Source organism: Gouania willdenowi, chromosome 14 (genome assembly GCF_900634775.1).
Source record: "Gouania willdenowi chromosome 14, fGouWil2.1, whole genome shotgun sequence".
NCBI classification, from domain to species: Eukaryota; Metazoa; Chordata; class Actinopteri; order Blenniiformes; family Gobiesocidae; genus Gouania; species Gouania willdenowi.
In genome coordinates, this window is record NC_041057.1 from 24,535,743 (window position 1) to 24,758,915 (window position 223,173).

At 39.7% G+C, this 223,173-nt stretch overlaps 2 protein-coding genes, 1 long non-coding RNA gene and 1 pseudogene across 14 annotated transcripts; 2 read left to right on the forward strand and 2 right to left on the reverse strand.

Annotated features, from left to right (window-relative positions):
* The first annotated feature begins 10,829 nt into the window (after positions 1 to 10,829).
* On the forward strand, positions 10,830 to 134,779 carry tspoap1 (TSPO associated protein 1). 11 transcript variants are annotated; one of them, XM_028466241.1, is made up of 33 exons: positions 10,830 to 10,995; positions 14,698 to 15,487; positions 24,362 to 24,619; positions 43,402 to 43,509; positions 43,764 to 43,892; positions 54,532 to 54,708; positions 55,174 to 55,356; positions 69,771 to 69,938; positions 80,772 to 80,855; positions 81,001 to 81,090; positions 81,175 to 81,297; positions 81,379 to 81,483; positions 83,282 to 83,332; positions 84,133 to 84,153; positions 85,017 to 85,197; positions 93,994 to 94,098; positions 94,512 to 94,717; positions 98,115 to 98,221; positions 98,314 to 98,423; positions 99,803 to 100,678; positions 102,108 to 102,259; positions 102,369 to 102,821; positions 103,057 to 103,446; positions 107,860 to 108,000; positions 108,620 to 109,435; positions 111,710 to 111,806; positions 115,820 to 115,962; positions 121,524 to 121,692; positions 128,900 to 129,015; positions 129,748 to 129,819; positions 133,662 to 133,772; positions 133,943 to 133,977; positions 134,176 to 134,310. In XM_028466241.1, exons 2-32 carry the CDS (start codon positions 14,744 to 14,746, stop codon positions 133,973 to 133,975), a joined length of 6,519 nt encoding a protein of 2,172 aa, XP_028322042.1. In that variant the 5' UTR covers positions 10,830 to 10,995; positions 14,698 to 14,743; the 3' UTR covers positions 133,976 to 133,977; positions 134,176 to 134,310. The 11 variants fall into 11 exon arrangements, with proteins under 11 accessions (XP_028322042.1, XP_028322037.1, XP_028322039.1 ...); XM_028466236.1 differs by lacking the exon at positions 133,943 to 133,977 and having other exon boundaries at positions 134,176 to 134,779; XM_028466238.1 differs by lacking the exon at positions 133,943 to 133,977 and having other exon boundaries at positions 14,786 to 15,487; positions 134,176 to 134,779.
* A 31,530-nt stretch (positions 134,780 to 166,309) lies between these two features.
* tiprl (TIP41, TOR signaling pathway regulator-like (S. cerevisiae)) lies at positions 166,310 to 201,729 on the reverse strand. 2 transcript variants are annotated; one of them, XM_028466614.1, is made up of 8 exons: positions 201,593 to 201,729; positions 188,523 to 188,645; positions 184,601 to 184,780; positions 175,044 to 175,143; positions 174,841 to 174,972; positions 169,207 to 169,302; positions 167,582 to 167,644; positions 166,310 to 166,887 (listed from the first exon to the last, which is right to left on the reverse strand). In XM_028466614.1, exons 1-8 carry the CDS (start codon positions 201,673 to 201,675, stop codon positions 166,783 to 166,785), a joined length of 882 nt encoding a protein of 293 aa, XP_028322415.1. In that variant the 5' UTR covers positions 201,676 to 201,729; the 3' UTR covers positions 166,310 to 166,782. The 2 variants fall into 2 exon arrangements, with proteins under 2 accessions (XP_028322415.1, XP_028322416.1); XM_028466615.1 differs by lacking the exon at positions 201,593 to 201,729 and adding an exon at positions 201,346 to 201,579.
* Positions 194,989 to 200,935, forward strand: LOC114475631 (uncharacterized). Its single transcript, XR_003675489.1, has 3 exons — positions 194,989 to 195,099; positions 195,825 to 195,892; positions 200,414 to 200,935. It is a non-coding gene; the product is annotated as an uncharacterized LOC114475631 (long non-coding RNA).
* An 8,164-nt stretch (positions 201,730 to 209,893) lies between the features above and the next one.
* On the reverse strand, positions 209,894 to 210,815 carry LOC114476075 (olfactory receptor 6N2-like; annotated as a pseudogene).
* Between the last annotated feature and the right edge of the window lie 12,358 nt (positions 210,816 to 223,173).

Here is a 223,173-nt window from a genome sequence, read left to right on the forward strand (position 1 = left end):
AATCAAACTTGACACAATCGGCACAGATTGACTTACTAGCACCTTTGTTTCACATTGTAAGTGGGTCATGAAGAAGAGGAGTTCAGTGTATCCTCCAGGTAAGATGTAGTACAGCTAATGTGAACCTATTCCTTTTACAAAATGCCCATCAAGATGAATGCTTGTTATAATGTCTTGCATAGTTCTAAAATACATCATACTGGAAAAAACTAGGATAAAACTAAATCCTTAAATATAATTTAAGGATATCACAATTACACTAACACAGTACATACAAGCCACAGTGTCGATTTTTTGTGGGTATATCTCATACAGCTGTGCAATGCCTGTCTACTAAAAATCCCAAAGAAGAGAGAAATCATTCCTGCTAAGTATATGTAGTTGCCAGGAACAATTCAAGACTCCTGTACCAGCACTTTGTCCTTTACCTGCCAGTTCCCTTAATGATATTATATTAGAATATATGAATATATACATGAATATACATTTTTATATACTATATATACTTTATATATTAAGGCCGAGTGTGCGATCTGGCGACATTAGATTGTTAAGGATAAAAACATGAACCGTCTGTAGTGCCTAAACAACTGGAGTGGCCCGCTTAACGATCCCAAACAATCACTGTAAACATGGCCTACCTAAAATTGCATTTTCCTTTAGAGAGCGTGGTGACGTATAGAGAGCGTGGTGACGTGACGTCACCGCGTTCGCGCTACAATGTCGGGCAAGCAAGCATCAGGTGCGCGCTTTATATTTATACACCAACACCGCCCGGAGAGACCCCGCGAAGAGAGCACCCAGCAACACCCCCCACGCCCCCCGAGACCCACCGCCCCGCCATGCCCGACCGCACCATCCTGATGTATTTGTACTGTACACGGTAGCCCAGCCATCAACAGAGGGGCCGGGCCCCCACCCGACAGGCCTAGATATGTGATCCTACCCACCACCTTGTTATGATGCCTTCAAGGGCATCATAACAATGCCTTCCCTATCCCTTGTGTGAATGTGTGTGTTTAGTGAATGTATGAGGTGCAATTAAAAGAAAAGGGATGGAGGGGAGCAGTGCTCCCATCCAACCTTTGTGTATATATGTGTATGTGGTACAATAGCTCCGGAGGGTGGAGGTGATGGTCGCACCCTCCGGGAGATGGTATTATGAGGTGTGATTAAAATTGGAGGGATTGGTAGGGCAACTTGAGGTGGGAATACCGCCCCCGCTCCACTACTCAGTAACACAGGCAGCGGCACCCTCCACCCCAAGCGACACCATCCAGTCCCCCAAGGGTTGGGTATGGGTGTGTGGTGCACGAAGTGAGTGAGCCAGACCAGCTGGGAGTGAAGTGAAGTGTTCATCTAGGAGGCCTGTCTGGTGTGAGCCCGGTCCGTCCACATGGCGGGCCACCAGAGAGGGTATATGGCGCAGACGGGCACGCGGCACCATGGGCCCCAGGGTTGTGCCGAGCAGCACAGCCAGGGACCATCACCAGCCCTCCCTAAGGAAGGGTAAGAAACACTTATATTATAGGGAGGATATAAAAACAGAGAGCAGTGTTGCACCTAGCTGAGGGGGAAGGGAACAGGGAGTCAGGGTAGGAAAATCTAGGTGGGGGGGCAGTGATGTGCCATGAGCACTAGGGTTGGGTTGGCAGGGCGTTGCAAATTGAGACCACCAATGTCGAAACCAATGAAAATTTCATATGTTTCGGCTGGCAAGCGTTAATCTAACAAAATCAAGATTGTAAAACACCATAAAGAAACAAATTATTATTTAATAGCAGCCTCCATATTCTCCCAACAAGATATATCTCATGACACGGCAGCATATCCGTTGTTTGTGTTGGAAACACAGAAACGTGGAGAAAATGACAACAACTCAGAACAAGGTTCAGTGAGGCGTGTCCACAAAGCCAATCCTCCATTTTGTACCACTCACTGTGGAAAGTACGAACAATTTTCGGACCTTTCCTTTGCTGAAGGTCTGGTAGCTCAGGTGTTGGTCTCCCATCTTTTAAAAGCTGTCGTTTTTCCTCAAAAGAAAGTTTCTTTATCGTCTCTAGCGCTGTCACCCTGCCTGTAATGTTATTCTGCCCACTAGCTAGAAAAAGTAGTAGCGGCCATGCTGTATCAATTCACTAATGCACTGTGAACATACGTATAGCATTTAGCATAACACGGCTACGTCCAAAGGCAGCGTAGAGAGCTGCCTTTTTACGTAAATGGTTTTCATATTGGGGAACTGACTCAAAACAGTGGTCTTCCAAAAGTCCCATCCTAGATAGTGGTGGGGTTTTCTCTCTGGGCAATAGCACAATGTGCATTACAACCTATTTCCCTTTTAAAAGTTGCCTAAAGTTGTTAAAAAACAAAAACGACTCAACTATGTCATTTGCTCCTCATAAACCAATATTTCGGATGATTTAACAAGTAGTAAAAAGAACTTGCTTTCTGCAGATTTTCCCATCAATAAAGTGTAAACATAACTTAACTGAACCATTATTTATTTTTCATTTTTCTTTCTATTTATATGTATATGCCTAATTATTACTGAAACAATACCAGTGGTAACTTTAGTCCATGAGGGCTTGCAGGTCCGCCTCCGCAATGTCAGGCTTCCTCATCTTCTGTCTCTGTCCTGTTGCCGTGGTCCAGCTGCTTTTCACAACAGTCGAATGGAGCCTCTCCATCTTCTTCTCTTCCACTCCTATTCCCGTGCCCTTTACCATAGTTGCTGCATCCATTAGTGTGGCTCCTTAAGCTGCGCTGGGTCGGGAGACTGTGCCTTCACGTTCTTCTCCTTCAATCTTTTAATGTCGTCCCTCACCTGTTTCCTCTTCCTTTGGACCTCGTCGTATAATCCTGGTTCAAATAAACGTTAAGCCCCTCATATAGAAGGTTTTCACGGCGCGTCATCATTGTGTCGTCAAACTGGAAGTCGCCATATTGGAGATACTTAGCAGGTAAACAAAGAGCACGCACTCAAGCAAATCCCAAACATCGAACGAAAGGAATTAGTGAATTATTGCCGTGTTTTTGACTTAACCAATTGGTCAGACCGTGAAAAACATCTGGAGTTTTATAGACTGACAAAAGTTATAACATATCAGGCAGAACAAAGTCAAAAGTCATCTTAAAGGAGGTGCTTGTGGTTAATGAAGATAAACCAGGATCTACGAGACAACAATTTGGATAACATCCGAATTTCTTCAGCCCATTTGTGAGGTGATAATACAATTCATATCAAGCTACTGCATGTGGCATTATTGACTTAATATAATCACATTTAATAGTCTGCTACAGTAGCAACACAGATCTCAAAATGAAGAGCTAAAATTTGCTGTATTTCTCATTGTATTCCACGTATAAGGTCTGACCTTTATCAAAAGGATGACACAGATTGGGTTAGGGTTAAAACCAGGTAGTTGACGATATTAGGATATGCAATAGATGGAAGACTCTCTGGGTCATAATTGATCAGAGACAAGGGAGGACACTCGTATGGATCTGCACTACCAATAAATCGTAACTTTTCCAAATAGTGTGCACTTTCCTGCGCGGGGGGCATGGTCCTTTGGCTTTATCACCAGTGATCGGTTCGCCCTCTGCTCCTTCCAAAATTCTGTGTATCCGTATATTATTACGTCATAGACTTGACTCCAAATCATCACATTTTTTTGATAGTTGTTTGAGTAAATACAGTATGCCGAGAAGCATTCCAGTCACGCCGTCCTGTATTCCGTGTTTCCAATTCTTTACTCCATATGTGTTGTTCTCTGCTCCAAGGAGACAGTTATGTCCCCGGCGATTTCACACTTGTTTCCTGTCTTGCCAGTGCTTTCTTGTTGTCTTCTGCAGCGGCAGAGTACTCTTTTCGTAGGTCAAACAGCTCTTTCAACACAGCGGAGTCGGCCTCAGACCCGTTGCTCCCCTGACTTGGCGGCCTCTTCTCATGGCTGCCTCCTTCAGCCGACTCAGTGCTTTTTTCTTTTGCGCCGTCTTTCCCTCCAGCCTTTCCTAACTTCACCATATTTTCCATACACGTGCTTAAATGCCTTTTTTCCCAAATTTGATCACTTTTTCCTGCTATAAATGAATTTCTGTGAATGCAACCATGTCGGAAATGAACTGAATAAATAAATAAATAAATGAATTTCTGTGAATGCAACCATGTCGGAAATGAACTGAATAAATAAATAAATAAATGAATTTCTGTGAATGCAACCATGTCGGAAATGAACTGAATAAATAAATAAATAAATGAATTTCTGTGAATGCAACCATGTCGGAAATGAACTGAATAAATAAATAAATAAATGAATTTCTGTGAATGCAACCATGTCGGAAATGAACTGAATAAATAAATAAATAAATGAATTTCTGTGAATGCAACCATGTCGGAAATGAACTGAATAAATAAATAAATAAATGAATTTCTGTGAATGCAACCATGTCGGAAATGAACTGAATAAATAAATAAATAAATGAATTTCTGTGAATGCAACCATGTCGGAAATGAACTGAATAAATAAATAAATAAATGAATTTCTGTGAATGCAACCATGTCGGAAATGAACTGAATAAATAAATAAAAAATAAATAAATTCCTTAGTTTGGTGCTCGTTCCATTTGTTTTTTTTTTTTAGAGCTTCTCTCCTCGCTACATTCTATGTCGCCCACCAGAAGTCACCTACATGATGTTTTTTAATTCAGAAATAGTATTAGTATTCCGCTGAGCAGGTGAAGGAGATTGGAACTAATCGCCGCTAAATAAAGCCCAGTAAAACTCCAGAAAACAATAACCAGGAATAAATATTTTCAACAACAGGTACAATTATACATTTGGTGCTATCACAGCCTGTGCATGCAGTACAGGGCCACATTTACTCACACATTTACTCCGTCTCCGGGTTTTAGTATCAGCCGTCCGATGAAGCCTGTTCCGTTTGCCAACGTCCGTGTGTGTAATAAGTCTGTGTGAAATTCCTCATGTTTCTGCTTCGTCCAGCCACTCTTTTTCCATTATATCCATGTCTTCTGCCTTACACACCTAGTGGATCAAAGGCTGTCGACTACAGTCCTCCATTTTCCCCTATCCTCGGAACTTTTCTCCAGTTGATGCCAGGTGGTACCAATCTTCTTGATGTCAGTTTCCAGATCCCTTCTCCAGGTGTTACTAGGTCTGCCTCTCTTCCTTTGCCCTTGTTCGTTCCAAGTTGGGGTTTGCCTAGTGATGTTAGTTTCCGGTTTTCTTAGAGTGTGACCGATCCGTCCCTATTGTCGTTTTTGAAGTTCTTCCTCTGCTGGTAGCTGGCGAGTCCTCTGCCAAAGTGTGATGTTGCTAATGGTATGTGGCCAGCGGATGTTCAGGATTCTTTGGAGACAGTTGTTAATGAGTTTCTGCACTCTTCGCATGGTAGACTTTGTCGTCCTCTATGTCTCTGCTCCATATAAAAGAATAGACTTGACATTGGAGTTGAATAGTCTGATCTTAGTGCTGGTTGAATTGGTGGTTGAGCTCCAGATGTACAGTATATACGCTGCCCTTGCTTTACCAATTCTTGCCTTTACATATCTGTCCCTCCATGTTTGTCGATAATGCTGTCCAGATATGTGAAACAGGATATCTCTTCTAGGGTGTTGTTTTCTTGCTTGATTGGGCTGGTGTTATTTGCATTTATCTTTAGGATCTTGGACTTTCCTTGGTGGACCATCAGGCCCACTTGCTTGGAGATGGTTTTTGGTTCATCTGTTTTGTCCTGCATTTGTTGTTGGCTTGAGAGAGTAGGGCAAGATTGTCGGCAAAGTCCAGATCATCCAGTTGTTTCCACATTGTTTTTTCATTATCCAGTCTAGTCCCAATAAAAAGAGAAATGGCGATAGCAGGCATCCTTGTCATAGTCCTGTTTTCACTACAAATTTAGGAGTGAGCTGTCCTCCATAGATTATTCTACAAGATGTTACTTCATATGAGTTCTTGACAATGTTGACTATCTTTGTTGGTACTCCATAATGTCTCAGTAGTTTCCACAGATTCTCTCTGTCCAAGCTGTCGAATGCTTTCTTGGAGTCGACAAAGCTCACATACAGGGATGAGTTCCATTCCAGTGATTGTTCCACGATGATTCTGAAAGTGACTATCTTGTCGGTGCAGGACCTTCTCAGGTGGAAACCTGCCTGGTTGTCTTTGAGAACAAAATCTACTTCATTTTTCATTCTTTCAAGGAGAATTCTGTTGAAAATTTTGGCTGGTACTGAGAGTAAGGTTTTTCCCATGTAATTGGCGCAATTACTGAAGTCTCTTTTTTCGGCAGCTTAACAAGGTAACCTTCTTTCCAGTCTGTTGGAACCGTCTGTTTGTCCCATATTTTGGTGAATAGATAAATAAATAGAGGTTGTAACATTTCTACTGTGGTCTCTGCATCTGCTTTCAGTGCCTCAGCTGGGATGTTATCCTCCTTAGATGGTATTCCACAATTGATGTTAAGCTTGTTGTGTGCTGGTCTGATTTCAGGTGGGTGTGTTGGTGCAGGCCTTTTAAGTTGCTCTTCAAAGTGATCTGTGATCATTCGTGGGCAATGGCTGACCTACTGTGGTCCTACTGTGGACCCCCCCACACACACACACTCTTCCCGGCCACTACAGGGGAGCTTTTTATTAATCAAAGATATCTGATTGGCTATCAACTGAATGTGTCCATTCACTGACAGCAGACAGGATTCTGCTCCATAGATAAAATATACAGTGGTGTAATTGTTTAACGTTTGTGCTATTGAACGTATCCTAGAGCTGTTGTACTGTGTATATGTCTATGGCCTGCTCTGTTGATTCACGTGACGTCACTCACATTGCTGCATCTGACAAAGCTAAAGCGCTAAATTCAGATGGAGGGCAGGAAGCCTGAGAATCTACCGTCTGAAATCATCAAAATGCCCATATTTTGTGTAGTTTAAGGCTGCTTCAATCGTTCTAACCGAAAAAAGGAAAAGAGATTTTATAGAGTACCAAAGATTGTCGTTCACAAGGGTGAGAAATGTAAAAAGCTCACAGAACAATGCCGTAAAAAGTGGATTATAAACCTACGTCTGTGGTCGGGAGGAGCAGAGTCTGCTGATGCTGTAACGAACACTTCTTAAGGTATGTTAGCGAGCTAACTTTGTTTTTGTGGCTGTGTTTATATAGCATTAGGAATCCGTGTACCCTTCGTTCTTTGGTTATTCCGTTTTAAAACCAAATCAAAATAACAAATAAACAGTGTGGTTAGTTTGTTTTTCTGATTTAAAACCAAAACAGAAATACAGAAAAAACAAAAACCAGATAAACAGCGTATTGCTGTTTTTTTTCACCTGTTCGGTTTGTGTGAAACCGAACAGGTGAAAATTAGAGTGAGAACTGAAGTCCGCTGCACTTCGTTTCCCTCCCTATGTCCTCACATGATAGGACTGTTTTGGATTTATTTCAGCAGTTTTCAGAGGGGTATTCCATAAAGGCGGGTTAACAAACTCTGAGTCTATCCATAAACTCTGGGTCAACATACCCCGCGATGGGAAACTCTGGGTATCAGATTCCATTAAAGCTGGTATGAAGTGGGTTAATCAACCCTGAGTATGCAAACCTTGGGTTACTGACGTGCACGCGCCATCATCAATGGATCAGAGATTTAATCGAGCTGCCATGGCAACCAAACGGAAAATAGTGATTTATTCACCGTAATGGGTGAAAAAAGCCGGTGTTTGATGAATATGAGCCTGTTCTAAAGGTGTGTTCAGTCTTCAGTGACTATAGTGGCTTAAATCACTTGTAATTAGTCACACTTTTTGGTCACTTCATCACTTTATTACTTCAGTGACGTGACGAGCGGTGAATAATATGAATAAAAGGTGTCTGAGGAGACGTGTCAGCTGCATAGGATGGCTACATAGAGAGCCCTCCTGTTACACTGGATATAAAGACCGTAAATGCCGCTTGATACTGCATCATTTATATTGTTTTTTTATGTAATATTGTCGCCAGAGTCATCTCAACATCCTAAAGAATGTCATAAAAAAACACTGAAGGGGGACGCAAACCCGCAACTCGTCACTTTCAAGAGCAGCATCACATCTCACTGCGCCATCATAACTTCAAAGATGCATGATCTACAGATTTAACTGTATGACAATATAAAACAACAATTGAGCCTTAAAAGTGGATTTATTTAATATTGTCATCTCCTCCTTTATATTATCCACAGGTTTGCATTCAGTGAACTTTATTACAGACGTCAGTAGATTTTTTAATGCAGATCAACCTCTCAGTGTCTTTCACTTAATGATCTGTATCCACAATGTAAGAAAGAAAACTACCGTTTGCACAAAAAAAAATGTAAAGCAACACATTAGTAGTGATGTGAACACGTCTGTGGTGTGTGATGTTACTAATGTGTTTCAGAGAAAAGTGTTAAAGTTTATTAAAGTGTTCAGAAACGGTGTTCAGGTGGGCGGAGCCAGGTAGAAACCCAGGGTTTCTTTGATAAAACCTGCCAGTGACCAGGTTTAGTTCACGGACAATGTTGCCCGGTTAACATACTCAGAGAAGAACATACCTCGCTTTTTGGAACGGGATACTCAGAGTTTCCATCATTTGAGCCTGAACATACTCAGAGTTTGAACATAACCCGCTTTATGGAATACCCCTCTGGTCCTGCTCATGTTTTCATTCAGTCTATGGATGTTCTAGCTTGTAAAAATCTAGTAGCTTGTAGCTTGTAAGATCTTCTAGCTTGTAAAAATAGGGTAGTAAAAAAAATATATTGTGCACGTTATAAATACCGCTAACAACAGCTGTCAACTGAATCATACTTGTTTACCTGATGGAAATTAGATGAAGACAACGTATGTTATGTGATTGATTATTTTATTTTTTTATCAACAAACAAGAGGAAAAAAAACAAAGGGTGTAGTATCAAAGGGTGGAATAGGGTTTTTTATTCATTCATTCATTCATTCATTCATACATTCATTCATTCATTCATCGTCTGACCCACTTGTTCCTTCGCCGGGGTCTGCTGGGGTCTTATTCCTAGCACTCAAAGTCCAACACAGACTTTACACTTTATACCTCATTAGGAATATAGTCAAATTAAATTTCAATAAAAAAAAATTTAAAAAAAAGTCACTACAAATTAAATTTTAAAAATCATCACAAAGACAACGATATCAAATGTTTTTAACTTCAATATTAGTGTTTGGTATACGAAGCAATACCCTACTGTTTTCCCAAGGAGGATTGCCATAATACTGTGTAACATTGATTAAGACAGGGGTTCTCAACTGGTCTCACCCTGGGACCCAGATTTTCCCACGGTCATCAAATCGCGAAACACTCTTTTTTTAAGAATTCAACAACCAAATTTCAAAAAAAGCTGTTGAAATCATACGTACAGTATATAATCTTTTTTCAAACATGAATCTATATATTTTCCTATGCAACAGCATGCCTGTCAAAAGAAAAGTCTAACATGAGAGACAGGAAGTAAATATTTCTTTTTGACCAGCTTTCCGCGACCCACCCAGCACAGGTCCACGACCCACTTTTGGGTCCCAACCCACCAGTTGAGAATCCCTGGATTAAGAGACACCGAAATTTCGAGGTACCGTGACATGGCTCGCGGATAGAATACGTAATAGGATTAAGAAATGATCAGGTATGAATAAATAAAATTTTAATTATCACTCTTTTATTCATATTATTATTCACATTGTTATTCATATTATTATTATTCATATTATTATTATTATTATTATTATTAATATTATTATTATTATTATTATTATTAATAATAATAATAATAATCTACCTATAAAAGAAAGAAAGTTCTGTATGCGCATGTGTGTTTGTGGAGCGAATATCTCCTGTAGAATATAATATTATGTTTGTACAATATACTATATTGTTTGTACGATAATTTCACGTTTGTACAATATAATATCATGTTTGTACAATATACTATATTGTTTGTACAATACAATATCATGTTTGTACAATATACTATATTGTTCGTACAATATAATATATTGTTCGTAAAATATAATATATTGTTCGTACAATATAATATATCGTTCGTACAATACAATATATTGTTCGTACAACATAATATCATGTTTGGACAATATACTGTATTTTTTGTGCAATATAATATGTTAGTACAATATCATGTTTGTACAATATAATGATATTGTTCATACAATATAGTGATCCACAAATATATTTTCCCTTGTTGCAGTTCTACGCACGGGCCCATTATTTTTAGAATAAACTGAACAGTCTTTATCATAATCTGATGTTATACCGTCTCGTTGCTTACGTAAAGCTTGCGTTGTTGTTAGATTTAGATTCAGCTAAAATCAGATGTTTTAAACTCTTTGTTCCAGAAAAATAGGCCTCGAAAAAGTTGACCCGAGAAAGGATGTATTTTATTATAGGGATTATTTTAAGCATATACTGTAAAATTATAGTATGTCAAAAAAGAGAAGAAACCGCATGGATAATAATTCCCATTATCAATAATTCCCATTATTAACTCAAAACCAGTAGCATATTTATTGAATAACAAAGAGAATTATGGGGTACAGAACACCAAATAGAAAGTTCCGAATAAAGTTGAAAGAAAAGAAAAGATTTAAAAAATACGTTTCTTGAATGATCGGGGTGAATTTGGGGTTCTGTTTCAACTGGTGTCCATTTTATTCGAAGGCTTTTTCCGCATTGTGTTGATACGCAGTTCGAAGGCTGCCACTAGTTAAAATGATCCCCATGTGATTCCTAACAGCGTCCACACAGACCGTGTGACTGGTGTTTGACACGTAAACTGCTATCACGGCTCACTGGACCTTTAACGCTATTACTCTGGGTTTCCGCAATTAACTTGGTTATAACATAGTGTTAGCGATGTGCGTAAAACAAGACGTCCTCGTTGATTAGAGGTTGTCTTTGACAGATTAATTCTGCTGAAAGGTGAGTTTATGTCCACAGCCGTGGTCAGAAACTTAACGGTATGCTAACTGGCTAACAAAAGCAAGCAGTGGTCGCTTTACGCTCCGTGTAACATGCACTACATACTACTACCACGGAGTTGAACAAATGCTAGTATTTAAGATAACAATAATGTCCCATCCTCGTTAACATGAGCTTAGCACCGCTATGGTGATGATGCACAGCTGCTGTTAGTAGCACTATCACTTGCTGCATCTACAACTTAATGTAAGACCTCCATTTATTAAACACGGAATTATCTGAAGTATGTCGTAATTTGATCTATCAGCCCATTTAATATTGAATAAAAAAGGAAATATAATCCAAATAAATGCATTTATGGTCAGATTGATGGTCCAGTAATATATTATCTACATGCCCTTTTGTATTCATCTGTCATGGGCAGATTACCAGTACTGTTACAAATACAAGGGTAAGGAGTAGGGGTGTCACAGTGCAACTTTTCACTTTGAATATGATACCATATTGCATATTGGCAGATAACAATCAGATCTGATATAAACATGAATACATACTTTTCTTTTATTTATTTATTTTGTGCTGTGCAGTATTAGAAAATGTTTGATCAGCCATAGTAGAGAAATAAGTTGTTCTCTTAAAGTTTAAAGCTGCACTGCTAAAAATCACTTCAGGGGGCACAAACTGACATTTTCTCAGCCTGTATAAACTGTTTTACACCATAGTAGAGAATTAAGCTGTTCTTTTAATGTTTCAAACTGCAATGTTAAAAATCAAACAGAGAACATTAGTCAGCTACAGTAGTATGAGAAAAAACGTACCTACCAATGGGTTACATACATTTTAACATAATACTCTACAACATAAACAATAAATAGAATAAAATGAATACATTAGGACACCTTGGAAACTAACCTTCCTAAATCCATATATATATATATATATATGGATTTAATGTACTGGTGCATTTTCTTGCTGCTTGTATAAATATAATCAGCTCAGTGATATGTTGCAAAAATGAATCCATCAGTTAATTTGTTTTCAGACAGTGTCGTGAACAATAATTTCCCCCCTTCCCTATTCCTGATTATTTTGCTTATTTATCACACTTAAATGTGACAATCAAGTGCTCTTGGGTTGTGCAGCAGGACAACAAACCAAAACATAATTGCAAATCCACCTTTGAATGGCTCAAACAAAAACAAACTAAGTTTTTGAGTGGCCACTGGTCCAAGTCCAGAATTCTTTCCAACCGAGATACTGAGAGCAGTGACGTGCAGTCAGGCCAGGCAAGGTAGGCAGTGCCTACCCAAGGGTGAATTGATATTTTCATTATTTGTTTTAATTATAATATAATTATAAATTATTTATTTTTCAATTTCCAGTAGCCTACAGTACCAAAAAGTTTGAAAGTATCAGCAATTTGTGCTTTTCATAGCCCAAATGACTAAACATCGCTATTTCCTGGTACGGCTGAAATGCTGCATGTCTCACTCCGCTGTAAGGCAGGAGGAGGCCACACCCTCTCCCAAAGGCACATTGCTGCTCTGCCTCTGGCCCCATAGCCTGTGTTTATGTGTTTGCGCATTGGCAGTCAGTTCCTTAAGATGAAAACCATTTACGTAAAAAGGCAGCTCCCTACGTTGCCTTTGGACGTAACCGTGCTATGCTAATTGCTATACGTACGTTCTCTAGTGAGTGGGCAGGATAACACTACAGGAAGGATGACAGCGCTAGAGACGATAAAAAAAAACTTTCTTTTGAGGAAAAATGACAGCTTTTAAAAGATGGGAGACCAACACCTGAGCTACCAGACCATCAGCAAAGGAAAGGTCAGAAATTGTTCGTACTTTCCACAGTGAATGGTACAAAAGGAAGGATTGGCTTTGTGGATGTGCCTCACTGAGGCTGTTTTGAGCTGTTGCTTTTGTCATTTTCTCCGTGTTTCTGTGTTTCCAACACAAACAACGGATGTGCTGCCGTGTCATGAGATATATCTTGTTGGGAGAATATGGAGGCTATATTGAATAATTGTTTATGTTTCTTTAATGGTGTTTTACAATGTTGATTTTGTTTGATTAACACTTGCCAGCCGAAGCACATGAAATTGTTATTGGTGTTGACATTGGTGGTTTCGATTTGCAATGCCCTGCCTACCCAACCCTAGTGCTCACGACACGTCACTGACTAAGAGGCAGTTAATGATCAAAAGCCCTCAAATATGGCTGATTTAAAACCACTCTACAAAATTCCTTCACAGTGATACTAAAGACTGTCATAACTTATTGCAAAGGCTTTATTTCTGTTATTACTACAAAGGGAGACACCACCAGCCATTAGGTTAAGGGGCCAATTACTTTTTTCATATCAGGTGAAAAGGGTTTGAATTTTAATAAATAAACTCATCATTTAGAAACTGCATTTAATATTTACTTAAGTGTCTTTGTGAGGTTTTTTTTTTTTTTTTAATAATCTGGAACATTTAAGTAATATATCGTAAATATGCACAAAAAAGAGAAAATCAGGTATAAGGAAGGGGGCAAATAATTTTTCATGGCACTGTAGATGCAAAATACTCTTATGTCAACTTTGTGGTGTGAACCAAGTTGAGTTGTAAACCAGGTAAAATCATCAAACAACTTGAGAGCTATCACATTTTATTGTTGTCATTGTATATAATGCATTACTTTAGGTGTCACTTCCAAATAAAACCATAAAATAACAAAGATAACCTACTCATCAATCTGACCTGTGCTTTTTCAACAAACAAAAAAAGTCACCTTCAATGTCCGTCCTTAAGACTGCTCTACTGTAAAGTGCCTTGAGATACCATTGGTTATGATTTGGCGCTATACAAATAAAGATTGATTGATTGATTGAATGTTCAGATTTTACTAAATGTAATGTCAAGTTTTGGTATTTCACATTAAATGTAGGTTAATGGTTGGGTACTAAATATCGCAGTGAATTTGATTTTTGACTAAAGTTGCAAAAGGGAGGAGTATTTCCACTGGAGCTTAAGAGCATGAATTCTGTGAAAATTCAAAAGTATAATCTTTTCAGGGGAATTTTATCTTTTTTTTACCATCATCAGTAACTTTAAATATCTAATGCTGATATTTGGGATATGAAATATATTTTCCAAACTTTTTTTTTAAATTCCTGTTTAAGGCCAGACCATAAATTTAGAAAATAGTTTGTTAATTCCAATGGAAAGTTTCCACCTTTGAAAATTCCCAGGATTTTGCAACCCTAGTAGAAATGTTTTTTTTTTTTTGTATTATTTTGATTGGATGCTTATATTTACGTTTGCATATACAGTTTTTTTTTTTTTACATGGCTCCCAATTTCCAGCAACATCCACTAAAAAAATCCAATATAAAGTTTATATGTTTGAATATTATCTAAATTCCCAAGCTTAAGTTCCTGTGGAAATTTACCTAAAGTTTTCTGCTCCTTTGTAACCCTATTTATGACACTGTTTAAATAAATTCATTTTATGTCATTGGTGTGCATGCTTTTTGTAATCTTTGCTAATCATCAAACAATGACATTTTCATTCTCTAACAATTGAAGCACTCTTTTAATTTTTTTCCTCATTTTTTTCATACGTTTTAAATTTTTCTAAAGTTGCATGCTGCATGTCAGATAACTACATGTCACCCACCTTTACCTCCTCCTGCATCCTCTACATCTTTTTCAAAGTGCACCCTCCTTCCATCCATCTTGTATGTGCTATGAATGAGGTATCATGTGGAAAGACAGAGATAACCCTCTGGCACTGTCATCTAAGAATCCCAACCAGGACTTGACGGGCTGCAGACGAGAGCTAAGGAATGTGAATGCTGGTTTAGCAGCAAAGCAGGCATGCAACCGGGGTAAAAAGGTTCCAGAGCTGATGGTCAAGCAAGGATGCCAGAATGAAAGTAGCTCTTGCCAACATCTCCTAGCTAAAGATGTAAATTCTACAATCAAGAAGAAAAGCTACACAAAGCTGGAGAAGTTACTTTTGGCCTTGTTTGGGAAAATAATTTGTGAACAAGACTGCCATAAATTACAGCACAAACGGGAGTTTGAGCTTAAAAAAGCCATCTTCCTGTGCCACCTGCTGGAGACCCACAGGGGACTGTTACAAAAGATACAAAGAGCAAGATCCATCTGCTATGTTTGTGGAAGCATCCTAAGGAAGCCTGCACAGCAGAAAAGACTTAAGTCTTGTCAGACAGCACCTTCACTAACAGGCTGTGCATCCCTTAATGCTGCCACCACATCTAGAACTAAATTCAGCCTTGATCAGAGGAAGGAGCTTTCAGCTGGACATTCGTCTGCAGCCAACTACTACACCACATCTTCAGTTGTAGACTTACCTCTGAGCGGCTCTCAGAAAACCTCCCACCCTCTCTGCTCTCCTTATGCTGACTGGGATGACCGGACATCCAGCTGTGCCCAGTTTGACGAGACAGCACCCTCCAAATGCATGACCACCAGAATGGAGGTGAGCTACATCTTTGTTCTATAGAAATTTAGAGTGATTCTTGATTCAAACAGAGAAAGACTGAAATGTTTGCAGTATACATGTATGTTTGTTAGGATAAACTTTACACTCATTTGGCACTGAATGACTTTTTCTCTGTGTGCCACACACCTGTATTTTGTCTGTCAGTGAAATGTTCATAAGGAAAAGTTAAACCTGACATGCTCTCTGTCCAAGTTTTGTGGCCTCGTGGCAGCTTCATTACCATTGATTCATTAATGTGTTACAGACGAGTTGAAAACGACTTAATGTTTTTACAGGCGGTATAAAGGAATCCAAATGCCAGTCAAAGATGAATTTCAACTAAATTTAAAAGGACAATTGAGAAATGACCCCATTTGTAGGGGTACGATGAAAAGTAGCAGATGTTTGTACTACCTTAGGACACAGTGGTTGTTGGTGTTGAAAGCAACCTGTTCTCGTTCTTCCTCCATTAGCTATTCAGATATCCTAGTTTGATAAGTAAATTGAAGGTAATTAAAATTATAACATAACCACATTAGTTTTGTTATGATTAGTTATGTGAATTAACTATTCTGATTTAAATTATCTGGAAGTAAATTGTTCTGCTTCATGTTTACAAGGAAATAGTAATTCTGAATTGTAGTTTACATGGAAAATAGGTTTATTTGGCTTTATTCAAATCCGCTTAAGGTCTGGGGGTTGGGAAGGGCTCTGATTGGACGGGGTGAACATGACGTTCACAACAAACCTTTTCTTTTCGGCTACAACATAGAGGACCACACCTTAAGAACTGTTTTCACTTTTATTTTGATTGTAGTTTTTGAAGCAGCAGCTGCACAAAAACATACGGTTCTACTTTTGTCAGCTGAGTAGAAGGAAGGCAGAAGACCGTATTTTGGCCAATCAAAGCCAGTAGTTAATGCAACGGCTGCTCTGCCTCCACTATACAGGAATACAAATCAAAATAAACCAGCCACCTAATTCTTATTTAAGTTTAATTTGGAAACACCATTTTCATTCGGAATTAAGTGTTTACAAGATCAGTTTAAAGAGGATTTATCTTTTATTCTGAATTAAAGGGGAATTAAAGCCTTCATGTATATGTGTTTGTTGGGCCTCTGGTTTTCTGTTTCAAAATTTCCCATGTTCCATTTGAGGGTTTACCCAATTCTGTGCAACATTAGAGCTGGGTATCATGGCCAATTTCCACAATTGATTCAATTTTGATTAATAAGGGTTTGAATTGATTAATCTCAATTTGATTTTTTCCAAACTTCTGACTTAATTTGGGCTGGCTTTGGGGCTGTGTATTGCAGTGAATCTGACGATACGATTCACTATTTGCATGTCACGATATGATATATCCCAATACTAAACAATGTGATATATCGCAATATTAATACTTACAAATTTCACCTTTACAAGTGTAACATTGCATGAAATACAATTTATTTCATTTTTTAAAAATTGTGAGAACAAGGAAATGGTAACTAACTGTAATTCAAGCACAAATATAAAAAAACAAGTGGAATGTTTAAAGAGGGGGGTATCGTGTTTTTTTCAGGCACATAATATCATTCTAAAGCATACTCAAATAACTATGCTACACAGATTTTTGAAGAAAAAAAACTTAAAAGAAATTTCCCTCTGTAGCACACGGTTCATGACACTTCGATTTCACCTCTGCCTCCTTAAGAAACTCCAAGCTTGTCTGACACGCCCATGAACACTCCCTCTTGAGTACTCATACAAACACGCATGGATTTTGTTTACTTCTGTTTTTCTGTGCACTTTCTACATTTTTACATTGCTACAATACATTAATTCAATTCAATTCAACTTTATTTATATAGCGCAAAATACAACAAAGTCATGTCAAAGCGCTGAACAAAATATTAAGTCCATAGTAAAAAGAACCCAACAAGATCCACATGAAAAAGCATTTAGCAACAGTGGGAAGAAAAAACCCTCTTTTTTATAGGAAGAAATTTCCAGCGGAACCAGGTTCAGAGGTGGCAGCCATCCGCTTCGACTGATTGGGGTTAGTGAACAGAGGGGCAAACTGAATAGGATAGAAGGATAGTCCATCCGAGTGTCCCAGACTAGTTGAGCCACGCACCATTGATCAGTCCATCCGAGTGCTCCAGACTCGTTGAGCCGTGAACCATTGATCAGCCCATCCGAGTGCTCCAGACTAGTTGAGCCGCGAACCATTGATCAGCCCATCCAAGTGTCCCAGACTAGTTGAGCTGTGAGCCATCAATCAGGAACCGCCAGCTCCAGTATCAAGACACCTGAAACAGAAAAGAGAGCGGAGGGTGAGGAGAAGGCACAGACTGCAGGAAAAACTATATATATATATATATATATATATATATATATATATATATATATGGGGTGGACATCAGTTTAAATGGTGTGAAGCAGTGTGAGCAGTATGATGGGTTATGCAACAAAGGACAGGAGTGGGAGGTTGTCTACAACCTGGCACAACTGTGTCTGACTGGACATCACCCCATTGCAGCCCATTAGAGCTATGTGTAGATGGTTTATTGTGTTTGAATATGATGTTGGTGTTCTACTATATAATCTTAGTTCTTAGTTCCTATTTTTAAGTTTAGAGCTTTTTTCCTAGTGGTTAGGTTAACACAATTATATGGTATACGCTTTAGCAAATAAGTAGGTTTTGAGTTTACTTTTAAAGGTGGAGAGAGTAGCAGCCTCCCGTATTAAGACTGGGAGCTGGTTCCAAAGGCGAGGAGCCTGGTAGCTGAATGCTCTGCCTCCTGTTCTACATATAGACACTTTAGGAACTTCCAGGAGACCAGCAGACTTAGAGCGGAGTGATCTGCCTGGACGATAGGGCACTAACAGGTCTTTAAGATACACAGGAGCTTGATCATGTAGAGCTTTGTATGCTAACAGGAGGATTTTAAACTCTATTCTAGATTTTACAGAAGGCCAATGAAGGGGAGCCAATACTGGAGAAATATGCTCTCTCCTGTTAGTAGCTGTTAGTATTCTAGCTGCAGCATTCTGAATTAACTGGAGACTTTTTAGTGAGTTACTAGGACATCCTGAACGTAGAGTTACAATAATCTAAAATAGATGTAACAACTTCATGGATTAGTTTTCAGCATCACTCTGGGCCAAGATATCCCTGCTTTTAGAGATATTATGGTGGTGGAAGAAGGTTGTCCTTGTGATTTGTTTAATATGAGAGTTAAAAGATAAGTCAGTATCAAAGATAACGCCTAAGTGTTTTACTGTGTTGCTGGGTGACAAAGTAATGCCATCCAGAGACACTATTTGCTGGACCAAATAAAATCACTTCGATTTTATCCTGGTTTAGAAGGAGAAAGTTACGGCTCATCCAGGATGTGATGTCTTTAAAGGGGACATATCATGCTAAATCCACTTTTTTAGCCCTTAAATGCATTTTGTTGTATATTTAGAGTACTTAGAAGTACAGGAAAAATCAAATTAGTCTCTTCAGGTGCTCCATAGATATCTTTATATTCTGTTTTGCTCATATTTTTCAATCTGTTTCGATTTTTCTATTCTCTATTACGTTTTTTGAACTATTACATCACAGTATTTGCAGCGGAACTGCCAAATTAGTACATCATCTCCAGGTCCAACACTTCGAGCAATCCGCCATTTTTATTTCTCGCTTTTATTTTGTAGTCCAAGCTCAAGGATGCCGAAGTTACGAGAGTATAAACAAAATCCAACAACCGAACAAAATGTTCGGTTGTTGGATGTAGTAACCCACACGCTTCATTACACCGTCTCCCAGCATTAGAACCTTTTCGAAGTGCCTGGTTGAGTTTTATTTTTCACGGAAATGTACCCACATCTGTGGGTAAGGTCATTTTTGTGTGCGCGAAGCACTTCAAGGATGACTGCTTCTGCAACCTCCGCCAGTATAAAGAAGGATTTGCCGAAAGACTTTGTCTGATTGAGGGTTCAATTCCTTCTGTCTTTGGAGACGACGAACAGAGCACTTCGGTAAGCTGTAAATAACGCTAAAAAGTGTGATGATAAGACGTCCCTGTCATTGTTTTGTTAGCATTAGCAGTTGCACCGTCTTCAGACTTCATATGTTAGCGCTGTGTGCTCGTTTTAGATCCTTGATGAAATGGCCTACGTGATTTAATTTAAGTCTAAAGTTTTCATTAGTCATTTCATTTTGCCGTTTTTGTCTCCGAAAAGACTGTATTAAAATGCATTTCGTGACGTTAGCTTGGCGCTAGCGTTAGCTCGGTGCTTGTGTTAGCTCACTTGTTAGGGTTCTGCAGGTTCATCATCTTCATTTTCATCTCGCTCCGCTGGGTCCGACTCTGGCTCGAACATGTAAGGCTGGATGGACAAGTCTTCCGTTGTTGACATTTTGTAAATAACATGTGAATAAAAAGTTTATGCCCTGCTACATAGCCGTATCTCTTCTATCAAACTACAAAAATGGCCAAGCAGAGTGGAGTTGAACCGAGTGTCACCTGAAGAGGGGGTGGGGTATGGAGTGTCTCATTTGCATTTAAAGAGACCGCACCAAAACGAGTTGCTCTCAGAAGCACATCAGAAAAGTGGTAGAAAAGGGGCCTGTGGAGCTATAATAATGAGGAATTCAGACCCAAGCATTGCAGTTCTGCTTTATATAGACCACAACTGTATGATTTATATGTAAAAAGGAAGGATTTAAAACCATGATATGTCCCCTTTAAGACAAGCCTGGTGTTTTAATAACTCATGAGTTTCATCTGATTTAATTGAGAGATAAAGATGTGTATCATCTGCATAACAATGGAAAGTTATATTATGTTCACTGATAATGTTATGTAGTGGAAGAATATATAATGTAAAGAGTATTGGTCCCAAAACTGAACCTTGTGGAACTCCATGATTAACTCTGGCTTGCGCTGAGGAGAGATTATTAACATAAACAAAGTGGGTTCTGTCTGATAGGTAGGATTTAAACCAACCCAGTGCTGTTTTGTTTTCCCAAAAACCCTTTACAGTCTCTGCAGCAGTAGATGATGGCTGATGGCTACACTGAGATCTAAAAGTACCAGAACTGAGACCAACCCTCTGTCTGAAGCTAAGAGGAGATTATTGGTTACTTTTACTAGTCTCTGTGCTATGATGGGCTCTAAAGCCAGACTGAAAACTCTCGTATAAATTGTTTCTGTGTAGGTGATCACATAGTTGACCTGCGATGACTTTTTCAAGAATTTTGGAAACAAAAGGGAGATTGGATATTGGTCTATAATTGGACAAGTCACTTGGATTGAAGGTAGGTTTTTTAAGGACAGGTTTGATTACAGCAGTTTTAAAGGCCTGTGGTACATAACCTGTTACTAGAGATGTGTTAATCCAGTTCACCATATTAGTGCTGATTAGTGGAAGAACATCTTTAAATAGTGGAGTTGGGATTGGATCTAAAAGACAGGTTGTTGGTTTAGAAGCACTAACTATTGAGGTCAGTTCAGATAGACCAATTGGAGTGAAACTATGTAAATAAAAGCTACATGTTGGGGATATTTCAGGAGATGCTTTGTTTAAGAAATGATTGAGCATGCCTGCAGGGGGGACATTAGCTTTGTTTCTAATTGTTAGAAGTTGATGAAGACCTTACTGCTCAGGTTGACCGGAATAGGGTTTGACAGAGCTGTGGCTTTTAGTGAGCCTGGCTACAGTGTTGAATAGAAACCGAGGATTGTTTTTGTTTTCCTCTATTGAAGTTGAATAATAGGAGGTTCTACCTTTTGCGGATAGCTTTTTTTAATAAGCTAACAAACTTTCTCTCCAGGCAGTATGAACTTCTACCATGTTTGAGGAGAGCCACTTCCTTTCTTATTTTTGCGATGCCTGTTTTAGAAGACACAATTCAGATTTATACCAGGGGGCGACCTTTTTATGAAATATTGTCTTTTTTTTAAGTGGGGCAACAGCATCCAGAGCTGTGTGAAGTGAAAACATTGCACTGTTGATAAGATCATCTATTTACCTAATTGATGGTCAGTTATAAGATCACTCACTAAGAGGGATTTAGACGAAAGCGATTTGATATTTAATATTCCACATTTAATGGTTTTTTCATTGTTTTGTGGTCTGTTTGTAGTTTTAATTTTGATGAGATTTTTATGGTTAACTCCTCTATTGTGGGCTTTAGTTTGTATTGCATTTGTTCTGTACAGCTCAGCACAATGTTTCTGGGGTATAATTGCTCTATATTTTGTGTCATTCGAATCAAAATAGAATCATTAGAATGACTATCAAAGTGAGGAATGTTAACGTACGGACGGAGATCTCTCCCCTTTCACTGACACACACGCACACACACTATGGGGGGCTGGGTCGCTTCTAAATTCATGCACACCAGTCTAACGCCTGCGTAACTTTTACTAAACTTACCTTATTTACATTGTTAGGTGTAGTGGCAGGTGTGGTGTGAGTGAAGCTATAGCGATCAGGTGCGCTTCACTATGTACTACTGTGTTCGGATCTTTGGTTTTAGCCCTCCGAAAGGGCTATGCCAGGCATCACACAAAATTCACAACTCGTGTTTGTCTTTGTTGGTTTTTGTTTAGACTTTATTCGACCACAGCAGACCACAGGTTTTAAACCTGAAACAGGGTAAATGCTTCGTTACATAACACTCATCACACTTATCACCAGTGCTTAACAGGTTCATTTAACAGTTCCTATACGTTACCAATGGATCATGTGCCCCTGGCTGTTTGGTCCGCGAATCAATCTGAGCAACACTGGAGGAATGTTTTTCAGGAGGAAATGACACACTAACATGATATAAAGCTTGAAAAAGCTATTTTTTTTAAATTACATTTTCAAAAAAGTTTAACTTTTGCTTTTACAATTCTTCAATTCTTTGTAAAACTAACCACATACATCTATCAAAATGCCTAGTATGTTTTATAAAAATAAAGCTAAAATGCATTGAGAAGTGAGGTAGTTTAACAAGGCCTGATGATGCGTTCACTGACACCTAGTGACTTGGAGTCTACATTTTCTTTTCTCCAGTCTATAATGCGCTACTTTTACTGTAGATGGAGCAGAGATCAGAACAGCCTGGGTAGTGTATCTCCGCTCCTTCTGTCCATCTTCCTTCCTTCCTTTGCAAATTGTTCCTTTGGATCAGAGGATGGTAAATGCCATTTGGATCACTATACCAGGTTTGAAGCTACCGTATGCTTCAATTACAAGAAGCTGTACCTCACAAAGTATGAATTAGAAAAAAACACCCCCCAAAAAGAAAATAAAAATAAAGCCCACTGAAAAGTCACTTTCTGAGCAACTCTACACAAACAGGCTGATTTGTGGCCTAGTTTTGCATGTTCATGAATGGGCGTGTCTATAGACAGGACACTGACTTCCTCCTTCCTAAAGGACGGCCCACCCACTTCCCACCCACTTTGTAGCGAGCTCATGCTGCTTTATAAACACGAGACAGAGCATGGGGGCTGGGCGTACGCTGGTACATACATAGATTGTAGAAAATACATACATAGCACTGCGCGAAGGATGCTGAAATGCTCACCTTCGTGGGCGTGTCTGTTTACATGTCAATCATGACAGAGAGCTTTCTGGAGGAGCGGTTTCTCAAATGTAATAATTATTATAATTATAATAATAACTAATATTTATATTGTAGTTAACTATGGAGAGTTGTGGTATCAACTATATTATTTTTTCTGTGTATATACCTTTAATTGCTGTATTCTATGCACTTTATTTGTTTAGTGCAGTAAAACACAGGAATTAGCCCTGACAATGCACACTTGTTTCTCTGCCCGCCCCCTGCAGGCTCCCTCTGTTGCAGAGCCTCCTGCATTTTGAACATTGAATCGGCATCCAACATCAATCCATTATCATCTCCATGGAAACGAGCTCTAGTCGCTGTAACGATTGGGTCTTGTCTCTGAGCTTGCCTTTTTTGATAGGACAGGGGAAGCAGTCCTCCCTGCCCCCTTCTCACAGTCTCGCCGTCTCACACTCACATTTTTGCCTTCGTCCTCATTCTTTACCGTTACAGCAATGGAAATGCAATAGGATTTGGTCTCCCTGATGATCCTCATTGCATCTGGACACAATGCTTTATGACATCATAGCATCAATGACGAGAGGCTTATAGCAGAGAACTCAGCGTTCCAGCCAGATATTAGCCTTGTGAAAGGGGATTGACATGAAGACTTGTTAGTTGGACCATTTGTGGGTATTTTCCTACATTGCACAGCTCCTCTTATTTGCTGTTTTGCTTAGGCCTGTATGAGCTACTATATATTAGCAAGCACAGGGAGTGCTGGATCTTGGCTTTTCTATGCTTGACAAGCTCAAAAGAAATGCTTCACAACAAAGAAACAAGGTACCTTTGGGGGGTACGAAGCAGGACTCTAAAGGAGTTTATTCACAGGTGCAATCAAGCTGGGATGTCGATTAGCTCACCTTTTCTTGTAAAACCCAAAAACATTTAAAATAGAATGTCTTTCAGAGCTCGTTTTGAAAACTAACACTGAGCAAAATAAGGTTTGATTTGCATTCTCTGATTTCTCTGGAATTTATTTTAATTAATCTCCAACTTCTCTTTCTGTTTGAGGCCTTTCATAGTTTCAGTCATCAAAAGCACAAAAGCTTCATTGCTTGTTCTTAGACTCTTCTCCATAGCTTTGAAAAATACTTCTGCATTATAATATGAAAAGCAAGAGAAAAGAGTGACACTCAATATCCCGAAGTCCACCTGCAGCACCTGATCTGCAAACAGCTATTCTCTCAAATGAAAATCCTGCAATGACTCGGGCCTGGTGTTGCACCTCTGGTATTAATCAGCTCATCTGCTCTCTTTAACATTGACAGAGAGTGATGTATGACCTGTGCACTCAGCCCGAGTCTGCACCAGCACATGCTGAGATGGAGACCCAAGGGGAGGCTGAGGCTGAAGAGCGACAGCAGCAGCATGAGCCAGGAGAGCTCAAACGGAAGGAGTATAAAAAACACAGGCAGCCTGAGAAGACTTTTTCAACTACTGTTAAAATTACTTCAACGTCTTTGTTGGGAAAAAGACATTCACTTTATGCAGACCTGAGTGGCTTTGAAGTGGAAGCAGTACGAAAGGTAGGCGTTGCATTAGTCATGTTCTGAAGTGTCATTTTCAATGGTAGGTGTTAGGATAAAGTAAGAACTGGGTGAAAATGAAAACGTAAAATATTACTAGTAATACTAGACGGTCTACTGGTCTTATAAATAGCTGTTTGTTTTAATCACAGACTTTAACTTGTGACTCGATCGTTATAAATAGGTTTGTGTGTGAGAACGTGTAGTGGCACTCCCAACTGGTTTCTTGTCATCTCTTCACTGCTGTAGTGGATGCAAGATTAGCAGATTGCAGATTGTCAGTTCTTGGTTAGAAATTGCTTTGAAGAAGCATAATAGTGACTTTTATTTATGCTGCTCGTTTTGAAACACATTCTAAAGGTGGTTTTTTAAAACTAACAAATGAGATAATCAATTAGGGCTTGCACTAATGAACTAATAAGAAATGTATTAAAACACCAGGTACTTTGCCACAAACAACAATTAAACCTAAAATTAAATTAGCCAGCAAATTCAAAATGCCTGACATTAAAAGAACATAGGTTGGATAAAGGATAAAAACTAGGTTGTCAGTCAAATGTTTAAAGCTGCTTGAGATGGTATTTTTTTTATAAATCAGATAAAGACAATTTAGGCTTTATAGATCAATATACTGAAGATCATTTGCTTAAAAAAAATGTAAAATGTTAAAATTTCTGCTTGAAAGGTTGTTTGGATCTTTACTGTAAACACTATTATTGACTCCCGTAGATAGTACTGTATACATATCACTTGTTTTACATAATTCTTACTGTAATTTCTTGTTTCTTCACCAGGCAAGGAGCACAGTGATTCTCTTGACATCATTTTTGTTTCAGGTATTCCCCGTGAAATCACTGTGCAAGACATTTAATTTTGCCAGACTTGGATCTTGTAAAAACCAAAATAAATCAGCCATTGTTTTAACGCAACAAGAAATCACAGTAAGAATTAAGGAAAAATACTTCTAAACGTCCTTCTATAAGACTCCACAGCCCACAATGGAATGCAGAAAACTTTTCTAACTCTGTCAATTAAAATTTGTTTACAGTGGATATCAAAACAAACCTTTCTACGTTAATTTCAACCTTTTACACGACACAAAATGGGTGTGACCAATTCATGCACTGGTGTGACCAACTGAGAAAGTCGGTTGTACCATTGCTGCCAGGAGAAAAATTAGTGTAGAGCACTGATGCCTGTTGTGCTTTTCTCTTCACCACTATCTTAAGCAATATAGCATAATCCAAATGTCAATAACCAACCAAATGACAGTATGAGGCTTTAGTCATGCATGAGTTAATGTCCTGTCTTCATCAGTGGTTGACTCTTACTAAAGTGTCAGTACACTAAAATAACGACTCAACACTTCCTTGGAGTCAGACAGCCTTGTGAAGTATTTTTCCTTTGGCTTTTCTTAATGCAAAAAGACTGATTCTGGCGTATAATAATAAAAATAATAATATTAATAATAATGATAATAATAATAATAATACTTTTATTTATAATACACTTAACATTTAAAACAAATCTCAAAGTGCAACATTGGTTCATAGGACTAAAAGCAGATTTTAAGAATATAAAATGGAAAGTGAGCTGAACAATAGTAAAAACAAATTAAAATAGAGCTGATGGCTGCTAAGTCCATGGGGGGGGGGCTTCCGGGGGAGATGTGGTCCGGGAGAATGTTTCAGAGGTGAGATCCGGATGAGCAGAAACCACGGTCCCCCATCGTCCAGAGCTGAGTTCTGGGAATAAGGAGGCAGTTTGTTGCTGGATTTGAGGCGTATGGAGCTGGTTGGGGGGGTTAAAAGTTCTTTCAGATAGGATGGGTCGTTGCCATGGATGCACTGGCGGGTGAGGAAGGATATTTTATATTGGATTTTTTATTGAATGAGAAGCCAGTGGAGGGATTTCAGGATTGGAGTAATGTGGTCAAATTTACACACTCACTGTCATCAGGATCTTATCTGCACACAAAAATTACAAATAATTTCATTAGTGTTTTTACTGCTTCTGAATCTTGTTTAATTTATCTGATAATGAGTCCGATATGTTATGATTGATAAATACCTCTGATTTCCTAGAATTCAATCAGATGAAGCTTGATGATTTCATCATTCAGTATATTTTGGTGTAATAATCTCAATAGTTACATTAGTCTAATGGGACCAGCTTTGTCTTGTGAACACATGAAATATAATTAAAAAATCGTGAATAGTTTATTATTAGTGAATACATTATCATTTATGCTAACATTTATTTCACACAACATGTGACATGTTACTGTAGCTTTTAACCTTCAATACAAGTGTTAAATCTGACCATAAACAAATCTATGGCTCTCTATGGCTTTATGACAGTAAGACGTGTTCTTCTTACTTGGTCTATTCTTTATAAGGAGTGGTTAGCAAGCTCTTAGCCCAGTCTGTGTGTCTGTGGGTTAGCTTAGCATAATTAGCTTTAGTTGAGTTTCCAGTTCATCATCGTTGCTGTGGGTTCATCTCTGTCCCCATGTTTGTGGAACTTTGGGTGGATCTGATGGAGGAACTTGGACTGGTTCACTTTGTTGGATGGTTGTCTGGTTTTAACTAAGTAGTGGTCAGTGTTGTATTGCAGCACGGCAGCTTCAGGTAGCCGTGACGAGCACAGCCGTCTGTGTGTGGTGTGAGGGCTGGGGGGCGGTGGCAGCGGTGGTTCACACCGTGGAGGCTTCGCTGCGGAGTTGCTGTGAACAGCGCTCCGCTCCAGAGAATAGTAAGTTGTTGACCACAAACTTGTGGGCTATTTTGGCCCCTGGAATAAGGTTTTTATGGGCATTCTTGGCTAAATTGAGAGACAAATGGCCCATGGCCCTGCTAATTTCTGACATGGGCATTTATCATTTCTATCGTGGGATGACATATTCTTAACGGTGAGCAGAGATGCCAAGCCTCACCCTTTGAGTGTGACAGTCATGTATTCTCACACCACACTTCACATTTCTCACGCTTATATTTCCCCATTCAATACTTTATTTATTTTTTTCGTGATAATGAACTTTGGTCCTCGCGCCCACCGTAGCTCGAGTAACTCTGATTGACTGACCGAGATAACCAATCCCAGACCAATCCATGTCTCCTTGTGCCTAAATCTTACCAACCATGTCAGGCATCACGCAATAAACTCTGTTAGGTTGGCATCATCAACAGACCGACCGATCTTGTTGACGTTTTTACCCCTCTCGACCTATGACCCCCCAGGTTGCGCATGCGTATATCCAGAGTGTGAAAAGGCTTATTGCTCAATATCTTTTAGATATAGTCTGATAAAATGTAAAGCATAAGGCTTTATGCATTTTTTGAAGATTCAATTACTGTTTATCAACCTGATATTGAATTAATGTTTGTAAATAGACAGAGATTTAATGTAATAAATGCGTGAGACAAAATGAACCATCTTAGGTCAGCCGTCACAATCGACTTACTTACTATTGGATCACTTACTGGCTTGTCCCACCTTCTATGCAACAAAAGTAAAGTAAAAGAACCTTAGTTCTGTTGGATTTTATCCCATGTGAACATTATAGTTTAATTTTTATCAGTTACTGAATGTCAATATATTTTTATAAAGTTTTCGTTCACATGTATCCATTAATCCATCCATTTTCCACGGGGGTTGGCTGGGGCCAATCTAATTTTTTTAATTAGTTATTGTCTTGGTATTGACGAATGTAGTCGACAAAACATTTTTGTCAATAAAGTTACCAGTGATGAAAGGAGCGATGAAGGATGCTGTAGGCATGTTGAATTAGTCATAACATTGCTGCTGGCATAGTAAACGAGTCATGATATGACACTAGCTGACTTGGTCAAACTAGTTGATACAAAACACACCATAAGCTTTGTGTTAAAACAATTACACGTCTGCATTTGTTGACATATGGCAGTAAAATAGACCAGCATTTGTCTCAGTACATTTTGTCAGTGCGCAACCATACCCAGTTGTCTTTTGTGATGGTTGGGGTTAGATTGCCAGATATTTTTGGGGGGATGTACTATGGAGACTTTGTTCTTGCCGTATGAGAGATGCTCTAAGCCTCAGCAAGATGAAGTCCTGATGAATACAAGAGGGAATTTGAGAGGACACTTAAGAGGGCTTCTTCATGATTTATATATGAGTATAGGGAGGGAGCTGCTGTTTATACACCCCCTCAGGCATAAACAGCTTTATAGCTGTCTGGCCATGACTATCTTAAAGGGGACATATCATGCTAAATCCACTTTTTTAGCCCTTAAATGCATTTTGATGTATATTTAGATTGTTTAGAAGCACAGAAAAGTTCAAATTAATCTCTTCAGGTGCTCCGTTGATATCTTTATATTCCGTTTTGGTCATTTTTTTCAATCGGTTTCAATTTTTCGATTCTCTATTATGTTTTTTGAACAATAACGTCAGTGGAACTGCCAAATTAGGACATCGACTCCAGGCCCAACACTTCGAGCAATCCGCCATTTTTATTTCTCGCTTTTATTTTGTAGTCCAAGCTCCAGGATGCAGAAGTTACGAGAGGAGAAATTAAAATGTTTGGTCTCCCAGCATCAGAACCTTTTCAAAGTGCCTGGTTGAGTTTTATTTTTCACGGAAATGTACCCACATCTGTGGGTAAGGTCATTTTTGTGTGCGCGCAGCACTTCAAAGATGACTGCTTCAGCAACCTCTGCCAGTATAAAGAAGGATTTGCCGAAAGACTTTGTCTGATTGAGGGGTCAATTCCTTCTATCTTTGGAGACGACGAACAGAGCACTCCGGTAAGCTGTAAATAACGCTAAAAAGTGTGACGATAAGACGTCCCTGTCATTGTTTTGTTAGCATTAGCAGTTGCACCGTCTTCATATGTTAGCGCTGTGTGCTCGTTTTAGATCCTTGATGATATGGCCTACGTGGTTTAATTTAAGTCCAAAGTTTTCATTGGTCATTTCATTTTGCCATTTTTGTCTCCGAAAAGACTGTATTAAAATGCATTTCGTGACGTTAGCTTGGCGCTAGCGTTAGCTCGGTGCTTGTGTTAGCTCACTTGTTAGGGTTCTGCAGGTTCATCATCTTCATTTTCATCTCACTCTGCCGGGTCAGACTGTGGCTCAAACATGTAAAGCTGGATGGACAAGTATTCCGCTACATAGCCATATCTCTTCTATCAAACTACAAAAATGGCCGAGCAGGGTGGAGTTGAACCTGGAGAGGGGGCGGGTATGAAGTGTATCATTTGCATTTAAAGAGACCACACAAAAACGAGTTGCTCTTAGAAGCACATCAGAAAAGGGGTAGAAAAGGGGTCTGGGGAGCTTTAATAATGAGGAATTCAGACCCAAGCAGTGCAGTTCCGCTTTATATAGACCACAACTGTATGATTTATATCTAAAAAGGAAGGATTTAAAACCATGATATGTTTAAACCTTTAAACATTACTCTAAATCTATTCAAATGTTTATTCTATTCTATTCTATTTTAGTTATATTATAGTCCTGTTTAAGATTTCAAAGTATTTCTATATTTCCATTTTAATATTCATGCAAACTTTGCCCATTGATGCTCTTTTTATGGAATATGCTGAGAAATCCTTAGATGTCATTGACCTACTGTATATTAACTCATTCAGTGCCAGCCATTTTCAGAATTTCTACCCCCCTCAGTGCCAGCCGTTTTTGAGCATTTTGACTGATTTTAAAGAGCCACAGAATATTTTCTACTATGACTATCTGAAATCTGACACCGGATTCTGAAAGATTGAAGCCTACTTTCATCAAAAAAAAGAATTTGTTTCTGACTCATTTTGTTCTTTTGTAATAAGCCGTTGAATAGAGCACATTTTACACCAATCTTCAGTTTCAGAGCAAAAAGCTTAGAAAAAAGCCTTTTTCTAAAAAAAAAAACCCTGTCAGTGACTTTAAAGCTATTTTTTTGTTTTAGTGACAACTCTAACATCTGAACATAGTTTTCTTATATAAAACAAAAACAAAAAACACTGAGACTGGACTTTTGATGGCAAAATCATTATTATTTTGCTATAGGTCAGAGTTGAATGGATTCCTTGCTGTATTTTGGCATTCTCTCCCATCAGTCTGCAAACACGCAACTCCCTCTTCCTCCCGGACATAGAGTGTCACTGCGTTCCCCGTTTTTATTATTGTTGTATCTCACCATCGCCACACTAATCCATGAGTTCCACACATGCTCTGGTTGAGTGTGCGCTGCTGGGAACGTCAAGTCTGTATGGAGTGCCATTTTCTGTCTCATAAACGCCTTTACTCCTCTACCTCTGAGCTCTGCTGAGCATGGATGATCTCTCATCCAAAGGTGCGCTGCTACCTCCTACGTGTCACCTATTATTTTGCTATTTGGCTCACAGGCTGGGGGTATTTTGTACCCCCCCCCCCCTCCCGACACGCAGGGATGACCCGTTTAGCCCTGTTAGTTGATTGTTTTATCTCACAATCTCAACATAATCAATAATCCACTCAGGTCCACACATGTTCTTGTGTTAGTATGTGGAGCTGTGAGCTGCTGGATACGTCACAATATCACTCTGTAGCGCCATAATCTTACTCGTTCCTGCTTCTCCTCCCCAGCTAATGGTAGCATCAGTGGCTAATCTCTCATCTAAAGGTGCACTGCCGCCATCCTCAGGGCACAGTTGGTCACTACATCACCCCACAGCTTAGATATTGATGAGGGACCTCTGCCAGGGTGTTTTCTAGTAATTCCCCGTGAAAAAAATGCAGATGACGAGTTATCTCGTCAATGGCACTGAGCGTTTGGATTTGAAATGACAAGTTATCTCGTCAATGGCACTGAGTGAGTCAAGAAAGCTTAGAGTTTAGCTTCGTTTTAATAACTTTTTTTAGTGAAAAATGGAACCTGAATTTGTATAGTATCCATTCAGTTTATGTATAGAAATCCATGGTTTTGTTTGATTTGATGTAGATTATTTCTCTCCTGTTGGAAAGGCCTTGCTAGAAGCAGATCTAGCTATCCAAACAGCTAAACAAAGATCCAGAAACTCCAGACTCCCGAAGATGTTCAATGTTGTTTACTGAAAATGTCTTTTTTGTGAAACTGCAACAATAAAGAAAAACAAGAAAGGTACATGTAAGTCTTGTGCTAAAATAACAATAGAAGGCTATAACTAGCACATTTACATATAAAACAACCAAATTGCTCCCGTTAGCATAGCGATTAGCATTAAAATTAGCATACAGATAAACACATTTAAAAGAACATCAAAAACGTCCTGACTCTCAAATGTGCAACTAAAGGTCAATAAATTTAGTGTCTAATCCTTCTCACATGGCAATACTTACAGACAATGCTTAAACAAACAAAAACATAGGAAAAACCAGGAAAGTGGAGCTGCCATGTACTGCAGTGAGATCGTTCTGAACAACTTCCTGTTTGAGTTCTTCTTCTACTGTCTCAAATAAAACGGACTTTAAACAACCACTAGATGGCGCATTTTACCAAGCAATAAACATGACATTGCCCACAGTGAACATAACACCTGTTGCTATGGTGTTGCTAAGGATGCTGTGAGACAGAACCAGAAATGAAGTTAAATCACGGACCGTGTATAGTATTGAAACCATTAGCTGCTGTAGCTCAGCGTGATCAGAGCCTGCTTCTAAGTTCAAGCACTCATCCCAAGGACCCTGGTTCAAGTCCTGCTCTGGGCAGTCTCTGTAACTCTAAACAGTTCTTTGTTAAATCTTCAATTTCTGAAAGAAATGCTGTTCGTTTTCTGTGGATTCGCATGGTTGCGGCAATGCAAAGTTTCTAGTTATTATTTCTATTCATTTACATTTTAACATATTTGTACACCTTGAGCCTAGAGTATTGTTTAAGTGTTTGAAATCTTGTAATGATGTAACAATGTAAATAATGTTTTTTTTTTCCTCTCAAAAATAAACTATATTTTAAAAGATATTTTTTAATGGTTTTAATACTAAACACGGTCCGTGATTCAACTTCCTATCCAGTAAGTTTTCGTCGTGTCCTTAGCAAGACAGTAGCAACAGGAGAAAGCAGAAAGAATGTACATTAAAACGAACAAACTACGGATTGTATACATAAACCGAATGGTTACTATGAAAATTAAGGGTACATTTCTCACCATAAATGTTATCTGAACATGCTCTCTTAATATAGCAATTTCCAGTGAAAATTTAGGGAATGTCTGCCATGTTTTCCGTTTCTCAAAGGTACTGACTGGGCGGTCACGTGACGTTATCAGTACAACACGCCTAAAATTAAAATTATAAACAATAACGACCATAATTTTTTTGGGTCATTTAACATAACTAGTACAGTGCCCGTTAGATGTATGTATTCATATAGTGGGAGCTTAAGTAGAGTTGTCAATTATGGGCAAATGAGTTTGTGTTTGAAGTTTGGATGGTCAAAGAAGTGTACATACTCTGTAGTGTTATAAAGGGGTATATTTGCAAAGTAAAACAGCGTGTGCGATTTCCCTAGTTTAATTCTATGGGAGATGCGCAAGATAAATGTATTTTTCATTCTCCTTTTTATATATTTTTTTTGTTTATTGTATTTTTCTGTAATATATGTTTTTGGAGTCATTATGTGTATTTTTGTATGTTTTTTGGTGTAGTTTTGTGCATTTCTGTTGTCATTTTGTGTATTTTTTGTATAAATATTTAGTTTTGTGTATTTTGACTCATTTTCATATTTTTGTTGTTGTTTGGTGTATTTTTCTGTAATGTAAGCAGGGCTCTACACTAATTTTTCCAGTGGTAGCACTGGTGCGACCAACTTTTTCAGTTGGTCGCGCCAGCACAGATTTTTGTCTGATTGGTCAGATTTGGGGGTGAGGCGTGGACAGTATAGCCATGCATGCTGATGAAGAGTTGACTTAACTGGCGTACAGTAGTTTTGTATGAAGTAAAGATTGACAATGACTTGAGATATTTGCGAAATGTTTTCAGGTTTTAGTGTCAATATTAAGTTTTTCTGCAACAAGCAGTGTCTGAAATAACAGGTAATTTATTATATATAATTTTAAAAGAAGACGTAACAATTTTTTTTAAATAACAGCAAAGCATAACAACAGGTTACATGTATTCTGTTTTTTTTTAATTATTTTGCACAAAGGCTGTACTTGAATTAAGTTAACAGTAGCATATAACCAACTTAGCATCAGCATTGCTTCACCCCATGGAATTAAATTCAGAGGGTCCAGCTCTTATAGTGCTGGGCCCTCTGCACTAACCCTTTCCCCTGGTCAGGGGTCTGCAACCTTTACTCTACAAGGAATCATTTAATCTCATCTCACCTGGATTAAAGTCTTCCTGAAGCCGAAAAAATTACCTTCTCAATGGAGACAATACAGTGTATTAAATTACATACAGTTAAAATTATATCGAATAATGTTTGATTTAATTTTATTTATATTGATAATGTAAATGGAAACTTAAAAAGTTTAAAATAAAATTTAAAGAATTGACATCAAGAAATAAAACAGTATCTTGCATCTTCAAATTCTTACACATCTCAGTTTACATAAACACAATGTTATATAAAGAATATTTTTTTTTAGTTAATGTATTTGAAAGGCTACAAAAGTAACTTTAATTTAATAACACATGATCATGTGGTCAACACATGCCAATTGCTCATTTCTTGCCACACATAAAGCATTGATATTTACCCGACACATTGGTGGTTAAATGAATCTGTCCCCACACAATAAAATCTCTATTTTCTTCCAGAAAAGTGTTTTTGTTGGTTTAGTTATCTTACCAGGGATTTAAAACTTAACCACAGGTGCAGAAAAGTTGATGGTCTGTAGATGTTGCAGGAGGTGAAGTAGGAAGGTGCTGAGTCATTGCACAACGTGATTTATTTTAGGTTAACAAATTGTTATATCTTGATTTTATTTGTCATTAATCATTAATAGCCTCTGAAAAAAAAAAAAAAAAAAAAAAAACAACTCCTCATTTCAATAGTTTTTTTTTTTTTTTTTTTAAGCAATAGGGAGCCATTGCAAACGAATCAAAGGGCCACATTAGGCCCCAGAGCCGCAGGATGCAGACCCCTGCCCTGGAACAACCACAGCTGAACATCTGGCCTGGCACGTTTTTCTTTACTGCTGCTGTGAGCGCGCTCTCAGTGAAGGACTCGTTATACCTGGCTCTGTTCATAGCGGACCGCGCGCAATAGATCCAAAGGAGCACATTGGTGTTTATACTCGGCACATTCACCTGCAGCCAAGTGCGCAGGGCCTTACTCTGGCCCGCAGGCATAAAGCCCGACCCGACCCGACCCTGACCTAATAACTTAAATTGTAGGCCCGAGCCGGAAGCAAACCCGACGTAAATTATTATTTTATTGAACGTATTGTAGCCGGTAGATTATTAACGCGGTGCCTCGCACGGGGAGGGGGGGGGGGCGGGGGGGCGCACACACTCACCGCAGCCCAAAAGGTATTGTAATGACGTGACTCGGGCCGTTATCACAATTTTACAGGCTTTAATGGAGGTTGTAGTAACACGCCAAAAATAAACAAACACACAAAGAACACACCCACACGACCGTGATAACAGAATTGTTCACTCTTTTCTCCGCTTACACCCGCCCTTTCTCCAGCCTCCCAGCCAATCAACACTCAGAACACATGTAAACAAAGACACACATTGGCAGAGAAAGCTGCACGTAACCATGATGCCTTCTAGGCCATGGGAAATCTCACCATCAGTTAACCACTGAATACACAGGGACCTGACGGAGCGCTCAGCCGCTCCATGCAAAATAAGGTCACCCAAACGCACGAGCACGGATGTGACCAGATCAAATTTTCACTCGCACACACTGAAAATATACTCGCATATGCGACCATTTTGGTCGCAGTCTCAAGCCCTGGTATGTTTTTTGGAGTCATTTTGTATATTTTTGTGCGTTTCTGTTGTCGTTTTGTGTGCTTTTTGTAAAAATATTTAGTTTTTTTTGTTTTGTTTTACTCATTTAGTATATTTTTTTTTTATTATAAATACCTCTAGTACAGTGTTCATTAGAAGTATGTATTCATATAGTGGGAGTTTAAGTAGAGTTAATTATGAGCAGTGACGTGCCGTGCCGTGAGCACTAGGGTAGGATAGGCAGGGCGTTCCAAATCGAGACCACCAATGTCAACACCAATGACAATTTCATATGTTTCTGCTGACAAGTGTTAATTCAGTTCAACTTTATTTGTATAGCGCAATTTATAACAGTCATCTCAATGCGCTTATCAAAATATACAATTCATAATAAAGAAAAAACCCCACAAGATCCACATGAACAAGTATTTAGCCATCTAAAAAAATGAACGTCGGAAAACACCATTAAAGAAACATAAACAATTATTTAATATAGCCTCCATACTCTCCCAACAAGATGTATCTCATGACACGGCAGCGCATCCGTTGTTTGTGTTGGAAACAGAAACACGGAGACAACAACAACAACTCGGAACAGCCTCAGTGAGGCGCATTCACAAAGCCAATCCTTCCTTTTGTACCATTCACTGTAGAAAATACAAATAATTTTCTGACCTTACCTTTGCTGAAGGTCTGGTAGCTCAGGTGTTGGTCTCCCATCTTTTAAAAGCTGTGGTTTTTCCTCAAAAAAAAGTTTCTTTATCGTCTCTAGCGCTGTCATCCTGACTGTAGTGTTATCCCGCCCACTAGCTAGAGAACGTAGCAGCAGCGGTCACGTGATATCAATTCACTAATGCACTGTGAACTTAGGTATAGCATTTAGCATAGCATGGTTACATCCAAAGGCAGCATAGAGAGCTTCCTTTGAACGTAAATGGTTGTCATCTTGGGGAACTGACTGTGCATGCGCAAACACATAAAAACACGCTATGGGAACAGAGGGAGAGCAGCAACGTGCTATTGAGAAGGGGTGTGGCCTCCTCCTGCCTTACAGTGGTTAGCAAATAGCGATGTTTAGCGATTTGGGTTATGAAAAGCACAAAATGCTGACACTTTCAAACTTATAGGTATAGGAAATTGAAAAATAAGTACTTTATAATTATAATATAATTAAAACAAATCAAAATATCAATTCACCCTTGGGTAGGCACTACCTACCTTGCCTACAATGACTGCATGTCACTGCAAATGAGTATGTGTTTGTAGGTTGGATGTACAAAGAGGTGTACATACTCTCACCTCTGTAGTGTTATAAAGGGGTATATTTGCGGGTGCGATGTCCCTGGTTTAGTTCTATGGGACATGCACATGATTTTTGTATCTCTGTTGTTTTTTGTGCATTTTTTGTATATATATATATATATATGTATATATATATATATATATATATATATATATATATATATATTTTGCAATTGTAGTTTGATTCTGAAATCATTATGTGTATTTTTGTATCTTTTTTGTGTAGTTTTGTGCATTTCTTTTGAGTAATTTTAATCATTTTAATATTTTTGTTGTCGTGTGTGTGTGTGTGTGTGTGTGTGTGTGCGTGTGTGTGTGTGTGTGCGCGTGTGTGTGTGTGTGTGTGTGAGAGTCGCTACTCCGTGGCTCACACAACGATAGATTTTTACTATGCACTTTTGTACCAAGATAAATTCATTAAATAAATGTCTAACAAAGTCAGAAACATTATTAACTTGTCATGCAGTGTGTGAGGGGGCGCTAGTGCACCATCTATAGCTATTTGAAGTGAAATAAAATTAAAATTAAAAACATTTGGAAATGACCAAATTATTCCAAAATAGCGGATGCACACACTTGGGGTATTTGGAAGCCGTTGACTAAGTTTCAGGTTGAACTCATACCGCATCGGGGAGATATTTTCTCCACACACGCACACACACAGACCTATTTTTGCTTTTATAGATAGATGTTCATATGTGTTGAATTTAGTTCATGTTGGCACTTTTACCTTCCCATTTTTTATGTCTTTTTTAGTTGACTTTGTAAGTTTGTAAGTGCCTCTCCATTGGGGAATGGAGAGGCAACATAACAGGGTGGTGAGTAGCTTCACAGATTTGGGCCTGTCGGGTGGGATCCCGGCCCCTCTGTTGATGGCTGGGCCGCCGTGTAGAGATCGGGAGGGTGCGGTCGGGCATAGCGGGGCGGTCGGTCTCTGGGGGGCGTGGAGGGGTGTTGCTGGGGGCTCTCTTTGCGGGGTGTCTCCGGGCGGTGCCGGCCGAGTGGGGCGTGGGGGCGCCCCTTCCCTACGGATGGGGCGCTTGGTGTTTGTCTCGTCTCCTGGTTGCCTTGGGGGCGCACCTCACGGCGTGTGGGGGGTGCTGGCGTCTACGCCGGGGTTGCTTGGCGCTCCGGGATGGTGCTCTTTGCTGCGGGGCGGCTCTAGCTGTTCTGGTGGTTGAGGTCGGTATCGGCCGCTTGGAAGGTCTGTCCTGCTATCTGCGGGTGGGTGGGTTCTGCGCCTTTGGCTGGGGGCTGCTGCTCCGCATAAGTTATGTGCCATTGGGGTGCCTCTTTCCCGCAGTGGTGGCCGCCGATCGCTCTTACGCCGGGGGGGGCATTGCCCCGTGGCTTGCGCTGTCCGGTGGGGGGCAGGGCCTGGGCCGCTGTTCTTGCGCCGTCTGGGGCTTTGCGGTCTTGCTGGGTTGTGGCCGGTTCGTGGGCTGGGGTGGGTGGGCGCCCCCCACGGGGGTTTGGCCCAGGGGCTCGCCCTTGGGGGTCCCCTGTCCTGCGGTGGTGCCCTTGGGGTCCGGCGGGCCTGGCCAGCTGGCAGGGCCAGTCCTGGCGGGGTCTTCCGGAGCGGGTGGTGCGGGCCATGCCCTACCATGCCTGCAGGTGCGGCACCGGGTGACCCCGGCTTGGGGGGGGGCTGTCTAGGGCTCATCGAGCGGGCGGCATCAAGGAAAGGACAGCATGGCAGGCACAGAGATGGAGATGGAAGAGGAAGCGGACTCCGTGACTTAAAGGAAGTTTGGGATCACGGGGATAATTTAAAAAAATCATGAAATTTTAACTTAAATAACTTTTAGCAGTACAAAAACGTTTTTAATATTGACTTCTTTTTTTTTAACCCAAACCAACTGCGACACAGTGACGTCCTGAACCCGGAAACCGGAAGTAGCACGCTCATTATCGCGTTCAACGTTTTTAATTTTTTGCTACACCAAAACACTCCAAAATAACGGATGCACACACTTGGGGTTATTGGAACCCGTTGACTAAGTTTCAGGTCGAACTCATACCGCATCGGGGAGATATTTTCTCCACACACGCACACACACACAGACGTCGCTTGTTTTTTAGTTAGCTGTTCATATGGGATGAATTTAGTTCACGTTGGCACTTTTACCTTCCCATTTTTTATGTCTTTTTTAGTTAACTTTGTAAGTTTCTTTGTAGCCCAGCAGTTAAAAGAGATACTGTACCAAATGTTTTGTATTTGTAAGTGGGCTGGTGTTTTGCTTCAACACATAAAACCAGCAATAACACACAGAAGGAAGGCATCCATTCCAGAGGTCTATGAAACTGGAGCTGACCAAGGACACTTCGACACATAGTCAGGTACTGGGATCGAACCCACAACCTCTCGATCAGAAAATGACCTTCTACCACCTGAGCCACGGTCGCCCGTAACAACAATGGGGAGGAAGAAGAGATAAAAAAGCAAAAACCAAACTAGGCCCTTGTAGAGAGGGGCAGAGTTTGGGATCATGAAAAAAAAAAACTCTTCAGCAACATTGCGACAGAAACCCACAAACACAACATTCAATTCAATACAACAGCATGTTAGTACAGGGGATGGGTCTTTAGGATGGGTAGTTCGCAGGTCAGCCACAGTGTGGCACTGCCCTTTTGGAGCCAGAAGAGACAGTGACAAATATAGGATATGTAGTGATGTAGGGGGAGTGAAAGTGTTCGTTGAGATAAGCCTGTTTACTCAGACTCTGCTGCTGACTCTCACATAGAGATGACCTCGAGAGTTCGTTGGCAGAGCCGGGACCAGCTGTACATGAAAAGTGAGGGAAAGGTCAGAGCGTCTTATCAACATTCCGTCCTTGGAGAGTTTGGAGAGAAGAAAACAGACCACAGGCTGTTTATTCAGGGGGGGGGGGGGCGAATGAGAATAGAGAAGGTGTTTTGAGACGGGCTAGCCATAACATGGCTGCCAGCCCTACTGTTCCTGGTCAGTTCGATAAGTAATCCAATAGTGTGGCCATATCCTGTGAGACAAACTATCCTCCTCTTAAAGTTCCACGGTGGAATCCATCTGAGAGAGTTCAGAGAGTTTGGCTCCTTTCTTCGTTAACTGCGGCTTCCAATAGTGCTGCCAACGTAATCCAATTTTTGCGATAATTCAGGAAAGTGCCAGATCCAATCAGCATAAGATCCGATATCATACATTCCAATCTGGTGATGGATGTCTTCCACATCCTCAGGACTTGTGAACTCTCCCATTGCCCGTCCTTCTAATAAAGAAATTTGACCAAAAGCGAAGAAAGACCAGATAATCAATTCCATGATTAGATTCAGGATTGGGATGCTGATAGAGGCTCCTGTTAGATTTGAACAAGACAAAACAAGACAAAAGAACAGCAAGCAGGGAAAATTTGGGAGAGGGAAAAAATAGCTTCCGTCTCCTCTGAGAGCAAGCAGGAAAAAAAAAAAAAAAAAAATAGTCGTCCTTCATCTGAAGCCCAGAGTAGATCATCAGTTACTTTAACTAAAGCAGTCTCTGTGCTGTGTTGAGCTCTAAAACCTGACTGGAAGTCCTCGAACAGGTTGTTGATTTGAAGGAAGTCAGAGCTGAGCCGCCACAACTTTCTCAAGAATCTTTGAAATAAAAGGAAGATTAGATATAGGCCTGTAGTTTGCTAAAGTGCTGGAATCAAGAGTAGGTTTTTTGAGAAGGGGTTTGATTACAGCTACTTTAAAGGACTGTGGCACTTAGCCTATTGATAGGGATATATTTATTGTCTCCAACAAAGATGGGCAGACCAGAGGAACAACGTCTTTAAACAGCTTAGTTGGGATCAGATCTGAAAGGCAGGTCAATGGTTTGGAGGATGAAATAATAGAGTTAAGTTCCTGAAGTCCTATATGTGTGAAACAGTTTAGGTTAGGCCTATTTACATTTAATGGTACAGCAGGCCCAGGTGAAGGCAGGGAGTGGCTAATTTTATCTCTAATCTTATGAATTTTATCGTTAAAAAATGTCATAAAGTCCTCACAGCTGAGGGCTAGAGGAATCATGGGCTCAATAGAGCTCTGACTTTGTGTTAGCCTGGCTACAGTGCTGAAAAGGTACCTCGGATTATTTTTATTTTCTTCAATTAGTGAGGAGTAGTATGTAGATCGAGTATGTCATAAGGCTGTCATGTATTAACTATGGCTTTCTTGCCAGAGTATCCGTGACTCCTCTGTTTTATTGGAGCGCCACATTCTCTATAATTTACGGGTTGTTTGAGTGTGTGAGTTTCAGAGCTAAACCACGGAGCTTTCCTCAGACGTTTAATAGTTTTTTCCCTCAATGGGGCAATTGAGTCCAAGGTGGATTTTAGTAGACGAGCAGAGCTATCGACAAGCAGATCCAGTTGAGAGGGGTTATAATTAATATCATAGTTATTTATTGGATGGTGCACTGAGTTTAAGGCAGCAGGAATGGCCTCTTTAAATTTAGCCACAGCACTATTGGACAGATTTCTACTCTTAACTATTTTATTGCACAGTGCGAGATCCTCTAGGATAATGTTAAAAGATATTAAAAAGTGATCTGATAGCAGAAGATTTTCAGGGTAGACTTTTAGTTCATTAATATCAAGGCCATATGTTAGAACAAGATCAAGAGTATGATTTAAATGATGAGTAGCTTCATTAATAGTTTGAAAAAAGCCAACTGAGTTTATTAGGGACATAAAGGCTGAACTATCTTTGTCAACATGGATATTAAAATCTCCTACTATCAGTATTTTATCAGAACTGAGGACTAAGTTTGATATAAACTCAGAGAATTCTGATAGAAATTCAGAATAAGGGCCTGGAGGACGGTAAATTATCGCAAATAAGACTGGCTGGCAGGTTTTTGATTCGGTATGAGATAAATTTAGAACCAGGCTTTCAAAGGAAGTGTAATTGGCCTTTGGTTTAGGATAGATTAGGAGAGAGGAATGATAAATAGCTGCTACACCACCTCCACGGCCTATGTCCCGTGGCATATGAGTATTTAAATGACTGGGAGGAGTGGCTTCATTTAAACTAACATATTCATCTTGATACAGCCATGTTTCAGTTAAACAGAATAAATCAAAGTTATTTTCTGAGATAAGGTCATTTACTAGTAGAGATTTGGATCTCAGTGATCTAATATTTGATAGAGCACATCTAATGGTTTTATGTTTTGGTGTTTCTATATTTGAGATTTTAATTTTTTTCAGATTTTTATAATTGATACCACTTTTATTTGATTTTATGTTAAAATCATTGTGAAATTTGGGTCGGGGACAGACACCGTCTCTATAAAATATTATTCATCACCATCACAACAGTTGTCATGGCGATGAACACAGCTATCATAATAGCAATGGGAGGGAAACTGTCCTAAGGCAAGCGCAGAGGGGCGTGGAAGACTCCACCTCTGTAACATGGTCTCATTCATGAGATGTCATAACACTGACTGTGCCATGTTTTCTGATAGTAGAGATGCTCCCGACAAAGTAGGGTGGATTCCATCTCTTCCTATCAGGTTCGGTTTTCCCCAGAAGGATCTCCAATTATCAATGAAGCCCACCTCGTTTTCTGGACACCACCTCGATAGCCAGCGGTTAAATGACGACATGCGGCTATACATGTCATCACTGGTCAGATTTGGTAAGGGACCAGAGTAAATTACTGAGTTCGACATTGTTTTAGCATAAGCACAAACTGATTCAATGTTCACTTTGGTTGCTTCCGACTGACGACGTCGGGAGTCATTAGTGCAGACATGGAGGACTATCCTATCAAACTTACGGTTACTCTTTGCCAGCAACTTTAGAGATAAGTCAAAAGTCTTTTTTTTCTGTTTTTTCCCTGATATCGTACGTCAATATCGAATTGGGACACCCCTACCCTGCGAGCCTGAAGGATATGCTACGATGTATGATTTGTTTCTGAAAAGGAATTTCAAAAATACTACAACATTTTTTTGTTGCATTGGCGAGACATAATTAAGAAAGAGGCAGTGTAGGTGTAACACCATGTAGCTACCTATCTCTTTCTGCACTTGTTAACCAATTAAGCTTCTAGTAACTTAATTAAGACGTCACTTAAAATTTAGCTTAAAGAGAATTCACTTCTCATTCAAGAGGCGTTTCAGTTCTGAAACTGACCTGTCAAGAGTTCGGGATTTATACTTTCTAGTCGGTAAACCTATTGTATAGCTCATCACCATATTAAAGGTTCTAATTATTAATGGTTAACTATGGAGTTGGTTGACTTGATTGTGTCCTACTTGTGGGTTGGTTTGCTTCTTTGCTGAGCATGTGTGTTGTGATTCTTGTGGAGTTCCAGTCATTGTTGGATTTTTGATGACATTTTACTTAATAGGCTATCCGACAGGATAAGGCTTGTGTTGGCTGACAGCACAGAATGCTTTTACCACTGGAACTTAGCTAGTAATTAAGAGGTTGTTGTCTTTATCTAAATTTGTCTGATAATAAATGGATAAACAATGAATGCAACATATAGTCATAGGGCCAGTTGTTTAATAAAAGCTACAGCTATGGCTGGTCTCTTGATATGTGTGTTGTATGTGTTTTGTAGGATGGTACTGACTATGGCTTCCTGTTGTGTCAGAACGCTGGACTCCTGCGAGCTCTGGAAGAGCTGGAAGAGAAGTGCACCACACTGCGGGAGGAGAATGTCCTGCTGGTAAGATTAATAAATTGAGTCAAAAGGGTTTGACAAAGGGAAGGTTGCATGTTTAATCCCAGGCTTTTTGTGATATCAACAAAATAGAAAATGCATAACTATTTTTTTATTTCCATGGATGTCTTAAGATACTGTACCACATCAATAAAAATTGATGTTCTATGTGACCATCATTTAGCATTGCTGCTGTCAGCATTGTTAGCATTTACTGTTGGCATTGTTTGATGCTGGTGTCATTTTGGCTGTGTATTTAGCGGAAGAGCACTGCCCCAGGGATGGAGGAAAAGGTCAGGCGGCTGAGGAGAAAGAACGCAGAGCTGGCTGTTCTCGCTAAAAGGCTGGAAGAGAGGGCTCGCAAACTACAAGAGGCCAACCTCAAAGTGGTATGCTACAAAAATTCTAATTGCCTCATTGTTTCCCAGCATTCTAAATGGTGTTTTGGAGGATAAGCATCTGAACCACTGCCATGATCTATTTGAGTTGGATAAAAAACTGTTTGAGCAAATGAGAACTTTGTTGTAAGATGTCCACAATTTATGAATATGAAAAAAACTATGTTTAACTTAGATGTTTTTTGGTTCTTTTTTCCAGACATTAAGTGTAGGAGTAGATGTTGTTCTTTAAGGTAAAGAACAACATATACGTTTACAGTAGTAAGAAGACATGATGAAAGTTTTTGAGCTTAACTTAAATGCACAAAGAAGAAAAAACATTTCACAACTTTGCTACAGAATACTGCCCAAGAGCCACATGCGGCTCTCAGTCTGTTTTTGTGAAAGTACAAGCACAAAATTACTCCAAGAACACACAAAATTGCAAAAATACACAGAAAAACTGTAAAAATACACAAAACTACTCCCACAAACATCTAACATTACAGACAAATACATAAATGACTCATAACACACAAAACAACAAAATTATAAAGAATGGCAAAAAATACATATGCCAACCAAAAATACACAAAATCACTCCTAAAACACACAAAACAACAACAGCACACAAAAGCCTTTGTTTTTTTGGGTTTTTTTTTTTTTTTTTTCAATGTTCAGATTGATCACTGTTCTAAATGCTGACAAAATGTTGATATTGTGGTCCTCAGATCAGACAATCATGTTTTTGTATCCCCCCCACTATGATAAAATTTTCCCATCTCTGTTGTAGAATGTATCGTTCGGTTACGTGGAAACCTTGGTTCTCTGAGTGGAGAGACTATCTCTCCACCCAGTTACATATTCCATATGTACGGGGACTGATCCCACTGGGACAGTTGACGTGGATATTTCTTTAAGACACACCACTACGTGGCCCATGCACGGGCTTAAAAGCCCCAGGTGTGCATGCAATCACCGATTCACATTGATTGGAACGGTTTCCGAGCGGCCTTGTGGTGGAGAGATAGTCTCTCCACACAGAGAACCAAGGTTACCACGTAACCGAACGTTCTCTATCGTATCGAGACTATCTCTCCACCCAGTTACATATTCCATATGTACGGGGACCCTGTAAGACACACCGCGAGGAGACTGAGGAGACAGAGCAACGCACCCCTCTAGTACCCCCCCCGGGGTCCCCGACCCTGGTAATCGAATGAGACGTCACCGCCACCAGAGTGTTCCAACAGTGCACGTGAACAATGACACCCAAAATCATGCTATGTACATAATACACATACACATACGTGGGCTCCCGCCAGACGCATGTGGCTACCCCCAGCCGAGACGCCAGACGCAGCTCCCAGTATAGCCAACTCTGCCAGACGCAAGGGTCGGGCGTATATGTATGGAGGGGTAGCCGGACGGCCTGCCTTCCCGCTAGGCCCCCGGATAAGAAAAACCAGGCCACCTCTAGCTCACCATCGCAGGGGCGTAAAGGAGAGACCCTGGTCACTTTGGACTAGTACCCAGCACAAGTTCCCCAAAGGAGGTGCCGGTAGCCATATTGAGGCTGTAAAACCTTGCAAGGGTGGACGGACTCGCCCACGTAGCGGCCGCACACACTTCGGAGAGGGTGGCTCCCCGCCACAGGGCCCAGGAAGCGGCAACGCCTCTTGTGGAGTGCGCCCGTACCCCTCCCGGAGCCGGAGCGCCGGAGTCTGTGTAAGCCCGTTGGATCGTTTCCACGATCCAGTGCGACAGCCTGGATTTAGACACCGGCTGACCTAGGTGCCGGGGCTGAAAACAAACAAAAAGCTGGTCGGTCTTCCTGACCGCACCAGTTCGCTCAATGTACACCTTAAGCGCCCTAATCGGGCATAGCCTCGACCCGTCCTGCGCCCCTTCATCCCTGTCCCGGGAGGGGCGGAGGGACATTAACTCTACTAGCTGGTTTAGGTGAAAGTCCGAGAGCACCTTCGGCAAGAATGCAGGATTTGGGCGTAAGAGCACACCCGCACCGCCGGGCAGGAATCTACAGCAGCTCTCGTGCATCGACAGAGCCTGTAGTTCTCCGACCCTCCGCGCTGATGCCACCGCTATGAGAAACGCCGTCTTCAGTGACAGCCATTTCATGTCCACCGTTTCCAGGGGCTCGAAGGGTCCCAGCCGCAAGGCAGCCAGCACCAGCTTCAGGTCCCACGTCGGGACAGCCAACCTTCTACAGGGGGCGAGCCTAGCAGCACCTTTCAGGAACTGTGAGACGAGGACGCAGTCAACCTCGGCCAACTTGTTATCGCCAACACGAGCGGCCTTGATTGCAGCCACCATCCCCCTAAGGGTGGAAGGTGATCTCCCTGCCTCGAGCAGCTCCTGTAGATACCGGAGTATCTCGGGGGCCGAGCAGGTCAGCGCATCAGCCCGATTCAGCCTACACCATGATGAGAAGAGGTCCCAGCGGTATGAATAGGCTGCTCTAGTCGATGGTGCTCGAGCGCCCTGAATGGTCCGGACCACCGACCGGGCTAACCCCATGCCCAACAGGCTGGCCCTCTCAGGGGCCAGGCCCAGAGCCTGAGCCCCTGGGGAAAGGAATGGAACAGGGTCCCCTGCGCCTGGCTCAGGAGGTCCCGGCGAGCTGGAAGTTCCCATGGACTCCCGTCCAGGAGAGGGGCCAATCCCGAGAACCACATCATGTGTGGCCAGTTGGGAGCCACCAAGATTAGCCTCACCTCCTCCACCTGGGCCCTCAGCAGCAGGGTGGGAAGGAGACCGAAAGGGGGGAAAGCATACAGCAGCCCCGGGGGCCATTGGTGTGCCATGGCATCGACGCCCAGCGGGGGGTCGTCCCTCCCCACGGAAAAGGACAACGGGCAGTGCGTGTTGTTCCGGGATGCAAACAGGTCGGCGACAGCCCTGCTGAACCGACCCCAAATCTCCTCGGCTACTTCCGGGTGCAGTCGCCACTCTCCCAGGGCCGGGCCCCCCCTGGAGAGCAGGTCCGCCCCAGGTTCACCATCCCGGGCACATGCATGGCTCTGAGTGACAGGAACCTCGTGCCTGCCCATGTCCACAGACTGTGTGCCACCCTGCAAAGGCCCGGGGAACCCAGGCCCCCTTGCCTGTTGACGTAAGCCGCCGCCGCTGTGCTGTCCATTCTCACGAGTACGTGACGGCCCTGCAAGCTGCGTTCGAAGTGCCGAAGAGCCAAAAAGATGGCCCTCAGCTCCAAGACATTGATATGCCGGGCCAGCCAGGCACCAGTCCAGCTTCCGCTGGCACCTTCGCCTTCGTGGACCGCGCCCCATCCCGTCAGGGATGCATCCGCAGAGATCACCTGGCGGTGGAGCACGGGACCCAGCAAACTCCCTTTGGCGATGTTGGTCGGTGTATCCCACCATGTTAGGGCTGAACGCAATCTCCTGGTGACCCCCACTTTGGCACGCAGGTGCCTCTGTGGACAGAGCCCCCAGAAAAAGAGGCACCTCTGTACTGGGCGCATGTGCAGGAGTGCCACCTGCACCGATGCCGCCATAAGGCCCAGGAGGCGAAGACAAAGCCTCCATGTAACCCTGGCTCCCAGCGAAAACCGGGAGAGGCAGATCCTGAGGGATTCCTGCCTTTCCCAAGTCAGTGTCACTAACCCAGTCCTGGCATCCAACCACATGCCCAGGAACTGGGTGGCCTGTGCCGGCTGTAGACTGCACTTCTTTTTGTTGATCCGCAGTCCCAGACTCGTGATGTGTGCCAGTAAGACTGTGAGATGGCGGCGACACCGCTCTTCCGTCTGTGCACATATTAGCCAGTCGTCCAGGTAGTTCATCACCCGGAGACCCAGGCAACGCAGAGGCCCCAAAACCGCATCCATACATCTGGTGAAGGTGCGGGGGGCCAAAGAGATTCCGAAGGGGAGGACGCAGAACTCGAAGGTTCTGCCTTCGAAGGCGAACCTGAGGAACCGCCTGTGCCCTTCCCAGATCGGTATTTGAAAATAGGCATCCTCCAGGTCGGCGGTAGCAAACCAGTCGCCTACCCGGACAGCCTGCTTCACTCCCGGTATGGTCAGCATCTTGCATTTCAGAGGCCGGAGGAACTTGTTCAGCCCTCTGAGGTCTAATATTGGCCGGAGGGTACCATCCCGTTTCGGGATGAGGAAATAACGGGAATAAAACCCCGCCTGACGGTTCTCCTTCCCCACCTCCCGGATGGCCTTCTTCTCGAGGAGAGAGGAGACCTCTGAACGCATAGCCCCTCTGTGCTGCAGGTCTGTGATTACAGAAAATACAGCCAACCGAGTCACAGGAGGGGTGCGCAAGAACTGTAACCGGTAGCCCTGGGTCATTGTAGAAACGACCCAGGGGTCTGCCCTCAGATCCTCCCACGCTGCACGGACCCCCTGAGGACAGGGTCCGGTGTGGGGGGGCATAGCGTCAGGACTGAGGCTGAGGCTGGGGTGGCCTCTGGCCGCCGCTGCCTCGTCTCCCCCTCTTAAACTTACCTTGCCTGCCCGCCTCTAGCCGGCCCCTCAGATCCCCCTGACTCCAGTCAGGCTGAGGAGGTTTTGGCTGCGGTGGCTGGGGGCGCCGCCAGTCCCGGCTCCATTTCAGGGAGCCTGCTACTTCTCGGGCGCAGCGGCGGGCTTCCTGCGCCTGCTGGAGCATGGCCGCTGCTCCCGGCCCGAACATTGCCAACGGCTCTACGGGCAGTTTGAGGAGGCAGGCCCTGTCGTCCGGCTGCAGCATGGACTGCGACAACCACAGGTGGCGTCTGACCGTCCAGAGGCCCGACATGGCTTTTCCCGCCGCCTCGGCCTGCTCTCTCATTAGTTTAGAGAGAAGTGAGGAGACCTGCTGCAGCTCCAACAGCAGGTCGTCACTGCACCCCTCCTTCAACCGCTGAATCAGATGGCGTTGATACAGGGACAATATGGCCCCCGTATTGCCAAGCTGAGTCTGGACCGCCATGGCACCATGCATTTTGGTGAGTAGTGCGTCCATTGTCCTGCAGTTTTTACTGGGGCAGCTACTTCTCCCGAGCAAAGATTGCGATGGCGACACCAAAGCCGCTAAAGCCTGGTCCACCGGAGGTAAAGGCCCACAGCCAATCCTCTCACGGTTGTGAACCGCCCCTAGGCGTCTACAGAGCCCAGACCAGCGACCTGACGGCGACTGGAATTGCTTCTGGAGCACCTCTTCAAAGTCCGAGAGGAGAGGGACGAGGAAGCGCGTGGAACGACTCCCCTCCGCGTCATCGAACCGGGAGGGGGGAGGCCCCTGGTCAGATGGCAGCTCTATGCCTAATGCCGCTGCCGCCCTGCTCACAATCTCCTGGAGGAGAGGGGGTGGCTCCGCCCGTTCCTCCACGACCGTTTCCTCCCCCAATGGGAAGGCATAACTGTCTGAGGGCTCCAGGCTCAACACATCGACCTCACCGTCCGACTCTGAGTCAGATGGGCGGCCCCTCTCTGCCCCCACCGATAACATAGCTGGGGGCCTAGGAGTGGGAGGCTTGTCAAACCAGCCCTGTGATCGCACGTGCCCCGACAGAAGCCCACCACTAGGGGGCAAAGGGGGACACAAGTCGGCTGAGCTCTGTGCTGCTGGAGCCACAGTCCTAGAGCGCTTGGCCGACTGCAGTCCATGCACAGGTGTGGGCGGTTGTGCCCTAAACACATGGCATCGGGCCTCCCTCAGTCTCACCGATAAGCAAAAACAGCTCATACAGGAGGATGGGTCATCCCTTGCCATAAATGCATGATCGCTGCCCAGGCACATCACACAGTAATCATGGCCGTCCTCTGCAGGCATTCTCGTATCGCAGCCCCTGCAGGGAGGTCCCTCTCGGCTTGCCATACTGACGTAGCAGGCAAACCAGGAAGTGCTCTCGCACGCTGTGTTTTGTTTGTAGCCGAAGCAGCTAACAGTTGCTACTCCACTTTTCTTCGCGCTGTCAGAAGACACAGCAGCGAGCCCACACACACAAACACACATACTGGAGGACACGCAGATGCGGAAGCCGGACAGCCAGCAATACACCTCGAGTCGCTCCAGCGCCAGGCGGAGAGGGGACGCCGCACCACGCCCGCCGACCAGGTCGGCTTCGGGGGTGGACTGTACCTGGGCGCGTTAGCAGAGCGGATCGTGCAATACACCCTACGGTACCCCTTCGCCAATTCTACTACTGAAAATAAAGGGCAGACAAGCGATCCCGAGAGGGGTCCGAAGACTCTCGACTCCTACTCCCACACACGGTAAGCGCTAATCTCCCTCACACGTCTGTCTCTCACGTCTCCTACTGCCAGAGTGGAAATCAATGAATCGGTGATTGCATGCACACCTGGGGCTTTTAAGCCCATGCATGGGCCACGTAGTGGTGTGTCTTAAAGAAATATCCACGTCAACTGTCCCAGTGGGATCAGTCCCCGTACATATGGAATATGTAACTGGGTGGAGAGATAGTCTCGATACAATAGAGAACAATCTAAGAATATCTTGAATTCTCTAAACACTGGATTAGTGCTTTCAGCTGTCAACAAATGTTCCTTGATCAGCTATTTCTGGAACAATCCCAGAAGTGAATGACCTGCAGAGAGCCAAAGAGGATCCAGAAGAGGATTGGGCGAATGTCATATGGTCATATGAAACCAGAATACAACTTTTTGGTAAAACTCAACTCTGGAGGAGAAAGAACACCATACCTACTGTAAAGCATGGGGGTGGTGACATCATGCTTTGAGGCTGTTTCTCTACTAAGGGACCAGGACAACGGATGCGTGTAAAGGAAAGAATGAATTAGGCCATGTATCGTGAGATTTTGAGTGGAAACCTCCTTCTATCAGCAAGGGCATTGAAGATGAAACGTGGCTGGGTTTTTCATTACGACAGTGATCCCAAACACAATGCCTGGGCAATGAAGGAGTGGCTTCGTAAGAAGTATTTCAAGGTTCTGGAGTGGCCTAGCCAGTCTCCAGATCTCAACCCCATAAAAAATCTTTGGAGGGAGTTGAAAGTCCATGTTGCCCAGCGACAGCCCCAAAACATCACTGCGCTAGAGGAGATCTGCATGGAGGAATGGGCCAAATTACCAGCAACAGTGTGTGAAGACTGACCTCTGTCATTGCCAACAAAGGCTACTTTACAGAGCATTGAGATTAACTTTTGTTATTGGCCAAATACATATTTTCCATCATAATTTGCAAATAAACTAATTAAAAATCCTACAATGTGATTTTATGGATTTTTTTTTCTCATTTTCTATGAGATCAGCCTGACGATGTGCATGCTCCCATAAAAGGGGGTGGCGATTGCTGCGTCTGACTAATCACAAACATTGCAAAACTGTGCAGAGCAACTTACATCACGAGTGAAGAATAATTATTTAAAAATAATAATAATTCAGATCAAAAACAACTCAGTTGCTGCAGCAAAATCAGGAAGGAAAGAATGCAGGCAGATCATATATGACTGTTAATGCCTAAAATTGTGAGATTATACAATATTAATTAATCGGAGAATAAACGGAAAGCGCTCTGATTAACCAGTTCTACTTTATGACAACACAGACTTATTTCTATTCACATAGGGGTTTATTCTCCCATCTGGACTTAAGCACTTTTTGCACGCCTGCAGTTACGTGCTTCTCTCCTACGCGTATTCTCCTTTCCAGGTTCCTGATACACCCACCACTTGTAAGTGGAACAAAACCGCGTAGTCTGTGAATGAAGGCGGGCTGAAGGAAAGGAGGTCCATCCTCATCTGCATGACAGCTTGTTTCACTCTGTAGTGGATCAAACTGTGACTTTATATTACATAGTATGAAGATAGTTGAATCACTGTGACCAACATGGACAGAAGTCTTTCCTAAAAGATGTCATCGATAAATGAAAGGATTGTATTTATCCATTAATATTTCTTATTTCTTCCTTAAACTCAGCTGTCAGATCCACGGCGCACACTAACCAAGGTCTTCTAAGATTGGGCAGGTCATTTTCTAAGAGATCTGATTGGTCAGGAGGTGAGGCTTTTGTACTCAATAAAATCTTATCCAGATCCCGACTAGGTTGGCAATTCAGCGTAAGTTACCATGGTGATTTACCCCGATAAGAAGTTAACCAGCGTCATAGCACAGCACATACAAATAGATCCTGGAATTAGCACGATAAGAAGAAATTCAGTTTTGTAGTACAGGCTTTGTTTACTGCATCTGTATATTGTAGTTTTGTGTGTGTTTGATTGGTCATTCAGCCTGGTATTGTTTCAAGGTTATTCCATCAGAAAAACAATAACACAGAGAATGTGGCTTGAGTGCCACACTTTGCCAGCGAGGAGCTGGTGAGCAGCCGTTGTGATTAGATGTGATTTTAGAGCAATAGACAACTGTGTGCACAGATGCTTTTATCATGGCTATTGTTTTACAAGCCACACCAAACACTGAAATGACCCAATAAACCAAAATTCTAATTTAATTTAACAAATGATGCTTACTGAAGTCAGCCACCATTTAAAACAATCATTTTAAAGGAGACATATCATGCTTTTAAATCCTTCCTTTTTACATATAAATCATACAGTTGTGGTCTATATAAAGCGGAACTGCAATGCTTGGGTCTGAATTCCTCATTATTATAGCTCCACAGGCCCCTTTTCTACCCCTTTTCTGATGTGCTTCTGAGAGAAACTCGTTTTGGTGCGGTCTCTTTAAATGCAAATGAGACACTTCATACCCCGCCCCCTCTCCAGGTTGCAGAGGTGACACTCGGATCAACTCCACCCTGTTCGGCAGAAACTTTTTATTCACACATTATTTACAAAATGTCAACAACGGAAGACTTGTCCATCCAGCCTTACATGTTCGAGCCAGAGTCGGACCCGGCGGAGCGAGATGAAAATGACAAACCTGCAGAACGACTTCATATGGATGTTAACAAGTGAGCTAACACAATCGCCAAGCTAACGCTAGCGCCAAGCTAACGTCATGAAATTACATTTTAATACAATCGTTTCGGAGACAAAAATGGCAAAATGAAATGACTAATGAAAACTTTAGACTTAAATTAAACCACGTAGGCCATATCATCAAGGATCTAAAACGAGCACATAGCGCTAACATATGAAGACGGTGCAACTGCTAATGCTAACAAAACAATGACAGGGACGTCTTATCACACTTTTTAGTGTAATTTCAGCTTACCGAAGTGCTCTGTTCGTCGTCTCCAAAGATAGAAGGAATTGACCCCTCAATCAGACGAAGTCTTTTGTCAAATCCTTCTTTATACTGGCGGAGGTTGCTGAAGCAGTCATCCTTGAAGTGCTTTGTGCACACAAAAATGACCTTATCCACAGATGTGGGTACATTTCCGTGAAAAATAAAACTCAACCAGGCACTTTGAAAAGGTTCTGATGCTGGGAGACGGTGTAATGAAGCGTGTGGGTTACTACATCCAACAACCGAACATTTTGACTTATCCTCTCGTAACTTCGGCATCCTTGAGCTTGGACTACAAAATAAAAGCGCGAAATAAAAATGGCGGATTGCTGGAAGTGTTGGGCCTAGAGTCGATGTGCAAATACTGTGACGTTATTGTTCAAAAAACGTAAGAATCGAAAAATCGAAACAGATTGAAAAATATGACCAAAACAGAATATAAAGATATCAACGAAGCACCTGAAGAGACTAATTTGAACTTTTCTGTACTTCTAAACACAACAAAATGCATTTAAGGGCTAAAAAAGTGGATTTAGCATGATATGTCCCCTTTAAATGAGCAATTACATTGTATTTGGACTTGGACTGGACTTGATTTTATATAGCACTTTATCACCACACTGAAGCAGTCTCAAAGCGCTTTACATATCAGCTCATTCACCCAATCACTCTCACATTCACACACCAGTGGGACAGGACTGCCATGCCAGGTACTGGGATCGAACCCCCAACCTCTCGATCAGAAGACGACCCACTACCACCTGAGCCATGGTATTTAATGCTAACACAAAATTAAGTTCACTTCATACACCCCTTTGATAAACCAAAAATGACCTCAGATGATTTTCAGAAGTTTTAAAAAGCTTTAGTTACAATGACATAAGTTGGGAAAAATGACAAAGATGCAGATGCCCAATTACAGTACTGATCTTGAACCAAAATTGAACAGTAACTAAAAAATATCTGATGGGGTGCATCATCTATAATAGCTGAGACAGTGTCCTGTAGGAATGGTAACATGGCTTAAATCAAGTCAAGTTATTGTTGTGATATTGTGTCCTGTGTGAGTTGCACAGCTGTAGCCTCTGGAAATGAAGCTTTCAATCATAGATTTCTTGGAGTGGTATTGTTTGCTTACTTTAATTTTGAAATTTATAAGAAGCGTTCAGATTCAAAGAAGATTCGTCTTGTTTATGATGCACATGAGTGTTTTCACTCAGCATTAAACAGTACTCTTCCAAAAACACATTTACATTAGGAGTCTACCTAACCAGTTAAATATGCAAGAAAAGTCTTCTTTTTGTGTGTTTTTGAGAGAAATCCAATGCAGTGACTGATTGTAAGTAAGTAAGCTTGATGGCTAAAAGAAAATAGTTTTTCTCCCCATTACTCATGAGGATAGATCTGAGTATACATTTCTAATGAGCACATCCTTCTTGTCCAGGTAGCTTCTCCATCACTAATCAGACTAGGGTCAGTGGAGCACTACAAGAGAGCGTTTGCCCGTCAGCGAGCATGTGACCTTGCTCATCATGCACTTGTCCTGCTATCCAAAGACAAGGAGATTGCTTCTCTGCAGCAGGAGTGCAGAGCGCTAAAGCCTTGCTTGGGAATCATTGAGGTATGTTAATCACTTGAAGTTCCAGATAATACCTTTTTTCAATCTTGTTAACTCATAGTGTCAAAAGTCTTATTGTTTATGTAACGACCCCTGCTGGACACTATTGGTAATCCTCATTCCTCCCCCTACAAAGCACCTATTATAAAGGCTGCGTCACTGCTGATAGTGCACAAGTCTGATTATTGACACTGCAGGAAGAGTTCTGCATGTATTCACCTTTCGGTAATGATTTGGTTTTTTTTTTTCCTGAAAAATATGTTGTTATTGGTTATGCTTTTACCTGCAGAGCAAGAAAAAAATAATACATATGCTTTTGTGTACTGAATTTTATTCAATAACCTGGGTTGTTATTAAATTAATGTTTGTTTACATTTCCTTTAAATGTTCCATGTGTTAAAAAAAAAAAAAAGAACGTGTTGTGCTGACATGACTGTGACTTTAAAAAATGCGCATGCCTCTGCACAGGGTTTTCCAGCTTCATCTGGTGGTCAAGAGTTTGAGAAGCTTCTTCAGGAGTCTCAGAAAGAGGTGCTGCGGCTTCAAAGACAAATTTCGGTCACGTCATCCAAACAGGCACAAAACCAGAGCTGGGGTCATTGTGACTCAGGGAAGTCTGAGGAAAGTCGGAAGGAACAGAAGGAAAATAAGGTACTTCAATGAACAGGAAAAGATCACAACCTTTCAACAGGTTTAAAATGACACTACATCATGTTGTATTTAGGTTTAAATTAGCTAATATGTGCAGAACAAATAATTTTTAGTGCATCTAAACGTTAAGACATTTTAATTTAACATATACAGTATTGACTGATGCAAATGCAGCCCTCTGAGTTTAGCTGACTTTGTGTGTATTATGTTGGCAGTGTGCTGATTTGCTGTGTTATGTAATGCTCGTCATTGGACTCTTCACTAATCTGCTGCATGTCATAATGAGATGATTCCCTGTCTTGATCTTGGGCCTGATCAAAGATACTGAATTCTCAGGCTCTCTGATCCTCTAACTATTAAGTACTGATCTGCTACACATTTAGCTCTTAGAAACAGTCAATCATCAGAAAGGTAAGGCTCACGTCACTTTTTAAAAAGATGCACCAACTTCTGTTAAACCCAAAGGTTGCGTAATTATTAAAAGTATTATTTTTCAACTCTGAAATGCTATTCATCCACACTGTTAACCGTGTGTGTGAATGATCAATCTGTGTCCTTTTTATATGTATATTGTAAAGTTGTAGGATTTATGTTGTATTATCTGTGAACATGATGATGGAAATTCATCTGTGAATTTCTCAGTTCATGAAATGAAGTAAATTCTCCGCCTTTGAAGCTCAAACGAGAATGCCGATTGTGGTAATCTCTGATTTGTGGGACGCACTGCCAGTGGCACGCGCACACCAAGAAAGGGGCCATGTTGTGTGAACTCTAATCCCCTCCAACAACAGAATGGTACAGTCCAGTAATCCGCTCTCTGTGGCTGTAGCAGTGGTGAGAAGGTTTTGGGCGGTAGGTAAGACTCTGGCCGCAGTAAGGACCTTTCTATGTAGCCTTGCTTCCAATCACTAGCAGGATAAGAGAAGTCTTGCTGTTGCTGCATATCAAAGGAACGGGGTAGGTCATTGTATGTCTTTTTTCAGTCTGTGTGTGCAGGTCTTTGATTGACATATAGTTTGCTTTGGCTGATGTCCTATGTGTAATTGCTGATTGAAGCTATACAGAAGTTGGGACATAGCTTGAACAACCAATCGGTATCTGGTTGCTTGAGAGTTGGCTCTAAGCCAGAGATGTTGCACTGATGCAAAACTGTTTATTTTGAAAGGTTATCAAAATGTGAAAAAGCTACATAATTTAGAGGTTTTATGTTTGAAACTGAGCATGTTATTACTGCTTAGGTCACTGAGCTGTTGTTTTACAATATAATTCTAGTAAATGTCTTCCTCATCTGGAATGGACCAATTTTTTTTACATGTTAGAAAAGCTGAACGAGCATCAGGCTTAGTCAAGGACGCCCGTCACAAACCCAGTTTTGTAAAAGGCATATTTTGGCATTTCTATACCTGGAATTAAACTAGGGTGACTTTGTGACAGGATAAAACAGTGAGCGCTTGACTGGTGGGCTTCAATGTGTTCTGTATTACAAAGAAAATCATCGGCCAGGCCAATCCATTAAGGTGCTTTTAAAAGAAGTGATCCAGTTACCCGTTTCAGTAGTCTGCAGGGATTACACCAATGTGCTTATGGCATTCACAGGGCTTGCTGAATGGGATCTCACCCTCCTTTAGTACACATGGGCCTGGGGTATACTTGATCCTGCTGTACATGAACCACATCCGTGTGATTCGTGCTTAGTGCCACCTCTGTATGTAAACTGAAGAAGAGGTGAGGCTGTACCGATGAACAAGAATGACTGCAGTAGCTTCTGATGTAGTCACAGTATGATGATGGCTTAAGAGAAAGATAACACGTCATTACACGCCTGTTTGCTTGAATTTCAATTGACTTCAACAGCAATGTCTCAATGAAACACATGAAAAAGGGGTAGCACAAAGATTGATTGATTTTTCTCATGATAATTAATGTTATCAATGTCAATTAAAGACAGCATAGGTTTTTCAGATATAGGTTATCAAAAAGGTTATATGCTCTGTCACTTTCCTCATTTCATATGAATCCCAGGCTTAAAGAGAGAAGTAATCTTTAATGCCAACTTTTACCTAATGTTATTTGTACCAAAGGGGAACTGCTACAATACAAAACAAAGCTATGGAAGTAAGTAATACAGATAAAACATTTGTCAGAAGCTTCACGTTTCATATTACAGTCTTGTTCTGATAACCCAGTATGAATTCTCTGGACACGAATTGCACAATGAGACATGCACCATTCCTCCTCTGATTAATTTTACATATACCATTTAATTTTTGTAATCGCACTATAGTAACTTAATGACCCAAGATATGACAATTATGATTATTAAGTTGTGTTGAAACTATTATCGTTTTTCTTTCAAACATGGAACTGTTGTTCAGACATATTTACATATTCTTGATGGAACTCTACAACTATTAGCTAACAATTTATTTAAACGTATCACAAAAAGTAAAGAAATTTGTCTTTGGTGGGACATGTATTTCCTGTAACAGTGTTTTTTTCCTGCAATAAATCTATTACTGTTAGAAATCCTGTTGTTTCCCTGTTAAGTGGTGCTACCTTTGTAAGAACATGCATCTATGGGATGAGCAGAGCTGAGGATGTGGGTTGCACCATTGAAAATGTTGCCAAATTGTCCTTATAAATAAATCGCTTATTCTGACATTGACTGCCCTTCACCATCAGGCCTGCTTGTGCTGGCGTTGGCAACATGTGCACTGGAACCTGATCATGTGGAGGTGGTAGGTAGGAGGAGTAGGTAAAAGGCAGTCGTTCATGTGGTCAAAGAGTGGAGAACACACAGAGAACGCTCTGCTGACTGCTGCACTGATAGTGGCATGTTTTATGGGAGGCAGTTTGGTGGTTTCTGTGGTATCTTCCTCACTAGAAAAACAATGCTTAGTTGTAATTGAGGGCAATTTCAATTTGGAGAGATATCTAGATGAGATTCTGCACCCAATGGCTTTCCCATATTGCCACATTCTTGGGCTGAACTCTGTCCTCCACAGAGCAGGGTTTATCAGTCTATCTCTAGATATTTGGAAGTGGCGAGGATGGAATGAAATGCCTGCAGTCCTGACCTCAACCCCATTGAACACTTATGGGATCAGTTTGGGCTTTGCTGTTTTTAACAGAGTGACAACACAACCACGTTAGCTGACTTGCAAAAAATGCTAGTTGAAGAATGTAATGCCATCCCAGAGTAGTTTGTGAGCAGGCAGGTAAACAGTATGAGAAGAAGGAGCCAGGCTGTTGTGGCACACAGTGCTGAAGCTCTTGTTTGTTATATGACTAAATTGATGAATTGACAATGTCAAGTTTCTTAAAGAGTAACTAAACCTCTGCTTTCTGCTGACTGCCACGAGATGGGAAATTCAAAATATGCCTTGATTATTGGCGTTATTCCTGACCCAGTAAGACAAGCCCACTCAGAGTGCTGGCCCTAATGCTGCGTTCACACCGAATGCGTCTTCTGCGGCAGCGGACGCATCTGCCATACAAAACGCACTGCAGGGTTCGGACAAACATGAACCACCAGTCAAAAAAGCCGGCGTGATATTGCTATCCTAGCTCAGTGCCGACTTTCCGGTCCCGGTTATAAAGGTCGTGTCATACAGCTCCAGGTGGTCACACACAGCTTCTCCTCCATGGTCGAATGGGTGAACAGACTGGTGTCCGTGTTGACGGCCTGACGTCATCATCAACAAAGATTCTGATTGGCTTTCGTCATGCTAAACAGCCGCAGGAGTTCTATATTTTCAACTCTTGCGGGTGTGCGGATATGCGTAAAATCAGGAGAGCGCTCAAACGGCTAATGCCCTTGACGTGCAGATCGCACCGCCCTGGAAAGATTTCGCATCTGGGACGCATCTATTCATTGACTTTGTATGTAATCTGGACGCATCCGGTGTGAACGCAGCATACCAGACCACTGCCTGCTTAACTAGTATATGTAATACACAGCTCACAAGCATAAACACACAGCCCCACAGACGATATATTACTCATAAACTGTCTCCCTACTCTACTCCTTCAATGAGCCGCAGAACATTGCGGAGGACACACACACAGAGTCCGGTGTGGGTGTGGACCCAAATGCAAGGAGAGATGGAGGCAGGATAGAGGCATAACGTTCTTGGAACCAGTCCATGTTTATTTCTCATAAAACAAAACTTAAATCCAAAAACAGGAGGGAACAGGGAGCAAGACCAGATACAGCTGAACACGAAGAGGGAGACAACAAACATGACAACATCACACAACGAACCAGCAACCACACTGTGACCAAGCACTCATTAAATAGTGGAGGAGGCCTGATTAGGAATGGGCCACACCTGGGTGCAAACATGAGGGAGCTACTCAATCACCAAGCACTCACACAGACATCACTGGGGGGTGGAGCAACAAGCAGGAATCCCTGAAACACAGACAAGAGTTAACACAAGACTAGACTCAAAATAAACAAAGACACAGAATAACTAAACTTAACCAACAGAACATGACACACACTTTGTGTCTGTACATACACACATAGCTTGATGAACCCTCTGATTAGACCAGAATCTGCTCTTTATAGGAGCACAGAGACAAAAACATCATCGTTGCAGTGGAGCTCTTTCACACACAGAGCCAGTTGCGTGCACAGACATTTTGGGGGGCAGGTGCTCAGTGAAAATAAAGGGCACTTTATACGGCATGTAGAACTAACGGCTGCCTTATTATAGCAGTGTGATATTTAAAAAGATAAATAAACAATACAGGCACATGTTGAATGTAATTGCATAATTATGTCATTATCTTAATAAAAATTACTTGACCTTTGAACTGGTACAGTTTCACACTACAGTACTGATCAGTCAATCTTTTTCCCCTGTCAGAACAAAAAGTGTACAAAGTGTCATTTTGAAGTGAGTAGTGAAGAGTGAGCGTTACCACTCTTTAAAGCAGCATCCTCCTTGGTGCCATGTATTTAAAGAGTCTGATGACCTCACTATGATTTACCTGGATGTCTTTCTCTATGGCAAGCTGTTGGATATTGCATAGCTGCTATCTTTTTAATTGTGTCATCTCGTTCACATACAGCTGCTACATCATGCCTTTCTTGTTCTCCCTCATTTTGGTCATCAGGCAGCACTTCTGATTGTGTAAATGTGCACAGACTTGGTGCTGCTATGGACTTTATCTGTAGATGAATCTGGAAATTCATCTATCTCAACTTATTTGCTGGTCGATGGCCTACTGCTTCCCTGCTGTAGCTGCCTAGAATAGAATAATACGTTTTTGTAATAGCCTATTTTTAAGGTTGACTATACTGTAGCATATTAATGGAAAATACAAGAGTACTGCAAGTCTTGTAACATAGAAATAACTTGTTGGTACAAAATAATATAATTAGCTAAAATAGCTTGAAGCCTAATTTAGTACAGCCAAACCTCTTTGTGTAGTTAAAATAAAATGTGGACAGCTTTTAAGATATTTCAGTCAAATTAGAGGAACAGTTCAACTTTAAAATCTGAGCTTTAAAATGCCCTAAACAGTGAACATGACTCTTGACTCTGACCTTTCATCTTCATCTTCGTCTTCCTCCTTGCTGCTGGTGGATGCTTTTATCCAGGGGAGCAGAGACCTACTCCCCTGGGCCGCCTGCAGTAGCTCCCTTTCTTTTTCATTTCTTATCCTCTCCTTTCTAGGCATTATACTGCAATTGGTAAATTGGTAACTAAAAAGAGACCAACAATATGAATAAGACTGATTAGTTATATTTCAACAAGGCACAGGGCTACTTTTTCTGCAGGCCATAGGGAATTGTCTGTTTGTCATTTATCAAATAAATTACTGCAAGTGTTAATTATGTAGCCTAATGTAAACCTACACAATAGCCTACTAAATATTAATCTTAAGTCAGTATACTGATAGATTCACATGCTATAGGATACCAAATTCTACCGGTGGTCATCATCACGTCATATCTATTATTGGTTTTGGGTAGCGTCTAGTAGGAATGTGCGATATTTTATCATTTATAATTTATCGTCAAGAACATTCTCACCAGTAAGAATATGTCATCCCACGATATAAACGATAAATTCCCATGTCGGAAATTAGCTAGGGCCACGGTCCATTTGTCCCTCAATTTAGCCAAGAATGCCCCAAAAAACCTTGTTTCACGGGCCAAAAATGCCTATTTGTTGTCAACAACTTAGTATTCTCTGGAGCAGAACGCTGTTTATGGAAGCTCTGCCGCGAAGCCACCACGGTGTGCACCCCCCCACACACCGCCGAGTGTGTGAGGTGCTCGTCTCGGCTTCCTGAAGCTGCCGTGCTGCAATAAATCATGGGCCGCTACTTGGTTAAGACCAGATAACCATCCAACAAAGGGAACCGATTCAGGTTACTTTGTCAGATCCACCAAAAGTTCCACAAACACAGGGACAGAGATGAACCTGTACCAACGATTATGAACTGGTAACTCAACTAAAGCTAACCCACCGACACACAATGCTAACCTCTCCATATAAGGAATAGACCAAGTAAAAAGATTGAAAGAACACGTTTTACTGTCATAAAGCCGCAGAGAGCCACCGATTTGTTTATGGTCAGATTTAACACTGTGTATGGAAGGATTAAAGCTAAACATGTCACACATTGTGTGAAATAAATGTTAGCATAAATATTAATGCTACTATTCATTCATCCCAACTTGTGAAACGCAATTTTTTTAAATTATATTTCATGTGTTCACAAGACAAAGCTGGTCCCATTAGACTAATGTAACTATTGTGATTATTACACCAAAATAATATACTGAATGATTAAATCATCAAGCTTGATTTGGTTTAATTATAGGAAATAAGAAAGATATATTTATCAACCATAACTTTATGTAACTCATGGTCAAATATGAAATAAACAAGATTCATCATCAGTAGAAACACTATTGGAGTTATTCATGCTTTTCATGTGCTTTTTTAGAAAATAATTTCATTTCAAGTTAGAAAAGAAATAAATTGCATACAATAACACTAAAAGAGTGATCCACATGCACAAATACATTTCATAAAATATCAGCTCATGAACTCTTTTGAGTCAGCAGCTATTGTAGCCTTTTTTAATGTGTCTAGTGTTGATGTATAACATGATATATGATATATATATATATATGATATAAAAATACCTAAAATTTGCAAAATATTAAGGACAATATAAAAAAACAATTTTATTGCCATATTCTGAATTTAGAGTTAGTTAATTCTGTTGTGACATATACCCCAACTCCACTGCTTCGCTTAATACATTTGACATTAACATTAGTAAACGGTTTAAACCGATTAGATCATTGTAGGTGCGTTTCCTTCTAATACAACATGTACTAGTGCAGACATACTGTAAGCAACTGGCAGCTTGGGGCAAAATGCAGCCCTTGGTCTAATGTTATGCGGTCCCCAAAGTAAATGTACAAAATGACAGAAAAATACACAAAACAAGAGCAAGGTAACACAAAAAATTCCAAAGAATTACAACATTGCAGGAATGATGAGAAAAACAGAAAATACTCCAAAAACACTCAAAACTACTACAAAAATGAGCAAAAAGCAACAGTAATACACGCAATTACTCAGAAAAATATACATTACAGAAAATGACAGCAAAAGTACACAAAAAGATAGAAATACACAAAAAATACTTTGAAAATGCAAAATGGCAGTACAAATACACAATATGACTGCAAACAAAATAAATATTTTACAAGAAAAATACTCAAAAAGACTACAGCAATGCACAAAATGTCTGACAACAAGTAAGACAACAACAAACATACACAGAACGACAGAAATATACGATAAAAACTGTTCTTTTCTGTATTAATGCTCAGATCGCTCATTATTCTAAATGCCGACATGAATGTTGATCATGTGACTCTCTGAGCAAACAAACCTATTTTTGTGTCCCCACTATGATAGAAGTTGCCAATATATTTGTACAAGTTATAAATACTTATAGTCTTGTTTGGTGCATGATAAGAGTACATGTACAAAAGCATATAAGCAATAAAAAACAAAAGTTAGAATTTATATGTTTGAAATAAAATAATCATTCAGTTTCCTTTGCACATTTAACTATATAAATAATCAACTTAGGATAACAAATACACTGTATTTTTAAAAAATCTATTTGACAGTCATGTTTCTTCTCCAACATAATAACCCATAAAGGACAAAATACAATAAACAGGAAGTGATTCCCTGTTAAAACTATATTTGTATGCATTTTGTAGGTGCTTTATACTTTGACATCCTTTAACTAATATTAGCCAATGAGAACATAAACAGAGCGTACTAACATGGTATTAGATATAAATGTATCTGACGACATGTCCGGTGTGTGTGTGTGTGTGTATATATATATATATATATATATATATATCTACAGTAGATAGATAGATAGATACTGTAGATAGTTAGATAGATAGAAAGAAATATAAAATATTATAGTTTTCTATATAAAAGTATAAAATAGAAAACAGATGGGAAATGTTTTAAGGCAGTCACAAACAGACTTGAACAAATGTCATTTGTGTGAAATATGAAGCTGATCGCACTTTGTGTCAAAGGGGATTTTGAAAATGTGGCGTGCTAACAAAAATTAGCATTGCAACTTTGCGGTGGCGCCACTACCAAACCGTTAGCGATACGCAAATTCCTAAGTGTTCTGGCTGAGTTTGAAGCAAATCGGATGAAGCCTCTCAGACTAGTTTGCTCAAATGTGTTTGTAGGGTCAGCCATCTTGGGTCAAAGGTTAAAAATGGTCTGCGTGTGTTTGCGTGTCTTTGCTCACTCATTTCAGGTGTGTTTATAAGGGCTAGTTGTTCTTATCAGCAGCTCCTTTAACCCTCGAGGCACCCTTCAAAAAACTTACTTAGACCCCTAGAGACCAAAAATGGTCCCTCTCATATAAGTGTTGAAATAAGTAATGTATGGATGTTTTTTTTTTTTTTTTACTTTCAACACTTCAAATCTTTCAGATCTAACCATAGATATAAAATTTTTGTTATTTTAGTATGTTATGGTAAGTTTATAAGCCCTTTTTGTCATGGGAACAAAAAGAGAGAAAAAAAAAGTGCAAAGTGAAATTTTAATAGATCAATGATTAATAACAACATTGATTTCCATGCAGACAATGTATCAGAAACACAGTAAAATTGGAAAGTTTAGCACAAGCTAACATAAATCACTAAACCTCAGCTTCATCTAAACACAAAAGATTGACAACAAAACATCATATTTAACTAAACTACATTTTACAACACATACCATAAGACCCACAGATCCCTGCGATGTACATATTGCATGCATGTCCTCCACATTTGGGAGCAGATTCACTAAGATCTGAAAAAAAACATAGTAAACCAGGTGCATCCCTAAATCTTTTGGTGGCGCTGTTTCTTCCCTTGCTGTGGGGAACCGTGGCTCAGGTGGTAGTGGGTCGTCTACTGATCGAGAGGTTTGGGGCTCGATCCCAGTACCTGACTATGTGTCGAAGTGTCCTTGAGCAAGACACTGAACCCTAAGTTGCTCCCAGTGGTCGACTAGCGCCTTGCATGGCAGTCCTGTCCCACTGGTGTGTGAATGTGAAAATGATTGGGTGAATGAGCTGTTATGTAAAGCGCTTTGATACTGCTTCAGTGTGGTGATAAAGCGCTATAAAAAATCAAGTCCATTTACCATTTAACTGACATTGTGGCGCAAATAGGTGCGTGTATAGATGTGGTTGAGACCGCCCTATTTAAATGAACATCTTGCTCGTTCAATGTGTTAAATTGGAGGCAGGTGGACTTCTCTGTCTGCTGCACAAACATTCAATAATGTAGAAAACAAAATAAACAAATACAAGTGCTGTTAATAAACTTTAAAACCTAATTTTTTAACCCTAATTTAAAGTTGATATCCGGAGTTTCTGAGAAACGTCTTGATGTCCCACCCTAAACAGCTCCACTTCCTCCCCTGCCTCTGCCAATCTACCAGAAGCCACGTCTCTACTTTTCTGCACGCGCATTGCAGAACGTAACAAGGTCGCATTGATAAAGGTTTATGGGTCATCATTATTCTTTTGGCGATGGACATTTCTGAGGTAAGAGCCAAAATCATATTTACCTGTTTGCTGTTGTGACGCACTGCCTTGTTTCCGTGCACAGTTCCACATTCACTTTGATTGACAGTATCCGCTACAGGAAGTCGGAGCCTATTTTTTACGTTTGTATAGGAGTCTATAGGATGAAGGCTGGACTTACTACACATTAATGTATATGAATGATCACCACCAGTAGACCATAGCAAAAGACTAGTTAGGTGTTTTTTCGCATTTCAAAAGAATGATACATAAACATAGATTTCTCAGAAACTCTGGATATTAGCTCTAAAGTGGCTGCTCCGTCAGTTCCTGTGACTGTGCTCTTACCAGTCCATGGAAAGCATGCTTTGGGCACAAATCGTCCTACTGATCTGTTAATGCCATTGATCTGAGTTACTGCAGCAACAAATAAATCAGTCTGTACCATTGGAAAATGATCTAGTGAGCATCATCCAGCAGGTTTGAGGTCCTGAGTAGCGCTTGTCACGCACACTCTCAGATGTGAACTATGTGCCATCGCTGCGTAAATTACATAGCTGGTCAGCTGATTCTGGCCTGACGCTCCTTGCCATCAACGCGACAACAGAGTTCGACGGTCAAAACATAGAGAAGAAGACACAGGAGCTCACTGGAGCTGTGTGTCCGGAGCGACATCCATGGAGCTCCGCGCAAAGCATCCTCTACATCGCAGCATCACACCGGACTCTACATGAGCAGCCTCGGCTGTTTATTTCCCTCACACACACACTTAACTCTCCATTTTCTTTCAGTGGCGTTAATAATGACTATAGTTTTATTAAGGTCCGAAGTCCCAGAATGGGATATAGGAACCGATTGTAATTGCTTGTATTTAATTAAAATTCTTCAAAGGACTTTGCGTATCTCTTTTTTTTTTTTTGCTTTGCAACATACAAGACAATACACAGGAACAAACAAACAACCCGACAGCATACACCCAGGGAACAGTATTTACAATTTATTTTTTACAGTACAGGTGTGTGTGCATGCGTGCGTCCGTGCGTGTGTGTGAGAGAGAGAGAAACAGGAGAAAATTTGCGTATCTCTAACAGTTTGGTCGTGGTATTGCTGCAAAATTGCAATGCTAATTTTTGTTAGCACACCACAATTTCAAAAACCCGATAACTCTGGCACACAAATTTTGATCAGCTTCAAATTTCACATAATTTGCCCAGGCCTATTTCATGACTGCCTGAAACAATTCCCATCATGCCTTGCAATTTCGATTGGTGCCATTTACAGTCATGTTTACTGTTAGCAACTGTAGCACGCATCATAGAAAAATGCATATAACTCTAATACACAAAGTTCAAACTGCCTCATATTTGATACACATGATGACTATCCAGCCCTCAACAAGACTCAATGTGAAAATGCATCCGACCCTGACCCTAATGGCTTTAGCGGAAAGACAATATGTTGTGTTGACCTCGAAATACTGTTGGGTGAACCTAGATAGATGGGATCAGGTCGCTGCTCTGGCCAAACCAAAATCCCCAACATTGGGACACGCGACCTTGGGTTACCGACGCCGGCTACTTCTTTGGACCTTACGACTCCGCTTGCGGCTTTAGTTATTATACCAACATCTCCTTTGATCGCTAATTTGACCCCTTGAGCATTCCCAAAGTCTCACCAAAATGTGCATGCACCTCAGGCCTGCTGAAAAATTACATGTGAAAATTACCCATCATGCCTTGTTTTCTCAGATGGTGCCACATTTAAAGGCATCCAACGCTAACAGCTCTAGCGGAAAGACAATATGTTGTGTTGACTACAAAATACTGTTGGATGAACTTAGACAGATGGGAGCAGGTTGTTGATGAAGAAAAAACAGGCTGTCACTGGAATGTCAACGGAAAATCCTTTGTCATTTCCTTGTCATCACTTTCTAAATGCTGTATATTGGCTATTTTTCAAGGGATTTGCATCAAATTCACTGAGAGTGATTTTTAACAGATTTTCCCTATATTAGATATTAAACGTGTGATTTCTCTTATGATTATTTGTTTAAATTTAGAATTGCTTTGAACTCATCATGAGAGCGCTCACTTTTCCCCTCAAATAAATGCTTTTTAAATGTTTTTAATTTTTTTTATTTCCTTAACCAATTATAGTAGTACTAAATGGAACACGAGAGCATAGGATTACAGAGCAAAACTCGACAAACACCTGATATAATTTATTTGATTTAGTGTGCATATCAGCATCTGTGTGGTTGTGAGGCTGCAGGAGGTGACAGACTAAGGAAAACTTACTGCTATGTTAGTAATAGAAACATGAAAAAGTTAGCTCCTTTAACTCATATCTAAAATGTAATAATTAAAATAAATTTGCCCTTTAATGAGCTGAACTTCAAGATCAACTTGCCCAACACACTCATAATCTCTGTGCACCACATGCTTTACACACTATTGAAATTTAGAACATAAATTCTGCTACCTTAAGACTGCACATCAGAAAAGCACCTTAGTGTGCTCTAAGACCAGCGTGTCTATAAAGTGGTGGATGGTTTAAACCAAAAGTTAAAAATAAAAAAAATATAAAAAGAAGGATCCCCCTGGGATCTATATACAGTTCTTTATTTGTACACACGTCAAATATAATTAGCACTATACCCTTTAATGCAGTGACAGTGACAGGTCCCGACTCAAAGAGACGGAAGTACAAATTTATGAACTCAATAGAAGCTTAATTTTGATTATGCATTAATGTATTCCATAAGTTTCCTCAATACGATAGCTTGTCTCTCTTTTATTAAATAAAAATGAAAATTGTGAATCATCTTCTCTTCATGAAGTCTGAGAGTTAAGGGTCTTGTTTAGGGACTAATATAGTGATGAAAGCCATGCCTTCTCACTGCTGGTGTCCTTAGTGCTGAACACTGCCTCCCGTCTGTGAGTCACGGTACGGTCTTCCTCACACTGCACATTTGTACTGCGCATTTATAGACAATGCAGCCAACCAGAAAGACTAAATATGGCACACACATTTATTAAATATATTAGACAGACTGTGTAACGTCAGCATGTGCGGGAGTAATCAAACATGTATAGTAGCGATCACTGGCTGCTCCATTAGTGTGTGTGACTGAGTGAAATCACAGGTGCCTCCTCTCGCTTTTTTAAAATGGATTTGAACTCCGGCTAATCAGCTGCCCAAGGATTTGTTTTCCATAACGTCTGCCTTGTTTCAACCAATGTGAACACAACTGAAGTTGAGAACGAATCAATTAACGGATTCTAGGCCGTTGGTTTTGGCCAGACTTGAAGCGTTTGTGTTTCCTTCTGAGGAAAAGCAAGTGAGGCAGTCGCTGACGTGCTTTACCTTTACCTTTTGTTGTTTCTGCTTTTTACTTCTTAAACTGATAGGGTTTCCCTCTCATTTTTGAGCAGATCAAATAGTGACAATTCAAGTGATAGAATTATCAGCTGTTCTCTGCTCATTCGGTCTGGGACTATATCTCTTTGAAAAAAGCTTAAGAAAGAAATCCCTTTTGCTGCAAATGGCTGAGCGCCTCTGATCTTGTTATTGCATCATTTCCTGAGCTATACTGACAGTTCTCAACTGTTGGTGCTAAAACTAGAAACTAGTTCCTGACTCTTGACTCGTCACTGATGTCAAACTGGTCTTCACTAAATCTAGGTAATGTAATTTTGCTGTCTAAAAACATGAGTGTTACAGGAATTGGTTCAAATTATACTGTAAAACAATCAAGTTCAAACAGCATAATTAGAGAAGACAGGCTATATTGTGATGTCATACTGAAGGTGAGAGGGATTCCCCCTGGATTATTCATTAATTATGGTCAGACCACTGGGAAATCGGCTTGAAGCTAATGCACTGTTGAAATTGCTTGCAATTTTCAAGTCAGATTGCTGAATTAGCTTTCTAGAATATGAATAAAAAGCAGTTAAATTACTCGGCATGCTCATGTGAAGAGATGTTCAACCTGTTAAACTTGAGTGTCCAACCTGAAGACAAATCTCCTGCTGGTATAGCTCTTATACTCTTATAGCCCCCTGACCACAGCGGTAAAACATAAAATAATAATAAAATATCTATTAAAATCATTACTATAATTATCTAATTATCTATTTATTTTTTTAAGTTTTTATTTGTATACTTAACACTAAACAGAAAAGGGGTAGGCAGAGAACGAGGTTAAACTTTTTTTGGCAGAGTTTATTTAAGGGGCAAGGCATGTTATTGAGGTTGCATGTAGCTGGCCCTGGTTGCAGTGATCAAATAGCTTCCTCTGTGGCCCTCAGGTTGGAGAAAAAACCCCATACGTGCAATTAGATGAAGCTTCATTCAAGTCTGAGAACACCACCGCAGAGAAGGAGGAGTCGGGGCTGCTAGTGACGCCCCAATTGGTCCTCAGCCCAACTTCCTCCCATCCGGAGGAAAACATTGAGGAGTGGTGTATTCAGTCTCTGGTAAGCACCTTTATCATGATCCATGAACTATCATCATCTGACTCTTTACAGCCCTAATCTTCTCACTGAGAAGTGTCTTCTAACTAGCGTGAGCCAACACGTAATCAGCACTACTACTGAACTAAATTTCCCCCTGCGAAATGGTTATATTCAAATCAACTTCCTGTGAAAACAAAGATATGCATATTTCCTCCCCTGAACAGGAACGGTTTCTAACCTAAATTTTTTAAATTAAAAATAGATAATTCATCCATCTTTTTACTTTACTTTAATCTAAATGAGTTACATTTCCTACACGACCTGTAGAATACCAAGTCTTTGAGCGACCTAACCCCTGAAATGACTAAAGCAGCATAGTAGCAGCTGTACTCTTAAAAAATGGTCAACAGGAGGGTTTACAGTAGTTTAATATAGAATTATTTCAATCATAATCTAAAACAAAAAGACTAGATATATCAATAATAATAGTAATAGTATTTGTTATCTTCTATTCCAAAAGATTTTTTAGAGGTTGGAGTTTAATGATTCTTATTTCGTTGCTGTCATCATTACAAATGTACACGGTATGTCTTCCATTCAGCTATTGGTTGTCGACGCAATTAGCATTTTTGTCCTCCCCCACTTCACCCCACACACACAAACACACAAACCCAAGGACACGCACACACAATGGTTATACTTGATGGAAGTTATGTGGTCAGCCAGAAATAAGCTGATTTCTCTTACGCTAGTCCTGCATGCAAGCTGCATTTAGAATATCATTCATTCTTTCCATTTTCAATTAAGAAACAAAAATTAAAAAATGGTTTATTATTTCATTATTTGTTTAAAAATCTGATACCAAAAAACAAATAACGGTTTGTTTTTTGTACATTTGATTTTACGTTCAAATCAAAAAAAGGAAATGAAAAAAAACAGACCATGGGCCAAATTTTATTTTAAATATTTAATTTGTCCGACTTCTGTGACCTGGACATTATTCAAATTAGCATTGATGGTCTTGTGGTCAATCATGGAGAGCTTCATTTTGTTCAGAGGGAATAGAAATGTAACTCTGCAGGAAGATGACATGACAATCAAAAAAATCCGCAAGATCTTCCAGGTATTGTTATTGTGCACAGACATATTGTTTTAAAACTGGTAATGCTGTCATGACCCGTCCCTCAATGCTTACATTTGCAAATAAGGTACACGGGCCCAGTTTTTATATCAAAGATGACAGTAATGTAGCCATAATTCCTGTGACTGATGGCCTCTTCAGCACTTTAGACCTTACAGTAAAGGGGCATTACGAAGTGTACGGCGAGGGTGTTGGTTTGAAGGACTCATCGAGTGTGCCAGTAGCACACAAAGGGGGCTGCCCTTTTCCTTTCACCGACCACACAATGCTGCTGCGGGTTCTGCTGCAACTGCGAGGGCTTCTGCAATCTCGAGAGCCACCATGGCAAAATCATTCCAAAGGTGACTAATTAAATCTTTCACTCTTCATACTGTTCATACAGTATCTCATTGGTAGGAGCATCACAGACATGCCAGTATATGATTTTCCTTGTATTATTGTCTATTTGAACTGCTATCTTGTTATTCTGGGCATAACTCCAACAGTAAAACAAAGGAGATTTGAGTATTTGACACTGATTAATTCAAAATGATATTGGTGAGTGAGACCACACTGTGAAAATACTCCACAAGTAAAAACATTTATATTCCTTACTTTAAGTAAAATTATGTCAAGTATGAAAAGCAATTGTACTTATAGTGCTGTATTGCATGAAGGCTCAAATACAAAACAAGTTAACAAAAATGTGTTTTCAATCAATATTCAGGAACATCCTCATCACTGAAGTCGTGGATGGCAAGTTGGAGACAAGCAAGACGTTAACTTTGCATTTTTTCTGAATTTGAGGTAATGTTGTTACCATGACTGGTAAAGTCAATGATGCCCTTGAAGAACAGAACTCACTCATCCTCACTGATGGCCAAGGAAATAAAATCATGGACCCTGAAGGGACTAGAGGTATAGTTAAACACTTTACTTAGTATTACTTAACATACAAAATCAAAATACAATGATGTAAATCCAGCATACTTTTGATGTATTAATATTTGGGTGATTGATAGATAGGCCAGTGGCTTCCAGAAACCATTAGGTTTCAACATTGTCATTATCAAAATCTTCTACTTTAAAGAAAGCCACCCCAATTTCTGACATTGTACAGGATCACCATTTTGGAAGGAAAATGCAAGAAAAGTGTTTGCTGTGACAGAGGAAGGAAGTCAAAAGAGGAGACTGAGGTACTTAAAATGATGTGCATTTTTTGGAAATCAATATGGCCGCATAATTTCTCCAAAATTGATAAGTGACTCAAGTGAGGAGTCATTTTTATCTGTAAAATATTTTGTCAATATAGAGTGCAGTACAAATAATCACATATTGTTCAAAATAAAGATTTAAAAAATAATTGTATCCACATATTGATGTGACTGATTCACAACCTTCATTTTGGTGTTGGTGCTGTTAACTTCCTGCCTAGTTTCTGGGATGTTGTCCATTGCATGACATTTTAAGTCTCAAACTTACATCTCCTTATGGATTTGATTTTGACAGTGTCATTAAAGGGGACATATGCTAAATCCACTTTTTTAGCCCTTAAATGCATTTTGTTGTATATTTAGAGTGTTTAGAAGGACAGAAAATTTCAAATTAGTCTCTTCAGGTGCTCCGTTGATATCTTTATATTCTGTTTTGGTCATATTTTTCAATCTGTTTCGATTTTTCTATTCTCTGTTACGTTTTTTGAACAATTACGTCACAGTATTTGCAGCGGAACTGCCAAATTAGGACATCGACTCCAGGCCCAACACTTCGAGCAATCCGCCCTTTTTTTTTCTCGCTTTTATTTTGTAGTCCAAGCTCAAGGATCCCGAAGTTACAAGAGGATAAGTCAAAATGTTCGGTTGTTGGATGTAGTAACCCACACGCTTCATTACAACGTCTCCCAGCATCAGAACCTTTTCGAAGTGCCTGGTTGAGTTTTATTTTTCACGGAAATGTACCCACATCTGTGGGTAAGGTCATTTTTGTGTGCGCGAAGCACTTCAAGGATGACTGCTTCAGCAACCTCTGCCAGTATAAAGAAGGATTTGCCGAAAGACTTCGTCTGATTGAGGGTTCAATTCCTTCTATCTTTGGAGACTACGAACAGAGCACTTCGGTAAGCTGTAAATAACGCTAAAAAGTGTGATAAGACGTCCCTGTCATTGTTTTGTTAGCATTAGCAGTTGCACCTTCTTCATATGTTAACGCTGTGTGCTCGTTTTAGATCCTTGATGATATGGCCTACGTGATTTAATTTAAGTGTAAAGTTTTCATTAGTCATTTCATTTTGCCGTTTTTGTCTCCAAAAAGACTGTATTAAAATGCATTTCATGACGTTAGCTTGGTGCTAGCGTTACCTCGGTGCTTGTGTTAGCTCAATTGTTAGGGTTCTGCAGGTTCATCATCTTCATTTCCATCTCGCTCCGCCGGGTCCGACTCTGGCTCAAACATGTAAGGCTGGATGGACAAGTTTTCCGTTGTTGACATTTTGTAAATAACGTATGAATAAACATTTTCTGCACCGCTAAATAATCGTATCTCTTCTATCAAACTACAAAAATGGCCGAACAGGGTGGAGTTGAACCGAGTGTCACCTCTGCAACCTGGAGAGGTGTTTCCGTTACGTCTGAGTAAAATTACCACGATTTACCGACACTGGCTGTAAAGCGTAACTTCTTATCTTTCATAAACTGGTGGAATTCCTCCGATAGAGCAAATATGAGCAGAGTTAAGGTCGTTAAAATGAACATGTTGCGTTCAGGGGCCCTGGGAAACCCAGGCCGTACCTATAATCCAGCCGTGAAAAGAGCACGTGTCTGGGTAAATCTTGACTTATAGTTACCCTACGCAACATAAAATTTGAAATGTACAGCATTTACTGTCAACAACAAACCCAGAGTTGCTTAATGGTGATGTAATGCCATACGTGTGTCATAAATTAACGTGATGTTCATCTGTGGGAACCGAGTTCAGCTGGTGATCACGTCCGTTCTACCATGCCAGAGGAGGGACAGGGAGGGGGGGGATTCCTGCTGTGAGCTTGGAACGGCTCGAGCTGGCAGTATGAGTACACCCTAAATTCCCAGATGAATCAAAGTAGGATGAAATTTGCATGTACATTTCGTTTGTTTTTCAGTCAACGGGAAGATACTGGCCTCAATGATGTTTTAGGTGAAATTGAAAAGGTGGTACCGGCAGCCCAGGGATTGCAAGATGTGTGCACTACAATCAAGGGCCTGGTGGAGTTTGCAAACAGTATCCCTGACAGAGGCCCAGACAGCAGCCATTAAAGATGCCTTTGCCTGCAGAGTTATTTTTATTAAAAAAAAATTTAATAACCTGCATTACCCATAACTCAAAAGTTGTTCAAAATGCCTCAATTTGGCAAACTCTTGTTTAACAATGATTGATAATTGCTGAAAATGTTCTTATGGAGGGAAAATCTCACATGACAGACGTTCTAAACAATTACCAATGTTCATACAGTAAATAAACAGAAAGCACCATTGACACAGTTTTGTCAGTTAATACAGATATTAGTGCAACTAATTTACCTTTTTTTCATGAAGATTTACATGCCATTAAAGAAAAAAAAAAACCCTAATCAATTCTCAGATACTGAAAAACTTTTCTGAATTGAATGTGCAGGTCCAGTGGTTGAACCTATGGTTTCATCATACTGCCAAAGCATTATTGGCTGCAGGATCTGCATCGAGGAGCGGCAGACAATTTTGTCTTTTGCCCAAATTGTCGAGCTGATGATTTTGGTGTCAACACACAAAGGCTCACTGGACTCTCTGAAGCACTGGCTGCACTGGGTAGCATACTCAGGGAGTAATATTGTTTATTATTGTGTATAACCATGTGCAATGGTGCGAGTTGACTGTTCTTCAATGTTAAAGTCTGCCGTTAAAACACAGGTGTGAGTACTTACCTAACAATGATATTTGATGTTTTGCCATGTTTCAATGCTGTGAAAGTTAAGTACACTCTGATTTGCATTATTTTATACTGTTAATGGTCCAAATGTTTTTGAACTTGGACATATTTCAGAATCACTTTTACACAGTAAGAAGTACAATTAAAGACAATGCTGTGATAGCAAAGTTTAAAGCTGAAATTTGCACTGTTTTATGTTGTATACATTTTTTTGAGCAAAACGTCTCAGGACTTTCTGGCCCTACTAATGCAATACTTTTATTTTGAATATGTTTTTGTATGCAAGATGTTATTCCAACTAAAAAGTTAAATACAACAGTATAATGCAAAAATCTTGACTTTTTGTCAAGTTATTCAACTGATTTGGGAGCAAAATCTTAGCTACATAACATGTTTAGATCATATTTATACTCGGTTGTTTTTTTTGTTTTGAGAAGAGCAACACATAGCAGACCACATAGTCTGTCTACTTTGGTACTCAACAACATCCCAGTTTGGGGAAAAACACAACAGCGTTTCAGTTACTCTTTCAGACATATATTTGGGTTACACTGATGAGGTACAATAGGGCATCCTGGAAAGCAGTATAGTCATTGTTTACCAAATGATTAAAAAGAAGAGAGATGTCAGGGTAATTATCTGCAAAGTCCTGTTCTGAATAACACCTATCCTCAGATGAAAAGGGGTCATTCCCAAAAGCAGATGCCCAGGTCAACTAGGATCTCAACTCTTGTTCATACATGTTTGCTACAACAGGGGCACTGGGCAGCAGCTCCTCAAACATTTTAGCTGGACAGCCACCTGCTGCCAGTTCATCGGGTATCCCACTGCCTAAAACAAGAAAACATAGTAACAAGCAGTGGTGGAAAAAGTACTTAAAATCTATTCTCAAGTTACATTACTAAAATATTACTAAATTACAAGCAAACTAGGGGTATTAAAACAATGCTAAAGTAAATGTACAAAGTAATCTTCTCACACACTACAACTTTTTTTTTATCTGTTACTGTTTAAAGCTGCAGTACGTAGAATTGTGAGACTTGTATAGAATCAACACCCCTCTCCTCCTTGTTAAGAATTCACCAGCCACCACTTGAACGTGCACAACTGTGTACCTCTTAGTGACTTTTTTCTCAACAGAGATGAGTGACAAATGTATGGACTTTATCTTGTCTTATTGGAACATTTTCTGATGTTTTAATGACTCTGACATGAATGCACGTATCATTCTGTAGTTACTGTCCGGAACAGCGGCTGTTGCTGTGAGCTCCTCCCCATCCCAAAAGCGCTCACAAGTGCAAGTCACTGCTTTAAAAGTGTTGTACATATTCAGTTTAGTATACATACCTGGGATCCTGTGTGCATTCCATGCTCGGACCACCCTGCCTAGTCCAATTTGACTCAACTGACACGTCAGATTTGAGGTGCCGAATCTAGTCAGGTTGTCCTCCATGTTGATGACTTAAAGGTCCAGCAGGTGTACCAGGGCTTGTTTCAATAGTTAGTTTACTCGATTATTCATTTCAGGCTACAACGTTTTCACTCGAAGATTCTGTTGATAAGAAACATGTTTTTTTAGAATATGTTATACTTTCATTTTGTAATGAAGTAATGCGACAGTACCCATACTTGAATAAAGATTATCAGCACTCTTTCTACCAGCGATAACAATACAACAGCAGAAAATGTAATAGTAGATTATGAAGCAGTTTCTTAAGCAAGGTAAAGAAAAAAAAATATTCAATTTGAAATTCTTTCAATTCTTTTTTTCAAAAGGTACAGTCTGCAACACAAAACAATGTAGAAACTCATAATCATTCCCTAGTTCTTTCAACAATAAGATAAAATACAAAGTATAGAAATTATTATTACAATAACATTGGTTCTAAATGTACTCACCTGTAAACATCCTCATAAATCACAAGGTTATTTTTCACTAGCATTGTGGCATTGGCAACAATTTAGCAAATGAAACCATCAAGTGCCAAAACGTGCGTCACACCAAACAAAGCAAGCTTATGTTTAAGTTTATGGCTCATATATTCAGTATGATTAATGCAATATACTGTATTTGTCACACAAGAGACATACTGTTTTTACAATAAGGGCATTCTTACAGGCATAGGCTGGTTATAATATTTTGGGCAGGGATCTACACTAAGTAACCTCGTCTAGTTTTTATGTTTGAAATTGTAGTTTGCAGTGGTGTTAAATTGGACTACTTTGGTGTTTCTAATGTTTTGACCATCCCATTTACAAATACATGGAGGAAGAAAATTTGGGAACATTTTTTAAAATAGTGTAGGACTGCGCAGCCGCTGCGCCTCCGCATTGAGAAGAGCCAGATGAGGTGACTCTGGCACCTAATTAGTATACCCCCCCGGACGCCTCCCTTGTGAGGCGTTCAGGGCACGTCTCCAGAAGGAGACCCCGAGGAAGACCCAGGGCGTGCTGGAGAGACTATATCTCTCGGCTGGCCTAGAAACGCCTCGGGATCCCCCCCGGAAGAGCTGGATGAAGTGGCCGGGAAAAGGGAAGTCTGGGCCTCCCTGCTAAGGATGCTGTCCCCAAGACCTATATAAGTTGCAGAAGAAGGATGGGTGGATGCAGTCCCGCACACCACCACTACTAACTGTGACATCTATATATGATGGAATTAATCTCAGATTCTTTTCTTTTTAAACTGGCAATTACACGCTCATTAGGTCATACAAGTGCAGTACCTGTAGGAACTATGTCTTGCTATAGAAAGGTGGGAGGTGAAGTATGGATGGTTTACATGGGAGCTTTATTTCTTCTTTAATTCAGAATAAAAGTTAAATCCTTTTTAAACTGACCTTATAAACACTTACTGTAATTCCTAATGCACATTTACTTCTGAATAAAACACACGCACACACACACACATGCGGATGGCACCCCGGACTGCTGGGGCGCCTCCACCCGGGACAGGCTGCTCACGGCGGACAATTTTATGAAATAATTTTTAACGGTATCATTGCAGTCCAAACAAATCCAACGTTGGGCACCTTTGAACCAAGAAAGTCTCAGCTTTGTCTGAGCCGGATTCACAGAGATATTTGAGGAACACACAGAGAGAGAGAGAGAGAGAGAGAGAGATAAATTGCTACATAGATAGATAGTAAAGTGCCCGTTGGGAGTATGCATTCATGTGGGAGCATAAGTAGAGTTGTCAATTACGGCCAAATGAGAATATGTTTGAAAGTTGGATGTACAAAGAGGTGTACATACGCTGTACTCTCTGGTGTTATAAAGGGGTTTATTTGTGGGTGCAAAGTAAAATAGCGTGTGCGATTTCCCTGGTTTAATTTTATGGGACATGCGCATGATAAATGTTTCTGTAATGTATGTTTTTGGAGTCATCATGTGTATTTTTGTAACTTTCAGTTGTCTTTTTGTGCATTTTTTGTATATTTATTGTTTTTTGTTGCCATTGTAGTGTGATTATGGAGTCATTTTGTGTAGTATTTAGTTTAGTGTATTTTGAGTCATTTTCATGTTTTTGTTGTCGTTTGGTGTATTTTTCTGTAATATATGTGTTTTGGAGTCATTTTGTATGTTTTTGTGCATTTCTGTTGTCGTTTTGTGTACTTCCTGTACAAATACTGTTTAGTTTTTTTTTTTTTTTAAATGTCATTTGTGCATTTTTTGTATAATTGTTTTTTGTTGCCTTAAGTAGTGTGATTCTGGAGTCATTTTGTATCTTTTTTTAGTGTAGTTTTTTGCATTGCTGTTGTCTTTTGTGTATTTTTTTTAATAAATATTTTGTTTTGTGTATTTGAGTCATTTTCATATTTTTGTTGTATTTTTCTGTGATGTAAGTTTTTTGGAGTCGTGTATTTTTTTTGTCTTCCAGTTGTCTTTTTCTGCATTTTTTGTTTTATTATACCCATTTAGTATATTTTTATTTTCATTATAAATAAATAAAATACCGTGTGTTCCGTGAAATGTTTGAGACGCTGATAACCAAATTCCATAGTGATTGTTACGCCAATCAGAAAAACAACCAAACTGCGCAAAACAAAACGTAAAGCTCAAACTACATGAGCGAGTAAGTAAATTAAAGTATTATTTACAATTCGGCTGTCTTTTTAAAAAAAAAAACAAAATTCATTGTTTACCTTCGAACCAAGTGGTCATTGCTTAGCTTCCATGGCACCACACAGAATCCGCAGGTTTTTAAGATGGAGTATGAACAGTCTGAGTTCAATCCCGACTCTAGTGAAACAGCGCGTTATTGAGCAACAGTTATATGGTTTAAACAATGGGAAACTTGTCTGCAAAAGACTCACCCAGTGGCTAACGGTTTCAAATGATCTATTCAGAGAGCTCCCGTGTTTGAGAAGCTAACAATAGCATGGCACAGGAGGATGTGGAGTCTGCCGTGGCTCACACACACGAACATCAGGCCCAATAAGTGAGACTTAAGAGCTTTGCTAGTTTATCAGTGCAAGCACGGTTGCTCAGACGCTCCTCTCCCCTCTCCGGTATAAACTTATCTTCCTCTCTCTCACTTGTGTGTTTACAGTCCGCGTCTGCTTTGCTGTGTGCGCAACGATTGGCTCTGGCCGCACACGTGACTCTTGCTCGGGTGAGGAGCTGTGCAGTGAAATAGATATAGATGGTGCGCTAGCGCCCCCTCACACCCTGAGGTCAAAAGTTGAATAGGTTTCATTTCGGGGCCGTCCAGAAGTGAAATAAAATTAAAATAAACATTTTGAAATGACCAAATTACTCCAAAATAACAGATACACACACTCTGGGTATTTTGAACCCGTTGACCGAGTTTCAGGTCGAACTGGCACCGCGTCGGGGAGATATTTGCTCCACACACACACACACACACACGCACGCACACACATTCATCCACACAGACCATCCTTGAATTATAGTATCGCTATAGATAGATATTAGTTTACCTGATGTCGAAATTCATGGTATGGCTGATTAATCTGTTTGAGGATTTTTTCAATTCGACATTCTCCTGCACGCACTCCCTTTGAGGACAGATAGCCAGTCATGAATATGCGGCTATACTTTTCTGATCAGAAAAGTAAAGCCATTTGCTTTGAATGATATGCAGGATATACATGTGAAAACCTAAATTAAATCTTACCTCATATATTTATCCAATCACCACCACCTTCTCTAGTTCTGTGTCTTTTTCGTTTAGGGTTGTGCTGAACACAGAATCTTCTCACACTCCCTTCAGAGCATCGCTGGATATCCATCTGCTGCAGCGTGGTGGAAATCTCTGCATGTGTCATACCACTTTCAAACAACTCTTGGATGAAATTAGTGGGTGGTTCGAGTGCTGCCATTGTGTCGTTAATCACTAAAGCTAACCCGCGAGGAACTCAATAAATAACTTTTGGGTCACACAAGTCAGAGAAATTAAATATTTAAAACTGAATATGACCCATGATCCATTTTTTTCATTTCCTTTTTGCGATTTGAACATAAAATCAAAAGTACAAAAACAAACCGTTATTTGTTTTTTGGTATCAGATTTTTAAATAAATAATGAAATAACAAGCCGTTTTAATTTTTTTTACATTTTTGTTTCTTAATTGAAAATGGAAAGAACGACTGAAACACAGATTTGCTAAGCTTTCTAATACCTGATTGCTGCTGACTCGGGGCTTGATTATGCAAACTAAAGCATGTGTAATCTGCTTGTAAATTATGTCAATGCATAATGTAGTATTTTGTTATGGAAGTGTAAAGACAGAAAAGCACTCATTATAACACTGGTTTTAATTGTGTCCGTGAAGGAAAGTGAGCTGAACAAGAAGAGGAAAGAATGTGAAAACCTTGAGCATGAAGTAAAGAAGCGACAGAAGAGATGTCTGGATCTGGTAAGCAGTCTTTTGCTCAAGTCTTTTTCTCTAATGACTTCTAATTCATTTCCTGGCTGTGTGCTGTGCTTGTTTTCAACAAGACATGCTTATTTATTGCAGGGTTTCGTGATTTCATTATTATTATTTGTGTGTATAATTATAGAAAAGCCAGCTTGAGGATGAGCGAAGCAAAAATGAGCAACTAAAGAAGGAGGCAGATCTCCTCAGGAGGAAGGCACAGCTGCTCGACCAGGTCAGTGTTGGGTCTTTTTTACCCTCACAAGTCACAGTTGGATCTTTTACTCATCTTATCCACATATCTGCTGCAATCTGCCAGACTCGGGCTAAGAATGAGGAACTGAGGGAAGAACTCTCTGAAGTGACCGCTCAACACATTTCAGTTCTCGAGGAGAACAAAAAACTCTGTGCCAAACTGGAGAACCTAGACCAGGTCCTAAAGGTAGACCCTTAGTGGGATACACTGAGTGTCACTTTGAGCACCATTTTCTGCCTCCTTATAAAACATTTCCTTTCTCAACAGCATATGCGAGAGGTTGCCGAGCGAAGGCAGCAGCTGGAATTGGAACATGAACAAGCACTGGCTATCCTCAAGTTCAAGCAGGATGAGATCAAACGGTTACAGCGGGTAAAAAACAGCCTTAATATAGTTCCACACTGACTTTTAACTTTTGAAGGGTACCTGTAGTGAATTTTAATTGCAAGCACGATCAAAACATCATATAATAACATACTAGAGGTTTTGTCAGGTTACTTTATTTTAAGGTGAACTCACAGTGGCGGCTCAAACCATTCCACACTCACAGCACGACTCTAAAAAAGCAACACTTTTTGTGTGTTCTTTGCAGAGATATTTCTTGCAGTTGAAACACAATACATTTGTTTTTCTGTCCTTACTACTTGGGCAGACCTGACACCTCTTTCTTTTAGAATAAGGTGGCTGTTCTGGTTGGTGTTGAAGCAGGGCTGGTTCGGAGAGGAGCTGGCTGTCAGTGTGTCAGCTGACAGTGCACTTATGATTTCAGTTTTGGCTCTAATTATTGCTTTAGAATCGTATTATTATAACTGTTGAAACCGACCCTAACAACACAAAGGTCATAATTTCAACCAGAGCATTTTATAATTTAGTGACTATTTTTTTTTTTTTTTTTTGTTGTTGAAAAAAAAGCCTTGATGCACTAAACACATTTATGTGACTTTTTTATGCATTTAAAAATTAAAAACAGGTTGGTGCCGACCCTAACACAAGACGAAGGTTAAATTGGCGACGAGGTCTTAATTTAAAAAAAAATTAAAATGTTTTTAAAAGGGTCTTAAAAAGGTACTGAAATTAACCTCAGGAATCCTGCATATATCCTGATTAAGCGACTCAGGGTTTTCTGTACATTTGTGGTTGTACTCATGTTTTGCTGCATTGATTCTATCACAAACAGAGTGATAGATAATCAACTGAGAATGGCTGTTTTTTTTTCCTGTTCACAGTTACTGAGTTTGTGAGGCATTGCATCTGAATGAGTCATTTTTTTTGTCATTTAGTTTATTTCTTTGAAATAGAACATTACATATTAATCAATGTGTCTACATAAATATGTCAGAGTTAACACAATAGCTAAATTTCACCCGTTTGTCCTTAGGCAGGTAAACATATGATATAATAACATACAGTTGAACAATAACATTCAACATACAGTTAAGCAACATGGCACAATGAGACAAACATTAAATCTGACTGATGACAGAAAACATGATACCACATATGCTATTTACAATTAAAAAAAAAACAACAGTCAGGATTTAAAAGAGCCCAGGAAAAAAGTATCACAGCAGTGGGCAATATGATGGCACAGATGTGCAACAGGACAACAATAGCTGTGTTTCCATTCCAGATTTTCACAAAACAAAGTAGATATTTCTAAATGTCGACAAAGTATAATTATGCTTTGAACATGATTCTATTGAAGGTTGTTTTGGGCAAGAGACTTGTAACTCCGTGTTTACTTGTGAACTTCTGTCACCTTATGTCGGTCACCATCAGCCACTAAAGATGGCAACTGATGTTGGCTCCATCAAAGTGACCGGAATAACCATTTACCAGGTGAAGAAATATGTCACAACACCACCTACGACAAGCTAGCTGCTAGTATGTCTGAGGAAATGGCAGATATTTAGTATCTCCTGGCCTGGACTTTCAAAGAAAATTACAAAACCTCAAGTATTATATATGATCTTTGAAAAGAGCTTGCAAATAAAATTTATTACTGGTACACTTTAATTACTATTTAACAAAATCACTTTCATCATCTACATTATATGTGACTTTGTACATTAGGAGACAACCATGGGCTCCAAGAAAAACATCAGGTTTTTCACCCAGGGATTTACTACATGTAACCTTACTATGTATGTCACTTCTTTTATATTTTCAGGCTCAGTTATTTGCTAAAAGGGAACATGAAGGAGTGGTTCAAATGCTGGAGGTAAGTGACAGCACTGTGAATGCTCTCCGGAGTGAGAAAGCTAATAATTTATCTTTGCACTATTTAGTAGGGGTGTTAAAATTAATAGTTTTCAAGATGCATGGTGATGTAAAAGTTTAACGACTCTTCAATGATGCAGTGACATAACAAAGCTGATTAAAATGTTGTAATATTGAGGCTTGAGTTTCTCTCCATCACAGGACGACAAAGTTGTTAAGTTTAAATTTACTTCAGTAAGCATGGTCCTATTAAATTTTGGGAAAATCAGTTCTATTTCATCCTTCCAGACTTCCAGCGGCGGTGCTTAAAGCACTGGATGTTCCACCTCGCGCATACGCAGGTCGAGTAGTTATATGAACAAAATCATCTGTGACCCCTGGATGACCCGAATGCTCACACATTCCAGTCACCTTTAACCACCCTCAACATATGACACTGAATGTGCACTGGACATGCTACTTTATTGACGCTTTTTTAAAGACGTGTGTGTTTTGTTTTAGGAGTTGACCCATCTTGTGTTCCAAATGGAGTTGCTCAAGAATCTCAATTATTTTAAAAGCAGCTCCTTGTCACTCTTTTGTCCTTTTTCTACTTAATTTCTCTCTGATCAAAACAAAATACATCACAGGAGAAAGTCTCTCCCTTTTTAAGAATAGTCACAAAGTCAGTTAATGTATAGAGAGCAGGTGTATTTTCATTGACAGACAGCATTATATATATATGTATATATATAATTTTCCTACTTCACTGTTTCACAAGTATGAGTTTGTTGTTCTTTGTTTTTGCTTTTTGCCAACCAGAACACACTGGACTCGATGCAGGTACATTTACCTACTGTGATCTGCACACATACACACTGAAACCTGACTATTGTGGGTTTTTAGGGCTGATGCCTACTGATATTGTTTTTTTTTTTAAAAAAAAAGCCAATATCCAATATATCTGCCATAATGATATGATATCATATTTCAGTCGATGAATTAAGAACATATATATAGTTTACACACTTTACATAAACACAAGACTCAAAATCTAATTCAAGACAAAGAATCTAAACGCAGCTAAATTAAAATAAGGAACTTTAATTAGTAAAACTGTCAACATGAGGACTGTTTAGCCACTGATAAACAAGAAAAAACAAACTTGTGTCACTTGTATTTCTGGAAGAAATCTAAAAAAATAAAGTTGCTCAAATTAGTAATAGCTTAGTAATAATTACTGCAGATTCAAAAGCAGCAGCTTATAATGCAAAAAGCAGAGTACCGACAGAAAAAAACACAAAAAAGTTGTTATAGAAGATTAATTGGCTGGGCTATGACTGTTTTTGATGAATTGGTGTTAGCTAAATTTTGCCAAGTCGAGCTCTAATACACACGCACACACACGCACGCACACACACACACACACACACACACACACACACACACACACACACACACACACACACACACACACACACACACACACACACACACACACACAGTCTGGAGAAAACTTGACTAATATAAAAGTTGTCCATGACACCTTAAAGGTTGGGGACCACTGATCTAAATTAAGTGTTGGTTAGTTGAATACTTGAATAAGGTTTATAGATTTTCAGCATTTTAAGATTATTTTGACAGCAATACTGAACCGTGTTTGAGCTGAGCACTTGTTCCCCTCATTTGTAATTCTTCATGTGCAGTCCAAAGTCAGAGAGCTTGAGGAGAAATGTCGCAGTCAAAGCGAACAGTTCGGCTTGCTGTCTCAAGAGTTGGAGAACTTTCGACTACAGGCATCAAAGGTGGACCTGGCCACCTCTGGCCTCCTCAACAATCCCAATCTCTCAGTTCTGACCAATGGGGTGGGCCTGACTACAGAGCGAGGTATGATTTGGGTGCATTTGGTTCAATGGGTGCCTCACTGCAGTTACCTGCACATCGAACAATTTTACGTATTATGTGTTAGTAGATGATTTAAAATGTCACTAGACACTAAAAAGTCAATACACATCACCCACTGGGAGAACCTTCTGTCAGATCACATTGTTTTGGAAAAAAAAACTCCCATCCCTCTAAACACTTCCACCACCCAACCCCCCTCCATTTGGCTCTTGCTCATAGATTTCTTACACACCTAATCCCTCTCAGATACCTTGCATCTCTTGTTTATGATCCTTTAGTCCTTTACCCATTAGTAATTTTCTTTCTTTTCTTAATTTTTTTTTTTTTTTTTCTCTGAGTACCTACCACATCACCACTACGCCTTCTTTACTATCCACTAAACCTCACACAAGCACATGTTGGTACATTTCCAGCCATTCATTTTATTTGATTCTTTTTATGGCACAACTGCTTATCCACTATCTCCCTTGCTGTCGTCTGTTCATTATTCTGGTTATTATGATTGCCTCTGTTGCTCACAAACACTTTGATTATTGTCATTTGCTGTTATCTTTGTTTATATTATCCCATTTTTTAGTATTGCTATTCATTTATTTATTTAGTTATTTATTTTGAATCACTATTTTGCAAATTACATCCTTGGGTTTTAGGCACTCAGGTGGTGGTACAGAGCTGGTTATGGGTGGTGGAATGGGCAGGAGATCCCCGTCCTCGGAGGCCCTTCACATAATACTGACATTAGTAAGAGAAATTATGGACCTCCCTGCTCCGGTTACATCATAACCCTGGAGGGCAAGCTTCCTCCCAAAGGGGTCTGTGAGCTGCCCTCCATGGGGGACCTCTGCGGCTCTAGATTAGCCTCCTCCTACTAGATCTGGAGGCAAACCTAGTAGGAGGTCTGCCCCGTGTCCACTGGATTCCGGCCTATATATATATATATATATACTGTATAATCATTTCTTTCCCCATATATTTCTCTATTATTAACTTGTTATTGTGTCCTCCCCTCACCTTCTAATAGCACAATATCATTATTATAATATCACACACACACACACCCACACACACTTATTGTGTTATAATATATGCAATTTGTAATTACTGTCCTATGGTCTTTGGCATTTTTTCTGTAATTCTGTGTTTGTGTTGTATGTGGCCAAATTTAAAAAAAACAAAAAACAAAATGCTACTAGACCCTGGGTTATAAATTATGTACTTTGATCTAAGTTTAAACTGGTTGTTGTATAATTTTACCCAAACCAAATCAATTTATGCACTGCATTTTTATAATAATTTGTCCTTACCATGATGGTTGTTTACAGGTATTTTATCGCAGCCTCATACTTAATCAGGAAAAATAATATACTTAATGCAAATCATTTTTAAAAACCCTTTAAAACCTTAAATGAGTCAGTGTTCAATAGCATTGTATTGAATACATTGTCAAAAACTTGCACTGCGCAAAAAGCCCAAGAATCGAACCCTGAATATTCCAAGATATGAGTCAAATATGGTGATATCCACATGGTATACTCTCCGAACAGCAGTTGAAGTAGATGTCATGTTCGGAGCATGTCAAACTCCGGATATGGGAACACTTTTATACTTGCCATATCCCGGAGTTCAATTCTTCCCGGATACTCTCCCCGGTCACATCTGAAGTCCGAACACCACTAGTATTTAGATTCTGAATACTGCACCGATTCTCTCCCCGACCATATTTGAAGTCCTACAAATTATTTCAGCAGTGTGCATATTTCAGTATACAATTCATGGCCCATAGGGTGACTCACCATACCCAGGACAGTTAAATGCAGTGTCCCTAACGCTATACTAGGTCCACTTAAACCTTTTTCCCCTCTGTACCAATTGTCTCATCAAAAATGGCAGATCTACTTTGAAGATAGAGACTATCAAGATAAATATTAAAAACAAAAATCACTTAGTGCACATAACATTTTATTCTATCACAATAAAATTAGAATGAGGTAGGAAAAGAAACACACACACACACACATATATCACAGAAACAAAATTTTAAACATCTCTATCTGAGTCTTCTTCCACCTCACTCACATGCAGATAGATTGATGTTTTATCTGTATTAGGGCGGAGCCTTTTTGAAAAGTGTCCAGAGTCTGTGCATAAGTGAGTGGATCTTGGCTCGACACTTTTTTTTCTGTTATTGCCCAGTGCTTTCTGGCAGGTTTCCTTCATCTCTGACAGCTGTGTTGCTTGCCACTTTGGTAGAGGCGAAATTGTAAACAGTTTTTTCTTCTTTCTTCAGTATCCTGACCATTTTTATTTCAGCTGACCTAACATGAACACAAGACCGACTTTAAATATTTAAACCGATACATTTCTTGGCTAACACAATGTAACAAAACAATTATGGGTCATTAAATTATGACAATAAATGATAACAGAAACAAATCCATTGCTGTTATTGAGAGTGAGGAGTCACGTGGTGAGTTGGGTTGTGTTGGGGGGTCTGAGCCCGTCAGCCATGATGGTGGTAGACGCCCCCAGAATTTCACGCATTCGCCAGAGCTTTACTTTTTGCGCATTTACGTAGAGGAATGCGACAAGGAAAAAGAAGAAAAGCAATGCAAAAAGAGAAGGCAAAAGAAAAGGGACCTTACAGGGACAAACTGATACCAAGCGCAAAAAAAGAGGTATTTGGAGAAGCTAGTGGACATTCGCAACATCGACCCGTACGAGCTATCTGCAGCGGAATGGCACAGAGACCTGGACCTTTTACCTCCGTGCACATACATGGACATCGTAAATTACGCTTTGTTTACAGGTGATTGATAAATACCATGATCAATAAATGAAGCAGTATGGAGCACGGCAATAACACTCGATCTCTCCTGCTGGTAAGAGTCTTCCTACTCTTTACATCCTCCTTGGTCCCATTCAGGTCCCATCACAGCCACGGTCACTTTTTCATTGTGATCAGAACAGAATCTGTGGTGGTGATGGTGGAGGTAGAAGATACTCATCATTCAGCAAAACATGTTACAAAAAAAAAACAAAAAAAATCTAACTAACTGTGTTTTGTAAATTTCACAAACAGTAGCAATTCAGAGGGAAAAAGACAAAAAACATACTTGTCCTCTGGCTAGACCTTCCATTGCAGCTCTGTGAGGCTTCTATATGTATGACGGACCAAGCCCTGTATGGATATAAATACAGTGGTGATCAAATGTGTGCAATGTCCATATCTATCAGTCATCTCAGCTCACATAAATACATGCTTAGACATACAATCTCGCCATAGTACATGGATTCTTGGACATACAATACATCAGGGTTTCTCAACCTGTGGGTTGGGACCCTTCCACTCTATTAGAGTTTTTTTTTCCGATTGCTAACATGTATTGGTTGAAAATGAAGTCACATGTTCAAAACTCTAAACACAGCCTGGATATCCATCAGTCATCTCAGCTCAACAGTTACTCTCATCTCCAAAAGTGTTTCTCACCAACAAAACACTTCATACACGTCTCAAATGAAGCTCATTCAACCACAACACTAACAAATTATCTCACTTTGGAAACACATCTTGTCACTTTGAGCACACTGAACTACAAAGAGCATTACATTGTCAGGTAAATCAGTATTTTAATACAATATAAGATCTTTGCACAAAAAAATATAAAAATTACTGTAAACAAAAAAAGAATCTATAGGGTACAGTTATATAAAACACAAAATACAATAATCAATATATTTCAAAAACATTTAGCTGATGTGTTTTGAACAAAGTGTGTTAGCATTTTAAAAATGTGCTGTAAACGTTTAGTGTTTTGCAGGTGGTGAACTAATTATAATAACTCATCATTATTAATAATAAAAACTAGTGACTGAGAAATAAGTTGATGAATGTTGTTGACTGTGGTCAGTGAATGTGTTTTGTGTGAAAGCAATGAAAAATGAGTCACAGTTTAGTCCACATGGACTGAGAGTGTTGCAGAGAGTGTTCAGAGTTTTGAACATGTGACTTCAGATTAGACCATTGCTTGTTAGCATTGAAAAAAACACTAATACACCTGAAAAATAGTCACACTGACCAAAAACAAATCTAATATAATAACACTTACCCTCCTTGATCTTAATCGGTCACATCCGAGCTGAACTCTTCACAGCTGCGGTGGTTTGTACTGAAGCTCCTGCAGTAGAAGTTCCCCTGCTACCCTGATTTGCATGTGTATAGCTCACAGCATTTTCATTTACATGTTAAAGCCTCTCCTAGAATTGAGGGGAAAAGTCATGAGGGTCCTCCCCCCAGAAATGTTTTAACAAAAGGCATGCAAAGTCCTGCATTCTGGTGAATTTTAGCTGCAAGAACAAGTAAAAAATCTTAATAAAAACATTGGTACAATAATTTTTCTGAACTCAGTCACACTTCTGTCACAACCAGTGTTGTTACTGAAAAAATGTAACTAGTTACTGTTACTTGTTACTTCATTCACAAATGAACTCAGTTACTATTTTGATTACTTACCGCAAAAACTAATGAGTTACATGAAAAAGTAACTTTTAAGTTACTTAGAATTAAAGAATGCATTATTTTTTGGGTCATCTGTGTCTGTACAGCTTCATATCAGTGCTGTATCAGAAAAGAATCCACTGTTGATCAACTCTGTGGTGGAGAAATAGTGGTTAATGAAGCTGACTTGTAATCAGAGGTTCAGAGGTTTGAATCCCTCCTACCCCTACTGCTCCTGTATTAACATTTCTTTAGATAAAAGCCTCTGATAAATGAAATGTTATTGTATCCAACCCTACAGTTTATAATCATTTACATTAACAGTACTAAACTCTGCTCAGTATTAATCTTTACAAATACCAATCTGACTGAAACACTAAGTATTCTTTCAATACCAGTTTATTTACCTGAGACCAGCAGAAACTGAAAATGTTACAAGGAATTCTGAAATAAATAACACAAAACAACCTCAATATTATTCAGAATCAAAGATCAAAACTTAAAGTGGCTTCAGCATCATAAAAACAGTTGTGTTTAGCCCTTAGAATGTTCCTTTACAGGCATCAAAGAATGTAATGGGCTCCAAGATAATCTAAAGAACAACACAAATTTTCACTGCTTCTCATGGGCAGTCAAAGATTGACTTTAGCACAACCATGTACGTAAGCAATGAGACAAATCAGATATAACTGGGGCAGATTGAAACTAAAAAGACAGTTTGGAAGAAAAATCCACAAAATCTAAATTTTTAACAAATAATTCTAATTTAAATACTAAACTTAATACACATTAAACAACTCACATACAGATACCAAATAAATCAAATAAAGCAGGCACAATAGACCCCAAATGATAAATAATAATAAATCAATTAATAGATCTTTAACATAATTTGTATTGCTTTAAATCAGCAGTAAATTTAATCTTTAACTAACTACAAGAAATTGATAATTTGATTTGTAAATGTAAGATATCTTCTAATTAAAAGAATACTGTAGATATACACTTTTAAAATCTATGATTTGGCCTTTATAATTGATGTATGTCTTTATCTTTGATTTTGCCGAATGGCAACGATTACATGATGTTTTTGCATTCGGAATTATTTACTCCGATTTAAATCATTCGGAATTAAAGTGGTAATTCCCGAACAAGGTTTACATGGAAAACAGGTTTATTCGGCTTTAGATAATTCCGCTTTCGGGCTGGGGGTTGGGAAGGCTCTGACTGGACAAGGGGACAGGGGTCTATCAGGAAAAACACACAACAAACATTTTATTGTCGGCTATAACACAGAAGACCACACACGAGAACTGTTTTCACCTTAATTTTGATTGTAGTTGTGAAGTAGCAGCTCAACAATAACACACAGTTTCAGTTTGGACCGCTGAGCATAAGGGAGATATGAACTAATCACTGGTAAAAAGCCCAGTAAAACTCTGAAAACAATCACCACGAATAAATATTTGCTCCCTGGTAAAGACAGTAGCTCTCACAACAGGTAAAATGATAAACTGGTGATATTACAGGTTGAAAATGCAGTACTGGGACGCATTAACTCCGGGGGGTCCTAGTGCTAGCCGTCCGATGAAGCCTGTTACGTTTACCGAGGTCCGTGTGTGTTTAATAAGTCCGTGTGAAAGTCTGCATGTTTATGCCGTTGTCCATCCACTCTTTTCATTATATCCATGTCTTTTAAGGCTCTTATTAAATAGTCTAGGCTGGAATCCGGGCCGTCGCTATCTTGGATTATGTCGTCACCAGTGCATCATCGTCGCAAGTCGCGCATGCGCAAAACAATACAGATTAAATTAAAGCAGCTTTAAGCAAGTTAAGTGTTTACAAGAAAGAGGAATTATCTAATTCGGAATTAAAAACAGAATAAACCAGCCACATAATTTGGAATTAACTTTAATTCGGAATTAAATTAGCATTAGGAATTGTGTTTACGAGTTCAGGGGAATTAAATTTTATTCAGCTTTAAAGAGGAATTTTATCTCCTATGTAAACGTGGCCAATGTGTGACCAACCCAGCATACCAACCAGGCCAAGAATATGTATATTGCTTCACATATTGTACATTTTGTGTTTCTTATTATTCTTTATATTTGACATTATATATTTGACTTCTTCTTTTTGGAAATTGCCTCTCATATTTCATTTTATGTGGGTAATGCTGTTCTTTCTTTCGCACCAACACACCAAGACAAATTTCTCATATACGCAATGTACATGGCAATAAAAACGATTCTGATTCTGATAAGGTTTAGGGGGAAACACTTTTTCACACCACTGTAGGTCAAAGCATAGATTTTATAGACATCACATCCTGGATGAGCCGTAACTTTCTCCTTAACCAGGATAAAACCAAAGTGATTTTATTTTGTCCAAAACACCTCAGAAATAAATTATCAGAGCAAATAGTGTCTCTGGATGGCATTACTCTGTCACCCAGTACCACAGTAAAAAACTTAGGCGTTGTCTTTGATACTGACTAATCTTTTAATTCTCATATTAAACAAATCACAAAGACAGCCTTCTTCCACCTCCGTAATATCTCTAAAATCAGGAATGTCTTGGCCCAGAGTGCTGCTGAAAAACAAATACATGCATTTGTTACATTTTGTTAGATTTTTGTTATTTGGTTATTTGTTTATTATGTTTGTGCAGCAGACAGAGAAGTCCATGTGCCTCCAATTTAACTTCCTGAAATGTCTGTGCAGTGCACTGACGTCCACATTAAATGAGCAAAATGCTCATTTAAATGGGGCGGTCTGCACCACTTCTGCATGCACGCTAATCATTGCTGCAATCTTAGTGAATTCCTCGCAGTAGGTGGGGAAACTGCATCATCAAAGGATTTAGGGAAGCAACTGTTTTACCACCCTTTAGTTCAGATCTTTGTGAATACGGCCCTCAGTCTGCTGGTCTTCTTGAAGTTTCTAAAGTGTCTAGAAGTAGAACAGGAGACAGAGCATTCAGTTACCAGGCTCCTCCCCTTTGGAACCAGCTCCCAATCTTAGTACAGGAGGCTGCTACTCTCTCCACCTTTAAAAATAAACTCAAAACCTACTTATTTGCTAAAGCGTATATCGTATAATAGCAATAACCTAACGGACATGGTCTCGTTGTTTTGGTCATAATCACCGACCATTACACGTAAATGGTCAACACCTCAGACCGTTACATTCAAAACCTACTCATTTACTAAAGCGTACATCGTATAATTGATATAATTTAAAGCAGACATGGTCCACTCTGTAGTGATCGCTGAGATGCCTACGTGTGCCCAGTACAAGACAAAACCTCATCTGTAGTGGTAGCATTTCAGAGCATGGCATCGATACGAGTATATCGTAGTGTATCATGTTTATCCTGCAGTCTGTGTCTTGCGGCTGAAGCTAGTAGTTCCTGATTAATGGTGCCTTGATGCTGGAGCTGGCAGTTCCTGGTCAATGGTTCATGGTTCAACTAGTCTGGGACACTGAGATGTTCTGCCCTCTATCCTTTTCTGATAGTCCTTCTGTTCACTAACCCCAACCAGTCGAGGCAGATGACTACCACCTCTGAACCTGGTTCTGCTGGAGATTTCTTCCTGTTAAAAAAATGGGGATTTTTTTCTTCCCACTGTTGCTAAATGCTTGTTCATGTGGATCTTGTTGGGTTTTTTCTTTCTTACTATGCATTTTATATTGTTACGCACTTTGAGACAAAAGTTGAACTGAATTGAATATTTGACCAGATATGGTGCATATCAACAAAACTCTGGATATGCATCAGAAAAGTCCGTATTCTAGACAGAATCAAAAACCGGATATTTAGGGATTCTGGGTATTTTCACCCTGAGGACATTTCCGGAACACATATATGACAAAATCTAAATACTGTTAGTATCCTAATACAATATACTGTCTTCATGAAGAATATTGGGTCCGTATTTGACCAGATATGGGGCATATCAAAAAAACTCCAGATATGCATCAGAAAAGTCCGTATTCTCGACAGAATCAAAAACCGGATATTCTCGATTCTTGCTCTTTTTGCGCAGTGTTGGTGGTTTTGGAGGGCTCTTTATTCTTCTTTTGGTTCCTTAAGTGGATTTCAATCAGAAATTGAGCAGAAACATTCCCAAGCAAGATTCCATTTTTATGTCAAGCTTCCTACGTGTGAAAACTAAGCCAAAGTATCCCCCTTGAAAGTTCTATCATCCTCCATAATTCCAGGGACTCCCAAACCTTTCGTGTATCCGATCTATTTTGCCCACACTGTTTGTGTGTTTGTAGACTGCACTGATGGCTCATGGGACATGGTGTCCCTGAGTGAAATAGCCTTCTGGAGTCTTGAGAGCGGTGACCCTCTCCCCTGTCCTGAGGGTAACGATCCACTCGGTATGCTGCCGTCTCTGTAACTAATATGTTGTGTTGGACATTGTCACCAGAGCATGGCATGTTCCAAGCCCATCATCTCACCCACACTGTGACTGCAGTTCATCATGGTAACGCAGCTTGTGTGTCACTCTTGAAGTGCAAATTACCTACGGTGCAAATAAGTTAAGCCCTTTAGTAGCAATAGTGTAAAACACATGGCCGCAGTAGTGTGACCTCTGACCTTAGACAGATGGAAACAGGCTTTTTCGCTCCACTGTTTAATCAGCCCCATTTAACCTTGAGGCTCCTGCATGTCAACTAGCGACCTCATAAACCAAGCTGCTCACAGAGCCAACCAGGGGAACCAGTGAAAGGACTAGGGTTATTCACTAATACTTTAAATTATTTGTGCATATTTTTTTTCTTCCTTTCAGATGTGGCTGCTGCACTGCGCATGGGGGCCACGCCCCATGCTGCTGGTCTGTCCAGGGTAGAACGTTCACTTGTCGCCAAGCACAGAGAGCTGCCAACCATCAGTGTCTGCAAATCAGGCTCCGCCTCCAGCAAGTCAGATACCACACACCTAACACCCAAATCTGACACCCACCATATTCCGCACAAATCCAGTCTAACACATGAGGTATGGGCAATCAAGTTTATTATTAACTACTTGGCTTTATTGAGAGCCACCATGAGTTGCAATCATTGGTCAATTTAAAACTGCTGGTGAATTTTTTCTATCAGTTAAAGACATAGTGTAGGCCTCATAGATTAATAAATCAAACACCATTTGCTCGAAAAAAAGATGGAAAAGGTTGAAAGTGCTGCTCTAGAGTTTGTTTTCATCTCGACACTCTGTTTATTGACATTTTCGGAACAGTTTCACACATGGCTTTGTGGGATGTGGAGTCCCGTGGACTGATGCATAGGAGTGTTTTTACTTCATCCTTATTGAGATTATTTGCGTTTCATTGCCGGACAAAGATGACCGTGATCCGATTGAGATAATTTGTGTTCTCATTTGTTCCCGGTATTTCCCCTCAATTTTGGCCGGATTTGGATCTCTCCATGTAAGCCCCAAAATAAACATCTATCATTGTTTTGCTGCAACTTTCAGTCTGTGAATAAACCAAAAATGTGTTAGGAAGTCACTTTTGCAGAGTTTTTCAGGCAAACCCAAGAAATCATGGTAAGAATTTAAAAACACTTTTATACACCCATTTACGGGACTCCACATCCCACAATGCAATGTGTGAAACTTTTCTGACAATGTAACTAAGACAGTGTTTACAATACAGATGAAAACAAAGAAAACTTTGGAGCTGCAATTTCAACCTTTTACAATTTTTTTTTTGCAAATGATCTTAGATTTATTAATCTATGTGGTCTACACTATGGAGCGGATTAACTAAGGGCTCTATTCTTCCATGTGCGTGAGTCCAAAAAGCCGCGCAGCAGCACAGTTTTTGGCTGCTCACTATTCTCCCCCTGTACTTAAGTCAGTCGCTGGGCGCCTTTATCCCAGTTACGCATTGTGGGTGGAGCAGCCCTGAAATGTGGGTGTTCCCGTTCAAATCTGGCTTTACGCGCATTCTCCGATGTGCATAAGTCCTTTTCCTGTTACGCGCTTCTAACCCTGGAATAAGTGCAGTGCCCTGATGAGGTGAAACATTATATTGCACTACAGATATGGACTTAGTTACATTTGAAGCCACACAAACTCGTGCGTCACGCAGCAGCAGCTGTGATCACTCAGCTGCTACTGCACAATTATTTAAAACTCTGACAGATGCACGTTGGTCCACGTTGGTCACAGTGATTCAACTACTATGTCACAATTTGCTCCACAAGCTGTCATATGCGGATGAGGATGGACCAGAAACTTTTTCCACACATATTTTAATGAGGCTCAGCTCACGTCGCTTTAAACAATTCAAATTTAAAACTGCGTATTATGGAAGCCAATAGTTGTGTTTTACTGCAAACATCCCCCTGTATTAAAGCAGGATGCTCTGCGGCCGGGACATCTAACTCAGCGTGACCGAGTTACGCTGTACACGTCACGTAGACGGTGCTACATAGTGAAGCGCACCTGATCGCTATAGCTTCACTCACGCCACACCTGCCACTACACCTAGCCACTTAAATTAGGTAAGTTTAGTGAAAGTTAGGCAGGCAAGTACGCGTGCGTTAGACTGGTGCGCATTAATTTAGAAGCGATCCACCCCCATAGTTTGTGTCTGTGTGTAATTCAGAATTCAATTTGCATTAGGAATTAAGTGTAAACAAGGTCAGTAAGTTTTAGGATTTAACTTTTATTCTGAATTAAAGAAGAATTAAAGCTTGCAAGGCTGATAAACTGGAGGTCTTTTCATTTGGTGGCTTCTTGGCCCCATTTCAATAAAGCTCATATTTAGTGAGGTAATCCACTCTGCTTTGGATTATGAAGGTTATACAGTAGTAGTTATAGGTGATTGTCCTGAAAAAGATTTTTCTTAGGGAGTTATTAATACACAACCTCTGCTACTGTGAATGACAATCAAACCCATCATCAGGTGTTTCAGCTGAAGAGGAAGTGAAACACGTCAGCATGAGCTCATGATCAAGTCCATTGCTGCATTGTTAAACATTATTTATGTTAAAACAAGTATATATTTCATTTAGAAGAAGATAGCTGTAATTTACTAAACAACATTATTTCCCCATTTTAGCCGTTATGGCACAATATTTTGTTGACAATATGTGCTGGTCCCTGGCCCACCTCTGAGCCCACTCTAACTAAAGATGGGCAGTATTTTCAGCCCACCGATATTTTTAGCAGATATTAGCCATAAACTTTAAAATTGGTAGACATTGGGATCGGTTTCTGCACAGGTACTGAAAAACTGATTTGTGCTGTTGTTTGAGACTCACATAGTAAAAATTAATATGGTAATTTTTCCATTACTGCAGTTAAATACGTATTCTTATTTTGTGCAGATGATGTTTATTTGGCGAATACATCCTGTGGGGCATCACATTAAAATTAGTCTCAACCTGTTTTTTCCATGGAGATATTGATACTGTGACCTAAAATTTGAATTGGGGGAGGGGGTCACTGATAGACTCCGTGTTAAAAGTAATTTATATAAAATGTATTTTTTGCATAAATAGTGTTAATGTGCTTTGCGTTACTAACCAAAGTGTTAGTAACGCACTTGCTATCAACAGTGTAGCAGGATTTGCAATGTGGCATGATTTTTTCAATTTGAAATAGGGATGTCCAGATACAACTTTCTTATTTGCGATATGACACCAATATTGCAGCCTTGCGTATCGGCCAATACCGATATTGATTTAATATCAGCATGAATCATACATACTTTTATTATTATTTTTTTATAAAAAAAATTAAATACTTATTTTGTAATGTGGAATTTGAACCTTCAACATAATATCTACAGTATTCTACAAATGAATATAATAAATAAAAAAAATAATCTAAAATTCATTTGAATCTGATATTCGATATTTGTTTACAGGCTGATATTGGACTGATATCGGATCGGGACACCCCTAATTTGAAACAAAGAATACTGTGTCCGTCAAAAGCAGGCCTTACCTATATGTAACAACAAAAACAAAGAATTATAATTTAAATAAATAACCTGACTGAAGGACTTCTCTTACTGAATTGGATGATGAATTTTTTATCACTTGGGTACATTTTAATGATTATGTATATGCTCCTACTTACATAATGTATTCTTGAGTGAAAGCACTGTTTATAGTTGAGGACTAAATAGGCTCAATGTTGATAGAGGCAGTCCCCAATCTTAGCTTGAGATCACACACACATGCTGTATATATTTAAATATATATGGGACACACATCCAAATGAACCAACCATAGCAAGTTCCTTTTAAAACAGAGGAGTTGACTATGTCTTAACTCCTCAATTTGTGACATATGAACTCTGCTTTTTCTTTAATCTCTTTCACACTGTCATTTTACACAGGTCATTGCAGTGTTGATTATTGTTCTGGCACTGTTCTTAGGTGGACACTGCTAGTGAAGTTGAAGAGTTGGACATTGACATTGCCTCAGCACCTTACACTGTGAGCAGGGGAGCAGCCAAACTTCAGGTTTTCATTGCAAGATACAGGCGAGTGCTGACAAATTTTTTACTATTACCTTATTACATTCACGATTTAATGGGAGGTAAAGTAAATTTCATGGCACATTTCTCTCTGACAGTTATAACCCTTATGATGGCCCAAATGATAACCCTGAAGTGGAGCTGCCTCTCACTGCTGGAGAATATATCTACGTATATGGGGACATGGATGATGATGGCTTCTATGAAGGTAATTGTGTGCGGTCTAATTAAATTAGATCATGAAGGATTAAAACATTATGACGATCTGACAAATCACGGAGATAGTAGAACCGTCTATAGTTCATATTTTAAGAATTATTAAGCGCTCAAACAGAGCAGAAGTATGCTCCACTAATACTGCGTTCACACCGGATGCGTCACAAAATATCCGTACGTCCAGATTATATACAAAGTCAATGGATAGTTGCGTCCCAGATGCGAAATTTTTCCTGTGCGGCGGTGCGGTCCGATCAGCACACATCAAGAGCGTTGTCCGTGCGAGCGCGCTCCCGATTTTACGCATATCCGCACATTTGCAAGAGTTGAAAATATTGAACTCCTGCGACTGTTTCACATGACGAAAGCCAATCAGAGTCTTTGTTAACGATAACGTCAGGCCGTCAACACAGATACCAGTCTGTTCACCCATTCAACCATGGAGTAGAAGCTGTGTGTGACATGGCACTTTATGACCGGACCGGACTAGGAAGGATTTGGCGTGGAGGAGAATCAGCGAGGAGGTGGTAAAAGTTCTCTCTGTAGTTTTCATCTTTGAAAGTCGGCACTGAGCTAGGATAGCATTAGCCACTAATCACACCGGCTTTTTCACTGGTGGTTTATGTTTGTGAGAGGAGAAAAAGGAGCGCAGCTCCTCGCTTCAGCAGGTACTCACCGAGATGGATGTGTCGCTGGTGGGCGGTAAACGCGCATATGAAGCAAATGGGGACATTTTTTGATCCTGCAACACATGCAGAATATTTTGTGCGGCAGATACGTCCGGTTTTGCAGAAGACTCGTTCAGTGTGAACGCAGCATTACACTCCCCTCCCTCCCAGTGCACGAACACGCTGAGCTACTTTCTCTATGTTAGCGGCTGCCTCACGATGGCTCAGTGCAGATGCCTATTTGTCCTCTGTCTGTAAAACTCCATTTTGAAAAAGTTAGTTTTGAGTGTTGGAAGAACTGAGAGACATTTGAGAAAACACTGCATGTATTTTTTTTTTCTGTAACTAACTCGCTGCTCCGCTCCGCAGCAGCTCACGGTGCTATTTACACATTTTCAGCAACTCAGAGCTGCCCTGAAAGAAGCAACTCCACAGATTTTTATCACACATTTCAGCCTTAATAAATAAAAAAGTCAAAAGTGGCACAAATTGTTGATGTTGTCCTGCTAGTGATTAATGAAAAGGTCTTTGAAAAATGAGAGGTTCATAAGACTGCTTAAAGTAGGATTATATATATATATATTTTTTCCTTATAGCCCACCCCTATATAAAGGTACTGTATATCTTCAGTATAATGTGGTTGTTTGAAAGTGTATCATGATGTTCCTCTTTTAATTTTTGTTTATTGGATGATGGTTCTTAGGTGAGCTGATGGATGGACAAAGAGGGCTGGTTCCCTCTAACTTTGTAGATCGTGTATCAGATGATGATGTGATGAGCACTTACCACCCAGAGACAGGGGACATGTCTCATAACTCCCTGCTTGACAGCAGCCTGCACAGTGCCACCCACCAGCAGCACCTCCACACAGGTGTCATTGCCTCAGAAAGGACAGAAGCCTTGACTGCCTCCAGCCTTGCCGCAGCCCCTTCAGATCAAGCATCAGCCTTTGCTGTCCCAGCCCCTCTCACCAATGGCCTGGACTTAGATTTGGAGGAGGTGGGAGTGGACATTGTGCCTTACCCACGAAAGCTCACCCTTATCAAGCAGCTTGCCAAGAGTATCATCATCGGCTGGGACCCTCCGCTGGTGCCGGCTGGCTGGGGTAATGTGTGGAGCTATAATGTTTATGTGGACCAGGAGCTGCGGCTCAATGTGCCCTTTGGTTCCCAGACCAAAGCTGTGCTGGAGCGGCTGGACATAAACCTCAAAGCCTACCGAGTATCAGTTCAGAGTCTGACAGAGAAAGGTCTCTCGGATCAACTGTGCTGCAGTATGTTGGTCGGTCGAGATGTTTGTGTGGCACCCACACAGTTGTGTGTGGAGAGGGTCACTGCCACATCTGCCAACCTCTCTTGGCTGCCCAGCAACAGTAACTATGTGCACATAGTGTCCTTGAACGAGGAGGAGTGTGAGCTGGTGAAGGCTGGCTGCTACTCTCTGTGCCTGAATAACCTGTTACCCAGCCTGCAGTACATGGTCAAATTGGAGGCACGGCCGCACCGCACACCGTGGGAGTTACCCGTGGAGCGCCGTGAACACAGAAGCACTACTATTACTTTCACCACACTGATGGCAGGTCAGTATTGACTTTGTTATTTGAGCACTTAAAACAATCAAACAATATGCAGTTAAAAGCATTTGCTTATCATTTCTTTTGAAAGCAGAAATAGAAATGACTACGGAGTGAGACAGAAAATTTGTTCCTGATTACTGGGCCTATGAACCTGATTAAAAACTGTCCAAGGCTGGTTCTGTAGAACGGACTTTGGAGAAGATCTACAGATTTAGTATCATAATTGTTGTGGCTGTTCCTTTCAAAATTAAAACCAAAACAAACTTGCCACTGTGGGCTAAGGCCGGGTGAGTGATTGATTGACGCATGCATACCTTAGCACATTTCTCTGCAGGCTCCAAGACCAATAACTCTGTCGGAATGCATCCAGGGTGCATCCACAATGCATCATTAAGTGCATCCAAGTTGCATTCACAACTGTGTCCAAGGTGCTTCCAAATTGCAGTCAACAAAGGGTTTTGCCCCACTGCTTACTCCAATCCAATGTTCCACCTCGCTTACAACCCACCTGTATAAGTCACCTCTGCTTAATTGATCGCCCAGTGACACTCCCAGTACCAATAAGCCATTACTAACGAAGCTAAACAAGTGAGCAGCCACCTACAGTATATTATGGCTCTTACAATAATGATAGATATTAGTAATAGTCACATAAAAGACACATGAGATTCATGAAGTAAATTGTGAAGGAGCTAAAAAAACAAAGAAATGACCTGTTATTTCAGCCACTGCTTGTTGCAGAAAAAAATGTAATATTGAGACTAAAACCTGAAAACATTTAGCAATTATATTTCGAGTCTTTGTGAATCTTTACTTCATACAAAGCTACGGTACACCAGTTAAGTCATTTATTCATCAGCATGCGTGGCTCTGCTGTACATTCCCCCCAGCCCTGCTCAAATAAAAAAAAAGAAAAAAAAGGAAAAAAGGGTGCGACTAACTTTCTCAGTTGGCACCACTGGAAAAGTTAGTGAGGAGCCCTGCTGTCTCTTTTTGTCATTCTCTTACAGTACTGGTTTAGAGTGTGCACTGTGGCACACTCGAAACACACTTCCTGATTTACTGATCTTGTCTCTAATGGAGTCGTTGATGTTACTTTATTAATTACTAAACCTGAATTAGTGACCTTTGTGTACTAGATACATTTTCTACACATTCACTTTGTATGATATGTTGTTTTTTGAGAGCTGCTACACTAATTGGTCATTTAAATTTGCTTTAGTTGCATGCCCTCAGTCTGGGAATTCAGGTATAAGGTTTTAAAAGTTTCTTTAGATCCTTTTAGAGAGTTAGATGCCTAGTTAGAGATTGTGCACCAGTCATCTTATCTACCATAAGCTCTGTGGTTTGAAATGTCTAATTATTCGATTTAAAATATAAAACAAATTACTTTATATTGTTCTTGCTGTTGCCTGTGTTGTGATGCCTTCAGGTACCCCCGATGCTCCTCTGGATGTACAGCTGGAGCGCGGTCCTTCTCCTGGGATTGCCCTTGTTAGCTGGCTACCAGTCACCATAGATGCTGCAGGAACCTCCAATGGAGTGCGTGTGACTGGATACACAATATATGCTGACAAGAAAAAGGCAAGAATCTAAAGCTGGATGTGTACATTTCTAATTATTGGGCAAATACAAAGATATTACGTTTGGAAATATTTACCTGTAAAACTGCATCATTGTGTGTCTATTCAAGGTGCTTGAGGTGTCTTCCCCGACAGCAGGCAGTGTCTTGCTCGGGCCGTCTCAGATCCACTCATTGCAAGCTGCTCAAGCGCTTACAGTTCGCACTACATCTGTCCACAGCGAGTCCTGTGACTCTTTGTCAGTTAATGTGCCCTCTAAGCTGGCTGCCATCATGAGCGGCTCTGCCATTGGAGCCCCAGCGGTGCCAGCCCTGACATGCACCCCAATGAGCCCCAGTTTAGTGTTGTCCAAACGGTCCTCCGGAAACTCTGCTGCCAAAGTCTCTGTACTGCCATCAGACACTCAGATCACTGGCCTCACAGTGGAGGCTGCCGCCAACCTGCCTCATGGTCTCCACTCAGAAAATCCTTCATCTGCCTCATACTTGAATGCCTGGGCCAACCCTTCATGTGCTGCTGCTGCTTTTTCCACATCACCTGTTGTCCCTGCCATTACTCCAGTGGTACGGCCTATGTTCTTGTCCTTCTTTAATAATAAGCAAAAGTCAGTGTTTACTTTGTAGATGAGCATTTTATAAATAGTGATTGGTTGAGAAATAAACTCAAAGACAATGATTGCTTGTTTTGTTTTTTAATAAATAAACTGTTGGATAGAAATTGCAGGAGCTCAATTGTTAAATGTTGACTTGGTATCTACACAAACAAAATGACACTTTCCCAAATCTTTCTCATCTTCAGATTAATGTGACCTCTCCTATCAACTCAATACCTCAAAAATCTCCAGTAGTAGTACCATCATCCTTTCAACAACAGCCACATGCGTCAGCAGCTCCAGTGTTGGACCAGGGCAGAGACACCGACAGCCCCGGAACGATCCAACCTTTCCCTGCAATAACAGAGTTTATAGATGACCCCAGTGCCAAGCTCACAACCCCCGAGCGCATCCCTTCTCCACCTAAACTAATGATCACGGACCTCCTAAACCCACCAGAAACAAACCTCCTCCGACCGCCCAGCACATCGCCGCTGGACTCTGAGGTGGAAGATGAGATTGAGAACACCCGCCTGGTGTCTATCGAAGAGTTCTTGAGACCGGAAAAAGATCAAGTGCACAGTGTAGGGCAACAGGTGAGATGGAATTGATGGATGCCACCAATCACACTTTTTTCACTGGAATTTAAGTGAAGTAGTACATCTGACACATTGAACTACATTATGTCCCCATTTCAAGTTATTAGAGATACTCTAATTTATCTTTTTTAATCTAGTTTCTTTCATTCTTGAAGCTGTTGGAGATTATATTTTTTCATCAGATAAAGATATAGTGCAGGCCTCAAAGATAAATAAATTAAAGATCATTTGCTTAAAATAAAGACGTAAAAGGTTGAAATTGCTGCTTAAAGGTGTGTTTTGATCTCCAACACTTATTGACATTGCATTGTGTGATGTGGAGTCACTTAGATGGATGCACAGAGGTGTTTTCCCTTGATTCTTACCTTGATATCTTGTTTCTTCACCATACTAGGAGGACAGTGGTTCACTTGACACCATTTTTGTTCTAGTTTGTTCTAGGTATTCCCGGGTTTGTCTCAGGTATTTCTCGTGATATAGCCCATCCATCTTCTCCCGCGTAGCCGTTTCCGGGTCGCGGGGGCAGCATCCTCAGTAGGGAGGCCCAGACTTCCCTCTCCCCGGCCACTTCCTCCAGCTCTTCCGGGGGGACCCCGAGACGTTCCCAGGCCAGCCGAGAGACATAGTCTCTCCAGCGTGTCCTGGGTCTCACTATACGTTTGGGTCTGCCGGGTCTAACCGGCATCCTCCCCCGCCATCGGAGCCAACTCACCACCAGGTGGTGATCAGTTGACAGCTCCGCCCCTCTCTTTACCCGAGTGTCCAAGACATGCGGCCGCAAGTCCGATGACACGACTACGAAGTCGATCATCGAACTGCGGCCTAGGGTGTCCTGGTGCCAAGTGCACATATGGACACCCTTATGCTTGAACATGGTGTTTGTTATGGACAATCTGTGGCGAGCACAGAAGTCCAACAACAAAACACCGCTCGGGTTCCGATCAGGGGGGCCGTTCCTCCCAATCGCGCCCCTCCAGGTCTCACTGTCGCTGCCAACGTGAGCGTTGAAGTCCCCCAGCAGAACGAGGGAATCCCCAGAAGGAGCACTCTCCAGTACTCCCTCTAAGGAATCCAAGAAGGGTGGATACTCCGAGCTGCTGTTTGGCCCATAGGCACAAACAACAGTCATGATCCGTCCCCCCACCCGAAGGCGGAGGGAGGCTACGCTCTCGTCTACCGGAGTAAACTTCAACGTACAGGCACTAAGTCGGGGGGCAAGAAGTATAGCCACCCCGGCCCGGCGCCTCTCACCATTGGCGACTCCAGAGTAGAAGAGAGTCCAACCCCTGTCGAGAAGGCTGGTTCCAGAGCCCTTGTTATGTGTCGAGGTGAGACCGACTATATCTAGTCCGAACTTCTCCACCTCGCACACAAGCTCAGGCTCCTTCCCCGCCAGAGAGGTGACATTCCACGTCCCTAACGCTAGCTTCTGTAGCCGGGGATCAGATCGCCAAGGCCCCCGCCCTGGACGACTGCCCGATCCACACTGCACCGGCCCCATATGATCCCTCCTGCGGGTGGTGGGCCTACGGGAGGGCGGGCCCACGTCGTCCTTTCGGGCTCTGACCGGCCGGGGCCCGTGGGCAAAGCCCCGGCCACCAGGCGCTCGCACTCGAGCCCCAACCCCGGGCCTGGCTCCAAGGTGGGGCCCCGGTAGCGCCAATCCGGGCGACGTGAACTGCCTTTGATTTTTGTCTTTCATATATGGCTATTGAACCGCTCTTAGTCGGACCCGTCACCTGGGACCTGTTTGCCAGGGGAGACCCTACCAGGGACATTAAGCCCCCGACAACATAGCTCTCAGGATTATTCGGGTACTCAAACCCCTCCACCACGTTAAGGTGGCGGTTCATGGAGGAGTTTGTCTCAGGTATTTCTCGTGATATAGCCTCACACTCAATTTCTGCCGGATTTGGGTCTTTCCTTATCAACCCCAAAATTAACATCCGCCAATATTTTTGATACAAGTGTCAGTCTGAGAAAACCCCAGAAATGTGTTGGGAAGTAACTATGCCAGAGAATTTGCGGTAAGAATAAAGGAAAATCGCTCTTTTGAGATCAAAACAAACTTTCGAGCAGCAATTATAATCTTTTTCTTAAAGCCACACCGCAGACTTTGTGACATAAAGACTTGACGCATTTATTTTTAAATGATTCCTCAGGGGGTTCCCTGTCTTGCGGTGGTACCCTTGGGGTCCGGCGGGCCTGGCCGGCTGGCTGGGCCGGTCCTGGCGGGGGTCTTCCGGGACGGGTGGTGCGGGCCGCGCCCTACCATGCCTGTGGGTGCGGTGCCGGGTGGCTGCTTGGGGCTTCCTCGGATGTGTGTGGGGGGGACGGTGGCTGCCTCTCGGCCTGGGATCTTGGGGATGTCTGGGGGGCTGCTTGGGGGGTGGCCTGGGGCTCCCTGGCCCCTGCTCTTTCTGCTGGCCTGGCTGCATCTGCGTGCCCGGGCCAGTTCCTGGGTTTGCGGTAGCGGTTTTTGCACATATACTGGTCTACGATGCACTGGCACGCCTTGGGATGTGGGATAAAACTCATACTGGGCTTAACTTTAGACACTTTAATCCCAAATACCTGCTTTAGGTATTACCACTCACTCATTTCCTCTGTCCACAGCCACCACCATTATAGCTAAGCTTCACACTTGTCACTATACTGGCTTGATTACACAACATAATAAGTACAATATGTTCTACAACTTCATATCTCACCCTCACTGTAAAATAATCTATTCTTCCCCACCCTTTCTATTTCCTACGTCTCTCCTCCCTGCTCCCCCCCCACCCCCTCCACTTAGGTGTAACACTGCTCTCCCTTTTTATATCCTCCCTATAATAAAAGATTTCTTACCCTTCCTTAAGGAGGGCTGGTGATGGTCACAATTAAGCAATAAAAGAAATCAATTTATTTTTTGCAATAACAAAACATGCATTGCTGTCTCATAATGATTGCACTTCTTGTAGTGTGATGATTCCTCAGTCTAATATACAGTGCTTGACAGTATCAATGCTCAGAGCGTTGGTCAGGTCATGTGACCTGGAGAATGCCTGGAGAACGTATCACTTTACGACAGTCACGTGACCACAGGCTTTGATATACTCATGGAGCTAAAGCTTTTGTTTCTATGTTTTTGCCTGATTGACTCTTGGCCATTGTCGAGGCAAGCAAAATATTTAAAACTGCTTCCAAGGAGGCGCTTCAATCGCCCTTGATGAGTCGCTTGAACATAGTGGTGCTTTTTGGTCACTCCATCGTTTATCACTCCACTAACACTGGGAACAGTGTGGGTGTGTGTGTAGAAGTGGTGACAGAGAGAGAGAGGTTTGATCACAGGTTTGATCACAAGGGGCGACCGTGGCTCAGGTGGTAGTGGGTCGTCTTCTGATCGAGAGGTTGGGGGTTCGATCCCAGTACCTGACTATGTGTCGAAGTGTCCTTGGGCAAGACACTGAACCCTAAGTTGCTCCCGGTGGTCGACTAGCGCCTTGCATGGCAGTCCTGTCCCACTGGTGTGTGAATGTGAGAGTGATTGGGTGAATGAGCTGATGTGTAAAGCGCTTTGAGACTGCTTCAGTGTGGTGATAAAGCGCTATATAAAATCAAGTCCATTTACCATTTACCATTTTCCTTCTTCTCCGGTCGTACGTGTACAGCACTTATCATAGACAGCTCTGCTTTTACGGTTTCAATTATCAACTTACGAAGTTACTAAAGGATAAGTTCACTCAGAATGTAGGCTTATTCTAGAAGTTAACCGCTGCAGCCGTCTGCACTGTAACAGGAGGGAGCAGGAAGGTGCTGCTGCCGCGGCTCTACAGACACTGAAGGATGGTAGAGTTATCGTTTGAAGTTGCTTGAAAAGTAAAAAAATGTTAACTTTGAGCGACAAGTTTGCGCTTGACCTAGTCGCTCAAATCACACAAGTTACTTCGCTTGAGCGGGGATAACTTGAGGTTCCATCATTTACATTGATTTGAATGTAATCTAATCGCTTCAGTCGCGTTCGGTGTGAACGCACCTTCAGGCATTTTGCACAAGCGACAGATTCCTACTTACATAAAACTAACTTTACTTTTTTTTTTAATAGTGAGTCGATGATCTTTCTTCAACCTACAGGTCAACTACTGTCTGCATATACAATCAAAAGACAAGGGAGACTGGCACGACTGACTGTTGATATTTGCTACAGTGCTGCAGCGCTTGTGGCCACTAGGGGCGCCTGTCTTGAAAGTTGCAGGTCTAGCACCCCTAGTGGCCAAAAGTTACACGGTGTTGCTTGAAGCAAATTAACTTTTATTGATCTATGAGGCCTACACCATGATTAAAAAAAAAATAAAAATACTCCAACAGCTCTGAGTTTCACATAACAATCCAAAATGACTAATCAAACATTAATTGGCTTTTTCTAAGGGTTATGCTAGAGGGCTTGTGGAGCCTCCCAGAGACTACCTTGGAGACATCAGCCGTTCAGACCTTTCGGACATCCTGGAAGAGGAAGAGGAGGATCTTTATTCTGATCGTCTTGGAGAAACACAAGCCAGGGGATACTCAGTAGGTGCTAACAGAGTAAAGCAACATGCTCTTCACTGATCCCTTTTCTGAACATTTTGTTTAACTCATTTAAATGTAGACCATTTGAAGCTGTCCTGTCTTTAAATAATTCATTGACTTTTTTTAATAGGATGTTTTGATGTCTTTAAACCTTTAATGTTGATTTATTATTTTATTAGGAGGCATTAATTAAATGTTTGGGGGGATAATGGTTTTTGTCCACTTTTAGCCTATAAAACAATGACATGCTGTATCAAGATCATGCTTACCTAATACCAACATATTTGTAAAGGTTTTCAATTTCTTTTTTTTAAAATCATGGCTGTCCCATTTAAGAGATTGAATGCTGTGATCGCAAAATCTTAGTATTTTACAGTCTATAAGTTTTGCTTTTGTTGCGATATCTGCATCTTTCAGTGTGTGTCATAGTTGAGTTTGGACCATTTTTTTCTTGATTGTGTTTGATTCTAATTCCACTTCCTTTTTCTCTTTGTCTTGTTCTCTCTTTTGCATGACCTCGTTTTCATCCACTCTGTCTGCATGTCCTTTGATCAATCAAATATTGTAATTCCATTTTCGATTATTTATTCTTGCTTACTTTAAACCATGGGTCGAACAGTTGTACAAGAGTGAGACACCAGACAGTGAGAAGGATGTTGTTGAGAGGATCATCAGCTTGCCCACACAGGTCTACTGCAGTAACCAGCTGTTTAGCATTCCCGAGGTGACTGAAGAGGAAGACAGCCTGCATGAAGAGCTTTTATCCCACTCAGGTCAACCTCAACCAATTTCCACTAACCTTCACCTCCGCAACACCGAGCACCCAAAACATGCTGCCCAGCATTGGCTTCATAATCTACCAAACCCATTGACAAACATTTCCTCTCACCATCACTTCACCAGGGATCCCAGATACCAAAACAAAGAGTATTTATCTAGACAAGGACCTGTGCAGGCCAAGCCTAAGACACAGCACAGGGTGCACTACGCTGACTCGGTGGACACCATCAGATATCCAGAAGAGGACGTTAGCTTGTATGAGGGTCCCAACAGCAGGCAAGTCTCGACTTGCTGCCCAAACCAGATGACCCCCCACAGCAAAGACAGAGGACTGCTGCGAGGGCTTGGGGACCGCCTTAGGAGGGAGGCTATGTTAAGGAGTCAGATGACTGCTGCCATGCTAACCAATTCTAGTCATGGCTTCACCCCGCCTAGATCCTACCCCATCAGCAAAACAGTTCACACACTGAGGTCACCTGTCAGTCGCCAGTTGGAGGTTGATGTGGAGTACGGTGCAGATGACAATGACGGAACCGAGGAGTACAACTCAGGAGAGGTGGTTGTGGAACAGATGAGCTCAGAATGGTGGGTGGAGGGAGCACAAGTGGAACAGAGCAAAACTCCTCACCGTCGAAGACCAAAGGCTGATCTCCTGGTAAAGCTTACTGCGACCAGCAGCAGTAGTTGTGTTCTTCTTGCCCTCTAATCTACCCCATCACTGTGTGGATTTACCCCTTCTGAGTCCTTTAGTGGATAGCCTATACTGTAATTCCACCTTTCAATAGGCTACTTTCCTCATCATCTGTGACTTAAGAGAGGGAGGTCAGGTAGTGCATTTTGCAGCCTTTTTACCATTGGAAAGACAATTAGAAAACAGTTGTTTTGCAGAGACAGACGTTTGAATGCTTGAAGCAGAAAGTTCCACCAGAAATTTAATTTCATTTTGAAGACCACAGGCTATCTCCTCCTTGTGTCTCTAATAACTCCATGTCTCTTTTGCACACTATTTCTCAATCAAATCTTGTTTAAGGCTGAGTTCATACACCTACTATTTGTCCAAGTGAAAGTTTTCCTGAGCAGCACCATTTTTTGTCTTTTTGCATAATAAAAGCTCTTTAATATTCCAACATTGCAAATAAATACACAAAAATGCAGAAAGAATTTTCTTTTGTGGCCAAAAAAACCAACCAAACGTGATTTTCAGGTTATAAGACAAACAACAAAAATAAAAACGTGTTGTCACCTCAGGAGAATTTGGACAATGTTTGCAAACTTGCAATAAATTGTTTCATTATATCATTAGCAAATAAGACCTAACCAAGTAAAGTTTCTTTTCTTAGCACACACAATTTGCAATTTTGCAATGTCCGGCCAAACCATAAATCAGTGGTTCCCAATGACAGGGGGACGCAAGAATGGCCTTGCTGAAAATTTAGCATGGAAAACAGATAAATATGCTTTGCACTTAGAGAATTTTTTTAATACTGTTCTAAAATGTAGGATTTTACATTTTATGTTATTTTTTTACGAGTTTTGAAGAAGAAAGGTTTGTACTTGTTAAATAATGTCAAAAATGTTTGTACCCATTTTGTTGACATTTCATTGAAATTCTTTTTGCAATGGGGGCTGAAAATGTGTAATTCTTCAACAGAAGAAACTTGAGAACCACTGCTATTAATGTTAAGTGCAAGTACACTCCCAGGTGTTTGCTGACCTGCCAAGTGGGGGAAATTTAAAAAATGCCTAGATTATGGGCATTGTTCCTAGAGTAGTTAAGCATGGCCAAGTCCCAGCAGCCCCGCTTCCACAGCGCTACGCATTTCCACATGCAGCTGTCAGTCAATGCTCACTGAGGAAACCAGTCCCTCCTCCAATTCTTTTGGAGAAGACGGGGCCAACAGTGCTGGTTCAAAAAGGCATCACTGATCTAATCTCAGCCAATGGCAAAATTCAATTGCAATAGCCGGCGTTTAAGCCATAGAGGGCAGTCACTTTGACGTTTTACAATCAAAAACACTACAGTTACATAATTTGACTAAAGTGTGAAGAGTGGGACAAGGATCAATAAACTGTTACTTCATACTTAATCATATATGTATTCAGCAGAATAAATTGGTTTTAGGGTGTACCTACACTTTAATATTACCACTATCCCATCTGTTTACATGCCCTGACAGGGCAACTGACAGCTCGGGTGCCATATTTAGACCTCACTTTATTAATGTGTAGTAGTAGTGTGTTAAGTAACACACAAAATTACTCCAAAAATGCACAAAACAGATCAAATACACAAAATTATTCAAAAAACAACCATAAGATGACTATTAATATACACAAAAATAAATAGAACAACAAAAAAATGGCACCAAAATACAAAACAACAAAAATACAGTGAGTGACAAAAAAGAAGATTGAAAGAAACGCTAAAATGATTCCCAAAAAACACATAAAGACCAAGAAAATGCTCACAAAATAAAATATGTACAATGAAAACTAAAATACACAAACGCTTTGTTCTGTCACGTATGCTGAGATATGTCATTATTATTTTAAATGCTGACATTAATGTTGATAATGTGGCCCCTTGGATCAAATCAATTGCTTTTTTGTGACCCTGCTATGATAAAATTTGCCCATCTCTGCTGTAAAGAAATCTCATAAAGTCCAATTCTGAGTGGCATGCAGGTGTGAACCCAGCTTTATGCATGTTAACATAATGTTAATGTTAATTTGTGTCTGTTTTTCTTTTAATAGCTTAAAATCAAAGCTATTAAAGAAGACATTTTTCTTCATACAGACTTTGCTGGGTTCATTTGTGTTTGAAAACAAGACAAGATATATTAAATATTTACTTTTTAAAGCTTAATTTTTACATGTTTTCCTCTTTTTCCCTGTCCAATGCTGAACTTTTCCTCTTTTCTATTCACAGCCAAGCCAAGCTGCTCCAGTTGAAGCAGGTCTATCATGGGCAGGTCAGATCGAGCTCTCCTGTAAAGCAGCATCCTTGCCATCCAGACAACACAAAGGTTTCCTCTTCCTTTTTTTAACTTTTGCAACAAAGGTTTTTCTCCCCAATCTAAATTGATAAGTTAAAACTGTAATAACTATGTGTTTCTCTTTTTTTACTGAAATGAAAACAATTGAACACAATGGAAGCTCTATTAGTGATTTAAATTCAAATGAGCTGTTCAAACATAATTTATGATATTTTTCCAGTAAACATTTTTCTCAAGCTAGTAATGATGACAATTTGATCTTACCTGTAATCAAATAGTTGTCTTGTATAATGAAGAAACAGTTGTCAACTTTACTTTTGTCACTGGCCACATTTACATGGGAGCTTTAATTCCTCTTTAAAGCGGAATACAAGTTAATTCCTCTTTAACCTGACCATGTAAACACAAAATTCCTAATGCTAATTTAATTCCGAATTAAAGTTAATTACGAATTAAGTGGCTGGTTTATTCCATTTTTAATTCCGAATTAGATTGTTCCTCTTTCTTGTAAACACTTCGCTTGCCTAATTCCGCTTAAGTAAATTTGTGTTGTTCTGCGCTTGCGCAACTTGCAGCGATGACGCGCGGGTGACAACATAATCCAAGATGGCGGTGGCCGAGACTCCAGCCTAGACTATTTAATAAGAGCCTTAAAAGATATAGATATAATGAAAAGAGTGGATGGAAAGAGGCATAAACATGCAGACTTTCACACGGACACACACGGACTTATTAAACACACACGGACCTCGGTAAACACGGTAAACGGAACAGACTTCACCGAACAGCTGGCACAAGAATCCAGAGGCGGAGTAAATGCATCCCCGTACTGCATGTACAGGCTGTAATATCATCAGTTTATCATTTCACCTGTTGTTAGAGCTACTATCTTTACCAAGGAGCAACTATTTATTCCTGGTGACTGTTTTCCAAGGTTTTACTGGGCTTCTTTTTTTTTTCTTTTTTTTTTACCGGTGATTAGTTCCTATCTCTTTTCCGTTCCGCGGTCCAAACTGAAACCATGTGTTATTGTCGAGCTGCTGCTTCAAATTAAAGGTGAAAACAATTCTCATGCGTGGTTTTCCTGATAGACGTGATTGACGTGATACGTCACGTTCTCCCCCTGTCCAATCAGAGTCTTCCCAACCCCCAGACCTAAAGCGGGATTATCTAAAGCCGAACAAACCAGTTTTCCATGTAAACCTTGTTCGGGAATTATCATTTCCATGTAGACATGAAGCAGAGCACTTTAAATCCGAATGATTTAATTCGGAATAGAGAAAATTAAAGAGAAAATTTAAAAAACATCATGTAACCGTGGCCACTGAAGTGATCCGTTGTCTTGATTTAAATACAAGCTGTAACGTAGGAACTGTACGAGGCCACACCGACAGAGCTGTGGTTTCATTGGCAAGGCTTCCTGTCTCTCACATGAAGGTAGTCAGATTAGCACCTAGTGCAGGGAGGAGAGGGGGTGGAGAACGCTGTGGCAGAGAGCGAGAGGCTGCTAAACTGAGAGCAGGCTTAAAGCAAAGTGGTTTGTCATGACAGAAAGAAGTGACAGATATTAAATTAGTACCCTTGATTAGCCAGCAAAAAAACCAAAACAAACCTCTGTCCTCTGATCATTTGAGTGCCTATTTCTAGCTCTCCTGTTATACATCTTATTTCTGTCAGTTGTTCTTGTGATGAACATCCCTTCATGTTGTGTATGTCCATGGAGGCACAGTGACTGTAATAATTTCAAAAGTACAAACATATAGAGGAAGGGAGCAAATAAACTTCAGTTTCTCTTTCCCTTGGAAAACCTGTGATGACATGAAAATGTTTAAGCTAACTGGCTGTGACTATTGTCACAGATGGGCTGAATCTCACTAATGGGATAGAGACATGAGTGCAGCTTTAAGCCTCACTTCAGCTCTTCAATATTGTCTCTCGTTGTCATATAGAAAGCAGAGTGTGTGCGCTATGCAACTTAAAGTACATGTAAAGAATGGCTTCTGGCTGGATTGAGCTCTTTTTTGACTAAACATTATCGGATTAAGTCAGAGAGTTGGTCAAACACCATTCTCTATTCTGCTATGACACAAGGGCTCACAGCTTAGGATCAGTGCCTTCGCTTGATTACCTCTTTTAAGGACATGCTTGTGCTGGTCAAACACACAGCTTGTGGATGCTCCATAGTAAAGTGTCTGTGCTGCCACCACCAACACAACCTATACTTTTCATAAAGTACACAAGGTATGATAACTAATTTAACATTAAACATATATATTTGTACACTGTTATGATAAACCAATGATTTTTGTCTCAAATTGTCTCACAAATTTTGGTGCCAACAGAAATGGCTTAAAAAGTGGAAGTGATGTAACACTTCTCTTGTTTACATGCATACAAGGCACCGAAAAGTTTGATATTCCATCGGATTTCTGTGCAAAAAGGGGGAAAGATACATTACTGGTGGGTGTAGCAACAATCAGGAAGTCACTATTAATTCCCAACTGACTAGGGGATACTGATTTTTGCAGTAAAACTGAGGAGAGCTTGTTGGCATGGTCCGACCAACATCAGTGTCATTTGTTCTGGACACCTGTTTGTTTTGAGGAGCCTGACACTTTTGATTTTGCTTTAGAAATTGTCTAAAGCTGGGATCAGCTACAGGAAGAGGCGAGCACTCAAACCTTCTCAAACACTCCCATCTGTTTACATTAACAGAAGTTTTGTGCATTGCATTGTGGGATGTGTATTCCTGTAGATGGATGCATGGAAGTGTTTTTATTTCCTTCTTATCGTGGTTTCTTGTTATTCCCCAAAAACACTGCTGAAGGGACTTCACAACACCCTTTTGGTGTACTTAGCGATTAAAAAGTTGTTGTAAAAATAAGGCAAATACTTTATTTTGGAGTTTACACAGAAAGTTCCTAACCTAGCCGACATTCAATGTCTTGCGGAGTGAGGCAATATCATGTGGAATACTGGAAATTTTCTCCAATAACTCAAGAAAAATTTGCTAGATTTGTCGCAAGTCACTTTTGAGAAAAAAGTTGGTAAGAGCACTTAGAAAGTCTCCAGATTTAGCAAAAAAGGCACTGCAAATAGCTACACAGTTGTGCACGTTTAAGGGAATGCCGGTGGATTTGAGACAGTGAGGGAAGGAAGGAGCACTTTGTAAAAAGATCTCTGATTGACTGAAAAATAGCCTCCCACTTGAATACAGAGCCAAGACTAATTCCAGAGGTCCAGTGTTATCTCAGAACACTTTAAATTACAATAAACTAAAAGGTTGATAGGAATTTTTTGACCAAATGAAGCCCAGAAACATACATACTACAGCTTTAAGTTGGAGTTTAAGTTATTTTCCAAATTCAGTCTAAGCTAGGTAGAGCTTCTCATGAGTTCACAATTGTTACAAAATTTTGTTTAGAAAATTATCAAACCCAAAGAGCATTATGTATGTTAGATATTAGAAATGTTGGCATGGTCAACCTTGTGTTTATTGCCTTTGCCAAGAAGGTCATACTGTATTTTCACTGGCATTTATTTGATTGTTTGTTTCTTAGCAGGATTAAGTAATTTTGATCAAATTTTAACCAAAGATAGACCCTACACTATTGAAGATTGCATTTAATTTTGTGGGAAATCTTGATCAATATACTAATTCTGGATCAGTTTCAAAAATAGAGAAATCCCATGCATAAAATGTATATCTCAATTTGTAATTCACCAATCTTTATGAAATTTGACTCAGTTATATTGAGTTCGTTCTTCAATGACCCCACAGAGTTTCATCCGCATCGAATACGGGTTCTGCAATTCATTGTGATTTTTCAGAAGAAATGTGGGTACCCATAAATTTGGACCTATTGTATCATTATGAATTGGAAAGGAAATTTCTTCCAACCCTTTAAAATGTTATGTAATGGTACCATGATCCGGATAACATTCAGATAACAATATTGGTGGAGGTTTGCACTCTCCGAGTGCTCTTGTTCACAATATTAACCTTGTGTCAAAAACTTGGCAGTTTGTGTTTTTGTCCTCAGGCAACAGTGAATCAACAAAGAAAAAAGATGATGGCGAAATGCGCATCTTTGTGGCCCTTTTTCCATACGATCCTGTCAGCATGTCACCCAATCCTGATGCTGCTGAGGAGGAGCTGCCTTTCAGGGAAGGACAGATCATCAAAGTACGTTATCAAACAGCTCCCACATGTTTTACATCAAAGATCCATTATAGCCCCATCCACCATACAAACAGGAAAATGAGAGCCAGAAATCAATTACTATTAATAAATTAATGAACATAATTTTAAAATACACAGAGTGGTCTCCTATGTGCTCATAATTTTTCATATACTGGTAATCATAAAATATGTAATTAATATCACATTTGGATATTAATATTAATTTGTGATATTTGGAGAAACATGCATGAACGAGAAAGAGACTTTACACACTACTCAGCCACTTATCGAGTACATTCCAGGATTGACTTCTTCCTGATTAATCTCACAGATAGACACCGGGTGAAAGAATGCTCAATAGGAACAGCAGATATTTCTGACCACAATATAATATATTTAAAATTACATTTAACAAATCAGCCTAAGAACACTTTATGGAGATTAAATCTTGGTATTCTGAACAGCGAAGATGTAATAAAGGAAATCCAAAAAGAAATTTCTGACTGTATTGAAAACAACATGAAAGGTAGCCCCAAACCTACCATAATGTGGGACACAGTTAAAGCAGTAATGAGAGGAAAACTTATAGCAAAAACTGTATTTTTAAAACGAAAAAAAAAGGAAAAATATGATGAACTACAGACCACTCTAAGGGATAAAGAAAGACAACAGCAGGAGGGTCCTAATAAAGAACGAGACATACAGATAAGGGAAATTAAAAAACAAATTGAGGACATTCAGGATGAAGACATAGAAAAAAAACTGAGATATATAAAGCAAACCTTTTACGAATCAGGACCAAAGGCGACCAAGATCCTGGCAATACAACTTAGAGCAAAACACATACGGAACTCAATACATAAAATTAGAGAACCCGAAACTAAAAATGAACTATTTGATCCAGAAGAAATTAATGAAATATTCAGAAATTACTATAAATCTTTATATTCAGAGGGAAAACAAGTTGATGAAATGGAAATAAAGAAATATCTATCTGCTCTTGATCTCCCTTCATTGGGAACTTTGCAAAACAATAAATTATTAGCCCCTATAACACTAAAGGAAATACATAGAGCCATCACACATTTGAAAAATAACAAAACCCCCGGGAGTGATGGTTTTCCAAATGAGTGGTATAAAATCTTTAAGGAGACCCTTGCACCGGTTATGTTGAAATCCTTCAATTGGACACTAGATAAGGCAGAAATTCCACCATCTTGGAAAGAGGCTACCATCTCTGTTATTCCCAAGGAGGGTAAAAACAAGGAATACTGTGAATCTTACCGCCCAATATCAATGTTGAATGTTGACTATAAAATATTTACATCAATTTTATCAAAAAGATTAGAACACTTTCTACCTGATTTAATAGACGAAGACCAGGCAGGCTTTATTAAAGGGCGCCAAACTCAAGATAATATAAGACGAACTTTAAATATAATAGAACATATTAACAAAGAGCAAATCAGTGCAGCAGTGATGAGTCTAGACGCTGAAAAAGCCTTCGATAAAGTGAGCTGGAAATTTTTAAGCAACGTACTAGAAAGAATGGGCTTCAACACCAAATTCAACAAGTGCATTCAGGCACTGTATAGTGAACCAACTGCTAGAATTAAAATCAACGGACACCTTACAAATAATTTTAGACTGTAGAGAGGTACTCGCCAGGGTTGTTGCTTAAGTCCTACTCTTTTCGCAATATTCATAGAGCCCCTGGCCCAGGCCATTAGACAACATAAAGATATAAATGGAATCAATTTAGCTAAAGAGGAACACAAAATTGGACTTTTTGCTGATGACGTAATTTTATACCTTCAAAACCCTAATGAGACACTCCCTAAAGTGATGGAAACGTTAAATGATTTCGGCTGTCTCTCAGGTTACTCTCTAAATATCTCTAAAACACAAATACTCTCAATCAACACGTCTATAAAGAAGGCGATAAGGAAAGAATACAGACTGAAAAAAGAAACAAACTCAATTAAATATCTGGGAACTTGGATTACACAAGACACAAACAAACTTTATGAAACAAACTACACTAAAATAAATGACAAAATACAAAATGACTTATCACAATGGACGGCACTATCCTTAGATTTCAGCGCTAGAATTGAAACTATAAAAATGAATGTGCTGCCAAGGTTATTGTTTCTTTTTTCAGCATTACCAATCAAGATACCAGAATCTCAATTTATAGCCTGGAATAAACAAATCTCAAAATTTATTTGGGCAAGAAAGAAACCAAGGGTTAAATTCACAACTTTACATATGAACAAAGATAGAGGTGGACTGTCACTACCAAACCTGAAGGAGTATTATTTAGCTGCTCAGATGAGATATATTGTCTGCTGGTGTTCTCCAGATTATCAGGCTAAATGGAAACAAATTGAGTTAAACATGGGCCAATCCCAACCACAAACCCTGATAGGTGAGACAGAAATAAAATTAATGGGTGCTAATGGTATTGTAGAACACACACTAAAATTATGGAAAATGATAAGGAAAAAATATAACTTGGAAAATGACTCTAAACTACTAATCTGGCCTTCCCAAACACTTCGATTCACAACAGCAAACATAGATGATACTTTTAATAAATGGAGAGATAAAGGGATAACTGCGTTATGCACAATGATGGAAGATAAAACACCTAAAACATTAAAATCATTTGACAAACTTAAAAAAGAATTTGATTTAGAAAATGGCGATTTCTATAGATATCTACAGATAAGAAATTTTTTTGATACTGAAATCAGAAAAGAGCTTTCAGCAGGAAACGAATTAGTAGAAATCATAATACAAGCATACAAAGCCACTCCCTTTAAGATAGTCTCAAAACTGTATAAAAGCCTAAAACAAAATGGATCCAACACTTTTTATATAAAACAAAAGTGGGAAAGGGAGTTAAACATGACAATATCTGTGGATGAGTGGTACAGCATGTGCGATACGCAGCACACCTCCACCAGCTCAAGGAGATGGCGGGAATTTGGCTGGAAGAACCTTGTACGTTTCTTTATAACACCACAAATTTTAAAGAGAACACTGAAATGTGAACAGCTGTGCTGGAGGGGCTGTGGGCAAGCAGATGCTGACCACTCACACATCTTCTGGTTATGTCCAAAAATAAAAGAATTTTGGAGGGAAGTTATCCAAGTAATGGGAGATGTACTGTGTTGTACTATACCTGTGGACCCTGTCGTTTACCTTGGCCTTGTACCGGTTGAAGTCATCTCCAAAAGTGATATCTATCTTTTTAAAATAATGACAATTGCAGCGAGAAAGAATATTACCAAAAACTGGATGAAAGTTGACCCACCAACAGTGACTCAATGGACAAATACACTGGAGGAAATATACGTAATGGAGAAATGGACTCATTATCTAAGAAACCAGTCGAGACAATTTGGGAAACGCTGGACAAAATGGATCCATTACAGGATAAAGGACTGAATCTTCACACTACCCCCCTAATTTATTTATTTTCTTTTTCTTTAATTATTTATTTAAAATTATTATTATTATTATTATTATTATTATTATTATTATTATTATTATTATTATTTTTTATTTTTTTTTTTATTTTTATATATATATATATATATATATATATATTTTTTTTTTTATTTACTTATTTATTTTTTCTTACTTGTTGTCCATGTAATATAAAATTGTAAATAAAAAGTTTAAAAAAAAAATAAAATATGTAATTAATGATATAATAATAATGAGATATAACCGACACGTACTTAACTGTTATACACAGCATTGCTGGGTGCCATTTACATTTGTAGTCAACCAAGAAAATGGTTGGCGGACCAAGACTATGGCACACGTAGCGATTCGTCGACCAAAAAAAAATGGAGAATGAATGAGCAGGTGCAGAGGAGGACAAGGAGAAAGAAAAAGAGAGACAAATGTTTTTTATGGCTTTTTGTGGTACCAATTTGCTTTTAAACAAAGACAATTTATGGTATGAACCTTATTTAAGCTTTGACCAGAACCCGACAAAGCAAAAGTGAAACTGACAAATGACATATTTATGTTTGTTTTAGCCTGCTTTTATTGATAAACAACTGTTAATGTCAACATCAGATCAGTGCACAGGGAAACAAACGCACGTCAAAGCATTAAAAGAGGGATAATTGCTGTGTTGAAGCACAATGAGCAGTTTAGATGTTCAATGGTATTTTTGTGAAACTGGAGTGCTGCACCAGTAAAATAATACACCACTAAGGCACGTATGAGTTTTACTCATGTTCCATCTCAATATCATGCAGTGTTTGTCAGAATAAGCTGATTGTTTCTCTGTGACATTTTTGGAAAAGGTTTCAAGGATTGCATGGTGGGATGTGGTGTCTCATAGACTGATGTATAGAAGTGTTTTACTTCATTCTTACAGTGATTTCTTGGGTTTGCCCCAAAAACTCTGCCATTGTGTCATCCCAACACATTTTGGTGTATTCACATACTGAAAGTTCTGGCAAAACAATGACAAATGTATATTTTGGGGCCTCCATTGGAAGATCCAAATCTGGACAAAATGGAATGTCTTGCGGTATGAGTTGATATCATGGGGAATACCGGGAACAAACTAGAACAAAAATGGTGTCAAGCCAATCACTGTCCTCCTTGTCTAGCAAAGAAACACAAGTAATCACGGGAAGAATTAAGCAAAAACACTTCAATGTATCTGTCTACAGGACTCCACAACCCACAACTTTTCCAACAATGTCTATAAAGAGTATTTACAGTGTAAATCAAAACATAATTTGAACCTTTCACCTTGTCAGGAAATAATCCTTGATTTATTGATCTATGAGGCCTACACTATTGACCTTGCGTGAAAACGGGTGCAAATCTGAGTGCACATTGTGTCGTAGGACAGGACCATCGTCGGACTTATGAAGCATTCGTAGCTGACCAATTCCACCACCAATGATCGGGTGTTGAATTTGATCGTCATTAACATGTTACACCCTCAAATATTCCAGGTTTGGAGGCCCCGCCCACTGAGGTAAAACAAACTTTTGTTTTCACACTTTTTGGTTGCGTGAAAACTAGAAATTAAGGAGCTCATTTAAACGCTCTGTGGAAGAGAATAATGGAGGCACTGAACAGTGTTTCCTAACAGACTGAAGTTTCAATTAAATTCTCAATAACTGAAAATGATGGTTACTCATCCACAGCCTAAAAGTGTAAATCCCTGCTATTTAATTTTTTATTCAGTCACATTTTGTTGTACTGAACCTTAAGTCCTCACGCTCAGATTTGCGTACACAATGTCAGACCAGACGTGAAATCTGATCGTTGCGTACGATCACGTCAGAATTGATTAATACTGAAGCTTGCATGAATTTGGACGAACGTACATTGTAAAATTGAGATCTAAACGTACGAACGGTAGAAGAACGGAGAAACGAGAAATAAACACTGTTTAATGATTTAAGTTTACAGAATGTTTTGGACCTCCCTCAAGCCACCAAAACATCTTAGCTTTAGATGTTCAGATCTAACAGGCCCTCTCCCTTGCTTACATGTTTGTGTCCTTCTTCCCATAGATTCATGGTGATAAAGACGCAGACGGATTCTACCGGGGAGAGTCAGGTGGTCGCCATGGCTATGTGCCGTGCAACATGGTGTCTGAGATTCAGGTAGAAGACCCAGAGACCCGACAGCAGCTTCTGCAGCAGGGCTTCCTTTCTACAGCAGCTTCCATGGAAAAACTAGGTGTGTGACACTTTTTGTCTGTGCAGCCTGAAAATTGCTTTAGTGGTTTTTACTTTTATCCATTACTGTGAGCCTAGAACTGTCCTCTATTTTGGACTGCAAGATTCCTCTATCTCCAAATTTATGTCTGATAGGAGACCCAACTATACTTGATGTTCCAGCAAACCAATCGCAGTCCATTCTTGCGGCACTCGCCATAGTGCCCCCAGCCCTTCAGGTTTTGGACGACCCACTGTACCACTGAGCCTTGGACACATAAGGAGGCAGAGAGGTCAAATTACAGCATTAATTAATCAAGAACAGTTCCAAATGCTTCTCCTTATTATCGCATTAATGTAGAATACTGAGACAAGACCAAGTAAAAATTATCTTGAGTCTGTGACAATACCAGACCTTCAAAATGTGTTCTCGAGACCAAGATCAGTCTCATTTACTACAAAACTAGCAATTGCAGGTACCTCAATTGTTTCCCTTGATAAAAATATGTTTGACTGCTTGGCTGCGCTATACATTGTGAATGATTTACTGTACGTAAAGTGTATCAGGTATTTGGCCTTTAATTATCTTGTCTTTAACTTAATTCAAGTTAAATTGTTTGTCTGCTACCCAGCAGAATTAAGCAAACTCTTTGCTTTTGTTTCCTGCTTTCTACCACAGAGTGGAAAATGGTTTAACTGTCACTTCCGCTTGCTCCCTCTGCTGTGTTCACTGTTCACTGGTTGTCTGTTTTATCTGTTTTAGTTTTTTGTTTTTACCTCTTTGCTGGCTTTGCATTATCTACCTTGTCTGCTCTGTGGTTTTCATTACATTTGTGTTGTATTTTGTTTTATATTCTCCCCTTTACTGTTATGTTGGGTATACCCTTCTAAAATTCCATTAAGGCACTCACACAATTGCACAGCTGCCACGCCGTCCTGTTCCTCCACCGAAACCAAGACGATCCAAGAAAGGTGTGTTTGACTGCTGACAGTTGCTTTCCACTTCACCTCTCTGGTTTGCTGTTTCTCTAGCTTGTTACTTGTTTGTTTTTTGCTGTTTCTGGCTCAGTGGCGTTTCACTATAGATTTACAAAATCACAGCTATATTTTGATTGAAAGCCCAATATGGCACAACCTATTGCTCACAGGCTTTTTACTCTGCAAGCTTCTTTTTATTGTTAGCAGCTCTATAGAAGCTTTACTGTCCAAAGGCTACACATGAATACAGGGCCTTTGTTTGTATACTGATGTATTGCACTGGCTGCAGATACTGCACTAGAGCAACAAGCATGTCAACAACAGACTGTGGTCACTGGGACTTCAACTGAAAAAAAAATCAGCATGTCTGAAGATAATTTTTTGCAATAAAATGGCACAAACCCGGATTTGTTGACAATCATCCTCATTTCCTAATATTTAGGAGGACGTGCTCACTGGTATATGTATGGCAAGCACACTGAGATAGTTTATTATAAGAGTGTCCCCGTACAACTTTCTCATTTCCGATACGATACCGAATATACAGCCTTGCAAATTGTTCGATATGGATATCGATCCATTCCGATATCGGCATGCATGATTTATACTTTTATTACTTATTTTGTAAAGTGGAATGTAAGAAAAGGCTTTTTAACCTTAAACATGAGAATATTGTACAACTAAAAAAAATGCATTTCAGGACTGAAAAAAACCTCAATAAATTCAATAAAAACAAATTATCTGAGTGCTTTTATTGAAGATTTTAGATGCTGGCTTGAGCTGTTAATCTTTGCCGAACCTGACCTAGCTAAATTTCTATCATTTTAACACGGGCACGGGTTGGGCTCGGACGCTGCGTGGTAAATTAATTGTCAGGTGATGTGTTTTTTAGCGCGAGAAAGACACACTGATGATGAGGAGATAAGATGATGAGGCTGGCCTCTAGCACATGAATATAGGGAAGTTTAAAAATGCATAAATGCCTCGTTCTTGACTTTTTCTGGGGCTTTGTGCTGTCACAGTACAGGTCGTTGAGTTGTGTGTGTTACAGCAATGTTACAACCTGCTTTACAGCAGAAGTAAAACGGTACATAATGAGTAGCAGCAAATGAAGCTAAATGTCATGTTTAGAGTTGTATGCCAAAAAAAATAAGAGTTGTATGCAGAACTAGTGGCTATTAAATTAAGCTAAGTTATTAAGGAAAAACTTGACTTGGATCAAGGGAGCAGGGTGGAGAGATTCAAGGTAGAAAATGGAAGGGTGGGGAAGAGTTGATTTTTGTAAAGTGAGAGTGAGATGTGAAGTTGTAGTTGTGCATATTGTGTTTATTGTGTTGTGTAATCAAGCCAGTCTGGTGTTAAACGTAAGGCTTACCCGGGGTTTCCACTGGATACGTCTCCGCTGCGCCACGGCACTGATCCGGTATTTCACCGCTGTCCGCCGTCTGGTAATTCACACCGGTTGCGTTTTGAGTGCGCCGCGGTGCACTCCGGTTGAACGAGTGTGACGTCACGAGACAGAGCAGTTCTCACAATATTTATATAATCGCGCGAGAACGCGGTTAAATGTATGTGTTATAAACACAACAATAAACAGATAAACAGGTCAATGTTCCTAACAAAGGAGAACAAGAAGGTTGGACTCTGGATTTGTTGTAGACGCATTTTTTTATCAACAGCCAACAGAGAAAAACTGCACCAGTAAAACATGAACTAAATCAAAGTTGCTGCAGTTTCCAGTGCAGTTACAGTATGAGAGGAAACAATATAGTGAATGTGGTTTTGTTCTTACACATTATGACATTTTGGTGATGTATTTACTTGAAATATAATCTGAAGTGTTTTATTTTGAAAAGTAACCCAATATTTTATTGCGGAGTACGTGCTTAATTTCCTGTTTAGCTTCATTTGCTCTGTGCCGATTGATGCGTCGTGCTCCGGTATCCGCCAGAAATAGAAGCCCTGCGTATATCTGGCGGAGGGCACCGGACTACCGCATCTGGGAAGGAGCAGACACGCACCGCAGCGGACCCGATGGAAAATAACACATACACTAAGATGGAAACCTATCAGCTCCGGTGACGCGGCGGTGACGTAACGCAGTGGAGCCGCATCCAGTGGAAACTGGGGGTTGGGTACAATGGTGGTGGCTGTGGACAGAGATAAGGAGTGAGTGGTAATACCTAAAACAGGTATTTGGGATCAACGTGTCTAAAGTTAAGCCCACTACGAGTTTTATCCCCCAGTCCAAGGCATGCCAGTGCATCGTAGTCCAATGTATGTGCAAGAACTGCCACTGCGAACCCAAGCGCTGCCCCGGACCCGAAGATGCAACCAGGCGTAGCAGAAAGAGCGGAGGTCAGGGAACCCAGGCAACCCCCTTAGGGCCGAGCAGCCCTCCAGACACCCCTAAGACCCTAAGCCGAGAGGCAGCCACCGCCCCCCACACACACACCCGAGAAAGCACCAAGGAGCCGAGGACCCAGCGCACCTCACCACCGACCCCAACCCCCAACCCCCCCACCAACATCCACCCCACCACCCCCACCACAGAACCCAACCCCCTGAGGAGAGGGCCCAAAGAGCCCCCCGCCCGAGACTCCAGCAGAGGGTATTGTGGATTTTAGCTTGCTGGGTCCCATTCATTTTTAGTTAAAGGGAGGATTGACGATTTTGACCAGTTAATGGAATAGTCTGATAGTTTAGAGAAGCTGTTTAGTAGACTACATACTTCTTCTAATGAGGATTGGGGTTCTTCCAAATGAAGTAAAATATCATCCGCATAAAGATTAATTTTGTGTTCCGAGATGGATGAGTGGATTCCTTTAATAACAGAGTTCTGACGTACAGCTGTGCGAGAGGTTCAACGAATATTGCAAAAAGCAAAGTGGGCAGCCTTTTCTGGTTCCCCTCTGCAGTGTGAAGCTTTGGGATGTTATTTTGTTTGTGGTTACTGAGGCCTTAGGTTTAGTGTACGGGTGGAGACCCATTGTAAGAATGATTCTCCAAAGCCAAATTTGCCAAGGACAGCAAAGAGGAATGACCAGTTGACTCTATCAAATGCTTTTTCTGCGTCGAGTGACAAGATTATTGTTTTCTTTTTAGAGTTCAGTGCCATGTTGATCAAATTAAACAGTCTTCTCACATTGTCTGTGGAGTGTCTATTTTTAATGAATCCTGTCTGGTCTTGGTATATAATTGACTGTACTACCTTCTCAAACCTGCTTTGGAAATTATTTTTATGTCTGTGTTAATAAGTGAAATGGGACAGTAGCTTGAGGGTAACATAGGGTTTTTGTCTGGTTTAACTATTAATTTAATGTTCGCTGTATTCATGTGACCTCCTACATAACCTTTATTTTTAATCTCTGTTACTAGTCTGAAAAAAAGCGGAGCCAGCATTGACCAGAATTGTTTTAGGAATCAGGGAACTCATCTGGACCGGGTGCTTTGCCTGTTGACATGCTGTCCAAAGCCTTTTGTAGTTCTTGTAAGGTGTCACGGCAAATTTGCGGTTGACCTCATTTGGAGACATGATTTTTTGCTCTGGTTGAATGATGCAGTCCAGTCGAAGCATGATGATTTTATAAAAAAGATTTATTATAAAATTAAATAAAAAAGGAGTACAAAAGAAGCTTCCATCCTGTAAGAATGAAAAGCAGCCCCCCCAACAACTTCACAGCTTAAGCTTTTATACAGATAACAGAAAAAGTTCCACCCTGAGGTGAGGAGATGGAGGGGGTCAGATGCCCAACAGTGGAAACGTTTGAGGATGATGAAGACGTGTATATTATGAGGAAGGTTGGGCGCCACTATTATCTGTCCTTGATAGTGTGTGTGCGTGTATATCTGCATGTGAGTTTGAGTTTGGCCTTCAGCAGAGACTCTGTGTTGCACTGAGTACAATACGATCTGTACTGTTTAATCTAACATGACTCAGCTGTTCAAAAGTGCAAAGAGTAATGCAGTCATGTATTAAAACATGACAAATTGTACACCTGAACATACATTTGACGATATGATGATGAATATAATAATTGCCATAACAAAGGTTAATGGTGAGTCTAATGGTGAGCTGTGGTAGGTTTAAAGGAGACATATCATGCTTTTAAATCCTTCCTTTTTACATATAAATCATAAAGTTGTGGTCTATATAAAGCGGAACTAATGACTAATGAAAACTTTAGACTTAAATTAAATCACGTAGGCCATATCATCAAGGATCTAAAACGAGCACACAGCGCTAACATATGAAGACGGTGCACCTGCTAATGCTAACAAAACAATGACAGGGACATCTTATCATCACACTTTTTAGCGTTATTTACAGCTTACCGAAGTGCTCTGTTCGTCGTCTCCAAAGATGGAAGGAATTGACCCCTTAATCAGACGAAGTCTTTCGGCAAATCCTTCTTTATACTGGCGGAGGTTGAACATAAAGATATCAACGGAGCACCTGAAGAGACTAATTTGAACTTTTCTGTACTTCTAAACACTCTAAATATACAATAAAGAGCATTTAAGGGCTAAAAAAGTGGATTTAGCATGATATGTCCCCTTTAAGTTATTGTGTGTGTGTGTGTGTGTGGGGGGGGGGGGGGGGGGGGGGTTGAAAGAAAAAAAGGGTTAGGGGTTGGAGAAGAAAGAGTTGACATGGGGGTAGAGAGTGTCCTGTGAGATTGTATGCACCTATACGTGTTTACCAACATCTGTGCAAGTATATAGTATACATACATGCACACACACACACACACATCCACTTACGTATATAGATTTTGTAGACTGTTTTTTCACTTTTTTTTCCACTTTTTATTCTTTTTAATCATTATTCTTTTTTCTATTTATTTTATTTCATTTTTATTATTTTTTTTATTTCTTTTATTTTTGAATATACATATACATATACAGCACATACATTTATTTTACTTTTAAAATAGTGCTACCATAACTTCACCATAAGTGGAGAATTATCCTTTCAATATTGACTCACCTGTTTTGTTTTGTTTGTTTTTTTTCTTATTTATTTGTTTTTCTTAGTAGAGCCAGGATGTGATGCTTGAATCCCTGAACAGTTGGCCATCTATGTAAAGCTTGTCTACGACCAGTTTTGAATTTTTGCCTCTCTGTCGGTTTTCTTTGAAAAAAAGATACAGGGTTTTTCGACGTTCATTTATTTCTCAAGGGAATTGATCATTCATGCCGATTGCGTACCTTTGAGTTCCCGACCTTTACTTTTAACCTGGATTTTCTGTTGAAACTGTTAAAATTTGGAAATGATGGGACGTAGGTGGTTACCTCTACGTGGTCCGAGACAATGGACACGGTGAAAGGTGATGTTTTTCACGGTTTCTGCCGGGATTTTAAATGCAGATGATGTGAAGTTTTTCAGCAGAGCCTCTGGGTCGTCGTTGGGGGTTTCTGGAATGCCTGAGAATAGCACGTTGTCTCACATACTTCTCTTTTCTTTAATCTTCATGATGTGACTTGTTTGCAGCATGTGGACCATAACCTGAATGGCATGTCATTCTGTGGTCATGCTAACGTCTCATTCTTTGCCCTGTATCTCTCAGTGGACTCTGCTTTACTTTGGGAGGGGAGCGTAGATTCTTTGGGTCAAGGTTTGTAGTGGGAAGGAACCTTTATCTTTATCTGTCTTTTATTTTTTTTTTAGGTAAGCACCCAAAGGGTGGCATGCATTCATCAACTCGAGTGTGTATACTTTTTTCTTCTCTTGTTAGGAACCTGAAGATTGAATCTGTTTACTTCTTACACCTTAACTTGCCTGCCTCATTAGGGACTGTTTGATTTTTAAGGGGATTGTTAAACTACTGAACTTTTAAAAGTGAAGAAACAAGCATTTATTTTTTTCAGGGTTCACTATAAAATTGAAAAGCCTAAAAACATTTTTTTTACAGCAAGTAAAGTTTTGCAGCTTGTGGTTGCAAGACTTTAGGCTTTTTCTTCAATAATTCTAAAATCTTAAGTCAAGCAGTCCCTTTGTCATTCCTTGGTCCAGCTGTTGTCATGAGTTAATCTAATAATTGTTGTTTTTCTCCTTTTTTTCTCCTCTGACTGATGCTCTGAAAAGCAGCACTTATACAGGATAAGTCCAGCTAATGAGAGTTAGGCAACAGTGGCGTGACTTCTCCTCAGTTTAGCATGGCACTCAACAAGTTGGACAAAGTGCTGAAACATTTAGAATGTTTTCTTTTCAAATGTAACAGTTTTCTTCTTCTTCCTTTGACTGATAGATCTGAGTCAGCCTGCTGCCCCCCCACAAGAGGTGAACGCACCCTTGGGAGCTCGCAGGATGGTAGCCATCTTTGATTATGATCCACGAGAGAGCTCTCCCAACACTGACATAGAGGTCTGCCCCACCATATCTTCTATTGTTTCAGATTCAGTCAAAATCTTCAAACATAAATCACAATTTAAAAATATATAACAAGACTGAAACAGGCAGAAGCAAAAATGCTTATATGCCCAACATAAATCCTTACATTTAAGTTGCCTTTGTCAAATAATACACACTCACATACGCATTCAACAAAGTACATTTGAGTTGCCCTTTTCAAATACTGCAAAACACACACACACACACACACACACACACACACACACACACACACACACACACACACACAGTATATTATTTTCTTTAACATTTTGACAAAGAACACTGTATACTCTAACAAACAGATTTTTACTGCTTTCCATAACTTTCTAAAATAAAACAATAGTGTTACTCATATTTATTTCTTTATCAACATTATTCCACAATTTACCCCCGAGAACAGAACTGAGAGACATCTTTGTTTTAGTTTCAATCTTGCCTTTGGTACAATAAACTTGAATTAATCTCTTAGGCTTTATTTGGTGGTCTGTAGGAACAAGTATTTTTGAATCACTTCTGGAAGAGCATTTATTTTAGCTTTGAACATTATCTGTGTTTTTTTATAATTAACAATATATTTACATTTCATAAGTTTTGACTGAACAAATAATGGATGTATATGGTCATATTACCCTGCTTTGTTTTTCAATTCTAATTTTGTCATTGTTTTAGTTTTCAATGTTTCCTTAACTGTCGTTTGTACAGGCGGAGCTGACTTTCAGTGCAGGAGACATCATACAGGTGTTTGGTGAAATGGATGATGACGGCTTCTTCAATGTAAGCATTCAAAAGCCATGAATATAAAGTTGTTTTTTGCTATTGTTGTTTTTGAAAATGCACAGAAACACAAAATAATTTTTGATACAGAATATTAGAGTGCACTAAAATGGTAGGTAGAAAAAAGTATCATACAGACATTAAAGTTTCTGTTAATTATTAACTCTGTGCTTGTGTGACACTGGATGTGACACTGTACACTGAGAAACTAAATCAAACAGTCCAAATGGAGCAATATCATCTGTAATTTTGTGGTACAACAAACAGGTGCTGAAGTCGTACCTCTACTGTAAAACTGGTGCAGCTATTCCTGTAGAATGCATGACTTCTTTAGCATAACAGAATAACTCATTAAAAAAAGTTATGTTTGCTGTTACAGCTGTTTTGAAGAAAAGCTGAATGTTTTACTTTGTGGAAAAGATAAATAAATAGTTAACTGTCATGTTTAGGATTTACGAGTGATTTTGAAGAAACAAGATGAAATTTGACAATAAGGAGGCAATAAATTGGTTGTATACTGTGCCTATTCAATCATTTTAGATAACTGATTATGATTAAAATATGCTAATTTGACAAGGTAACCCGGTCTCACTCTAAACTAAAGCATGTAATGACTACGCTTGTCCACTGCGCAGATGCTTCTGAAAGCATACAATGACTGCCAACATCTGCCCAGTCTTTTCAAAGATTCATTCAGGTCACGACTACCTTGTCAGTCCTGTTGAGGGAAAACATGGCGGACATTCCATACATTTTGGCATTGGGCAACCAGCGGCCAAAGCTCCCAAAAAAAATAAATAAATAAAATGACACAAAAATCTGCAAAATGACAATGACAATGAAAAATAAACAAAATGGTAACAGAACAACAAAACAGGACTCACCCACCCATGAGCCTAAAAACACACAAAATTAGGACAAAAACAAACATAATGAGTCCAACAAAACACAAATTTTTCCAAATTTAAAACCAAAACATAAATACAGAAAAATCAAAAACCAGACAAGCAACAGTGTTCTGTGGCGTAATTAATCTACTGGTGCTCCTCTTTTATTGTGATCAACTTCCGTGTGTGTTTACGGCTGAACGTGAGCATCTTGTTACAAAAACATCCACAGACTGAATGAAAACAGGAGCAGAACCTGAAAACTGCTGAAATAAATCTTAAACAGTTTTATTGTGTGTGAAGACCTGGTTCAGGACCTGTGGAGGGAAACCAGGTGCAGCGTAGTGGTCCTGTTTGCTCTAATTTTCCCTTAAATAGCCAAATAACTCACAACAAGAACAATATTTCATCATTAAGATTTTGAATTTGAAAACAAAAAATACATGTTATAAAAAAATATATATATATATATATATTTAATAAAAAAGAAAGCGTATTGTGAAGTTTGCCTGCGATTGGAAGGTCTGTCACTTGGTACCAGTGACAACTGCTGGTTTCTAGCGGTATTGCACGCGATACAAGTATTAAAAAGTTAGAGATCGTCAAATGTATTCCAAAAGTCCAGTGCACAGAGACAGCCAATAGAATCTCCCGGTTTGATGACCCACACATACGGATGTTAATACAGTCACAATACATTGGATTACACACAGACAACTTTGTTTACAAATTCTAATTCTACAGACATGGCTTGAAACACACACACAGATCAGAGTACAGACACTCACATTGAAACACACACACTGATCAAGGTACAGACACACAGGTTGAAACCTGCAGACACAGAGATTGGATTATGAACAGACAACTTTGTTTAGTAAGTAAGTAAAATTTATTTATAATAGCGCTTTTAACAGGTAAAAACCTCCGGAGAGGAGGACAGGATATTCAGCTGCTAGGGGGCGCAGGCGAGCAGTCAGTGGGCGCTCCTCCAGAACCTTCCATTGGCACGGAGAGGAGGGGGGATGGGTGAAGGCATAGACACAATAAAAACAAATTCTAATTTTACACACACGGATCAATATACAGACACACAGCTTGTGTTACGTACACACAAATAGTTTTGTTACAATAGGCGGGGCTTCTCACTGCAGCAAGTTGTCGATTCAGCAATTGTCCGGTCATACGTGCTTTAACCGTGTCTTAAATCAGCTGTAAAATACACAGAAACAATTATCTGTCATCTAATTTGTTTCTCATCTCTTGGTTACCTTGTTTGGCTCAAATCAAGGCTATACATTAACTCTTCTTTTTTTTTTAAACTAAAACATATCTTAATAACCTAGCTCATAACAGCCAATCCATGATTTAAAAAAAACCTACTCTTCAAGAAGTACAGCAGACCACGATTCATGCCGTACAACTGTAATACCTACTACCTGTGTGGGTGTGAAGATTCACAAGGTATTATGCACCATGGCATCTGAGGAATGCACACCTATAGAATGAAGCAACCAACCCTGAATAACATGTTGGGATAAACCCACCTTTTGGGAGGTAGAGCAGACAAGGATTCCAGTTGAACAATTGAGAAAATAAAGAACCACAATAGGTCAGTGACTTTAATGGTGCACTCAGAATTACAGCCAGGCCGGGCCAGGTCGTGCATGTGTGAAACCACCAATGGGCCTATTGTGAGGCTTGTGTAAGTGTTAAATTCCTTATTGGTCACACATGTATTGGGGACAAGGCTGGCCTGAGAGCAATGTGAGTTGTATTGAAATTTCATGCCAATTACAATTTAATTACAATTACAACAGCAACAAATTTTTTCATGTACAATTTAAATTATAATTACACCATAATTGTAATTAATTATCAATTATGCGATTACAATTATAATTAACTGCAGGATCCTGGTTGCAGAATCCTACTGCTGCTCAATGCAGCAGTCGTTTCACTGTTGATTCTAATGAGCAGCAGTGACTCCTGGTTACTCTTCTCTTCTTAATGGCGTCTACGAAACAGCAGAGTGGGAACTGTCACCACTTGTTTTCGGGTCACGGTTTTAATTTATCATCTCTCAGTAAACAAAAGAGGTTTACATCAATTTTTGTTTTACTGATTTTTAGAGCAACCCAAAGCAGCACAAGTTGTCATTTTGAAAAGCTGCTAAATGATCCTAAATGCTTAAACTCATGTAGAACTCAATGGACTAAAATCACGTCACCAATGATGTCATTTCAACATGGCGAAGCACATGGTAAAGTAGTCCCTGTTTTAAAAGTTGATAAAAATGAATATGGTGCAAACTAATGTGTTTTGTTAGGCATAGATCTTTTAATAATGACATTTCAAAGGTTTTAGGCCACATTTGTAAAAACAGTGGAGGATCCCTTTAAAGTATAATTGTTTCTCCGTAGTATGTAACATAGGCCGCTCTGCATGGTTTCTCTGTGTTTCCAATTGGTTCGACACTGCAAACCACACCTCTTTAATGTGAGAATGCATGCAGCCAGGTTGAAATCCCCGAGCTTAAGATATCGTGTTAATTACCAGCTTTCTAGTACAGGTGCTCTGGGATTAAGAATGTTTGGTTAAGTGAAGCAAGACACCAAATGACAGCAAAAATACACAAAATTAGTCTAAAAACACAGAACCCCTCTAAACAAAAACAAAAATATACAAAATGACAACAAAAACACTTAACAACAAAAACACAAACGCTTTGTTCTTTCATTTTCTCACATTGGTCATTATTCTAAATGCTGACATAAATGTTGATAATGTGGCCCTCGGATCAGATATAATCACATTTTTGTGGCTTTCACTGTAATACAATTTGTCCATCTCTGCTATACAACTTCATAACTACAATCAGTAATATAACTATTTTCTTGTTTATACTGGAGTACATGTAAAAACCTGCTGACACAGCATTGTTTTATCTTTCAGGGAGACTTAAATGGACAAAAGGGTTTAGCACCATCTAACTTCCTGCAGGCTTTGCCTGATGATCAGTCCGTCGCCCTAAAGCCTGCAGCTGAGCCTAAGAAGGAATCCCAGGTAGTCCGATATGCCCAACTTTATAAATATATACGTTTTAATTGTACAATAAGGGCAGTGAAATGAACAAATCTGTTTCATGCTTTCATTTGATCCGTTTATTGTTCAGTGTTTTCTTAATCATCCTGTTGCATGTCTTTTGCTCCACTGTTTTCTGCATGGCCGTCCAGAAACAAAAACGCTCTGTACACTTTGAGACGTGATCGTAAGTGTTTTAGATGATCAACAACTATTGTTATCCAAACCTCTTTTGTAGACACACACTGCTTCTTTGCATTTGTTATATTTAGACGTTCATATGAATAAAGAGTAGAAAAGTGCTCCATCCTCAACCCTAAATACAAATATTAACAGTGCAGATATGCTTTAAGCAATATATAAAGTCTGCTCTTTCTTTCATCAGGAGACTTGGACATCTTATATGGATCCACAAGACTACAGCCTCCCCACACTAGAAGAGGATTTACATTCTCAAACTGAACATCCTTACTCAGCCCTGACAGAACTCACAGATCAACCCCAAGCATCCGAGCCAGATGCCACCTCAGGCCATGCTGTAGCAGAGTGTAGCTGCTCCGCTCTCACCCCCCCTCCCTTCTCTACTGACGGACCTGCACGGATTGATGGCTCTGCGCAGGCAAAGAAGAAAAAAAGCTTATTTTCCAAAGGCAGGAAACTGTTCAAAAGGCTGGGATCTAGCAAGAAGTAATGAGAGTCGGGTTGTCACACTCTGAATCCTTGCATTTTTTCTCACTTTACCATGGGTCTAACTAGTAGTGAATGCACTGAGCAGTTGTAACTGTAGATGTAAAACTGATATAGCATCATCGCAAAGAATTAAGAGATAATCACCTTACATGTCGAAGTGAGCCAATAACCTCACCTGATTTTCAAAATATTTATAGAATTAAAGGTGACAGTCTGCAACTCTTATAAAAGTGACTTTTTGTCATATTTGCTAAAGCTGTCACTATGTAAGGACAGCTTTACATGAAACCAGTAGTTTGCGTGAAAAAAAACAGGTCCATTGCTCCTGCAGCCTTTGGCAGATTGCCAGAATGCACCGCGACCGAGCAAAAAGAACCAATCAGGGCCAGGATTGTGTTTGATGGGCTGTCTGACAGCTGTTGCTCTTAGGCACCGCCCCTTTCCCGGGGCTGTAGCGCCATCTTTTTTACAGTGTATGGTCTGAAGGAGTACTTGGTCTACAGGGGTGTCAAACATTATTGTACCCTAGTTTGCACTTCTACTTATACATAAAATATGTAAGAAACTGACAATATCCTAGAAATAAGGGTCTTCACTTTAAATGTACTAGATTTTGTGATCAATTTTCTATTTAATTAAGGAAAATATGTAGCAATAATTTGAGTAAAATTCAAGGATTTTATAAGAATTTTGAGTTTTGTCAAATGTTTAACATTAAAAATGACTGCAATCGTTCGACATAAACACTGGGAAAACTGTGTGCCCTGCAAATATTATTGAGTTTCATTTATAAAATGATTCATGTTTGTCATTTTAACTTTCTCCTGCAAGCCGAAATGAAGGCTCTAAGGGGCCGAATTTGGCTCCCGGGCCATGAGTTTGGCACGTGGTCTACGGCGTCTTTATTTATTTATTTATTTATTTATTTATATAAAGCTCCTGCTCCCATAATTGCATCAGTGATGTCAGAGCAGGAGCTCAGTCAGGGGAAGCCATGTTGACTGTCGACAGTTAAAAAACAAAAGTGCTTGCTCTTCTTTAGGCTGTTTGTTTGTGTGCATGTTTGAGTGGTGATGCTGGTGATCGGGACCACTACGAGTTTTAGAGTGCAAACATTTTCTGGAGTTGTGGGAGCTCTGCAGTGTTTGAGGCGAACGAGTGGAATAAAGTTTAGCAGAGCTGCAACTATTGCATATTGTCAGCATTTAATTAGAACAAGTCGGTTTATTTTGAAGAAGATTATTCAGTTTAAAGCTACTGGAGAATATAGTTTTTTTTTCAGATACAGACATAGTGTAGGCCTCAGAAATCATTAATACCTTCCGAATCATCTCCAATATTAAACGTTCTTTTTTTTTTACATTGTTTATCAGCTAACAAAATTTAATTTTAATCCGCTCAGAGCTTTTTAAGATATCCTGCCAACAAACATCCACATTAACAGACAGAATGGACAGAAAAATGCTAGTGAAAACATTATCTCCTAGGTAGAAGTAAGGAAGTAAAAACACTTTACTTCAGGTACACAATACACACAATACAGTGTGTGACACTTTTCCAACAATGTCAATAAACTAAGTGTTTACAGTGGAGATTAAAATAAACCTGTAACTAGCAGTTTAGACCTTTTCTTTTTTTTAAAGCAAATAATCTTCGATTTGTTGATCTGCCTTTATCTGTTTTTTTGTTTTTGTTTTTTTTTTTTAAATGTTTAAATCAGCTTCAAATGTAAGGCCAAAGGGCAAAAAAATATTTTTTTAAAAATCATTGTTTACTTGGAAGCCACGATATAGTTGATCAGATCAATCAATCAATCTTTATTTGTATAGCGCCAAATCATAACCAATGGTATCTCAAGACACTTTACAGTAGAGCAGTCTTAAGGACGGACTCTTCATTTTATGGATACACACGTATGCATATATACGTATATACACATACATATGTATCCCACACCCAACATGAATTGGGTTTGCTGGGTTTCCTTTAAAGAATAACATTTGAATGAAGGAGCCTCATTATTTTCATTTGACACATTGAGCATGAGCCTCTTTACTATAATCTCTGCAAATACTTTTTATGTGGGACATTTCTGTTTTCCATTTGGAAACAATTGTTCTCATAATCTGATATACTCTCTCTCCAACATCTGCTACCTCTGGTTACCCCGTATGGCAGTTTAATGGTTATTTACAGAAAAAACGGGTAAAATAAGAAGGATTTTATTTGTCTCAGGCAAAGACATGAGGTTTTTTCTGCCCTTAGCCACTTGCTGGACACCTAGTTTAGATAAAATGACGAGGGTCATGAAATTTCTCCGAGAAGCATTGGAGTAGTCCCACATTGTACTGATAAAGTTTTTAAGTTTCTTAATGTTTTATAGTCTAAACCTAAACACCTAAAACCGTGTATTAACCCTATTACTTTCAACTTTTAGCCGAATGTGTATTTATCATTAATATTTTAGTTAATCCTTAAAGTTATTTGGTTAGTTGGTCTGTAATCACTCAGACTTTAGTAAAATAGTCTCCACCAGCAGTTTAGAATGAGACATTTAGGGGCAAATGATCTAAAGCTGTGTGTACAATGAAGAAGTTGTGATCAGGTCAAAACAAAAACCATCACAGATTCATTACTTTTAGAACAAGTTGGGAAAGATGAAGGCACTTCCTGCTGTGGCTCTACCTACCTCCCTTTTTCCTAAATCAGCATAGCTTGGAGAAATCATCGGCAGATTGAAATCTTAGGGACAGACTCTTGCAGCTCTAAAGCTGCTGGAGACGACCATTTTTTATTAGATAGAGACATAGTATAGCCCTCATAGATCAATAAATCATTTGCTCAGAAATAAGATCTAAGGATGAAAATGCCGCTCGAAAGTCTGTTTTCACCTTCTACGTACATTTGTTGACATTGCCAGAAAGGTTTTGCGCATTGCCATTGCTTATTTTTACAATTTTTCTGCAACAACACCAAACTTTGCCATATTTAACCTATTTTCATCACTTTTTTTGCCATACTTTTTGCTTCTTTTGGAGTATTTTTTTACTCCCATTTCTGCCACTTCTTCATTAAATTTCAATGTCTTTTTATGTAAATTTATTCCACTTTCAAGACATTTTCGGCACTTATAAACCTTTTTCCACCACTTTTCCCACCTAATGTCACATATTATTGTGACAATAATGGGTCAACATATGACATTTTCACCATATTTCTTGCTAATTTTTGCCAATTTAACCACATTCACAATTCGCTATGCTCATTATTTGCCACTTTAAACTAATTGTTCCTTACTAATTGTTCCAATATTAACACTGAACCTTTTTTTTCTTTTTAACACTTTTCTGTCCGTTTATGGCCACTCTAATTTGCACCTTTTCACTAATTTCTGTTTTTTTAAAAATCCAATTTCAACACCTTTTCTACCATTTTTGGTCACTTCTAACCCATTTTATATCTGGTGAAAACAAGGATTTAAATCTTTAAGATGACTATTTACTATGGAGCAAAAGATACTAAACTTCCTGGATAACAGTGGATATTATTCAGATAAATAAATGTAGTTCATAGAACAATGGACCATCATTTTGCTGACTTTATGGATGGGCACCAAAAAGCTCTCTCCTTTATTCCTTTATTCCCCCTTATACAGTAGATGGCCCTGTCTCCACATGACTGTTCTTCAATGTTCATGTCTGTGTTCAACCACGTTCAGGTACAGTGGGTGCTTCCTGTGTATTTAATTTGGATTATTGAGGATTCACATGTTGCATGATTAGCTTATTTAAGACAATACCAGCAGCAGTTTTCAGTGTGGCATTCTGTGATAGGCTATGGTACTTGTTTGCATCTTTGGTTCAAGTGAGTGAATACGAGGTCAGACATGCTGGCCATGCAGTGAAGTGCTGACTAGTGTTTTCCCTTTACCGGGGCAGACCTTTATTGGTCACATGCAGTGAGGACTGACTGGAATCCCTGAGGAGAGTTTTGTGTCACATTTGTTGACTCTGGGTTTCAAGAAGCAGCCACATGCCAAAAATATATTAGGCTTTTAGCATGTTTCCATAGCGACGGGAGACGAGCATCCCATTTATTGTCAATCAGTTTTTCATTTGTGATAAAACGAGCACAACAATGCCAAGAATAAACAAAATTAGCTGACATAGTCTGTAATGCAAGTCATTTGTTATTTTAAGTTTGTATTCGACAAAACGGTGAGTGCTTAAATGTGTGTGAACTGTAACAGCCTTTATTGCAATCTTTCTGCTGTGTAGTAATGTAGGCAATCCCTCTGTCGAGTGGGTGGAACCCATTGTAGTTTTCACTCAGCTCATCTTCTTTAGCCTTACATGAAGACCTTGTTTAGTCTTACTATGCTGTTTACAGGATGTTTGATGGACTGCATGCATACTTTTATTCAGCCTTAATTATGTTGTGTTGGCAGTCTAACTTGTTTAAGCAATTTTCATGGAGGGTGTGTGGTGTGTGTGTGTGTCTGTGTGTGTGTGTGTGATTATTTAAGGCTTATCTATGATTGACTTTTTATAACTCTGGGCTGTTTTATTACCCCTTTGAAAGATCTGTAAATATTTGTTGATATTTTTTAAATTGTGTGTTTTTTGAATGTGCAGGCAGTATTGATCGGAGCAAATGATGTAAAGACTGTAGACTCGTGACTTGAACATGTAATGCTTTCTTTAATTCTGGATCTTTTTACAAGAATAAAGTATGTATATTTTCACATTAAACCATATTTTATGCAATACTTATGGAAAACAAAGTAAAAGAAAATATTTCATCATCATATTGTTATTCATTTATTGCAGTGCAGGTGTTGCCTTTTGTCTCTTCATGCAGGTGAATCAGATGAGCTGATAGCAGAAAGAGTCTCTGGCTTTGCCCGCCGCCACACGCCACCCATGTGAACAGAGAGGAGCACTCTGGGTAATGTATAGCTATGCGAGACAAAGCAGCTTCTGCTTTTCTGACTTGTGTTGGAGGAGGCACCATGTTCTTCTTTTCTTCCCTGAAGCCAACAGTACACTCATCCATAAAGTAGGAAACACTACACTGTGTGAGGAGTTTAGTAGTGCTTACTACTTTATGGATGACTGCACTGTACATCCACCGCTTTTTATTCCGTCTTGTTCCCATTTCTTCTTCTGGAGCTGCTCACACGCTGAGCTGAAATCTGTGGGCCCGACCACCTGTGTTTCTTCAGGCACACACAGTTCATTTCCGGATTCACAAATTTACCACAAACAACTGCTATCTATCTCAACAACTATAAAAATATTTATATAGAATTATATATTTATTTTAAAGGCTTTCCCTTTGTTTAATAAAACTGAGCTTTAGTGCAATTTTTGAGCCAAATGTCAAAACAAACCAGCAGCGGAAGTGCTATCTCGAGGAAGCCATTTTGTCAGGCATGAGTAAGCTTTTCTGTCTAGCTTCATCAGAGCGGTAAGTTCATATGTTGAGGTGTTGTTTATTCAGACAAGGTTTTTCAGGAAATTTCATCTCTTAACATGTTTCGACTGTCAACTGCCAGTCTTCCTGACTTCCTCAGAGGTGGTTGCTTTGATGCTCTGAGGAAGACATTTCAGGAGATAAAATTTCCTGAAAAACCTTGTCTGAATAATGAAACCTTAACATATATTACAAAAAAGAAGACAAAATTAACTTGCCGGAGGAAAAAAGTTTGACTAATAATATAGACATTCTAGACATATTCCAAATTAAATTACATACCACTATAAAGGAAACAGGCAAATAAAACACACAAAATATAAAACAAAGTAGTTCAGTATATTTCTCTGTTAAAAAATCCAAATGTTTGAATGTTCAAACGGAGGCACACACAAATATTGTGGACTAGGACTGAAAGCAGAGTCTCTAAAACCTTCTAAACCAAAGTAGACTACCAAATGTTACCCATTTCATTACAATGCATCCATCATTAAACCATACCTCCATTGGTTAAAGTCTACCATCACCCTTCGTGTGGTGTTGTCCGTTGCCCTGTCAGGTGTGTGTCTTCTGTCGGGCCTGAGGAAACAATGAAGGAGAAGAAGAAGCCGTCTCTATTTGAACCCTCAGCAGCCACGTGACGCAAACCACAGGAAGAGGTTTAACAGTCACAGCTGCTCACTTTTCTTCTTCTTTTTCTTCTTCTCCTATCTCAGGTCAATGCATCTTTTTTTTTAAAAACGACAGTTAAAGATTAGAAAAACAACCAAAAACTGCAAATGCTGAAACGTTCCACATTTTTCACCCAAAAAAACGTTGCTGTATTTAATTTCTTATATTGCCTTGCAAGAATTACATCAAGTGAAGAAAAGCTGTTTAAGGAGGTGAAGAAAATCAGATTCAGACTTGCTGTTGGCTTTCAAAAATATAACAACCAATCAGGGAGCTCCCTGACTGGTTGTAATATAGGATTTAGTTGTAATCCATCCTATTATATTTGCATTTACCGGGGAAAATGAAAGCAGTTAACTTCTTGAATAAGCTTACATTCTGAGTAAACTCATCCTTTAGTAAACTTTGTAAGTTTATAATTTAAACCGTAAAAGTGGCGCTGTCAATGATAAGTGCTGTAAACGTACAGCCGTAGAGAAGTGATCAGCCCTCTCTATGCAGCAGCCCTCTCTCTCCCCTGTCACTGGCTCCGCAGACACACACTGTTTCCTTGTCATCACATTACTTGAGTGATGAAGTGATGGAGCGACCAAAAAGCGCCATTATGTACAAGCGACTCATCACGGGTGATTGAAGTGACTGCAGTTGCTTCAGTCGCGTTCGGTGTGAACGCACCTTTAGACACCACATTAATTACCGAATTTCCCCTCGGGGATGAATAAAGTATTCTGAATCTGAAAAAATCTATAACCTACAGCTACCAAATTGGAACAAAAAATTTTTTGCTCAAAGACCGCATGTTTCACATGTCGCCTCTTTGCATGCTGAGGGACAGTTTCAGCCCCAACATTATCTTACAAAGTTCTATGGTCTACAAAAGTGAATGACCACGAGTTTGAATTCTCACCAACATTTAGCTGTAGCTGTACATTGTGGTGCTGAGGACATCCTGGTGTGGTCCCATTACCCTCCCACTGTTCAACAGCACAAAGTACATTCACACATATACCACGTTTTATTTTGACGGATCTATTTGTGTAAAAGTATTTTACACATGAATGTTTCAACCTATTATATGATTTTAACCCTATTCTAAGATTAATTTTACAACACAGCAAACCTTTTTTTCATAAAAATAACCACACTTAGGAAATACAAATGGCTAGATTTCTATTTCTATTTCTACAAATTATCATTAACATCAGTATTAAAAAAACAAAGTAGCCTGAGACTATTGCAGCACTAACATCATGTTTAACTTGTTATAAATGCTGTTAGCCTCACTGTAAATGTTTACTATCCAAATAGGGTGTTTTGTCAATTACCCACCAAGATAGGAATTTCTGAAATTTCACCAATGATGAGACAGGGATTTTTTTCCAACTGATCCAGAATCAGTATATTGATCTGGATCATCTTCAAAATTTGATGGAATCCTACATGTCATAAGGTCTATCTCTGGTTAAAATTTTATCACAGTATTTTTGACATAATACCATTTACATTTAACTTTATTTGAGACTAGTCCCAAAGGCTCTCTGTCATATTGCTGTGTACTTTTGTTATTCTCCAAATAATAGAAAATACAAATGAAATAAAACTTCATATGTCGTGCTATAAGTTAGCATATCATAAACAGTAAGAACACTTTTCTGACACCGAACTTTTAGCTTCTTCTCTCCTTCAGATAATAATATTCATCCAGTGAGTTTGTTCATTTGTCAGACACAGCGTGCAGTTACCACTGTTCATGCTAGCTGTCCGTGCTAGCCGCTATATGTTTAGCATTGAGGTGGTAGTGGGGGCTACAAAAGCTCCAGTGGACAAAGCCTTTCTTGACCAACTTGCACACAACTGGGCTTTTGTTTTCCATCCGGTGTTTTTATTAGTCAAAATTAATGGCAACAAAGCTGAGAAGCTCCACAATCTCCCATCTTGTTATTGTAGCCTGTGCATCAGTATACCGGGAACTGAAATGAGAAAGGTTCCAGCTGTTTGGAGTGCTAAAAAAGTGATTAATGGCTTTTATTTTTTTTTATAGCGTTATGTTTTCCTTCAATTAATTAATCGCAATTAACGCATTGAAGTGACAGCCCTAAAAATAATGACCAAAAATAACAGTAAAATATGCTGAACAAACAAAATACACTCAAATGACTCATAACAAACAGAAAAAACCAAAAATAACAGTAAATTATTCTTGGCCGTACCTGCCTGTCATTGCCCGATCTCATCAGATCTTGGAAGCTAAGCAAGGCCCGGCCTAGTCAGTAGTTGGATAGGAAACCACTGAGATTTCCAGGGGCCACAGTGGGGCGGCAGTTGCTCCAGTGGTATCTGTCATTGTGTCCTTTGGCAAGACACTTCACCCACATTGCCTAGTATGAATGTGGTGTGTAAGTAAGTGTTGGTGGTGGTCGGAGGGGCCAATGGGGCACTATGGCAGCCTCACTTCCGTCAGTCTACCCACTGACGATACAATAGTAGTGGATACAATAGTAGCTTACCACTGTGTATGAAATAATAATGCAATGTAAAGCAAGTGTAAGGCACTATATAAAATCCATATTTTTGTGGCCCCTGCTGTGATAAAAGTTGTGCATCTCTGTTCTAGTTACTTTTTTTTTATGTTTCCCAACATACTGAGCTCACATGGTGCTCTTTCAGTTTCCTGGGTTATTTTTAACCTCCTTCAGTGACCTGTATTATTGAGCTCTTGGAGTGAATTTAGCACTCCTTGTTGGACAATTTGATATCACCTTTCAACAATGACATCAATGATTAATGATTTTTTTTTTCCTGTTTGGAATTCATGATGATGTACTTTTCTGCTCTTTTAGCCTTCCATAGTTACATATGCAGATTAGTTAAAAAGTTAAACATCATAGAGGAACATGTCATGTCTCGTGTTGATTCAATGCTATTGCTTCTTGCATTGTGTTTAAATGTTCAGGTTCAATAATCTCAAATAATTATAAGAAGCTGTTTTTATAAATAGCAAAGGGCTTATTGATTTTTCTCCTTTGCTTATTAACTACGGTAGCTCTGTGTAAAGTGGGTGTTCTAAATGAGTGGACTTTATTCTTGCTGTTTTCGTCCTATGTGTTTGGCTGTTCGTGTAAATCAATACAACTTTCACAATGCACAAATCATTAAACAAACATCATTGCGATTTCTATTTTAAGTGTGTTTTCATTGTTTAAACATTGCCAATGTAACTAAACCAAAGTGCCGATGGCACATGGATTTAATATCAACATTTATATGCCTGTGCATTAAAGTAGTTAAATAAATTCAATGAGTGATTTAACCAACACAACACAACCGCAGTGTATTTACTACAAATTTAGCACAATGCACAATGCATAACTTGGTTCGTAATTAACCGATCTTTATGAAATTTAACTCAGTTTTGTCAAGTTGGTTCTTCAATTACCCAACTGAGTTTATCCAAATTAGATCAGGATTGCACATTTTAGCGTGATTTTTCAAAGAAAATCGGGGGGGTCCTTCAAAGCTTTTAAAGTGTGAATGATCATGGTACCATAATCAAGATCACTGATCTAGATAACTTTAAATATCTGACAATGAGATTATTTGGTGCTTGGCAGAGACTTGCACTCTCTGAGTGCTCTTGTTATCTATTCTTTACAAAAATTGATATTGATTTGCTAAGGACATTGAATGTAGACACTGACTTTTGAAATTCTTGAGAAATCTAAGAGAAATAACAGTAATCTTGATGGAGATGCTGATTTCATTTTCCAGCAGGACTTGGCATCTGCCCACACTCCCAAAGGTACCAACAAAAGCTGGTTTAATGACCACGGTGTTACTGTGCTTGATTGGCCAGCAAACTCGCCTGACCTGAACCCCATTGAGATTCTATGTGGTGTTGCCAAGAGGAAAATGACAGACACCAGACCCAGCATCGCAAATGACTTGAAGGCCACTATCAAAGCAAGCTGGGCTTCCATTACACCTGAGCAGTGCCACAGGTTGACCGCCTCCAGTCTATATGATATATGGGTTTCACTTTCTGAAATGAATGATTTTTTCTTGATAGCCTTTTGTTTTAGATGTAATTGTATGTGCTGATAATGGAATAACATTCTTAATTACTTATTAAGTTCAAATTCAATTAATTAAAATTACTGAGCCTGAAAAAAATATTCCTATCAAACTTAACTTTCCATTTGTGTTAGCTTTCTATTATCATCTTTTATGATAAATCAGATTAAATCAGCTGTGAAATACACTAGGAAATATCATCTATCATCTAATTTGTTTTTCATCTCTTGGTTACCTTGTTAGGCTTCCCTGTCCATGAAAATATTGGTATTATGTTTTTGTTGTGCAGTGTCTGATCCCTTTTTCTTTCTTGATATGAAATATGTTTTAAAATTATTAACTACATATGTGTAAGCCATAGAAAAACATGGTTCCCCATGCTTGCGTTTACTTAAATTGAAAATGACAGTTTTTATAGAATGTTACAAAGTAAATTCTAATTAAGGCTTAATTTTAATTAATTAATTAATTACCAATTACGTGTTTACAATTATAATTGACCCTAAACTTGGTGTGCAGTTATTGTCACAGCCATTACTGCTATTACTGCTGTTCCCACTGTTACAGTGGGAACAGCATGTTTGCGGCATCTTTGAAAAGCTCCACACAATTAGTTTTTGCGTCCTATCTGCCGACGCCTTGCCTGTGTTTTCAGCTTAGTTACTTCCTGGACTCTGCTGCTTTCATCTGGCACTCACTTTAGTGTGCATGTGCCAGTGAGGAAGTGATCCGAAGTCCCTGTGTGAACAGTGAATAAGATCACATTTGAGGCCTTCCTCGTTTGCACGCTGCCTCTGGTGATAGACCTTATCTGGGCCAGCAGCCCTTTCCCCTCCCCCACTGTCAACCCCTCCCCATTAGGACTGCAGTCTGGTGTCAACAGCAGCGAGCTCCAGGCTTGAAACACGAACACGTGCTGCACTGCCACCACAGCTAAACGCTGCTGGCTAATGAACCGGAAAACATCTCGTGTGCACTAGATTTTAATTCTGTTCTGTTCATAACTTTTTCTTATAATAAAACACAGTCTAACAGTAAATCCAGATAATTGTAATAAAGTTAAATAAAAGTTTTTGGCCCACTCTAAACAAAATAGTATATAACTTGAAATAAAATTAAAGAATAAAATAAAATAAAGTTGACATAAATTAACAAGCTTACTTTAAGTATCCTGATATTATAATGTCCAAATAACATTAATATAACATATTAAAACATAGTCTGAGTTAAATATTTTGTCTCATTCATAATTTTAAATAGTTTAGTCACTGTTAAACAGTGTGAAGAGAGGGAATGTAAATATGGATTATTATTCATGTTTTTTTTTGTTTTTTTTTAACATACTATAATTAAATGTCCAATAACTCCTATTTACCCATAATAAAATATATTCAGGTCAACTTTTTTTTTGGACAAAGAGTTTCAGAACATCTGATTTCAACCAAATCTAAATCTAACAATAACACAAGTACGTAAACAAAGAGACAAATCAGATATAACCAAGTCATTGTCGTTGTGTCCTTGGGCAAGGCACTTTTCCCACATTGTCTTGTATGAGTGAGTATGAATTGTACATTAATGTTGGTGGTGGTCAGAGAGGCCGTAGGCGCGAAATGGCAGCCACGCCTCTGTCAGTCTGCCCCAGGGCAGCTGTGGCTACATTGTAGCTTACCACCACCGGTATGACTGTGTGACTGTGTCAATGAATAATGGTTTCTGTAACGCGCTTTGAGTCTCCTCGAAGAAAGCGCTATATAAATCCAAGCCATCATTATTATTATTATTATTATTATTATTATTATTATTATTATTATTATTATAAATAACTGGGACACTCAGATTAACACTAAAAAGGACAAAAAATGCACAAAATTCTAATTTGTTAACAAATGAGAATTATTGAATTTCAAATATTAAAACTAATACACATATACGTACATATAATAAATAAAAATAAAGCAGGCACTAAATGATAAATAATAATGAATCAATCAATCATTTTGAAAATAATTTGTATTGCTTAATATTAGCAGTAAATATCATCTTTAACTAACTACAATAACGGATAGTTTGATTTCTAAATGTAAAACCTCTTATAATTAAAAGCATATTGTGAGATAAAAACTTTTGAAATCTATATTTTGACCTATATCATTTTGTATGTCTTTATCTCTGATGAGCTCATGTCTTTGATCCTGGCAATCACAAATGTTTTACGCATCAAAACAAGCTGTGGGCCTCAGCTAACACAGCTGTTTTTCTATTGACTTGATATTGTTGTTGATTCATTTCTGTTCATCTGTATCAAATTAGCCTTTTCACACTCACTCTTGTTCAGTCCTCGCGCGGAAGTTCAATGGTCAAGAGGGATAAACTCGCCTTGGCTGACAACAAGTCTGACAGAGATTTAGATTATTTTTACTGTTAGAGCATTGATTCCTTGTTTTCCTCATCTCCAAGGCAGAAACGCCGAATTAGCTGCTGAAGCGAATGCTGCACATGAGCTGAAAATTCTGTTTTTTCCTGGCTTTTTAAACAGTTGATCAGTGCGGTTTCACTCATCGGCCTGTTTAGTGTCCATCTTGTGCACTTCCTTCAAATTTGTAAATTTAATTAAAATAATAGCTTAATAAAAAATAATCATGGCCCTGGTTAGTGAATGGTGTACCCCTTTTCAAAGTGAGAACTCATACTGTCCTTTTCACACTTCAAATCTTGGTTGACCCATCAGTAATAATGATACATTTTATTTTTAAGCGCTTTTCGAAAACTCAAAGGCACTTTACAGTTGTTAAAACAATTACACAAATCAAAAAAGAAACTAACAATAATAAAGTTAAAAACAAAACAAAATACATAACAAAAACAAGTTAAAAGCTTGGGAGAAGGAATGTGGAAGCAGAGGAGGTCTGTCGCTTTGATACTGTTTCTCACATCGATTTTACAAAAGTGCTCAGATATGTGCATCATTCCCATTCCCAGGTAGAGTCCGAATTTCACCCGCTGGAGACCCAGGTAGTCGTTGTTTTCGTGGAACAGGTGTAATCTGTGTGGAAGCAAGGAGACTGCCTTGCCTCGATACTGCTGCTGAGCTGCTTCCATTGGTTTTTAAAAGTGCTCGGATCGGCTGGAAGTGGCTTCAGCGGAAAGCACTGGTTCCCCTTGTGTCTGAATATGTGTAATTCTAATAATATAAACACTATTAAAACACTAAATATTTTATCATATATCATAACTCTAACAATATTTAATATCAAACAGAGTGCTTATTAAAAAAATGTGAAGAGTAAAGGTTCAGTTATTCACTTTATAGTGAAAGTAATGGATTACAAGTACTTACGTTACTGTAACTACTGAGTTGCTTTTAAGGGTACTTTTTTGAGCATAATTCGAAATCAGTAATTTTATTGCTGCATAGGGTAGGATTTAGAAATCAGACTACGTAGTGACAACACGGTGATTAGGGTAAATGTAGCCATCAACCAAGTCGGGTTTGGTCACATAGTGTTGTTTGGGCGCAGCGTTCTTCTTTTCCTGCTGCAGCTGCTGTAGCACTGAAGAGTGCAGCTGTTTGACGTTCGCTTGTAACCTGTGCAACGATCTGATGTTGACATTAACTGTTTGTTTGTTAATGAAATCAATGCTCACCACTAAAACAAACATAAATATATAATTTCTTTGAGAAAAAAAATTAGGTTTTTACTGTTGGGTTGGACTCGGATGAAAAGATGGAGGCGTACAGATCCTGGAGGGAGGGTAGATTGCAGCTGATTATCTTCTCTGCTGAGTGGATGATATGGATGCAGTCTGGCCTTGTCCTTGGCCGAAGCTGCAGCATACCAGATGGTGATGGAGGGGCAAAGGATGGACTGGATGATGATGCTGTAGAAGTTCACCATGTTTTTTGTTGGCAGACTGAACTTCTTCAGCTGCCGCAGGAAGTACATCCTCTGCTGAGCTTTTTTGATGAGGGAGCTGATGTTCAGCTCCCACTTGAGGTCCTGGGTGATGATGGTCCCCAGGAAGCAGAAGTACTGCACAGAACTCACTGTAGAGTCTCTCAGGGTGAGGGGGGTGAGGGGGGCTGGTTTCTTCCTGAAGTCTGCTATCATCTCCACTGTCTTTAAAGCGTTGAGCTCCAGGTTGTTCTGGCTGCAGAGATGGTTTTTCCCAGCTTCACGTGCTGCTTCCTGTCAGACAGGAAGTCTGTGATCCACCTGCAGGTGGAGTCTGGCACGTTCAGCTGGGAAAGCTTGTCCTGAAGGAGAGCTTTGATTATTGTTTTAAAAGCAGAGCTGAAGTCCACAAACAGGATCCTGGCGTGGGAGTCTGGGGAGTCCAGGTGCTGGAGGATGAAGTGGAGAGCCAGGTTTACAGCATCGTCTACAGACCTGTTGGATCTATAGGTGAATTGCAGGGGGTCCAGGTGGGGGTCAGTGATGTCCTTGATGTGGGAGAGCATGAGGCGTTCAAAGGACTTCATGACCACAGATGTCAGAGCGATGGGTCTGTAGTCATTTAGTCCTGTGGTCCTCAGCTTTTTTGGGACAGGAACGATGGTGGAGGCCTTAAAACAGGCTGGTACGGTGCATGTCTCCAGTGAGGTGTTAAAAATGTCAGGTCTGTCGCATTGTCTGTCAAATCTCCAATAGAAGTTATTCAGACTGTTGGCCAGGCAGAGGTCGTTAGCAGCAGCAGGGGCTCTGGGCTTGTAGTTTGTTATTTGCCTGAGCCCTCTCCAGACAGAAGCAGAGTCCTTTGCAGAGAACTGGTGTTGTAGCTTCCCTGAGTACAAACATTTGGCTTTTCTCACCTCTTTTCCAAACGTGTACTTCGACTCTCTGTACCTGGCTCTGTCTCCACCCCTGAAAGCGTCCTTTTTGTCTGCCCTCAGCCCTCTGAGCTTAGCTGTGAACCAGGGTTTGTCATTGTTATAACTCACACTGGTCTTTGATGGAATGCAGCTGTCCTCACAGAAGCTGATGTAGGACGTCACAGCATCTGTAAAATTGTCCAGGGAACTGTTCGCAGTCCTGAAAACATCCGTCAGTGCAGTCCAAACACTCCTGGAGTTTCTCCACTGCTTCACTGGTCCACTGTTTAGATTCATTCACCACAGGTTTACAGAGCTTCAGCCTCTGTCTGTATGAAGGAATCAGGTGGACGATCAAATGCTCCGATAGGCCCAGTGCAGCACGGGAAACGGCGTGATAGGCACTGCTTAGTGTGGTGTAACAGTGATCCAGTGTCTTCTCCTCTCTGGTATGCTGCTGCCCCATTTAAAAAGAAGATGATTTCTCAAAAAAAGGTCGCCCCCTGGTATAAATCTGAATTGCGTCTTCTAAAACAGGCATCGCAAAAATTAGGAAGGAAGTGGCTCTCCTCAAACATGGTTGAAGTTCATACTGCCTGGAGAAAAAGTTTGTTAGCTTGTAAAAAAAAAGCTCTCCGCAAAGTTAGAACCTCTTATTATTCAACTTTAATAGAGGAAAACTAAAACAATCCTCAGTTTCTATTCAACACTGTAGCCAGGCTCACCAAAAGCCACAGCTCTGTCGAACCCTCTATTCCGGTAAACCTGAGCATTAAGGTCTTCATCAACTTCTTTACTGATAAAATTCTAACAATTAGAAACAAAGCTAATGTCCCCCCTGCAGGCGTGCCCAATAATTTCTTAAACAAAGCAGCTCCTGAAATATCCCCAACATGTAACTTTTATTTACATAGTTTCACTCCAATTTGCCTATCAGAGGACAACATGACCGTCAGGACTTCTCTTTGCTCAGCCGACAGCGGGACAGTAACGGAGTGTAGCAGCTCATCATCAGGTACGGGTATTTCCGAGGGTATAAATATACATATAAACACATATTACTGGTATATTAACCCATATAAACCAGAAAATATGGAAATGGGACATTTTACTGCTGCAAATGTGTAACATATTACTAGTATTTTGTGGACAGGACACATGTGGTTGGCTATTATATGACCCAGAAAAAAATGGAAATTGGACATTGTACTGCTGCTAATGTATAAATAATATAAATATAAATATATATATATATATATATATGGTGTTTCAGTGTTCTGGGACACATACTCACAAACTCTGTAGAATGAAAACAAACACAGTGTCTTGAGGAGCAAAGTGTAGTGTATTAATTTATTCATCTAAATGTAACCAAAAACAGAACATCACAAATACAAGCCCAAATAAATGAAATGTCTGAAAGAAAGGGTAATAATTTTCCAAACAAAAATCAATAAGCCAGAAATAAAGTGCAACCTTTTGCAAAATGTAACATGAACCTTAAAAACAAAACATTTAAACATTGGAAGTACACGGATGGGAATATTATGACAGCAGAACCTGGAACAAGACTGCAAATTGTTGCAACTATTTATTTATTTTTAATCTTATTTTAGTTCTCTTCTTAGGTCGTGTTGTGTTAGTGCACATGTGGCAATACCAATTTTCAGTATGTGGAGTTCCTGTTAGTCCTGCATAACTATAATGAATTGCTCAGAAATCTACATGTGTCCTGTTCTCAAAATACCAGTAATATGTTACACATTTGCAGCCGTAAAATGTCCCATTTCTATATTTTTTGGTTTATATGGGTTAATATACCAGTAATGTGTTTATATGCATGTTTATACCCTCAAAATTACCATGGATTTTGGGTTTTACTCAGACCCCTCATCATCACGTCTCTGCAGATGAAGACCCTCCGCTGCACCTCAGCACTTTAACAACTCACTAATTTCACAATTTAAATAAACTATTTCTACCTTTGTTTTTCTGTTTGCATGTCGTTTGCTTTGTATTTAATAAAATGGTTTCTCCAACAGTTGGTTAAATCTACACATTTATACTGTATATAATGCACATGCAGGATGATGTGTAACAATAATCAGTAAAATTAGCTATAAACACATTTTGTAGAACTAAATATAAGGTTATGCTGAGAACAGAAAGAAAGGAAGACAAGCCAGATAATTCTAAACTTTAGAATATAATACAATCATAACTTTTAATCATAAATATGACTCTTCTCAAAACAACAAACTTTGATATCTTTGTCACACAATATCTAAGCTTCCAGTGAATAATTTACAAAAAAAAAAAAAAAAAAAGTTCACTGATGGTGACATTGAGATCTCAATGTCACCATCAGTGAACTTTTTTTTAATTTGTGAATTATTCACTGGAAGCTTCTCTGGTGGTGTGTGCAGTGGTTGTTGTTATTATTATTATTGTATGAAGCCAACATTACTGCAGCTCTGCACATCATTGTTGTCCTGTTAAAGTATTTTTATACAAAGACTTAAAAACAATCTGAAATTAATGATGACTCAAGTAAATCACCTTTATTATGCATTATAACAATCTGTTCTTTAAGTCTCTAAATTATTGAAACAATTAAAAACATCTCCTAAAAAATAAAATTACAGAAAATTAAATAATCATTTAATATACATTTCAATAAATAAGTGCATCCCATGTTGACTCTGAGCTTTATTATATGTGTGGAAGTGATGGGTCTTGACCAGATGATGGAAACTAGGATCAGCTCATGGTTTTAATGTCCAGGGAGGGGCATGTCCACTCTGCATGGACTTAAAGAAGAAGAATAAAAGAAGAGTTAATGTCATGTTCATCAAAAGGAAAACTGAATGTGATGGAGATAAATATGCTCAGATGGACACAGACACACACACACACAAAGTTTAAACAAACACACAAATACTCTGTCCTAAATTGTCTCACACATTAAAATCATCTGTTTACATTATATTATGTTTATATTAATGTACACAAAGACTAGCTCCACAAAATCAGAACGATATTTATTGATCCAGAAATTAAACTGATCTTACCTTTATAGGCTCAGTTTCCTCCTTTGTTTTCAAATCCATTTGAACCTCCATCCATGGTGGTTTTTATCGTCAGAGTCTTTCATTTTTAATAAATCCACCGTTATTTGGTCTGTTTTAGTCTCTTTCTTTCTCACTCACTTGGTTCTCTCTGTTCCTTGTGTCGATTTCGTCAAAACAAAGCAGCATCTTTAATGTTTCCGTTACGTGTGAGTAAAATTACCGCAATGTACCGACACTGGCTGTAAAGAGCAACTTATTATCTTTCATAAACTGGTGGAATTTCTCCGATAGAGCAAATATGAGCAGAGTTACGGTCATTTAAATTAAATTTAATTTGCGTTCAGGGGCCCTGGGAAACCCAGTCCGTGAAAAGAGCACGTGTCTGGGTAAATCTTGGTTTATAGTTACCCTACGCAACAGAAAATATGAAATTAACAGAATGTACTGTCAACAACAAACCCAGAGTCGCTTAATGGTGACGTAACGCCATACGTGTGTCATAAATTAACGTGATGATGCGTTTCTCTGTGGGAACCGAATTGAGCTGGTGATCATGTCCGTTCTACCGCGCCAGAAAAGGGACAGGGAGGGGGGGGGGAGTACACCCTAAAACCGCTGTAATCAAACCTCTCCTTGAAAAACCTACCCTTGATCTAAGTGACTTGTCCAATTATAGACCAATATCCAATCTCCCTTTTGTTTCCAACATTTTTGAAAAAGTCATCGCAGGTCATCTATGTGATCACCTACATAGAAACAATTTATATGAGAGCTTTCATTCTGGCTTTAGAGCCCATCACAGCACAGAGACTGCCTTAGTAAAAGTAACCAATGATCTCCTCTTAGCCTCAGACAGAGGGTTGGTCTAAGTTCTGGTGCTCTTAGATCTCAGTGCAGCCTTCAGCCATCATCTACTGTTGCAGAGACTGTAAAGGGTTCTTGAGATGAAAGAAAAAGCACTGGGTTGGTTTAAATCCTACCTATCACACAGAATTCACTTTGTTCATGTTAATAATCTGTCCTCAGAGCACACCAGAGTTAATCATTGAGTTCCACAAGGTTCAGTTTTGGGACCAATACTCTTTACATTATATATGCTTCCAGTAGGTAACGTTATCAGAGAACATAATATACATTTCAATTGCTATGCAGATGATGCACAGCTTTATCTCTCAATGAAATCAGATGAAACTCATGAGTTATTAAAACTCCAGGCCTGTCTTAAAGATATCACATCCTGGATGAGCTGTAACTTTCTCCTTCTAAACCAGGATAAAACCGAAGTGATTTTATTTGGTCCAAAACGCCTTAGAGATAAATTATCAGAGCAAAAAGTGGATGGCATTACTCTGTCACCCAGCACCACAGTAAAAAAAAACTTAGGCGTCTTTTAACTCTCATATTAAACAAATCACAAGGACAACCTTCTTCGACCTCCATAATATCTCTAAAATCAGGAATATCTTGGCCCAGAGTGATGCTGAAAAAATTATCCATGCATTTGTTACATCTAGATTAGATTATTGTAACTCCAACTGTCAGGATGTCCTAGTAACTCACTAAAAAGTCTCCAGTTTATTCAGAATGCTGCAGCTAAAATACTAACAGCTACTAACAGGAGAGAGCATATTTCTCCAGTATTGGCTTCCCTTCACTGGCTACCTGTAAAATCTAGACTACAGTTTAAAATCCTCCTGTTAGCATACAAAGCTCTACATGATCAAGCTCCTGTGTATCTTAAAGACCTGTTAGTGCCCTATCGTCCGGGCAGATCCCTCCGCTCTAAGTCTGCTGGTCTCCTGGAAAGTCTTAAAGTGTCTCGAAGTAGAACAAGATGCCTCCTGTTCTGAGCATTCAGCTTACCAGGCTCCTCGCCTATGGAACCAGCTCCCAGTCTTAGTATGGGAGGTTGTCAAAACCTACTTATTTGCTAAAGCGTATACCATATAATAGCAATAAGCTAAAACGTACTTGGTCTCGTTGTTTTGGTCACAATCACAGACCATTAAATGCAATGGTCAGCACCTCAGACCATTGCGAGAGACGATTACATTCAAAACCTACTTATTTACTAAAGTGTACATCGTATAATTGCAATAATTTAAAGCGTACAAAGTTCCTTCTGTAGTGATCGCTGAGATCATTATGTGCGCCCAGTACAAGACGAAACCTCGTCTGTAGTGGTAGCATTTCAGAGCGTGGCAGAAGCCGCAAGACGTTTAATATTAATATTTACCTAACCACTAGGAACGAGTGTATCATAGTGTATCATGTTTTTCCTGCAGTCTGTGCCTTCTCCTTGCCCTCCGAGGGCTTTCTTTTCTGTTTCAGGTGTCTTGATGTAGGAGCTGGCGGTTCCTGATCGGTGGTTTGCAGCTGAACTAGTCTGGAACACTTGGATGGACTGATCAATGGTTCGCGGCTCAACTAGTCTGGGACACTCGGATGGACTATCCTTCTATCCTATTCTGTTTGCCCTTCTGTTCACTAAGCCCAACCAGTCAAAGTGGATGGCTGCCACCTCTGAACCTAGTTCTGCTGGAGATTTCTTCCTATAAAAAAAGAGGGAGATGTTTCTTCCCACTGTCGCTAAATGTTGTTCATGTGGATCTTGTTGCCAAGATCCACATGAACAAAGTCATCTCAACTTTTTGAGATGACTTTGTTGTATTTAGCGATATATACTGTAAATAAAGTTTAATTGAATTGAATTAAATTTTAATTTTTTGTTTTAAAATGTTCAACGGATCTTGTGAAACTACAAAAAATTAAATGACCAGACAACATTCAAATGCATCACATCATAGTTGACCAACAAGATTAAAAGTAATGCACGGTGCCAAAACAGCATTGAAAATTTTTCAGTTTTTCTCAATCTTAAAGCAAGATTTATTACCAAAAATAAACGTGGGGGGGTGAAAGAATCTAACTCTTACTTACTTACTGAGTAATATTTAATTGAGCTATTTTTTTTTACTTGCACTTGAGTGTTTTATGTATGGCTTATTGAGTACATTTTCAATCAAGTAACAGTCTTTCTACTTGAGTTGGAGTTGGAGTGTGTGTAAGTGTGTAGTTATGGAAGTATGTATGTGATCTATTGTGGATGAAGTTTGCTGATGAAAGTTCGTTCTGGTACCTTGAAGATGATGTCAGAGTTGGACCTGGAGGTGCTGTTTGAAGAAATGCAACAGGACGTGCCACTGTTGAGTTCTGTTGTGTTTCAACAGAGTATAGCCCCTCTCGCAGCAGCTGTTTCGTCAGAATACTGTTATTAAAGGAATCCACTCATCCATTTCAGAACACAAAATTAATCTTTATGCGGGTGACTCTATTTGGAAGAACCCCAATCCTCATTAGAAGAAGTATTTAATCTAATAAACAGCTTCTCTAAATTATCAGACTATTCTATTAACTGGTCAAAATCATCAATCCTTCCATTAACAAAAAATTAATGGAATCCGGCAAGCCAAAACCCCTCCCTATATCTAGGCTTAAATATATCACCAAACTTAAATTAAATAATTAAACTGAACCGAGATCCGCTGTTGGATAAAGTCACAGAAGATCTGCGGAGATGGAACAATCTCCCCATCTCACTCCTTGGCAGAAAAGCCTCAGTTAATCTATGATCCCACTGAAACCACCAACGTAATGGTTCAAAAGATTAGATTCTGCAATTACAAAATTCTATGCTAGGAATAAAAAACCCAAAATAAGCCTTTCAACCCTTCATTAAAAAAAGCGAGGGTGGGTTGGAAGCCCCTAATTTCACGCATTATTACCTAGCAAACCAAATTTTATATTTGACAGAATGGCTAAAACCAAAAGAATACCACAACACCTGGCTAGAAATACAACAGCTAGACTGCAAACATATTAAACTCTCTGATCTCCCTTTTATCACTGCGACCCTCAATCGTCATAACTGCTTTAAAAACCCACTGATTGCCTCCACCCTGACTGCGTGGTGGAAAGCCCTGGACATTACAAATGTTCAATTAAAAACTAGCATGCTGTCTCCAATTGGTCACAACCCCAACTTTAGAAACAGAAAAACACCGCTCTATCTAAAAACATGGCAAGAGGGCAGAATAATTTATTTCCAAGACCTCTTCGAAAATGATAAGCTCAGGACATATAACAATCTAACCCAAACATTCAATATAAATAAAAGAAACGGAGACAATTAAGAAAAATACAGCAATAGATTTAATCACCTTGCAACCTCCAGAACTGGCCATATATATGAAAAAAATCTCAACAAAAACAAAACAAACTCTCAAAAATATACAGAGCACTCTTGAACACTAACTCTAATCACTTACCAATCACTAAATGGGAAGCTGAACTCTCAATCACCACAAACAATTTTTGGACTGAAATTTGTTGTAATACTTTTAAGATGACGAAAAACACAAATCTTCAGCTAATTCAATACAAGGTCCTCCACAGATCCCACATTACCCAACAGAAAATGTATAAAATGGCCTTCTCCGCAACAGACATCTGCTCTCAGTGCACCCAGGGAGCAGCTGATTCATATTTACATGCCGTTTGGCTTTGTTTGCCAGTTCAACAGTTTTGGTTTCTAATCACTGAAAAACTGTCCTCTATTTTGGACTGCAGGATTCTCCAAATCTATGTCTGTTAGGAGACCTGACTATGCTTAATATTCCAGCAAATCAATCGCAATCCATCCTTGCGGCACTCGCCATAGCAAAAAAAACAATATTAGTGAATTGGAAAGATAAAAAATTGTTAAGCATAAATCAATGGCGAAATCTCCTCATAGAATTTATTTCCATGGAAAAGTCTGCTCTCAGAAAAAATAAAATAACCTGCTTTGAGGAGCATTGAACTCCTTTTCTAATTGCATTGAATCTTGATTTTTCATTTTTTTTGGCCTGATGATCTAGCCTGCAAGCGACTGCCAGCACCACTCTTTACTAACACACTGATCTAACTGTAGTCCTGGACCTCCATGGGCTTGTGGTGTGGCCTTGTCCTGGGTAGCTTGAGTGGGTTGCCGGGGTGTTTTGGGTGCCTCTGCACAGGCAGGCCTCCCTTTCGGGTGCTCTCGTGGTCCCTGGGCGGTTTGGTGTTGCTCTCCTGCCCCCTCTCCCCTCTGTGCACGTCTGCTTGGCCCTTGTGGCTGGGGGCCTGCGTGTTTCTCTGCCACTCTTTCCTCTTGCTCTCCGTCCCCCTGTCTCGTCCTCTTCCCCTCCTCCACCTTCGCTCTGCGCCTGCTCTCCCGTTTGGGTTTGGCGTGGGGGGCTCCTGTCAGCCCGGGATGCTGGTGAGGGGGCTGTGGCCTTCACCTGGGCTGCGGGCAGTACTGCGCCGGGTGGGTGGCTCGGGGGTTGGCTCGTCTGGGGGCTTGGGGTGGTGGAGTTCCTGGCTTCGGGACGGGGGGGTCCGGGGTGGGGGTGGTTACTCTTGGGGGCGGCGCTTGCATCCTGGATTGTTGGGTAGCGGGGTGTTGCGGTAGGTTGCTCCGCCGGCCGGTCTGGGCACCTTGGTCTGGTTCCCTGGGGCGCGCCTTTGCTGAGAGTGATGCTGGCGCGGTGGGCCGGGTCGCCCTCCCTCCCACTCACTTGGGGGACCGCAGGGGCTGGCTTGTGTAGCTTCGGGGAGGAGGGAAGGGTGAGTTGTGGGGCCTCTCTCGCCAGGGGGGCGGGGCTGATCCCCTGTGGAGGGTGCTATGTCGTGGTGGTGTGCGGGCCTGTGCTGGCCCTGGTTTGGGCGCTGGCCTCTCTCCTGCTCGGCCGCCGCTCTGAGCCGACGGGCGGCGGTGGTCTCCTCTTGGACTGCTGGGGGATGTGGCTGGTGCCTGGCTCCACCTGGGGGGGGGGGGTCCCACCGTGCTCCGGGTGGCCAGCATGGTTCGGGGGGGGTGCCGCGGGGGGGTCTCTGGTTGTGCTGCTCGGCGCGTCCCTGGGGCCCTCAGTGCCGCGTGCCCGTCTGCGCCATCTATCCTCTCCGGTGGCCCGCCATGCGGACGGGCCGGGCTCATACCAGACAGGCCTCCTACATGGACACTTCACGTCAGTCACTCCCAGCTGGTCTGGCTCACCCACTTGTTGCACCACACTCACATACCCAACCCTTGGGGGGCTGGATGGTGGGGCTGGGGGTGGAGGGGGCAGCCGCCTATGCTACTAAGTAGTGGCGCCCCCGGAGGGTGGGACCACCACTTCCATCCTATTGCACCACATACACATATATACACATAGGTTGGTGGTTGGGCTCAGTGGCGGGATGCGCTGGGTGCTCGGCTGCTTGGGGCTTCCTCGGATGTGTGTGTGGTGGGCGGGGATGCCTCTCGGCCTGGGATCTCGGGGGCGACTGGGGGGGCTGCTCGGCCATGGGGGGGTGTCCTGGGGCTCCCTGGCCCCCGCTATTTCTGCTGGCCTGGCAGCATCTGCGAGCCCGGGGCAGTTCCTGGGTTTGCGGTAGCGGTTTTTGCACATATACTGGTCTACAATGCACTGGCACGCCTTGGGATGTGGGATAAAACTCATACTGGGCTTAACTTTAGACACGTTAATCCCAAATACCTGCTTTAGGTATTACCACTCACTCATTCCCCCTGTCCACAGCCACCACCATTATAGCTAAGCGTCACACTTGTCACCATACTGGCTTGATTACGCAACATAATAAGCACAACTTCACTTCTCACCCTCACTGTAAAATAATCTATTCTTCCCCTCTCTTTCTATTTCCTACCTTGAGTCTCTCCTACCTTTCCCCCTCCACCTAGGTGTAACACTGCTCTCCCTTTTTATATCCTCCTTATAATAAAATATTTTTTACCCTTCCTTAGGGAGGGCTGGTGATGGTCACAATTTATTTTATTGCAATAACAAAACATGCATTGCTGTCTCATAATGATTGCAGTTCTTGTAGTGTTGACCTTTGACAGCATGTGCAGACAAGTAAAAAACAAAACAAAAGATTTAACGTTTAGATTGAACATTTAACTTTTAGATATGATATATCAACATTTAAATTTAGATTTTAACATTTGGATTTAGATTTAAACATTTAGATTTAGATTTAATATTTATATATAAGATTTAACATTTAGACTTAGATTTAACATTTAGACTTAGATTTAACATTTAGACTTAGATTTAACATTTAGATATAACATTTAGATTTAGATTTAAAATTTAGATAGAGATTTAACATTTAAGTATAGATTTAACATTTAGATATAACATACCATTTAGATTTAGATTTAGATATTTAGATTTAATGCTTTTTTTTACCTCTATATATGCGGTTAAATGTTGTGTTAAATATAGGAAAATGTGCTAAATATGAGAAAAGTGAGATAAATATTGAAAATGTGTTAGCTACAACTTTTATACTAAATTGTTACACTTGGCACCCCACACTTTTTGGAACAAGTAGTGAGTAACTGTTACTAATTACTTTTTTAAAGTAACATTACCAATACTGGTCTTTAGGTTATTTGTGTGTGATATGAAATATTTTGAGTGCTCGTTCTGTCAATCACATTAACACATGTCCGAATACTCACTGTCTGGGTGTCTGTTTTGGAACACGCATAGCGACAAGTCTCTGTACCTCCCTTCTGGCTTCTGTTCAGTGCCCTGCTGCTCACATGCTGAGTTTTCCCACCTCCCTCTGCTATATTGACCAATAACTTGCCACTTTTACAATGGACCCAGCTCTTAGTGCTGTGTCAGTTTCTACCAACAAGTGCAAGAGTAAAGAGACTTTGACCAACATGCAGTAAGAATGGTAAGAATGGACTAGGAAGACTTTCGAAGAAATTCCTGAATGCCGCTGAATGAAAAACCTTAGATTTTAAAACCTTTTGAAAATTTTGAATCATTGTCTGGTATAAAGTGTGGTGAAATAAAACTAGGAAGTATATCAACATGCATGCTAAACTCATGCTAGCACTTGGCATGTTTGATTAAGAGTCTTACCCTGAAATGATCTTCTCAGTTAAAAAAAAAAAAAAAAAAAAAAATTCTAAGCATGTGGGGAATTTTTATTTTATTTTTTAAAATAAACTGTTTTTTTTTTTTTTTTTTTAATTTCTTGATTGGACCCAAAGTTAAATCTTAAAGTATGACGCTGCGTCCGAATAGTCCCTCCTATTATTCCCATCCACTTTTCCTTGAAAAAGCCCGAAAGTGTTTAAGTGGCTGCCTTGATAAGGAGCATTTGAATTTTCTAAAAGCTAAGGAAAAGAGGGTCAATGTTTCCTTTATAACCTCCTTTAGCCTAGGAAACACTGATGCATCTTTTACCAAAGGAGACCAAATAATGATGCCCCACAATTCGTTGCAGTGACAACGTTTCAAGGGACCCGCTCATCCGAGCATTCACGAAAACTCACAATGACTAAAAAGGACGCAGATGATGTAAATTACTAATGCAATAATATACCTTGAACAACTTTAAATAATCTAAAACCCATTTTTTATGATATGCAAGCCATATTATCAGATTATAATTGACATAAAACAGATACTCTGTCGTTCAAGAAAAAGGTATCAGAGACATTTTTAGCTACATTATGTTTTATTCAACATATTTCATTCACCTATAGGAATGCTTTGTGCAGTTGTGCATTTTTATGCCTACAATATTATGTAGGCCTATATCTTGCATAACTAACAATTTCCTAAAATCATACTTATTTTGGAATTAATGTTGATTTCTGAGTGGAAGGGGAGTGTGAGCCACCATTCTCAATTCCTCGTAGCCTGGTAGACTATTTCTTTTGATTTAAATTCAAACCTTGTGATATTTGAGATTATATATCCACTTTTCCTTAACCATGTGGATGATATCACAGGGTTAAGGAAAATTGGATTGGAAAGGATATAGGATGGACTATTCGGACGCAGCCTTAGCTTTCTGGCTCATAAATAGCTCAGTTGCTAACTGACTGTCATACAAGCTAACTTAATGTAAAGATCTTGCTGATTAAAGAAAAGTTATAGTTTCTGCTGTTTATGAAACCTAAATATTTTGACAATTTAAAAAAAATACATTCTTACTTTGAGATGAGTAAAGTATTAAGTAACCAGACTTATTCGACAACTGCATGTAAAAAATGTGACATTTTTGCATCTAAAATATGGTTCATTGAACATTCATTTATGTTTGGTGGTAGAAAGCACCAGTTTGCTGAAGGTGTTGTGCTTTCACACTTCACATCTGACTTCTCATGCAGAGCAGTTGATCTTATAGGAAATGAGGATGACGAACTGCTCTCGCTTCCGTTGCTGCTCTTGGGTTTGCCGGGCAGAGGAAGTTTCGTCGTCCTTCTTAAACTGAACTGCACTGAAAGGTTTGTGTGTGTGTGTGTGTGTGCTTCTGATGATAATGTCCCCCACGTGTGAAACACATACCCTTACTTCTTTCTTCACATTATCCCATCTCACAATATGTTCACTTGTGTTTGTGGACAGATGTCACAGAGCACTAAGAGAATGTAAAACCTCCAGTTTTCTCTTCTAAAATCTCTCGCTCGAGGCTCACTTGATATACCCAAATAAGGTCAAACAGCACAGTTGTGAGAATGTGAGCGTGTGTGATCATTGTCATTCTCCTGTTATTGTGGAGCCCTACGCCTTCCTGACAAACATCTGCGGTCACGTTCTTGGTTTCGTTTTTAGTTTAGGGCTCTTGTGAAATGACTTTTCCACTCATTGTTTCAATAGGAGAAACTAAACTCGGTTACCTAAAAAGGTTAAAAGTAAACCAACAAACTTAACACTCACTCGAGTCATGGGCGTGGAACAGTAGAGGAAGTAATGCTGACTCGTAGCTGTGGTTAACTTCTCATTTGGATGTAAACCGTCTTCAAGCAGTGCTAGTTTGATCTAAACTTACGTTTTTGTGTGCGCGCGCTTGCATGTATCACTTCTGTTTTTGTGCTGCATGTAGGCTGTAGGTGCTTAGAAACTTACAGTGAGTACAAGTGAAGATAATCAGCATTTTACATCTGTTGTTAGATTCAGTTAAAAAAAAAAACAAAAAAAACAATGATCCTTCTATTTAAAAATCTATGATTATTACAGGCATGCCTAAAGGTGGAGAAGGCCTTACATCATGGAAGATTACATTCAATTTTGGAGAGGATTTTCGGTTCATAATTGACTGAATTTTATGAAATGTGACTTCGTAATGTTGGGTTGGTTCCTCAAATACCTCACCAAGTATCATTTGGATCCAAATTTGGTCTTACTGTATCTTTATTAATGGAAATAGATTAGCAGTTATCATGGTACCATAATAATTCACACTGTCAAGGCTTGGAAGAAATTTCTAACAAAAAGGAGACTCAATGCTTGGTTGAGGTTTGCACTCTCTGAGTGCTCTTGTTAAATAAAGTTTTTACTTAAGCACGTAACTTTATTTTTAATCTATGATCACCTTTCAGCAAAAGTTAATTGTCAGTAAAATCTTATTGTTGATTTTAGACAGAGATGGGATACTTTTATCATAATGAAGGCCACAAACTTGTAATTATCTGATCTGAGGGCCACATTATCAACATTTGTGTCAGTATTGAGAATAATAACTTATCTGAGCCTTAATAAAGGAAACAAATGGTTTTGTGATGTCATTTTGCACATCTTCCTCTCATTTTTGTTGTTTTGTGTGTTTTTGGAGTCATTTTGTTTGCTTTTATTGCTGTTTTGTATATTTATGTATTACTGTAGTCAATTTGTGTGCTTTTATTGTCCCTTTGTGTATTTTTGTTTTCATTTGGTGTATTTTTCTGTAACTATGTGGTTTTTGTCGTCATTTTTTTATTTTTTTTGTTGTAGTTTTGTGCAACGTTTTTATTTTTTATTTTGTACAGTCACTCTTGGGGCCAGTCAGAATCAGCCTGAGGGCTGCATGGGCCAATGTCTAATGTTAAATATCAAAGTTTTAAAAGTGTGGTTGTTGGATTGCAGCACAGATTGTGCCTGACTGTCTGGGTGTATGCTGGGTGTTGGTGGAAGATCCAGCAGTGCAGGTGGAGGACGTGCACAGAGCCAGGGTTTGTATTTATAGCTGCATGTATCTCTTAACTTACAGTTTGACATCTGACCCAGTTGCAGTCTTTGTATCTTTCCTTAGCAGGAGATTATCTCAACACTGAGATTAGATGCAGAAAGCTTCAGTGCAGTCATACACAGAGGTGAGGTCTCTGCTCACAGCTTGGTGGATTTAGGTCGTTGCACTTGTTGCACGTAATTGTGTTTATATCTCTGCCTGGCCTCCCTAATGGTCCTTTACATCCCATCTCAGTAAATAAACAAATCATGCTGCTGCAGAGAACCAGGACAGCTTCCTATTATGATGTGATATCACATCTCACATACGTTCATGTTTTCGAGCACTTTGCACCACTTCATGTTGAATTTACCCACGTCAAATTCTTTGTGTTCTTTCCTACTAGGAGCAGCAGGATGTCCGGGCAGGTGAACTGGGAGATGTTAATCTGCGTAGTTCATTGTGGACTCTTCTGAATGACACTGTGAGAAGTTGAAAATGACACTAGGTCACCACGTTCTGTATGTCTTTTACATTCCTCATAGTTAAATGTACTTTTTAATGGAGTGCTAACCATTTTTTTTTTTTTTTTTTTTTTTGTGTAAAGTACTTTGAATTGTCCTAAAGGTTGCTTCACCTCTTGTTACAAGCATTTTAGCATCCTTATATACAGTACATGCAAAGTGCTACACAAATGAAGTTTTTTTATTCTCTATGAAGCATATACATCAGACATTGGCAGCTGGCGGCCTTCATTCTAATTTTGTGCAGCCCCCAATGTAAATGCCTGAAATGATATAAAAAAACAACAAAATGCAACAAGATGACAACAAAAATGCTTTGAATGAAAGATAATAATACAAAATAACAAAAATACACAAAATTCCACAAAAATAAAACAAAAAAATAAATAAAACAACCCTTTGTTCTTTCTTGTATTGATGCTCAGATTGATCCTTATTTTAAATGCCAACATGGACGTTGTGACTTTGCTTTATAGCTTTTATTTTATTTTTTCTAGCTATGATTACAATCACCTTAACATTTCTTGGACTACAAAATGAAATCTGTATGAAATGGTAAAAAAGTCACATTCACAAATTCCTGGACAGTTTTCCACTAGATGCTTCCATCTAGTGGTAACATTATAGTTTGCAACATATTGTTGCATGTGTTTAATGGCGTGTAAATTCTGAAATCAAAGCCATTTTATTTGTCATCTAAACAGATCGACTCATTGAATTTTATAAATATGTCCCTATATTTGTATAAAACTCCTTCAATTCACATTCTAGTTATGACTCCCAAACTGCACAGCACAGTGACAATAGTGTTATGTTATAAAATTGAACAGAAAATAAATTATACAAAAGAATAAAGGCAGTAAAGTAGATAAATGTAATTTACGAGAATAATGGTTGTAAGTTGAGTTACATATCTGCAATGTTTAATATTGTAGGCTGGGAGATTCTAAGAATCAAGAGTATCAGGAAACCAGGAATCTCAGTGTAACAGGAGCACAAAAGTAACATACAACCGGAAAGTGACAGGACTAAATAAACTCACTCGCATATATAAGTATTGGACGATACAGTTAAGGAGGACCATCACTGCCATAATTAAAACTAAATACCTACAGATATATGCCATTGATTAATAAGTGAGTAAATTACTCAATACCAAACTATATATATACTGATCAATGGTTCGTGGCTCAACTCGTCTGGGACACTCGGATGGACTATCCTTCTATCCTATCCTGTTAGCCCTTCTGTTCACTAACCCCAACCAGTCGAAGTGGATGGCTGTCACCTCTGAACCTGGTTCTGCTGGAGATTTCTTTCTATAAAAAAGTGGGAGTTTTTTCTTCCCACTGTCGCTAAATGCTTGTTCATCTGGATCTTGACGGGTTCTTTCTTTCTTACAATGGACTATTTTCTGTTAAGCGCTTTGAGATGACTGTTGTAATTTGCGCTATTCAAATAAAGTTGAATTGAATATATGCCATAAATAAAAAATTAAAAAAACCCCTAATACCTAAATATCTGCCATAAATGTTATTTATTTATTCTTTAATTTATGCACACACATCAGTACACCGAGTTCACCATACGATGAATGACAATGGGTTTGCGATAATGATACAGTATTTTTGGAAATGAAAAATAACTAAATTGCAGCTGAAAAAATAACCTTGCTTTTATTGGACTTTTTCATGTAAAAAATAAAAGTAAACCATAATAATCAGGTGTGTGTGATAGATCTTGTGTGCGTGTGTTTTTTTTCCTGACAATTTTCTAATAGAGAAACATTTTTAAGCCTTTTAAATAAATTTTATATATATATATAAATCATGGATTCATTAGTTTGTTGCTTTCTTAACCATTTGGACTTCTCAAAGAATGATTATAGGCTAAAGCATTTCATTCAATCTGAAGTGTCTTTGGGTGAAATGATTTGTCTATGACATTTCTTCTAAACTCAGAGCTAAGTGTTTTTCTTTAGAAATCAACATAAGGTCATCTTATTACTGTCCACTCTGCTGACATCATTCTGCTCACAAAAAGTTACTGATTTCAACCAAGCTCACAGCAACTGATTGGATTAGATGTTTCACAATTCTCCCGGATCATCAGTGTTTAAACCATATGTTCAGTCACAATTTAAGTTCATTAAAATACCAATTAAATTGGTCACGCAGGCTGACAATTGTTTATTGGATTATTTTACTGGCTTTGGCGCGTTACAAAATATTTTAACTGGACTAGTGACAGCTTTGGTTTTAAAATTTGAAGACAGCAAGAAAATTATAAATTAATAATAGTAGTAGCCAAATAAAACAGGACACATGAACAAACATGTCTAATGGTTAAGACCTTAGAAAGCAATTTGTTTTTACATTTTAATTTGAACAGATATGTTATAGACGGTAAATTGTACAGATGAAAAAAAAACTGATTCTACAAAAAAATAAAATAAAATATAAATGACACTTGATGCTAAACTATGACAAACTATGTCCTGACAAACCTTTTAGAGCACCTCTTTAAAAATTCCCAGAAAGAAACTCCAGGCATGAAGGGCAGAGTGAAAGCAAGAATGTCAGAATTAAGTTTGGGACAATCCTCATTTTAACAATGTTCAATAGTGACAATATTCATTGCACAGTTTTAGGAAGCTCCAACTTCTCGCACTCAATCAGCTTTAGGGTTAGATGCTGGGCAACTTCATTAGGGTCAGTTTGTAGCGCAGAGGGAAGATTCTGGAAAAGAGAAGGCCTGCATTAAAATGACTGTAGAAAGACACCTTTTATAATCAATTTTGTTCAAGCAGGCATCAGGCAAATTATTATAATCACCATTGTTGTGCCACCAAGTCATAAAAATCAACTATGAGCTGAATTACTGCATATAAATTAAATGGCTAGGTCACTGCCAAAACAATAACCCTCTCACAAGAAAGCAACAACTAGCAGTGTTAACTGCCTTGCTTAAAAAAAAAGTGATATGAGCTTAATGTCTTTCTTAGCATTACAGATTGTAAACATTTTCCTATCAAGACATAACAATGGTCATCATTAACCTCCGATCAAGGACTGAAAAGCCTAAAAACTGCCCTATTTTACGAGAATATTGCCCATAATATTAACAGTATCGAACCCTATTTTTAATTGATTATTGATTTTCATGTAGCCACATTCATCCGTTGAGGAAACATGTAAATGTTAAAAAATAAATAAAAAAAAAAACGTTTTTATTGCCACTGGGATTGCCAAAATGGTTTGTAAAATTTAATTTGGCTTGAAGAAAACTGCAGTAAAAAAAAAAACAAGACTACAAAAGGGGGAGAATAAGAAAAGGTAAGACATTTAAAAAAAAAAAAAACATTTTAAAATGGGAAAAAAGGAAGAAAAAAACAAAACAAATGTGACCACTTTGAGGACAAAAATACCCCACCTTTAATTCTGCTATTTTGCTTTCTCTTGTGCTGAACTCTCGTAGCATGTAATCTTTTCCAGCCTGGAAATAAAAGCACAACTTTTAAAATGTGTTACATCAATGTGTGTGTGTATATATATACATACATATATACCGTATATATATACACAGTGGGGAAAAAAATTATTTCGTCAGCCACCAATTGTGCAATTATTCCCACTTAAAAAGATGAGAAAGGCCTGTAATTTTCATCATAGGCATACCATAACTATGAGACAAAATTTAAAAAAAAAAAAAATCCAGAAAATCACATTGTAGGATTTTTAATGAATTATTTTATAAATCCCTCGATAAAATAAGTATTTGGTCACCTACATACAAGCAAGATTTCTGGCTCTCACAGACCTGTAACAACTTCTTTAAGAGGCTCCTCTGTCTTCCACTCGTTACCTGCATTAATGGCACTTGTTTGAAATCGTTATCAGTATAAAAGACACACTCCACTATGGCCAAGACCAAAGAAACAAAATTGTAAACCTGCACCAGGCTGGGAAGACTGAATCTGCAATAAGTAAGCAGCTTGGTGTGAAGAAATCAACTGTGGAAGCAATTATTAGAAAATTTTAGACATACAGATCCCTTGATCTGGAGTTCCACGCAAGATCTCACTCCATGGGGTCAAAATGATCACAAGAACAGTGAGCAAACACAAAGGGAAAACTAGTGAATGACCTGCAGAGAGCTGGGCCCAAAGTAACAAAGGCTACCATCAGTAACACACTCAAAGATTGATTGACCATCAAAGAAAGATTGATTCACCATCAGGGACTCAAATCCTGCACTGCCAAACGTGTCTCCCTACTTAAGCCAGTACATGTCCGGGCTGATCTGAAGTTTGCTGGAACGCATTTGGATGATCCAGAAGAGGACTGAGCAAATGTCACATGGTCAGATGAAACCAAAATAGAACTTTTTGGTAAAAAAATCAACTCGTCGTGTTTGGAAGAGAAAGAACAGCATACCTACTGTAACGCATGGGAGTGGTAACATCATGCTTTGGGGCTGTTTCTCTGCAAAGGGTCCAGGACGACTGATCCTTGTAAAGGAAAGAATGAATGGGGCCATGTATCGTGAGATTTTGAGTGAAAACCTCCTTCCATCAACACACCGCCTGGGCAATGAAGGAGTGGCTTCGTAAGAACAATTTCAACGTCCTGGAGTGGCCAAGCCAGTCTCCAGATCTCAACCCCATGGAAAATTTTTGAAGGGAGTTGAAAGTCTGTGTTGTCAAGCAAAAGCCCCAAAACATCACTGCTCTAGACGAGAACTGCATGGAGGAATGAACCAAAATACCAGCAACAGTGTGTGAAAACCTTGTGAAAGTATTGAGATGAACTTTTGTTATTGACCAAATACATATTTTCCACCGTAATTTGCAAATAAATTCATTAAAAATCCTACAATGTGATTTTCTGGATTTGTTTTTCTCATTTTGTCTCTCACAGTTAAGGTATGCCTATAATGAAAATTACAGGCCTCTCATCTTTTTAAGTGGGAGAACTTGCACAATTGGTGGCTGACTAAATACTGTTTTACCCCACTGTAAATACGGGGGTGGGGGAGTCGAAAGAAAACCAACTTGCCTCATGATACACTCGAGTGTCATTTATTTTAATAAGTACTCCATCCACTCGCAGGAAAAAACGCAATAAAACAAAGAAACTGGTGGGCATCACTCTCTGCAAAAAAAGGAAGATAGAGAGAAGCATGTTAGAGCTACAGGACCAGCTCAAAGAGCGCTGGGACACAGGAAATCTGTTTTGGCCTCACTTTGAAGTTAGAACCTACAATGTTTTTAAGTGGATTGATAAAACCAGAGGTAAAACTCAGTCCATCAAACCAACTAAGGCCCTTCTTATAATAAAGGAGCCTAACAGAAAGCTGCAAGACATCAGTGTTTTAAGGCTCAAACGAACTCGGGCGGACATCCGCAGAGCGGAATCCTGGCGGACAATCCGGACTCCTCAGAGCTTAGATACTTGTGCGCATCGCCGCACAGTAGTTTTGAGTAAAATCCTACATTTCCCCACAATCCTTAGCGCTTCTCAGTCGTCCATGTACTTCTTCTGGGACATGTTTTAAAGGTGTCTGTACTTTTGTAGCTCGTCTGCCAGTCTCTCCTCTAAGCTCGTCTAAATCGGGTGATTAGGCGAGTGAAATGCAGGTTGGTGTTACATTTAATGTGGGTCGATACAATGCCGAGCACTGTTTTGTGTTACACCAGGTAATCTGAGCTTTGCATGTAATTGGCCTGGTGGACTCTGCTTTGCAGATGTCCGCCCAAATATGTTTGAGCCTTTACACTTTGAGCCTTTAGAGGGATATATCAGATGATAGATTATATTACAATTTATTAGGACACATTTAACTACTTTTTATTTAGTCGTGAAATCTGATTATAGATTTATTATTGACCAATGAAAAATTACAAATAAAAAACCTTGAACCTTGGATTCGCATCCAGACGCCCTTTCCAGCCAGACTTTGAGTTTTGTACCCGGACAACTCGCATGTACAACTCTGCCGAAAAAGCAATGGAGAAGATGGCAGAGAAGGGGTTACAGGTTACCGTGCTTAAACCAACCGAGAACCTTCTGGAGCAGATCAAGAGGCCATCATGGACAGTCAGCAGCGAAAAAAGACAGATCTAGATACGTAAATAGGAACGGCATACAAGGACAGGCTCCTGAAGATCAGCTGGGACTCATCACAGGAAGGTTAGGATAAAGCCTGATATAAGCTACTGTGTCAGCACCTATACCGTAAATACGGCATTGATGTGACGCAGAGGTTGGCCAACAGTAAGTCTGTGTCGAGGGAACGCGTTGCTTTGCAAATGGCTACCATGCCACTAGGGGGTGGTGGCTGTGTGAGTGTGTGTGTGGTTTCAGAGGAGGATTAAAAAGTTATTCCTTATCTTCCAGTCACATTAAACAATGTTTTGTGACCATCTTAAAATTAAATTTATTTCGGGATTATTACTTACCTACTCAACCATGTGTGTATTGTTGGACACAAACATAAAGCAGTTTCAAAACGTGCACTTTATTCATCAATATAAACATATGGATCATGCAAACAAAGTATAAAAGTGTATTGAGCTGTAAACCTTAAAGTAGGGCTAGGCTTCTTATTGCACAAGTTCCCAGTATACCCATAATGCTGATGCACAGACCACAACAAGAACCAAGAGAACCCAAGGAGAAGGTGTTGGCTGCGTTTGTGGGCTTTATTTTTAGTTTTTAAAAAACACGAGATAGAAAACAAAAGCCCAATTGTGTGCATATTGTGCAAGAAAGTATTTTCCAATGACCAATGTAGCGACTAGCATGGATAACAGTCCGTGTTGCCAGTCCACACTCGACAAGACGATAAGAGTTCACAACCAAAATGAACAAACTCAATGGATAAATGATTGCAGTAGACTGCGACCACTCTCAGTAGTAGAGGATCGGGACTAGAAGCGGTACAGATAGCACCCCACTTATGAACTGTGTAATAGAACATGCCTGACATCTGAGTCCTGCCTTCCTTTCCCCCTTCTTTCTCTCACAAGCTGATAAAACAAAAGGAGCCTACAGGAATTTATGACCTGACTGTTTTTCCCTCTGCTTTTTTAGAAGCACATGGCAGACCCCCTCCCTTTGTGTTCTGCTTCGCTCCAATAATTAACAAAAACACTATAATTAAACAAATCTCTGATACAATTTTGAAATGTATTTTTATACACAGCTATTAACTTGTTATTCACAGGAAACTAGGAAACATTTGTCGGAATAATTGTAGTTACAGTTTAAGCATTTTTAAGGAATATCTCCTTGTTAAATTGCAAGCAGTATATCATGTTTTATCAAGTTTCAAACTGTCCAGAAAATTATGATCTTTGCTATAATCTGTGTTCTGAGTAATTTACATATTTACCTTTTCAAAGAAGTTTTTCATTCATCCACTCATAAGAACACACCCATGAACAAAACCCACAAATCACCCAAAGCTATTTGATTGGCTGCCGCAAAAACACTGACCAATAGGAATGCTTAAACACAGATACAGTACGTCAGCGCAACTTCTTCTTCACCTGCTTCGGCAGGGACGCCGTGAGAAGGGAGGAAGGGGTCCTGCTCGGACAGGTTCACCTGGCATGCCAGCCTCTTATGGAGGCTTTGTGCGTTGACCACGGGGCAGTGCCGACATGAGCCCGCAGTTTTGACCGCCATACGGGCATGTTCCAGACCCAGACAGTTGGAGCAGAATGTGTGTGTCTTTGTTGGATATTTTTCCACCACATTGACAAAGACAAGGCCTGGAGCATCCCGCTCCCTCTGTGAGAGGGACTTTGGCTTCCATCATGTGACACAGTTACGGAAAGAAGGTGGCTTAGCTTGCGCTACCACGAGGCGGCTCACATAGGTGCTAGCAGGGATGCAAGCCAACGTGTGCTGGAACATCCCAGACGTCAGGGACAGCACTGGTTTTCGAAACAGCAGCAGGTTTGCTTGCGTCCAAAGCTCGGATACGGTGGTATCTCGAGCTGAAGCTGGGCTGCACACTTTCGTGATAGGGAGCAATTAGCCAGAGCTGAGGCTCGGAGGTTCACTACCTTTTGGTAGTGAAGGATTGCACTCACCAAGCAGAGCAAGGTAAGAACTTATTTCCCACTTCTCGAACTGTTGTGGTCTAAAGTAGGCACTATTTCTGCCAGCACCGTCGACTGGAAAACGAATCCACCTGTGGACAGTTAAACCGGCAAAATATGAAAATGCGAGATAGCTGAGAGAAGACGTATTTGAATGGTGTGCATCTGTTCGTGTCCTTTTTTAGGAAGTGGGAGGGTCCCTAGCGGACTTACGCGCTTCACCGGCAAATCAGGATTGACAGAATGAAAAAATGCTTCTGAGGAAAACAGAGAAAGGTCGCATCCCATTGTGAGACATCTCACAAAATATTATGAAATAGAACAAGCTTCACACTAAACATATAGTACAAATTATTAAAAAAAAAAAAACGTGAAATACAGAAAAGTATGACTACGTTGATATGAATAACAATTGACATCAGTTTCAAACCTGCCCGACAGGAGCTGGGATTTGAACAATGACTATCAAAAGGAAGCATAACATGGAAAGATTTGGAAAAGGAGGGGAGATTTAGGTGTTTTGAGGAGATGAAGGACGAATTTAGTCTTGACAAGACTTCTTTCAATATTTACAAACGAGAGAACAGCTGGAGCACAACAAAATGAAACATGCTGTAGAAGTGGAAAAACTGCTGGCTGTTGAAAAGCTGCACTTGCAGACAGAACAGGCAAAACTGTCAGTGGAGCGGTATAGGCTTGATTTAATTAGAGTTTAATTAAATTGTTGTCTTGGGGTGTGGGGATGATGGGAGTTTCCCTGGTTCTGTACCTCCTGAGGTTAGGTAACCTGAAGTTGTTGCCGAAGTTTAATGAGACAGATCCTGAGACAGATCCTGAGACGTGCTTTGCTTTGAGCGGTTGGTGGCCACAATGAGGTGGCCAAAATCTGCACAAACAATTTTGCAGTGCGCATTAACTGGGAGAGCGCAATAGTCCTACTCATCTTTGTCTGCAACTGACAGATAGGCCTATTCTATTGTGAAGTCTAGTGCGTTATAAGCGTATGGTCCCTGAAACTTAAGCCAGTGTTTTCGGCCGTGGAGGAATGGGTTAAACAGACACCTTTAATTTGCTCAGGATCTGACTTTGAGGTGCTGCATTAAAGATGGAGATGTTAGAGCAACTATGTGATTTAAAAGTCTTGGAACAATTCAGGTATTCAGTGCCTAAATGTATTGGTGTATTGGTGACCAGATGGTAAAAACTGCTGCTGTGCTTTGTGTTGATACATAAGCAAGATTTTGGAGAGGGACGTAATCGCGGTGCTGCCTTTGTGGAGGGTCCAATAGGCAGGTGATGCATACTCTTCTTCTTATCCTGATAAATTTGAGTTATGCGATGGTGATGTTCATATTCTGGTTTGCAGTTATTGTGATAAACAAGGACATTGGAAGGTAGATGCCTATGCTCTGGAGAAGAAACCCAAACAGAGTGGTACTCCAAGTGGACAAGTGGAGATATGCAGGCAAAGCCGATATCTGGAAGTGGACATGGAATATTAACCAGAACAAATAAACGCTTACAAAGCACCTCAAATCCAAACAATCTGCATGTTTAAAGTAAATGGGAAAGGGAAGGAGGAATGCTGATATCTGAAGAAGAATGGAAGAATAATTTTAAAATGCAATGGGAAACTACTCATTCACATAGCTGGAGTAAATTTGCATGAAAAACAGTGAGATATTTTATTACCACTGCCCAAAAGAAGTCTATGGAGGCTGAAGTATTCCGTACAATAGGCGGCCGACCATTTTGTCTGCGTGTCGTTGTTCAAAAAGTTTGGTGCGCTTAGCAAATAGCATGTGTGAAAGCAGACCAGACCAAATTAAAAAAAATTGTAGAGTCACCGCCTGAATCACACATTATAGTCCACTGGACTAATGTGTGTGAAAGTACCCTGTCGTTAAGAATTTAATTCAAACCTTAGCCTGAGTCCATTCCTGTACACCAAGGCTGTTTACTGCCTCCGTTATTCTCTTCCACAAAGTGTTTTATTAAAGTCCTTTAATTCCAGTTTTCACTCATCAATACAGCACATCTTTGTTTTGCTCTACCTCATATGTTTAATCTCTGAAACGTTTATTTTTTTGCCAGTTTTACCTCAGATCGCGTGGCCTCAGAACCAGGAATATTTGAGAGCTAACATGTTAATGACGACCGGATTTATCAACACCCAATCACTCATAAACTGGGATTGGTGAAATACAAATGTTTCATAAATCACTTGTGTCCTGTCATTATGACAAAATGTGCACTGAAATTTGCACCCGTTTTCACGCAAGGTTGATAAATGAGGGCCAATGACACCAAAATTAAAATCAACAAAAATGCACAAAGTAACTCCAACAACACACAAAACAGAAAAACAAAAAAGGACAACAAAAACACAAATATGGCTCCAAAAACTCAATTTTTTTTTTTGATTTTCTGTATCTCTGATATTTGAAGCGCAGTGAAGCTGCAATAGTATAACAGTCATCACAAAGCAGAGAAACATGAATGAATGAACAAATACATTTTGTCCCACTGATGATGAAAAAGACTTCTCTCTCTCTCCATCAGATAAAGTGAATGCACTTACAATTTTGACACTGATCATTGAGACGCCGTGGTCATGCAGTTCATCCTCGAATAGGAGCACGTCATCAAAAAACATGATGTGTTCCCGAGCCTTCAACTTGTCCAGGTTGATGCGTTCGGTTGTCTCAGCCACCTTGACAATAACAAACATATGTATCTGCTTAGAAAAAAAAGCACAGTGGATTAAAGTCTATTAGTCATCACCTTGATCTGTGTTCCTTCTCCGAGGAGAGTGCCCCTGTAGTCTGTGGTATACGTCCAGTCATAAGGTCTCACCACCTCCTTGGAGTGCTCCGATTCAGCTCTAGGATGAAGATTTTTATTGCATTAAAATGACAGTTGCTCTGCAAATCATGAACTTAAAAAAGAAAAGACCTCTGTAATAATAATAACCACAACCAACAAATAAAACTATACATCAAAAACCATTGACAAAATACACCTAGCATCAATTGTAACAACAACAATACATGTCCATAAGAAGACAAAAACTGTCCTGTCCCAAATTTCTGCCTATTACTGTTACTTTACATATCTCTTCCCTGTGTAGCACTGTCCTTCCTCCCTCCAAGCCGATAACATTGTTTAGAAGGCTAGTGACAATCACAAACACACATAAAATAAATGGTTTGTAGAAATGATGAAGATATTGCTTTAAGTTGCGGATACATTTTAACTTTTGCACCCAACATTGATTTAGAATTTCTAGCAATTCTATTACGTGTGTATAATGAAGTTTTATGTATTGCAATGCTGGACAATGTACAGTCTACAATGTTTGAGAGGTAGCAAGTTTAGAAAGTTTCTCCTCCTCCACAAACTCCACATCTGACAGTAACAGTGAAGATAGGCCCTATTGTCGCTACCTTATAATGAACCATTTAAACACAATTGCTTGATATTATTTAAAGTCAGGGTCTGCAATCTTTAAAGTCAAAAGTTCCATTTGAGCTCCTCCTACCATAAACATGAGAGTTAGGGAAGGATTCACTAAGATCTGAAATAAAGGGTAGTAAACCAGGTGCGTCCCTAAATACTTTGGTGGCGCTGTTTTCTCACCTGCTGTTGGAAATTCACCAACATTGCGGTGTAAATAGGTGTGTGTAGACGCGGTTGAGACCGCCCTATTTAAATGAACATTTTGCTTGTTCAACATTCAGAGGTGATTTCACAGAAGCACAAAATGACATTCGAAGAACTTCAATTGGAGGACTTCTCTGTTTGCTGCACAATCAATAATGTAGAAAACTAAATAGACAAATAAAAGTGTTGTTTGATAAACTTTAAAACCTAACGTTATTCTTTCCCCCCAAGTTAATGTAGCTGCTTCGTCAATTCCTGTAACTTTGCTCTTATCGGTCTATGTAACACAGGAACAGCTTAAGAAACTGTCCTATTGATCTGTTGATGACACTGATCTGAAGGAATGCAGCAACAAATGAATCAGTCTGCTGCACTTGAAGATGATCTGCTGAGAATCATCCAGCAGGTCTGTGAGCTGTCCTGAGTAGAGCTTTGTCCAAACCTTGTGCCATCGCTGTGTAAATTGCGCAACTGCTCAGCTGATTCTGGCCTGACGCTCCTTGCCATTAATCCACGTTCAACCGTTTTCATTGGTCGATTCCGTTCGCAATTCCATTAACGTGGATTTTATAGAGCCTCATCATTGGTAGCGATCAGTCATATTGCATCCCTGGCAGATCAATAAGGGATTATATATCTCTAACTAAAGATTAAGTCTCCAGATTATTGGGGTTAAAAATTGGTCCAATTTTCAAGGACCAAAAAAAGTCATTTGACAGGGTGGAGCAACAGTGCCTTTGGAACACTCTCCAGGCATTTGGTTTTTCTCCTAGTTTCATAGCCATGATTGAGACTCTACTTTGACAATGAAAGTATTTTGAAGGTCAATGTGTGCTCCTTTTTCTGTTGGGAGAGGCATTAGGCAGGGGTGTGCAATGTCTGGCATGCTGCATTCCTTAGCTATTGAACCAATGTCTTTTCCTTTCCACCTTTCAGCATATGCAGGTGACGTTATGGTGGTAACAAATAATGAGGATATTCAAAACTTGTTAAACATTACATATTGTTTTGGGAAGATCTACAAAGTAAACTGGAACAAGAGCACAGCTCTGATAGTTGGAGAATGGGGGGAACTCGGTAAACAGAGTGAGGTTATGAAAAATTGGGAGGGAGTCGTAAAGAAGATGGAAAGCAAGCTAAAAAAAAAATGGAATTGGCTTTTACATAGAATGTCCTACAGGGGACTAGGGACGGGAATTGAAAACCGGTTTGCTCGCCTGTCAATTCCGCTTATCGGTTCCTCTTACATTGCAAATATGTAGCGATAAACTCCTCCAGGTCCTGTATATTGTGTTTATGCTAGCACCAAGTGAAGCTCCTTCCACCATATAGTTGTTTCCTGTCCACTGCGGAAAATCCACCCACAGCTGCGCTGTCCTCCGTGCTGTATTTGTAGTGTCTCTGTGTGCTGCGCTACTCACTTCCGGGTTCTGTACACTCGCGCAAAAGTTACTTCTTGCACGTACTCATACCTCGTCGTCAGTTTATGTCTACAAAACAAGTAATCAGACACAAGAGATGAACTGGTACTGATCGTTGTCTTTAGTTTGCTCTTTCACACTGGTTAACACACACAGCTGATGACGTCACATGTAACAACGGGAACGGTGTCTCTGAATGTCCATTTACAGAAATGTAAACAAAGGCTAAACTAAATCTCTACCGTTTAAATACATAAGTGCAGCTGTACTTTTTGTTAATGTTCTCTTTTTACAGAAGGAGAACTGTGAATATTCTCAAATGTTTGTAGCAAAAATGTGTCATAAGTTGTAATAATAATAATTTATCAATTTTATATAGCGCTTTTGTATTTTTTTTTTTTTCATTTATTTATTCAGTTTATTTCCGACATGGTTGCATTCACAGAAGTTTTGTTATTCTTTTTTTTTTTTTTTTTTGTACATGCCGAAAAAGGAGACGAGAAGCAGTTTGCTTATCCAAGTCCCGTCCCCTGTTTTGTACATAGAAAATTTACATCAAAGCTTGTCTCTCTGGTCAAACAGTCTTAGGTTGTTCTGAACACAATTTCATTTTTTTTTTTTTGGTCCTTTTTTATGTAGGATTTATTCTCATCTGTAGTCAGTGTTGTCTTTTTTTATTCCTCCTCTCCATCGTTGTTCGTGTCGTCCTTGTTCCCTGCAGATTTCATTCCCCGACTTTGTTTATGTTCCTCCAGTTCAAAAGAAAACTTCATCGTCTTTCGAAGTTCCTTGTTTTGTCTCTGCATCAAGGTTATTCTAGCTGTTAATAGCTATTGACAGTGCTGTGTTTTCCAATGTTAGATTTAACCCTTTCTCGTATAAACACATTACTATGTCTTAGTTTATAAGCAGTAATTTAAATGTGACCCAATAAGGGAAGAATAGATTATCTTCAGTGATTTGGTATGTAGTATTTGTTGTAAGTTCCATAGGATGTAGCTCTGTTTTCAATGTTTTGTCTTTAAGATGTTTTTTATATAATGTATTTATTTTTTTTTTGCATGTGTTTGCGTGTGTTTCTGGATGGATGTTGTCGTTAGTATTAAATATTTTAAGTATTGGTTAATGGTCGGAGATGTCATTTATTAATATTCCATCTAATATTTTGGTTAGGTTCTCATTAAATATGTCGATTTTGCAATCAGGATACAAACAACAGATTAAAATGTTCTCTCCCTTTGGTCTCGTTATTATTACTGTTACACATTCTCCATTTCATTGTTATCTTTTGTGTATAATGCCTTTTATCGTAAAGTTCATACCTTTTTGTTCATTTAGCCAAGTTTCTGACAGTGCCACATTGAATTCAGTCTCCGAAAAGTAAGCACAGTCTGAGTCTTGTTTCCAGTGTTTATATTGATCTGGGTCCATGTCCATGATTGCCATCAGTAATGTTGTTGTTTAGGTGGATCCTTCGTATTTTCCCAAGTCTTCCATCGTTTTGATGAAGATTGGTTTTCCGTTCTCTTCTCCCAGTGGTGTGATATAAATCCTGCAGTTTCTTGTCCACGTCTTCAGAATTTTTCCTCCGTTTTTTTATTTGGCGTGCCTTCCATGCGATGCTTGCGTTTTGTTTTGTCAGGTGTTCATTCATGAAAACCTTAGTTTCTTTCAATTTCTTGCCTTGCTTCAATAGTTCTTTAAATTTCAGATTCGTGAAGGTGATTTTTACAGTTCTTGTGTCATCACGCTTTGGCAAGAGTTGGCAGGAGTTGACGTTGATTACCTGGAGTCAATGTCCTTTGACTCCAGGTAATCAATGACCTGTTGTTCAATCGATTTTGTGTCTTCGTCACTCGCTTCCGTTGTCTGTCTCAACCTGGGTGCTATCTTTAGGCCTGTAATGACATCTTTCTCTCTTTCCTTTTGTTCTAGCTCTTCAACCCTCGCGTTTAGCAGTTTTATCTCTTCAGCATTCTTTACATTCTGTTGTTCCAGTACCTTTACTTCACTTTGAAGGCTTTCCCGTGATTTTTCCAGCGTCTTTTCCAACGACTTTATCTCGGCTGTGATCCGTGCAGATAGATCGTCTTTGATAGACGATAGATTGTCTTTGAGGTTTCGTATCTTGACCTCTTCCAAACCCGGATCAGGTTCTGTAGGGCCTGCAGGCGTTTTTTAACCATCTTTCTTTTCGTCTTGGGCCTAAGTTTTATTTCTCAGGCTGTCCAGCTGCAGCTGTAAGCTGTTAATCTCCCAAGGTCGTGTTATCGGAGCGAGTGAACACACGTCCTTTCTCTCCGAAGACCAAAGACGTTAATGTATATACTATTATCCAGTGAAAACAATCTATACCTGGTGGATTAAAAGAGAGCTGCTATTCCTGCAGGAAATTAAAGAGACAAAGATAATATAATGAGTTAAAAGCAAACAAATCCATTTGAATTATTTAATTTCCTCACCCAATGAGAATCGATAAGTGAATTGGTAAGGAATCTAATCGATAAGCAGTATCAATAATGAAATCAAAATCGCGAAATTCTTATCAATTCCCATCCCTACAGGGGACGCACTCTCATCAATAATCTGGTGGCCTCGATCCTTTGGCATTGTTTGGCTGTGTTGGAACCTCCACAAGATTCGCTACAGAAAGTGCAAAGCGTCCTTGTTGATTTATTTTGGGATAAGCTCCACTGTATACCTCAAAGTGTTTTGTCCTTACCAAAAGAAAAAGAGGGACAGGGATTGGTTCATCTATTTAGCAGGAACACAGCTTTTAAGTAACAGTTTCTACAAAGTTACCTCTGTGGTCCTCATATTTTACAGTGGAGGCCGGCTGCAGATGTGTTTTTTGGTCAGGTTGGTAATTTGGGGTTTGAAAAAATGCTGTTTTCTGTTGATTGTTTGCTACTTATTTATGCCAATGTGATGAAAGTGTGGAGGCTGATGGAAGCGGAAAGCAGGACTCAACTACATCCCTACACTGGTTGCTCAGAGAACCAATACTCCAAGGGGCATGGCTGGGGACTTCTTTGAAAGAAGTTCCATTATTGTCCATTAAAACAAAAAAAAGAATACTCATTGTCTGCAACACAGTCTTTTTTCATATCAAACATCACTGAGACCAAAGTTATTAACATAATTAAAACTCTCAAACCATCTAAGGCCAGAGATGTATTTGGAATGAACACGAACATGCTCAAAAATTTGGGATCCGCTCTGGCTACTCCCGTTGCTTCTATCATTAATCTTTCAATTTCCAGTGGTCACTTTCCAAAGGCCTGGAAATCTGCTATTGTTACATCAGTTTTTAAATATGGTGTTTCAACTTCTCTAAATAACTACCGACCCATAAGCATTCTTCCAGCCATTTCCAAAGTTGCAGAAAAATAAGTGGCTGAGCAGATTGTCCAGCACTTAAACAGTAGCTCCCCCTCTTTCCAAGCCATGCAGTTTGGCTTCAGATCCAAACACTCCACTGAAACGGCTACATGCCTTTTTATTGAGAAAATAAAATAGTAGGGGCAGTATTCTTAGATCTCAGGAAAGCTTTCGACACAGTAAACCACTCTGTTCTACTTTCTAAGCTCTCACAATTTAATTTGTCTCGTGACAGTGTGAGCTGGTTTGAATCATACCTGCATGATCGTACCCAATCTGTATTAATTAACAACAGCAAGTCTGACTCTCTTAGGCTCACCACCGGGGTTCCTTAGGGCTCAATATTAGGGCCCCTCTTATTTAGCCTTTATATTAATGATTTGCCGACTGTCTGCTCTGAAGTTGAATGTTTGATGTATGCAGATGACACCGTTGTATTTGTTCACAGTCGCTCCAAGGACATTGTTTCAGATAAACTTACCAAAGCAATGTCTCTTGTCACATCCTGGCTGCAGGAGAACTGCCTGCAGCTAAATACTTCGAAAACTGTAGGTATGTTTTTCAGTAAAACCAATAGAGCCTCATCTAATCCTGACATACTGGTTGCTGGGGAAAAATTACAAATTGTAAATCAATACAAATACCTTGGGTTAGTAATGGATTCTCACCTCTCCTTTAAAGCCTATATTGACAAATTTTGTAAAAATATCAAGTTTAATCTAGCAAATTTCCGCTCAACCCGAAATGAAATGTCAACTGAAGCTGCAATAATTTTTCTACATTCCATGATTTTCAGCCACTTTAACTACTGCCTAACAAGTTGGTCTCAGGCAAGTCAAGAGTGCAAAAAGACCTTTGGAAACATTATACAAACAAGCCATTAAAGTCTTGGATAGAAAACCAAGGCACTGTGCAATCCTAAAAAAGTACCACCTTTTAAATTGGGACAGTCTCCATAGATTTGCAGATCTGAGTCTCATATACAAAGTAACACATGATTTGGCCCCAGCTCCTCTGGCAGAGTTCGTCAGCCAAAGAAACAGCTCTGAGCGCGTCACTCGAGGCTCTGTAAGAGGCGAATGTGTCATCCCTCTGCGCAGGAGTGCTTTCAGTCGCTCAGCCTGGTCAGTTAGGGGCGCTGCTGAGTGGAACTCAATACCTGAGGAGGTTAAACAGCTAAACACTTACAAGGCCTTTACAAAAAAATTGAAAATTTGTCTTATTAACATGTACGTCTGCCAACATTAAACGTCGAGCATGTTGCGCTGCATTGTATTGTACTAGATAACGTAGCCTTTTGAACACGTGCTTCTTGTGTGTTTTAATATTGTAACAGGTTTTTTGTGTGTTGTAATATTGTAATAGGTACTGTTATTGTTGTTATTGACTTGTACATGTATTGTCATGCTTGTATTTTAATGCCTTTTTGCATCTTGGCCGGGGGACTACAGATGAAAAATAGCCTTCTGGCTAATTCTGGCTTTTTTTTAACCATGTTTGTTCATGGGTTATATGAAATTGCACTGTCCCCTTTCAAATAAACCAATACAATACAAACTTTGTTACAAAAAGGAATAACAATGGTTCAACCTCTGTTGCAGATTGCTGGGGCACACCTGGACAACGCTGATGCCCTAGCAGAAAGACTTGAGGTCTGATCTGTCCGGGTTGTAAGAAACATACTGGAAAAGTTAAGGAGAGCATTTTCTAAGGAGGACAGAGCACTCCTGCAAAAGTGTGTTGATGGACAAATAACACCTGATGCTTGTGACTCATTCCCCAGGGTGTTGTTCAAGCCAAGCCTTCCAGAATGTGGCAGAATGGACCCTCTGCTCAGTGGAAATGTGTGGATGGAACTGGACTCGGTCAATGGGGCAAACACCCCCTGGAGGGTTGTTTTACAGCGGAACCTGAGGTAAAACCAGCTTGGAGTGTATTTTATAAGCCACCATTGACCAGTTTGTTTATTGCATTGAGTCTGAATGTTAAAAGAAACTACTAGCTCCAATCAGCAGCATACCTGCTACCATCAGAACGGAAAAGATAGACACACAACCCTCCACTTCTCCCAGGAGTCCATCGTGTATCCTGCCACAAAAGTTCTGTCGGCGCTCACCTCTGCCCATTCTTTTGTCAAAAAAATTTGGTCCACTGCATTGAAAGACCAGCTGATCAATTCCATAATTTGTTTTTATAAACAGAGATGTAGAGAGAGGCTCTTATTAGATTTTGACAAAAAGACAGCACAAAACAAAACAAGCAGCAGCAAGGGCAGATATGAGGAGGGAGCAGAGAAAAACGTGTCTGCCTTCATTGAGAGCAAGAGCGAACAGCTGTCAATGCTGTTTAAAAGTCTGGGGAGAGCTCATATACTGTACTTGCTCATATACTTGTTCAACAAAGGTACTATAAAATGAAGGAGACGGATACTTTTAAAAATGTCTGAGATTATGGCAGTGTACTCTTCTCTTTCAGAAGGTCAAAAATCTTATTTGTAAATGTGTTGCTCTAATTTATTTTATTTTTTTTAATGTTTTATTACTTTATTTAGATGTATTATTATTTATTATTAAATTTGATCTAATGTTGTGTTCTACACACATGTTGATTAAGTAAAAATCTGTCTGTGTATAATAAAATGTTGAAAAATTCTCTCGCGCGCGCACGCACAGACCTTTAATGTTTCTGTCAAGTGAGTAAAATTACCACAATTACACAACATTGGCTTTAAAGAGCAACTTCTTAGCTTTCATAAACGGGTGGAATTTCTCCGATAGAGCAAATATGAGTAGTTAGGTTAACGTGTTCCCAAGATGCTTTCAGGGGTCCTGGGAAACCCAGTGCAACCCTGCCGTACAAGACGTGAAGAGAGGATGTGTCCGGGTAAATCTGGACGTATAGTTACCCTACACAACAGAATATATGAAATCAACAGCATGTACTGTCAACAACAAACCCAGAGTCGCTTAATGAGGACGTAATGTAATGCGTATGTCGTAAATGAAGATGACAACATCTTTGTCTGTGGGAACCGGGTCGAACAAGTGAGCACGTCCTTGCACCGTGCCAGCGAAGGGACCGGGGGGGGGGGGGGGGGGGTTGAGCTTGGAACGGTCTGAACCAGCAGTGTCAGTACACCCTAAAAATCCATTATTAATATTTTAATATTGGTACACACACAGACACACACAGTAGATAGTGTGTCCAACAATGCAATGTATCACATTATTGACATAGAGCCACAAAGTTTGTGTCAGCTTTTGGTTTTGAGACTCAATTTGTGACATAGAGCACACAGTGATTGATGGAATTTTGTGGTGCTGTGCAAAGGGAGTGAATAATGTACTGCTCTATCTGTAATGATGAAGGAAGAAGCCAACACCTTGCTTTGGATCTTTAGAAAGGTTCAATTCCTACATCACTAGCCCGTTCCCTATTTACTCATTTCCTCCATCACCTTTACTTTATCTTGGCAATGCCTTTGTATAATCATCATTGTTATTCTACAAAAGTGTCCTGTTCTCATGGCTTATATGAAGGTTAATCCCTTTTTGTGCATTGAATGTTTGCACTCAACCCTACAATTACCAAACTTTTCTTGATTAAAAAAGGAAAAATGTCATTTAAATCCATGTTTGATTGGATGTCCAAATTAGTTTTCCTAACAGGAAAATTTGTTACCTAATTTAATATATTTAATTTGATTTAAGTTTAATTACTTATTAGCTGTACAGTTTGGTTTCTCATGCTTCTTCTGCCTTTGCATTGTGAACTTTTGAAAAATAAGGAAGTTTACTACAACCGATGAAGTCAAATTTGTTCTCCATTAAATGCAAAAATAAAAATTGGTACAACTCAGTTTTTGTTAAATCTTACCGACTTTCCTGCCATTCTTGAGCACAAGCGACCTTGACAGTGTCTTCCATGTTGCTGACTTTTTTAAGCGCATCAATTGCATTGAATTCAATCCCGTATCCATCCACATGCTGGACGCGTAAAATATTTTCTCCAAACAACATTTCTGGAAGAGAGGGCATGTTCATCTCCTCTGCTAACCTGAAAAACAAAACAAAGAAGTAGTCACGTTCTTTATGTTTTGTTCAACACTTTAAATTATTTTATTTAAAATGTTATGCAACCAAATATTAGATGTGTATTTAAAAGACATGTAAACACCAAAGGCATGAAAAAGGTGACAAAAAATCCATCGTGGGGGTCTGGGGGAGGATCCCTCCCAGAGAAATTTTTTTATTTTAACACATACTGTAAATTAAGCAATCTTGAAAACACTGAGGAGTACAACAGGTAAAATACACTATTTTCATCAAGCAACAAAAAAAAACCATGTATTTACCCCACTCAAGTTGTGGTTTGTGCAAAACAATAAAAATATATATATGAAGAATTGTGATGTTAAAGTAAAAGTACCTAACATTTGTACAGTTATTTGCTTTGTTACTTAACACCACTGCTGCTGAACTACTGGTTTTATAGTCCTTTTAACAGTTCCCATCATGTGGCTTGTTTCTTTCCTCCTTTGGTCTGGACAAGCCTCTCAAGCTTTCTTTGTTGTTCCATGTGCCTTTTACCAGCCACTCTTTCTTTCTCCAGTGCTTTTGTTTTTTTTCTCAGCTCCACTGCACTTCCATCGTCGGGTGAAATAACTGGCAAACATTAGCAGGACTTACATAGGTCACTATAAAATACATTTTTATTTTTTTCCAAATTCCATGTATTTTTTTTTTTTTTCAAATTCTGTGTTTTTCAGAAAATATTGGTTTTCAACTCCTGTGAGTGAACAAAATGACTAATAATAATAATAATAATAATAATAATAATAATAATAATAAAACCATAAATAAACAAAAATGTATTTAAAAGAAAAGTGTAATTTAAACCATGTGTAAACTTTAATCGAAAAGCAGACCACAGGATGCGCATAGAGTCCCACCTGTCCAGCAAAAACACACGGAAAGTGTGGCGGGGAATAAAAGATATCACAAATCTCAGAGGCTGTGATGTGTCCACAGAAATCTTGAGCATGGCATTGGCTGAGGAGTTAAACTGCTTCTTCGCTCGTTTTGAAACACCTCAGCAGTACTCATCTGCTCCAGCCCTGCCACCACCCCTATCTGGCTCCTGCACCACTCCATTCACTGTACAGGAACACAATGTCAGGCAGGTGCTTCTGACAGTGAACCCTAAGAAAGCTGCTGGCCCAGACGGAGTACCTGGCAAGGTGCTCAGAGCATGTGCCTACCAGCTCGCCCCCACCTTTACCAGGATCTTCAACCTCTCCCTGGCCCAGGCAGTCATCCCGCTGTGCCTAAAATCAGCCACAATAATCCCAGTACCCAAGAAGTCCCCCACCACCAGCCTGAACGATTACCGCCCAGTGGCCCTCACTCCAGTAATCATGAAGTGCTTTGAGAGACTGGTCCTTCAGCACATTAAGGACTATCTACCCCCGGACTTTGACACACACCAGTTTGCATATCGTGCGAACAGATCCACAGAGGACGCCATTTCTGTAGCTCTGCACTCTGCACTGAACCACCTGGAGCAGCGGCAGAGCTACATTCAGATGCTCTTTGTGGATTACAGTTCAGCCTTTAACACAATAATTCTGGACAGACTCATCACTAAACTGAACACTCTCAGCCTTCCACCTCTCACATGTGCCTGGATAAATGACTTTTTAACCAACCGACCCCAGAATGTGAGACTTGGCCCCCACCTCTCCTCCACCTGTACGCTGAGCATCGGCTCCCCATCGGCTGTGTGCTGAGCCCCCTCCTGTGCTGCCTCTACACCTACGACTGCAGCTCGGCCCACAATGACAATCTCATCGTCAAGTTTGCCGACGACACTACAGTGGTCGGACTCATTTCTAAGGACGATGAGACGTCCTACAGAGAGGAGGTCCTGAAGTTGGCAGCCTGGTGTTCAGAGAAAAACCTCGCTCTGAACACCAAGAAAACCAGAGAGATCATCATGGACTTCAGGAAGCCCAGCACAGACCCAGCCCCCCCGTGAGTGCGTGGAGAGGGTTCACACCTTCAGGTTTCTTGGTGTCCTCATCTCCGCGGATATGTCCTGGTCAGAGAACATCCCGGCAGTCTGCAAGAAGGCTCAGCAGCGGCTACACTTCTTGAGAGTTCTCAGGAGGTATAAACTAAATTCCAACCTGCTGCTGATCTTCTACCGCTCAGCCATCGAGAGCCTGCTGACGTACTGTATCACAGTATGGTACAGCAGCTGCACCACTGCAGACAGGGAGAGGCTCCAGAGAGTTTGTAAAGGCAGCACAAAAAAATCACTGGCTGCCCTCTCCCCTCCCTGATGGACATTTACACCTCCCGCTGTCTCAACAGAGCTAAAACCATCACCAAAGACTGCTGCCACCCTGGCTTTGACTTGTTTGACGTGTTGCCCTCAGGGAGGCGCTACAGGCGCATTAAGGCCAGAACAAACAGACTCAAAAACAGTTTTTTTCCAAAAGCAATAACCACTCTGAATTCTCATATGCGCTGATCTCATACGGACCCATACATACACACGGACTCTGCTCAGCCACTTTTAAATACAAATTGTACATACTGTTCACTTTACCTCATTTCCTGTACTATTTCTTATTGCTCCTTTTTAATTATTCATAATCATATGTCATAAAGATGTAAGAATGAGAGCAGCATTAATGTCATCCAATTTCCCCTCAGGGATCAATGGTTTACTGAATCTGAGCAGGTTTAAAAAGTTTTGATCAACTTAATTAAAAATAACCTAATTTAAATTATCCTGGTGATATTATTACAGATGATTAGACAAATATAGACACAAGATGCATCAGTTATTTCACCACTAGGGGCCAGAATATTAGAAGGTATAAAGTTATCATGAACCTACAATGTTTCAGACTCTACCATCCCTGGCATCAGTCTTGTCCACAACAACACATAACTTGTTCCCACAGATCTTCTGTAGCACTGATGAGATGTTGATCACATTAAACATTCTGAGCAGGAGAAGCCGACGGAACCTGCTCAGCCCCTCCCTCCCTGTTTGTAACTTCACCAGAATTGGGTGTAGCTTCACAGACTCAAAAGTTAAGCGGGAACTGCTCAGCTCTCTGTTTTGGAGTGCATGATGAGTTGCATAGTTCTTTTGGGGCAGTTTAATCAGTGTTGCAAGTGGTCGATTCGACATGTTTAACTCTGGAGCGGGAGGGGTGCGGGGCAGTAGAATGAATGAACAGCCCCTTCATGATGACGGTGTTTCATTCACATTATGTCACTTTCAGTGAATTCAATTTTAATGGTCGATTAGATTCCTTAATGTGATAGATATAGGGCCCTACATACCTGATAAGACACTGCGTGTTTTCCCGGTCAAGTGAAACCGGTATAGTCCACCCAAGGGTGACTTTCATTATTTGTTTTACTTATAAAATAAATATAATTATTATTTATTTTTCAATTCCCAATAGCCTAGAGTACCCATAAGTTTGTAAGTGTCAGCATTTTGTGCTTTTCATAGCCCAAATTACTAAACACGGCTATTTCCTAGTATGGCACAGATGCTGCACAAGTCTCACTCCGCTGTAAGGCAGGAGGAGGCCACACCCTCTCCCAAAGGCACACGGCTGCTCTGCCTCTGGCCCTTATAGCCTGTGTTATATTTGTTTGTAAATCCTGTCGTGTTAGTAGTTCATTTAGTTACTCAATGTTTCATGCATTGCAGGAGAGATGGCTTGAATTTAAGCCAAAACCATTAACTGACCTTTCTTCAAGTGACTCACCGTTCAATGTCTTTGGATCTCATGATGTGATTTTTGGTAGAGGTCACTTTCCATGGTCCAAAGACGTAGTCCTGCTTGCTACTCTTGAAACCGTGGGACAACATCTTAGAACAAGAAGCCAATCTGAAAAAAGAGGCAGACTTTTAACTGCTTTAATTCACAAATGTTTTGTAGAAATTGTATGAAAAATCAAAAGAAATGAATGGCTTAGTTAGGAGTGATCTTTGTCAATAAATTCTCAAATCACTGCCAAATTATTGGACTGACTCTTTCATATTTTTCTCTTAGATGTTTTCCTGCTCCAACACAGCTGATCAGCTCATCAGCTGACAGTCTGCAGAGAAGCGGTATGAGTTTATCATATTTGAATAATATTAATTTGACAATATAGAGATTATAACTAAATGTAATCACATACCTGACAGAGAGGGGGGTACAGTAAATCAGTGTAGTAGTAAATACTGCAATTTTATGTATATGACATGCCTACACTGATGTAGAGCTTCACACACACTAACACTTAAAAGGCCCATGTTACGCTAAATCAACTTCTCTGTGCTTTAAACATCATAAAAATGCTATTTTCCAATCAACCAATCCGCGGACCACGTGCGTACCGAACCGCGGAGAGAGATCCGTGCGGATCACGCATTAATGATGATCCATTGCACCACTACATATCATAGAGCCACACAATTCTAAATAAAGCCTGTAGTGTACAGGTGCTGGTCATATAATTAGAATATCATGAAAAAGTTGATTTATTTCAGTAATTCCATTCAAAAAGTGAAACTTGTATAATGTATCCTTTCAATTCACACAGACTGACATATTTCAAGCATTTATTTCTTTTAATGTTGATGATTATAATATAGTATCTCAGAAAAGTTGAATATTGTGGAGAGGTTCAATATTCAAGACAATTAATTAACTCAAAACTACAGAAGCGTAGCGCTGCCACAGGTGAAAATATATTTTGGATCACTATATTGTACGAACAATATACTTATATTGTACAAACGTGATATAATATTGTTTGTACAATACATCTATATTGTACAAACAATATAATTACATCGTTCGAAAGTGTCATGATCTAACCTATGGATTTTAAGACAATGGCTGCAGGATTTGATCAAATTCTACTTCATGCATGGGCTGAGGCATGGAGAAATCCTCATGATGCTTCTATCAGTGAGTTTCTATCAATAATACTATGAACAACGAGGAGAAAGCTTAAAAGTATGGGACTATCCGGGGTTTACCAACGCCCAACCGAGAACTCAATGACAGCTGGAGATAGTCACCAGCAGACCCCCGCAACCCATAAATGAGTAAGCTACAAAAACCGGATTGATGATGACCTGAGAAGTGGAGGTCCGAAAACACGCACACCCCACCCCTTCCCACGCTGCCTTAAAACACCCCCTGCCCTGGCCCCTAGAAAAAGATATTCGTCCTCCATGTGGGAAAGGCACTTCTCAGACACACAAAGTTTACACAGAAACCGCAATAGTGGAGAATCCATGTTTTGACACTCATCTATCACCGCATGTGCACATCAACTTTCTTACTCCTTTTACTCTTACTCCTGGCTTAAATCAACTACCTACACCATCTGGACATTATTATATCACGTTTGTACAATATACTACATTGTTTGCACAATATAAGTATATTGTTCGTGCAATATAATATCATGTTCATACAATATACTATATTGTTTGTTCGGAACTTTGGTTTTAGCCCTCCGAAAGGGCTGCACCAGGCTTCACACAAATTTCACAACTCGTGTTTGTCTTTGTTGGTTTTTATTTAGACCACAGCAGTTCGCAGAAGACCACAGAATGTTCGCAATAACAGACCACAGGTTATAAACCAATGGATCATGTGCTCCTGGATTTTTGGTGCCGTATTGGCATTCTTTGTTTTGCGTGGGTTCAGACAGTTACGTTTTTGGGGCTCTTTGGTTCTTAGTGCCGAGAAGTGGGTTTTAGACCTGTTTACCTCCAAGTCCATCACATCGAAGAGGTCGGGATGAGTTCCTCCGATGGTCTTTCCCAGGGGGCCATCCCAGAGGACGAGGTTTCCTACCTTTTTTATTGGCTGTGGAACCAGTCAACCTTCCCTGTGGCTAATCAACAAGACGATCTCCTTGGGGCGGACCAAGTCTTGAAATGCAACCTCTGGGAAGAATCTTTGCAGTCTCTGTGGCGTGACAGCCTTTGCGATGCTTTCCAGACCGTAGCAGACGAGCTTATGCTCCACCACCAAACTTTTGAAATTCCGTACCCGTAGGCTCAGGGTATACCTTTTGGTGGCAACTGTCTTCATTTCTCCAATTCCTTGGACAACCAACTTATGTTCTCGCCATTGAGTCCGAGACGCGTTGCAGCTTTGTTGGAGATATAATTGGTATCCGAGGCGAGATCAATTAGAGTACCAATTAGACTACAACAGTTTGTTGTTGCTTTTAGCAGCATCATTGTGACCGGGTATTCCTTTGGTTCGTGACAGGTACGAGCCGAGACCTTGTTTGAGAAGGCTTCTTTGTACTTTGTTTTCAGCTCTGGAGGTAGTTTAGCGAGGAACTTCTCTTGCTTGTCAGTCAGTTCCGAACCTCCTGCTTCCACTTTTGCCTTGCTCCGGTCTTCATTATCCTTTGGCTTCTTCTTGTTCTGAGGTCTTGGATAGAGCAAGTAGTTGTGATCTGTGGACCCTTCTCTCCGACAGTCGTCTCTTGAGCAAAGGTATCTTTTGGTGCAGCTTGCATCATCGCCATGGAGGAGCAAGCACTGGAAACATCCTCCTGCTTTCTTTAGCTGAGCTTTCTTGTTCGTAAGATTGAGCTTCCTGAAGGTGTTACAGGCAAATAGCCTGCCCGCATGCTCGTTGTCACCACACACGATGCACGAGCTTGGTTTGGAACCTCTTCGAGTATCATCCAAGGTGGCCTTGGTGAAGGCTTTCTTCTCCCTTGGTCTGACGTATGACCCCTCAGGATTATTAGCAAAGCAGGGCTGTAGCTTGTTCAGTTTTTCAAGGATGCCTTCCTGGGTTTTCGGGTAGTGCAGCAAACAATCAAAGTGGTGTCGCAGTGGAAACTCACTTCCAGGGTCGCTCATGAGTGTGAGACACTTTTATTTCATAGAGTCTGGAAGTTTACTTTCGATTGAGTGTACTACCACTCAATTTTTCACCGCATTCTCCTCACCCAGGACTTGGAGGTCTCACAGGGCCCTCTCCACGGCCAGAATCAGTCCAATAGTCTTTCCCAGGTGGTTTCCCCGAAGTTCTTGCACTTCCTTTAAGATCAGCAGCACTATTTCCGGCTTGTTTCCGTATTTGTTATCGAGATGCCTAAACACTTCGCGAGCAGACCCACAGCTGGACAGCACAAGATTCTTCTTTACCCTTTCATCTAGGCTGCGTAGGAGGTGGAACCTTTTCACATCTTCCGATTGATGAGGGTTTCCCAATCGCTGCAAATTCTCCCATTCAGCCTTCCAGTGGTAGTAATTTCTCATGTTACCAGTAAACATTGGCAGGTGTACCTGCTCTCGACTAATCTGGGGTCTCTTTAGCTCTCTGACGTGGTCTCCAAGCTCGATTGCCTTGTCCCTGGGGATTAAGTTCATCCACTTATCCAATCCTTTCTCAAGCATTTAAACATCCCATTCTATTTTTCTATCCATTAGCCCGTGATGCTTTTTGAACAGCTCATGGTCGGCTGTTTCGACTCGACCCATGGTTGACTCAGCCTCTCTGTTGAGGGTGGTCAGCTCATGTTCAGCGAACCTGGTCCAGAAGCTTTCTACAACAATTTGTTTGATCTCATCAAACTCTTCGTCACACCGTGCTGTTATCTGGTCGATGTTGTCCACCATCCTTTCAGTTTCTTCACCGCCCACTTCTCCTAAGGCCGTGGCATACTTGAACCCTGCATCTGTAACTTTGTAATGCCCGACCTCAAATTTTCCCCACTCGTCTCTCAGTTTACGCTCGTCCAATGCTTTAGCTCTGGAGGCAAGGCGTTTGCCCCTTTTAGTGAATGCAGTCAGGGCCGCTGAATGCTTCTGCTTTAGCATCTCCAGCTCCTCCTCTGCTCGGTCAAAACATATGAGGAGGAACGAGAACACACATACCCAAGCATCTTGGAGCTGTCCCTATAGTTTTCATGCACACCAGCCTCCTCAATGCTATGTGAGTGGGTGTTTTCAAAAGCTGGAAAACTTGCATCAATAAGGTACAGTAATTACCTGAATGGCAAGACATTGTAAAACCTTTTTTATACAAATTTATCTTAACACTCTCCCTACCCTAAAATACAAGTACATGAGGTACATTACAGTCAAAACACTTTATTAATCTTCTGATCATCATTTATGTGCAGTTTTGGGAGCAACACTGAGAATTACAATAATGTATTACTTTTTGCTGTAACGCAGTAATGTAACGCATTACTAATAAAATTTCTGTAATATTATACCCATTACAAATCTCAGTAACGTTTTTGGTTTAGAAGTGGTTTTTGTAGAGAAATTGACAGTAGAAATGCTGCTAGCTGGCAGCTAAAAACAATAGCAGAGCTGACAGGAGCCACCGTCATCAAGTTGACTGATGGCTACTCGTGACTGGTTTGACTGTTTTGTATTGGGCGCTCAAAGAAAATAGTGTTACACTTTGATTGGTGGTCATGTTATCTCGTGACTGGTTTGTATTGAGTGCTCATGAAAAAGTGTTTACAAATTTATTGGTCACCATGTTAGCAGCAGTAAAAAAACAGTGCACTAAAAAAGAAAACAAAAGTATAGAAACAAAAAAAAAAGATTGTGCGTCTTGTCATGGCATAAGGCTATAGGTTACATTATAGTTGTTTCTAGCTCTATGTGTTTCATATGAATAGGCCTAGACTTTAAACATTTACGATATTTTTATCATACCTTACCACACTACTTTGTCTGCTTTTGTGTTTCTGACGGTCATTGTTACTTATTGTATTACGCCATGAACCTTCACTGTGCATATTATATTAAGTTGTTAATCAATATGCTATACCACATCACCCTTTACTGGATATATAATCAGCTGCAATAAACTATATTTTAGCATTTTAAAATGCTAGTCATACTTCTGCTGTTATTTTGGTGAACGTAACTCAAAAGTAGTGTAATGCATTACAATTCAGACAGTAATATTGTAATGTAACCAATTACTTTTAAAGCAGAACTAAGTAAGTTTCTCACCTAATAAATCCTTCTTATAGTCCCAGTGAGGCTAATACCAGTGTTTATGGGGTAATTGGGGGGGTCTTTCATCTCTCCCTGCTGTCTCTGCCCAGAAAACAGCACTTGCAACTTTCCTGCCTCCAACCTGGCGGCAAGACGTACTGCTTTACGGCAGCCCAATGCAAACTAATGCAAGATTATGACCAGCCCCGTGGTTGCACACGATTGTCAACAAATTCACTTTTCTTAAACTTATATCATGGCGGAGCCAGCAAAAAAAGGCAGAGAAGACCTTTGTCCGAGGAACGGAGCAACTCCATGAAGTGACAGCTCAGCAGCAGAAATCACACAGAGCCATAATGACAGTGTGTGTGATTGCGCAACAGGCATGCACACAATCCAGCGCTCCATCAGACACACCCACACACCCACACAAATATACATACATCTATCTATCCATTTTCAGAGCCACTTTGTCAGCACACAAACAAACATCACACATTTCCACACTCCCTTCCGTATTACTCCAACATCATTCATTTATTTTACTTGTCTCTCTTCCTCATACTGTTCACATGGTACTACGTGTGAAAGCACTCTTAATGTCACTGCTGTATTAGGATTTTTCAGTTATCAGTTGCTACCATCTTGGGAGAGCAAAGCTGCGCATTTAGATATGGGATGGAACAGGGGGTGCAGAGTGTTTACGACAGTGACATAACCAAAAGGAACATTGAGGGGGAGCGCTAATTGCAAGTTACTTCGTTCTGCTTTATATGATCGTAACGACTAATATGTAATGTGTGACATTTTCAAAGTAACTTGCCCAATACTGTTTATGCGTTGATCTTCATTTGTGTGTTTATTGAATGTGATTTGAGTGATGTAATTTTGAATGTGTTTTAAAAACAAATATATTTGAAACAGTTCAAGATATGAGACAATACAATTTAAAATAATTTAAATATAGTATATAGGTCTACTAGGTCATTGAATCAGTATGTCTCAGTCTCAACTAAGTTACGGTTCATAATGTGCCAAAACGTTTCACAAGATCTCATCTACCCCTCACTAGGCTTCGAAGCATGTAGAGTAATCCAGGCGGTGCCATGTGACTCTTGCATCGAGGCTCGTATCAATGACATGTGACGTGCAAAGACTCGCCGGTGGGCCACACCCTCCAACTGGTTCATGAATTAGTGCGCGACTCAAACTAAATGGGACAGTCTTACAGACTGTTATCATTTGTGCGTTGATGATCAGCAACAATTGAGAAGTCTTGGAGCCGGCAAAAAAAGAAGAGGATTTCTCTAGTGTGGGAATATTTTATTCTCATTTCACCCAACAAGGTAGATACATATTCATTTCTGCAGATTTTTTTCATAATTACAATTTTGCAATTCAATTTATCTTTAGCTCTCTATATTGATACTACAAAATTAATATTGTGTTCATATGTACTGTATATCAGTAGCTTATATAATTATATCTTGTATATGGGTAGTATACAATAGTACTGTATGTACATTGTTCATGTATATAAATGTGTGGATATATAAGTAGCTTATAGATAAATTGGTTGTACTGGTTTTAAGAGGGTTAGGATTATTTAAGTCACTTCATCCTACTCATTTGAACGTGTAAATGCTTTATTGAAATGTTACTTCGGGTTTTTGACTTGTTTTGGAAACTAACCTGTTTTGAGACGTTCCTTTTATTTAATGTGTTTATTTTTTTTTTACATGTTCAACAATAAATTAATCAAATCAAGTGTCTGTTGTGTGCAAGGAGGTTGGGGTACTCATAAGAAAAAGTTACACAATATCTTTCACTGGCCATACTCCACTATAAAAAATATTTTTATTTTCCATAATGCCAGCATTTTTCATTCAAATAATGCTGCTCATAAACAGACAGAATTATTTATTTCACAGACTTTTTTTTCGATATATTTGCCTGTTGTACATTGTTTGTCCAACAGATGACAGCGGAGCAAATGAAAACCTTCAACTGCCCATCACTACTAACCAGGAGTAAAGCCTGTTTTCCCACTTAATTTTCTTATACTTTGCAGATAACAGTGGCTGCTGGCGCTGGCACTGGCTCCTCACCGCTTTCACCAACTGGCTGCTGAATGCAGAAGTAGGGCTCGACACTAACTTTTCCAGTGGTGGCACTGGTGCGACTAACTTTCTCAGTTGGTCGCACCAGCACAGAATTTGGTCGCACCTTTTTTACCGACCGCTTCAGTCATGAAGTAAAAGCAATGTCAAAATGCAAATGGAAAAGACAAAGACAAAACAGAAAAAGCAATGACAAATGGAAAAAGAATATATTACATTTGTATATTTTTTCATTATTGATTCTCTTTATATTTCCACATTTTTATTATTGAATCTCTTTTTATTTACAAATTTGTATTATTGATTCGCTTTATTATTAGTCTATTATATCCACAAGCATTTCCTTTTAATTTTGGCACTGCTGTGATTCCATAGCACTCAGCACGTTCTTTTTTTTTTTACTGCTGACCTCAACGTGAGCGCACACTCAGTGTAGGACTCATTATGCCTGATTCTGTTCACGGACCGTGCGTACTCAAGAGGAGCTCATTGGTGTTTATACTTGGCTTATTGACCGTTGCATTCCCGCAGCCAAGTTGCGTGAGCATGCACCGTCTCCTCACCTGCACCACTGCGGTAAAGCCAGCCTCCACTCCGAAATCCTTGGTCAACCTAGCCGCCAGCCAATTTGCAGTGCCTGTTTAGACGGTTTTACGGTAATCCTGTAGCGCGGAAAGAGAGAAAGAGAAGTGCACTCTGTGGGACGTGACAAGGCGCTCAGCCGCTCAGTATAAAATAACATCACCCTACACATACTCGCACGGATGCGACCAGATAAAAATTTCACTCGCACAAAATACTCGCATATAAGACCATTTTGGTCGCAGTCTCGAGTAGAGCTCTACCGATATAGGTTTTTTTAGGGCTGATGCCGATTGCAATTTTTTTTCCATCAGCCTGAGCCGATGATCGATACAGACTGCCAATTTTCTTGAGCCGATACTACTTTTGCTCCCTCAATTTACATCACACAAATTACACTATGATGATGATAAATGGTACAAGTTTCATTTAAAAAAAAAAAAAATAAATAAAAATAGGTGATGTAGAACAAGATCAAGTAAAAAAAATAGATTGAGACATCTCATTAAAGATTATAAAAAATAACCGTTTGTCCTTGTCCTGAAAATAGCTTTGACAAAAGTTGGCCTGACTAAAGATATATTTTAGTAACAGGATTATTGAGTATAAATAATATAATTGTACTCGTTCCGAAAAAGGAGTGAAAATGTATGGCTTCCCAACCAAACCAGAGAGGAAAAAGAAATGATAAGCCAAAGTAATCAGGAGCAATTTTAAAAATAAAAAAAATCAGGATTATAACAATAAAAAAATCCGTGAGGCAATCATATTCAAACACTTCATTTGCACTATTTCCAAAAATAACACAATCGAAAAGCTTAATGTTTGATAAAAAAAAAAAAAAAAAAAAAGAAGATTCGTATAGCCTATGTGGGTAGATCTGCTAATGATCCCATAATTTTCTAAGAAGAATTTAGATTTTGTTTTTCTCTCTTTTTTAACATGAAAACCACAGCAGTGTATCTCACGATGAAAAAATGCTAATAATAATAGTAATAAAAACATGAAAATAAAAATTAAAAGGTGTATTCAAGAAGTATTCCACTTTCATTTGGCCCCACTAAGTATGGGGAAGTGGCTATAAAGACAGCGATGAAATTAAAAAAATAAAAATAACAGAGCCGTATAGAGAGAAAGTTGCGATATGCCTGACCGTCACGTGATTCATGTAAGACTGAATTTTTTGACATAATTAAAGCCAACATTAATTTGGTTAAAAAAAGTATTCATGTATATTGTATACAGGATGTATTGCTTGGAATTTTCTTAAAAAAAAAAAAAAAAGGAGGGGGGGGGGGGGTGTCATTAAAAAACACCACATCCAGACAGGACACATTGAAAACATACTTATTATGTTCATACATATATAAAAATAGACATTAGTTGATTTACTATGCACTTATGTACCAAGATAAATTAATTAAATAAATGTCTAACAAAGTCAGAAACATTAATAACTTGTCATGCAGTTTGCTGTGCTGTATGGGGATGCTCCACTCGTTCCGAAAAAGGAGTGAAAATGTATGGCTTCCCAACCGAACCAGAGAGGAAAAAGAAATGATTAGCCAAAGTAATCAGGAGCAATTTTAGAAATGAAAAAAAAAAAAATCAGGATTATAACAATAAAAAAATCCGTGAGGCAATCATATTCAAACACTTCATTTGCACTATTTCCAAAAATAACACAATCGAAAAGCTTAATGTTTGATAAAAAAAAAAAAAGAAGATATGTATAGCTTATGTGAGTAGATAAAGCTGTGTAAAGTAAACACTGTATCTGCTAATGATCCCATAACTTTCTAAGAAAAATTTAGATTTTTTTTTCTCTTTTTTTAACATGAAAACCACAGCAGTGTATCTCACGATGAAAAAAATGATAATAGTAATAAAAAATTAAAATTAAAATTAAAAGGTGTATTCAAGAAGTATTCCACTTTCATTTGGCCCCACTAAGTATGGGGAAGTGGCTATAAAGATAGCGATGGCCGCTTGACATCACATCATTTATATAGATCTTTCATGTAATGTAGTCGCCTGGACATCCAAAAAAGACAACATAATAATTATGACTGGTCTTGGATTTGAACCCCAAATCTTTCACTCCTAAGCATTAGGGTTGCACATCTCCCTGTGATAAACGATTCAATATGCATCTAGATACACAGGTTACAATTTGATTAAAAAACGATTTCCTTTTTACGGTCAATATTTGTTGTAGATATTCTATTAAATATAAAAGCCAATTCCAAAGTGACAGTACAATATTTTCTTTTCATACATGTAAAATACTACATATCCCAAGCATAGTGGCTTTTTGGCATGAGCAAAACAAAAAAAGGAACAACAAAATCACGTCAATGTATTTATTTTTAGACATGGACCAAAAAAAGAAAAACAACAACAACAAAATGCAATGTTTCAGCCTGAGGAGTGTAGAATATAAACAAACCATGTAACAATAACTTTATAAAGATGACCCCTGGTGGTAGTTATCTTAGCATCTTATCTCAACAATGCTTAACACAAAGTGACATTTTTTTTTAGAGAAAATAAACATGGATAAAATAAATCAAACAGCTGCTTTTTGACCTGGGAAAGGTAATCTGTTCTAAAGTGCAAAGTAGACTGCCCCAGGGGCGGATCTAGAAAAAATTCAATGGAGAGGCAAGAGGGGGCAGGAATTTTTTAGTGTTGGCAACATATAGCAGACATACATAAAGCATACTCAATAATAGGGCTGGTATCGCCAGGTACCTCGCAATGCGATATATTGCAGTGTTTTCTTTTTTTGCTCGCAATAACAATATTATCGCAATAATCAATATATCACGGGAAAATTAATCCATGATACATAATAACTGTCACTGAAGAAATTCAGAATGTATCTACTGCATTGAATGCATTTCACAGGAATTACCGAACATCGTGAATCAATTTCACATGAATGACAGCCAAGTGTATACTGCACAATGGCTTTTCTTAACACACACTGACCACAACTAGTCCAATGTCCTAGTGTTTTGTTTACGTCTTTAAGGGTAGACTGATACAAAATATTGCTTCACAAAAATGAGCCGATGATCGATACATTTTGGGTCATTTGTGTCCATACAGCTTCATATCAGTGCTGTAATAATATAATAACCCACTGTTGATCAACTGCTATAAAACAACCATAAATTATGTTCATATAAAGCAGAAAACAGCTGCTCCAAAATTAAAACTAATTTTTCAGCCTTAGCACACTAATGTAAAGTAAGCTGTGCATATACCAGGTGCACATTCTGCTGTTGAAAATGCTTATAAAAATAAATGTGGAAAAACTCATTCACAGCAGTTTTCTCAGCTACACAATGCTAAACATATCTGGTTAATGAGCTGCTGTTAGCAGTGACTCAGCAGTAGCGACAGGCTGCATATTTACAACAACATACAGTGCAATAGTTTGGCTGACCTGTCCCTGGATAACAGTCACAGTCCGTTAAAATCCAGTCGCAGCGTTAGCTTAGCTTCACTGATGCATCTTTTGGAGACAAAAATAATGCGTGTATTTCCACTCTGAGAAGCTCGTCCTGCTCTCGCATTGACTCGCCATGATTGGTGCACGTGATGTAAACAGAATCACGCTGACAATGCTTCTTCTTCTACTGTTTCACCGTGTTTGGCACAGTGTCCCACAAAAATATGTCGTGCCACTGTAAACAGGAAGTACACTGCAGCTAACAAAGTAACGGACAAACGCACCATATTGTAACGGTAATGGCGTTATTTATTTAGAAATATATTGCGTTACAGTACTAGTTACTGTCAAAAGTGACGTTGGGGCGGTAACGCGGTACAAGTAACGCGTTACCGCCCAACACTGGGCATCACACATGTTGCTCATCACTGCTCCTATTTTTTTCAGTTCGTCCCTGACTTCATTTATTGCACTGATCGTGTCCCTCTGTGTTTGCAGGACAGTGGCAGTCAGGACCTGGTGCTGGGGACCGGCAGACTTGCAGCGCTGGTGCCAGGACACCCAGTGCTGCAAACCTCCTCATCGCTCACTGCTTTTAACTCTATAGAGACAACACATTAGTCTACTGCCAAGTGTTAAAAGATTCAATTAACAAACACAAAACTGTACTTTACCTGTTTCTTCTTTGATCTCTGCCAAATCTGTGTTTCGTCTTGTCAATATCATGCCACAAACACTGGCCGTCCCAAGGATGGACGCCATTTTCGTGTTGAGTGGTGTAGGCTTGAGGATCACCTGGCCCCAACCTGTAGCAGACCTGTTCCTGCAGTGTAGCGCCGCATTCCTCTTAGCCTCCACCTTGAGATCCGACCACTTCTTCTTTACCTCAGCCGTATAACGCTCTGTGGCACTCACAGAGTTAACAGCGATGGTGACCTGCTGCCACTCTCTTGACTTTCGTTTATTCGTAATGCCTCAACTGTGACCACCGAACAATATGGTTCTTCTGGCCTCCACTTCACGCACAATGACCTCTACTTCGCTTTCCGTGAAATTCCTTTTTCTTGTTTTTCCAACCATTATCGAGTGTGAAATGCAGTTGATTTGCAGGCTGATGTAGATGCAAACACCATTAACAAACCTTCAGATGGACTGATTATGCGTGCAGGCGCGCATCACACAGTTGTATTAGGCGGAGTATTTTGGGCGCAGCACATTTTTATGAATGTTTCTAATAAATGTTTTAGAAACTAAGCCTCTCGTCCTCTTTCACAACACACGTTACAGCAATCAGTCAGTCTCCAGTTAAAATGGTCGCCACTTGAACAACAACACCGCTCTTGTTTTAGACAGGCTCTATCACTCCTCAGAAATAAGAAAAATGCTGCCGTTTGTTGTTATTTGAGCTGCTAATGGCCACAATTACTTACTGCTGAGACTAACACCATGACCACACCATCCACGAGTCTCCTCCACCGAGGCAGACAATCAGAGGGTAGCGCGGTTTATTAACGACAACAGCAGACAGATGGCGCCGCTGGGGTTTACGTTACGCCAGACGGAGTTTATCTCTCTGACGACATTAATCACACCAGCCTCCGCCTCTATACATGTTCACAGACACAGTAAAGCGTCATTCACGCAAACTGTGAGTTTCGTCAATAGCGGGACACTTACCCCGCTTCTCTCAGCTGGTTTCCGCCATGTGCGTTCATCAAATGTGTTCGGTCTGCAACACTCTCTAAAGCATGGTTCCTCATTTCTTCTTCTTCGTGGGTTTGTTATGGCGGTTGGCATCCATTTGTTGCAGTACCGCCAACCATCGGCTCATGAGTGAACCAGAACTAGCTAACTTGAAATTAAAAAAATAAAAATAACAGAGCCGTATAGAGAGAAAGTTGCGATATGCCTGACCGTCACGTGATTCATGTAAGACTGAATTTTTTGACATAATTAAAGCCAACATTAATTTGGTTAAAAAAAGTATTCATGTATATTGTATACAGGATGTATTGCTTGGAATTTTCTTAAAAAAAAAAAAAAAAGGAGGGGGGGGGTGTCATTAAAAAACACCACATCCAGACAGGACACATTGAAAACATACTTATTATGTTCATACATATATAAAAATAGACATTAGTTGATTTACTATGCACTTATGTACCAAGATAAATTAATTAAATAAATGTCTAACAAAGTCAGAAACATTAATAACTTGTCATGCAGTTTGCTGTGCTGTATGGGGATGCTCCACTCGTTCCGAAAAAGGAGTGAAAATGTATGGCTTCCCAACCGAACCAGAGAGGAAAAAGAAATGATTAGCCAAAGTAATCAGGAGCAATTTTAGAAATGAAAAAAAAAAAAATCAGGATTATAACAATAAAAAAATCCGTGAGGCAATCATATTCAAACACTTCATTTGCACTATTTCCAAAAATAACACAATCGAAAAGCTTAATGTTTGATAAAAAAAAAAAAAAAAAAAAAAAAAAAAAAAGAAGATTCGTATAGCCTATGTGGGTAGATCTGCTAATGATCCCATAATTTTCTAAGAAGAATTTAGATTTTGTTTTTCTCTCTTTTTTAACATGAAAACCACAGCAGTGTATCTCACGATGAAAAAATGCTAATAATAATAGTAATAAAAACATGAAAATAAAAATTAAAAGGTGTATTCAAGAAGTATTCCACTTTCATTTGGCCCCACTAAGTATGGGGAAGTGGCTATAAAGACAGCGATGGCCGCTTGACATCACATCATTTATATAGATCTTTCATGTAATGTAGTCGCCTGGACATCCAAAAAAGACAACATAATAATTATGACTGGTCTTGGATTTGAACCCCAAACCTTTCACTCCTAAGCATTAGGGTTGCACATCTCCCTGTGATAAACGACTCAATATGCATCTAGATACACAGGTTACAATTTGATTAAAAAACGATTTCCTTTTTACGGTCAATATTTGTTGTAGATATTCTATTAAATAAAGAAGCCAATTCTAAAGTGACAGTACAATAGTTTCTTTTCATATATGTAAAATACTACATATCCCAAGCATAGTGGCTTTATGGCATGAGCAAAACAAAAAAAGGAACAACAAAATCACGTCAATGTATTTATTTTTAGACATGGACCAAAAAAAGAAAAATAACAACAACAAAGTGCAATGTTTCAGCCTGAGGAGTGTAGAATATAAACAAACCATGTAACAATAACTTTATAAAGATGACCCCTGGTGGTAGTTATCTTAGCATCTTATCTCAACAATGCTTAACACAAAGTGACATTTTTTTTTTAGAGAAAATAAATAAACATAAATATGTATAAAATAAATCAAACAGCTGCTTTTTGACCTGGGAAAGGTAATCTGTTCCAAATATAGCAGACATACATAAAGCATACTCAATAATAGGGCTGGTATCGCCAGGAACCTCGCAATGCGATATATTGCGGTGGGTTTTTTTTTGTTCGCAATAACAATATTATTGCGATAATCAATATATCCAATAATAATATAATCCATGATACATAACGATTACTGTCACTGAAGAAATTCAGAATGTATCTACTGCATTGAATGCATTTCACAGGAATTACCAAACATCGTGAATCAATTTCACATGAATGACAGCCAAGTGTATACTGCACAATGGGTTTTCTTAACACACACTGACCACAACTAGTCCAATGTCCTAGTGTTTTGTTTACGTCTTTAAGGGTAGACTGATAAAAAAATATTGCTTCACGAAAATATTGTTAATGTTTGTGCAAATTAACTTTAAATCATTAAAAACAAAATGAAAGCAGAAAATACTAATTACAGTGCTATTATCAACCTCTCTGTAAATATGGACACATCAGTGCTGCTTAACAAGTAAAATGGTTATATCTTCTTCATTTCTGTAAGATTCACAAATTAGCCTCACTATGTTTTTTTTTGACTGACATTGATTTATAGACGCACAGAAGTGAATGGACATTAACCTCCTAGCCAATAGCTCAACATTGTTAATATTTACTGGAGTGGAGACTAACATCCACACAGAAAAACAGCTTCTGTCCATGAAAATAAACAGGGCAATTGTCACATCCATCACATTGAAGGACCATTCTGTAACATTTAACAATGTGAGTTGTAAAAAGTGTCTAGTAGTTTTATTTAAATTACTAATGTTGTTTGTGCCTATGGGCCAAACAGCAGCTCGGAGTATCCACCCTTCTTGGATTCCTTAGAGGGAGTACTGGAGAGTGCTCCTTCTGGGGATTCCCTCGTTCTGCTGGGGGACTTCAACGCTCAAGTTGGCAGTGACAGTGCGACCTGGAGGGGCGTGATTGGGAGGAACGGCCCCCCTGATCGGAACTCGAGCGGTGTTTTGTTGTTGGACTTCTGTGCTCGTCACAGATTGTCCATAACAAACAACATGTTCAAGCATAAGGGTGTCCATATGTGCACTTGGCACCAGGACACCCTAGGCCGCAGTTCAATGATCGACTTCGTAGTCATGTCATCGGACTTGTGGCCGCATGTCTTGGACACGGGTAAAGAGAGGGGCGGAGCTGTCAACTGATCACCACCTGGTGGTGAGTTGGCTCCGATGGCGGGGGAGGATGCCGGTTAGACCTGGCAGACCCAAACGTATAGTGAGGGTCTGCTGGGAACGCCTGGCAGAGTCTCCCGTCAGAAGGAAAACTCCGGGAAAACTTCAACCATGTCTCGGAGGAGGCGGGGGACATTGAGTCCGAGTGGGCCATGTTCCGTGCCTCTATTGCTGAGGCGGCTGATCGGTGCTGTGGCCGCAAGGTAGTCGGTGCCTGTTGTGGCGGCAATACACGAACCCGTTGGTGGACACCGGGGGTGAGGGATGCCGTCAAGCTGAAGAAGGAGTCCTACCGGGCCTTTTTGGCCTGTGGGACTCCGGAGGCAGCAGACAGGTACCGACGGGCCAAGCGGAGTGCAGCCACGGCGGTCGCCGAGGCAAAAGCCCGGACATGGGAGGAGTTTGGTGAGGCCATGGAGAACGACTTCCGGACGGCTTCGAAGAGATTCTGGACCACTATCTGGCGTCTCAGGAGGGGGGAGCAGTGCACCGTCAACACTATGTATGGTGCGGATGGTGCGCCGCTGACCTCGACTCGAGACGTTGTGGATCGGTGGGGGGAATACTTCGAAGACCTCCTCAATCCCACCGACACGCCTTCCAATCAGGAAGCAGGGCCCAGGGACCCGAGAGTGGGCTCTCCTATCTCTGGGGCTGAGGTTGCCGAGGTGGTTAAAAAGCTCCTCGGTGGCAGGGCTCCGGGGGTGGATGAGATTCGCCCGGAGTTCCTCAAGGCCCTAGATGTTGTGGGGCTGTCATGGCTGACACGAGTCTGCAACATTGCGTGGACATCGGGGGCAGTGCCTCTGGATTGGCAGACCGGGGTGGTGGTCCCCCTTTTTAAGAAGGGGGACCGGAGGGTGTGTTCCAATTATAGAGGGATCACACTCCTCAGCCTCCCCGGTAAGGTCTATTCAGGGGTACTGGAGAGGAGGGTCCACCGGATAGTTGAACCTCGGATTCAGGAGGAGCAATGTGGTTTTCGTCCTGGCCGTGGAACTGTGGACCAGCTCTACACCCTCAGCAGGGTCCTTGAGGGGTCATGGGAATTTGCCCAACCAGTCCACATGTGTTTTGTGGACCTGGAAAAGGCATTTGACAGTGTCCCTCGGGGATTCCTGTGGGGTGTCCTCCGGGAGTATGGGGTATCGAACCTCCTGATAGGAGCTGTTCGTTCCCTGTATGACCGGAGTCAGAGTCTGGTCCGCATTGCCGGCAGTAAGTCGAAATCGTTTCCGGTGAGGGTTGGACTCCGCCAGGGCTGCCCTTTGTTACCGATTCTGTTCATAACTTTTATGGACAGAATTTCTAGGCGCAGTCAGGGCGTTGAGGGGGTCCGGTTCGGGGGCCTCAGTATTGCATCACTGCTTTTTGCAGATGATGTGATCCTGTTGGCTCCAACATACCGTGACCTTCAACTCTCACTGGATCGGTTCGCAGCCGAGTGTGAAGCGGCCGGAATGAGAATCAGCACCTCCAAATCCGAGTCCATGGTTCTCGACCGGAAAAAGGTGGAGTGCCTTCTCCGGGTTGGAGATGAGGTTCTGCCCCAGGTGGAGGAGTTCAAGTACCTCGGGGTCTTGTTCACGAGTGAGGGAAGGATGGAGCGAGAGATCGACAGGCGGATTGGTGCGGCGTCTGCAGTGATGCGGAGTCTGCACCGGTCCGTCATTGTAAAAAGGGAGTTGAGCCAAAAAGCGAAGCTCTCGATTTACAGGTCGGTCTACGTTCCAACCCTCACCTATGGTCATGAACTTTGGGTCATGACCGAAAGAACAAGATCACGGGTACATGCGGCCGAAATGAGTTTCCTCCGTAGGGTGGCTGGGCTCTCCCTTAGAGATTGGGTGAGAAGCTCAGTCATTCGGGAGGGGCTCAAAGTAGAGTCGCTGTTCCTCCGCATCGAGAAGAGCCAGATGAGGTGGCTCGGGCACCTAATTAGGATGCTCCCTGAACGCCTCCCTAGTGAGGCGTTCAGGGGGCATCCTAGTGAGGCGTTCAGGGCACGTCCCTCCGGAAGGAGGCCCCGGGGAAGACCCAGGACACGCTGGAGAGACTATGTCTCTCGGCTGGCCTGGGAATGTCTCGGGGTCCCCCCGGAAGAGCTGGAGGAAGTGGCCGGGGAGAGGGAAGTCTGGGCCTCCCTACTGAGGATGCTGCCCCCGCGACCCGGAAACGGCTAAGCGGGAGAAGATGGATGGATGGATGGTTGGGCGAGTGGGACGGCTCGTAGTGGGCGGCAGAAAATGTAACTTATTTTCAAATTCAAAACTTGACAGGTATGCCTGGGACACGGGACAGGCTATAGAAGCTAAGTAAACCCAGGAACACTCTTGCTACGCCTACCATGAGTCAACGGTAACTGTTAAGCCCCAAGGCTTCCTCAGAGCCAGAGTGTTTGGGCTCTTTTTACGGTAGCTTTAGATTCCTCCACCAAAGCCGGCACTCGGCTGCCACTTGGCCGCCACCACGTGAGCATCGGCTTCGGCTCTTGGTGACATCATCGACTAATTGACGTCGACTCAACTCGTATGCACATAAAGCCGACTTTTCAAATTATGAAGTTGTTCAACCCCGAGTACATATATGCATAGACATTATATACGTAAATGCCACATCGACCGTAGAGGGACACATCTACAGCGACGCCATCTTGGAACGGTGCTGGTGGAGGCAGCGGTGCATGGACATGTAAGAAATAATATATTGTTAGCAGATTGTTATAGCTATAGTGAAATAAATGCAGACAGGACGGACAGAACCATTGATGTTATGAACAGACTTACTGCAGTAATTGATGGGTTAGAAAGAATACAGCATCTATTAGAGCTATAGACTTTTTTGGTTCTTTTTTCAAACATTAAATTTAAGAGTAGATGTTGCTCTTTACATTTTTTAGCTTTACAGTTTCAGGGATGTCTCTCGCCTTCCTCAGAAGCATTTCACTGACAGCATGTGAGCCGGCACGTGTGGCACGCCCAGCGGAGCTGTCAGATTCACCGGGCCCAACGGATCCGACCGCCCCGCTACGTGCGCCGCGACCCCGCCGACTACTTTTTCACCGAAACTGTAAAGCTAAAAAAGGTAAAGAGCAACATCTACTCTTGAATTTAATGTCTGAAAAAAAGAACCAAAATAAGTCTATAGTAATAAAAAAAAAATGATGAACGTGTTTTAGCTATCTAATAAAGCTAATAATAGGCCTAATTAATGATGGGATTATTTTTGTTGTTGACAATTCTTTATCACTGGCTACATTGCTCACATGTTTAAAGTTTCCCAAAGACAGTGGTTTAAGGAGACAATGGGAACAGGCAGTGAAATGGGAAGATTTTTTACGGCAACTGAGAGGTCCATGCTTTGCAGTGAGCATTTCAACACAGATGACCTTGACAGGACAGGGCAAACTGTTCGGCTGAGACAAGGAGTCAAATACTAAATACTCTTGTAGATAGTTTGATTGTTTATGTTCTTGTTCCTTGAATGTTTCAGTTCTTTGGCTACAATAATAATAAAGATGATGATGATAGGGATATGATATTATTAGTGACAGTTATTATAGTAATAATACTAATAGTAATGGTTATAATAATAATAATAATAATTTTTATAATAATAATAACAATAATAATGATACAATGAGGATACCAGTAACTATAATTTAAAATATTAATAAAAATAACAATACAATAATATGAGAATATAATGATAATTATAAGAAAAGCAATAACAACAATAATACAGTAGTAGTACATCTATATAATAATAATTGTCAAATGCAATGTATGCAATGTAATCAATAAAAACCTGACCACGTTTGAACGTTTTCTGGGTTCCTTTTGTTTTATTTAAGTGTATCTATCTATCTATCTATCTATCTATATATATATATATATATATATATATATATATATATATATATATATATCTTGTGTAAGCACATCATTCCTCTATAGATGTAATGCACTGTAGGAGAAATTGCCAGCGTTCCAAAATGGTCACCCTGTTAGGTTCTGTTTTGTTTTGTTTGTGTTTAGCCCTTGTGGTTCTTTTAGTTATTCCAAGTCTTAGTTTATTCTGATTTTCTATCTGCTCTTGTCTTTGTGTTTCCAGGTATTCCTGCTCATGTCTCCACCTCCCGGTGATGTCAGTGTGTTTGGGTTCTGACTTCATGTTTTCCACCCAGGTGTGGCCCATTCCCAATCAAGCTTCCCTCACTATTTAGCTGAGTTCTTGGACAGAGTGTGATGGCTAGATCATTGTCTTACGTCAACTTCCTCGTGTCCTGCAGGTTTTGTTCCCTACTCCCAGTTTTCCACACCCTGTAGATGCACCGCTCTATTGGGCTGCAGCAGGCGATGAGGTGTCTACGTATATCAGGGGTCCTTAATCCTGGTCCTCAAGGGCCACTATCCAACATGTTTTAGATGTTTCCCTCTTCCAACTCATCTGATTGAAATGGCCAGGATCATTATCAGTCTTCTGCAGAGCTTGATGATGAGTTATTCACTTGAATCAGGTGTGTTGGAAGAGGGAAACATCTAAAACATGCTGGATAGTGGCCATTGAGGACCAGGATTGGGGACCATTGACGTATATAATGTCTATGCATATACTGTATGCATATACTTGTATATAATGTACAATGCTTAAAATCCTTAAATGCGCTTGACTTCAAACTGCTGAAACATGGATTAATGTAACCATCAACTACTCATGTCATCAAGGTGTGGAATTATCTGTTCAGTATTAAAGTAAATCTGACTAATCAGATTGCTGTCCATTTATTGTCAAATGCATTATTATTGTATAATGTTACAAGTTTATGCATTAATAGAGTCAGCAATTTTCTGTCAGTGATCCTTCTTTTCTGGGTTTAGCTGTGACAACAGATTATGGAGTTTAATTCTTCATATTCTTTAAGAATATTAGTCTGTTTGTTGATGGTGAAGTAGGCTGCTCTGCATGGTTTCTCCTTTATCATCTCACTGATCCAGGTTGGAAACCCCAGGCTAAAGTTAACGTCTTTGTACAGCCGCTCTGGGAGTGTAAATGTTTGGTTTGGTCAAACCCGTGAACAAACAGACAGACTGGATCTGTAGATCCAGCTTTGTAGTGTAGGGCCGAGATGTTTCATTTCAAAGAGGTTGTAAAGCGTCTTTATTTCATAAAGAGTCCATTTGGCAAACTATGGACAGCATCTTACATAGAATTAAGTGCAAAAAGAATATAAATATGTTTGAACAAAATGGTAAATATAAAAAAGACCCTAACCTCATATAGACACAATAACTGTTTCAATACATCCCAACATTCAGGGCATCTAGAGTTGATTATTGCCACCAAACTTACTGCAATACAAAGGTTTTAAATGCATTAAAATACTTTGGCTTGGCAGAACAACCTTTTCAAGTGTTTGGATATTTCCTTCATCTTCAACCCGTACACTATTGGGTTAAAGAGGGGATGATACAAAATGGCTTGAAAAGTCATCAACAACCGTACAAGCTTTGAAAGGTCAGTCCCGAGTCGAACTATAACAACATCGCATGTGCACAGAAGAGAGAAACTGACCAACACTAGCAGGTGGGGTATGTGTGCGCAGCTTTTTTCCTGACTTCTCTGCCGCTTCGATAAGATATTATGAGTATCCTGGTGTATGTGAAAAGTATGAAGAACACTGGGAAAAGAACAATCATCACCATTGCAAAAATACCTAAAATAATCCGCACATCAGAACTCTCGCAGTGTAGATTATAATGAGAATTTTTACAAAAAATGGCATTCAAAATCCATTTACAGATTTTCATTTTAGAACTCAGTGTTGTTATCACTCCAAGCAGGCAAGCAGGCACAATCCAAGCAAGCAGAGTAAAACACACACAGTGGCTTTCCTCATGATTGTTGGGTAATGTAGAGGTCTACATATAGACACGTACCTGTCGTAGGCCATAGCTGACAGCAACAGGTACTCCGAACCAGCTAAAGAATAGAATAAAAAATACTGAAAGAGGCAAGCTGAGTACGATATGAGCTGCTTTTCAGACAAAATATCACTCAGCAACTTTGGGTAAATATTGGTGCCGAAAAAAGCAGCGTTAAGTAGCAGAGCAGAATTAAAGACATACATGGGCTCATGAAGGTTTTTGTGTCTACAAATAAGAAAGACAATAACAAGATTGCAGCAGAGGATTAAAATGTACACAGTCAATAAAGGGAAAAAATAAACATGTCTGTATTTTTGCACTGCCAGGAGTCCATCAAGAGTAATGTATGTTGTATTTAGTTCAGGATTCATTGCTGTGTGAAAAAGGAGTGAAATCCAAACAGATCAGGAAAATGCATGACTTACAAAGTTGAAAGATGCATGACACGTAAAAAATAATACCATAAAAGCATTCTTGGTGATAAACAGCTGACCTCAAATTGCACTTGGTGCAGATGCATGTTCGAATGATACAAAACAATGACGTAGGACGCCTTCGACCCTAATCAGATGATGTAAGGCTGTTCGGAGTTTGTGCAAACTTGTTTTTATCAGGTCGCTTCATTCTCTGTGGAACTCATTAAACTCTCATTACACATTTCAAAATAAAGTGACAAATCTGTTTCGACCTCCAAGTAAACCCCTTCTCCTCTTTGATTGTCATGATATATTTGATTGCCCACACAATACACACTAATACACACTCAGAGAAATTTATCAAACAGAACATTGATGCAAGTAGAACATTTCTGGCTCTTTGTTGTTTTTTTTAGTCAAAGGAAGCTGCTTTGTCTCAAAGCTAACATACCAAGAAATTAACAAAGTGGAACCTGTTGATGAATTTAAAAAGTTAGGTTTGACTGACAGTTGGCTCACCTCAGGTCAAATTCAAGTATTTATTTATTTTCTTCCAGGTGTATTCCTCTGTCTTTTAGTTTAGCTTTAGCTTTTTAATAAGGTCAGCGTTAGCTTAGCTTAGCTTCTCTATCATCTCAGGACCTACTTTTCAATAAATGTAGCTTTTCATTTTGGTAAACTAAATAGAAGTATTTCTAGAATGTTATGCTTGCCATATCACCATATTTTAATCAAAGTGTATATAGTTCCAGACCTGGACCTCAGACAATCCTGACTATTGTTCTGGCACTTCCTGTGTGCATGCGCAGTTCCGTCACTGCCGTTTTTTTTTTTTTTTCATTTTAACATACTTAGGGCAAATTCCACCTTTAAAAATACATATACAAAAAAAAGATACATTTTAGGTTATTTCCTGTTTTAGGTAGTTTTTTTTCTTCTTCTTCATTTATCATATTTAACACGGCAAATTCCACTTTTAAAAATAATTATATGGGAAAAAAAGAAACATTTTAGGATATTTGCTGGGTTAGGGTCACGAGGTGGCGCAATTTTTGGTATGGGTGGTCTGTGTGGTCTTCTATATCTACCCTGTAAATTTCACTGCCCTCAACATAATAATTCAGCTGAAATAAATGTTTGTTTATTTATATGTTTGGATGTAATGAGCAACGCCAACTTTGACCAATCGTGAATACATTTTAGATATCGCCTCAGGAGGGACCCAAGATCATACCCTCCAATTTTGGTAACAATTGGTCATGCCATTTAAGAGATATAAATATTCGTTATTTGTAGCGCCCCCTAGTGGTTTACATCATTCAAATTTGGCGCATACCCTCACAGTCACATGCCAACTGAGGATCTCAGATTTGGTGTTGTTAGCATTTATTTTGACCGAGATATGCGTCAGTTTGCATTTTTATCGCTAGCTAGAAAACTTTACTCATTAATAATTTGTGCATAATTTACCCGAACAAACTCATGTTCAGGTTGGGAGTAAGTCTGTTCTGTTTCTAATAGCTATGTATCCGTGCGGTGGTCCGTGTGTTTAGGTTTCCGTCCATCCACTACTTTATTAAATAAATAGCTTTGCTTCTAATCCTGGACTGGACCAGTGTGTCGTCGCTGGCAAATCGCGCATGTACAGATTGACTGGTATTTACTTAAACAAAACGAATTTTCTATTTGCGTGTTCTTGGATTATTTTAAGCATTGGAATGGTAAATTATGATGGTGTTAATAATAATGCAGAAAACATGTAAATTAATATCGAGACCGATCGGACGTGACCCGGCAGCGTCCGCATCAGTGTTAGCTCTGGTGAATAAACATCTATCAATCAGATAAATGGTGCTCTACCCGTGAGGTTTATTACAGACAAACAACTAGTTAAACATGTTCACAGTGAGCCAAGCTCACTTCTTCTTCAACGCATCACCCATTAAAATTTACGTCGGTCGCTGAACATTACAAGGTGTAGCGGAATGTTCCGTTACCCATTTGGTCCAGTATCAAGACCCTTTAGCTGCCCGCAGGAGTGCTTCAACATAAATTGTGTAAAACAATTGCTGCTCAGAAAGGAGCCTTAACAGAATTATCGGCACACAGATTGAATTTAGGAAATAATGACAACATCCACATATTTTGGTAAAAACTCACTTAGGTCATAGGGTGCTACAACATAACGCCATACGTGAAAATCTTAGATAAAAACAAATCATGGTTTAGTGAAAATATAAATATTTCTTCCAGAAGGCTGCAGGATGCACACGAATTGCATTTATTAATTTGGAAATTATTTTCAGCCAACAGTATTTGATCTACGCTTAATTTAAGTTAGAGTTAAATTGGACACGATAACTAATACATAAACAATTAAATTAACCATCTTTAAAAGTTTATTTTCACTGAAACATTGCTGAGGCAATGTGTCCAAATATTGCAGATAGGATTTCATTAAAGATGCTGCAGATTTGGTGTTTAGATTGTGATGTTTATTTCTAATAATGATAATAATGCACTAGAGAGGTGGAGTTTATATATTTTACATAATTGTTACAATCCAAGAACATGGTTTGGTTGGTAAAAGGTTGGTTGTAAAGTCCTCCTTAATTATCTTTCCCTCTAATTAAAGTAAAACTTGAAAATTGAAGCAGTATTTCTGTGTGTATTAAACTGGTAGCCCTTTGAATTATTTAGCAACTTTGAAGTAGCTCATGGTTTCAGAAAAGTTGGTGATCTATGGTTGAGGTCATGACAAACGTTTCCTTTAATGTAGCGTAACTGTTAACGCAAAGTTGTGTTGGTTTAAGCAGGTTACATGTAACTTGTCCTTCTTCGTCTTTATTTGCATGTTTGATTTGAAGAATTTCAAAAGCAATCAGTTACATTAATTAATACAGAACTTATGAATTTAGTCAAGTTAAAAGCGTTTAGAGATTGTTTTCCAAGTAAGACATTAAAGCCTTCCTTTGGGTATTATATCACTTCTTAAACAAAGGGAAGGAAAACATAAATGAAGAGGATTTGTGTTTTTGAACAAAGTAAATTTTGAACAAATGACAAAGGAAGATATGTTTGTTTATGGTGTTAAAGTCTGGAATAATCTCGAGGATCACTTTAAGTTAATGAGTTCACGGTTTATGTTTAAAAATTCTTTAAAAAACGAAAGGCTTTTCACCTACTGAATAAGTTTATAAGTTGATGAATAACACTGTTATTGAGTTGTTTTTATTCATTCATTTTATATCATGCTGTTTGGAGATGGGCTCCGATAAGCAGTTACTGATTCAGCTCATTCCATTTTTTGCTGTTTAAATGATTGTATATTCTTTGTATTGAATTGTCTATGTGGGAAGCAAATCAATCAATCAATCAATCAATCAATCAATCAATCAATCAATCAATCAATCAATCAATCAATATTAGGAGTAAGTTATTGATTCAATTTTTGTCAGGTAATTTGTAATTGTGCTTGATTATTAAAAAAGAAGAGTTACCCTCCAAACACTTTCCCCCACGTTCAATCTAGATACATCTTCCAGTTATTCATTTGTATTAGAATAATTACTTAGCATCAGAAAGATAAATAAGTGAATTGTGAGAATAAAATAGTCATGGACAAATGTTATGAAAATGTGGATAAAGTATGGATTGCTTTGATAACTGGTGATGGAAACAATATGTCATGAAGAAGGTTGGAATTCTCTAAAATTTTATATATTCACAAATAACATTTTGTAAAAATAAACAAATGACCAAAATAATTAAATATAACACAAAAGGCTAAAGATTACAGCAAATGGGAAATGTTGCTAAAACCACAGATCAATATTTTAGTAGACTGTTCTCTGTACGAGTGTGAAAAAAAAAAAAAAAAAATCTGTTCTTTTACCTGAAATGTAGTAAATTTAAAATTATACAAATACAGCCTGTTTTGTTTCAGCAACTTTGGGATTAATTTTACACAAGTTGAGCTTTATTAATTTGTTTATAATCCTTTACACTGAGGAAAATGTAGTGGGTTTATTTTAAGATGGTCAAGTTTCTGATTTAGAGTTGAATCAAACTCTTACAATGTATGGTGTGTACCTACTACAAGCCACTGAAATGAAGTGTATGTGAACCTTTTGTATGTTGTTTCTCTAATATGTTTTTCCTTGTATCTACAGGACACTGAGTTCTTCATGGAAGTGTTTGAAAAGTTTGAATCCTGAAATGTGTTGACAGGTCAGATAAACAGGACAATATAAGGACACAAAGGAGATGTCTGACCAATAACAGGTGACATGTGACACTGACATTGGATCCCATGACTTGACTGTGACTGACAAAATGACCAAACATCTGAACAAAAGGATTCAGGATGCAGTGGGAAAGCTGTTCATAAAATGTAGAAATGTTCTTTTCTTTTTTCTATTCTTTCTCCATCTATATCAACATACTAACCTCTTCACTGATACTGTTGAAAAGAACAAAAATGTCTTGTTTGGTTTACAGGTTTAAATGTTTTGAATGTTTAAAAGTTACATTTTGGAGGTTTGACACCTCCAACAAAATGTCCACCAGAGAAATCACTGAGCACCTGAAGGCTCTGGGGAGGACATGAGTACATTGAATGATATCAGGAGATGGAGATGGAGCAACTCATCTGTGGAGTTGTGTTTGTGTTTTTTGTCTGTGGTGTTGTGTTTTTGTTTTTACTATCTGGAGCCACACCCAGGAAAGCGAGAACGGAAGAGGAGGAGCCAAGAGCGCCAAATCCGTGAGTATGGGAAGAGAAAGTTTGGGAGAACAGGTGATTAACATTATGTGAAAGGCACAGCCACCACATTTACATTGTTTGTGATGTGATAAATTGTTCCAAAAATGGAGATGAGTTACCAAGAGTATGATTTGTACATGTAATATATACAATGATCTAATATTTGACATCACTCTAATCACTGAAGGTTTAGACACCACCATCTAAGGTAAAATGGATGAATTGTGTTTGAAAATGGAAAACTTGAGTAGTGGTGGGTTTATATCCCACCACTAAGGGGGGATTAGGAGTCTTACGATAGCCTTAGAAGGCTAGTAAATCAAAAAAACTATGGGACATAACATGTCCTAGAAGTTCTTTTCAGAATAAAAGAAACAAGATCATTTTATACCTATCATTGTTGTTTAATTAGAATAAGGTTAATATTTTAGAAAATGATCAGTTACTGTAGTTAAAGATAACATTTACTGCTGGTTTAAACAAGACAAATTAGGTACAACATCATTCATTTATACATTTTTATCATTCAGGGGTCTTTTGTATCTGTGTGTCTGATTTGTTCGATGAGTGTATAAGGGTTGTTTAATGTGGACTAAGTTCCTTAATGTTGTCCTTGTGATGGTTATTGTTTCTCTGTTTGTTTGTTTTTGTGATGTTAACGAGATAAAAAATAAAATAAATGAAAATAAGGCAGTTGGGAAAATAATCAATTAGGACATATGATGATGTCAGCATAAAAGAGATTAATAGGTTAAACGGAAAGAGATCAAAACAAGACTCGGTTAACTACAAATATGATCTAAATGAAAAATAAATAATGTAAGGGATTTTTGTACATGTTTGGAAAAGGGAAAGCTATTTTTACGAGTTAACAGTTAATTTTGTCTGAAAACAGATGAATTATGAGCAAACTAAGTTTAAATGGTTGTGACATTTAGTAGAAGACAGCAAAAGGCATTCAATTTATTAGATGAGAAATTACTGGAATTAAAAATACTATTGGGAACAGATAACCATCTAAACACAGTCAAAGATGAGGTCATCACTTCTTAATAAAAATTCTAGAATAAAACATGACTGTAACACAACTAGATAATAGATAAAATGAAAAGAAAAGATTAATTTAATTGTTGAAAATAATAATCTGACTAAGTTTGAAAAGTTCAACTGTTAAAACTATGAATTAATAGATTAGGGCAAGTGTGTTTATTTGTTGTCTGGTTGATGTTGTATGAATGATGGAATGTTTTTGGAGTCATCAGTCCAGATGCCAAAGGTCAAAGGTTAGAAGTTCTACCATTGGAAAATGTATCTATACAGTTAAATCAGATTAATTTAGGAGAGTAATATTAAAATATGACAAATCCAACCTGACATTGATATAATCTGAATTGAAAATACAGTGGATTAGATGTTAAAGAGATAAAATAGAGTTGGGATGACTGGATTATAATGAATAAGGTTATTAAAACTAATTTACACTGTATGAGCCATGATTTCAGGTTATCTTCTTCTACAGACGTCATGATTTAAGGAAATAAAAAGGGATGCAATGAACAAGTATAAATATATTGAGAGAAAAATATCTAAACTAGATTTGATTTGTTATTCGTCACTTGAAGAGAAAGTAAAGCTGGATTCATAAATAAGAAAACTTAAATTAAAGACTTTTCTAAACAATGTGTCTTCACCTAACACTTAAATGATGCATTTGAATGTGTTTTTAAGAGAGGGAGATAGTCTACCTGCATTTAAACCATGGAATTCTTTATCAATTACAGTTATTTTTATTAATATATATGCTTGATTTCATACATAAGGAAGGGCATTTTCAATTTTACACAAAAGTTCATTGCTGTGCAGTGTGTTGTGTAGAACACAGAGCTGTATGAGTATAAAGATTAGTGAATATTATGGTGTATAAGTTAAAATGAAGACATAGCAGAATAAATGACAGTGGAATGTGAGAATAATTTGGGGGTACAGAAATTAAGGTAAATTACATGACAGAGTCAAGTGATTGTTTGTCAAAAGCAAAAAGTTTCAGACACAGGAATGTCACTTTACTAATAAGTAAAAATTTAATATGGTTTGAGAAAATTTACACATGAATTGGTAGAGGGTTTATCGATAGAATAACCAGTCGTAAGAGGACTGTTTGGAGATAAGCAGATGAACTCCAATACATGGAAATATGGACTCTAAGAAGTTTGTGGCTGAAAAATGACCATTCTCTGCTGTTCAAAGGAGGCCTAAAACTGGGAGAGACAATAAAACCACCTGTGAACGCTGTGCGGTTGGACTATGAAAAACTACATCATTGTGCTAAAGAGGAAATAAAGAGGAGCAAAGCAACTGAGAGAAGATGACTGGGTTGTAACCTGACATACAAGCCTGTGTTGAGGAGAAACTTTGTGCTGCTGGAAAGTCCTACTCAGTGATCTCATATGATATGACCGAAATCCCACTGAATCACTGAGTCAACAGTTCTATAACGGGGACAGGCCAGGGGTCCTGCTGCTGTGTTCTGCTTTCGCTTTTTCATTCAGTTTGAAAACAGCTGTGTATTCTCATTGAGGAATTCATGCCAATTCATATGTATTACTTGATCAAATCTGTTCATAAATAGATTAAGAACACACCACTGAACTATTAAAATATGTTTATGGTTTCTATCTTGAGTAAATCCTGGGTTACATCCTAAAATGCCTTAGAAGATGCTGCACGATAAGATTTCTGTGTAAATTTGAACCTTAGAATTTTTCTCAGGAAAATATTTTTTCTGTAAATATAAGGTCACATGGATATTTGAGTTTAAATTATGAATTTAAAGTTTCATTGACACAATGAATTGTGGCTGTGAACAGGTCAAGGTTTGGATAAGAAGTGATTCTGATACACAAAGACAACATCTAGACTATACTGAGCATGCAGTACATAGTGAGTAGAGACAATTTGACATTGATAAAACAAAAACAATAAAATAAACAGAGCGGAGCCTATCAGATAGACTAATAAATTAGACTAATGTCACTAAACATAGGTTAAATTTTCTGTTGCAGTGGAGAGTGTTCATGTGTGATTATCATATTTGGTTTAAAGTAAAGGGTTTGAATTCTCAGATTAGATAATCAGATTTTATTTTAAATGGCCAGGTGTGAGATTTGAGCATTGCTTTAATTACAATGGTAATAGTAATTGGTTTAAAATCTTAGGAAAGACACGTTTAAGTTTGCGTTTGTCTGCTCTCTATTCTATAGTTTGTGACACTTCAGGCTATTTTTCCATTGGACCGTGTTTTGGTCTGCGTACCTTGAGATGCCACAAGAGAAGATAAAATAAAACACATTTAAAAATAAAAAAATAAAATAGTTAGATGGGAGAAAACAAAATGAAGAATAATGATGATTTTTCCCTCTGTCTTACTCCTTTAAATTAACTGGATACGGGAGTTTTAGGAAATAGGAGGAAACTATAGGAGTGACGGTTCTGGAAATTTGAGATAAGTTTGTTTACACTGAACCAACTAAAGATTTGGATCAATTAGAAAATATGGTTGTAAAACTATAAAATAAGAACATTTACATTGCATACTTGATAAAACGGCAGTGATGTTGGGTTTTGTTCAGATCCTTTTGAGTTAAGACTTTGGCTCTGGACTGTTTTGTGTGTATGTGTGGAAGATCACTTGTGGATGATTGTAAACAATCAAAGGGGGGAATTGAGATTAGAAACAGGAATTGGTCTTCAGGAAGTAGAAATGTTTGTCCTCGAAACGGGTTGGATATTTTTTACTTTTCAGGACCAGAATTGGAGGTGGCTGAGCTAGAAAATTCTAACTGCCTCGATAGACGAGAACATCAAAAATCCCTAATTGCCTTCACGGATGGGAACGTTGACAGCACTGGAGGGAACACCCAAACAGGGATCGTGGACCCTCACTTGATGCTTGGAGGACGAACAGGAATCGCAGAACCAAAATGGCGTGTGATGGACCACAACGACGCCATCACGAAGGATTTTCAAGAACAGTGCTATCAAGCAAAGAATCTTCATTAAAATTGATGGCGCTTGAAAACACCAGTTCACACATACACATGTGTCCTATATGATTGGACTTTGCTTATTACAATGTAATCTGCACCATTGATGAATATTCCATGTCCTGTACTGGATATTTTTCTAGCAAGATGTATTATTCTCGGAGTGTGGTATGCAGTTTGGATAACAACCGACTAAAATTTAGTTAAATAAATTTGTGGACTTAAAGGAGTTAAAGACTGATAGTGCAAGATTAAATAAGATGTTAATAAGATAACACTATTTTCCCATCTTGATTATTTGATGGGTTTACTAAAGTTGGCTAAAATTGACAAAGATAATCTGGTATTTGGAGGGGTATTTTACTCCTTCACTTTGAAAATTTTACAGTATGAATAAGGCTGAACATGATAAGGGGTTGCCATAACTTTTAAGACAGTTTATAACATGCTTTGTTATCTTTGTTTTTTGCGAGACTTGTTTGTCTCGAAAGGGGGGAATGAGGTGTATTGACTGCTTAATATGATATTCATTTTATGCAATATTCCTTTTAACTTAAAAGCTGACGATTGCCTTTAACAGGATGCCTGTCAATCGTGGAATTTGCTTATTCTTGTACTATTCTGCTGTTTGCATGTGATATTGTCTTGTGACCCTCGGGGACATCCTGATCACATTGCCTGCTCTTCCTCCAATTGTAGCTTCATGCCATGGACAGTCTAATTAAGATGTGGAAGTTTGTGGATTCCTTTCTTTGTCTTAAGGCTAAAGCCTTAGACTCCACCTGTGGGTTTCATATTTCTGATCAGATCCATATATGTGTGTCTTTGGCTGTTGTCCCTCAGTGTAGCTTTTGGCTCTGCTGCACTCAGGACCTTGCAATGGAGGGTTTAATTCAGACACTCATCTTCACTTTGTATTAATAAAATGTTATGTTTATATCAAGAAGGTGTCCGCAGAGAATTCTTCACATCATCACATCAACATTAGGATAAAGGGGAAACCACCACAAGTTCTTTTACTTTCACTTTTGTTCCTCGAAGCCTGGTAGCCTCTTTTCCTTTGATTTAAATTCAAACCTTGTGATTTTTGAGATTATATCAGGGGAAGTGTTATAAATGAGCTTTTAGTCCATTTTCAGAAATTTTTAGTTTATTCACCATGGCAGACGTCTCTTACCGGCCATCAGATTATTTTTTATGTCACCTAGTTGAAGTGTGTCTGATTGTCAAAACAAACATGATCGCCTTTCCCTAACTCCTGCCCTAACACCTTTCCTTAATGCCGTGACGTCATCCACGGGGTTATGGAAAAGTCAATAGGAAAGGAGATGGGAGGGAATGTTCGGACGCAGTCCAAATTACAACCTACCATTTGAATCCCTTCCCTTTGCTATTGTCTGTTAATTTGTTGAAGACATCTGTCTACCTCACTTTATTGACACTCAAAGTTTTTCTCCACACTTGCCACCAGACTAGCTGAATGGATTACACAACACAATAAGCACATTATAACATCACATCTCACTCTAAAACAGTCAACTCTTCCACACCCCTTCCATTTCCTACCCTGACTTCCACTTCCCTGTTCCCTTCCCCCTCACCAAGGTGTAACACTGCCTTATCTTTTTATATCCTCCCTTTAATAAAGTGTTTCTTATTCTTCCTTAGAGAGGGCTGGTGATGGTCACAATTATGCAATAAAATCAATTTAATTATTTAATTGCAATAACAAAACATGCATGAAAAAAATGCTTGAAAAAAATTCACTTTTCTTTTAGTGTTGACCTTCACCAGCATGTGCAGACAAAGAAAGAAAAAATAATAATTTACCTTCATAAACAACAGCACGATGGAAATTATGTTTATGAATTTGTGTGAAATGTGCAGGGCTGTGGAACATGCGGCATGTACTGCACCTCTTCATCTCTGGTAAAAAAAAAAAAAAACATTACATGAACAAACCCTATACGTTTAGCACCAATTTGATATTTTTAATTAACTGGGTTTTTTTTTTTTTTTTTTACAACAGATGGTGTGCTGATTAAGCTTCCTTTACAGTAGATAGAAAAATTATAGCTAACTGATTATGAAACTCTGTCTAACAAATTTGGTGCAGCTAACAAACCATTTAGCTGACAGATGAACATTTGCATTTCATATCAAAGTAAGTATTGATTCAGGACTGAAAATACGTCTGAGGACATTACATGAACAATATGATTCTCGGTTAATACTCAAGTCCATGATCGCCATCCATCTTGAGACAAAAATCCAGGCTCAGACCTGTAGCCTCTAGTTGGTGCCGTTGCAAAAACAGTAGGGTCCTGGAACGCGGGCCTCTGGCTCTGCAGATATATACTCCTCGTGTGAACACACCTTTATAACAGGCTCATTTCACCCATAGGGCTGAATAAATCCCTCTCTTCGGGCTGGTTGCCATGGTGGTTTGTGTAATCTATGCTCCATTGGTGATGGCTTATTGCGTTCATGCACATAAATTTCCATTAGATACAGGTACGCTGCTTTATGTCTTCACCACGCCAGTGGAGCTGATGCGTATCTGCTCCGTAATCCAAGGGCTGCGTCCGAATAGTCCCTCCTATCTCTTTTCCTATACACTTTTCCATAACCCCGTGGATGACATCACGGGATTAACGAAGGGTGTTAGGAGAGGAGTAAGGAGGTCAATACGTTTGTTTTGACAATGATTCGCACTTCAACTAGGTGACGTAATAATCTGACGGCCGTGAAGGTTGGTGACGTCTGCCATGATGAAAACTACAAATTTCCGAAAATAGACTACTAAAAGCACATTTATAACACTTTCCACTGATATAATCTCTAAAATTAGATGGGTTGAATTTAAATCAAAGGAAAAGAGGTGAGGTGCATTGACTGCGTCATATGATATTCATTTTATACAATATGCCTTTTAACTTAAATTTGGGAGCTGGCTTTTGTCGTGCTGCCTGGACACATGGTTTCACAATCAATCCAGTCACCCTTTGAAGACCTGCTGTTTGCATATGATATTGTCTTGTGACCCTTGAAAGCACCATGTTCACATGCCTGCTCTTCCTCCAATTCCAGCTTCATACTATAAATGAACAGTGTTGGGAACGTTACTTTAAAAAAGTAATTAGTTATAGTTACTCACGACTTGTTCCTAAAAGTAACTGAATTACTCTATAATAAAAGTAACTCATTACCAAGGAAAGTAACTATTTGCGTTACTGTTAAAAAAAAAAAAGTTTCTATATGTCAAATAATTCATTTTTTTTTAGATGCGTGTGTCGTGAGTTGCATCATTAAATTTGAGTTGCTTACAACGGATGTCAACAAAGTCTTCACTCCTGGATATAACGTACACTTCACATGCATATTCTTGCCTTTGACCACAATTAATCTAAAGTAGTGTTTGTATCGCCACCTTAAAAATGACAACTTTTCATCGGACTGTTCCACTCTCGCCATCTCTACTGCTTCATCAAATCTGCAGTGTGTG

What these genes read in the sequence shown, in the direction of transcription:
- tspoap1 (XM_028466236.1), top strand. Translation starts at nt 14,744, where the DNA reads ATGTGGAAAGACAGAGATAACCCTCTGGCACTGTCATCTAAGAATCCC. An exon ending in TCCCTGCCATTACTCCAGTG is followed by an intron (nt 102,822 to 103,056) that starts GTACGGCCTATG and finishes TCTCATCTTCAG; the next exon opens with ATTAATGTGACCTCTCCTAT. An exon ending in ATGATGACGGCTTCTTCAAT is followed by an intron (nt 129,820 to 133,661) that starts GTAAGCATTCAA and finishes TTTATCTTTCAG; the next exon opens with GGAGACTTAAATGGACAAAA.
- tiprl (XM_028466614.1), bottom strand. Translation starts at nt 201,675, where the DNA reads ATGAGGAACCATGCTTTAGAGAGTGTTGCAGACCGAACACATTTGATG. An exon ending in CAAGAATGGCAGGAAAGTCG is followed by an intron (nt 175,144 to 184,600) that starts GTAAGATTTAAC and finishes TCTTCATCCTAG; the next exon opens with AGCTGAATCGGAGCACTCCA. An exon ending in GCAAAATAGCAGAATTAAAG is followed by an intron (nt 166,888 to 167,581) that starts GTGGGGTATTTT and finishes TCTCTTTTCCAG; the next exon opens with AATCTTCCCTCTGCGCTACA.